The following is a 248,676-nucleotide window of genomic DNA, read 5'->3' on the forward strand; positions in this document are numbered from 1 at the left end:
AACTTGTCACTGATGACAAGTTTACGAAACGGGCCCCTGGTCATCAGAAATGGAGGAAGCCCCGCGAGACTTCAGATGCAATATATTCTTGCTGTTCATTAACATGAGTATGACATTAACCCCCCCCCCCCCCCGCACTGCAGGCGGTCAGCAATACACATAATAGGCTTGTTCCAGATTCCTATAGAAATACCCCCATTACGGAGGGAAATTGGTTTGGATTTTGACCCATTATCACGGGCTTTTGGAAGGGGATCCATCAAAAGTGCCCCCCCCCCCCATTTTAGGGTTTTGAAAGGGAGGCCAGCAGAACTGCCCCCCCCCCCCCCATCGCATACTTCTGGAAGGGAACTAACAAAATTACCCCTAAATGAAGGAAGAGTGCTGATGTGAAGAGTGTCAACAAGTTCAGCACCTGCATGGACAGGAATATTAGATTAGAGACATTCTCATTTTAAGCTGAATGTACAGGAGAAGATGAACTTCTTGCAGCACTTTTCCTCCACTCGAGGTCCAGGTTGGGATTTTTACAGATGGACATGTGTCAAAGATGTTGGAAAAGATTTGTAAACTACCCCTGATTAGAAATATTTCGATATATATATTACGATATCCAAAAACAAAGTAAAACAAAGGGATCCTAAATAAAAGGTGGATCCCATGTTTTATTAGGATTGCTTTGTTTTGGATATCTCAGCCATTTCAAAACCAATTTTCATCAAATAAACTTAGAATTCCTCTAAGAATTATATGTTCTCCATATTTCTTAAGAGGTTTCTCATTATCTCAAGAAAGTATCATTAAAAAAAATGGAAACGTACGTTAAAGCCCCACCTCAAATGAAAGTGTAACATCCTTTAAGTTTTAAAACCTTCACTTTTAAGTTAAAGAAATTTCAGAAATTCCCATATGGAAGAATGTGTATACTCTTGGAAGCCCTAATTTCAAGCTCTCTATTATAATCGTTCACCCTCATTTATGAAATATCAACCTCGGTGAGCCCTAAAACTCGTGCGTTGCGTGCGTTGGTTTTGACCGAAGTTCAACTCCTCTTCCTTCGCCCCTTTTCCCAGTCCTCTTCAGTCCCTTTCTGTTATTTCTTCTACGCTAATCTTTTCTTTTTCTCTGTTTTTCCACAAAAGAACTGCTCTGTGTTTGTTTGTGTGTGTGCTGATTTCTTTCATGTCTTTCTTTTGTTATGGCAATTTGCCTGGTTTTAAGGTCAACGGTTATTTATCATTGTTTAAGAGGAGACTGGAAATTACAAGATATACTTTTTAGCAGTTCCTGCATTTCAATTTTCCAATCAATGTTGTTATTGTATTTCAATTCATAATATTTTCCTTGATAACAATGCTGTATTGGTTTTTTGTGTTGGGAAATTGCAAAAGGATTGTGACATCTCGCGTTGCTTCGTATACTGTAGTGTGGTCACTTTGTGAAATGTCGCAGAGTACAATAATTGTTACATCGCTCTCTACTTCGTAATACGGTCGGTCACATTAAAGAGCTAATGAGTATAGGTCATAGAGCTGTATAATACAGCTCTTTGGTATAGGTACAGAAAAAAAAATCTTTGGTGATATACACGTAACAAAGCAATTGTGACATCACAAAGCAATTTTGACATCGCGCGCTGCTTCGTATGGTTACTGCAGGATCCCTTCACCACGATTTCACGCTTCATTTTGTCCCTTGCTTTGTTTTTATGTTTGATCCAAAATATAACGCAAATAATACTCTGCCTAATATATTCACTACGGAACTGCCCTCTATGAATAGTACTTTGGACTCACTTCTGCCCATAGTTTCAGCCAGAAACTCTATAGGCAAATTGGGGCAAATTTCTATTGAACTGTGAGCAAAAATAATACCACATCGCACTCACTGGCCCTGTGTTGTTGATGCGCGCATAAACGCATACCAAGATCGAACAACGGTTGCGCAGCGCAAATCCCAATAGCGCGCATCATATCATACCTTTCCGTTTTCAGTGTGGGCGATATGCACGTACTAACGTGCGTGCTGACTCTACCAAAGATGGCTCTGAGATGAACCTAGCAGCGCGAGTGCTGGAAGCCCGAGCGTATTGTCAAAGAGATGGACCCCGGGAGTGACGGGTACGCGGGCAAGTAAAACTTAGAGCTACGTTACCGGTATCTGGAATGGCCAAGTGATGAAAGTACGAAGACAATGCAGGCCTTTTATTATGATCTACACAGATGAAATGGCATCGACAGCGACCTTCCTTGTCATCTAATATCATAGGGTAAGAAAATTAGTAACCCCCTGTCAATGAAAAGGGTAGATCTGAGCAGGCTAGTTGTTTGGTTTTTTTTTCCCTCGCTCAACGTTAGAGAGAGCATCTAAATCAGTGACCCGTTGCATAAAAAGTTACCATAAAATTAACTTTTATGCAACAGGTCCCTGTAGATTCTACATTTACATAGAGTAAGATTCATATAGGCCATAGCAATATCGCGTTCTCATGCTATCACAAAAGTAAATACTTCGACCTCTAGAACTACTCAATTTTCACAATCCATTCTTATTTATCTTATTTTATATTTTCACAGGGTCTCGGGAGTTTGAGTGTATAGGATCAGTGCTGTTAGTAATAGCCACTATAGAAGATAGCAAGAACTTTGCAACATACCGTGTGTCCCCCCAAAAAGTGACAACGGGACCCTCCGCAATGATATCTTTAAAAATGGTGAATCAATCTAAATATAAATTCAGGACATGAAACTATAACTCATTGCTCACATCTTACAGAAAACCCCATTTGATTTGCTTCAGTGGTCAAAGAGAAATGAGGAGTTTTGTAGAGGATGTCAGAAATCTCTTCCCTCCAAGTTCTATTGCATTACAAGAGCATCGAAGTTCTAAACTTGGAAGAATCAGACTCATGACATGATATACAACAATCTACATTTCTCTGCGTGACCGCTTTACCAAATTGAATGGGGTTTTCTGCAAAATAGGGCTAAGATGTTATATTTCACGACTCTGAAGTAGCATATAGACAGTTTAAAGGACAAGTTCACCTTCATTAACATAAGGATTGAGAGAATGCAGCAATATTAGCAGAACACATCAGTGAAAGTTTGAGGAAAATTGGACAATCGATGCAAAAGTTATGAATTTTTAAAACTTTTGTGTTGGAACCGCTGGATGACATTACTAAGGCTCGTGATGTTATGAGTACAACAGTATAAAGAAAATGTAAAGAAAATTCAACATAATTTCACTTTTTTCCGCATAATGAAATAGCACTTGACTTGCCTCTTTCTAAAGGCAATGGGAATAATATTACCCATAATATATGTCAGTAACGAGTCAAGGGAATGTGTACTTTTTCAAAAGATGAAATTTTGTGAAATTCTCTTTATATTTTCCTTATATTGTACGCATGTGACATCATACACTGCAGTAGTCTTCTCATATCCATCTAGCGGTGACTGCACAAAAAACTTCAAAAATTCATAACTTTTGAACAGATTGTCCGATTTCCCTCAAACTTTCAATGATGTGTTCTACTAATATTGCTACATTCTCTCAATCCTTATGTTAATGAAGGTGAACTTGTCCTTTAATCATATTGGGTTTTATCAATGCGAAGATTTGATTGTATTTTTTTGGGGGAAATGCTGTATATACTCGGGTTCTAACTCCTAGATGTCTTTTTGAAGAGCAACATTTTACAACATGGGTTCAGATGGAATCTTCCAAACAGAGATTCGGGGTACCTCCAGTAGGCCCTACATCTAACTTCTTTGTAATCTTAATCTTAGTGGAAAGGGGAGGGGGTTAGAGCCTTCACTACTTCAGAAAACACCTGAAAAATAAAAGCAGCAATCCATAGATGCATCCCTTGATCTGTGTTGTTAATGTTATCCATTGTCAGGCAGAGAGACTATGTGTCGGTGTCAATCAAATACTCAGTAGTCAAAGACGTTCTATGTAGACCATAAAAATAAAGAACATCGTTGTAACAATAATGATAAGCTCGTTGTAAACTCGTCGTCATCGCCTAGTCCTAGACCCATCAACTTTCCACTGCTGAAATTATCACTATTAGACGAATCTGAGTCTCATTCCCGATGTATAAACTTCATAGACTTTGGTCTAGACTAGGATCTATAATCAGAGAAATATTAGATCTGCACTAAATTAAATTTATGAAAAACTGAACCGTGCTGAATTACTCTAGCAAGCAAGATGATTTCAACATTCGTAGGACTGGTGTTGAGTCATTATTTAAGTAGACGAAGTGATTCAGAGGTTCTTCGAGCAATGGATCAAAAAATATAACATTATGATGCCCTAGTCATGCTAGTAGAAAATTATAGAAGCTAGAACTACAGAAGTTGGAACTATGTCGACATGAATGTTTGATTTATCATTATTAAATTTGTTTGTTTGTTAATAAATTGTACTGTTTTATATAACTTTACTTCAAGAATTCGGAGAGGATTTTGGGCAGAATTATCTCAGGACGCACAGACACGGGCCAAGGAATCATTTCCGATTTTTTTTTTCAAGCAATGTCTATAATAAAGTTTGACAGCCTGTACTAAATATATCACAGAGGCCTATGAAATCTACTTTTACCACTAACTCACCTTCCAAAGAAGATCAGAGAGAATAATATTCTTTACGCACACATCTCAATTACATGACAAAAATGCTTGCAAGCTCCTACTGATAGATCATTATTGCTTGAATGAAAAATAAAAAAGGAGAAAAAATAAAAGTAAAAAGTTACCGCTTGCCAATATTGAAAATGATTCTCCACCAATCTGACATGGTAATAAAAAGTGATTACATTGGTAGAAATATGATTGTTGATAGTAGTTATTGTTATAATTATCACATTTATCATTACTTCATCATTACAATCGGCATTACTTACACCTCTATTATCATTATCCCGTTTATTTTATCATTGTCAAATCCTCATATGCTATGTCGTCGTAAAAGCAATCTCACCGTCCAACCTGAGATGGCTTGGTCCTTTTTCTTTCTTTTTTTCTATGCCTCTCACAATATTTCACTATTTGTACGTACTTATACTGGGACAGGCAAGCGCGAAGGCGATTAGGGAAGTCACCATGAAGTCCGCCAAAGATAGCAGAAAGAGCGTGTTTGCGGCTACGACCACGGACTCGAAGACGTCGTTCACGAGCACTGACAACTCGACCCAAACTGAGACTAAAGTCTCCAAGGTAAGACGGTGATCGGAAATGTAACACTATTGTTACTCAGTGTTCTTGGAGTTCTTTGGCAAGCTTCTTTACATTTCCACCATGTTGATCTATCATAGGCGACATGCAAGAAAAATAGGTTCAATTTTTCACCTTTACCAGTGTCACACTAGGAGCATGCACCTTTACGGGTGCAATTTTGCACCTTTGAGACCAGTGTCACAATGGGAGCACCTGTCTGGTCTGAATTATAAAGGTGCAAAGTTGCACCTATTTAAAGGTGCTCCCAGTGTGACCTTTGTACTGTGGTAGAGATGTAAATTGAACCTATTTTTCTTATAGGTGCAAAGTTGAATCTATTTTTCTTAGAGTGTGCATCGCAAGATTCACAGAAGCAAATGCCACGTCTTATATTATAGCCAATGTACGGGTACATACTCAAGTTTGAACAGCATCAGTGCTGTGCTGCTTTAATTTGTTTTTACTTTCTTTGAGCGTCCTTAACGTTCTATTCACCGTCAAAAAAAAAAATTGTGGCATTGTAAACATAATGTTGTTTACCCTAGCAAAATGATTCAGTCTTCTATTCAAGAATATAATAATCCTCGATTAATGTAAAAATTTGAGCGTATATTATACCTTGAAAATGTTGTATTTGTGACCATGCTCAGATCAGATCTCCTAGGTAGAGATGTATTTTATTAATGCTGAAAAGGCGACACGGGCCAAATCCAATCATGTCCACATTATATCCTGGCCCACCCACCTGACACCGCCTGAGCAAAATTACTCTCGGTAATAACCACAGAATATAAAATGGATATGAAGGATACTGCATGTTCTGTACATTATAGTGTCGAACTCGATTTGAGGCTCTGTTTCTCTCTTTCCCTCTGCCAATTATGAATGTTTTCCTTTACAGAGTAGATCAACTCATGTGAAAAACGAGTAGTTTTTTGACTATTAAGCATTCTAAATGAAAGTCACTTGTCAGTAAAAGTGAACCGGGGGGGGGGGGGGAGGGGGTCAGAGTCATGGAGGCCTACGTCTCGATCCGAAACCTACAGTACCACGACTGCTCGCGCGGTGACCAGATTGCCTTGTAAAACTACAGTGTAGGCCCTATACTAATTGTGCCTACGAGGTGGGACTCAAGATCTGTCTAAAGAAGAATAATGAACGTGAGAACTTAATAGATTCCTTTCCAATTTCATTGCTACACGGAAGCATAGATTGAAGTAATCATAATCATCGCTATATCATGCGATTTTACGTTCTCGGCAAAATTTGGTTGACTTTTGAGGATTTACGAAAGGATTATTACATGTATACTACACTGTATACAATAACATATCAATCTTCTTCTGTCGTATTATGCAGTACGACTTGGCAGGGGGGGGGGGGAATAGACTCATAGGATAATATCCAGCTGCGGCTTCAGTTCAGGATAGCATCACTTCGTTAGCAAGTTCTGCAAGCCCTCTTGGGAACTTCCAAAGGTGAATAACATTTCCATACACAATTTTGTTTTGGTTTTGTCAGAAGACCAAGATTATATAGAAAGAAGTAATACAGATAAACATATTTTTACTATATGCTTCTGACTCGGAACGGAAGCAGCGCTGCAAGCGTTACACGGAGTGTCAACTCCGAGTTTAAGTTATTGACGACGCCAAGTGGTGACAGTGGGGTATGCACAATGGAAATTAATGAGGCGCGCAAATCACAACAATGTCATCCGAGCAGAATACCGGCCGACAACTGCCAGACGGGTAGACGGCGGTGTGTTTCCATAGCAACATAGTTAATCGCACCTGCCAAAGGTGGAAATGCTGTCTACATTGGAATCATAATTCATTTCGACGTCAGCTCTCCATAATAAGATGCATTGCCGTCTTCAAGAATCACACCGAGTGTATGCCCGCATGTTAATCATCGATCTCCTGTAACTACCGCTGCTATCTATATTATACTGCGAATTGATGCTGTCGCAAGATGTTGCAGCATTCCAACGGCATTTTGTATCTTACAGTTTTACACTTCTCAGTCGATTAATCAAGAAGATGATTTGTTGATTTTAAAATCACACTCACACAAGCAGCTATAACTAACAAGGTCTATGCATGCAGATTGGTTTGTTTTTCTCTGAGTTGACTAGCGTCATCAATATCTGTCTGTCTCTCCCTCCCTCTCTCCCCCTCTTTTCATTCACTCACTCATTCATTCATTCATTCATTCATTCATTCATTCATTCATTCATTCAGTTCAGTTCATTCATTTTCATTTCACCACGGTACAAACTCCATCCAGAGCTGTCCTTCAGCATGCCCATGCACAGACCTATGAAAATGAACAAAAATACTATGATATGATTTTACTCTCTTTCTGATATTAATGATGTTATTATGCTGGGTCACCAAGCATGTATGGTCTGAGGTGTAAAGAATTCCGAAAGCAATGGACAGCTTTATCTTTAGTCTTTTCTCAAGCTGATCTTATTAATTTCAGTTACATCTCTCTCTGTGTGTGTTGCGTGTATCGTTGTGATTTATCTGTTGGAAGTTGTATCTCCTCATTTGGTGGGGGCACGTATGGCATAGTAATAAGACTCCTGCCTCCCAATCGGAAGACCCGAGTTCGAATCCAGTCCAGTGCTTACGTCCTTGGACAAGGTGTCTTTGCTCACCATGTACCTCTCGAGCCAGGTGTATAACTATTAAATGAGTACCTGGCAACGCTAGGGCAAGGACATCTGATAGGACACTGTCAGCACTGAAAAGGCTATACCTTCAAAGACCATTATTTCCACGATATCCATGCGATCTTTATGTGTTGTGGCGTAATACCTTCGTTGTTGTGTAAGAGGCTGAGGAACTAGCTCTGAATGGCATTCCATCATCTGAGAAATAGAACGCTCATTCTATCTGAATTTCTGATTTCTACACTTGCTATGAGTGCATACAGGTCAAGTAAGTGAACTCAAAGAACAGCATGAGTAAAATCTCTTCAGCTGCTTAGAAACACCGTCTGTAATTTCCTTGACCAAAAGCCGCCCCCAGCTTCTCCTCCGCCAACACAGTGATTTTGTATTATTGGGGATACAATAACTTATAGGGAAATAAAAATCATCATTAATGATGACCGTTGTATGATGACGTTGTATGAACGCTCGACGCAGTCATCTGATGTCTCCTATTACTGCCGATACTGAAAAGAAAAGAAAAAATAGACAGCGAACTCAAGAACAACAATAAGAAGCGCTATTCATGAGATTATGAGAGTAATCCCTTAATCCGAAAGAATGGGATTTCTGAAAGACACACAGCTTCAGTTCCCAGTACCTCTCTCCTCTTGCTCCCCGGCGCCCCAATCGTCCGGTAAAATAGACAAAAACAAATAATATACAGCTTATACACCCGTTATTTTCATCGTATAGCCCGCAACTTTTCCAGCTTGTTGTACAAGGAGTTTCATGGGTAAAATGATCAATATTATGGATTTATGCAAATGAAGGGCTTGTCGTCAATGGGCATTTCAGGCCCCGCTCATCGAACCGCGAGAGCTAAGACTGCACAAAGAGCCCGTGCAACTCTTGTTTCACGCTGCAGCCCCCGTTACCATTGTAAATAAAAACCACCGAGCGACCAAAGGCGACGCTAAAAAGGGAGTTCGAGAGGGCTCGCAATGTGAAGCGTGAGAGATCTTCAAATCCAGTAACAAGTTTTTGCAACGTTATCTCATCAGGCACTTCGAATTTCATTGGACTTCATTAAGAGATGGAAGCCTGGAATAGGAATTTTATATAGACTGGTGCGAGGGATATTGTATTGGAATACGCAATTAGATTGGATTCGAGTGGGTAAACATTTTACAAATCGGAAAAAATGTATCTCAGTCCCACGCCGTACACCCCGGAAGACGGCTCGACTCGCCGGGCCGGTGCCGGCGGCGGAGGAGGGCGATCGAGTAAGAGATCGAGCCGGCCGACGAGATCGAGAGCGAGCTACTCTGACGATGACAGTGATGATTCTGATTGTGATTCGCAGGGCTCGAAGACGTCGCTGACGGGGAAGCAGGACCCAGGCGTGGGCGTCAGGCTTGAAGATGAAATGAACAATGATCACCTTCAGAAACTACAGGAAATATTTGAGGTAAGGGGATACTTTAGCCATCCCAACTTATATCACACCTTGAATTAAAAATCGAATGATGCAAATGCTATATTTCTACTATGTAACAGTGCATGTGTTATTCTCGACCCTTTGGTGTCGCTACGTTTATTTATTTTTGCAGAATACTTAGAGTATATCAATAGAGTTCAATTTAGTTTTGTTAATATTTGTGAAAATACACAAGTTTCTCAAGTCAGTATAGGCCCTGCTAATATGCCGTGCATGCAGTCTAACAAAAATTTGATGATGAATCAGAATGTCATGTCATCTGAGACAAAATTATATGAAATTTTAAACCGAGCAAAAACGCTTATTCAAAAAAAAAAATTAACTACAAAACAGATGGTGAAATTGATATCGCTCCCTTTGGCTGATTGAAAGTTTCAAAGCTTTCGTCCGGTCCCCTCGCAACCTTTTTATTTTATTCTTAAAAAAAAAAAAAAAAAAAAAAAAAAAAAAAAAAAAAAAAAAAAAACAACAACAACAACAACAACAACAACACCAGACTGTTCGGCGTCAATGTCTAGTCCTATGGACTGGTAATGAAGATCACACACCTAAATTGTCGACGCATGCCCGAATACATAAACAACGCGTCTATAAGAATGAAATACTGTAATCACCTCATGGCTATCATGCAAGGCCATTCGACTTCTTGCTCCCCCCCCCCCCCTTTTTTTTTTCTCGAAGAACCAACAAGCCTGGGTCCGAGTAAAGAAAACGTGCATCAAACGTATTTCCTTAATTATGGTGGGGATTTCTTGTATAGAAATTGGCATTTAGAAATGGTTTCTGATTGCATCGTCTTTATGATAATGCATCGATGTGCCCGGCAGTGAGTACAGAGTAGTTTGTTTTTATAACAGCACTAGGCTTTCTTCCCATTAACCCTTCTGTCAGAATGGCGATGACTGATTGTGAAAATCGTCTCAAGTGAAGCGTGAAATTATTTCGTAAGAAAGCGTGTCACATTTCAAGCAAAATTTGAGGAAGGCATATGGTCGTAATGGTAAAGCATCAACTCTGTCATTTGCATCACAAAAATACTGTACTGTGCACACGAAATCGCCATAATATACACACATGAACAGACTGCTTGCCTTCCAGTTGTATTCTGCACCGTTAACTCTACAAGGACCTCTCAAAGAAGGTTTGAATTCTTCTTGTTGCCTGCTAAAAAAAAGAAGAAAAAGAATAAGTCTTGATTTAGCTGCTTAGCGAGGAACGACAGCACGTTTATCCTTTAAGCGCATTCTTCAGAGCATCTAATGTCATCTGAAGAAATCACCTTGGTATGAGGAGAAGACGCAGTCTTTTGTAACACGATGGGAGATTATTCGCTTATTCCTCAAACAAATCGTAAACACGGTGGAAAATGTCTGGATAAGTGGCGACGTAAGCCACACTTGAGTCCTCTAAGTCCGTAATAATAATTGCAAGGTTCCAGGTTTGCGTGAGTGTCCACGAAACGCCAGAATAAACCTGCAAAAAGCTCGCGGCCGGCTGCGGTAGAATTTGACAGCTTTGGGCTAAATTTACATACACAGCCTTGCTTTATTCTCTGATGCGAATCCCACACGTAAAAAGAAAAATCTGGTGTAGTGCCATGCACTAAAGTGTCGTAAAGCTATAAAATCAAATGTTAAATAGTAAATTTTATCATCTTTTGCAAAGAAAAATAGTCGTTCTGTATTTGACTCGCGGAGCGTTGATTGTTGTCGTAGTTATACTTTGAGAACGTGAGCATTATACGATGATCTAAAGGCATCATGGAGTTGCAGATGCACATAATCTAATCTGACAATATAGTTGTCGAAACTAAAATTGCTAAAGCTTGAACCATACAAGTCATGTTAGCTCCTTTTCGCTATCTCTCCCCCTCCCCCCGTCTGTCTGTCTGTCTGTCTGTCTGTCTCTCTATTTGTCATCTTCAGCATAGAAACTTGGTTAACAAGTTATGTGACGGAATATAACGTCACACGTGATCCCCCCCCCCCAAAAAAAAATAAATAAATAAATAAATAAAAAAATAAAAAATAAAAAATAAATAAATAAAAAAATAAGGGGGCCGATCCGAACTTTGCAATATCTTGATTAACAATGTGGTTAGAACCAAACGGTGAAATATGATATCTTTTCATAAGTGCAAAATCCGAACCCCTTCAAAAAAAAAAAAATGTATATCTGTTTGTAATCATTATTAGTATATTAATTATATTCACATTGTTGATTTACTTCATGCTCTGCAAAATTCCATTTCTTTTATTTCTGTTGTAAATTTTTTTCTTAACATGTGTCCTGAACGGTTGTCACAAGTGTCAAATAATTCGATCAAGTGTTTTTGGGGTAAAATCGAATGTTTGGGTTTTTCTCTCTCTCTCTCTCTCTCTCTCTCTCTCTCTCTGCTGTGAATACGCCTTTCACTAATCATGCTGCAAGCTATACGGTGTCATTACAATGCATATTGATCGGCAGCATAAAGACTACTAGAAACAAGCTATACTAAGGTAATGTATATTGTGCACTGGAGAACAGCTCTCACAAAGAATGTTGTTCATGACGAGTGATCCATTACTATTTTTCACGTTTGTCGTAATCGTATAGGAAGCGGATGAGGATGGCGGTGGAGGTCTGGATATCGATGAGTTCAGAGGAGCGATGCGGAAGATCATGGGCGAGGGCATGGTAAGAGTTCCAGACAGAATGATAAAAGGAGCTCCTGGCTTCTTTCAAAATCACGGTGACTTGATACAATATGCCTCGGCGTACGCAAAAGACTAATAACCAATCATCACGAGACGGAGTTGGCCGATTTTTAAAGGGATGGTATAGTCTTGGTTGAGATGGAGATTCAGGCTTTCACTTTTTGCAAGATAATTAGAAACCAGTTATATAAAATATTAAAGAGCATACAATTCTAATAGGAATTCAAAGTTTATTTGATGAAAATCGGTTTTGAAATGGCTGAGATATCCAAAACAAAGTAAAACAAAGTGCAAATAAAAGGTGGGCCCCATCTTTTATTAGGACCACTTTGTGTTTAGATATCTCAACCATTTCAAAACCAATTTTCATCAAATAAACTTTAAATTCCTTTTAGAATTGTATGCTCTTTAATATTTCATATCAGTGGATTACAATCATCTTGCAAAAAGTTAAACCTGAATCCCCATCTCAACCGGAACTATACCATCCCTTTAATGGATTCTGTATTTTTTTGGATATTTTCCAACTGAGGACATTGTCGTGAACTATCCACTTGACGTGTTCAGTCTTGGCATACGTCAATCCAGTTTTGATACACTACAGAAATCGCTCTCTCAAGCAATGTTCAGACAAGCTCCTTCATGGTTGAAAATTTTGGAAATTACATGCGTTCAACGTGAATATGTGATTAGTAATATGATTAGTCTGTCATTGTGGATATAAAACCGAATATATATGTATATGTATATATATATATATATATATATATATATAATTCGTTCAGTGGAGTATCAAAAGTAGAAAATACATTTAAGAGATCTCACTTGAGCTAAGGCTACACTGAAATGATAGATAAATGTAATGTACTATGTATAAATGCTGACATTCTGTTAACATTGATTTGATGAAGTCATAAATTATTTCCCCAAAGAAGTATTATTATGATGAAGACTTAGAAGAAGAAACAGATTAATGGGACAATACTTGAAATACTTCAGACTTGGTGTCTGGTTAAAATAAATTAGTTTTACTTAAGCCTTGAATGTTTCTCATGAGAGGACTTTCCCGCAAGAAATGAACTAAAAATTGCCTGTGAAGTACATTTTCCATCTCCACACCGGAAGCTTCAAAGATCATGATGTTCGAAAAACATGATATTGGTACGTTCCCTTACCTAAGATTGAATTCATACACTCCGATAGTACGAAAATGTTCTCCTTTCCCTCGAATGATTTCTGATGAGTATCATTTTTCACGTTGCATGCTCCGCTCTTGACACAGGATGAAGTAAGTAACTCGACTGTCAGAAACGAAAACCATTCGCACCTCGAGATATCCTATCCCTAACACTGATACACTCAGTCATATGTGCATGCGTATATTTAACTCGGTTGCACAATATATAGCTGTAGAAAGAAGGTGATTCACCGCTAACATGTAGAGTACTAGTATTCTTTTGCTCTTGGTATTCCCCCACCGTATATATATATATACCATGTCTATCATTCCCACTCTCACTCATCAGCCTTCCATCATAATAGTTATCATCATTCTCTATCAATGATATTAATGATGATGATGACAGTGATAATAATTATAATAGTAGTAGGAGTAGTAGTAGTAGTAATAATAATAATAATAATAATTGTTAGTATTATTATTTTTGTTATTATTGTCATTATTATCATTATTATTATTATTATTATTACTACTGCTACTGTTACTATTACCATTACTATTATTACTATTACTATCACTATTACTATTACTATTACTATTACTATACTAAAATGATGAGAACATCGTTATTATTATCATCGTCGTCATCATCACTTTCAGCGTATTTTTTTTTTTATAACATCATCCTCAGCAAAGCTTTGCAGTCTATAACAACAGTCTTTGCAACAACTGTGTACTAAATCGTGTCATTGCACCTGAATCTCTGTTTTTGTTGCTTTTCAACGCACCAAGCCTAATATCGATGATATATCGGTATAATATCTGTATAACAATTTGTCTTTGCCACATCACAAAATCATATCCTGGGAGTAAACCCCGCGATCTGATTGTTGGCAATGAAATTGTGATCAGAAATCATTATCAAAGCATGCAAAATGTTTAGTCTCTTCTCAACACATAAATAGATACACACGTAAGAGAAGTATAGATAACTTGTATGATGATAATCCTTTCTCATCACCGGTTTTGTATTTTTAAGAGATGATTATCATTCAATTTTCTGCATTTTTTTTCCTCGTGTATATCTTTGTGCGATCACCGATGTCACTCGCAGCACGTCAAGCTCGCAGTCCATCCAGAATTCGACAGAATATAACCCACACTGTTGCAACGTCAATACTGCACAGACGATCTTATCGTGCACGCTGAACCAAATTCAACAATTAAATCAATGATCGACTGCTTTGTAAAAACATTGCGTATATGTACATCCTATAAGAATTTTCGGAACATGGGTAGAGGATGCTGCGCTTCCTATCTGTTTGCATTGTCTTTATGTACGCCTGTCACGTACTTGAGATTTTTAGGAGTGCTTCTCTGGGAAAAACCCTTGCTCTAAACATTACTTACCAGAAGATTAATCTTTTTATTCGTAATAGAGGAACCCAGTATTTACACACTATTTAAGGGCATTCGACTCATTATTGGTCATGTATAAGTGCATGACATCTCTCATGTCATACACACGTTCTCGTGAGACAGTGTCCGAAATAACTGTACTGTTGTAGATTATACATTATCTTTTAACCTCTTTATGCACATTCACTTGTGACGTGTCATCAACCTTTTTTTTTTTAATGCATACTGTTCTAAATGTATAATGAAGCGCATTAATATTACCACTGAGCACACCTATAATTAATATTCTTCGTCTCACCATTTCAGTGTGCGATGCAAGTTTCCTATAGCTACCGAATAACAGCTGTTAGAGAAAGGTCCTTACTGTCATTTGCGTCTCATTCTACCGGTTTTTTTTTTTTATTATTTATTTATTAATCCCGTCCCCTCCTTAATCAACCCTATCTCTCGATTTGTGTTTTCTATCGTAATATTTATGTTCAGTCATTCAGAAACAAGATAAAAACTCATCAAAAAATAACAAAAAAAAATATTGGTAATTCATGGCTTCTGATAAACGATTTATCATGGCAGACAGGTTATACCGACCGTCGATGTTTCAAATATTTTGGTGCTCTTATTGATTTCTTCCTTTAATCTCGAATGAAGATAGGATCGTAAAACAAACAAGAAATCGATTTGCTATTCAGTCAGCGAACAACAAGGCCGAGCTTGTCTCAGCCTGGTCCGGACTACTACGGTAACCGTAAAATGTACTCACCGACAGAACAGCGAACAATAAAGCACCCTAACACAGTTTTCTCTAATTTCCTCCTGTTTTTAAATCACAATCAAATTCAGTTGATTGATGTTGTCCTTACCTGTAGCATTACTGAAGTTTAGAGTATAAATTGTGTATCTCAGCCTCTTCTTATTCTGTCATGGTTAGTACTACAATGATTGTGGAAGATTATTTCCTCTTTTTCTGTATGCTCTGCGTGGCATATACATGACTGGCAATTTTTCGTTACTTTTCATTCCCCTGCTACTACATTTTCGACAAGTGGAACACCCGATATTTCCCTCTGAGCAATTCATAAGTAATTCAAGATTTTATTGAAAACCTGAAACCTACTGATCATGATGATGAACGCAAGACGTTGCGTCAACGTTTTTTCTTCTCCGGATTCCCAAATTTCCGTTGGTCTCGATGAACCCATTCGTGATAATGTACAAAATGCTATGCTGTCTTCAAAATAAAGAAACAATAAAGTGAGAGGGAACGTTTAGCTAAGAAATGATTCTTACGAATGCAGATAATAACATGACAGTCAATGCTTGTTTCGTGATCGCAGGTTGACGACAAGGAGCTCGCCATCGTTTTCATGAAGGTTGACGCCAACTGCGATGGAACTGTGGACTGGGTAAGTTCGAACTTTGTCTTGCAGGCAGGCGCTGTCACTTTTCTATATAAACAACTGTATTACGCCAGTTTGTATAGGCGACACATGTACAGTGATTGACACCACGTTCCCCTACCCTCAATTACCCTGGCATAAAACTGACCCACCACACACACACACACGCACTTCAAAAATAACAACCACCACAACAACCAACAACAACATGAGGAGCTTATAAAATCCTACATTAGTGCATAACTGTGCATCACAGCACTTAAATGTAAGTGAGTACAGTTTCGGTATCACTAAAGCGTTATGTAATTTTTATAAACGCAATATCGACATTTCATGGGATCATAATCATGGAGTCATATTTTGCGATCTGCGCGATAAATATGACGTAAAAATAACACGGCAAAATTGTCTTTGTTTCTCCACAGGACGAGTATTTGTCTTACATGCTGCTGGAATACCAGGAACGCGATCACATGAGCAACCTTTTCAAGGACGTAAGTTAACCCTAAACAGTAATCTTGGTTTTTCATGCTTTTCAGCAGTTTTATATTATGTTTACTTTAAGATCAAACATTCCTGAGGATGCGCGTTGTATGAACGAAAGTATCATAAGGTTATCATACCTAGATGTGAAACTCCATTGTGTTATTCTGTCGTTTTATTACCTCTAAGAAGCGCCTGTATCATAAACTTTGCTTCAGCTGCCCGTCATGAGTGTCCTATGCAAAACTACAATGTCGTTTATGGCCGCCCAATAGATGGTTTGCATGGGACCGATGAATAAGAAATAAATCGGCATCCAACACGAGTATAGCGGATTATGATAAAGAGAGGAGAGGAGAAGAAGTCAATTCAGTGTGCTGGTTTCCATGGCTTGAAATAATATCCTGTGGCTCTGATCAATGCGTGCACTATCGTATATATTACTGCCGGTTATGTTTCTCGTTCAAGGTGCTTGAAAAGTTCTAACAGTTTTTGTATGACTTGGCTCTCAACTAGTTCAGTATTCGTGAAATTCTGTTCTGTGAGATTCTTTTCTTTTTTTTTCTTTTTTTCTTCTGGAATCGGATGAACCACCGGTATATAGCGCTTTTAATGCAATCAAACTGACATACTCTTGGACGGTATTTGGGGATTACTCTGAGGTATATATTGCCGCATGTTCTGTAACTGCAATGTGAAAATGGATTGTGGAGGTGGTAAACGGCTTCTGGGGCCCGTTGCATAAAAGTTACAATTATGTTAACTTTGCCATCCAAAGGTAACTACCATGGCAACAATGCTCAACAGCCAATCAAAATCAAGAATTCCATGGAAGTTACCATTGGATGGCAAAGTTATACCATAATAGTAACTTTTATGCAACGGGCCCCTGGCAACCTATGGTAAAAAGCTACGGGTATATTTAAACGATAAACGTGTGTGTCTATGCTTTCCCCTCTCATTTACAATGCGACCTGTAAACAGAGAGTAAGTATTCTTCAAAATAAAAATGCTAACCCGGCTTGTCGTGAAACCATCACTAACAAATCAATTTTACATTCTTTCTCATTTACCATCGCGTGAACCATATGATAGCCTACAGTATACGACGTTACGATTGTATAGTTTCAAATTGAGAGATTGTCCGAAACCCTGAAGAAAACGGGTGACACGTCGAAATTTGGTGCAGTTTTAACGATTAAATGTTGTTGGACGCTAATATTGCATTACAGTCCATTCTTTTCATCTTTTATACAAATATATATGCTATGTGTAAGTGTGTGTGTGTGTGTGTGTGTGTGTATACATACCTCAAACAATATTCTTTTGAAATTGTTCTAATGTGTTAAGTTTAAACGACCACACCTCAAGGGACTCAAATCAGCTATCAACTTGAAGGAGTTAGTACCTAAAATGACCGTGTTTTTTCAACTATACAGTAGAATGATAGATGAAAATGTTATTCCACTGACCATTAACCGCGGAGCCTCTTATAGAAAGGACTTTCCGAAGATTGTGTTTGTTTGTGTGTTTGATGGAGAGGGGATGCCCCTTGACACTACAGTTAGACAAACCACATCACCCCACCCCCATAATATAAAGAAGGTTCTGCGGTCTCTGCTTACAAAACTTTCTCAACTTCTTCATTGGTCATTTGAGTGATTATCTGACTTTGCAGTGTCTCAGTGTCACGTGTGAATAATGTTCAACTACTGTGCACTCTGCTAATTTTTCTTTATTTTTTATTCTTTTTACACTTATGATTATGTAAGCCGAAGTTTTGAGAATGCTTGGAATCAATATTGGGATTTTAGTATTTCAGTATAATGTCACTCGGGGCTCGAACGGTAAGTGCTTATTGTCGAAGCTCAACAGAACTTGAGACGAAATTCTCCAGCGTACTGGTGAAGAGCTAAAATCTATCATAAATGGTATGAGCTTTGAGATTTTGGACCAACCGGTGATAGGTCTTGCAGAATTGGTATGAACCGCTGCAGCCGCCCTATTTTAGATTCAGGGAGTCCATGATATACAATATTAGTAACTCATCACAGTAATCGAATTTGTAGGTGACACTTGCGTGAATGCTTCTTCAGCGCTGTTCTCATCTACCCATTTTGGGATTCGTCGGAGATTATAATCTCATATCATTGTCATGATAATAACAAAGTGCTGGGGACCGTTTCATGAAAGTTGTCAGCCTTGACAGGTTGTCAGTCTCTGACAATCACCATAGTAACAGTCAAGTGACCAGAGCTTCTTAGCCAATCAAATCTCCAGACTTTGCTGAAATTGTGAGAGACTCACAACTTGTCAGCGCTGACTAAATTGATGAAACACCCCCCCTGATTTACCTATCATATTATAAATTTGTGATGTCTGCATCCATATTCAAACTTCGTGTCACGATATAATCCTATACATCTGAAATTGGCCGAATGTTTAATGCCTAATTTAATTTCCAGTTTATACCACCATAAAAACGGAGATTACATGCTGTCTCATATAGGTGTGCCATGCATATCGTAAAATATTTCCATCTTGACATATTTGAATAATCATCGACATTTAATGAGATACAAAAAGTTATGGACGTATAGTGTAAGATGGGAGATAGCATTGACTTACCATTCTGAATTTGGATACGTGAATCAACCACACAACCGTAGTGTGCCTAGAAGTTTGGAGTTTAAACTGCTAATAACCTTTTGTCATAAACAAACGTATTCATTACTTGCTACCAAAGTCTGCCTGTAGCATCTTTCTGAACCTAATTTAAGTCTATCACTATTGTATGAGGCACTTGTATCACTTGGCTTTCCATAATGTGGTGTATTTGATATGTTTGTGCATTCATGGTTCTTTCCTCTTTTTTTTTTCAATACGCAGATTCCATTTCCAAAACCGTTGAGACAAATTCCAAGGTGAGTCAACTGCTACTGAGCCATGCAGTGATTAACACCGACACATTATCTTTTCCAAATGCTGTCTGCTGTATTTACCTGGGGTATAGGCCTAATTGCCCCCCCCCCCCCAGGGTTAAAGTAAAGATTAGGGTTTGAGTTAGGGTTAGAATTTTGGTTAGGGTCAGAATCAGATAGCGAGACATGCCAGAACTGTTGATCCAAGGTAGATATAAACACACACATAGTGATTATACATTGTGTCCTACATTATTTCTTGAAAGTTTGTGAACAGGCATTTTTTTTTCTTATACTTTCTTTTTCTTCTGCGTATGTGTGTGTGTGTGTGTATGTGTGTGTGTCAGAACCTCTTTGGTGTGTGTGTGTGTGTGTGTGTGTGTGCGCGCGCGCGTGATTTTCTTGTATCAAATTTATTCACACTGTTCTTTTCAATTTCAATTTCAATTTCAATTTATTTTCATATTTCTCGATGAAAAAATACATCAAATATAACAAAATTAAATGAAGTACATGATATCAAGCTGGAGACATACATTGCAAATATATAAAACATATAGTGGTCGATCTATGAGGTTTGGAATCTGTGAAAAAATGCTAAAGAAATATGAAGGAACCTACTTAAAAGCGAGCTTGTTGAGCGTAGGTCCCAATTAAAATCGAGTTAAAGATTAAGATGGGGAGCACGGGTACAACAATGACCGAAACATAGAGAAAAAAAAAGTACAATTATACAGTTATATAGCAAATTCTTCTCAAATGCAGATTTGGGGTCGGATAAGCCACATGCTGTAGGCGGATGAACCATTGTCGTTCTGGCAATAATAACAATATGACTCATGTATTTTTGTATTTGGGCATCCCAACACAGGTTACTCGTTATGTGTAACTTCTTGGGACACGCACTCCTTATCAGATCACTGTTGTTTCAAGCGATCATGCATCATATAAATCTACTGCCGTATTTTGATTAATCTGACTGGAATAAATGTATCTTGAATGGAAATGTTGTTACGGGAAGCTTATTGAAGATTAGCAGCCATGTCTAAATTGTCCTTGTAGATACCCATAGGAAACAAACAAAATAATGTATAGGACAAAGAATCTATGCAGTCACACATTTGCAGCTCACGTTGGAAGGGGTGAACGGGTATACAATAACTCACAACATGGCCACGTTTAATTTAACCCTGTGTTGGCACGGTTTAGTGACATTACCTACAACCAAGTGTGATTGGCTCCTCTATCGTGCTTTTCCTTTCCATACGTCATATTCTGTTCTAGCTATCTTGCGGCACTCCGATTCGTCTCTATGTACTCTTCCTTTGTACCTCGAATCAAGCATAGTTGGGGGATCGTGCTTTCTCATACATGGGCCCATAAGTTTGGAATACCCTTCCAAAATCTCTTTGATAACCGCCTTCTATTGATGCTTTTAAAAAGAACCTCAAGACCTACCTTTTCAATTTAAATTGACAACGTTTACTTGTATGCATGTATGTACGTATATTGTTTGTTTATTGTTCTTATATATTCTGTGATATCCATACGTACTTTGTTCTACAGCGCCATGAGTATCTTTGTAGGTAGAATGAGCGCTTTATAAGAGTCTCTATATTATTATTGTTGTTATTATTATTATTATTATTATTATTATTATTATTATTGTTATCATTGTTGTTGTTTTCTCTTCCCCCCCCCCCCCCCCCGACAATGCATAGTAACCATCGTGACATGCTCGCTAAAGTAGCCTTCTATCAGACGATCAATTTGCGTCACGGTAATATTGCGGACGAGGGTGAACACGGCGGCAGACATATCTCGGTCAGCAAAGAGGGCGTCATCAATTTTTGGAACATGGAGATGAACCTTATGAAGTCTGTTGTTGTGAGTTACTTGCCTTATCCTTTTCCGTTGGCGCCCCCCCCCCCCCACTTTTTTTTTCTTAAAATAAAAGAAAATGAGAAAAATGAAAGGGGGCGCGTGCGCCCCTTTCAATTTTCTATTGCAGCGGCACCAGAAAATTGCGCTGTAAGTTTTGTTGTTGTTGTTGTTTTTCTTTTTGCTTGTCAGCCGATGAAACCCGGAAGTGGAAAGCGAAAAGATAAAATGCACGGAAGTTTTTTTTTTCTTTTGTCAGCTAATAAGGTATTATTTTACATAGTTTTCTTCTTTTCTTTCAGATTATTCTTTTCCTTGTATCCATGGCAATATTGTCATTGTTAGTAGTAGCAGTATCATTATCATCACATTTTTTGTTGTCATTATCATTATCTCCTACTTGCCAACTGTCCCTATTTAACAGGGACATTCCCTACTTTGGGCAGTTGAAAGTGCTATTCAATGTTGTACTTTTTTTGGTCTAAAATCTGTATGTAGCAATGTATAGGAAATTAGAAAATGTCTCTATTTCTTTAAGATACTCCAAACTGTCCCTATTTTTTTCTGTTTTTGAGGTTGGTAAGTATCAGTATGTTTATGATTGTTGTCATCCCCCCCCCCCCCCCACCATTGAAATGTTTTTTTTTTTCCACCATCGTTTTCAGCTGGAGCAACCGCGAGAGAAGAGCAAACCGATGTGGCTGACAGACATGGTGTGTATGCCCAACGTCAACATGATTGCGATATCATCGACAGAAAGGGAAATAAGTGAGTATGGAGCCTCGAGGAGACCCAAGACATGATATATCCGTGTACCTTTGCTCATCGCTAAATGCAACTTAGTCTCTAACTGAAGAAATGCAAGGAACATTATATGTACACCCTCTCGTGTGTACACGCAGCAATAATGCTTTCACATTTAGAAATAGCTAGCTCAATAAATTCTATTAATAAATAAACGCGATAAATGACTAAGTCAGTCATGTCAGTAGTAGTTACATCGTGATTAACACAGACAGTAATTGGCATGGATTATAATAGTAAACACACAAAGACACACTTGAACACAATGACTCATAGACCATGCATATTCTTCGACATAGCACAAGAACACATCAACGGTCGCACACACACAGGGGCCTGAGGACACACACACACACTCACCACACACACACCAGTCTGGACACACACAACGAGGAAAGTAAACTGTAATAACTCCTTGGTAAATCTATCATCGTCCACCTGCAACACACTTAAAAGTCTATGCACACAAACAACACTCTTGGTTGCAACAAGGAAATGGTGTCACGAAATAAGATCACCCGCATCAACATCATACTAAATTCTAAAAAAAAAGACTTCGGCTTGCAAAAACAGATAAACACACAGGGAGATGTGAGTTTGTCATATGTTTTGGATAAGCTATCGTTTTAAGGCACTGGTGACGCGCGGGGTTAGTTTGACCCAATGGTCCACTCTCTAACCTCGCCTTCATTATACCGTTGACAACATGTCTGTCATGTCTGTATGCAATCTCAAAGGGTATGGCGATCGTGATCTTGAGCGGTAGATGAAGCGCCATCTACCTATATCTTTTTGCTGCAGAGGAAAAAAATCTGCCCGTCAGTAAACAAACACATAAGACAAACCATGACCTTATTCATTGTACAAAGTACCATCCCTGTGCCCCCTTATGTGGATCATAAATGAGGAAATGCGATTTATTATACGTAAAAAATGTTTGCATCTCACTCTTAAAGAAGAAATTTATAGGAAATAATATCATATAAATTGACTGTTTTCCATCATTTAATGTTATTTTGATTAATTTCTGACATAAATCATGCAATAAAGTTGTCTCTGCTTTGAATATAAGAATCTTTATTTTTACCAAATTTGAGCACTGGAAAAAGTTCGATGCGGCTACGAAAAGTGCCAAATCTGTGACGTCACCACGTGTGTATGCAACCCAGTGAGATTTACGTATCTATAGGCAAACTGTGCGCACTTTTCAGGAAATTGGTGTGTAATTTGTTGTCAATCTAGAATAAATCGTCCGCCAAAACTACATATTCACGTCGTGAAATTGTTTGTTTGTTTGTGTTCATTGGAATCATATTTTACACCCATAGATTTACGGAAAACGAAGTTTTAAAAGCACAAAACCTATCGTCAGCTCAAGATTCACGATTGCCGTGATCAGCTGTTCCTTCGTACAGCAACAATTTGCTGTTATTATTGACACAACAAATCGATCATTGTGGGGGAATTGCGTATAGCTGAGGTATACATACTCATGAAGGATGATAACTAAGTCAAGGGCTGTAATTGATTGGAAATCATTTTTACACCCATAAATTAACGGAAATACGACGTTTGAAAAGCACAAAACCTACCGTAATCAGCTCAAGATTCGCGATTGCCGTGATCAGGTGTACGCACAACAGTACCAGCAGAATCGGCAGTTAAGAGGTATTCCTTGATGCCGTGATTTCAGCTTGATTCTTCTTCGAAATGGCATGATGAAGGTTTGTTAGATAAATGTGACCTTCTTTTTCTCTTGTGTGTTGGTTTAAATTCTAATTTCTACCTCAACTTGCTAAAAAAAACACTCTAACAAAGTGGGAAACTGCAACATGCATTTCCGTGCTGAGCAGCAGTCACGATACACTGCAAGCATGCATCGCTGCTGCAGCGATCCCCATAGTATAACACGTAGGTTGCTTGTAAACAAGGGGGTCCTCGGCGCAGTTGACCAATCGTGAACACGTATTTCGATCACTTGTCTTGGTAAGCAACAAGGCTGTTTACGCGATGTTTCAGACGAATTTATGAATGAAAGTGAGTAGCATGACATCATGCCATGACCATACTTGGAATAAGCAGAGGTAGAGTTTTCTGTAAGTACCAAATGTGTCAGGGTTCAACGCAGAATATCTAAGACACGATCGCCAAAAGAACAGTCATTTTCGCCGTAAGCGAAGGCGATTTGGTCTTTAGACGTAAGATTTTGGCCAACATTTGAGATTGACATCCCACTTTTCTCTTCAAAATTCCACATTTTGTAGGTTGTATTTTGAAATGTTGTTGATATCAGTCAGAAACTAGAAAATTTCCCCTACAACGTGATACCAAAATGTCAATTTGGTCCCTGAGGTAGGTCATTTTTTGACCTTTTTCGGGCTGTAGCGCGAAATCACATTTGCCGAGAAGTTTCGGGTTTTGCCAGAGCGGGTCTCATATAGACGTACGGCAAATCAGCTCATACACATTAGGTGACGTCGCTCAAATCCGATGTTTCTTGTAGCGAACGGAGCTACGTGGTCATGGAAATTGGGTGTTTTTCAATCTCAAAAACAGTTTGGGGGTAAAGTTACATCGTCTAAAAGATATCCAGTTTTGTTAACTAGCTTCTTAGCTTTCCGTAGATATCAAACTTGTCATATTTCTAGATTCTCTATAAATTTCTGCTTTAACACACATTGGCTTCTGTTTGCTGAAAGTGTCGCGATGTAATGTATAGCGAAATGTGACGGAGAGGTCCCGTCTTATCGGTTGAAGCATCGTTACGTTAGTCATGAAAAGTTGGGTGTGTAGCATGGTAATATCATATGAGGGCACGTACTGCAAATATTCGCAGTTGACCAGCGGCTATCACATTCCCACTTGTCAAAAACATATCGTTCTCGAGTTTCGATGACGAAAACTGGGAGGATATTTTCGCATTTTGCCAAGAATAACATTGCATAATATGCTGACAGTTAAAGGTCCTGGTTAACTTTGGGAACACATTTGATGCATATTGTGTGGGTTTGTCGTATCACAAAACATCCTCCATATAAAATTTTTGCAATAAAGCCTAAAATATAAAGAGATTTCACTATTTTTCTCATTAAACCTTAACTGTAGACGGTTTAGTCTGGAAACATTTTTATTATAACTATTGTTCACATTTTGCATATCTAACAATACTGAACATTGATTAAACGGATTAAAATTTTTACAGTGGTTATTTCTATCCCAAACTCACATTTTGGAACTATTTTAAAGCACTAATGCTGGGTTTTTGTTTCATTTGCAAATGGTAAGTTATGCCTTTAAACATATACCGTCTCCAGTCGCTGACATGATGGGCAGCGTCTCGCATACACAGCTATATGTTACAGAATGCGTCAACAGAACTCGCAATGAACTCACTTTCTACATTCTCCTTACTGAACTGTCCCTTCCTTTGAAGTATAGAGTTTGGTTTCGTTTAAATGGACTGAGTGCACTGCCAGCTTCCCCAGCCAGGACAGAATGATGTCATGCACACACTTCACGTCGAGTAGAGTATGTAATGTGCACAGGGCTCTGGAAACAATTAACTGACAGTGAAATGATCGTGTTACAAATAGCGAGGTGATGAGAGAGAAACCGTATCAGAATTAAGCTACAGAGGGGATTTTTTTTTCCTTCGCGTGTATCATTGTTTTACCACTACAGATATTCTGATACTACTAAGTACAACGCACTTACGTTATAAATGAACACGGACATAACGAAACTTTCGATTGTTACAATAAAATGAAAATTCAAATCTCTTTTTTTTTTCGTCTTTGTATCTTTGTATGCTTTATTGTTTGGTTATTATAACAAAATTTCGATAAAACGAAAGAAAGCTGCCGGTCCCGAGGACTTTGTTATAACGGGAGTCGCCTGTAATAAAAGCCCCTCAGTTTTCATGATGTCCTTTTTTTTTCGTCATTGCAAAAGATATCATTGAGAGCAGCAAATATTGGCCCGATCAAGCCCAGCTGTCATAGGCCTGTTACATCTTCGATGTATCCTTAAGTATAATCTGCACTCCACCTGTTTATAACGTAGGGCCTATCCAAAATGTATACATCAGACTAGAATATTTGCTCTCAATCACAAAATTACAAGCTATTTTCAGCAGAAGCCTCCCCCCCCCCCCCCCATTTGCAGTGATATGGAGTCTGTGTATACTCTAAACAGATGACACGTACATTGTCATGTTATGCCAGTTTGTCTGAGGGAATATTACAGGCAAGGGACATGACTGCGTGAATCCCCATTGATTAATTTCATAAACAATTATATAATCATTTACAATCATTCATTGATATAGATACTGAGGAGCTGTTGAGGCCCAGTAGATATGACAACGTAGCCTGTGAGACAACGGAATGTCAATCTGTGGTCCCCTGGCAGCGGCTGTTGTGCTCCTGTTGGCTGGGCACTTTGATCCTAACTGCACGGTCCTTCGTTGGCCCTGTGGTTGCTACCTTAGCCGTCACGTAAAACAAACCATGATACCACACGTGTGATACCATTAAAACAAACAAACAAAGATATCTATATCCCATAAGATTACCAAATTCATACGAAAGCTATTCCGTATAGTAGGGACACGTTACCTTCTGGTTCTATACCACCACGCAGGCTGCCACCGCTCGTAAAAATCCATTATCATATGGAAGTCTCTGGGAAGGGAGACGTTGAACCCTGAGCTTCCACAAATTTTGAATCTATTCTGTTATCCGGTCTGATTATACTCCTTTCTGTGCAGGCTTCTTCGATGTGAATGCCAGTAAATGTGACAAATGCTTCCAAGTCGCGGGGCTGGAGCACTGCGCCCTTACAATGGATTATTGGTAAGTACGACATGAAACAAGAGTGGAGTGTCTTCCGCAATTACTGCGCATAATCGCATCCAATATGATCGGCGTCGAGTATGTTTCTGTTTCGATTGATACAAAAACAAAAAGAATGAGTAGGTTATCCTGCCATTCGCCATCATCAAGACTGATATGCTTTAACATATTATGCTAGGTTTTCGGTTCACCATGCAAACCTCTTCCTTCAAGAATCGTGTGATATGCTTTAGTTGGCTGACAAAGAACAATTAATGCAAGAACATAAAGAACAAATCAAGTCAAATTATTTACCACCTACGTACACTGCGGCGCACGTTCATTTCCTGTCACAGTTAATCTCTGATGTATCAAAATAAACTATCATTGTGGTATTAAAGCTAAACGTGTGACGGCGCAGAATGAGAGATGCTAACTTTCAAAAGTACGTCATCAGAAACTGAAATTATGTATCACGTGCATAGTGTTGTATTTCCATCATTGATCTGCATCCAGAGGGATTTTATGGTATAGCATAAACATGTATGTTGAAGCAACTCAGTATGCTTTTCATAGTGATCATCATTTCCATTAGTACTTCCGATATTTTCTCTCGACAGTGACTGACTATAAAAACGACATCAGATAAGTGTGGACAGTCATTATAGCCTTTCAGGTTGACTAAATTAGGTCTGTCCACGCACCATAGTAGTCTAGAGAGTATCAGCGACAACACTGTACAGTCTTTTCGTTTCTCGCCTGAAAGTTGTTGTTGTTGTTATTGATGATGATTCGTGTAGTGAAATAGTATTGTCATCTCTGTCTGTTGATCACATACGACCCATCAAACAGGTTCGACCACCGGAACATGAACCGGGCTGTTCTCGTGTTCGGCGACGCAGGGGGCGGGGTGTACTGTATCGTCTTCAGCGAGGCTCTGGGCTCGGCGCTCTTCGGCTCACAGAACGCCAAGTCTGTCGGGTCGCGAAGGGTTCCGTTCCAGGAACTGCTAAAGGGACTGGTCAAAGGGATCCAGGTCTTGAAATTTTCGGTAAGTGATGATTTGCAGACACATTCAACCCAGAGAGACAGAAAGGCATTTGGAGTAACTCAGTCATCCTAACGGTAGTACTGTTAGACAAAAGAAAGAGAAATAACACACACACACACACATACACACAAACACACACAGCTCCTGGTCTGTGAGGTAATAAAATTGTCTGAAATTTCGCGCATGATGAATTCATGCCCAATTCCGTGTGAAAACAGAAATCGGTACGCAACATGAAAATTTCCGTGCAAAACGCAATGTCCTACACTCCAGCGTTTGGCGGATTAACATAGGCAGCTACTTTTGTTATCTCTCTCTGTGATTTAGGGGCAACACGTATTATGATGTATTTAAATCTTAGTTCTTATTTTTGCTGGTCTATATACAAAATATGATTTTCTGGAGGAGGTTGGTTACAAAAGGTTCTAGTGTACCATCGATGAAACACATGAACGGATCACAGGAATGCACGCACCTGGCCGTCTGGTGGTCTGTACGATTATTCAGCCACAACGACGAATTCTTTCTATGGTAATAACTGTGATTTGTTGAAATCAGTACAGTGTGTGATAGGCATACACATCAGTGGAGATATGTATACACAAGTGCGTTAAAGGGATGATGTAGTATTGGTGGAGATAAGGAATGGGCTTTAAGCTTTTTGCGAGGTACCAAGAAACCCGTTATGAAATAGTACAGAGCATACCATTCTAAGAGGAATTCAAAGTTTATTTGATGAAAATTGGTTTAAAATGGCTTAGACATCCAAAAACAAAGTGAAACAAAGCGATCGTAATAAAAGGTGGGTCTAGATTGCTCTATTTTGGATATCTCGGCCATTTCAAAACGAATTTTCGTCAAATAAACGTTGAATTCCTTTTGAAATTACATCCTCTTTCACATTTCATAAGAGGTTTCTTATTATCTCAAATGAAGTTAGGTCTCAACCAAAATTATATAATTCCTGTAAGAATTTTTGTCCTGTTGTCCTCTCCTCTGACCATTAAGCCCCTTCACGAGGACTGGGTGAGGAAAGTAAAGTACTGCTGTAACCTGAACTCATTCGTGTCATGTGCCACAACAAACGATACGTCCATATTCATCGGCGATTTGGAGAGGAAGAAGTCGTAAGTACTTCCGGAATTGTCTGGATTAATGAATAAAAGAGAGCGTTAATAATGAGAGCCTGGTAGACTGGGAAGTTCGACATGTTCGAGTGCTTGGGCAAAGTATCATGATTCATAGCGAACGTATGGAACAAAGGTTGGAGATGTATGAGAGAGAATCATGCACAAAGATGATCTTTGATGAATTTTTTTTTTTAAATACACATTTGATATTCCTCAGTTCACATTTTGTCTTTTGATTTGCTTGTTTGTTTATTTGTTTACCTTCAAGATAAATTGTTGAAAGACAGACGTCGTTCCATATTAAATACTAGTAGTCTTAGTCTCGAAGATATAAAGATACATTTTCTATTTCCATGACTTTACTTACATGTTGTTATTGGCTTGTTTTCAACGTGTTTGTGATCTGCTTTTTCAACACTCGTCTGTGTATTTATTCCATAATTCCTAATTTTCAGGGGCTCGTTTTTCAAGATTCGCAAGGGGATCCTCTGCTTCGATTACGACAAAGACTCCAATGTAATCGGTAAGAATTCCTCTCTCCATCTATCTATCTACCATTATCTATCAATATCCCTACTTCTATATACCTTCCTCTTCAACTCCACACATACATCTTTATGTTTGGTTGTATATCTGGGTGTGAATTTATGCGTCAAGTTGTGCCAGAAACTGAAACAATTTTGCGGCTTAGTGGTCAGTGCCCTAATTTCACCATGTTGGCGGCGGTGTTTCACCATATTCACTCAGTTATCGATAGGAGTGGAAGTGTTGGAGTGATGAATATAGTGTGAAAATGAGTCATATTAATGGGGTTGTGATTATGTGTTTTCAGTGACCGGTGGGATGGACCGTTCAGTCAGGACCTGGAACCCGTATGTCACGACGAAGGCGACAGCAGTCATGAAAGGTCACACTTCGGCCGTGGTGCACGTCGTGGTCAACGCCCAACATGGTCAGATCATCAGCGTGGGCAAGGACAAGGTAAGACTAAAAGAGCAAACGGCAATGAAAGAAATTCCAGCACAGAAAATCGTAGAATGTAGTTCCACACTCTTGATTTAGAATCGCGTAGGTATATCGTTTATATATTTGTAAGGTCATAAGGAATGATTAAAGCGTAATTTTGGCTGTACTGCAAAGCATATCGCACTGTTCACTACCATGTGCTCCAGATCGAGTGTCTTGGGGTTTTAGTTAGATAAGTCTGGTTCAGAACTGGTTCCCTGACTATAACACATTTTCCATGTTGTTAATTTCCTTTTTATATTTTATAGGGAATCAAAGTGTGGGACATGCGTGACCAGACGTGTCTACAGAACATCAACCCGCGGAACATCACGATGGGCCAGCACGCCATCAGCACGATCTGCTTCCACGCTAAAACGGGATCCCTCATCCTTGGTACCAATCAGGTATGGGTCGACTTTTGGGATCTGGAAGAGACATAATTATTTTTGCTTTGACATGGCCGTAACAACGTCCTGCAGGAGGCATACTAGAGAGTTCCTAAGGGCGGACTCACACTGTGCGATCTTTACTGCGATACGTGGCGACGCGACAACGAGCGATATCGCGACCTGTTGCCCTCTGTCGCAGGTGCTGCGATGCATATCCTCACACTGTGCGATTTTTGGTGGTACGACATCGCAAAGTGTAAATCGCAGTAAAGATCGCACAGTGAGTCCGCCCTAAGAGCTTATATAAATCAGCCATGACACGGAAATTAGAGCAGTCGCTATTGCCATAGTACACCGAACAGATATGTTGCCGAAATGTTGATTCTGAGTACTAGTAATTTGTGCTCATCCAGTTTGCAAAATTTGCAGTTGCATGAAGAAATTAGGTCAGTTCATGAAGGAAGATACTGTCTGGACCCCCCGAAGGAACAGTGCCATCACAATAGCGATGCTGAGTAGGAAAATCCAAACAGATGGAACAATCTTGCTCGTACACCAGGGATGTATGATCTCTCTCCCTCTTCCCTGCTCTCACTGTTTGTCATTCATTTTCTTGCAGTCAGTTATTGCATTCTCTTTTATAAGAAAAGTGGAAGTCATGCATATCTTCCTTTATTCCTTCCTTCCTACATTCATTCATTCATTCAAGGAGTTATAGATAAACCAGGTTGTTACCATGTACTTGGCGTAATTATGTCTGTCGCCAGTCGGTCTGATGTTAACTATCTTCACTGCGTTGTCCATGACGTTGACAGATTGCCCTCCTGGAGCACAAGTGGGAAGTGGAGGGCGACGAGGATGAGATGACGTCACACAACAAGCCCATCACGCACTGCCTGTACAACAGCCTCTTCAGTCAGGTGGTCAGCAGCTGCCACGACTCCGTGGTCTGCGTCTGGGACCTCGCCTCGGGCACCAAGACGATCCAGTTCTCCAACGCGCACAAATACATGGAGAAAGGCGTGGAGAAGACGGCGGAAATCACGGCGATGACCTTCGACCCGTCGGGTCGTCGTCTGGTGACGGGCGGCAGGAACGGCACCGTCAAGATCTGGAACTTCAACAACGGCGCCTGTCTGAGAGAACTGGAGGTCTTCGACAATCTTGAAGTAAGCGGATTAGGGAGTATTTTAGGCTGCTTTCCGCCATCTCACTGAATTTGATGACGATAAATTCATCCCCGATTCAAGCTCCCTGAAAATCAGTAAAAATCAAAGTGGATATTACCAAGGAGGTACCAAGCACGCCTATACATAGTACCTCCTCGATAATCCTGCAATCATGCCTATATGGCGCGTGAAAGGAAACATTTTACCAGTATGGAAGACAAATCAGAACAAGAGAATGTAATGCAATATTTAAGAAATCAGATTTTGTGGGAACTCGGCAACTACAGGGCATGGTGATCAAAATGTGTTGCTTAGGTTACATATGGATTTTTACGACAATGTTACAAAAGACAGCATAGATTAAGGAAGACTTTGCATCTAAAATGGCTAGAAGGTAGAAAGTATGATCTAGAAGTTACCGGAAACAAAATTTGTGTCGAAGACAGCAGAGTTTTATCCTTCTCAACAACGTATACATTGCTGTTGTTCTCGTATTGTAACAAAGTGCCTTTATATTTTGCATACTTTTGCGTCTTCTCCAGGTCACAGGAATTGTATGTCCCAAACAGCGTATCGTCACCGCAGGCTGGAACAAACGCATTACCAGTTACATGTAAGTAAATTAGTGTCAGTCATGTTCACTGCTATATGCAAACCCTGTAGATAACAAGCTAAAATGAAAAAGTTCCTTTTATTTTGGAGTATGCGGTAACACACTAGTGTCGCTGGTGACGTGGGTACAAATGTATTGCTTTCACTGTTGTTATTGTTGTTTCTGTATCACTGACATTGGCATCATTATTGCCGCAAGTTGTTTGTCTCTATCATCATCATCATTATCATCACCCATACTCCTACGTCACTTCAGCTGATGATACTTCTGTATATTATTTTTAGCTGCCGTCATTGCAGATTTTTCATTGCAGATCATTGCAAAACGCTGTTTAAAAAATTTCCACCTGCCTGATTTCCTTATCATGCAGCGATTCGGATGACGATGAAGACACTCGCCAGTGGGCAGTCAAGCACAATGAGGACATCCTGAGCCTGGCGTGTTCCAACGCCAGCCGCTCCCTGGCCACCTCTTCCTATGATGGGGACATATGGGTGTGGTCACTGGAAACCGCACATCCCTTGTGCAAACTCAACGCCTTCGAGGGAGTCAAGCCCCAGACGGGCTCGCGGGTCCTCAGCGTATCGCGCGAGACAAGCTTTCACACGACCGCGGGAACGTCGAGGGCGAGCAGCGCCACGCGGGTCCCGAAGCCGACTGGCAGCAGAGAGGGACTGAACGATCTGGAGGGGCAAGCAGACGACGGCGGGAGCGCTGACGAGGAGCAACTGCAAGAGGACGTCGCCAAGATGACCGTCGCAGGGGACGACAAAGAGGCCAAGGAGAAGTACAAAACCGTGTTTCCCGTCATCAATCAGCCCCAGAGACGAACGAGTCTCGTGGACCAGAAACAGCCGTCGAATCCGAGATCGGAGTCGAGAACATTCTTCACGGAATCTTTCGGACCAAAATCAAAGGACAACCAGAGGAAAGGTGAAGACGGCGAAGAAAAGGCGAATGACAATCGTGACGATGGCACCGTCGACTCGGAACGAACGAAATCTTACTGTCTAGGCGCCAAGAATAAGGAGGAGTACACGAGGAAACATGAGGCATCGGTCGACAAGGTAACACACAAAAATAATGTCTGAACATAAAGTCATTTACTACATATACACTCGTACTAATGTAGGCTGCAATGAGTGACCTGCAAGTGCCGAGTATCGGTGTTTTCTTCATGATAGCGAGTGAAGCCGCAAGCAAAATGTTGCCTTAAACTTCAAAAGCATACCGGCATGCTTTTAAAAGGCTGTTTAAATGGATGTCGCTGTGATGGATATTAATTTTAGTGCGTCCTTCCACTTAAAAACGATTGATAGTATCCCAGTTTCTATACTACTGTTATGGTCTGTATACAATTCATCACACATTGGAGCTTTATCCTGACCCATGACTTATACACGTATACTGTAGATGAAGTTGAAGTCTAACCTCTGATATATTTCTTTAGTTGAGTTCAAGTTATGCAGATGTCGCAAAAATCAATATTGGTAAAAGCGTGGCGTTTACGTCATTAGCTTTGTCCAGTAAGAGCGACTACCTGCGTTTTGTCAGGTAGGAGTAATACTTTACACGAATTGCTGTTGGTAGCAATTGGACAAATATATCCAATCAGCGGTCAGCTTTTCAGCTGTTACTATAGTAACTAAAACTTTTTGTGACGTATGATTATTGTAACCTCTCGGAAATGGATGCTTTGGCCTACGACCTATTCATATCAGAAGTAGACAGATGGGGCAAACTGCAGTAAAATGGTATATTTTTCTTAGCACAGCGAACAGATATCAGTGATAAAATGATATAACATTTCGTGCGTTTGCCTCCTAAACAAGCTCCTGTTCTTACAAGCTCGAATGAACGACAAGGACACGGCAACCCTAATGGCAAGCGGGGCCGAGGGTTGGGTGCGAGCCTGGTCCATTCACCACAAGGGAGGCCTCCTCGGGCAGTTTAACGCTGCCCAGAAACCGGGCGAGTCGGTGTTGAGCATGGCGACAGATTCCCAGAACAACTTCCTCATCACGGCGGATACACTTGGCTACGTCAAGGTGGGTGTCTTGGTTAAACTGAATCTTCTCATGGATATGACATCGCAGTCACTCTTAGGGGCTCCGGTGTGAACGCAAGACTCGAGTGTTTATTCTTGTTTTGATCACTTGCAGGATCATTTTAGAAAAAAAAAAGTAAAAGAGTAAAGTCATCAACGACGGTTATGTCCATCATTGGATAACCCCGTCATCGCAATCTATACGATTACGCGTCAAATCCGTTGTTGTGCAGAGGTTAGCGGCTAGAAACCTTGCATTTCTTACCGAAATTTCAGCTTCGCGTAGTCAGAAAGGTTCGTTGATGGTATTAAGTTGAGTGTAACGTCTCTTTTCTGTTTCCTTGTTACAGAATACAATGAATCAGATACAAATTTGCCACGCGCAAATCTGCTTTAACCTCGGTGTTCAGATGTCTGCTCATTGGTTGTTCAGTATTTTTCTTCGTCTTTTGTTTCAAGTCAGCACACCTTCAATTCATTTTCAACTCAGAGTCTGCAATTCATAGCCATGGCAATGTCTGAAAACAACGCAGCATCTCTGGGTAAACTTCTAGTTTAATGTTGACAGAAAATTAAGCACCTATGTTCATATCTCGCGGTCGTTTTACGTAGGTGTGGGACATTGCCGAATACTGCGTGGGCAAACGGGAGATGGCCCGTCGGCAACGCGAGGACATTAACATCGACTACAAGGACCGAGAGCGCCAGTTCCCGTACCTCTCGGGCAACAGCAGCTTGAAGCGGCTGTCGCTGCGCATGGAGATGAAAGCCCGAGCGAACATGAAGCAGCCCCCTCCCCAGAGCAATCCCAGGGAGACGCTGATCTGGCCTCCTAAGCTCAATTCGTTCCGGGCCCACCTGAAGAGCATCACATTCATCGACTACGCCGAGGACAAGCAGCTGATTCTGACGGGCAGTACGGACTGCTCGGTCCGGCTGTGGACGCTCAGCGGCAGATACGTCGGTGAGTGTGTGGCAACCGACGCTCATGGTCTTAAATTGTTCTCGTATGTCACTCTCCTTATAAGTCTCTTGCCTTCTTCCTCTACCTCATGTTCTCTATAATCTCTTTTCATTATTTATTTTCTTGTCCTTTCCGTATTATTTTTCTAAATCCGCCAAATTCATTTTGACATTGATCATTGTCATTATCCTAATCATCAGCAGCATTAACACAAGCACCACATCATCATCACCAGCTTTTTGTCTAATTTCTTCGTTTGCCTTGCTGATTTTTGTTCCTTCTAAGTGATCAGATTTTATTGCTACTTTTATCATGTTGACTGATACAATCATCTTCATATCTTAGAAAGATTACTTATACTTACTTTGTATTTACATAACTTTGAAATTTGAAATTTGAACTGCTCATGTGCTCAGGATGATTTTGTTCTATCAAATTCGAATTGGAAGAGTGGTCAAGAAGAAACATGCGAGTCAGTGACCCGCTTGCACCTACGCATTCACTTGTCTACCTTTCTGCACTGACCACACATCACTTCATCTTGCCAGGTACGTTTGGTCAGAAGGGGGGCTGGACAAAACTGCCGGATGATATGGACCTGGCTAAAGCACCGAGGGCGATCCCGCGTGACGTCCAGAGGGTTGCATCGGCCATTACCCTCAAAGTCCTCAACGGAGGCACCATGCCGAGATGGAAGTAAGTTCGACCTTTGAGGTATTGGCATTAAATTTTCTACCCCTTCTTGTTCTATCACGATTTTTTTTTTTTTTTTTTGTAAATGACAATTTCGAGTCACATTTACATAGACGTCAACAATACATTGTATACTAATATATACAGTAATATAGTTGTACAAACACACGTGAGTGTGTTTGTTCAACAGTATGAATAGATAAATACGCTAGATAGATTCATTCATTCATTCATTCATTCATTGTACAATGTAGATGCTTCCCTTCTAATAGTCGATTTCTGAAATGTGTACATTAATTCAAAGTATGAAATCAAGGGTGAAATTTGTGAATCTATAGGGGGCGGGGGAGTAACTGAGTTCACTATGAAACCCGAGAACAACTATAATCGCTGATAATATTGAACATATTTATAAAGGTGATATCCTGTATTTCCCGTTTTCCTCAGATTTTTTTTTTTGCGAAATTCGTAATTTGAAAGAATGGACTATGAGATAGAAAGCGAAAAGAGCTTTTGGATTATAGGCGACCCTCTGATTTTTTTGTTCCTTTCTTCGATGCCTTTCTCCACAAAGGCTAGCTAAAACCATCATGATGGTGGTTGGCCGGAAGCAGATTCGCAATGACGAATTTGAAGAAGCAAACTCCAACAACGATGCGATCGACGACATCGAGCAGGCGGAGGAGAGACGGTCGGCATCGTGGGGCACGAGCTCGATTCTCGGCAAGTCGTACAAGCCCAAGACGAGGCACAAGATGCCTCCGCTCCTTCCAGAGATAAAGCACAACCATAGCCAGGTACGGAGTGCTGATCATTGCGTCCAAAGTGTAATGTGTATGGTTGTAGGAAATACTTGGAGAGTAACTATAGTAGGAACTTCTTTGGTAGAATGTCACAGTCATACTAACAACTGAAAATAAAATATCCACAACTGACTGATTATTGCTGAGCTGTTCCGGTAGGCACTTCATCAGATGTCTAAACGAGCAATGCGAGAAAAGTCCGTCTGAAAGGGACCAAAGTGAGTGATTCCATGTTCATAAACTCAACGACTTTTTATTCTCTTATCATTTTGATGCATATTCAGTATTGACAAGCGGAACATTTGTGCGTAGACTTTAAATTGTCCAGTTATGCGACTGGAGAGTGAAAATCTCTTCTATCTTGTAATGTCTCAAGATCGACAACTGCGTTGCAATAATTTTGTGCTCAAGCGTGATGTGACTGTAGTTCGTATGTTGAAAATATTTCGTCACAATTCGATACCACAAAAGGCGTGTGAACAACTCTTTCAATCCGAAAAGTTACATCACTTTTTTTTGTGTGTGTGTAACAAACATCTGCACACGCCACCGCAATCCTTGAAACTCGATATCTCAAATTCTACGTTCAAATTTCATCGCGCCGCAATTTGTACCAAGGCCTTCAATATGCAGGGCTGCCGTTGTGTGACAATGTACAACCAAAAATCTGATTTTAACAAAATAATTTGCTCCGTGTGCTCTCATCACAGGTCATGGTCTATTCGTCGCTACCTTTCACCGACCTCGCCCCAGTCAGGGAGACTACGGTGCCGACAACATTACAGGAGATTCAGCTTCGACACCAGGGCTCCGACGACGCGATGAACAACCAACTCGCCGGCGGACAGGCAGGGCAGCTAAAGCGAGGGGTGAAGAAGTCTCGACTGCAGGAGTTCATCCAGAAACAGCGCGCCGTTCGCATACTAACAAAGGGGCGCCACCCGAAACCAACACAACCGAAATAAAAACGTATCATTACAAAGGAAATATACAATGTACAAGAAAGATCCCGCTTAAAGAAGCAAAAAATTGTTGCAAGCTCCACTGGCAATCAGTTTCAGGAGTCGAGGCCTATTTCGTCAAGAAGATTGAATGCCAAAACGATGTAAGATGTACAAAGAGGCGGTAAAATTGTTTTACACAAAAACCGTTGCTGAAATTGACAGGCAGTGGGGAAAAATAACACGAAGCAGCTACCAGCATTTTTTAAACGTCGTGTCGACGTCCTTAGAGGATATGTCGGTCCTATAACTGACGTTCGATTTGCAAACACCTGCTAGTGGTTTGCTGTCGGTGTACAGTTGTGTATTCTAATGGGTCATTTGAAAGGACTTACTGAAGAAACTGTTATCGACTCTTGCACATATTGCTGCATACTTGTACATATGCGTAGAGACAATAAACAACCGTTCAAGTGCCAAATTTGCTAGAAAATAAGAAGAAAACACGACGATATGAATTCCAAAATCAGGAGTATGTCAGCATTGCCAGCAACAGTATGACGTGAGTTATGATCGTCATTTGGTCCAGACTTAACAAGTAATCTGTGCTCCCCATATGTATGATGTTTGGGATCCATTTGGCGACCCTAAAATATGAATCTAGCAGTGTACAAGATAGAGAAACAGGTACATCGTACATCACACTTTCAAATGGAATGTTCAGCCCCATCATCAAATCAAGACCTTAACATTTGTGATCTGATACAAAATCAAACGCACACATGCTTGTAAAGGTGTACATGGTTACGTATGATTTTCATGAACAATGATCCTTGTGAAGCATGGTAACCTGTTTATTCTTGTTGAGTTTGTGCATGATCACCATAAAGCCAGCAAAAAGAACAAGAAACTCCTCAAGTCTTCTTCCATTACTTTCATTTGCTCCAATTCAAATATGAATGTGTCATAAACAGATCACAAAAATGGCACACACTCGGATCACAAACACTTCACAAAAATGCCAAGTATATGGTGTGTAATTACGTACACTAAGTAAAGATATTTATTTTCAAAAATGAACATGTTGGTGTTCACATAAGAATGTAATAAATAAATGCTACAACAGACTTAATCATTTCAGTTTGCGTGTGTTGTTTTGCATTATACTTGTAGCTATGCACATTGTTCCATTTACTTACCCAGTGAAGTTGCAGACAACAACAAAGCATGAGTGGATGAACAATAAAGTGATTATACAGGAAATCATACACGGGGTAAAAGAGAAGTTACAGAGGGATGGACATATTTTGCAATCAGTGCTTTCTGGTTAGCTCTCCTAAAAAGCAACATATAATCTGCATGATAAGCCAATTCACAGTTATAATCTGAGCATGTGCGGAAAAAGGTCATTGCAGACGTTCTCTTCACTGGACTTGTAACTGAGATATCTAAAAAAATTGGAAAGTCTTCAGAAAGACTATGGTATAAATATCAATGTGTGAACCAGGTGCATATAGGTGAGTTAGAAATGCAGGTGAATATGTACTCCCTGTAACGAAATCAACAGAAGACATTCATGCAGCAATTGATTACCTCTTTCTTCTTGGTTGCTTTTAACTGCTCTTGTTAAAGATTATTCCATGTTTTGTACAATCTGTAGTTCCAGCGATCATGGCAGACTAGTGCAAACTGTGAACTGGCTTATTCATGGAGTAGACATACTTGTATATAAGGCACCCACTGGGTACGCACAACAGTGAGAATGTTAACACTTTTATTGAACTTTAAATGGCCCAGGAGCATGGCCATAGATTTCATCACATAATTTTCAAATGATGAGCTGCACATTTTCAAACCAAATCATTTCATTCTGCCCTGCTTGAATGTATGGGCATTTTACAAGTCTGTACATATAGTGTTCATGAAAGCTATAGTGGCCTACGGTTCTTTTCCTTCCATTGTAGTACATCCCTCCCCGATAAGACTAGCTGCACAGAGTACAGTTAAAGGTGCACTACAGTGGCTACACATAAAATGCAAGGGTACACTTTTTACCAAATGTTTTTTTTTTTTTTTTTCCATGCCATTCTAAGCCTGCACCTCTGAGTGCCACCCTTTCAATATCCAATATGGTTTGCATAAAGAGCTACTACCTTCACTGGAGTAGGATACACAGTGATATAATATGAACCAAGAGCAAAATGAATCCATAGGGGAGAACAGAGACAAAGAGTAATGGGTGTGGGAAGGAAGTGGATGAGACCAGAAACAGAAAGAGTAGCCCAAAGTTGCATTCGCTGTATGTAAGTTTTTAATGGGTCATAGGCAAGGAGTTATACACTACACAATTCTGCTCTGACCTAAGTGGCAATCTCTACGACCTTTTTCTCTTTTTTTTTTTTCTTTTTTTCCGGGGGGGGGGGGGGGGGGGGGGGGACCTGGTCAAAATTCATTAGCAATATGGGTCTATAGACTGTCGCAGAGGTCAAGTCTTCATGGAAATAGCAACTGCATCAACAAGAAGGAGACAAAAACATACCACAAAACACTACAGTACAATACAAGATTATAAATCTACTCATCTACTCATTGTAACGCTGGACAAATATACTGTTAAGACGGATATTAGATAAAAACATTCATGTACTGCACATGAGGATGTGCGCTTGATTTTCACTGTGCAGAGAAAATGCTTATTCTAGATCCACAACACACAAAAGAAATGTCACACAAATCATTAATAAACAAGAACCATCTCAAAACTTGAATGAGGATTATAATTCTGCTACAGTTGCAGATTTGTGTCAGGTAATATTGACAGGACTATCTACTCCCAAAAAAAGTTGTTATTCATAAAAGTGAAGCATGTCTCTGAAATAGTGCTTATTGTTGGGTCATCAAAAAAAAAAAAATGTTTCCGTCAGCATAATGCAAATCAACGAATTTGGCAAATCACTTCCTCATCATACAACTACAATGACTATTTTAAGAGTGCATCAAATCATCATATCAGATACCCAATTGACAAAAAATGATTACTCAATGTTTCTTTCTACCTGCTGAAGTTTGGCTAAAATTTCACTGAAATTTGCTCATATCTGCACTGACCCAAATCTCTTGCAATTTCTGCACCATTGGCATTCTCAATAATAGTACTATCTCCAGGGTGACTTACAGTAAGTCTTTCATATACACTACCAACACTACCTATGGGAAATGTGTGTTGTAGCAAAATCAGCCCATCCAATGGATTAAAACATGGCAAAGGGTGATAACATCAGTGATTTACAGGCAATGTGATGAAATGTGCATTGTTATTGTGTTTTCTTCATGTCAGCTAATTTTTCTACATACCAACATCACAGAAATGCTTCATGGCCCTCCTCAAGATACACTATTTATCTGAGAATATCTGTGCATACACTGTAAATATCCTCTGTGAAAAAGGAAGTTTATATTATAATTCAAGACACTCATTCCAATGAAAAGAGGCATTTCTTTTATCTTCATGTGCAAAAGAAAATAAAACACAGACAAACAAAGTAAGGGACAAGGATAGACACAACACCACAGGCACAGGAGCAGGCTAGATATTCTGAGGTACATTTCAGATGCCAGGGTAGATTGTCCACTGTCACAACCATTCGCACTAATGTTTGGTTACTCCAACCTACATGTATTCAGCACTATGCTGCAATGAGCTTTATACATGTACTTATGCTCAAACAATATCATTTCTAGGATGAGATTGAATCTTTCATCACAATATGACCTGGTTACAGAGTGATTATGTTGAAATACATGTAGTTCGTAGTTTTGCTTTCATGTGAATGCAGAACAAAGCGGTGTGCACATACGTGTGCACAGTACACAAGGCTTGTTTACATTCCATATACAGGTACTGTACATGTATACATTCTCCGATACTCGCTGACTGGCTGGCTGGCTACTAAGCTGCGTCCTCGATCCGGACCAGGCGCTATATTGGCTCAGAAACATTCTCAATTTCAGGGGGACGGGGAGGTATTCAACGTTGAACTTGCGCAGGTGCCAATTAGCACATAACACGCTCAAATCAGTTTCTCTACACTACATGTTCATCACACATGTCTGTCCACTGACAAGCCCTGGCGGCATCAAGTCTTGCAGGTGTGAGAGGCAAAATTCAAGCACAGTCCCATTTTGCACACAGCTTCTAATGACTGTCTCCTTTTGCCAGACAGATATTCTCTCTACACCAGCAATGACAATCCACTGCCCACATATATAGCAGTCCATCTCTGCACCCACTGCAACTGTTACACTGATGTCTGCTTATAGTTCTTTGTGTCTATGATCCTCTTTCCACACATTGCACATATTCCTGCAGCGGAGATAAAAGTCACATATTACGAGTTGTAGTCTTTACCTATCATGTGTCTTAATAGCAAGCTTCTTTATGGGACTAAAGTTAAGTTCATTATTCTAAGCTTATTAAATTCTAGTTACAAAAGCAAGAGTAGGATACATCAAAATTTGAATTTCAATGACATCAAAGAAAAACAGTGTGTAACGGAAGCACTGGAAATTATATATATATATACCTTGTATATACATGTATATATATATTTTTTAAAACTTTCTGATAGTGAGAGAACCGAAGTAAAATACTGAAACTTCCAAAAACTATACTTTTTAAAGGGGAAGGCTAGTACCTGATCAGTGGGAATCAGTGCGAATGCTGGGGGATGATTGTTCCAATCCTTGTGGGATTCATTTAAGAGTACATTATATATCTACTGTTGTGTGAAAATCATTTGCTTCAGAACGGTCTCATATTCAAGTAATGTGCAGATTAATGCCCCGTCACTGACCAGGGACGCTTACCTGGAAACATTAAACTGCACATTACTTGAATATGAGACCATTCTGAAGCAAATAGTTTTCACACAACAATAGATATGATAATGTACTCTTGAATGAATCCCATAAGGATTGGAACAATCATCTCCCAGCATTTCCACTGATTCCCACTGATCAGTTACTAGCCTTCCCCTTTAAAAGCAAATTACACAGATATGAATGAGATAGATATTCAGTGAGTTCTTCCAATTAGAAGAGTATCCTACATTAATGTTATCTTCAATATATGCAATTTTTGATATTTCTTATTTGTAACAGCCCTCTGGTGACAAGACCTTGTGTCTCAATTGGCATACAGTATATTTAAAAACCTCTTAACTCGGTTTTAAATATCACACATACTGATTTGAGTTTTTTAAAGGCACATACTTTGTAGACCCAGTGGTTTAGTCGAATGCCTACGCAAGCAGATGGTGCGTTTCCTACAGAGACCTACATGTATGCTATCGACTCCTCTTCAGCACGTAAGCTTTGACCCATTTCCATAAGTCCACAGAAGTCTGATCCACTGTAGTCAGTGGTCCAATCACAGTTCGGCTTCTTCTATATGTCATACTGAGAAGCACGCACCCTGGCATCACTACAGACTGTGTGATGCGCAGAAGACAACAAAGGCAACGTTACCTAGTATTGTAACACCTCCGCGCTTTACTCTTGATAACAGCTCAACTTCGGCAATCTTCGTATCAATGCCAAACGTGATTGGCACTATCATCCAAAAGCGCCCCCATAACTGCCAGGTCTATGCATCTTTAAACATTACAACCATTAATGTAATCCACAATAATGTTTCTACATAATTTGAAGTCAAGATTGATGTCACTTTGCCAAAAAGTATTTTTGCTCACCTAAAAATTTATGATATCTGAGATATGACTGTCATCCCAGGGATGACAAAATGTATCTTACACCCGATTTACAACTGTTGTCTCCCATCTGTGATACTGTATAAATATGCCATTATGTCAACCACACTTACCAACTTTGTAGGCACAGGCTTGGCAGTAGTGTGATCCAACTTGGTGCACTGACTGCTTGCAGATTCGACATTTCTTGAACTCCTTGGTGTACGGATTCATTCGAGCCTTCTTGGCAGTCAGGAGCTTGTTTTCACCAACTCTCCTTCCACCGCCCTCTACAATGCAAAGTACAAAATTAATTGTTACATTCTATACTCTTTTCTCCACTGGGATATACCCATTTTACATTGCATCAAATAAAGTGCTAAAATAGCATAACTTTCCTATCTCACTATTGACTGCAGGCATATCTATGGTTAACTCACTCCATTAGCCAAGAAACCTCATTCCAGCTACACATTTATTTATGATACAGGGCCGACGGAGCATTTTCAAAAGTGGGGGGCCCCACTTCCGGGTTTCATGAGCTAACAAGCAAAAAAAAAAAAAAAAAAAAGTCTTCAGTGCAACTTGTGGTGCCCCTTCTGAGTTTCTTTCAGCTGACAAGCAAAAAAAAAAAAGGTCTTCAGCTCATCTTTCTCCTTCCACTTCCAGGTTTCTTCACCTGACAAGCAAAAAAAAAAAATAAATAAATAAATGAATAAAGGGTCTTCAGCACAAAAACATAACCCTACTGCGCTCACACTTCAAGGTCTGTATCAATTTCTTTGTCGTGCCACTTACGCACTTCTGGGGTTAAAAAAAAAAAAAAAAGTGAGGGGGTGCCCAAAATGGTGACACCTTATGTATTCCTTTGTATGGTGCAAAAAAAGTAAATTTTTTTTTAATAATTTATAAATCTATTATAATATGTTCCCAAGTTGTCAATTTTGCACATTTCAGGTGACTCACAAAATGTACAGAAAAAAGAATAACATTGCAATATATACCATGCATATATATTATTAAAGGTTTTAGTTAAATGAATGCAAGATTTCATATCTCGTATGGTTGCATGGAATACATTCTTAATGATGACATGCTGATTAAATGAGTCCTCGGGTGATATCCAATGTCAATTTGAAATATACAAGAACACTCAATAACGAGACATGAAACTCGTCACTTTAAAGACGAGTTAGGTGATACGCTTTGGGTCATCAGATATCGGTCACCAGTGATTGACAACGAAACAATTAAATATAGCGACTTTAAGTTATATTTCTGCAATAATATTTTAGCAAAGTCGATTTTTTTGGACCTTCATTATTCAGATCATATTGTTAGTAACAATGCAAACCACATGGAAAGTCCTGTACGTGTGTCTGCGTGTGCAAGTAGGCCCAAGTAGATTAACAGGTTTTCTTAGTACAGTGTATCTCTACGATGACGAACAAATATAAACACGAACAAATTGAAACACGTCAATACAGTGTTCTAAAGATCGTCTTGACTTTAATAGTGGTCTTTTAAAAATATGAACTCTAGCCCTTATTTCCATAACCAAAACTGCTATATCGAATCTTGTCATTAATATGATCAGTTTGGAGAGCTCTTAAAGCTACAAGCCTGTAAAATTTTCCAGCAATTAAGCAATGAATCATCCAATCCAAAACAAAGGAAAATACAGCGAGTGCGTGTCTTTACAGAATGGGATTTATACCCGGACGAAATATGGTGCTATATTGTACTAGTAACTACTTGCTGACTTATTTTAAGGGCTCTGCTGGTTGAGTATCCATGTTTAGCTAAATGAATTGTAATTTGGCGATAAACAAAAATTCCCACGAGCAACAGAAACACTCTAACCTCCGATATAAAATAAGGGAAATTGCGTGTTTGTGTTCGTGGGGATGTGTATACTTGAGGAAATAGTGAAACAAATGACATAGGAGTGAAGCTGAACTGCCTAAGAAAAAAAGGAAAAATAAAGAAAGCCCTTGCAGCTACAAGCCTGTGAAATTTTCCGGCAGAAAAAGCAATGAAACGTCCAAAAACAAAACAGAGGCAAATAGAGAGAGTGTGTGTTTGTTTACATGACAATATGATTTGTACCTAGACGAAAGCGGCATTACCTCAACTAAAATAAAGAAAGAGACATAGCTTCTAACCACGTAACTAAATGGTAAGTCTTTTCGAACCAAGAGTGTGGAACGTAAGATGAATCATGACGATCACCCGTGACCGACACATCTTCAAAGGGAACAGTTAGAAGTGGAAGGAGTGTCAAGCATATTGTCTCAACAAAGCAATGAGACAATGACATTTAGGCATTCCATAATTTCGCTCTAAAATCAATGGTATTAATCATGTAGGCCTACCATTGCTTGCATAGTCCATAAACTTTGCTTTACAAACTTTCAGTGAAACGTGTCATAACATAACTATGTAACTCCATTAGCAGTGACTACTAGATAAACAAAGATATATCAAAATGAACGCTTAGCACATATAACTCAGGGGATTATAACCTGATACTCTGCTCTTCACTGCTCAGATGGCAACAACACTCATCACCTACGGCTGCGTATAGAGAAACAGCCATTACTTAAATAACAGTTTTGCCTTTTATTTGGCAGATCGACACACAACCCCTTTAAACACACTGTAATTGGCACGGAGGGACATGAAAGAACTCTTCATTAATACTAAACAGCATATGCATTCCACTCATGTGGCGCAAGATACCTCTAAAGCAACATAAAGCCTGTCTACAACTCCGTTATTGGGTCAAACAATACAGTACGAAATATCACAGAGATGAGCGAGACGGTATACACCTGGCTTAGAGTAAATCAATTCAGTTCTTTTTCCCACTCAAGTTGAAGTATTTATATAAATGCATAAATCCCCACCTTCAGTATAACAAAACAAACGTAGCGAAAAGGGAAGAGAAGACGAGAGCTGGCAAAAATATACTGCACAACTGCAATTTATAACCTTTTGTGTGACAAGTGAAGCAAAATGTATTAGATGTTATAGCAGTTGTTTTTTTAGCATAAACAGACAAATAGAGGACATGATACACATTCGTGAAGTCCTATTCTTTATACAGTCCCACATAATTCAGATGAAATTGTTTCTGTCATGCAACCAGGTGAACATTTCATGGGTGTGTCGGCGTGGGCAAGTAAGTCGATCAGACAGGATATGTAAATGAATATTTACCAATAGGTCTTTATACTGTTAAAAAACAGAAATCAAACATGGCGATAAGGTCTTTTAAGGGTCACCTTCACATTTACATGTGTATTTTCAAGTCGAAATTTCCAGTCGAAGCGCTTTGGTCTCCAACACAAAACAAAGGGATATTGTGTGTGTGTGTGCGTATAGGTGCGGTTACATGCGAACGTGATTTCTGCATAGGTGAAGGTGTAGTACTCCATTGAAGAAAAAAGTAAAAAAAAAAGTAAGTATTTTGTTTCGTGCTCTTGTGGGGTTCGAACCCGCAACCTCACGTCTCTGAAACGTCGCCTTTAACCACTCGGCCATACGTCTCGACGAGAAAACATGAGGAACGTAAAGTTATGTATGTCAAAGATGATTCAGTAATCGTCTGGTCGACATTCCATTCTCATTTTCAGTTTTAAACTGCAAAATTATCAACCTGATGAGATTTGCAAAAATAAAATGCGTGATTTCTGCAGCTTATTGTCTCAGCTACAACATACTATAGATTCAGAGGAAATAAAGCAAAATCAGCTGAGATAAAGGTGCTTAAACGTTGTCAAGGCAATGCATGGTTTAAAAAAAAATCACCTCCCATTGACATAACACGTAAACTTGTCCGATTTTGCGTCTTTACCTTTAATCGCAATTTGAAGTGTGATGGTAAGTCTTCTCGAACTAAGAGTGTGGAACGTAAGCTTCTACGTGAAAGATGAATCATGACGATCACCCGTGACCGACAAATCTTCAAAGGGATCAGCTATTAGAAGTGGAAGCCCTCGTGCCAAGCATATTGTCTCACCAATTCCAAAGCAGTGATACTCTTACATTTAGGTATAACATAATTTCCCTCTGAAATCAATGGTATTATTTATGTACAATTGCTTGCCTTGTCCATAAACTTTGCTTTACAAACTTTCAGTGAAACGTGTCATAACATAATTCTGTAACTCCATTAGCAGTGATTGACTACATAAATAAAGATATACGACATTGAACGCTTAGCGCGTATAACTAAGGGGGATTTTAGCCTGACGCTCTGTTCTTCACTGCTCAGATACCAACAACACTCACCACATACGGCTACGTATAGAGAAACAGCCATGGCGAAAATAGGGTTTTCCTTTTCTTTGGCAGATAGACGCACAACCCCTTTAAACACACTATAATTGACATGGAGGGACATGAAAAAGTTCATTACTACTACTGAGCAGTGATGCCTTGTACTCATGTGGCACAAGATACCTCTATAGCAACATAAAACCTGTCTACAATTCCGTTATTGGGTCAAACAATAACAACCTGGAATTTCAAAGAGATGAGCGAGACGCCGTTATACACCTGGCCTAGAGTTAATTCATTCAGTTGCCATTCCTGCTCCAGTTGAGTTATGTAAATTATTTTCCAACCTGTCTTGTGCAGTGTAACAGGAACAAACGTAGAGAAAAGGAAAGAGAAACGAAAGGTGGCAAGCGGGGCACTGTATACCAAGGGCAATTTACAACATTACGTATGATAAATAAAGCAAATACAACCTCCAGCCTCCGACAAAAAAAAAAAATGGAACTTGAGTGACTGTGTCTCGTGGGGTAGTTATATACTTGATAAGATAATACGATAAATGACATCGGAATAAAGCAGAACTGCCAAAAGAAAAACAAAGAAAGAGAGAGAGAAAAAATAATAGCGTCCTGCGGGTCTCGAACATCTCGTCCTAAGGTAGTGCATAATGACAATGCAGCGGGCTAAGCGACTATAAAGCCACACGGCTGTCCCGAAGATTGGATGTGAAATTCATAACTTAATATCATTTACAACATGAAAAAGTTCATTACTACTACTAAACAGTGATGCCTTCCACTCATGTGGCATAAGATACCTCTATAGAAACATAAAACCTGTCTACAATTCCGTAATTGGGTCAAACAATAACAACCTGGAATTTCAAAGATATGAGCGAGGCGCCATACACCTGGACTAGAATTAATCAATTCAGCTCCCATTCCTGCCAGTTATCTAAACGTACATGTTCCTACCTATCCTGTTACAATATAACAATAACCAATGAAGAGAAAAGGAAAGAGCAAACGAAAGGTGGCAAGCGGGACACTGTAACAAGGGGCAATTTACAACATTAAGTGTGACAAAATTAATGAAGCAAACCCAATCTCCAAACTCCAATACAAAACAATTAAGGGAAATAGAGCAGCCGTGTTCACGGCTTACGTATACTTGATAAAATAATACGATAAATGACATCGAGTAAAGCTGAACAGCCGAAAAAAAAAAAAGAAAAAAAGGGAAAAGTCCTGCGGGAGTCGAACTTCTCGCCTTCCCGTATGGCGTTATGAACACCCAGCGCGCTAAGCGATTACGCCAAATGGCTGTCCTGAAGATCGTTTGCGAAACTTAAATTTTTAATTATACAATCGTGACTGTTGACGGAGATGGCGCTATTCAACTTCCCACAAGTGGCCGCGTGGATTCGACCAATATACAGTTGCAAACAACGATCGCCAATCGTTCCGTACAGATTGCATTCTCATTTTCAGTTTTTAACTACAAAATTGTCGACCTCATGAGGAGATTTTAAAATATAAAATGCATGATGACTGCAGCTTATTGTCTGAGCTACAACATACATAAGTTTCAGAGGAAATGGAGCAAAATCAGCTGAGATAAAGGTGCTTAAACGTTGTCAAGTCAATGCATGGTCTAAAAAAAAATCACCTCCCATAGATAATACACGTAAATTTGTCCGATTTTGAGTCTTTACCTTTAATCACAATTTAAGGTATGATGATGTCATCAAATTTCAAAACCATGACATGGACTTGAAAGGCAAATGTTCAAAGTACAACATATCTGAATTTGGGATAATATTGAGCTTAAACAAGAGAGATACGAGCAAATGAATGTCAGAAACAGTACCTCAAAAAAATTAATTCCACTTTTTTGATTTCAGATGATGATATGATGACGTCATAATGTATTTCGGGAAATATTGATGCTTGAAATGTTATTTCCAATTCATATGCTTTTGTAATATGCAATAAAAACATAGGGTCACCCTGCGTTTTAAAGAGCTATGGCGAAATAAACAAAGACATGTTTTTCGCTATATTTCCACATAGACGCGCACACGAAATTTCAACTTTGACGCCAGCGCATTCCTTTGTTATAAGTCAAAATTGATCGGAAATCATTGGATATTGTTACTTAATGTATCAGGAATCCAAATCTGTCAAAACAATTGCATTTTCATGTTGCTTACGCGCACTGCGCGCGAAAATGCGCGGACGGACGCCTACGCGCGGAACGCTTAAAATTGTCTGAAACTTCGAGATTTCCCATTGGAAAGTTGTTTTGAGCCTTTTAAAAGTTTGATGCGCGCGTACGCGCGCGTAATGATGTCCTAGGTAATTAGCATTAACATGTAAGATAGAGCGTGACCTAAACTTAATGTCCACAGAAAATGATACAGAAATGACCTTTAGTTATGAAGTTATGATCGATCATGTAACATGGTCCGAAAATCACAAAATGGCGCCTAGATGACGTCATAGATATGTTACTGTCATGAAAACCTTATTGTGGCTAGATTTTGTCATGAGACATGTTCCCTGAAAATGTCATGTTATTCCGTAATGTCATTCTTGAGATATTGATGACACAAAATTGTCCAGAAAGAAAGAAGAATAAAAAGAAATAAAGAGAGATTTTGACAATCACAATAGGTGATACGCTGATAGCGTATCACCTAATTACATATTCCTTTTGGCTCAGTAATCTCCACTCTCAACTTTTTCTCATGAAATCCTTGCTCAATGTTTCAGAAGATTAAGTACCAGTACTTTCCACACAATATCAACTAGGCAAATCCTTGCCAATAGCTCATTCCAGCCAGCTATTACTATTAGTTGACCATCACAAACACACATGCAGGAATAAAGAGATGCCAAATGGATGAAGAATTCCACACCAAGGATTAATCAAGATTTTCAGGTGCAAGACATATGTCTCTATAAGTATTTTAGATGCAAACCTGTTGTATTTCTTGCGCCTCGTTTCCATGGGTCTGGTGTGATCACCTTCCCAAGCTTCTTCTCACCTGTATAACAAAAGCAACGAAAAAAACAAAACAAAAAAAAACATAGCAATGAAAGTACCCAAGCACCTTTGTTGATAATCGTGTACTTCGATATCATTATACCCCGGCCAAACAAAGTTTGAAGGGGGTATATAGGAATCAGCGGACGGTCGGGCGGTCGGGCGGTCGGTCCGTTGCAAATCTTGCGTCGCGAACTACTTCCTCAGTTTTCAACCGATTCCCATAAAACTTGGCACAGATGTGTGCCTTGGGTTGTAGATGTGCAAGACGTATTTTTTGACAGTACCCAAAAGTACGTTGCCATGGTAACGGCATATTATGGGCAAAAATGGGTACAAATCTTGCGTCGCAAACTCCTCCCACAGTTTTTGATCAATTTTTATGAAATTAGGTACAGATGTTCATCTGAATATGTTAATGTGCAAGACACATATTTCCGCAGTGGCAAAAAGTGCATTGCCATGGTAACGGCATGTTATTGGTAAAATATAGGGCAAAATGCTTCATGGCAAAACTGCTTCATCAGTGTTCTTCCAATTCTCATGGAATTCATATTGAATGTTTGTCTTAGGATATAGGTCAGCATGACACATTTCTTGACAGTGACAAAAAGTATGTTGCCATGGTAACAGCTCACATATTATGAGCTAAAATGATGGAAAATTTTGTGTTGCAAACTACTTCCTCAGTTTTTGCCCAATTTCCATAAAACTTGGTACAGATGTGTGCCTTTGGTTGTAGATGTGCAAGACGCATTTTTCGACAGTACCCGAAAGTACGTTGCCATGGTAATGGCATATTAATGGCAGAAGATGAAGGAAAGATCTTGCGGATTTAACTACTTCCTCAGTTTTTTGACCAAAGCTTATGAAATGTTGTTTTGACCAAAGCTTATGAAATGTTGTTTGGCGGGGGTATAACCAGTCGCTGTAGCGACATTTCTAGTTTGATTTGAATTGAATTGTTTTGTTCTAATGTGGCTGCTCAAGCAATGGCTGTTTGTATGCAAGAAATATATGTGACAAGCACCTTTACGTCGCCTCCAGAAGACTACACAATGGGGATGAAGTGTATTGCCAAGGGGTGCATCCAGTTGCAATCACTGCAGCCAGGGGACTTGCACAAGGGAAGTCATGACTGATTGTCGTCCATGGTTTCTTATCCACCAAGCAATCAAGTACAACAGCTCTACGAGTGTATACCTTGAGAAGCAGTCTCAACACCAAGTCTGCTCATATGTATTATAATGTTTGTACAATTGTAGAGTACACTGTACTGAGCAACAAAGTCAAATGTTGGAGCCAAAATAAACACTGGGTTTTGGTTCAGCTAAGATTTGGATATCTACCTTGAAATGACATCGCATTAAAGCATGTGGAGGGAAAAAAGGGGAAGGGAAAATATCTTGTCAGCATTGCTATTCTTATTCTAGTTTTTAAGTTCCTTCAAAATATTTGGAAAAATTAAAAAGAAAAATGATCAGCATACCAGTATCCATTGTGCCTGTTCATGTAAGAGGTCAAAGAAGTCCTTGGGTATATAGACCAGTTAATGTTTGAAAATTACATTCATACAAACATCAAATGTCCTCCACACCATTTTGCTCACGATAGCATTGTTTACTAGTATAAAGTAAAGGTGGAACACTGAACGCAACATCCTCAAACATGAATTTGACACTCTCTCAGATTAGTCTGAATTGTGGCTGATGAATGTTAACATCAAAAAGTGTGCTGTCCTTCAAATAACCAAGAAGAGGAAGCCTAGAATTCACACATACCATCTTGTTGGAAAATGCATACTTATGTACCAACAAGTCCATCATAAAGCTGTCACACCTTGAGTAAAAGTTAGAGAAAACTTAGAGAAAACTTAAAAATGGGAGTAAAAGTGAGATTTTCATATATGATCAGGCTCTTGTAAGACAACATACATGTATGAAATATGGAGCAGAAGCATGGAACCCCCACATGACTACCTGTGTTGAAGATCTTGAAAAGGTAAAAAAAAAAAAAAAAATGTTGCTCGCTTTGTCCATCAACTTGAAGACAGTTAGTACATCATAGTATCATATATCTAACTTATTCAAGGTTATTGCCAAACTGGGACCCTGGGAGGACCCACTGGCATTGCACAATCACTTTTTACTGTAGCCCGACCAGATGCCGTGCGAAGCACAGTGTCAGACGATCTCTGATACACCAATCTACTAATTTAAAGACCCTCGAGCACAGCCACACAACAACATAACTGTTGAAAATTTCTACCGGTACTTTCTTATCACAAATTTTACGAATCACTCACTTGAATTGAAATGCTTGGACTATGAGCATGGTACAATGTATATCAGTCCATAGTTAGCCCTCACGCAACATACACTGAGCAAAAAGTCCAATCTTAACCCGGAATGCTGGTCATCGTTGGACGATTCAAAATAAATCTTTCCCAGCTTTGAACAATGCAAATTGCGCTGCTCGAGTTTGTACGCCCGCACTGTTGACAGTGCCCCCTTTGCCCACCATTGTGCAGTGCAGCACCAATATTTCGAATCATTTCTGTGATTTCTATGATTTCTGCAGCGTATACAACTAAAAAAGGCTTCATTTTCGGTACATTGTGAAATCTGTATGTCAATATCCACAGCTAAAGACGGAAGCTAAATAGATGGAGTTTTCATCCTACATAGTCTGAGTAACAAATATGGTGTAGTAAATTCAGAAAAGTGTCGGCGCCCCAGAATTTAAAGACTGCGTGGCCTCCAGTAGGTATAGCCCTGTCGCAAAACTTGTCCGTGTGCAAAATAACTCAAAAAGTAGTGAACGGATTTGAATGAAACTTACAGGAAAGGTTGAGAATGACACAAGTAACAGATGATTAAATTTTGGTAGTGATCCGAGAATTTTTTCGGAACTTATGAAGGATTTTTGAGATTTTGGCAGGTAGGGTCAATGAACTTGGGAGTTCAAGCTGCGCATTTTTGAGGTTTTCATACATGCACTAAAGTGCATGCTCCACTTTCTGCTAGGGCGAGGCGCGCCACGTAGCTGAGGGTTTACGATGTAAAAAAAGGCTTCTATATTGGGAAATTGGGCGATTTTTCAGCATGTATACCTATGGGTGGAAATCACTGATCTCTATGGAAGAGCCCAAAGAGCTTTTCCCCGGTGGTGGAGAGGAGAAAAATCTCTTTGGGAAGAGCAAGATCATCGGTGGAAAGTAGCTGCTTGGCGGAGGTCTGCACTCTCAGAGTGCTTTTATAGTTTTTACTGTGATCTTATTTAGATTCTAGGGAATAACTTTCCTTGTCAAAATTGAATAGATACTTAGACTAAGAATAAAGATAGCAATTTTAGTCGCTGGACATACATTTTAACAAAATGGTGTACAAATCTATGTAATGTCTAATGTAATGAAGTTGTTAATGCTGTGCAAAATTGATGATAGTCATAGATTAGGGCTAGGAGTCGTACTGAAATAAATAATGCTTAATCATAGCATATCGCAAGAGAACTAGAAGTAAATTCATAGAACCTACTAGGCCCTACTACTACTAGAGTCTAGTCACTAAAATAGGGCTAGGCACTAGCTAGTATAGTAAGGGTACTAGGTCTCGCGCAGGGACCTAATGATCGCGCATAGCGTAACTGCGTATAGCAAGCGATATTACGCGTAGGACTAAGCGCAAAATTTGCCGATACGCCCATGGAATAAACATACCTGACAACCGCTAAACATGAGAAGGAAGCAGGTAAGAAATTTTGATTTCAAACAAATTTTTCACTAAATTTCCAATTTTTTGGAACAAACTTTTCACTAAATTTCCAATTTTTTACCTTATAATTTACCTACCTTAGCTTCAAATCTTTTTTTAAGGATGTTGTAGCCTAGACGTGTCGTCTCGCTTGTCTCGTTCGTATGATCGTAGCCGATAGAATTCGTAATTTGTTCGATCGATCGTTTATAATATTCTACGAAAGCCGAAGCACGTTACAGCCGCAGAGAGGGGCAGACAGTTTCACGCATGAAACTACATAGGGCAGCTGCGCGACCTTTACATACCCCGAGAAATTGAATGCATAAAAAAAAGTCTGACATACAAACGGCGACAGCGCACTAGATGTCTACTCCGTCATCGTATCATCAGGAGATTCTGGGAGGTGATTTTTCTGCATTTTCGTGATATTCATTGAGAAATTCAGGTACGATTATCATTATGGAATAACTTCTATTATAAAAGCATTTCAAATTTTCGTGCGCGATATCTAGACCCCTAAACCATACCTTAATCAGTAGTTTCTAGTGTAAGTTAAAGTTTAGTGAGTGCTACCAGTAGTTCAGTACCACAGCACAGGTCCAGCCTCCAGGAAAATAATCTATTTTCTCTGTCAGCTGATGATCATACGGCAATCATACATGGACTCGGAGGAGCAACAGGGATTACGTTTAAGACTCAACATAGATCTAAATTTAATTTAATAAGAAACGCCAAGATATCAAGTCGGTCGTTTTGCAACTATCGCTGCTGTAACGTTAGTGTTTGTGCTGTGACGTATGTGCAATAAACAACAGTCCCACGCCTAAAAAATTGCGTCTCTTCATCACATAATTGGACGGGAACCCTGGTGGGCCGGGGCCCTAGTGCTAGCTACTACAGACTATTGTTACAAAGATGACGTTGTTGTTACGAAAATAAGGACAAACAGAACTTACACTACAAACGTACTTACATTTTTCACAAACCATGATGAGAGATGGTGTCCAGTTTGAAGGGAAATTAACGCTCTAGGCCTACTACACGTACTACACCGTAGAAGAATGAGAAGTGATCAAAGAATACAGCTACACAACAGAAGGGCGGCCGGGCTGCGATTTTTTTTTCCGTAACCCTAACGCGTCGAAATTGCCAATTGTGTCACTTGAGCAAAGACTATCAGTGTACTTAGCTGGTTTTGTACGCATGCGCTTGGACTTCTTACTGTACTGCTGTACACGCACTGCTGTACAGTATGTACACATATACCAGTGGCATGGTCGTCTGCTAACACAGAATCAGATTCGAATGTGAAGGCACGCCCTTCAAAACGGGTTTGTGTGTAGGTGTGTGTGTATGTGTGTGTGCGTGTGTGTGTGTGTGTGTGTTTAAAAAAGAAGGTGATTCAGCAGCACAAGTTAGTGTGTGCGTAAGGCAGATATGGATCAGAAAGCGTTTTCTGAGATATTCATGCAGAACTCTGTGTCAAGTAATACGCTACGCATGGTACGATTTGTATATCCTAGGACCATATTATACTGTGTGTAAGAAAAATATGATTTAGAAGCACAAGAGATAAGAATTCAGCTGCTTATTTTTGTTCAAATTAATTTCATTGTAAACATAGGCCTGATATCGATGAAATTCTAATGAAGAATATCATTTTTTTTTTAAGTTTTTTTGGTGTATTATTCTGTTCGCACTGCAAGTATACACTCAACAGTAACACGTTCCCATTAATCGAAGTTCCAGAGGAAAATGAGAAGTGAGGACACAAGTCGTACATGGTAAATTGGAGCTTTATTCGAAGACGTTTCACATGAGCAAGCCATTTAGCAAGTATATAATTTTACAAAACTCAGCACTCGGTATATTGCGTACAACATAAGCAAGGAGGTGACTCACCTCCTCTCTCACCTCCCTGGTACACGGGAGGGTGCCTTTTTCAATCAAAGTTACAAATCACTGGTCACTTTCACTGACAGCGATCACTACAGTGTTCAGATTATTTATGGGCTGCCTTACGCGGCAGCCTCAAAAGTGGAGTGAGCGTCAGGTGGTGTCCGTTGACAAGCCACGAATGATTTTTTTTTTTTTTTGGGGGGGGGGGGTAGGATAATAGTGCTGCTTGATGTGTACATAGGCCGTGAGGTAAAAGAAATTTCATTTCAATTCAATTCAATTCAATTCGATTTTATTGTCCGTTTCTGGAATTTGTTTTGTTAGCATGCATACAAGTTACATCGATACATACAATATACAGAGCACATGCACGTTTAACATGGATACATAGACATGATAAACACACAAGAGATCTACAATTGTATGTCAATATCATTGTCAGAAATATATAACATTAAAGAAATATTAATCTGTATAAATTAACGTTGTGTTGGGTGTGGTGTGCATTAACATACACAAGTGTGTAAATATGTATCAGATTTATAATAACTACATAAAACTTTTAAACAATATAAATTAATACATCTTTACGTCTAAATAAGTGATTGGATATATAAAAATCTCGAAGGCTATTTACGTGCGTGTGTGTGCGTGTATAATATGTGTATACGTGTGTGAACGTACAAAAATGTAAGTCTATGATTTTTGACAAAACCGTATAAATTATGTACATCCATACGATTGTTCTTTTGTTTTTGTTTTACAACAGCTGAGATAGTGTATGATATAGTAATTTGCTAGTCAACTGTTAGGATGGCGTTAACAGCTGTCTGTGAAGTGTTAGTGTATAGGATCGCATTTGCATAACATAAAAAATCTACGGTTTAAAGATGTTAAAAGCAATGACAGTATTCAATGAAACATTGTGCCAACATCCATGTGACGTTTACATGAATGGTTAGTCCAGCGTGGCACGACATAACTACGTGCATGTATAAGGTTGAGCCAACATTGGTTCGAAACCAAGATGTTGACTCCACTATATAGGAATTAATCACCTAAACAGTGTTCAAAAATTCATTCTGCCCCCCTCCCCCGCAGAAAAGTGGTGTTTTGATGTGCTCGTCACTTAATTTATGAAGAGTATTTTGATAATTTTCTCTTTCGTAGGCATTTGTAAAGATATCATTGAGAAATTTATTTGAAATGTATTTTCCATGATGTTTTGATGAAGTAATAGAACTGATGTCACAGAGGTTATTTGTAAAATATTCGGAGTGATAACTAAAGAGGATGAATTTAAAATGGAATACAAACATGTATTTTAATAAAGGTCCTGTTTACCGTTGAGAACAGTGATTTAAAAAAAATGTTCAAGATATCACTTTTGATGCATGTGTAGGTCATTCCACATCCCACCATATAAAACATTTTCAATAAAGCATGAAATATAAGGAGATATCACTATTTTTCTCACTAAACCATAACTGTAGACGGTTTGATCTGGAAACATTTTTATTATAACTATTGTACACATTTTGTATATCTAAAAATACATAACATCGATGATAATGGTTAAAATATTTACATTGGTTGTTTCTATCCCTAACGCACATTTAAGAACTATTTTGAAGCACCAATGCTGGGTTTTTGTTTCATATGCAAAAGGTAAATGATGCCTTTACGTTAGAATATGAAATTTTGCATACATGTACTTTCTTTTCTATTCTCTTGTATAGGAAGTTGCTGGAAACGTCATAGATTGCCTGATTTTCTTGATCGATTATAATTTGTTGAAAATTAGAATGATACCTTTCTTAAGAAAGTTTTCCTCAATCTTTAACCAATACACTCTAAAAACACAAATGTTGAATTAGCATTTAAAAGGGCCGAGGAGTGACAACATTTTGAAAGTGTTGGTTTTCCTGCTAGATTCAACATATAAAATGCTATTTTAAAAGTTGGATGCAACACTTCAAAAAATGCTGTCACTCCTCGGTCCTTTTAAATGTTGATTCAACATTTGCGTTTTTAGAGTGTATTTTGTTATTTGCCAAGGGTTTTTTTTTATTTTTTTTTAAGAAGTTATCTTTAGTTTGGACTTCCCCTTACTTTAGGTTTCAAATACAGACCTGTAAATTCATCTATTTCAACGTTTGACGTTGTATCTCAGATCAGCAAAAGTTGTCGATTTCTACAGCCTGGATGCATTAGAAAATGCACAGAAATTGGTTAGGAAAAACATATTTATCACTAATACTAAAGTAATCATATGAACATCCCAGCTAGCAGACGGAGGTCAATAAGACGTCTCAATTTGGTCGCAACTACATGGTCAAAGTTGTCGCAAGTCTGAAAATGACCAGAAAATGACGTGATTTCAACGTCTCTTTGAAACGAATTTATCACGTCATGTTATGGACCTCCTGATGTGTTACGTCAGTTTTGCGACGTATTTATTACCTAATATTGCTGACATATTGATAACGTAAAATTTACGTCAATTTTGCGACGTAATTTTTACGTCATAAACACGTATTAATGACGCAATCTACGTTAGTTTGCATCGTATTCATAGCCTTATTTAAATGACGTCTTAATACCGTAATATATACTTTGTTTTACAACGCATTTATGACGTCATATGAGCGACGTATTAACGTGAAATTTTCTTCAGTTTTGCGACGTATTTATGACGTCATATTAGCGACGAACTAAAGACGTAAAATTCAAGTCAATTTTGTGACGTATTATTCACGTCGTATTTACGACGCATAAGTGAAGTAAAATTTACGTTGCTTTGCAATGCATTTATCACGTCATATTAATGACGTATTATAACGTGAAATTTAGACTACATTGTTTTGGGACGTATTTATGACGTTATATTAGCGACATGTGAACGTTATGTTCCCGTCAGTTTTGCGACGTCTTTGTGACGTCATATAATTAGGCCTGCGAATTATGGAGTTTTATGGTTATATCAGTTTTTTGCAACGTGTTTATCACGTCATATTAATGACGTATTATAACGTTAAATTTACGTTGTTTTGCGACGTTTTTATGGCGTTATATTAACGACATGTGAACGTTATGTTCACGTCAGTGTTGTCACGTCTTTATGACGTCATATAATTAGGCCTACGAATTATAGTTTTGTAGAGTTATATCAGCTTATTTTGCAACGTATTTATCACGTCATATCAATGACGTATTATGACGTTAAATTTACGTTGTTTTGCGACGTATTTATGACGTTATATTAGCGACATATTAACGTTATGTTTACGTAAGTTTTTCGACGTCTTTATAACGTCATATAATTAGGCCTACTAATTATAGAGTTTTATAGAGTTATATCAGTTTGCTTTGCGACATACTGTCGTCAGAATGACGACATTTTCACGTCATTACTGTCGTCGGAAACACGTCGAAACTGTCAACAATAAGACGAATTTTTGTTCAAATGGAAGATATAAAAATGACGTCATTATTTAGACTTCAGAAAGGCGCAATAATTGTCGTTTGTTTAACGTAAATAAGCAAAGAAAGCAGACATCATTTAGACGTCTTAAACTGACGCCAGAAAGTCGTATTTCTGCTCAATGGATGACGTCTAAAAGACGAAATATTTGTTACGTCTTTCTGACGTCTGGGTTATACAAAGACGTCATAAAGACGTGTAAATTACTAATTTAAAGACGAGACTGACGTCAAAAAATCTTTTAGACGAAAATAAACAAAGATACTGGACGTCATTTTAACGTTTCAAACTGACGTCAATATGTCGTATTTTTGCTCAAATGGAAGTTGTCCAAAAGACGTCATTGGTGGTCATATAACAGTCGTCTTATTGACGTGTAAATCACAGTTCTAAAGACAAGATGTACGTCAGAACGTCATGAGCACGTCGTTTACACGTCAATTCATGACTTTTTAACGTATATTGGAAAAGAAAACAAGGAATACATCTGAAAGACGCCTTTTCTTCAAGAACGAGGGAAATGGACGTGATTTTGACGTCAATTTGAAGTCGTGGCCAGTTGGTTTATCAGTATTTCAGTTTAAGATCTGATAAAGCGCTTGTGAGCACCTCAAGGTACAAATCATGATAAAAATCTAACCTACCCTACTCCTGCAAATGTCCTAAGCCTTATATCTACGTCTACCACCTATTCATATATAGTTGCTAGCATTGTTGTATCACGTTTAAGGGGAAAAATTTGTATTGCTTTATGACATGGTTGCTAAACTAGGTCACAGCAGGCTCAATCTTGAAATATATAAATATGTGTTCATAAAACACGCTGAAGTTTGAATAACAAACATCTTTTAACAATAGAGTGCACAATTTCTGACACTTTTATGATTATAACCAGAATGTTTACTTTTTCAGACGTGAACAACGACCAGCTGTGACCTCGCTTTCATTTTCTTTCAGAATAACTCTTGATTACGATTTTTACGTTAGCATACACGAAACTTTGCAAGTAACGATATACTGCACACCTACCACACCCACACAAACACATAAACACACAAACACACATTGCACGCACTCGCACATACACAAAAAGACACACATACAAAGTGCACGGAAGGTGCAGTCATTGCACTTTCAGGCGCCCGCCCTCGAGTTTTCGGTGCAAAGAAAACATACACACACACACACACACACACACACACACACACACATTGCAACATTGCTGATAGATTCCGTACTTTTGTCCTGGTTTGGTATGGAGCTATATACTGTAGGTGACCATAATATGATGGCTATCATCGTTTAAACGTATATCAGTTTCCTATAAATGCATATCATCAAAACGCGTAAGTAGATGCTTGATGTTCCAAAGATCTTGCAAAGATCTTAAATTTGCCTAATATCGGGTAGATTAATTTTCTTTTGGTTATCCTTCACCATTAGAATAAATGAAATTAATTTGTGCCAAATAACAACACATTATAAAACGATCGTTTCAAGTCGCTTCGACAAATGTGTATTACTCATAAACTCATGAACCCACCTGGGAATCTGATACACTTGTACCAGTTAATGCCAGGTGATTGTTTCTATAATAAATCGATCATGAAGTTTCATAAAAAGTTACGAGTATAACAAGAACTCGAGTTTTGGAGCGCGCTCGGTAACCAGCTAACACGTGTGAATGCGGCTAGTGTTCTTACACCGAACAAACAAACAAACAAATCAGTGTTTTAATATTCAATCATTAATTATCTTCATCATTTCATTGAATCGACTTACAATAATGGTGCTAGGCCATGTGGGCATTGAAGGGAAGGATCGAGTAGGATATATTGATAGTCGCAATGCTTATTTAGACCAGGGAGGTGAGACGTTTTGTCTCGCCTCCCTGTTTAGACTGATGATAATGATAAAGCTGAAAATATGCAAGAGATTTCGTGAAGCTGTTGATGGATTGGTGACATGAAAAAAAAAAAAAGTATTGATAGTGCAATATGGTGGAGGATAGATCGCTTGTGGTAATATGTATGCGATGGTAATACGAGTAGCAATCATGGTGATGATGATGATGATAAGATGATATCCAGTTGTGAAATGATAGTAATGATGTTTATGGTCGATCCCACAGAACTCTTTTCTGTGATCGATCCCTCAGTTTTATAATCTAATTGAAGCAATGATGGTAGTGATGATTGTTTGATATTAAAAGAAACCAAAACCCAAAAGAGCAATATGGATTGAGTGAACGCAGCAACATTAGTAAAAGTTTGAGGAAAATCCGACAATCGATGCAAAAATTATTCATTTTTCTAGTTTTGGTGTTGTAATCACTGGATAAGGAGACTACTAGAGTCCATGACGTCATGTGTGGACAACAATGTAAAGAAAACATGAAGAGAATTCCACAAAGAAATCATTTTCATGAAAATTACACATTCCATCAACTTAATTGATACTGACATAAGTTATGTTAAAGGCAGCAATCATTCCCCCTACTTTATGAAAGCCGTTTTTATAGTCAAATGTTCTTTCATTACGCAAGAAAGGTGAAAACATGTTTTATGATTTTCTTTATATTTTCTTCATGTTGTTGTCCACACATGATATCATGAACTCAAGTATCCCCTTATCCAGTTGTACCAACATCAAAACGTTAAAAATGCATAACTTTTGCATCCTTTACAATATTGTGCGATTTTCTTTTAACTGTCACTGATGTGTTTTACTAATGTTGCTGCTTTCACTCAGTCCACATTTCTCTTTGGGTTTGGGTTTCCTTCACTGATGGTCGTTTTGGTAGAGGTAACGAGGCACTTGATGAGGAGAACTATAGGGTTGGCAATGATAAAGTGAACATCCAAAAATATAGACCTATATATTTATATTGATAGATCAATTCAAAACGTACGTGATATTAGAATTTTAGATGAAAATGAGTTGCTGTTTGCTTTATAAATGCTGTTTCAAAATGCCTTTATAAAGCTGATTGAATTAATATATCAATATAGAGATTTTATCGATCGAAATCAATGATTACTCTCCCCCAGCTTCTCTTCCCTCCCCCATCTTCATCTTGGATGTTAGTGCATGAGAATTACTTGATCTATATACATGAACCTGAACTAAAAAGGAGCCTACTACGCCTTTCTGAATCATTTTTTTTTTAAAGCACAATCATCGTGAGGTTGGAGAAGTATAAACCCAAATTAACCAAGTATAGTGTATTCATGTTACCCAATTAGACATAATGCCCACTTCGAATCTGATTCTGCGTGGCTAATAAACATGATCAATGTTAACAATAGCAATTGCTGCAGTTGTACGCCTATATAGACCTATATAATACTTATATCATAATTCATTCCAAGCTTAGATTTCCAATTTACTTTTGCAAGATATTGATGAAAACTTCGAGTTTGCATCTTGTACTCCATGACTGAATTTCTCTTTTCTAATGTTTTCATCGAGACGCTCAGCGCTTAGAAACATTGTAATAAGCGCTTTATAAATGATATTTATTATTATCATTAACAACGTAAGTCTTGCGAGACAAAAGGAAAAGTGTCAGCAGACGGCGAACAAAACCACAGGAATACCAGTAGTGTAAGCAGACGGCAAAGTAGAACGCGATGCCGATGGCGAAGTGGAAACACGCACACACACACACACACACGAATCCGTTGTTATGACAGTTCACAAGGCGGCGTGCCATTCTCGCATTCTAATCTGATTCTGTGGTTAGCAGACGACCATGGTACTGTATACATCAAAGCAACACAAGTATCGCAACCAACTAGTACTCTGATAGTCTTTGCTCAAGTGCCACAATTGGCAATTTCGACGCGTTAGGGTTACGGAAAAAAAAATCGCGGCCGGGCTACGCCGTAACAGCATGCATGCAAGCGCAGTGAATCACCGCAAAGCCGTAAGCAGAGGGCGCTCGACTGATAATTACAGAGCGGGTTAGTGTGAAAAATCGACTGCTATGAGGGGCCCAAGGTGAATAGTTATGGTTTTCACATCACCGAGGGCCTACATAATTTTAACTGTGCCCCGAATATCAAGCTGTCATTATTTGTTTTATATACCGAAAATATAGATTCCGAAATATAGATACCGAAATTATAGATTCTAGTCTCTTTTACAGCACTCTTAATCAACGCTGATCGACAGCGCGGCGGTCGTATCATTGGTGCGTGAGTGATCTATGTGAAGGGCCTATGGGGTTGCGACTGTCTCCAAACCTATTTACCGAAAATGGGGCACAGCTATTTTCATGACTCCACTTTTAACCAATCAGATGAGAGGAATCTATAGATGAGGATCTGAAACCCACCTCAGGGTAAGTAACGATGCTTTACCCATCATGGTCGGCGGAACCGGGAGGGCCGGGGGCATTTTTTGTTTTGTTTTTGTTTTTTGGCCGTACAAAGGAATACAAAAGGTGTCACCAATTTTGAAGACTTTTTGTTTTTGTTTTTTGCTTGTCAGCTGAAGAAACCCGGAAGTGGCAGCGGAAGTTGCGCTGAAGGCCTTTATTTTTTCCTTGTTAGCTCATGAAACCCGGAAGTGCCCCCCTCCCCTCACTTTTGAAAACGTGGCGCCGGCGCGGCGGTGCTACCTTTACTCTTTAACAAGAAATGCAGACTCCCATGGACTACTAATCAGTATATTAGTTCAGTTGCGTTAACTGGCACCCTTTTTGCACTTCCCTAGATATTTGCCGTACTATTATCAGTGCTTTGTCTACACATATGGCACTCCCTGCAACTGCCTTGTCTTACCAGTCAAACCACCACTGACTCTTGAAGCTTCTTGAGTGTGAGCTTACTCAAGGGATAGTGTCAAGTTTTCAGTATCAATAGGCCTATATATCTACCCAACTGAAAGTAGACAAACAAAACATTCAATTTTCGGATTTGAACCTTCGGAATAACGAACATTCTTAATAACGAACATCAATCACTCGGTCATTCCAATTCATTAAATTCGAGTTAATTGTAATACCTAAGCATTTAATGGGTCTCTGTTCACTTAGAGGCAAATATATAGATATATATTATATCTATAAATATATAGAATTTGTTTTGGAAACGTTTGATGACGATCTATCGCACATTAATATAATCATGGAGAAACTTTGTGTCGGATAATTTTCTGATGGGAGTGACGGCATTAGTGTCATCCGCAAAAAGTATATTTTTTTTTCTAAATTCTGGATGAATTTATCACAGCATTGATATCACAATGAACAACAAGGGGCTCAAGATTGATCCCAGTACGAGGAACTGTGTCACTACAGGTATTCGTGGTAAGGCCTTGGATTGGTTCAGGAGCTACCTTACCAATTGCAAACAATACATTTAGTTATCAATATACAGTCAGAAGAACTATAGCAAACAATCTGTCAATAGGTGTTCCTCGCTGCAGCAGTTTACTGGGACCTCTTGTTAATAACGTAAAAAAAAAAAAATGATGTTAAAAAATTCTGATATGTTATCCAATGACTCAAACGTATTTCTTTTGCATTCAGATCTCCAGATTTTGGTGGATAAATTCTAAACTTGAAAACATTACTTTGTCTTTAAACTTTTTCAAACCAAGTGCAATGTTATTTAAAACTTTAAATAATCTCCCCAGTATTAGATGACATAGTTAGAGATACAGTTATACATCAATTAAGTCGTTAGGTTTGCTAATCGATCATAAACTTTGGTGGCAGCCATATATTGGTAGTGTTTGTCATACAATATCTCGTAACATTGGTGATATTAACAAAATCATATTTTATTTTCCCACTGTCTTACAGTATCATAGCTTGAGGAAACACTCATTCAACTTATTTTGATTCAACTTCAAGTTCATTCAACTTTTTTTTTAGATTATCACGTCTCCAGAAAAAAACAACAACAACCTTAATTCGTATAATTTGGAACATACCTTGCGTCCTTGGGATCTGAACACACTGATCTCTATATCCACTTGACAATTTAAGTACCATCTAAGCAATAATTCATTACCTCGCATTTTCACTAGCATGTTTGCGAGAAACCAGTCCTTCCATAAATATCTAACTTGTCACTCTAATGAAATCTGTTTGCCTTAACTAGGACTATGATGTACACACAATCTACATTACATTAGATGTTTTTATTAGACCCAAATTTTGGAATAGTCTCTGTATAGCTTAAAAGCTTCATCAATTTATCAATTTGAAGAAAGATTTTTTTTTTTTTTTTTTAGTTGGCGTTTTATGTATTAACATTATGAAATCGTAAGATTTTCTGGTTACTTTGTGTTTGCAAAATAACCGAAAATCAAACTTTATTTTCTTTTGAAAGCAAGCAAGTGCTCAGCGGCTTCGACCATCCCTTAATTCTTGTCTTGTTACATAATCCTCATATATACTTTTATCTTTACACCATGTAATTTGTTTTATCTCTTCCCCTCCCCCCCCCTCTCTCTCTCTCTCTCTCTCTCTCTATCCATCTCCCTTCCCTTCTCTACTGCATGACAATGTAAGGATTTGTTTATACTGGGTATTTGTTCATATGGCTATAAATTGTATATAGTTTCCATGTCATAGCTTGTTTCGTAATTCCGTTTTCTATGTATAATTGTATACATGATATAAATCATTACGATTAATGTCGTATTAGGTACGTGTGGGGGAAGCACTCTACAAACATTGGCGTTTAGCAGTCCTCCCCATCAGCATTTCTGTATTATATTTTGCAAACTTGTGAAGGGTATTGAGTGGAATATACCACATAATATATTCTTTCTTGGGTATCATGTGGTACTCCTTTAAGCCTTCTATAATACCCAACGTCCTATACCGCCTTAAAAGGGTCAAGGCAGGGTATAATGCTCCTGGATCGGTCAAGGGTGAAAGATACTTTTAAGTTTATACCCCCTAAAACAAAATAAAAACAAATGCAAAAACCTATTCGGGAACAATCTCTGGACGGAACCCTCCGAAAGTCGTGCATGGTTTTGTTGTGATTTTTCTCGTTGTCTTTATTATTATTATTTTTTTTTTTGACGAGAAAAGTAGGTGTGTGTTTGGGGGAAGTCCCCCTACCCCGGTTACATGGTCACTGCCAGAGATGCCCATTGTCACAAGTCCTCTGCCGGGCCTGGTGGAAAATAAAGCCTGTGTGTATGTGGTACTCAGGAAAACTGATACGATTTTATAACGCAACTTTATCAACCACGGTTTCCGTATTAAATTGGCATGCATCCGATTGCATCGTAGTCTAGGCTGGAATTAGTTGCCTTTTTATTTGCTTCATATTTTCAGAATTGCCTCTGAAGCAAATGTAACGATGGCCGTTTTATTCATAATACGCCATATTATCGTCTGTCATTAGATGAAAATTTTAATGTCATGAAATTGTTCTCGATGTACGTCATCAGCCTATTCAATAGTCAGGCTTATTATTTACCATCAATACAAGTGTTGACTTGTGCCATTATAGGCCCTATCATGGGAATATAGGCCCTACAGAATTTCTTATATCAGAGTTTTTAACTTTGGATTTAGGAGTCCCTCCTCTTCTTATCTTCCCCTTCTTCACATTTCCTCAAGTTCCCTTTCGACCACCTTACCCTCTTTCTCTCCTCTTCAGTCCTGCTCTTCATCCAACCAGGGCAAGGAGGTGTATAGTATACCTCCCTCATCCAACATTCCCCCTCCATTCGAAGTATGATCGGCCCTCGGATCCCTCCCTCACTCATATTATTCCCTCCTCCTCTCATCCTCCACTCTTCCACCCCTCAATCCAGCAGCCCTGCCCCTCTGAATCCTCCTTCACCACTCCCAGGGGTCAGCCAGGAATGTTTTTGTTGTTGTTGTTGTTGTTGTTTTTTGTGTTTTTTTTTTTTTTTTTTTTGTAGGATTATGGGGGAGGGGGCGTTGCAGGCTGGGAGAGGGGCAGCTCAAGGGTCACGAATGCCCTCTTCTTTGGGTTTTGTTTTGATTTTTGCCCCGGATATCTTTTTTTTTATTATTATGCAAGGCGAAAAGACGGGGTGCCCCCTCCCCCCCCCCCCCCCCCCCCCCCCCGTTCCGCTTCTTCCTCATGCAGACTCTTACACCTCTCTCTCCTTCCTCGGTCTCCTGTCCAGTCCGATCTCACTCCTCCTTACCCTCCTCCCTTTCCCCTTCCTCTTGTTCCCCCTCTTCCTCCTAATCCTCTTGGTCACCACCTTCTCTTCATCTGCCCCTCCCACCCCCACCCCCTCCGCAATGCATGGGCTCTGGGCTCTCTCGGTTTTCGGTGTTTAGTGCTGCGCTATTTATCAACAACAATCAGCCTCTCCTTCTAATGCCTCCGACACTCTATTGCAAAGGACGCAAATGTCAAGGACATCCTATTGTAGTTATTTGAAGTTGGTGATGGGGTTATAATTGTCCGCTCTCGACATTCCATGACAAATACGATTTACACACTTTTCTACTTCTCTATCAAGTAGCATACTGCTCATAGTCATACTCAGCGAGGCTGGTTACGGCTTTCAAGTCGGGAGACTCGCAGTCAATCCGACCTCACGTCCATTACATGTGTGTGTCCGATCTGCTGTGTGTGTGTGTTTGAGTGTGTGTCTCCAATGGCACACAGACCGGCTGATGATACTGTACACAGCATCATGCAATGCGCTGCATGTATGCATGCGCTAGCTGAGGAAGAGAATCGCATAGAAGACCAGTGGGGTGCTCTGCGATCACGAAAAATCTAACGCAACCCTGTGCAGTGCATGTGTGAACAAGCGCAGCAACGTTCGTTCATCAGCAATCTCATCTGCATGCTCCAGACAGCTACAGAGCTTAGCTAAGGTGCGTAGATACCAATTTCGTACACACCTAAAACCCAGTCTGGACCCAGTCTTAGTTCCTGGTCAGAGTTGGAATTGGCGACGACGACAAGTTTTCTCGGCTCAGCGAGTCTACTTCCTCACTTTTAAGTTGTTTCTCGCGTGAGTTCACGGTGAAGAAAGGCCAACCATGGCCTGCATTGATGGGGTTGCCACTCGCACCTCGTCGAGAACGGTGCACAACTTACCTGTAATGTTGACAAATCGACAGCACAGTGGTAACACACGACTCCCTCAGCTTCTCATGAGCAGACGAATCGACTCCGCAAGGAAGACACCGCTTTATCGGATGAACTTGCTGGGACACTATGGCTGTGTGAACGCCATAGAATTCAGCAACAAGGGTGGACAGTATCTGGCATCAGGTTAGGATTTTTCTTTATTTTTTATTTTTTGAGGTGGTCTACTCTGGACGTGGTTCTGTGTTGTTGTGCACATAAACAGGGTATGCATCATTAAGATTTACTTAGGGAAAATCACTGAAGCTCATTGGGAAAATACATTTGTGATTTGTGGAGTAGCCCGACCAGACTCTGTGCGAAGCACTCGTATCTTTTAAGACTAAAAATAAAGTCAAGACTTCAGCCAAGTGCCATTTCAGTGGCGGATCCAGAGGCAGAGGGGGCGCACCTGGCATGCACTCCCTCTTTATTATTTGTTAAAACAAAAGAAAAAGAAAAAAATGGGGGCACATGCGCCCCCAATCAAAATTTGTAAAGGCGCTTCCCCTTTACGGAATTCATGGATCCGCCCCTGGCCCTGCATTTTAAAAACTCGGTCATTTGTTTGGTCAATAAGTTTCTTCTAACAATTTTTTGTTCACTCATACTATAGGGCTATGACTATATGACTGAATTATGAGGATGATTTGTGCAATTTATTTCTAACTGTTAAAATGTCAGTGTAGTAAAATGGGCTCATTTGAGACCAATGCCTCATAAGAGAGTCATAATTGACTTCAGAGGCCTCGGCTATGTTGATGATACTTGCTGGCTTCATACACTGTAGTGTAGTAGTTAGAGGGGATATTTGTTGTTGTTGAGATGTACTCTGATAACACTTTTTTGTATACTGGATTTTTTTTTTTTTTTTTTTTACGGGGAGTGGAATGTATACCCATTTGCCAAAATATTTTTAGCTTGTTTGAAGAAAAAAATCCATCTGGTGTACACGCTTAATTCAAATTGTATTATTTCTTTTCTTTTATGTTCAACAACTCCCTGATGTGCTTCCTTAAGCAACGTTTACACTTTGGCGAGTTGGAGTCGCGAGTCGTGCGCGAGCTGTGCGAGCTCCAACTCGCGTTAACTCGCACAAACTCGCGCGAAATGTATTTTTTTTTCTGGAATTTGCATAAGTGATATAAGACTCAACGCCGAGTTCACTACGCTCGCTGTACGAGTGAACCGAGCTCGAAACGAGACATACCGAGCTTAGTATGAGTTGCAGTGACCTTTATACGACTTAAAGCGAGCTTTAAACGAGTTGTCAAGATTTTATTACGAGTAATAAGAGTTTTATACGATCGAGGGGCGGGAAATGCACATTTTTGGCGCTCAAAGATGGATGCGAGAAGCATTTTCGCTCTGCTTGAAGAAGAAGAGACCCTGATCTTCTCCACGATTGGTGCCACCCTGTTGTCAAGGAGGCGCCGCAGAAACAGAGATGCTCAAGAGAGGACCAAAATGCTTCAAAGGAGGTTTTGGACAAGACCCTGGTTGTTGAGGAGGCCAAAGTACGGACACTATGAGACGCTGATGGCGGAGTTAGCTGGTGAAGACCTTGACGGTCTTGCGGGGGGGGGGGGGGGGGGCATGACAAGGCGAAAGAAGACCTTCGTAGATCTCTGACCTCATCTGCTCGCTGGAGGAGCTACAACATAATGAGAGGATACCAGTCACTTCAATACTCATAAGGGTACATCGTTTATATTTCACCATGTTACACAAAACTAGTAAGTTATTGAGCAGTTAACCAGGAATTATACGGTATCACGAAATTATCTCGAGAGTACTGAAACGAAAACAAAAAATCACAGTTAACCAAAATGTTCTGCACACGTAATAAAACATATTTTGAGATCTTGAGATTAATGACAGTAATGTAACACTTTACTGTTCCTTTTCTTTAATACAGAACAATGTTCATTATCATAATGTTTAATCACCTATTAATGTATCCCAGAAAAACCCCAAGAACTGAATAATTTTAGTACTAATTTTGTGCGTTATCGTAATTGATGTTAGTGTGTTGGACAATGCCTGATCAAATTTTTTGTTCACTGCAACACTTAGTGTTCAAAGCTTGTTTTAATATCGAGTGTTAAAATGTACTTGCGAATCTTTATTCCTTAACTACTGCCATATTAATTCAAACATAATTATGTAGGTGAATATATACAAAACTACAATATCAGCGAAATTGAGAACAGTTTGAAATTCACATGTTAAAAGTAAGTAACTCCTTTATAACATTGAGATTAAATATTTCCAATTACTCGGATACAACTGGTTGACGAAAATGTAAATTTAAAGAAATGCCTGTCGTGAAAGCATGCATATAATTTTACTTTGACGGAGTTAACTCAAACAAATAAGGTTTCTGTGTGGTGAATCGCAATTTACGTGTTTAATCTCTTGTTTTGATGTTAGAGGTAATACATGTATTTGACATTATGTTCAGTTAAAAAAATGAGCTGCATGTCAAAGTGCTTTCAGAATAAATGTTTGGATGTAAAAGTTATATTAAACATAATTATGCTTCACAGTAAGCATTCTGTCCTTCCAGAGTGAAAACCTAAAACTTCACCTCATGGACAACTGTACTGGAATGATTATTCTAGCAGATGATAATTACAATTTTCATTAAAAAAATCTGGGCTGCATGTCCTTACATGTTTTTAGAATATATGTTGGGATGTAAAAGTTAACCTTTGAAAAAATTATGCTTCACAGGAATCATTTAGTGCCTCAAAAGGTGAAAACATAAAACTTCACCCCACTGTTCTGGAATTATTACTGTAGCAGATAATAATAAAAAAGATTATAAACATCTTGGTAGTGAATGTGTGTCGTTCGTTATTTTCATATTCTTGGTTGTTTTAATCAATCTGAACATAATTAGACAGGCCATGCAGCTCATTTTAAGAATATTTTTAAAAATCGACCAACCACAATGTTGCAGTGGCCTTAATGGATATACGTGTTGAGTATCCTTTTCAACGGTTTTATATCATGGCGTTATCATGATAAACACACGAACGGAGTTTTACCCTCTAACAGTATGGTGGATTAGTCATTTTTGTTATTCGTACATGTACTTGTATTAAAAAATAAATGTTCATAAAATACATGTATTATTCGATCCGTACTCTCTTTTCTTTACAACAATTCACCCCACATTCACCTTTTCCAGCAGTTCTCTGTCCTTGGCTTCTTCAGAGGCCACCTTGGGGGTTGTACACCTCCCTTTCATTTTGCCCTTGCCCTTGCCAACAATTGATAAGTTGGTGTAAGAGGAACCAGCTTCATGCTCTGCTGAGGGTCATCAGCTTCTTGGGTGGTCTGGTCATTCTCACTGCTGTCATCATGCCCATCAGTCTCAGTATCCTGGTCGGGGGAAGAGTATTTAATTCGTCTTCTCTTGGTTGGGATGCTACTTGTCCTTTAGAGGTCTGCAAAAAATAAGTAAATCACTCGATCAACATCTTTTACAACAAAGACACACGATGGCGATTTCTATATTTTGTTTAAATGTAGCTTATTACAGATCTTAATAAAATCAAATGCATATTTACCCTTCCCAATGTTCTCCCTTTCATCCTCACAATATGTCCCTCCAGGAATGTATTGAGAATCCACTGATCTCTCTCACTGTAAGGTGTGTCTCTGGTCCCCTTTCCAGACTTTGGGTTCGTCAGACGGCTGTACTGTGTCCTCACAGACTTGAGGAAATTGTTCAGCTGTTCAACTGAAAAAAGAAATCGAACACTGGGAATTTAGATCACATAAATTGATGGAAAGAAACAAATAACTTTATTAAATTCTTGTTTCTCATACAGTAAAGTGTAGTTAACGGGATAAACGAAATGTGGGGGTCAAAGTTTTCAGGACTAAATATTATGGATGTCATGTTGTCAGTTGTTTACAGGATTTTCGATAATTATGGCAATCATAATCATAGTAGTAATCATGGTAATGAATTCAACAAAATATATTTAGCGAAACTCCATTTTGCCACCAGAGCCCCCCCCCCCCCTAAATAATAGATATTAATATTCATCTTCACTTACCGGAGCACACCGGATCGTACTCTTCTCTTCGATTAGCGTTGTCTTCTTTGCAGTATCCTTATATGACTTTAGTCGCCTGTTATACAGACAATCGTGATCTCTGTACCACTCTGCTTATTCTACTTCTTGCTCTTCAGTGAATGTGTATGCAGTGAGGTGTTTTTCGTCTCTTCGGGGTGGACTTCTTGTTTGGGGTGGACTTCTTTGTTCTTTTTTTTTTTTTCGTCTTCCCTGGCGTGCCAGACGGAGAACCTTGCGAGTGGAGAAAAATGGGTTCATTTTCCTCCCCAACCAGTTCAACAGGCGAGGCCTGATGCTCAGTAGTTTGAGCTTGGACCTGGTCTAGTTTGGTGTCTTGTTCTTTTACCTGTCTCTGCTCGTCATTGATCTCCTCTTCCGTCTCCATTCTCTCTTCCTGCACTTCTTCTACTTCTACCCTTGTTTGGATGACATTATTCTTTCAGTGTTTAACTACCTGAATGGCCACAACTCTTGGATCTCTTGGGTCGGGGCATATTCCTCTCCTATTTTTTGCTAGTTGTAATGATACAGTGACAATGGCCGTTTTAAAAGTACGTGTACATGCGTGGGTCGATTAAAATGTGCTCTCATTTTAAAATATATATGGAAAAATATAGAATACTGGATATGCATTATTCAGTTGGCATGTCAATGTGCATTTGCAACGCAATCTGACTAAACTCATACGAAACTCGCTGTAATTCGGGGTGCTCGATCTGAACTCGCGCTAATCTCGCGGGGACCTCTCCTTCACTCGTAATACGATCGCAGTGCTCGTATCTCGCTCTAGTAAACTCGGAATGCACTCGCGTATACTCAAATATGGCGAGTTATTACGAGTTATTACGAGTTTATCTCGAGCTTCTTTCGAGTTATTGCGAGTACCGCGAGTATATAACGAGTCTAGCTGAGTTCAGCACGAGTTACAGCGAGTTAGCAAAAATTTTGAACATGTTCAAAAATTTTGGGACTGCTCACGACTTCAAGGAGAGTTGTCCCGAGCATGAACGAGCTCCGCCGAGCCATGCCGAGTTGTCGCGAGTTATCCCGAGTTACATGGTGAGCTTCACGCGAGTTATCGCGAGTGCCTCATTTTGGCAACTCGCCTTAACTCGCCAAAGCTCGCCATGTCAACTCGCCAAAGTGTAAACGCTGCTTTAAGTTGGTTGGAGAGGCCCAAGGGTCATAGTGATTTTGATTGCTTTTTTCCAACCCGGCTCCTTCGGGAAGCTCAACAGGGAAAGCCTGACACTTTGTTTTTATGTGTTTTGTTTGTTTATTCTGTTTCTCTGTTATCACTTGTATTGTTTTGCAAATGCCGAATAAATAATAATAATAATAATAATAGCAGGCCTATGCAGAATACACCGAGGACCATGAGGGGAGAAGAGTAATGTAAATAAAGATATCCTAAATCAAGATACTGACAACCAGGAAATTGTAAGATAATTATCACAGTGTTCAAGAAAGGCAAGAAAAGACTAGTGCACATTATAAATGTAAATCATCAACACTGGCATTATATTATGGAGGTGATAGTTCCAGCTAGTATCATAGTTTCACATGTTAAAAAGGATGAATTAATTCAGGGTGTGGCATTACATCTTTGACAGTTTTTGAATATGACATTTTAGCAAGTTAATCTTGACCCATTCCAGGCTACCACATCTAAAAAGTGTAAGCTTGACACCTCATTGATTGTATGTTTCTCAAGCTTTCAGACTAATCTCTGAAAATCTCATGTGTGAGAAAACAAAAGCGAAAGCAGTGCCTTAGACCCCGTTTACAGTGCGGGGCCGGGCTCGGCCGCGGCTCGGCCGCGGCCGAGTCCGGCCTCAATTGCGCGGCCGAGCCTCGCAATTTTGTCCGTTTACACTGCTGGGCTCGGCCGCGCTTTTGATTCAAACCTTTCAATATTTTTGTCGTAGTGGCGCTCTGCTTGTAAACAAACGCAATTTGGTATTCTCTGGTTTTCAGACCCTTTGCCAAATGAATTCCGTGGCGACGAAGTCGCCGTTCGGGCAAAGGCCTTTGCCGAAGGAAAAAAAAATCCTTTGCAGGACAAAACCACCTTAAACTATACTAGTTTTCGACGTTGAGGGGGTTAATATCCTGAATAGCGAAAGATACATGCAGAGGGTTTGGAAGTCAGACTAAAATTGGCCGCGCAATTGGCCGCGCATTTGGCCCAGTTTGCGTTTACACCAAGAAGAGGCAGGGCTCGGCCGCGGCTCGGCCGCGGCCGAGACCACCTCCAGAGTGAGGCCAAATGCGAGGCCAATTTTGGCCTCGCATTTGGCCTTTTGCGCGTTTACACTGAAGCGGGGCTGGGCTCGGCCGCGGCTCGGCCGCGGCCGAGCCTCGCACTGTAAACGGGGTCTTAGAAGTACCTCGTGTGATATACTTGTATACCTGTACACGTACACAGCCATGTACAAGATAACTTTATAATATTAGAATACCAACACTTGGACATTGGCATGCCTAACAGTTAACACCAGTAAAACTTTTGAAAACCCATGGACAAGTATGCTTTAGTTTCATTTTAATCCCTTTTAAGACATTAATAAAGGCATTTATAAATCTGTAAGTGCACGCTAATTCAAAATATCTATGTAATGGAAATGATATGATCAGACATGATGATGTAACATGGAGATGCTCCCTATGTACTATAGCATTGTTCCTTCTTCCCTCCCCACCTCCTCCCCCATCCCTATTGCTTTGCTCTGCTGCAATGTGCCACTTTCACTTCTTGTTCATTTTTAGTATCACTTATCAGTGCAATTGCTTTTTGACTTTGAGCTCCTACATTTTTATACAGGACTTCGAGAAAACAATGCCAGGTATAGAAGCCAGCTGGCAACATTATAGAAAGACATGCCGATGCAAAACACACTATTCCCACGCAGAACATGGTTACATGATGAAACTGGGACCAGTGTAAAATGACCTTCACTGGTTGGATGGGGATGGGGCGATGTTCTTTCATTTATACCATTATCTAATTGGCCTCTTTGAAAATATGAGAAACCTGCTATCTCCTCTTTTTTTTGGGGGGGGGGGGGGACAGAGAAGTTTACGATCAAGTTCTGTCGTAGAGAACCTGTGTGATCTTGCAGACACAACAAAACCTTTACCCCCTACTAGCAAAATGTGGGTGTTTACAAATTGCAATCAGCCATGGCGCTATCTTATGGGGATATAAAATGGTACAAATAAAATTCTGTTTGATTGCAGCACAACCCTATTTTCAGGTTATTATCAGATGCTTGTCCACAATAGCAATCTTGCCACTGACTTGAACAACCCTGTAAAATACATTGGATATTTGCTCCAAGAGGCTTGTACTAATATGACAAACCTTTACAAATTTATTTTGTACCAATTGAGAATTTCTTGCCCCTGCGTTCTCTGAATGTTCTAACCAAGTTTCGACATCAGTTGGACTCAAGAATTCATACTTTTTATCATCATTTGAAGTTTAGATGTGCATGTTAGGATCATGAAAGAGAATAGTTATCAAACATCATCACAGCTCTTCATATCTCAAGTAATATCAAATTTATTTGTTACGGAATTTCCTTATCCCAAGGTGGTGATGACAGACGTGTCCTGTTGTGGAATATCAACAAAGCATTGGACTCTCGCTATGAGCCCAACAGCATGAAGGGTGAACACCACTCCAACATCTTCTGCATGGCTTTTGACAATGAGAATGGGAAGATATTCTCTGGTGGCAATGATGATCAAGTGTTGGTCCATGATACAAGGCGGTAAGTGTACAATCTTTAGCGGTGACTGCAAGGATTTTGTTTGTTTGTTGTTGTGTTTTTCAGTTGACTTACTCTAAGTATAGGATTGATTGCATGAACACCTTATTTTCTACTCATCAGAACATCCTCTCTGTGGCTATTTTGCCTTTCTTTGGATATATTTATACGGCAGCATACATTCTGCTTTCATTTTTTTTTCTTGTATGATACACTGTATGAGGTACATGTACCTTGTTTTGCTGTTCCAAACACAAGTCACCTTGTAAATATTCAAACTACAAGAAGTACACAATGTAGGTATCATTCACCAATTTTCCCAGGGCATGAGTGAAAGACACCACTTTGCAGCATTCTCTGCAATTAAGATAAAGGGATCCTTAATATTGTGTGTCATGTCTCACACACAGAACCTTAGTGTAACTGTAAGTCCCACCTGCAGGAAAGGCTATTTTGCCTTTTACTTAATAAACAGAGGAAACAGCATAATAACACACAAAAATTGGCTGAGTGGTGTCTCTTGGCATTGAACCTTTGACCTTTTTATAATGGGAGACACAATACCAACCGAGCCAGCTAACCCTGTTTTTTTGTAAATGAGTATGATAATGTCATGGGGGATAGATTACTCTGTTACATGCCCTGACACATGTACATATCGTACACTTGTACTCTTGCCATGCTTCTTCAACGGCATTCATTTAATTCCTCAAAACTTGACCGAATAGTTACAGTAGTTAGCCAGCCCACTTGAGAATAGCAATGTGTCTCATTTCAACAGAAAGATCATGGTAACACAGTAGGGATTAAGGAGATTAGGTAATCTTTATTCATTTGCAGTTAGTTTCTACATGTAGATATCTGCGCCTTCCAGCGAAGAAAGCGCTCAGTCAGATGTCTTAGTCAGGTAATGAAATAGACAAAGGATTAATGGAAGTGTTCTTTTGTGGTTTGTTTTTGCAGGGGTGATGCCATAGATGTTTTCCTACATGAGGATGCTGTGTACGGGCTGGCTGTAGATCCACGGAATGATAACATCTATGCCAGTGCCTGTGCTGATGGGCGGATACAGCTGTGGGACATCCGTGCTCCAAGTCACCAAGGTGTGTTCAGGCAGCAGAGCCAGATTTTTTATTTGCCTTGCCAGCGTTCATCAGCTCACTGATGAAAAGATAAGATGTAGATTGGAATGTAAGATCCATATAGCTCACTGAATGGACTAGGTCTATAAAGATAGTGATGGCAAGGAAGGGTAATGTCACACTTTGGCCTCATATGCTAAAGGCAAAATATGATTCATGGATATTTTGATTAAATGCAGTTATTGTACTAGTATTACAAAGTAATTGTAACATTGGTGATTGTCGAAGTCATGATGCGGTCATCACACAATACCCCCCCCCCCCCAAAAAAAAAAAAAAAAATATGTCAACAAATAAGCAATGCTTGAAACATGTTTGTGTGTTTCAGGAACATCTGTTGGGAAATGGATTCCATTATTACAAGTGACATTGAGTCCATCATGTGGTTGAGTGACTTGACATGTTGTAGGAAGATGCCTTCCTGAGTCTGATGTGCAGAAAGGTCACAGCAGCGAACCAAATAAGGAGAAAGAATTTGACTTCCTTTTTGGGAAAAAGAGGAAAGACTTTTCGGTCTCCCAATCTTTTGTAGTCAGTGTACTTCTTAGAGAAACATCTTCTGACAGGAATTTAATGCCTGAAACATGTAAACGTGTGATTTCTAATGATGGATAGGGATTTACACCGTTACCTCGTAATCATGTATTTACCAGTCAACCACTGTTTCTTTGTGACAGAACCATTTGTCTTAGCCAACTATGTGACTGCATTTCATGCTGTGGTATACCACCCACAAGAGCCCAGGTTTCTAGCTACTGCAAATGCCAAAGAAGGAATTGCTCTCTGGGATGTGAGAGCTCCAAGAAGGTGAGTAAAACATTCAGTTTGTTATACATATGCCAATGTCATTTGTGTTTTGCTTAGTAGGATCATGGCGCTACGTAGCTCCATGATAGAATTCAATTTTAGATATATGCTCGATTAAAAAAGGGTTATAGAGGTGGGTTATGTGCATTATACCCATGCAATGTTTGTGTTTATTCCATGGGGAAATAATGAGTCATAACAAAGGAGATAAATACTGTAGGGCTATACACTTGATATGCTGAGGTGTTTTATTGTAGAACATATATTGCAATTTTACTTATGTTTATTAAAACAATTAAAAATTCATTGTTTTTCGTATAACATAAATGTGGTTGAAAGAAAAAAAAGATTGAAGTATCACTACTTTCACATTCAAGCGATAAACAGTTAAGAAAAGAAATACGGCTGTTGCTCTAGTATCAAGACTCTGGTGAGAGACGTTTGACCTTTTCTCCCTTTACTATCACCATGATGTATATGTATGTAGTCATCATCTTCCTTGTGTAACCAAATTTACTCAGCTGCTTGATGAAGTACGGAAGTGCCTACACCCAGATGAATGCCATGAGCGTGCGCTTTAATCAGCTGGGGACTCAGCTCCTTGCCCTCAGACGCCGACTGCCAGCCGTCCTGTACGACATCCACAGCCCTGTCCCTGCGGTGGAGTTCAACCACGAGGGTTACTACAACTCCTGCACAATGAAGAGCTGCTGCTTTGGTGGAGACAGAGATCAGGTAGTAACCTTTTACAAGTTCATGTCATTCTTTCATTCTCTTTTTTTTTCTTTCCTTTTCTTCTAAAGCATTTCATCTAAAGCATTTCATGGCTCTGTTGTTAGCGTTGAGAAATACCAGCAGCTATAGCAACAGCATAATAGCATTTTCAGTCATGATGTGATTGGATAACAATGAGTCCAGCACACAGTGGGGCCAATTATGATTATTATGTAGTATAATATGCTATTTATGGTGTGATATTAAATGGTCTTCATAAATACTGGTCTGTGATTTGTCTTAATGTAATCATGTGGCTAATGCAGCGAGGATCAAAATCATTACATTGCGAGCAGTGACATCGCACCATGTAATTGACAGGCTGCTGATGGGGCTAGAATGAAGTGATTGTATTTATGTAGACCATATAGTATCATAATATATTGCCCTGTCTGTTGTTGTAGTGTAACACTTGACAGTTCCTTGGGAGTTATATTTTCCCCTCAACACAATATTTTCCCACTGCTCTGCTACCTTTGGAAAAATATAATCTCTTTTTACTCTTCATCATTAAGACTTTCATAAGGTAGAATACAAAATGTATTGTTTATTTGAGCCGTTTGTCATTCATATACAATTAATTGTTTCAGTGGCAGGATCTTCAAAAGCATCTTTATTGCTTTATTTTATTTGCTGATTCTTGACCATGCAAAATATGCAAGTTCCTGTTTTTCTCTTATATTGGTAAAACTTTTTGATTGATTTGGATTTCTGAAGGTGTAATGAATTTAACCAGATCCATCTAATCTTTGTCCAATATATAAGATATGTTGTGAAATATCAAATGTGATGACAAGATGATAATTCTGCAGGAAAATATCTCTAGGACTTTATGGAATAAAGTCAGATGTCTTCTTTTGCTTTTTTTTCCTAGTATGTTTTGTCCGGCTCCGATGACTTCAACCTGTACATTTGGAGAGTTCCAGATCCAAGTGAAGAAAGTAAGTTCATAAGTTTCATGTGAATGCGAAGGTATCTTCCCAATTTTACCAATGCATTGAGCACTTTGGAGAAATTATTTTTGTTGTGTGAAAGTAATCATTTGTTGTATATGACTTTGATTTGCTTATTTGAATTGCTCAAGAAAGAAAAAAAAAATGTGATAGCACTATGATTCCAGGGTCTCATCCATGATTTTTCATCCATGAACAACTATTTTCAGAAAAGAATTCAGAGGTCATTGCAGTACTTTGCTCATTGCAATACTTTTCTGTGGTCATCAATGAGTATCAAAACTTTGTATTTCTCAACCATTAAAAAAGAAGTTTTCAACTTGAATCTGTATATTAGTACAACTCAAATGATACTATCAATATTATAGAATTTTATAGTGATATTTGATAATATGTCAAAAGAATATACGTACACATTTTTTATGTACACATGAGGCTTGAGTTGACACAGTAAGGAGACTAGTGAATGTAGATGAAGAGTATATGTCACAGAGATGTCATTGTTTATGTTATCTCCTTGCAGTCCAACATGTGAATGAGGCCCATATGGTTCTGAGAGGTCACAGGCAGATTGTCAACCAAGTCAGGTTCAGTCCAGGGACCTTCCTCATTGCATCCTCGGGTGTTGAGAAAGTCATCAAGGTATTGTTAGTTGTGGCTGTGGCTGTGATGATGTTAGTTAACACAGCCATAATGATAAGAACATTGGTGATGATCATTGTAATGATAATGATAAGAATAATCATATTTTTAATTATGAGAGTATGAAGCTGATACTGTTTCATTAGATGAATGCCATGTGACCATGTAAAAGAAAAAGAATATCTACACACTATTTATACTGAGTATTAGCTGCGGTATCTACTAGAGTTAGGTTGCATCACAAGGAACATTACAGGGCATTGCCATCCACATGTTATATTTTTGGGCTGTAACTCCATCTCAGAATGTCGAGTGGTGCAGTCCGGTGGTAGTATGATTTCGTAGGGAGGGTAAAAATTAATCTACAGTCATCTTCATGAGCATGAGAGTGGTTAATGGCTCAAGAAAATCAGAGATCAATGCACGTTTTGCAACAAATGTAATTTCCAACCAAAAAGTTTACCAATGGTATTAGGAATGTCCAGTGGTGACATAAATTGATGGACAGCACAGAAATAGATGACAGTTATTCACATACTGTATGTGATGATGGTAGAAAATCAAGTTCAAAGGTCACTCTACTTTGATCAAAAGTACAATTTTCTTCTCTGTACCTCCACCAAGTAGTGTACAGTAGTAATATTACTGGGCAAGTAGATTAGAAATGAATGATTGATTAGTTACATAAAATGACAAGGGGAAAGGATATACAAGGCCTGAACTAAAGGTCACTAAAATTAAGCTAAAATGCCTTTTCTGGCAATATATTCCATAAGGTCAATTCATGCAGAAAGGATTAGAGGTCACTTTCTGGTCAGTGGTCATGATCAGTGAACTTCATAAAATTGTAGATATGGGCCATGTTTTCATGACAGATATTGTGATTGCATGAGAAGTGGAGGCATCCGAGTCAAGTGTGCGGCTGTCAGATTACCCTCTATGAACGTTGCCATAAATAATGGGGATCGTAAGAACAATCGATATATCATGGGGTATCAAAGTTCACATAGCAACAAATTTACTATTGTAGAAATAGACACATATTAATTGTACTCTCCTCTCTGTCTCGCTTATTCACTGTAGTTGTGGAGTGCCATCAAGATGCCAGGGATGTCGGATGGAAATGAATCTCCAAGGAAGATGTACACTCGCCAGCAGTACTTTAACCTCATGATCAGCTCTGGTTCGGCTTTATCACATGACTACTCTGATAAATCGAAGGAAGAAGACCCAAGGATGCTAGCCTTCTTTGATTCCTTCATACAGAGGGAAGTCGATCACAGCTTTAGCAGTGATTCGTCCGATGATAGTGCTCTCAGCCCGGATAGCCTCTACCTGCATTTCGTGCGTGATCATAGTGACGCCAACAGCTCTGATGCAGATGGTCCAGTGATGCCATCCCTGCTACCCCCAGAACTGGGCATGGAGAGTGACAGTGACAGCGATCTCTTCCGCCAGGGGAGCTCACAAGGGGCAGTAAACAAAGCGATGCCAAAGAGCCAAGTGGAGGAGAGGCTGATGAGTGCTGGCAGTGATGCGACAGGATGCAGTGCAGGTGGAAAGAGTGTCAAAAAGAGTAAGGCCAGTGCCTCAGATGCTCAGGACAGGTGTAGCACAAGTCAAACTAGCCATGTTTCAGATGGCAGCAGCCGAAGAGAGAGGGGGAGAACGAGGAGCAGAAGTACTACAGACTCCTCCAGCAGTAGTGATGAGTCGGAGGACTTTCTGGTGATGAGGTATCGGAGTCGCTTGCTGCGGCGCATCATGCGGCAGAAGAGCAAGAAGGGCAAAGACCTGGGCGTGAGGGGAAAGTCTGCAGGCACTGTGCATTCGCAAGCAGAGAAGGACAGGTTGGCCAGCATACAGCAAAGGCTCGCATTCAGTCGTGTCATGAAAGAGCGCATCACTGAAGGGAGCGAGAGTGATTCAAGCCTTTCAGAAGACAATGAGCAATTCCTCGCTCTCGTTGGACAGCTGCGGCAGAGAACAGATTCAGCTCGGCAAAGGGCTGCTTCCTTGAGACGGCACAGAATTTTGGCATTGGAGGACGTCTCTAGCTCTTTTATTCCTCCTGTGTCGGGGCCATATTCTCCACCCTCTTCTAGGAGTACTCAAAGAGATTCCTCTACAAACTCTAGTACAGCGATGGGGAGACTAGCTTCTGTAGCTTCAAGTCACTCCTCACCATCAAACTCACCAAGACACGTGCAGAATGGGTTCCCTGAAATAACCGTTGACACGACAAATTCAGCTGTCCAAAACCGTACATCGGGTGCAGGGAGCCATGCGCAGAGAACTGCTGGCCAGGTGCAAACAGCTGGCACTAAAAGCAAATCTAAGAGCAAAATCAAGCACCCCGATCCCAAGGGACACCAAGGTTATCCCAGTACATCAAATGGAAGCAGAAGCCAGCCTGTGAGAATGTCTGCAGCCTGTTGCAGCACGGATAGCGGCAAAGGGAAGCATGATGCCGAGAGTACTGCGTCAAACAGTACCAAAGACGGGGCTGCAAGCAAAAATGGTTTCAAAAAGTTCAAAGTTAATAGTTCTGGCAAAAAGCGACATTATCGCAGCACGAACTGCTACTCGAGGCATAACGATAGTGACAGTGACTAAGAGGTGATGTGGAAGTGCTGAGCAATATAAAAACAGAAGTGCCATGTGTGAAAATCTTAAGAAGTATTGCCAAAGGCTTGTTGACGCTATATCGATATTCTGTGAGTCTCAACTTTTATGTGCATTTTCCTGGTTTCGCCAAGCCACCAATGCTTCCAACAATGTGAAAAATGCCTGACAGTATAAAGTATCAATTGAAGTGATGAGAAGCATTTACTTGTGTTCAATTTCAAAGCATTCAAGAATTCACCTTGTCCCCCGTGACTTTTCTAATCAAAGTGATTTTAAAAAAATACAAAGAGAAAAAAATGAGCAAAACTAAATCAAACATGAAGAACCATTTAAAAAATTTGATTTTTATTTATTAATATAATGCCATGTGAGATGATTTCCTTACATTCAAATAATGGTAACAACTTTTTTTTTCATTCCATTCAGCTTACCAACAAGAATAGATCCTGCTTCAATTAGCTAATGTTGAATAACAAACTTAACCAGAGAAGCAAACCTAACTTGCAATGACATTAAATTACAAGTAAGAAGCATTCAGTCATAGCCACTGGTGATCATGACTAACTTTCTAGGACATATTAACAAATCCAGGGATATGAGAGTTCAGAATCTAATCTGATTTCATTTTCCTTGACTCTGCCCAAAACCCACTTTTCAGACTTTTTGGTACCTCAAATGATTTGAAATGTTAACATTGTAATGCACTTCAGACTTTTTTTTTAAACTTCAGATTTTTTTTCCCCAAGTACTCTGGAATACACCCTTGCAAATTAGAAGGAGCAAAAATTCAGGACAAAAACTCTATAGCTCCGAGCAGATCCTGCATTCTTTGACAACCACAAATAATCTTTCTGTTATGTCCCAACACTTTGATAACTTGAAGCTTTCCATGTCAAACCATTAATTTCAGAATTTGGGAGTCTTTAACAGTTTACAACCAAGTTATGTTAGATGCGTTTACATTTTCCGTTGCATGGGATGTGAACCACACATTGTTAACACCGTATAAACTACAGCTAGTTAATGTCCAGTTTATAAAAGCTCTGTGATTTATCACCGCCATGTGTATATGCTTACGATATCCTGATGTAAGGAAAAATCTACTTTATGCAGTTGTATGTTTATATTTCAAGAGTATGGACCCTCTGTTTCAATCCACTCATCCACAGGTATGTGTGTATGTGTGGTAAAATGAGATTTGATAATGCACATGACATGTCTTTTTTCCAGTAGCTATTAGATTATAAGTAAACAATTATACCTGATTCTCTGATGAAAAAAAAAATGAATACATTTTTGCAATTGTAGACTGAGTAAACACAAATGTCACAGTTGTGTCAAAGCACTTTTTCACATACATTTGTGGGCAATGTGATTGCATGCATTTGACGCAGTTGTCACCTTACTTCGAAGCTATCCATGGTGTATTATGAATGTGCATCATTCATATGTCTACCTGAAGTTTTCTTTTTATTTCAAAGTTTGTGTACCTTGGTATTTGCATTTTGTAAATTGGTTTCTTTTATATGAATCTCATTTAAACTTGAATCAGTGGACAAATCAAAATCCGTTTTGATGTTGAACATGCCATAAACAACTCTGTAGAGGCAAAGCTGTTACAAACTTTGCGCAAGCTGCACTTCAAAATGTGGTGTCTCAGTGTGAAAGTGACATTTCTTCATTTCAGGAAAATGGAACACCTCCATAGTTAGTGTCAAGGTTTAACACTGACGCGGTGGCATCATGGCATGAAATCATTGAATACAATGTTTAATGGTGTCTCCAACCCTTCAAATTTGAACAGAGTCACAACTGGGTATGCACTACAAGTGACGGGCTTGGAGAGGGAAATTTCATACCTTGCATTGGAGCGGACACTAATTGTACATGTTCAACGCACAATTTTAAGTGAACGCTTGCTGTCAAATTGTTCGATGACAGTGCTTAAAATTGAGAGGGAAGGAGATTGTTACTTTGATATAGATATTTAGGGATAATTTTGATGTTTCTCAAAAAGTCATCCATCGTTAATTTCCCTTTTTCTGTGTGCATGATACTGTAAGTCAAATTCATGAAGGGTGCTGCAAAATCATGGAGTGGATGAACTTCAACATCAATCACCCTGCAGGGTAGATAATTGATAAGCTGTACTTCTGTAGGGATTGAGGAAGCTTTGGGGAATAGAGTACCGAAGTGATGATGCCACAGTCTTTGGTTTTATCTGAGTTGGAACCGGGTGTGCACTTTCACACTCGTTTGAGACTGGTTTAGAGTGTGCTGGTTGTCACCATAACTAGAAGCTTGTTTTTGTTGTTTTTTGTTGTTGAAGTTATGACATTTGAAATGGTATTGCGGTAATTGTTGTAGTTTGCTAACAGGACACCTTCGTGGGTTTCACCTGGACTGAATTTCTTTCCAAGTCCCTCACCCCTATGTCTTTTCTGTTGGTAGTTTACTTCCTCCTACCTAGGATTATAGGGGGCATTTCATGAAGCGTTTGGTCAGATATTTTTTTTTTTCTGGCAAACTGTTATATTCTACTGAAATCCTTGCATCTGATTGGCTGAGAGCAAATTTGTCTGACGAATTAGTCGGACAAAACGCTTCATGAAATGCTCTCAGGAATGGTTGGGATATGCACTTTTCACCGATTAAAGCAGTGACGGCCAATACCGATTCATACAAATCCTCTAACTTGAAACCAAATGTGTGGGTATAACATTATAATATGCACCTGTGTAGGACCACTAAACATCATCCACAGCAACAGTTGGGCAAGCACTATGACACCCAGAGACAAGACTGCAATTGAATGACAACTCTTAAAGGGGACCTTCTGGCAAAGGAAGACTTTTGTTTGTTTATTTTTCCTTTGAAAACATGGGCCAGTGAAATATCTATGGCATGCCTGTGATTTCTGTGAAGAGAAAACCAAGAAATATTTAATGATGCTTACTGAGTTTTTTGAGTACCATTGGATTAGCAATTCTGTGCACGACGTTTGTGTGTTTGTGCGTTTTAATCCACTGAGGACGAGCAGATTTTGCTATAATGTGTATTTCCGATAGACACCTTCTTGAGTATATTCGGGGAAAATTCAACAGAAATAAGGCATAATGAATGGCGTAGGGTTAGACAAAGTCCTTGCCTGGGTGGTACCCTTTAAGACTGCACAATCTACAGTTTATCAGGCATATTTTAGGAAGTAGCTGCTGAGGTCAGAAAAATATACCTCTCCATTATTGGCCTGATTTTGTCATAACTGAGACATTGATACCAGACACTGGTAGTGTTTAAACCAAGGTGTTACCCAAGTCTTTTGTTGATTAACTATGGCATAAGAATTACACTCATGTAAAAGACATATTGAATTGATTTTGTTGTACTTACATCTATCAGGTTACTCCTAAAGCAGTTTTTGATTTGCAGGTAGGCACTGTATTAAATCAATATCAAGATGATGTAATTGTTGTGTGGAGATACATGGCTTTCATAAAATACCACCATCCCTTGTGGTTTCACATTGTTGTTGGGTCCTTTTTTTTTTTCTTTTTTCTTTTGTTTTGTTGTTGTTGGGTTTTGTTTTGTTTTTGTTTTGTTTGTTTGTTTGTTTGTTTTTTTTTTTGGGGGGGGGCGGATGTTTGATTTTTCTATTTTGGTTGTTGTTTTTATGGGTGGGGTCTATTCATGTTCGTGGCTTTTGTAGATTCTGGAAAACTTCATCTTAATTCCACTGCCAATATACACTGAACTATGCCTTCTGCCTGTATTAACTATGCTACAATTGTGTATGTGTTATGTAAACATGCAGTTGAAAAGTAAAGGTATTTCTGAGCTTCAAACTGATTCCTTAACCTTTTTTTCATTATGTTCCCTCTCTTCTTTTTTTTTTCTTTTAGAAGTCCTTTTATTCATGTTTCAGTGAATTTACTGTTTTGTAATTGCTAATATCGACACACATTTACACTTTTGGCTTGTTTTTCATTTCACACAGTACAAACAGCAAGGATTATTTGTAAGGCATTGCGTTATCACAAGTTATTAGCCTTGTGATATTCAAACTGCAGAATATAATGGAAAAAAGGTAAAATGTTCTTCTAAGACACTGTTAAAAGTCATTTTTGTTGTGTTAAACGTCTGATTGGTACCATATACCTCAGCTGTGGAAGGGGGTCATATCGTAAGATTTGAATGATAACTATAATGTTACTGCAGTCATGGTCATTGTCTCCAAGTGCAAAAACTAAACCAGAAATTACCAGAAAAACAATAATAAAACAAAACTCCTAGCAGGGAAGCTGGTAAGCCCAAGAGTGTCTTCACAATAGCCATGCCAAAGGATCATGTCCCAGTTGCTGCAGCCTTGTTTTCTTTTGTTTGGTTACTCCCTGTCAACATACAGAGTATGCGCAAGCGGTGCCCGAGTATTCCTACTCCAAGCATGAAGGTTATAGTGTCACGAATCACACCAACTAATTATGTTGCTCAACCTGTTTTGAAGGATCATTGTGTACTATCTCTTCTTGTAAGATACTCTACATAGTATTTGGTACTGTAAGGGTCTAAATTTCATGAATGTACTTGCTCCCATAAGATGATTTTTTACATAAACATGTATTAGTATTTTAGTTTAAGGGCTGCCAGTGCATTTACTGCTTTGTGATGTATAAATGACTGCTTATAGCCTCGCACTGAAATAGACAGTAAATTTTGTCTCGCATGCAGTACGCCAAGCCACTAAGCTGCTCTCCCTCCCAAGTGTACGTTTGTGCTTCCAAGCCTGCATATCTCAGCATTTTTTTTTTCTTCAGTGTTATGCTAAAGCATGCATTGTTTTACTATCTTGCCATCATACACATACACACACACATACATGCACACACACTCGCACTCGTACCAATGCAGTTGCATTATATGGCACGTATGGACAATTTTTGAATGATGTCCGTAATGTACATTTATAAAAATCTGATACAATGTAGGCCTACTGCTGAATCCTGTCTGAAGCGGTGAAGTGATAATTGTGGAAATATTTGATGTATACACAGATCATCTTTTATTTTGTACCCAATAGTGTTTTAATGTTATGCATTCTAGCTTGGCCAATTCAGCATTATTTATATCCTCTGGTATTTTTGCATACTTTTCTTCTTGATTTCATGATGTACACATGTAGTAGTTTTTGATTTTAGACATGATTTGGCCTCAGGCAAGTAGTGATCAAATTAAAAATTTGCTCTAAAAGGGTAGCTTTGTATGTGAAAGAAATGAAAAAAAGTGTTAATTCTATTTTTTTTTTTTTAATGCTGTGAAGCACTTGCATAGAACATTGCATTATTGAAAAGTTGCAAGGTGTTGAGAAGACTTGTTAACCTTTATGAATTTAATTTTTTTCCTCTCTCTCCCTCGGTATGGACAACAAAAATATTTATTTGCTTATCTTACACATTTATTTTTAGAGTTGCTTATCAAAAATATGTTTGTTGAGGTTTAACTCACATGGCATTCCATACTTCAATTAAAGGAAGATATAACTATGGGTTCAGATGTTGGAGTCCCCCCATCCCCGCCCCATACTTTGGAGCGTGAGGGCCAAAGGCTGACAGGCTTCATCGCCAAGTTATGTCAGGCTACTTCCGAGTTGTTTGAATGGGTACTCCATGGGAAGCAGAAATTATTAATGTGATTTGACCTCCCAGTGTGCACCATGATCATGTAGGTGTGGGTTCTACAGTGTATTTTGGAGCCAGAAGTACTGTAATGCACCAATTTTACAAAGCAAAATGTTTTTACCACCACCAAGTGTTGGAAAGCTACGTGTACTGTTATTGGCACTGCTCCTCGGCTGTGTGAGGAGTATGTCGTACAGGTTTGCTATGTCGCACAGGTCTGCTCTGTTGCGTAGATATTTTCATTGTGTGAAATGAACTTTTCACTTTTTCTCACCATGATGCTCTTGTGCTTAGCAGAAATCATTGCCACCTTCTTAATCCAGCATCAATAAATCTGGGCTTCTGTATGTACTGTGACTTTTTTTGATAATGAGTTTGATTACTTGTACAAAATTGCCATGATGCCTTCAAGATAGTGTGTACACTGTGATTGTTGTTGCCATCTGTTGTGTGTGTGTGTGTGTGTGTGTGTGTGTGTGTAAAGCACACGAGGACACACATACAAACTTTACATTTAAACTGAGGACACACAGAGAACCGAGGACGTCCTCGGTGCGCAGACCGTTCCAAACGGTCTGCTTTTGCATGCTTTTGCATGTAGGAGTACATGTTTGGAGGTCCTCGATTGGCATTATTGTAATAAGTTTTCGGTTGGATGGTAGAGAGAAAGAGAAAAGAGCAAAATACAAAGAAAATAGAAAAAGAATGGAAGGAGAATAGAAGAGGATGAAAAAGGAGTGGAGGAGGATAAAGAAATAATGTGCAAACTGTGAAGACTTGACACTCATTTCCACTAGTGCTTGACTGATACGTTGAATGGAGTTAAATGCTTGTGTGAGTTATATTGATGGTATGATACAGTACAAAAGGTATCCAATTTATTGTATATAATTATACTTAGTGCCTGAATGTAATGTGGACAATGTTGACATTATTTTCATCGATGAGGAGGAATGTGAACAGGAAGATGGAAGAGGGTACAGCGTGGGGAAAGGGAAGAGGGAAAAGAGGCAGATCGGAAGGAACAGATGAAACAGACAAGATGGAGCTAGTGGGTGGAGTAGAATGAATTCTAGCTTGTGGTTACATTTTGTGTGAGTGATGAGCTGAATACGAGCTGTTTGAGATTGCTTTATATAAGTTATGTCTGTTGTTTGTTGCATATCGTTTGTCCCACTGTTCCTTTTGTTCCTTTCTTTCCTGTTCCTCATCTATAGTCTACCCATCATTCATTATTCCATCATCAATCGTTGGTCACTCATTGTTAACGTCCATATAGATTTCTTGAGTTTTTATCCTCTCCCCTTTTCTTATTCATCATTTTCTCCATGATAATAATCGAATGATAATAATAATAATAATAATAATAATAATAATAATAATAATAATAATATAATAATAACAATAGTAATGATAATAACTAGAATCATCACTGAAGGTGATTAATACCCCCGCCCCTAGTGTTGCTTTATAGTATGTTATGTCATGAGGGCAATGACGTTAATACCAAGTTTGTGCACTTGTCGAATTGGACACAGAATAATTTTAGTTTACTGTACAATTACAGAGTTGACACTGAGTATAGAACTTACAGCAAATGGAAACATGCTTTCCCCCAGCATCACTACACTTAAAGACCATCATACACACCAAATTTGACCTTCATAGCTTGAATGGTTTATTTTGATACAAAAATGAGTGGTTACCACGGCAACACATTTTCCTTAAACTAACACATTGGTGTCTTGCAAAACTACACTTCTAGATCATGATACATACTTTTGACTTTAATTGCTACATACAGACATTTGACTTTAATTGCTTGAATGATGGAAAAGTTATTCTATCTGCAAGGTTTTGGTAAAATTGTGGTTACCATGGCAACGGTTTGTGTGACAAATACAAAAATTATGTGTTACACATCTATACCTCAGGGCCATAATGCCTACCAAATTTGGTTTCAATTGCTTGAAAACTGTGGAAGAAGTTCACTCCACAGGATTTAAAAAAATGCGGTTACCATGGCAACGCATTGTCCGATACAAAAACAAAGGACATTTTGCAAAACTACACTTAAAGAGCATCATACACACCAAATTTCACCTTCATAGATTAAACGGTTCAATTTGATACAAAAATGAGTGGTTACCATGGCAACACATTTTTCTTCTATGAACACATTCTGGTGTCTTGCATAACTACACCTCCCGATCATCATACATACTAAATTTGACCTTAATTGCTTGAATGATGTGGAAGTTAATCAATCCACAAGGTTTTGGTAAAATAATGGTTACCATGGCAACACTTTGTCCGACAAACACAAAAATTATGTGTTCCACATCAATGCCTCAAGGCCATAATGCCTACCAAATTTGATTTCAATTGCTTCAAAACTGCGGAAGTTGTTCACTCCACAAGATTTCAAAGAAAACATGCGGTTACCATGGCAACGCTTTGTCAAAACAAACACAAAGAGTGTCTTGCATAACTACACCCTATAGATCATCATAGATACCAATTTTGAAATTGATTGCTCAAATACTATGGAAGTTATTCAATCCACAATGTTTTGGTAAAATTATGGTTACCATGGCAACGCATTGTCCGACAAACACAAAAAACATGTCTTGCACATCTATACCTCAATATCATCATTTACCCTAAGTTTCATTTAAATTGCTTCAAAACTGTAGGAGGAGTTCGCGACGCAAGATTTTGCAACAGACCGACCGACCGCCCGACCAACATCACGGTGATTCCTATATACCTCCTTCACACTACGTGTGGCGGGGATATAATAATAATGATAATAGTCCCATTCGGATCCAGAAGTTGAGCAACCAAGTTATGGCTTGATATTTTGTACAGTTCAGTTCCATCCGTGTTTAAATGCATGTAGAGAAATCAAACAAACAAACAGCATGGTAGATATAGTCAATATGAATATCATAGTTGATATATGTGTTATATAGTTATATGCACACTGAGATTTAAAAAAAGAAATAATGATAACGATTGCCGATTTGATAACAGCCTCGGGGTCTACACGACTAAAGAGGGGTCCAGTAAATGCAGTTCAACTATCATTTCATCGTTATTTTTAAAGCCTGCGTCTAAAACTCAGAAAAGTCTCAAGATGAGATTTTGGAGTTTGGACAAATTTTGAAACAGGTAGATAAGCTTTCAAATGCATATATCTAGTCAACAGTGGATTTGAGTAACCCCCAGATTTACCATGTGGGAAAACAATGAGAGAGGGGTGGGGGATGGGGAGGGAGGGAGAGGGAAAGAAGGAGGTAAAGGTAAAGTAAAAAAAAAAATAAAAAAAAATAATGATAAGGGTAGTGCTAGTGGTGAAGTCAAAGGCATACTTCCTCATTACCCCCTCCTCATGGAAAGAATTTTGGGGTGGAACCATCAAAAAGTTACTTAATTCCTTATGTTTTTAGTTCGTTTTTGTTTCCTATGAGAGCCAAAAGATTTGTTCAGTCCCCCCCCCCCCCCCATTACAGTTCCACAGCCCCTGGTTATACAACTATTTGAATTACTTTTCATCTATTAATCTATGTTTGTTTTTTTTTCATCAGATTTAAACAGCTGTGTACACTAATTCATAACAGAGCCTACATCAACAAAAATAAAATTGGACATTACGAGACATCATATTCCCTTTGTACAGGTGATTGAAATCAATAAGATGTAATCCGTGTATTTTTCTTAATCATAAGGATATATGGTTCGAGGGAAAAAGCATCATAGAATAGGCCTTCTAGTTGATTATGAAACCCTACAAAGATGAAAAATGGCTTATAGGAATAACTGTACCGGTGCACATAGAAAGAAAAATGACAGTTGCAAAAAAAAAAAAAAAAAAAAAAGACAGAAAAAAAAAAACCGACTAGATGTTATCGAGAGAATAGTTGTTGTTGTTGTTGTTGTTTTTTTTTTTTTCTTAAAGGAAGTCTACATCATACGATGAACCAAAACAACATAAGACAGTATTTTTTGGCAAAGAAAAAGGGTACGCTTGCTTTACATTTTCGAAAATGGAGACTGGATTTTTAACTTGCTTATGTAGTTGAACCAGGAGTCCCGGATGTGTCACATATTTTGTTGGTCCTTTTTTATTGTTTGTTTCTGTATCTTGATAGACTACGGACCTGATGAAGCAAAGGGTTACTTGTAAAAATATGTTCCTAGAAACCTCGTTATGACACTGTTTTACTCGATACAATGTATATTGTTTAGTAATTTATAATTGACATTATTGGTTTTTGTATGTTGGTTTATCTAATTTTTTTCTTTCCTTTATTTCTATTTGTATAATCATGTTTTTGATCTCTGTAATTTTGTTTGATGTTGTCTAATAAAAATTGAAAGATAAAAAAACAACAACATAAAACAAGACATCGCAAGAAAACACAAAGGCAAAACCATACATGTATACGAGAAACATCAGAGACAAAAGGAAAAGACAAATACCCCTGTTATGACCGACAATGTGGGGGGGGGGGGGGGGAAGACTGCACTTTAAAGGGACTGGTTACAGTACTGGTTGAGGTGGGGATTATATGTTTTGAACATTCCTAAGTTAGATAATGAGAAACCTCTTATGAAATATGAAAGAGCATGTAATTTTAAGAAGGATTCGACGTTTATTTGATGAAAATTGGTTTTCAAATGGCCGAGATATCAAAAAAAGTGATAATAATAAAAGGTTTACGGGCCTCGCCTTTTATTAGGATCTCTTTGTTTCACCTTGTTTTTGGATATCTTAGCCATTTCAAAACCAATTTTCATCAAATAAACTTTTGGTACCCCTTAGAATTGCATGCTCTTTGACATTTCATAGAGTAGTTTCTGAATTTCTCGCAAAACAAACGCTAAATCCTCACCTCGACCAGAACTGTACACACCCTTTAAGTTAAAATCAAAATGGTGAAGCCCATCGCATGTCGGGACTTCGTCCTGACTATGATAATGCAGTTGCTTTACTGGGCGAACTTCATAGTATCGAAGTGAAGATTAATTTATAAGTACATCAAAGTATTGAAGCTTACTTATGCTGGGTTTTGTTAATCAATTTATAGCATCAGTAGCATGAGCGCTCCTACATGTCATAACGCTGTGGGTATACATATTGCGTGTATTTGTACTACTATATATAACCATGGTTAATGTTCAATGTACTAGTAATTTAATAGTTGAACTATAGGGCTGCCAGTGATAGAAGGTCAAAAGAAATTGTGCCAGATTGTTTTCTTTTTCTTTCTTCTTCTTTTTACTTTTAACCAAGATATATCAAGGGGCCTACACGTAAGCGTTTAACGTTGTTTGTTTGTTTGTTTGTTTGTTTGTTTGTGTGTGTGTGTGTGTGTGTGTTTGGGGGAATCAATGCACAATAGCGCCCCCCCCCCCCTTCGTTGAGAAGAAGCCATACGAATTCTCCGAGGGTCACGGGTTTAACCATTTTTTTTTCCTTTTTAAATTTACGTATGTGAGTGTGTGTGTGTGTGGGGGGGGGGGGCGTGGTCCAGCCTGGCCTTCCCCTTCCACGGCTGATAATTATTGCTGTGTGTATACTGCAAGTGTAAATATCTTTTTGAGGGGCGGATGGGTGGCGATGTCAAATTTGACTCATATCATGGCGCAACGTTTTTGTGGACGTAACACTTATCTTACCCCTGAATGTTTCAAGTATGATTTTCTTACCTTTACAGCATCATGTTTTTCTCTTTTGTTTGTCTGTGAATTCATCCATTCGGTACTGAAAAATCGTTCGCAATATTGAAAATAGAATGTGATTTCTGAGCAAAATCATTATATAAAAATACAAAGTATCTGAGTTGCACGGATGACATGTGTTTTCTTGGTATCTCACAAAAAGTCAAAAGCCCAATTCTCATCTCCACCAATACTGTATCATCCGGTTTGAATTGAATTGGCCTCGGAGAATGTGGGGCCAAGAGTTGTGCGTTGTTTTGATAATTCACTTTTAGTTAACATGGTATACTAATAATCTTTCACTGGACTTTGACTGCACGTACACACTACTGAAACTAATCATTACAACTTCGAAGTTTGTAAGATCCGACGAATCACGAAAATGTGCTGTTGTTGACATAGAGATGGCGCTCTGGCGAAAAGCCTCTCGACCTCTGCTTGAAGAGTGTTCACGGAAGCCATGCACTGATAAATATCTCCGTGTAGAGATCTATGGAAGCCATGTGGAGCGACTCCGCCCACTTTTCGCCAGAAATTTGATACCTCCTTGTCTACTGCTACAGATACCGAGTCGGGACTGCGCGCACATGCGTGTATTGATATATTTCTGACCTAGGTGTCTTGTTGTCGCTTATGTTCCTCATGCAATATTGAAGGAGTGTGGCCAATAAAGTGACCGTAAGCCTATATTTTGTCTGATCATTTTCGGACCAACTTCATTCATTTCACCCCTCAAACTTAGCAAAGGAGATGGGTTCAACCAGTATATAGTCAGTCAGTTCAGACCCATGCACTACCGCATAAACTGAGGCAGAGCGTTGCGGTAGTCTCTACATTTCCCCCCATTTATAGTGTCGATGCGATCACTATCTTCATGTATTCAAAATGTTATACATGATGTAGATACTGTGTTCAATATATAAGCTCCGGTGAACAGCCGTGAGCATCGACGGTCTCCAAACCTCGCTCGAACACGGTGCTAGCTGGCTGACCAAGGTACTCTGTACTGCATTCCAGTCGGGTGTACTATGAAAGGTTCGGAATGCGAAGTCACTGCAGTTACACACTGGGCTTACGGGATTAAACGAGCTCGCCAAATAAGGCTCTTGAATTACATATTAACTGAGTACCGATAGGTTGGGAGAATATCATCTGCCGTCACTCGTAGCTGCACCCGTTAGCCGACGTGCGCTGAAAGGAGTACTAACGTTACAGTACGCACCCTTCTCGGGGCGGTTCTCCTATACAGCCGGTGACTGGCTGGCATAGTCGTCCGCTCCGCTGTAGGGTATGTCCAAGTGATTCTTATTTGCAAGAAAATTCTGCTCGAGTGCTGTATCAAGAACATAAAACATTGTTTAAGGTAAATAGTTTGATTGGATTGGATACTGTGGACTACTTTGTGGTATATGTTGCTAGAGAATTAGCCCACTCGGATTTACGAATAGTGGATTGAGGGATATTGTTACTGATTTTGTGGAAGTCTTGTGGAAGCAGCTCCGATGCCTTCTAGTTCACCTGCTGCCTGCATAGTGAATTATTCGATCATTTATTTCGATGTTCGTTTTGGTACATGGTACATTTATTTGATTGGATGATTTTTTTGTTTATTTCAAATCTGCATTACAAGAGCGAAGACAATACCAAGCCAAAGGAAAGACGAATTGAAATTTCACTTTCAATAAGTCTTTTTTTTTGTCACGATTTGGAAGATTGGTCTAAATTTATATACTTATCTCTCTAGACTTTTAACCTTTGATAAACCAACGTTGAATCCAATCTTTGTCTGTTTAGTATTTTTCTTTTTATTTTAGGTGTTTGAATTGTCAATTAAATTATAAAATTCATCTCTTTCAGGACGTTTCTAACCAGCGTAAATTCTCCGTACTTACTTCCGGGTCACATGGTACACTTGGCGGGGCCGGGTCGACTATCAACAGTGAGTGACCTTTTGCAACTAACTAAATCGAAAATCGGTGCGCGCCGCCGTTGTGGTCTTCGTAGAGGTAGCGACGATCACCGGTTTTTGTCCGAACGGTAGTTCTGTAGAGGATATTTCTTGCAACCACCGGCAAAATGGCGAGTTACGGACAGCCCAATGCTATTTTTATGGACGAAGATGAATACATGAAGCAGGAGGAAGAATGGGACCGTCAGGAAGTATTAGATCCCGCCTGGGAGAGGCAACAGAAAAAGGTAGGTGTTTCCAAATATAATTGCACACGAACGAATGTAGTGGCATAACTTACTCGGTAGGCCCTAAAACACGCGCATATTGCCATTGATTTGTAGGAGGGTCTAGCTGAATTGTAATTGTAATGTAGCCTACAGTAACACGTTTACTAGTATTAATAAACTTAGTTTTCATGCCTTTGATCTACGAGTCGTAAAAGTACGACTCTGAGAAAATGTATTGCATCAATGCGTTTTCACGAACTTTTTATATTCTATTCACGTGAAGCATGAAGTGCTGATATCCACCGATCAGCGATCAGATCAAGACAAGTGCTTTCTTTCCTTGCTACAACATACGCTCCACCCAGTTGCCCAGTGCAAGCGGTAATGAGTCGTGTTGCTGAACATGCCTAACGGATTAGAGTAGGTCTACTATAGTAGGTCTACTACTACCTGTGTACTTCGTACTTGGTCATGTTGGTACGGCATTCTGAAATGAGAGTAGATGTAGAAATCTAGACTCAATTTCTCCAGAGACCAGACTCTGCTTGATCAAGCTTCCACTTCCATGTCATAACTGTAGAAAGTCTAACGGCATTAGTCCGAATCTAATAGGCCCTACTAAAACAAGAGAGAAAAGAAAAAGAAGTTATAGGATACAAATGACATGACACGACTAACGTCAATTACCGTATGGTCGCCGCTTGTGTGTAATTCTTGTGCACGTCCGGGCTGGTGAACTAATATCGGCACTGAATTATAGTTCGCCGCCCCTAGCCGGCCACATATATTAGCGTGTGTGTTATACATACGCTTCAATGAAGGATGCATTGTCGGTCACCGCGTTTGAAAATCTCCCTTAATCTGCCACCTGAAATCCATTCTAAATCAAAAACATCCTCGCAATAAAAATGGTTTTATCACCTGTTAATATGGTAAAATATATTTTGATTAAAATTATTTGTGTTTTTACGGAGGAAAAAGGTGAATTACGAATGTATTTTGAGAGTGATGAAAATCCGTCGCCCAACCTGATCTCCGATCGCGGCGCGCGTTACATGCGATGTGAATGTCTGGCGACCTTACCGCAGTGGCGACCATACCGTAATTGACGTTAAGAAGTAAAAGAGAGTGTCTTGGAAGAAATGCAAAAGGGAAATTTTGAGTGAATGAAACAAAATAAATGCCAGGAACTTATTTAACATCAAATTGGCAAAGAATAAGATAGGCTGCCTACATATTACAGATTTGTCCGCTCTGGCACTGCGCCGAGGTTCGACCTCCCGTGCCAAGATTCGATCAAGCGCAGAAACACATGTCTCTATACATGTAGAATCTAGCAGGCAGGCAAAATTTTGGACTGTGTTGTGGTCAAATTATGGGCAGCTTGCATTCATGTTCTTTCTTCGAATCTTAAACTTACAACAGTGTGCAGTACATTGTATGAGTAAGCCTACAGCTTCATTTGTGTGTAGTTGTGTCCATAGAGTACTAGACGACCTAGCCCAGTTGGCTGGATGCGGCCACAAATAAGGGACTGCACGTTGTTATAGCCCAGCAGCGGCGGTTGATGCAGTACTGACAAGACAAGACAATGTACAGCGCACATGTGTGACTATTAAATCCTTGTCTTTGGTCGCTTGGCTTGAGCTGTTATTGTCGATCAGATTGCAGCACACACAGCTAGTGAGCTAAATGCAAATATGTGCATGTATATTCTCGAGAAGACAACCTAGCATTTGCTTTCAGTACATAGCACTCGCTTGTACTAAATAGTATACAGCACAGGCTAATGATATGCATGGTAGCGCTAGCCACAGCACGGGCAGGCGCTGCTGGCCGACTGTTGATATTGAAATGAACCGACAAACCAAAAGCTTTACCTTAGCTTACTCATTTGGAAACTTGAGAGAAAAATAAAAAAATCAAACAGACAGATGTTAGTCACAAGACTAGAAAAGCAAGGAGAAAAGACAGTATGATAAAGTGGAAACCATTTTAATAAAAATAAACTTGTCTACAATAGAAGAAATTTTAGGTTGTTTTCTTTGTAAGTGGTGGTGTGTGTTGTACATATATTGCTTATTCATGTGGCTGTTTCCAGCCAGTTGCATTCTGGCTATAGGCCTATATACAGTCAGGTGTGTGGCTGTCGACCATCACCGTCTGACCTCAAAATGACTTCAATTGATATTTTAAGTTTACAGAATTATATTCTCACATGCTTCATCTTCTCTACAGTATCATGATTATGCAACTCCAGCCATTAATAATTACTACAATTACCATTATTGTCCAGTGCATGCAGAAAAAAACAAATTTCCTACCAATTTAGGATTCCCTCGCTACACATGTGTACACCTGGCATATAGGCAAATGTTGTGCTGAAATTAGCTAGCGAAAGTGATGCGTTGTTAGGATATAGCTGGCTTCTGAGATTCTCCTGAAATGTGGGACAAATGCGGTTGATATTTCCACAGTGTTTGCTGTAGGTTCGTTTGTTGATTGTTGTTTTCTATTTTTCTCCCTCCCTTGTCGTTCCAACTGAGAAGGTGATAGAGAGAATAAAATTTGAGAGGAGCAGGTGGGTAGCAAATCAGTAATATGCTAATTCTGTCGGCATCTGGCAATATTTATGGCCAATAATTTCATTATTCATAGCAAAGTTTTTTGGCAGTGACATCATTGGGAAGCTGAAATATGTCAGAATGCATTTCTATAACCTATTGTGAGGTCGGAATACTTTAGTGTATGGCCCCCAAACCCCTGGATTGCCTTCTGCTCACATTGTTAGATTGGCCAGGATGCAGCTTAAATGAGGGAAAGGTTCAATTATGGTCTAGTACATATTCCTGACTGATCAACACAAACATGCACCATACCTCTAGAATCCCTAACAATGTTAGATGTAGGTCTTTGACCAGATGTACAGATTCTACAGAGCACAATGCACAATCTAGCGGGCCGTCCATTACCTGTGTGGGATTTCTATTCGCTTGTTTCAGTTTTTCAGAATTAAGCTATTTGTTTCTTTTACATATAGGTTACCTATAACAAACAATGACCAAAGAACAATAAGATCATCAAAGTTTGATATCTGAAAAATAAAGACATGCTGCAGGTATGTGCTGCAGTGTATACAAGCATGGATTTAGACAGTTTTATTTTATTTATGAATATGATTATTTTGTTTTTTTCATTATCTTGGGGCATATTAACCATTGCCTGTCAGTACCTCATAATCTGGTGTGGAATCTGTACAAAAGAGAAGGTTTACAGTATTTGCACGCTTTAATCAGGGTCGCTTTTAATACACAGACACACACAGACACACACAGACACACACACATGAAAAAAGCAAAACAAAACATTGGACTTAGTAGAAAGCTGTCACCCAAAATAAGTACCAGAACAATGATTCTGTTTATAGCTGAGTGGAAAGTAAATTTGCCCAGCAAGAAATGACCCTTTGTTTAAGGCACTGTCAGCAAGACAAGGAAGATGGGAGTGTCATCACCTTTTAATTATGATGAATCCCTCATTGTTGCCCAAGTGACTCACTGCCAACATTGATGACCAGTGGGAGTGTATATATGTGGGATACATTGTACACTATACCAGTGGCCATGAAAACCTGATCAGGGTATTGCGTAGGTCATGGAGGGACAATGAAAAGGCGTTGCCCTATTTTATTTATGTTATGCTTTACCTTTCACCATATTTTCCTGCTGTTTATGATATAAATGTCATAATACTTTCCAGTATTTAATGGTAGCCCTTCAAAGCAAGTCAGTGTTAAATTCATGTGGTGTGAAAATTCGTCTTGTACAAGTTGAAGATGGAGACATTTGGTAATGGCAGTAAATGTCATGGATTCTTGATCTATGACCCATTAAGGACTATCTTCAGGAAATATCTCCTAGTTTCCATCATACTTCTCTTGATTATCTTCCATTTATGCCAAACTATAGATGGTAATTAATATGATTAACTGTGGATTAGACATAAAGAGGTTTCTGGCTCATAATCAAAACGGAATCATGTAGCTAATATTTGTCACAGTGAAATTGATAGCTGTGGACATGAGACTGTAAGGGTGATTTATCTACCTAAGTCAACTACCAAGTGTCAAACTTTTCAAGAGCTGTCCCGACTACCCAGCAGTCCTGCATAGGGACAGACCTTGGACACGTTCCTCATCTTGACCGGCCGGCCACGGGGATACGTTCGCTTTCAGCTGCCTGGCGAAGTCATATCGCTGACAGGCAAATCACATTTCCATGATGGTGTGCAGCAGATGGGACCATGATCAGCAGAGAAATCAATCCCCTTGATGTGACAAAGGAAGAACCATCACAAAGGGCCCTCAGGCTTGGGGAATGCATTACAAATCACGCAAAGCAAATGAATGAATCACATATCCAGTGTTAGACAGGTAAGCTCGTTAGCCAGTAGGAGCTTGCTGCTGCTGTATTGGGGCTGCACCAAATATCACAATTGGATCATGATACTCCTCAAACTCATCCATCACCCCCTCCCCCTCCCAAAAAAAAAAAATAATAATAATAATAATAATAAAAAAATGAATAAATAAAAATAAAATAAAAAATCCATAATTTGCTTCAGGGTGTTCCTACATTTTGCTGGGTGGGACTGTGATGGGGTTGGTGCAGTCAGATGGGGTAAGCTCATTGTCTGGCTGTGGTGCATCTGGGCAAACAATATTACAAGCCTATTTGAGTCATGAAGTCATATTTCATGGAAGTCAAAATTTACATGAATCACAGTGGTATTTATTTTTTCCCGTTTTTTTGAGTGAATATAGAATATTCAGGGATGCCTAGATTATACGAACAGTTCAAATGAGTTTTAGATTCATATGTGATCACCCATTTCTATCCTCCCCCCCCCCATATATTTTGATACAGTCAGCAGTCCAAAAATATGGCAAGGAGTTGATTTATGGCAAATAAACTAATAACAAAGTGTATTATGATGGAAGATGTGAATCAAACAAATCTACTGTATGTTCAACCACATATGATGTGTCATCCTTTAGTATGCAATGATGGAGATGATATTTTGTACCAAGGAAAACACACAGTCTTCAACTTAAGTCAGTAATGTGTAGAGCTTGCCATTCTTATGATACTTAAAAATGGGGAGGAAGTTTGAATCAAAATGTCAACAATCACTAGAAATATTAGTTAAAAAGAAGACTTTTGTCGTTCAATCCTTCATACTGTCAGTATACGAGACTCGCTCTGCAGGCATGCAACATGCAAATGTAGGAGTTTCTGTACTTTGCTGGAATGGGGCCAATGTTGAATGTAATTCAGCCATCCGTTCTTCTTGTTTAGCTCTGTCTCATTAGCATGTTATGAGAGGGAAGTTGGGGAAGTTTAAGCTAACGAGCGGTAATGAGCCAGACGCTGATCCCCAGAGTCATTGAGTAATATCGAGGTCACGACCTCTGGTGGTGTCAAAGGAAGTAGAATGTCATGTGTGGCAGTGCATCCAGTGAAAATCAAACCTTCCTGTCTGGTTGATGAAAGTGAGCAAGAAAGGAACCAAAGAACATAGAAATAAAGTATTTATGGACATAAATACAACTATAATTGATGGCATAAGAAGGACCCCTCCCCCAATATTTAAGAAATTTTCAGTATAAAGGATACTGATGTCACATTATGTTTCAAGGAAAATGCTAAGGCATAATACATTTGGGCTTTTTTGTTTTGTTTTGTTTTGTTTTGTTTTTTTAAAGTAGAATATCTGGGGAATTGTCCAGTGCGTCACCTCACAGATCCTGTAGTGCTGCATCATATCATGTATGCAACAATTGATAGTGGTATGACTTGAGTAGATAACCGATAATCAGCATCAATTTTCTGGAATGAAGATAGCCTCCACACTTGGTCATTGACCTAAAATGGCATCTCTGGTCGTGCAGTGGGCAATGCCGGCATTCGTGGGGTCTTCTTTCTCAGACCTGCTGGTTCCCGAGTACGTTCCTTGGCGAGAGTCGGATGTTACCCCTGCAGGCAACCCGAGAGGGCTCCCGGAATGCTTCAGGGCTGTGTGTGGGTGAAAGGGGGGAGACTGGAGAGGAAGAGACGGGTGGGAGGAGGGATGACATTGGGGGGGGGGGGGGGATGAGGGAGTGGTCCGCCGCTGGTCCAGGTGGCTCTCGTTAAAGGGCGTGTGATCAAAATTGGTCGGGCACAGTTGGAGCCCTGTCGCATTAATACGTACATGTACATGGAGTTCGCTCTGGAATTCTCTTAGGAAAATTCCTGTGTTGAGACCTCATCACCCAGCAAACAAGTGATACATTGGGGCAAGATAAGAAGTGAATTACCAAAAAAAAAAATGAAAAAATTGCAACAACAAACAAACCCCCAACTAGATTTTTAATTGAATATTAAGTATGGTACATCTGGGCTCACAGTATTTGAATTCATAGTGTGCGGAGAGCTCATGGTAATATTACTTCTACAGCATTTTGAAATTAAGAGCACCCTTGATAAAGCTATTCTAGACTCTAGGAAATGAAATTGGAGAAGTAATTCCTAATCAGGGATTTCTGAGTGTAGTAGTTACATGCATTTTTAGCTGTCCCTTTGAAATTAGCTTATATCTTATGGAATTCAGTACTTTAGGGTCATCAGCTCTACCGCATACAACCAAAGATACAGCAACTTTAAGTTGGGTAGTGGCTCGGTGTGACTGATGACTATAACCACAAAACACATTTGCAAGCATTCATACTTTGCCTTGTAATTGAATTTCATGGTGGGAATGCATTTTCTGTGATAGAATTTCCATTTTGAGTGATGTTCTTACTGTAAGTGAGCTAGAGCCATGTTCTTGTAGGACACTATATGAAGAGTTGGCATGGCTTATGAAGTGAAGTTGGATAACTTGTGTAGAAGCCTGCACCTGCAGTGGCATGCAATGTTGCCATGGCAACTTTTGTTTGTCCAACCCTGACCGCACTCCTGTAAAGATTGTAGTACGAGTCCATGGGTAACCATATTGTCAATTGAGCTCCTTCTTGTTGAGGGCGGTATAAGGATTCAGCTGAGCCGACTTGATTGACACACACACACACACACACAAATAAGAATAATTGGCTTAAAAATCAGATGTCTAGTGTGAGTCATTTATTATGTTAACACGTTGAGGACTGTTTGATTTTGCTACAACACACATTTCCCATAGACAACAGCCCGAGTATACTCGGGACTCATCCTCAACGGGTTAATGTGGATTTAATAATGCTGTGTTAGTAGTGAAGTGACTCTTGACTTTTAGAAGTCTTTCAAACTTTCATGGTACACAAGGTACTTGTAAGTTGTTGAACACATTATGCTTGAGGAATTGCATTTCAGGAGCGCTGGAGCAATAGCATGATGCAGCTGCTCCTTAACTCATTTTACAAATGTAATTTCTGATGCATGATATATCATATTGACCCATCATGGTGAGCAATGAAACTTTCATTGCTGGTGCGTCAATTGACAAAAACAGGTTTGCATTCTCGACTGACACATTAAAAGATTTTAGTACATTGCATACTTACAATCAGGAGACTTTGCTTACCCTGCATGTGTAAAGATGTGTCATGTATAGTCTTCGTTTGATTGGCTTCCTTCTTGAGTTTCGGCCATGGACCCACTCACCGCTTTGATTTTGGTGGTTAATCTCTGAATAGGGAACATTATTACCATCAAGCAGCTCTTTGTGAGCTTTGCTGTAGCCCTGCCAAGCCAAGGGCTAACGCATTGTACGGTGGATCTTAATCAATGAATTCCAGGCCAGCCCCAGCCCCCCCCCCCCCCCCCCCACCACCACCACATGAATCACCAGTGAATGTAAGGAGTCGACGCTGGCTGTGAACGAAATTGAGTTAGTATTTCCCACATACAATCACAGAGTCATGTTTAATCTCACCAAGAGATGAAAGTCAAAACAATCTTTTGATAATTGACAACCATTCTAACGGCCCCATTCTAATGGCCCCTTTACTTCTCTAGTGACATCTTGATGTCAGTGTGACGTCCTCATTTAAACTTTGTGAACACGCAAACACAAAAAAAAAATGTCACAATCAATAGCATTCCTTTCAGCAGATGAGATCTGTAGGGTCCCACGATTCATGCACTTCACCATAGAGGCTACAAAGGTACCGGATACTTCAAATTTAGTTTTTATTGGCTTGTATTTCCCTTGTAATGCCTTTCGTGATGTCATTTGATAGATTTTATGATCATCTTTATTACCTGCCATTTCTAATTGCAACATGAAAAGGAAAGTGATCAGAATCATTTCAAAGTGGGCCATTCTCTGGAGGCTGGCTTGAGTCATCAGGGAAAATCAGCACAAATTTGCTTCAAGGAAAAAGAAACAACAACATACAAATGAGCTAAATATGGTTACATAATTTTAAGGAGATGAGGTAAATGAATGAAATATTGAATGTTTGACTCACAATGTAGGTTGCAGTTATAGATTAAGAAGAAATTTATTTATTAGTATTTTCATAGAGAGAGAGAGCAAGTATTGTAAGCTGCAACAATTCCATGAAAGTTGAGTGAGATGGCCAAATGTAGAAATACAATTGTAAAAATGAACTTTTACTTCCATTTCGTTCAAAAAGAAGCTGGCGTTAAATAAAAAGTGTGGATTTTTTTTTTGCTTGTCGTTATTGCACTCGTGCTGACTGTGCTGTCATACTATTCAATTTGTGATTTTTTTTTTTTCTCAGCTGGCTCAAAGGTATGGGCACATAATGTAGTTACGCTGTAAGTGTTCCTTATAAAGATGTGCCCTTGTCAATGCAGAAAGTCTTCCATTTACAACACAGCACCTTGTGATGAATGTAAAATTTCCTGTAAAGAGCATGTCGCAAGAAGGATATAGCTTATTTGGTATCAGTTTGTCAAATATTAAATGCAGGTAGCTAGTTTGTCCATGAAATCGTTCAGTATCCTCAGGGAACCATCCTCGTCTGTCTGTCCGTCTCGAAGCCTGTGGTTGAGTTTGTAAATGATATGTACATTGTACGTGTGTATGTACATTGTAAGTCACACCATTATGTGTGCAGATTTCAGCGTCCCGAATAAGCTGAAACTTGTCCTGCTGTCTTGAGGTCGTTTGTTTCAAAGATTGGATAATTGATACGTACCCGCATCAGTGGGGTGTACCAGGCTGATACCAGTACACGTTTGATGTGACAGTTTAGTGACCAGGAAGTGAGTTCATTGATCTTGCTGTTTTTCATCAGTTGGGATAGGCGGTTATTACATGCGGAATTGTTTAATGGAAGGTGTTTTGCTTTCCATTGCATTGTGTAGTATGAATTTGAAAGAGTATGAGCTCTACAAATTTCACATTGTACATCACTTGCTTTGTTTCTCAATATCCAGCTACACACACACCAGGGAATAATTTTCATGGTATCGCATTGCAATTCACTATGCATTTTTATACTACTGCTACACAAACTAACTTTTGTGTAGCAGTTTTCTTCCACAGAAGTGTACAGAATACCATTTAAAATATCATTCATCAGCTGAAATTGCTAATCAAATTGGAGTTGGAAAATTATTCCCTGCACACACACACGTACAGTACAGTACAGCACAGTAAATGTCCATTGTTGATTTTTGAGACATTGCAAATATGCTTCTTTGTCAAAATAAAAGACATGAAAATAACCCAAAGTGCAAAATACTGAAGCTTTTCTAGCAGGGGGTCGACAGCTCTGTGTCAACATAAATCCAGCATGTAGCATACAATTTACAACAATCTCTCTTTTTTTTTTTGTGGGGGGGGGGGTGTTTTTGTTGTTGTTTGTTTGTTTGTTTGTTTTATGCCATGCGTCCTGGCACTGAACTGGTAATTCTTTTTTGCACTGAATTCTGTATTTTTTTCTGTGTCTGGAATTTGTTTACCCGTAAATATTGTTGCTCAGACAAGTCTTGGATTCGGCAGTCACTCCCCCCATCCCCCTCCCCTTCCCCAAAGGAAATGAACTCACAATCTGGATACTTTAGTAGACGTGTCTCTATGCCTGTAGTTATCCTACAGAACAAAGAGCTGTCCCTATTTGGCTTTTGTACTAGTGGGCCAGACTCTGTGCAGTATTATGCCAACAACAAACAGTCCTTAATACCTCACACATTGAGAGCAGTATAAAGTCTGATACCAGACAGTCATTTGGAAACTGCTTTTTCACTCATGCAATGAAGCCCGTGGCCCGCTGTAGATTTTGGAAGTTTGCAGGTTGTCGCCATTGAATGGCTGTTGAGTAAAAACAACATTATCGAGATCGTCAAACAGGGGCAGAGTTGTCAACAAATCCCTGGCTAGCCTCAGAACAAGCCATTGTTAATCCATCCCGTGCCTTTAAGCGTCCTAGCTATTGTTGTCTTCGCCCCATTGTTTACCCAGGGTGGAATGAAAGGAATGTTACACCGAAGAAAGAGAAGAATAACTAAAGGTGAATTGTCCCCTGGTATGTTGGGGATGGCCATGCTTGGATGAACTGGCGCGGAGCTTGGGGGATTCAGTTTAGCGTGGAGAGAGAGAATAGAAAGACACACCTACCTGGCCAATTTGGCAGATATTTCTCGAACCCTTCTTGTGTATGGGGTCCTGGGTGAATAGGAGGTGCTCACTGAGAAAGAATGTGAAATAGATGTGCCCATAATACTCAGGCACCTGGTGTGACTGATGAATGCGATTTTTATAGGACATTTTTTGTTGCCAAAAACCAATTCATTGGGAGAAGGCCCAAATCTTGAGTGTGGCAGGTTCGTTTGTTGGGTACAGTTTTATACAGATATGTCGTATGATTCTGTCATTGGTTATGTTGCTCTCTAGGGCTACTTTCAGACACACTGAAATATCATACATCCATAAATCGTTCGGATATCAGACATTTTGATATGAGAGCATTCAGACAACATCCTGATATATGTTAGTCGTATGGCAGCGTCAGACCTCACGCACTGTCATGTTTCATGGGAAGTGTACTGATCATGTACAAGTTTCTCCTTTGTTTATGTTTGCAATGCATTTGAGAACTGTCACACTACAATGACGTGTAAGTTCAGCAATTATCAATCCACAAAGAGTTTCAGACCTGTGAATGAACCACAGAAACGTGGTTCATGCTAATCAAGTTATATTTGTAAATGTAACGGCATACCAGCAATTAGTTTTCTCCCAAGCACATCTCTTCATAGCGCATGGCTAGTCACTGTCAAGAGGTCTTTATCTACTGATCACTGCTAAATTTGTGGTACATCTTAATGAAGGTGCATTTCAGTGTCCGAATGACTTGAACTTATTAGCCTGATCAAGAGTGCAGTTCAGAGTCTCGATTACAAACGAGATATTTTTCTAGTCTGAAACCGTTCTTTGAGAGCTGTGCCATTCTGTAAAACAGGACACGAGTCAGCACCGTTTCCTTCCACATGTGATTCCCATTGTCACGGCAAAGTGGATAGGGAGCGAGAAACACCCAGCTTACTTTCTCTCTTCTTCAGAGAGTCTGGCCTTTTTTTAGGGCGAGATGGGAAGTGCAACGAGAGGTGCATTAGTCGTGTCGTTGCGTTCTAGGTTGCTAGATTATGATCAGAGGGATGAAATGTCTCTCAGTTGTAGGTGACACAAGCCAACAGAGCCATTTTTTTCTCAGGTGTAGTATTGAAATAGGAGCTAGGTTGGAAATCTAGAGTAAAGTCTCTGTGACTGAGCTGTCATTTGTATGCGTCCTGGGCATTGGCAAAATCAGTCAAAAGCCTTTCACGTCTTGTGGTCTCAGTTTGTTCAGCTGTTGTCTCTTGCAAAACTGCATGGTAGACGATGATGTGTGGAGGAGATAAAATATGCATTGTGCTCATTAGGATCACTCTGTTACAATGATCAACTGTACCCGTACCTACACATCATATTGTAGAGGGCATAGCAGACCAACTCATCGACTGTGTTGTGTGTGTTCCTGATCTGAAAATTTATTTTAAACCACACATTTCAGCTCAGACATTGCTTAATGCATGATACTGGGTGACCAGGGCCCTGTTTTATGAAGAGTTAAAATTGATTATATAGTTGATTTCAACTGTAAGTCTATGGCAGCCTGTGTGGTAAGGAAATTTAAAATCGATTTTATCTTTTGATAAAACGGGGCCCAGGTGGATAAATATAGTCATATTTGCTTAAGTATGGGTGAATAGCCCAGATGCAGATACAAATATTTGTTAGTGATCAAAAGAAGCATTTAAGTTTGGTAGGCAAATGCTTGGATATGATTGGTTGATATGAAGTCAGGTTTGATTAGAGCATTTGATTGCAAACATGATTTGGAGCGTAACTCGTTTTTAATGCCTTGCAGCGTAGGTTGAAGTACTGCTGACTTCTCAACTCCTATTATATTAGCTGATGGAATTTCACATTGTTGGTAGAGTATAGAGCACTTCGGGGTACAGTATGTAATCTTTATTGCCATTTCATAAACACTTTTTATCAAACCGTCGGGATGCCTGCTGCTGAGTAGTATACGTGTCGGGCTGCTGTCTTAAGAGAAACTGTGTTGACACCCGCGATAAAAGACGAGCAATCAGAGTGGTGCGATGCGGACGAGGCTCCAAGCCCCTCCTTGGCGCTTGTATTTGCTTTCGGGATGGACAGAATTCTTGTGCTGGGTTATAAAGGTTATTTGAAGTGACATCTCTGGTATTTGAATGGAACCTTGTGTTCTCGTCACTGGCCCCCATTGAAGAGACGCAGTGAAGGAGAGAGAGACACATTGATATGTGCGTCTGTGCTTTGATTACTCATATACCCGGCTGTTCTCAGTGTCTTGTGATATGTGCAATGTTCTCTGCACTACCACATGCTGAGATCAAGCCATGGACAGGGATGACTGTCTGGTCTTAACATGAGATGTAGTTGGATATCCAGGCTAAAGTATTAATTGCATCCCCAAATAAGCCCTTCATGCCGGATCATAAGTGGAACAGCAGTGCTGTTTCTCGATGTAGACACTATTGCCGTTTCTTGTTTTAGGTGCTGTCATACGTGGAATTCGTTGAAAAACAATAGATCACAGCGTGCTGCCCTTGTTTATTTTTAAATCAGACATCAAATTGAACAGAACATTGTTGCTGGTAACAACCAGCTTTGGAAAAAAATAATAAATAGCAATGTCTACCTGATACTTCAGCCTGTATCATATATCATCCATCAACACGGATTTCAGAGTTGCATGTATAAATGAATAGAGAGGCTTGTCAAACTGCAATGTAGTTTTTAATAGAGTGGATCAATTCTATACCCCCTCCCACTCTTTACACACTGTATACCTGGATATGTACCCTTTGGTAACATTTATGGCATGGAAGGGGGAGGACCCTGGTTTAATCAATGATAGTGCATTGATATTTGGATCAATGCCTGAGCTAAGCTCACTTAAGCAGTAATGAAGCAGTTCCATAGTCCAAGGAATGAATAGGATGGCATTGGATCTGGGTGACTTTGCAAAGAGGGCAGTTGTACTACCTATGCATACTGCTCTGTTTGACTAAAACGTGTTTGATTAGCGTTATCATGGGCATTAATCTTTGGTCTACTTTGTTTACCCTGAAATATTTGGATCTCGTCAGGTTGTGGGCATTGCGTTCAGATTGCAAATATGCACCAGTTAGTGTTGTCATTCCAGTGATGCTCCCGTGAATAAAGGTTGTACCCGTGGAGGGACAAAGTGTTCGCTTGTAGGGGATCAGATAGATAGATATGTAGAACAACATAGATAGCTCAGTTGGTTTACCTTGCAGCCCAAATGTGGAAACAAAAATACCTTGAATTTGACTTGCCTGTAGTATACACTGTAGTTGAGTGCACAGTTGCAAATCAGAGGGAATTGTGTTTGTAAATAATAGTAGTAGTTTTTTTATGTTTTACTGATAAGATAGTGAGATCTCAAAACAGTACTAGTTAATATATATACACGCTGCTATTCCTCTTTCGCCAACCCCCTTTCCCGGTCCTGCAATCCGTGAGAATCCATGAGACTACCAGTTGTAATATTTTTCTAAATGCTACCCATGTGTTGTTTCTTCACATAAACAAAAACTGACCTACATTTCAAATTTCCATACTCAGAGAGAGACACATTTTGCAAATGCTGATGAAAATACACCCTGTTTTGAGTCCTCCCCAGTCTGTGATAGACTTGTTTGTCTCAAAGTAGTTGTGACTTGAGAAAAATTGATGATATATTTGAATTTAAACGTAAATTACATTTGTAATGAGTAAAGCATTTGCCCTACCTTGTGTCTTAATAATTTTTTCTCTCTCTCTCTGATATTTTTAACACAATAATTAATCTCTTGCAAAGTAGACAACTCACGTCACATGTTTGTGTATAAACTTTATGATGTCATCACTATTTCCAGACACTACCTTTTGCAGGGAGATTTTGGGATGTGTATGCACAGTGAATTGCACCGTGTGGTTCAAACACCCATGTCTCATCACTCTGTCATGCCAAATATACTGAACTAAATGGAGGGGGGGGGGGGCAGTTATTTTGAACACGAGCTGTACTAGTCCGAAGAGAATTGGTAAGGTGTTTAATCTCACCACAAAATGCACCTCATTTGGAGGCAGGGCAATATTATTTGTTTTGGTGGGGATTTAGCAGGCTCATGATTTTTTTTTTTTTTTTTTTTATATACAAAATATGAAAGAGGTATCCATTCTCTCATGCATTTGCTATAATTTTTCTGTTTGTATCTTTTACATATGTCTTTATGCTGACAAATTATTTTACATAGTAATGACACCTGTAAAGTGGCTTCTACGTGTAGGTGAAGGATGTGAAGCAGTGGCTAATCTAGAGCTGTGTGGTCTCAATGTGTGGACACCAAGGTACAGCACGGTACAATGCGGTTCTATTCCAAGGGAGGGAGTGCCACACACTGCACAACTGTCATTCCTAATTGTGTTGAGGAATGGCACTCCGTGGTGCAAAACGTATCTTGCATGTACGATCTCAGTGCAGCTACGTTGTCACACTTCTCTCACAGAGCTGGGCTTTCAGCAGACAGAACTGAATGGTGTAGTTTGTGAGTGAGAAGGGCATTCATCCGCAGGAACAAGTGAGCTGGGAGAAAAGAATAGAAAAAAAATCAAGCATTCTTCAGTAAAGCGATATCCTTGGATTTTTCCAAACAACAGCAAGAAAGCTCTCTTTACATAATCACGTCCTGCATGATACTCCTTGGTATGCATTGTACACGGGTTGTGCTGAGCCGTAATGTCATTAAGTACATTCATGGTGCGAGTCCACTCATTGGTCATTTGAATTGGTTGCTGGTGCTATTTTACTCCCCTCTTTTCCCTCTCTTTCATGTCGCCCGTTTCACTCTTCTCCCTGCTCGGTGATAGACGCGCTCATTCCCATTAAGATGCAGCACAAGTACTGTACATACAGCATGTTGGATTAACATGATTATTACCTGTAGTGATTGCTGCAACTCTCCCTCCCCCCCCCCCCTCTCTCTCTCCCCTCTCAACCTTCTTAAAACTGTCTAAATCATTAATGCAAGCTTGCTTCAAAGTGATAGTCTCTATCTTCATAAAATGATTTGATGTGTGCCATTACTTGATTGAGGTTGCCAAGAGTTGTCAAAACTCATTGAGAAAGGGCGAGAGAGAGTGAGACAGAGGGAGAGAAAAGGAGCGTTGGGGCGAGAGAAGTAATGATATTTTTTCGGAGTTTTCTTCGGTGAAAGCGGTTCCTGTGCAGGAAGTGAAAGGTTTCCTCTGTCATGTGTGCTCTCTCCCCGCCGCAACTTGACAATGTCTGGGGTGAGTCACCCGATTATGTCATCGGGTGATTGCATTGATCATGGGCCAATTTGCCCCACCCCACCTCGCCCCGTCCTGAACACGGGATGGGGGGAAAGGCCCCAGGTGAACTGTAGACCGGAGACGTGCACATGGTGGCACTTCAGACTGTTGCACTTCAGACTTCAGAGTGTCAACTTGCATGGTAGTTGTTGGTTCCGGGTCAGAACAGAAGTTGTATGTGATAAGTTTGTGAGAAGAGTGACTCTATCGCGCAGCATACATACAGATGTTTTTAAAACGAGATAAAGAAGATAAAGTCAGTGATATAACTATTCATTCAAAGTTCATATGTATGACATGATCAAGAGTAGGCCTACTTTGTCACAATATTCTATAATTTGGCAGATTTAAATCTGAGTGTAGTATCGCCAGGTGGCGATTATCCAAACCAGCATATTTAGAAGATCATAGATGCAGGCCTATAATGAGCAAAATATGTGGGTGCTAGCATAGTGATCTCCCCCCCCCCCCCAAGCCATTGTGGAATAGTCCAAAAGTTGCTTATCTGTATTATACATTTCATACAGTTTCAAGGTTTATCTTAAAGGCATAATTTACCATTTGCAGATAAAACAAAATCCCAGCATTAGTGCTTTAAAATAGTTCTAAAAAGTGAGTTAGGGATAGAAACAAATACTGTAAAAATTTGAATCCGTATAATCGATGTTAAGTATTGTTAAATACACAAAATATGAACAATAGTTACAATAAGAATGCTTCCAGACTAAACTGTCTACAGTTATGGTTTATTCAGAAAAAATGCTGATATCTCCTTATATTTCAGGCTTTATTGTGAAAATTTTATATGGTAGGATATTTTGTGATACAACAAACCTACACATATGCATCAAATGTGATATCTTGAACATTTTTGAAATCACTGCTCCCAGTGGTAAACTGGACCTTTAAGGGGGATGATTTTTGTACAATGGCCACTGCAACGGGTATGAGGCATATACCACGTAGTCGTATTGGTTGATGGGATATTTAACAAAAGTTATTCTCAGATATGTGACTCACTGAATGGATATCATCCATGCACTGAGTGAGAGTGCTATAAACAGCTTTATAACTCTCACCACTGTAACAGGAAAAGAAACTTATTAATTTTGTTCTGACATGGGTGTAAAACACACACACACTTGCGAAACAGGAAAAAAAAAAAAAAACAACCTAAAGCTTGAGGTGCTGATGTAGAGGACCACATAAGTACCATTCAGGTATACACTGTAGGAGATGGCAGCACGGCAATTACTGTCCACACGATCAGAACCGCCCAGGGCGGCAAGCCAGCAAGAGGACCAAGAGAGTGACTGTCTGGCCTGAGACAGGCCCAGTGGGGGATGGCAGAAACCACAACTAAACCACCTCTTGCTTTGGTTGCCAAGGCTCCCACCATCTATGCGGTTGGATGATACATCTCTAGACATAATCCTCCCATTGCACCTCAAGGAGCACAGAATTCAGCATTCTGCAAGCTGACAGGATCGACCTGCTCTTCGTACACTGTAAACAGAAATGCCCCAGTGTCACACAGTCACTGCAACATGTTCTCAAAATCATGAGAAGGCAGAAGCTTGTCCTGGATGTGGGCAATGATCTGAATCAGTTTGTTTATAAGAGTTCGATGAGGCATCATTTGTTTAATTTTAGAAAACAAATTTCATGAATTATTTCCTGCCATGCTTAGTTTCACGCAGGCAGACTCTAATGCTTTTTGAATTCATCAGAATGTCTGATGGAGCAACCATCTGCCCTTAAAGGCATGCCCCACCCTCTACCTTGGGTAAGTGAAGTTGAAGGAATGATGAAGCGTTAAGACGATGAGGATGCGTGAATGATGTTGTAGACAAGGAGACATAGAGAGGTGTTCTTCCATCACAAAATGCTTCTTGGCCACAGAGCTGACACACCGCACTGCACGCCGACTTAAACAAATTGTACAAAGAATCAAAAAGCACTGTAGGCTATGTCTCTCTTCTGCTCTTGCAAGGCTCCAATGTGTTTTATCAGTGTGGTCAATCCAATTAAGCAAATGTACAGACCTCAATGTGATGCAAGTAGACTTTAGTATTAATGTGGGGAAAGTCTCAATGCTGCCAACAGCCTCAAATTATGTTCCCTTGAGTAATTGAAAAGACGACAAAAGTAATGATAATCAGATGAGAGTAGTTTGCCCGCAGGAAAATATGAAAAGGTTCTAGTGTGTGCTTTGGAATACACAACTTGCATCTGAAAAATGCTTCAGATGATTTTAAATGTCTGGTAAATTTCAAAATCTTCCAATAAGCCATTCAAAAATATTTGTTTGATAAAAAGGAAGATCTGAGGCTCCATAACATATCAGATTGCCCGAGTCTACAGCCTGCTGTGTAGTATATTTTCTCTAATGGGGTAATCAGACTTTCTGTTTTCCCAAGAATTTGCCTGTCTTGCAGAGTCTGAAATGATGCAGTGACTCATGCCAAGTTTCCATTAGAATGCATATATGCGAGCGGTATTTGTGTGGCTCCTACCTTTTGGACGCATGCAGAGTTCAGTTCCTGTGAAAAGTAAACCAAGCAGAAATATTGCCTAGTTTCACATCACTTCTGGGGGGAGGGGGGGGGGGGGGGGGGGGAGGAGGGAGTAGCAGCATGTAGAGACAGTGGCAACAATATATCTATTTCATATGGACTTGATGGAACTGTGAGTTTGCTATGTACAACATTGTTGTAGTGTAAATGCTACAGAGGAATGCTTGAAGTAATAGTCTTGTATTACTCATGCTATTTGATGCGCATTCTCTGTGATATCAATTTATGATGAAAATAATCAGTAGCATTACTTAAGGAATTTTATCTCTAGATATCATATCTGATTTAGGAAAGGGGTAGGCCCTAAAGAAAACTACTATTTGAACATTCTTGGCTTTCAAAATATGTGTGTGGAATTCACAACTCAATATGGGTTCATTAGTTGAGTTGAAAAATGAAGGAATTTACTGGTATGTTTGTGATGGTGGCACAAATCAAATTCCTACGTTGTGCGTAACATCATAACAAAAGACCCATCCTTCTCTCGTATAGTAATTGTTTCCTCTAGAGCAAGAAAAATTCTGCTGTTTCTCTGCCACATCACAATGGGACATGGGATATTGTGTAATATGAGCAGGATGTGGTTTCTGTGTTCTACCCAACCTTTTGAACAAAATGCCAAAGACACAAAACAAGTTTTCACCCTTCCCTTTTGCTGGCAGGAATTGATGCTGTGGATGACACATGTATCTGTTGGTTTACATGGATCATAAAAGCTGAGTAGGAAGAACACCCCTCCCTACCAGCCCACATCATGCAGTGACCAAATTCTATTGTGTTTGAGCAAGAATAAGTGTGTTTACATGCAAATGAGATGCATGCAAATGAGAATTGGTCACCACAACTTTCAATGCCTTATATGGAAATGTTTTCTCACACTGTGTGTGTGTGTGTGTGTTGTGGTTTCAAAAGACAAACAGCACTCAGGGATATTAACCACTGGACCAGCTATTATGTGGGGATTCCAATGTCACAATGAAATTTTCTGTTATTTGAAACTTGTCACAAAATCCCTTTCCATTTTATCCCAGTAACAACAATTTCCCTCTTTTATCAGTGTTATCATATACAATGTATAATGTAAAATACATTTCTCATCACATTGGTAATGAGTGTAATGGCAGAACTAGCAGAGGTAATATGTCTGCATACAATGTATTTTTTACATTCAGTGTATTATGTTATATCAATGAATAGGGCTTATATAGATTCACAATAAAGGGGATCATCAAAGACACTTCAGTCTCATTTCTTTAAAAAAAATTTCATACACTGCATTTGTTTTCGATGCCACCAACTATAGTAGGACAAGGGGAGTCTGAGTTTACCTGATAGCTAATGGCTTCTGTTGCAAATACAGTATCTTTTTTCCCCCCTCCCCATGCCAGGCTTGGCAGAGTGAGGTTAATCAGAGCTAATCCATTTGATTTAATCCCATTACCATACCCCCCCCCCCCCCCCTCCAGGCTTGAAATCCCTGAGTGCCTGGAATGTTAGGGAGTCTCCTTTAATGTAGTATTACTATAGAGTAATTCGTTTTCTCATTCACTGCATTCTGGGGTTCCTCTGCTATTTTTATGTACCCCATACAAGTGGCTTGTGTATTTAAAGAACTCCACATAGTGGTGGTAAAGTGGAGTGGTGACTCGAGCCCGCTGGTTGCCAAAAGTGACAACCTATTCAGCTGTCGCTGGTAGATCGCCATGGGTCCCCTTAGTTGCAGCCACATTGCAGAGTCTTATTTTGTCCACTTCATCTCTGAGATATCTCTGCAACCTTACAGAGAGACTCATGGTGACCTACTGGGGATGATGTGGAGACGATGCTGAAACATCTCTGCAACTGAGACGATGTTGCAGAGAAGTCCCTGCGACTTCCAGGTGAATAACTTGTCAGTTTGGAGGTGTCTCGGACGTCGTCCTGGAGATGCCTTCTTGATGAGAGGGCAAGCCTTTTTTTTTTTTTTTTTTTGTATTTTGAGTCACAGGTTTGGTCTGCAAACTACGGTCTGGTTTTACCATCACAGACTTGATGGCTTGATCCAGAAAAAAGAAGTTCAAAGTTGTGTTCTAGGTATTTTTGTGCATTGTTGCATTGTGCAGAGTTAACACCTTGACACCTACTTAAAATGATGGGTAAAGCCAGCATTCATTTTGTTGTCGCTAGTTTTTATAACCCGGGCAAAAAAAAAAAATGGCCCCAGTCATTTTGGTCGTTGCTCCCGGGTCCAGGAAGTATGCATGATGATTGAATATACACCCAGTTTATAGCTGGTCCATTTGTTCTGATCAACCACCAGGTTTTTGGATGTCTTTTATTGGGTATGAATGTATCCTTCATAAAAGCCTTGCAGGGTAATACCCGTGGTTGGCCTGAGGTTTGTGTTTTAAGTATGAACAGCCTAGCAGCAACAAACACATCCAAATGACATTCCACATGTAGGTATTGCAGAAAGCAGGAATATTGCACATGATCAATTGCTCATCACAATGTAAGTAGATGTACATGTGTATGCTTGTATACATTATTATTATTATTATTATTATGAAACTGACTTTACAAGAACTGAGCAGATGTCATGGCGTGTTTACGCATTGCCAGCCAGGCTTTTATGACCTTTCAATGTGAATTTTCCATAAAGAGGTGCATGCAAAGGTAGATTGAGGCTGATTGTGTAAGCCCTATCTCTTGAGGACCAGTTTGTTCAATATGAGCACTGAATTTCTACTCTTCTTATTATTTCTATTCTGACCTTGATTGAACTCTTGGAGATGTTTTTTGTCAAAGATGTTATTCTTTCATGCTGAAATCAAGTGATTTTTGTCGAGACGCCCCTCCTTTGTGATTTATATTCTTATTGCTTATAAAGGCTGCTCTGCCAAATACTTCAGTTTGATATTTGTTTGATCAGTGGAATGATGCTTCCCTTTTAACGTACCTTGTGCATAATTTGTACATGTATGTACATAATTTGTATGTACACCTGTGTTCTAGAACAGAGGAACAGGCAAACAGCATGACAGTACTGTTGATTTGGGGTCAGAGGTCATTTGCGGAAGTAAAGTATAGATCTATGCTTTGTCAACTCTGTCTGCCAGTCATTTCTTGTGTGTAAAGAGGAATTGTTCAGCCTAGATATGGTGAGGCAGTAGGAAATACCTTAAGCCGCTGTGAGGGTTCATCCAAATTATCTTTGTTCAAGTTTTTTTTTTTTTTTTTTTTTAAAGACTTTGTCATCTTGTGAAACATTTGGGAATATGAAATGCTAATTCAAATTTCACACCTTACCTATGATATCCAATTATTATCGTAAGGTTTCATGATACGTACTCTACATATTCAAATTTTGATTCAATAAAGCTGTGTAATAGTGTGCAGCAGCTGCTTGAAAAGGGTGCAGTTATATCACACATGCATGAATCTTCAAGCCATACATAAGTAAGTATTAGTTCTCTGCTATTGTGATGATCAGTTTAGAGTTTCAGGGCTTTGAAGAGGAAATTAGAAGGCCTCATAATGGTTGTTGGATTTAAAGAAAAAATAGTTGACCATGAGAGTACCATGTGACAATACTTGGAGTGATTGTCATGCTATGATAATGATAAGTTGAGATGATTAGAAGGTCTCAAGTGTACATTGTATGCTTACCCTTAAATTTGATGTGCGATGGACAAGATCGCATTGATAACAAGCATGGGACCACTTTAGTTTTAATGATACGCTCACTTCTGGTTTTGCTTACAAGCACTCAGTCACATACTGTACATCTGTATATATTATGATGCATTGTAAACTTGGAGGTTTAGATGATATCATTTGAAATAGGGAGGGTGTGAATCATTCCGTTCATTGCTGTCACGACGTCGCTATATAATTTGAATATATGGAATCATGGTTGTTATTTATAATGCTCCAAAATATTGACTGAGTGGGCATGGGTTGACAGAGTTCATTTAATTTCATGCATAACTTGAGCCATCTTAGAATTCAAGGGTTGGCTTAGAGCTCTACAGTCAAATTAATCATTGTATGATTTATTTCTGTTTAAGGGAGTGGTAAAGGTACAATATAAAGAGAAAGAATTTCATGTTGCCCTTAGTTACTATCCAGTTGTAATTCTTGTAAGTTGTATCATTGGGCCACTCACACTAAAAAAGGCTGAAGCGTAACAATAAAATGTTGCAACTTTTTAGTGACAGTTTCTTGGCAGCTGTGCCAAATGCAATGTAAGACATTGCCAGGAAACCCCAGAGTGCACATTTTCTAACTTTGAGTCAAAGTTTGCTTTATTAGGTGCATTCACGTTGGAATTACTATGGTATCAAATACCACAGTAATTTGTTCCCACCTTTATCATTGGCAAAACACCACAGAAATGAGTACTGTGGTAATTCACCGATATAGTTCTCATTCAAAAAATACCCTGTTATTTCTGGCCCAAATGTACGCCTCTCGGAGGTATAAAGCATCGCACATAGACATATCACTATTTAAATGCCACAATGAAATTAAGAACCCTGTTTCAATGTTCTCTAGAGATTGAAGTTCAAATTCTGTTTGATCCATCTTGCATTTGTGTGGCAAAATGCTTGTGATTTTGCATTGCAGTGTGAGTTGACAGCTCAGACATTGTCATTGTCACTATATTCCAAATAGGCCTTACGATAACATGTCATTATTTGCAACTTCAGTGACTCATTCTCTTCTCTCAAAATCTTGCGCAATGCCTGACTGAGTGCTTTTAGAAGTCAAGTGATGGCTTCATATAGGAATTTCACATCTGCACTCGATTTAGAGCCTGCTACTCTTTTCAGTAGTCACCTGATTTCACTGTTTGCTGATGTCCTTCATTGATAAAGTCTCATGTTGTCTTTAGTCGCAGGGGCATTGCCACCAGTGTTTTAAAATGAATTTGGTCACATGTGGCTGTTTGCTAAAATTGTTTGTGATTGTGCATTCAAAAATGCTTTGGGAAACCATAGATACCTGTGGAAAATAAAGCTTTTGTAAGTTCTAGCCATATAATGTGCACATCATTGGTTTTCATTGCCAAATAAGGGTATACAGGATTTTTTTTTTAAATTATTATTATTATAATCATCATCATTGTTATTATTATGGGGGGGGGGGAGGGTTAGCTCTACCATTTGACAGTGGTGCACTACTTTGTGGCAAGACAGCTCATAGTGAATGTATTTGGTCTTCATACAACATGTACACTGTACATTACTGTACTATAGAAGTTAAGCTCACATGAAATCTTTTGGCATACCTGATGATCCCTTACAAACATGTACGTTAAATGTTGTTAAATGTTGCCGTAAGATATCAGGAGTTTATTTTGTAAGGAGGAATTTGTCAAGATGTTTGGCTGTCCTGTAAACTTTTTGGCCAGAGAGTCAGTCTTTCGGGTAAAGGTGTGTACATTTTTTATTTATTTATTTTTTTTTTGGGGGGGGGGGGGATGTAGATAACATAATAACTGGTCTGTTATTGTGTATGTTATGCTGCATTCTCATTATGACATTTGGTCAAGCAGTGTTTCTTGGCCCCAGTCCAATCAAAAACGTGTTTGCCTTATAATACCTGTAGACATGCAGTGCTGTCGTGGTCTGTGGCTCTTGTATGTGACATTTCGATGAATCATTAAATTTGATCTCCAGTTGGCTGGCAAGTTTGTTTGCTCAAAGATATTGGATACAATCTCTCCATAACTGTTGCTTGGTCTTGAGTTTTGCTTATCATCATTTCATTGCTCTCTTACACCTGGAGACATTAAGACAGAGAAACAAGGCCAATTGGAGTTCAAATTTCCACCAGCACATTTTCATTGACGCTCTAAGCAACGTTTATTTTGTTTTTATTTACTTCATTTGCTCTTGGCGCGAGGGCATGTCTGTAGAGAAACAACACTTTTGCAAGGGCTCTTGTCAGTCGGGTTCGCTGTGCAATGGAGCATTTTGACAAAGATGCCTGTGCTTTGGGAAGAAATGAACCGATGTAAATGTGGCTGGAATGTTTGCCATTAACCTACATTTCCTCAACAGCGGAGAATCCCCCTCCCCCCCCCCCCCCCAAATGACCTCACGGTTGCTGCTTTCTTTTCTTGCTGCTTTCTTTTCGGGGGTCCAAGTTAATGCATGTGTCGACAATGTTTGACAGTGTGCAGTTGAGCAGTGGAGCAGTGTGAACAAGGCTTGAGTATTCTTGCCAGGCATGCGTGAAGCTATGTAATTCCATCAGTCAAGGGAGCTTGCCTTTAAAGGCACTTTGGCAGGTTTTGCTTACCACAGATGGTGATAAAATTAGATTAGATGAATATCAAATTCAAATTCATAATCCCGGCTTTCAAATCTAATCAACAGTTCTTAGGAGCTTGTCATATCATTTGATGTGTGATTCTGAAAGTTGTTGTTCTTTTTTCTTTTTGATTCAAAATCAAACAGTTGTAAACCCAGCAATTGCATTAATTCAGAATATGAGAGTGTGTCTTCTTGAGCCACTCTGTAAATGTATAATTGCAATCGGCATTTAATGTTCATTAAATTTTGAAAATGCCTTTGCAATGATTTTGACAAATGGAGAGTTTGGAAAACCACCCATTTGTTTGTTTTCCTCCCCAATTGCAGTCATGGTTTTGAAGACAAAATTAAAAAGCAAAAAAATAAATTAATTAATAAACAAACAAAAAAATGGCCAGCCGAGGATCATTCTTTTTCCAATTAAATGACAAAACAAATTAGAAAAGATACTGTTAGAGGGATTGTTCTCTTTTTCTTCATCTTGTACAGGTTTAAATAAGACACATGGTAATCTGACCAGAAGTATGTCTTTGACAGATTGCACTTCCTATAGATGAACTGTTCTTTGGAACAATGTTTCTTCATTTTCAGTGTGATGTGACCAGACTATACAGCAACCATCCATTTAGTGTTCTAATAATAGTTATTGAGAAAATGAAAGCATCATCAAGTTCTGTTGAGATAGAATTCTTTTGATGCCAAGATTTAGATAACTTAATTGCTAAAGTGGTACTTGTTAATGATAAAAAAAAAAAAGTTATTATGCCTATCCCCAAGTGCCCACATTTATGTTATTCCCTTTTGATAGTAGATATGGCCTTCTGCCAGTAACTACATCAAAGCTCAAATTGAGCTTTGATTTGGAATATGGATGTTAGTATGATCAAACCATTCAAAGCAACATTGCCAGTTCCGAACAAAATGACTTGTACCCCCAAAAGTAATAACAGGGCTTTAACAGCTTTGAGTGTAGGAGGTGATCTTGGTTTTCACCCCCAAGAGTTTGTAGTGGGGGAAGGGGGGGGGGGGGGGGGAGAGACATACACAGAATGAGCAGAAAAGCAAAAAAGTGACAAACAAAACAAAAACTTTATTGTTTTGGTCTCCCTCCAAGTGCAGGAAAACCAGCCAGACATTCTGCTGGGCTGTTCCCTGATGTTGCGACCTTTCATTTCCCCACCATGCTCTTCCCGTTCCTGTAAAATTGCGGACATACGTATAATGCGGCAGCAGCTTATGGTACACATTTTTTTTTTCTTTTTTTTTCTTTTTTTTTTGATGCCAAGCACAAAATACAGTCCTTGGTGGTTTGCCAGGTTTCTTGTATTACCTGTCTTTACTGATCAATTTCTGTTGCAGCTACAAAGATCATGATAATAATATGGAGCTAATATTGTTTGGATAGGTTTGAAATCTTGATAACCTGATTGCACATTTTTTTAAATGATCAAGTTCCATCTGTTCATTTAGGGATGTCAAAACTTTGGTGTAGATCTGCAAGTGCTTAAAGGGTTAAGTGAGAAAAAAAAATCATCTATTTTAGTTAATAAAGAAAGGTACATACTGAGTTGATTTCAGTGATGTTTCTTTATGTGATATACAATGTAGAGAGTACATGTAAGAAATAGAAAGATTTACAGTCTTTTATGGTCAAGTTTCAAACCAGTGTGTAGCTTTAATATGGAAGTATAGTTTCACTTTACTTTCATTGTCAGGTTTTATTGAACCGATTACACCACCCTTACTACATAGTACATTGTACTGTACTTGTATCGAAACTGTTGTATTACTGTATAACAGTTTGCGAACTTTACAAATGTACATTGTCAATGAAGGCACACAATAGACCTTGTTTCTTTGCTTGGTAGACTATTAATGTTCATAGTCTCATCTTGATATGATGTAGTGGCTCATGAGAAGCTTTAACTATTGAATTCTTTGTATTGCATATAAACTGTAAAAACTGAAAGGACTGCAACGCTATTTAATTTCTGTGACAATGTGTGGACAAGGCTGTGCTGGTGCCCCACACGAGCTGTAATTTGACTAGATACATCATTATACAGTACTATTATTATGTCAAACGTGGAACACCATCTCTATAACTCTAAACTACCGCAGTTTTTATAGATTTTCTGAGAATTGTTATGTGATGGCAAAAGAAATATGAAGTTAAAAGCTTTGAAAATTTAAATGCATTTCTATAAGTGGAGTGACAATGTTTAGTGATACAATTGTGTAAGAAGGGGAAATTGCTGCATTATACAGCCTGTACGCTCTGCCTGTGCCTGCTGCACAGTATAAACTCTGCATTACCAGAAGTGCGTACTTAGTGAATATTGAAAGTGTGACCCAGTTGACCTAGAGGGGTGTCACATGTGGATGCGTAAGATCACCGCATTCATTTGCCGCATTCATTTGCGCAGAGCATATTTCCAGTGTATGGTCTCAACTGCTTGTGATGAAATGTTTACATTTACGTGCGATAGGAAGAATTCCATCCTGCCAAAAAGAAATGATTGCATTCAACAAATATGAAGTGTATGAAGGGGGCAAAGGGCATTTCAGTTTACCTCCTCCTTCAGTTCAATGCACACTTTCAGAAGGTTCTTTGTTGGAGAATAATAACATGCCATGTTTTAGCGTAGAGATGTATTAGGGATACATAGTTGCACTGTTCCAGTGGGAAGATGTAAATAGGAGATATATAGGCCTATGTATGCTTGATATCTTTTCAAGTCCTACAGACATTTTGTATTTTGTACAAGAAGCATTAGTACTCTTGTAAGGCTATGAGAGTGTGGCTATGCTTTAGGAAGAGACGCTTTTTGGGTTCTAGATTACAGGTGACCTTGTCGTCCCTGTTGATTTGTGGCAATGAGCACTAAAATCTTGCCGAGATCTTGTCACTGGTAAATATCCTACTACTGACTCTCTATGGTGATTGCTGTTAGGCAATAATATCTTCAACTTATCCAACTTGGCTGGTTCAACTTGACCTACCGGTATGTGTAAAACAAGACAGCAATAAGCAGTCCCTTTAAGCTGGAAAGAAAAAAAAAGATGAACAAAGATGAGGGGAAGTTCGTAGACCTTTACCACGTCATAATGTCATTTCTGGACAGAAGCAAAGGCGGCAGGAAATCCCTTGAGAATGAAAGGAGGGAAAAAAAAAAGAAAAAGAAGGGAGGCATTGAGTTGCTTTTGTGCATGTATGGATGGAACATGGATCATCTTCTTTAAAACTGTGGTTTGTTTTCTTTGTGCATTAAAGCTCTATTCACAACAAAACTGCATTGTGGCAGTGAGATGAAGTCACCTGCTGTGGGGGCAGGATGTAAATAGGGGTCAACTGTATTAGAGATAAGCCAATGTTTCCTGCTTCTCAAAAAAGAGGAAAGAGGATTTAATCTTGTATGTAGGTGTAGGTGTGTAGGATAGGACTACCAAGTGTTCCGGCCATAAAAATTTGGAGTCAGTAGCAGAAACTACAAATATGTTTCATTTTGACAGCAAAATGAGAGTGAAAGAATTTCAAGACAATGGCAAAAATCTGAATTAGAACCAATCAATCACGGCCATCAATGTGTTGTTGAATCAACATGCACAAAATCTTGTGACCACTTTCGGCCACTTTAGGTCACTTTTACTAGTCGTCAGATGGTGCGTTCTTTCTTCTTTCTTGCGAACACGCACTAATGACCCAAACTTCTCGATTCAAAGATCGAGAAGTTTGGTTGCCAGTGTTAACGCACGACAAAAAATTGTGAAGACTTAGCGATCTTATACTTTGCAATCTTTTGCCAGTTTGGCCACGCCTTTGGAAATGGTCAGTGCTGTCGAGTGTCACGTGACCATGATGTTGCATGGGAAAATCTGTTCTAGTGCCACTCCCAGGAGTTTAATCTGAACTTCTTTTAGGACGTAATCTCAAGTTTTTGTAAACAGGTACATTGTACCAATGTCCTGTAATATCCCGTCTGATTGTAGTACCTGGGAATGTTGTACAATGTCTGCAGAAAAGTACCCCCCCCCCAAAAAAAAAAAAAAAAAAGTTTCTATGGGGACTGTTGCAGCATGAAAGTTCAGTTCTGCACCAAAGTTAGAGGTTGATGTTATAAATAGACTGTAGATTTATGTAGCTATTAAAGTTAACAATGGTGTGGAAGTAAACTTCGGATGTAATGAATATGGGGAGTTTTTATTGTACTTCCTGTGCCAAGGTGCCTCTTCCTTGGGGAATGTGCTCACCTTGTAGAAACCACATACAATGTATGTAAAGAGCTGTTAAATAAAATACATGTATATATTTGTAGATTTCTGTTTTGTTAGCACTGGCAAAGCTGGTATTTGCCCTTGACCAAAATGTTTGGCAAATGCTTCATGCGTAACTTGTAATGTTTTTGCTCCACATGAAACTGAGCACTGTAAGATGATTTGAGGATGTATACTTGTCGTAAATTCCAAGAAATAAAATTAGGGAAAAAAAGCTCAGACTGGTAAAAAAAAAAAAAAAAAATTAGTCACATGGAAAATGAAGAAAAATTATTGATTTATGTGTGGTTTTTTTCTAGCACTAGTAAATGGATGACTTATTACTTTGTGTAAATAGCAAAGCATATCATTATTTTATTTCATTTTTGGCAAGTCTGGAATGTCAAGGCCACACACCTTAGGACAGGACTTCAAATAGGCCTAAAGTGTGGGAACTTTTTGAGAAGTATGGAAAACCGAACCTGAGTGAGGGCTTTTTATTGTTTGTTTTGATTTTTGTGGTACCTTTTCCATGAAAGGTACATTGTACAACCCATTTGTGTGAGGTTAGGGGAAAAAAAGGCAAAACCTGCGGCAGGGCTTATTTTATTAGTTTTGATGTGTGGAATGCCTTTTATTTGAAACATGTATACTTGCATTTATAAGATAGATAACAATTTAAAATCATGATTTGAAAGTGTACTTTCTTGTGATGGCATAACCTTCCAAATGGTAAATTTGGCTATTTTTTCTTTGTTTACATTTATTATAAGTTGGATATTTGACATGTGAAATATTAAGCATTTGGAAGAACATGTGGGTAGGGTGAAAGTGGTACTTTATATGCAGTTTGTTTTGTTTATTTATATTTCCTTTGTTTCTTTAACACACACTCAACAAGCAATCACATATCATGCAAGGAATTTAGATTAGTACAGTTGGTAAAACAAGAGCTCTTCAAAGATTTAAGTTATAAGAAGAAAACATCGTGAAAGCATGTTGTTTGATATACATACAAATTTGGAAGAGTGTGAGTTAGATAGTGCCTTCATGTAATAGTGTAATCTCATCTTCCCACAACCATATTCCTTAAATATGATTTTTCACGTGGCATCATATTTAAAATGGTTTCCCTCAATCTCTGGTTTATTCATCTCTCATTCTGTCCAGCAATCTGCATAACATGGCATGCTGAGGAGATTGCAATAGTTCCAGCCTTCTCTTGCTGTTTGCAATATCTTTCTCAAACTTTGCTGTGTCATCTAATAGAGAATCTCCCTATCATGTCTCTTTTATCTTTTCTCCACCCTGCCCCACCCTGCCCCACCCTGCCCCGCCCTGCCCCTTTCCTCCCTCATTTCGCAACCCCCAGACATTCACAGCATGGTGCAACTCCCACCTGCGAAAGGCCAACACCCAGATCGAAGAAATCGACGAGGACCTCTGCAATGGCCTGAAGCTGATGACCCTGCTTGAGGTGATTTCAAACGAAAGACTGCCCCAACCTGAGCGTGGCAAGATGCGCTTCCACATGATTGCCAACGTCAACAAGAGTCTGGATTTCATAGCTTCCAAGGGGGTGCAGCTGGTGTCAATTGGTGCTGAAGGTAATCCCCACAAGGTCCCCATCTTCCTTGGCACACACAAATCCTGTCTAGACAAGGAAAGATATTAAACTTGTGGTCTTCTGAAATGGCCTGAATGATATTTCATCTATAATTATATTGGTATTATTTTTCTTTTGTGAAATCCTTGTCAAAAAGACAAAGTTCAAAGAGCTACATTGTGACTACAAAACTGGAAATATGTGCCCTTGCTGTGGTTTAGTGTGTCAGTACAAGTAGGTAGTAATCTTCTCCCATTGCAATGAATGTGGGCATAGGATATAGTCCCCTTGAATGAAGAATAAGCTCCTTATATGTCTCATAGATGATATTAAAGGACAAGTTCACCTTCAGTAACATAAGGATTGAGAGAATGTAGCAATATTAGTAGAACACATCATTGCAAGTTTTGAGGAAAATCGGACAATCCATTCAAAAGTTATGAATTTTTGAAGTTTTTGTGCAGTCACCGCTGGATGAGAAGACTACTGCAGTGTATGATGTCACATGCGTACAACAATATAAGGAAAATATAAAGAGAATTTCACAAAATTTCATCTTTTGAAAAAAGTACACATTCCCTTGACTCGTTACTGACATATGTTATGGGTAATATTATTCCCATTGTCTTTAGAAACTGGCAAGTCAAGTGCTCTTTTATTATGCGAAAAAAAAAGTGAAAATATGTTGAATTTTCTTTACATTTTCTTTATACTGTTGTACTCATATGACATCCGAGCCTTAGTAGCCTCCTCATCCAGCAGTTCCAACACAAAAGTTTTAAAAATTCGTAACTTTTGCATCGATTGTCCAATTTTCCTCAAACTTTCACTGATGTGTTATACTAATATTGCTGCATATTCTTGATCCTTATGTTAATGAAGGTGAACTTGTCCTTTAAATTGGTGGAATTGCAATAATAAAATTGATTACACACTTTCAGGTCCCATAACCTATCAGGTATACATATTCTGTACACCTATGACCTCTGAAACACTCCCGTGTGGAGTGGAAAGGCCTACGTGTATACTAGAGAGTCATTCTAATCCAATTCATTTCAAAACCTGGTCAATTCACATCCACAAAATATTAGCCCATTGAGGATGGGCTGATTTTGCTACAAACACGCGTTTCCCATCTAGACACCTGCCCGAGTATACTAGGGACTCATCCATAACGGGCTAAAAAGAGTACAAACATATGGTCCCGAATTCACGAAGGTGGTACAAATGAAACCATGGTCTAAACCAAGGACAAAAACCATGGAGCGCCAAGTGTCACACGGAATATTTCGTTACGAAATTTGTCATTTCGTCGACAAAATGACTGTTTCGTTAACGAAATTATCATTTCGTGGACGAAATGTTCATTTACATGTAGTTACAAAATGTTGTCATTTCTTTACAAAATAATCATTTCATCGACGAAATTACTGATTTCATGACGAAATATCCCATGCGACACTTGGCATTCCATGGTTTTTGTCCATGGTTTAAACCATGGTTTTTGTCCATGGTTTAAACCATGGTTTCATTTGTACCACCTTCGTGAATTTGGGCCTAACACCCCTTTCATAAACTCATCCTCCTATTATCCGCATAAGAATAATGCGGACAATTCAATAAAAAATGCGTTCACAAACTCTGAAAATAATCCGCATTATTTTTACGAGCGCCCGTCCTGAAAAAGGCGGATAATCGTCATGGTGACTGCACACGTCCCTCCTGCGGGAAAGACAGGTGACGTTTGACCGCACCCCGGCAATTATCCGCATTATTTGGGTTTGCGTTCATAAACTCAAAATCTGGTCCCGACGCTGCTATTATGCGGATAATAGAAGGGTCGAAATAATGCGCATTATTCTATCCCCGCTCCGATTTTACGACCAAATGTTGCGGATATTATCCGCATTATTGAGTTTATGAAAGGGGTATTAGTGTGCATATCCAAAACAAGGTGTGCAATATGAGTACAGCACAAAGGTCACAGTCCAAAGAGCAAAGTGAGTATGATACTATTCATCAGGGGACATGGATTTTTGACGACCACAAGTAAATTAGTAAACGATACATTTGATGTAGTCCCCACTGATAAAGTGAGATATTGACACACTTATCAGCATATAGCATTCCTATGCAGTTTCTACACAGGATATGCAACAAATAAACTGGGGAAAATGTTACCCAGCAGATGGATAACACCACTCTGCATGAATACCCAATGGCTGACAAAATTATTTTTTTTTTTATCAAATATTCCTGTTTTTATTGGAATTTTAAAAGACTTATGGAAATAATCACTAATGACATGGTCTCATTAATTAAAGTGCCCCCCTTCCCATTTATAGTGCATTGTCTTCCAGAATTCATGATCTCACTTGTAATACAACTTGTAATTTTTTTAAATTTTTTTATGTATGTGTGTGTGCATGTGTGTTTATCTTTCTGTTTTCCAAATCCAGAAATCGTGGATAGGAACATGAAAATGATCCTTGGTATGATCTGGACCATCATCCTGCGATTCGCCATCCAGGACATCACAATAGAAGGTGGGAGATAGCCTTGCCCCTTGCCCTATACCTGACCATGCCCTGAAGTCACGTCCCTCTTTTTCCTTTTTTTTTTAAGGCTTAGAACTTAGAAGTGCATTGCCGCATCACATTTTAGTTGCCTTCGATGAATAGTAGAGAATTCAAACAGACAAGTTGGCTGTGTTTCGTTCAAGAATGTCATAAATCGAGAAAATTATGGAACTCTTCATACCCTTGATCACATGAAACAAGAACATGGCGTCGGTTGAGAATGAGAAGGGTGTTAAGTTGTCTCAAACTCTATGGGTTTAGTGACAACTTAACGCCCTTCTCATTCTCACCCAACGATTGGTCATCACCACCCTTGCAAATTCTTGGAGGTGATGGTGTCATAAAAACTCTTTCATGGTTTGCACCCAAAAATATCTTTGAAAAATCACGTTTTCCGTTTATACTTAAGCAATTTCAGCCGATATTGTTGTGCTGATCGCGTGTGGAACCTGAAAATCCTTTGGCTATCTTATCATATGTTTGATTGTGCTGACCTTTCTGCCATTTTGTTTGCGTTTCCTTCAATTTGACTCTGAAGTTCACTAAAGTCAACTCGAATAGATAGTGGCATTGCACTTTTGAGCTCTACAATGTGATATTTCAATGGGGTGGAATGGGTTCGCTATGCACTGTGAGATCCAGCGACATACTTTCAAGCAAAATTTATGTCATATTGCTCGAGGTGATTTGACAGTATATTCCCCATAACTCAATTTGTGAAAAACAGTCAACCTCGAGGATCGAAATCAAGACTTATTGCTAAATATGCATTGTAAATATCAGGAAAGAATTGTTCATCATCTAAGTTGAATGAATTACAAAATTGCTGCATTGTCAAACTTCTTATGAGCAGGAAGACTTGAAGGATTCAAGTAGAGTCAGATTTTCAACAAGGCATAAATACCAAGTGAATAAGATGCAGAAATTTTTATAATGAAACAGATCAAGGAAGAAAAAAAAATGAAGGTAAAGAGGGAGATAACCAAAGTACAAGTGGTTCAGGTCAGTTACTCTGTGACTACTTCTTTCACTGTCTCAATAGATGCTGAAAAATATAATGAAACAGTGTCCAGGGTGTTGCAGTTATGAGTGATGCTCTCTAATAATAGTGTACTTATATGCAGAAGAATGAAAACATGTCAGTTTGCTGCTAAGGAATTTTCTTATCAGATCTAGGTAGGATGAACTTGCATTTTCCCATGGATATGGCTGTAAAAGGGTTTAATGAAATATTCTTTATTAAAGTATCTTAATTTGATTTAATGATTCAATCATTTGCTGTATTTCTGTATGGTTTTAAGGATGGTGAGGAAACAGACATTTTTTATTTATTTATTTATTTTTTTTTTGGATAAGATGGCTGCAAAGATGTCTCCTGCTTTTTCTTTCTCTCTGTAGAGGACCAGATGAATTCTATCATGAATTCTTTCCTCCACCTCCCCCTGACATACCTGTTACTGTTTAATGATTAATCCTTTCTTCCTTCTTCTTTTTTTTTTTTTTATGAGGGAATTTCCTTAATCAGTAAAAGTGAAGGAAATTTATTTTGTCTATATAGAAGCAGATATTTTACTGGAATGTACTGCCTGCCTGAATGAAAAGATATCAAAATGTGCACTTTTTGCCTAATATTGTACCAAGCTGAAAAGTGCTGACAGGTGGTACTTGCTGACATTTCTGCATTATGAAAATACAAAGTAGGAATACAAAAGGTTAGACATCCTCAGCTGCATGTACCATTTCAGGCCTTGAGGAAAATGATGTAAAGAAAAATGAAGTGACTTTATACCAGAAAACCCAAATTGTGGAAGTATTTACTTTGTAAACCATTTTACTGTGCTCAGAGGGAGAGAGAAAAAACGAGAATGAAGTACGTGGAAAAAGCAAAAACTTGTTCACATCCAACCAATCACCACATCAGTCTAGCATCCTGTTGGGCTGATTTTGTGGAAGAAGAAACGAGACCACTGACCGATGACGGAGGCATTAACATCGCCCCTCTGTCCAGTAGTGATGATTGCCCACCTGTCGGTCAGAGCTGAAGAACGAGTTGGGACGAGTGGTAAAACCGTTCTCTCTCTTTGATTTCCAAGTAAACCCAGTCAACCGGACTGGAACTAAGTTTTCCAACTTATTGACTGCCTGGATGATACAAAGCTGCAGCTATATGTATTCAGAAATAGACTTCCCTGTGACAAAAATTAGTAGTCGCAGCAGCTACAGTGGACTCCCATTATAACAAAGTCCTTGGGACCAGCAGTTTTCTTTCGTTATATTGAAATTTCGTTATTACCGAACAAATAAATAATTTAAAAAAAACGTACAGCGGATAATGCTGCGGCCTGAATTTTCAATTCGTTGTAACCAGAATTTTGTTATAACCTTGCTCGTTATAACGGGTGTGCACTGTACGACTACTATTATCATTTGGCTGTTGATGCTGTAGCTACACTCACTGAATGTTGCAATCATCCAGTTAAAAAAAAAAACACTTCATGAAACATGCCCCATTTCTTGGGCTCAATTCCTAAAAATGTGTGGTCGGTCTGGAATGTGAATCGCTTTTGTTTTTACTTTGTTTTTGGCATGTGATGCGATTTGATTACATCACTTTTTGCAGAGAAGATTCCAGTGCCACCTGTCAGCATAGAGAGAGGTTCCACTCTGCCTGTTCGCAATGATTTGATATCTCATGATGCAACCATAAGAGTTCACGTATGATTTTGTGTTTCACCTGGCACAGTTCTTTTATGCTTACACGCCTCAAAGGCTTTCGTATGTTCACCTTGACTTTTCTGTGCTCTCCATCAAGGCATGCTTCTGCGATTGGCCGAAAAGCTTTTTCTCTTTGCTAAAACTATTGTGTTGTTTTGAAGTATAGATGAATGCATTTCACACTGTTCAGTTCCTTTTTGTCTGGAGTACCTGTTTATCTGGCATGTTTTTACTTTTTATTTTTCATGGCTAATTGGATATGATTTTTGTTTATTCTATTAATAAGCTTTTGGTGCATGTTTTCAATTTTCTTTCAAGAAAAAAAACAACAAACATCTGCAACCTAAGCAGTCAAATTGGCATTTCATATCCTGTATTCCCATTGTGCATCACTATTAAGTTGTTATATTTTCCCATCCACTTTCATTTTTGAGAGATTGTCTGTTTTATCTCACTGTGATACAAGATGTGGTGTCTCCCACTTCTTAAGTGGTCAAAGTTATGGTATTGTGGAAGGAAATTTGACTCATGTAATTGAGCATTGATGGTTACATGGATATAATCTGGCCACCCCCCCCCCCCCCCCCGAGACTTGTTTCACAAACATGTACATGGAACTATGATGCCCCCACAAAGTCACCTTAAATAGGCCATGATTTTTACCTTTTTTTTCTCCATCTTGGATTTCAAATTGGGCCGTTCAAGTTAAGATGCAAAAGGTTTCAGCGTAATTGATTTTAAGGCTGATGACTAAAACAGTACTGATTCGATTATGAATCAGTGATGATTCAAGCTATGCCAGTGTGGTAAACAAACTTAGTAAGGGCATGGGACAATCCTGATTTAGACTAAATTCTGTAATGTCACTAATAACACACAGATCAATTTTAGGGGTATTCTGTTTTTGTTTTTTTTTTCTTCTTCTTTTCCACCCAAGCTTGTAGGAAGTCTACTTAATATGTGTGTGCCTGCTTGGTGTCATTCACATGGATTCTGAATGCATCTTCCATTTATTCAGTTTTTGGCTGTCTAGTACTGAAGCACTATGTGTAGGGAATGCCACAAATCGGTTTTAATGCAGTACACACTTCATGTATCTAGTTTTCATATTACTCAGTTGATTGTGATTGGTCCAAACAGCATGGAATGCGAGAAGTCATCCTATAAAACAAACAAACAAAGCAACAGCAGAAACTAAACTAACCTCATGGACTGGACTAGATTTTTGGCTTGGTAGTGCTGAATTGACGTGCACTAACACCTTGACCACTAGACTGGGCTAGTCTGGTCTGGTCTGGTCTTGTCACAGTGGCGCCGATGGTCAGCCAGGCTGCCCACTAGCCCCTTTTTCTATGCACAACCCGTGTCCACTCTTTGTGGCCACATCTAGATCACTCTGCCAAGGACGGCCTTTTGCTGTGGTGCCAGCGCAAGACAGCTCCCTACAGAAACGTCCACATCGCAAACTTCCACAATAGGTAAAGGACTAAAGCGTAGACAGTAGTGGTGTGCGTACCAGGTGAAACCGTTGCTGTGAAATCATGGGTCAAGCAAGTAGAGACCCCATTTTTTTCATTTTTTTTTTCTTCAGATGACGTTGAAGTGTAGGGAGTGTGTGTTGGAAGACAATCTCATCTGGTCCTTAGTCTTAGCTCGCTTGTTTCTTGTGTGCTCATTTTCTTGTTCTCGTTTACCACATTATCTTTTTTTTCTTTCGGCACACTTCTGTCTGTGCGTCATTCATCTGTTTTGCACCCATCATTCTCTCATCAATCCTTCCTTAGTCTTTGCAGCCATTTCCACTTGTCAAAGATCTCTTTACGCATATACGACTCCACTTGCATGTAGGCATGTCGTTAGTGTAGTGCTGTACTAACGCATGGCATGGCTCGTCTTTTGTTTTGTCAACCATTCCCTGTAGATAACAGTGCAAAAAGCGGCCTGCTGCTTTGGTGCCAGCGAAAGACAGAACCGTACAAGAATGTCCACATAGAGGACTTTAGCAGAAGGTAATGCAGAACATCCTCCACAAACCTTATAGCTTGTGAGGAAAAACAGAAACAAGACTTTAAAAAAAAACAACAACAAACAAACAAATGAAACAAATATGTTTCCTCTTGCTGAATGAATGCTAAGGCCTGAAATGGTTCTGGACATACCCTGTGAAATAAGGCATGCTACAAGCTAAATCAGCTTGTGGCCAGTTGGTAAAAGCAAGCACTGCAAACACATCCCAGGCATAAAGACCCTCCATCTTCTATGGAAGTGGCTTCAGCACCCAAGCACTAGTGCACAGGTAAGCTCTCAAGTCGACAGAAAGGAGAATGGAAGGTGTTTTTTTCTTCCTTCCCATCCCCCCCCCCCCAATTTTCCCCTTTCTTCGTGGTCCCCACACCCCAGTGGAGGGATACCCTGTGTTATGGAGCATGCAGCCTTTTTTTTTTTTCCTGCCTGTGCATGTATCTGCCCCTCCACGTTGGATTTTTCAAGTTTGTGTTGTTTCTCGTACAGAGTTTACCGCAAAAGATGGTTTGTTGCTATGGTGCCAGCGTAAGACCAGCCCTTACAAGAACGTCAACATCAGGGATTTTCACATGAGGTGACTGAAATGAGCAAAATTAAACAAAGAAGAAAAAAAAGAAAATCAAAAAATTTATGAAATTCTCAGAAATTGCTTCTATTTTTTTTTTTCGTTTATTTGGTTCTTCTTCTTTTTTTGTTTGCCCAATCTTCTCCCTCAAATATTGTATCAAGAAGAACTGTACATCATATTCAGTTGCAATACTATTTTCTGTTGTAATAGACAATCTGTGCATGGTACTGTTTAAATCAGGACTATTCAAATATTTGCATAATAGTTTGAAACACAGTTTATTGATCTGTATTTATTTTCCCCATCTGTAGCCATTTATATCTCATGCAGTATATAATTGCAAATGCATTATTAGTCAAAACTAACCTCTCAATACGGTGCCGACTGAGTTTTAGTTTATCATATGAAGTAATTTGGTCTATGGATAGTGTTTGCTTAAGGACACTTACAATATATTGTGTGTCATATTCAAGGGGAGTAAACACCACAAGGGCAGTGGATTAGGCAATAGATTTATTCAGCGAAGTTGAAGGGAGATTTAATATATTAATCAGTGCAGTTTACATGCTACGATTTTCCCGTCATTTCCATGTGGACTCCTAGACGAGATTTTGCCTGCAACCAGGTAAACAGTCATGCCCCGTTTCTCAAACTCTTGGGGGACATTTTTCTGACAGGAATTCATCTATATGAACGTGAAAGCAGTGACCTAATCTAGATTTACTATAGGAATTATTGTTGGGCCTTCACTCAACTAACACCGTTTCATCTGTTAGAAAACATAGTTTGGTATCCATACAAAACAAGCACCATGAAAAAGATAGACAAAGGTGCAGAGATCATCGTTTTTAGCATGTTGATTCCTCACTCTTATGTAGTTCGATGGAAGGTCACTTCTTGCCCGAGTGGTTTGGCCTTTAGACAATGTGCTTTTTGTTTTTGATGTCTTTTTTAAAAAAATGTGTTTTATTGGAATAAAAAACAAATCAATACATACATGAACATGTAGATAAGAACAATCATCGGGAAAAAGAGAGATATAAAAAAAGAAAAAAAAAAAGGAAAAAAGAGGCAGCACTACCCATGTAATAGCAAATAGTTCTAGAAGTGCTTTAAAAGCAGTCACTTTGTCTCATACAAGGTATTATCTATGTATAACAAATATGATACGATATATATTCTTAAAGAAAATTGGAAGTTGATAACACAAAAATAACATAGATTATAAATTTGTGTTACGTACAATTGATAAGAGGAAATAATTATAAAATGCCAAGAGAACCGTTAATCAACGCCCACAGGAGGGCACGGGACTGATTTCTATGCATTTTATCACAGAACTGAACAATTATATTCAAGACATAATTAATTCTAATACATTTGGATATAACTGAAAAAAACAAAACAAAACATATCACTTGAAAGGAATCTCGGCCCATACACCCCCACGCGTGGTGTCCCTTGGTACATCAATTCAAACAAATTACAAATTGAACAGCGTAACGATTATCATGTTTTTGATGTCTGTAAAAATCTATCTATGATCATAGGCAATGACTAGAATAAGAATTGCACAGTTGGTTTTCAAGAAATAACTCATTGAAACATGGAGTTTATATGTGATACAGTGTAGCATTATTTCCCATTTAGAGTGTGCTTTAGGCTGTCATCTGGTAACCGAGATCTGTGATAACATTGTTCATGTTTTTGAGGTTGCCACTTTGTATGTCATTTAGGGAAGTGAATGTCCTTTTGGTGTACTGTTCCTGTATGTTTTCACACCAATTCAACTGTCCAGTAATGACAGTACTAGTATGATACTAACCCAGAATGGCACATTATTCAATGTTTGTTTAATTTTTGAGGAAATGCACCATTTTCAATTATACTCTTTTTACACTCACATGGCATGCCCATTTATGTGCTCCAAAGTGTTTTGAAATATGAGAAAAAAAAGTCATGCATATTTATCAGTGTTGTGCATGTTTTTTTCATAGCCCATATGATAATCCTTAAAAAAAAAAAGACATGCACATTTGTATGCAAGTTACAGTGTATTAAAACTGGAGGCATGCATTTGTCAATAGTTTGCAGAATGTAAGAGCTTGTAAGAAATGATTAACAGATAACTGCCAATGTGAAACTCTAGAGGTTTATCCAAAACAACAGGGTACAAAAGCTCATAGAAGTAGAATTGTTTTGAGCACTACTGAAGCTTGAATCCATGAAGACCCTTAAGTCAATAAAGTCAAGTGATGACAGTTCTTGTAATGTTATCCTTTTATCATTGACTATTATAATTTCTCCCCTGTTTTAAAAAAGTAGTTTATACATAGGCTGTGATAATGCCAATGTATTGATGGCATGGACAGCTATCTGAACTCCAAGCTCTTGATTCTCCTTTGTGAAACCTTTACCAGTGGGATGGACTGAAAATGACCAGGGGGAAGTGGGCCTTTGAGGTTTAATGAGTCACAGTGACCCCAGAAATAGGCCAAGCCTGTCCACCACTGGTCAGTGACGATTATGACCTCATTTTGACCCGCTGTCTAAAAGTGATCAATTCCTGATGCGCCATGGTTGGCATGCATTTAATGGAAGGGGGCGCAATTGCAGCAAGGGGAAAGGGATGGTAGAATATCATGGTAGAATATCATGGTAGGATAGAGATAAACTTTGATGTTATCGAATCTGTACTGTGCATTTTTTGGCCTTTTAGATATTCCATGTAACCTCCAAAGATGAGAAAGAATAAGAAAAAGAAATGTGCTTGCCATTAACGTGTATGTAATGTCACAATCATATACATTTAGTAGAGGAATGTAGAAGGCATGTATCATCATATCAAAACTTAAATTGTGTGAGTGCCCTGGTCTTTGAAGCTGTGTGTTTGTTGGTCTTCCTATGTTGTCTCTTCGGAGGGGTGGGGGTCATCTTGACACCTGAACAGGCAAGATTTAAAGTTTAAATGCCAGTCATATCAGCCTGAAAAAAATCTTGAAGAGTGCTTTGAGCAGTGACATTGGCCACAAATGCTGAGACAACTTGATGTGGCTGTTCAAAAACCACAATTACGTGCCGAAGAGACTGGAAAACATACACAAGCGGCATTCTGTGGTCATTTAGGCTGTTTATTGCCATGAATACAAAGTGATTATTATGGCAGTGCGGAAGAAACGATGGCTTTTTGACAAGGACTCAATGACATGGGGAGGGAAGGGGGATATAATGGTACTTGCTCATATCAAGGGGTGATGGTGCATTTTGGCCCTTTGTGTTTGTTTAATTGGCAATTAAAAGTGGCCTTTAATTGAGGAAGTTAGGCGAGCAATTTAAAATGGCCCCGTGTCTTTGTGAGTGGTGTGTGTGTGTGTGTGTGTGTGTGTGTGTGTGTGTGTGTGTGGGTGTGTTTATGTGTGAGCAAGGGAAGAAGATGTGTGGATCTTGCTTGCAGTGTCTTACTGTACAGGGGTTTGATTCATGAATACCCATGGTACACTTGTAGATCCTTTTTAGTGGGAGGGGTATGTTGTACATTGTATTTGTGACAGACATATTGCCTATCATTGCTTTACGATGACATGTATGTTGCATATTTTATATGATGTGGTCATTTGTGAGTGCAATATCAATGATCCACTTTTACAAATCTGTTGGTAAAGTCAAAGCATTGCTAAAAAAAAGGAGCTGAGTTTAGAGTCCCATGATGAAATGGAAGTAGAAATTCCCACAAAATGTATTAGTATTGGCAGTTATCATGAATTCTGTGACATGTATTATACATGTACATGATTGTGTACTGTAAAAGTGGATATTTTCGTGCTCAGCCGGTAGAGAAGAGTTTCGTGTGTTTTTAATTCCGCGGAATCAAGACATCAACTACTGGAACATATAAAGATGGCAAGCAAAAATATTCACATGCTTTTATTTTTGCACCAGTTTCTGGTTGCGCGAAATGCACGAAAATGTCCACTTCTACTGTATTTCCCTTTATAAAGCAATGTTAATGCAGGGAGGTGGCCACCTCCCTGGTTTACCTAAAAGTAATAGATTTGTGAATACTATTGGTCAGTATTGCCTACCATATATCCAGGCCATGGGATTGGATTCAACATTAAAGCGTGACAATGGAGTTTAATTCATGACATGTTTTGTAAGTGTTCAATTGAATATTGGTTATTCCATAGCTCAGGCATTGAATGAAATGTGAGTCGAATATTGTAAGTAATTTTCCTGCATGTGTTTCTTTCATGATTCAGTTTCGAATATTTTGAATAGGGATTAGAGAATCATAGGTACATGTACATCTGTGCTGTAATGTCTAGAAAATCTAGTAATGCCGTTTTGTTTAGATTGTCGACCCACTGTGGAAAGATTATGATGTTATTAGGTGAGGTTATTGTTCACAGGATCTTCATGGTTTCAATGTTATTGTATGTTTGGGATCTCCGTGGTTTCATTGTTATCGTATGTCTGGAGAGGCTGACGTGCAATTTCTTCCTCTCTGTAATAATCTTTTATTGTTCTTTTCTCTCCTATGTTCGTGAAATTTCCTTCCTCGTCATCAACTGCGGTGTCCTTCCTCTTTTCTTGCTTTCTCACTGTCCTGATCATTTTTTTTTTTTCTTGTCTTCTGCTTCCCTTTTTGCCCTCACTGAATAATCTTCCCCGATTTCAAATATCCCCCCCCCCACCCTCCGCTTCTTGAAATGACACACATTGACTCTTGCCTATGCCAACGACTTCTGCTTCTTTGTGTATCGTAACATCTTGGAATATCTGTTTTGTCTTTGCGCACACATACACACACTTTCATATTCACCAAAAATCAAAACAAAACATAACAAAACAAAACTTTTAAAACAAACAAACAAACAATGTACATTTGTCCAACATGCTCTAAAACTTATTTTGTCAAAATCAATATGCCACTGCCGTCTCCATCATTGCCATCCCAACTTCCACCACTTCCCCCCCCCCCCCCTTACCATTACAACTTCCGGTCTCCTTACCCCCTATTGTTAACCCCATCTGCCACTGGTGCCTATATCTGCATATGCCCATTGATGCCCTGTTACAGCTGGAAGGATGGTCTAGGATTCTGTGCCCTCATCCACAGACATCGCCCTGATCTGCTGGACTACAGCAAACTAAGGAAGGTATGTAGGATATCCGTCCCTCATCGGGCGCAAAACGGCTCGCTGGTCTTAACACCGCACAACCTGTCATCACTAATTCCTCCTGGGTGCCTCTTGCTCTCTCATTCTCTGCCCTAGCCACTCTTCTGGCCTCTGTGGGTTACATTATTTACGTACCGATTTTTGCCTTTTCTTTTCGCTGGTACATTGCTGGATGCGACAATCATGGAAACATGGTTGCAATGGGGCGGCATGCATCCATTCTCGATCTCCGTATTTAGGGATTTGGGTTTCCTCAAAACGCACAAGTAAATTTTCCGTAAAACAAGATATAGAAAACAGTTGTGATTCGACTATATTACCTTTGGTGATGTGCATCACAAAATTAAAAAAGAAAAAAGAAAAATGGAAAGCTTCGAAGTAAAATTTTCAGTTTCTTCAACTGGCAAACTGGAGATAAATTTTACTTGTGACAAGCTGGCTGAAACTCAGTGGAAGGCCAATATTGTTACTACCTACCATATTAGACTTTTCAAGTCAGTGACCTAGTGGCTGCAATTTTGTGGCTTTATGGGTTGTTCAGACTTTTCCTCTTCTCCTAAACCTCCTCTTGGGTGTGTTCACACTAGTGTCTTCTCCATCACAATCTGCAAAGATGGATTTTCTGCAATTCAGAAGTGGTCATCATTGGTTTGACCGGAATCTGTCTAGTAATCTTGCTGAGAATATTTTTCTAACACCTGCTTTCATCACGTTGGAGAAATATTTTCAGCAGCTACTGAAGGATCTGGCTGAGCATGGTGACATTTTGGTTTTGCAGCTGTTCCATTATTTGGTTATAATCACTCTTAACAAGTTTTACAAATATGAGTTCACATAGTAATGTAGCTTACTAGTGTATCTGGCCATCTTTTATCCATTTTACCTCACTTTAACCATCTACAAATAATTTATTGTCATTCTTTTACTCTCTTTAAAATGAACTTAGCTAATCATCAAAGTTTGGTCTTTAAGTAATTATCATACAAACACTTCAGCATTTCCCTGTGTTTTCTTTAATATGGAGTTAAGGTTTGAACTAATATAGATCTTCATTGCATACAACTTTTTTTTTCTTTTTTTTGTCATCATCTCCATCCATATATTTCTTTCCTAACGGTTTCCTGGGTTCTCTGGAATGATAAAAACTTTTGGTTAATACCTCGGTTTCTACCTCAAAAACATTTCATCTGCTATAACCCACCCTGTCCTGTGTTATTTATCATCTCATTTTATTGGTCTAAATTACTAGCCCTCTAATTTGTATACATCAGTATTTTACTGAGTGTAAAATTCTTCAAAGATATGAAATATTGTGATTTTATGTAGATATTTTGGCTAGTGCGGCCAATGTTATGATTATTTTCAAATCTTCCCAGTAAATACTGTCAGTAGACTGTCAGTTATCTTAAGCATCTTTACTATGATATTGCAGATGCATAAATTGCTCATTGACATATTTGCCATAGCAATAAACATAATGTAGTCCAAGTTAGAAATATTGACATTGCAATGTTTGGAACACAGATAGTGAAAGGCATGGGGCACAGAAATTTTTATTTGCATGGTTTCATCCATTGCATGTGAGCACACATCACAATTTTGCGGTGCTGTGCATGATTCGTGTGGTTCTCCTCAGCATCTTGTACCTTGTGCTCATTGAATGTGCCCATGGCATACAACCATCATCAGTTAGGAGGAGATTTCCCACTGTTTGTTTGAGGAGGTTTGAGGGAAAGAGGAGAAGAGGGACATAGCGTAGCCCCCCCTCAGGAGTTTGGTGTGACAGGATGTACGGTGCCCGGTTCTACCGCGTAGCATGGCATGATGGGGCATGGAAATCTTGCATTCGGTTCTTTAGGGTGCACGGTCCCTCCCCCCATTCCCGGAGAACTTTGTGTCGTGCATCTGCAGCATGTGAAGGAGAAGTCTGCACCTTCTAGCTAGATGCTACCACTATGCATCACACATGCCTGATGGGGCAAGAAGGACTCCCCTCTCCCCCCCCCCCCCCCCAAGAAAAAAAGGAAAGGAAAAAGAAAAATCATATTCTGAAATGAAATTTCCTTTCTTCGTTGAAACATTGAAAAAGAAATTATGGAAATACAATGATCACTTTGACGCCTTGTAAGCAGCTCCTGCTGCTGTAAGTGCTTACTTTTTGATCATGTAAGACACTCGACCTTGTTGCTATTTCAACTAGTTATAACAAATTTGGACATGAGTGAGTACAGTGCAGTGCTATACAGTGATGTTTTAAAAGGGCAACTGGCCATACATCTCACTTGCCCCATATTTTTGGAGTTGCCCCCAGAAAACAGGCATGTGTGTATATATATCTTTGTGTAGCACACATGATTGATTCAGCTGAGAATGATGACTGCCGGTGAATGAATGCAATGCATGGTGTGCATGTGTTTGGTGTGTGTGTGTGTGTGTGTGTGTACACTGGCATAAAGATTTGTGAGATAAAATGCCTTGAAACCATTTGTAGCTTATAGTTATTGGTTGTATTAGGGACTGGGCAGAATGCTGGAGACAAAGTTTTTCTCCAAAATGATTTCAAAATGAAATATGAATGCAGATTCATGTTTTATTTTGGAAAATTATGGTTTTTTGTTGTTGTTGTTGTTTTTTTTTTTTTTTTTTGGGGGGGGGGGGACAGGATGGTTGGGGTTGGAATGGTGGGTAACTTTCTTTTCAACTTGACAATCCCCCCCCCCCCCCCACTCTTGATGGAACATCTCAGTAGCATTTGATTTTGAAATGCCTTTGAAGAACCATTGCATCTGCTATGAATGATTTATGGCCAACTTTTGCCAGTTTGTGTCAAGGCAAACTGGGGGGGGGGGGTTGACAGGAGGCCTCCACTAATCAAGTCTTCAAGTGATATTCCTTTATATCGCCCCCTCAAGACAATCTTCCTCCCTCAATCACTGTGCTAGACAATCAAAGAGGTCTCTATCTAGATTGTCCCTCTTCCCCTGTCATTGTCCAATGCCTTGTCTATATCAGGCTCCAAGGCTTATCCAAACCCCCACACCCCCAATCCTTACCCCCCACCCCACCACTTTACCCCAGTCACCATGCCTCAAAGGAATGCGAGGAATTCCCCCTGCCCCGTGTCTTTTTGAGTCGGGCCGAACGGCAGGCGATACGGGCCACCCTATGTTGATTCTGCCTACCCCTAGGCCTGCCGTCTCATGGCACCCTTTCTATCCCATTCCTGTGTGTGTATGTGTGCACGTGCATGTATGAAAAGTGTATTTGCCTATACTGTTATGGCAGTATATGTTGTATGTGTGTGTGTGTGTGTGTGTGTGTGTGTGTGTGTGTGGGCATGCATTTGAGATCATACCGATATGGATGAACTATATTTACGCTAGGACAGATATTAAAGGCACATGACGTCTAAGCCTTGTGCATGTGCCCTGTGACCAAGCGAAATGCAATATAAGTTGCAACGGTAAAAATTCCTGAAATTTCATTGTACTTCTTTCTCCCAAGGGCCAGAGTGTCCAGCAAATGAAAACCCTGGCTTGAGCTTATCAGTCGAGCAGAATATTAGCCACAACTCTCACACACTACTGTTGATCTACATTACGTCAATTGAATTTACCAAATTCTGTATATGACTACACTAGCTTCCTTTTAATCTGCATTTGACAACACAATACTTGTGAAGAGCAAAATATTTCTATGGAATGTTTTTGGAGATATGATAAAAGGTGATTTTTATTCTTTTTTTTTTTATTGTTGAAAGTGACAAAAATGACTGGCAGCAGTTCATTGCACTCGTATGTGAAGAGAAGTATGAGCGGAAAGTCAAATTGTCCTATTTTAGGTGTATCTCAGGCAGCATGGGACAAACAGTTGTGCAAATGCTATTTAGCTCATCGACAAGTCAGAATCCAGTATTAGAGGTGCTAGCCCAGATGTGTTAAATATGGTCATGTTCCTGAGAGGAAAATGTCTTGACAGATTAGAGTGATGGCTCGTGTGTCAAATAAGCTATTGGGCTGTGCCTTACCATCATCTGGTGTAATATGGATTTCTGCAGTCCTTCATGGACATGTATGATTCATACTTCAATCATTAAGAAGAAATGAAAGGAGAGTGAACTGATTGATACTCTCACTTTTCAAATATTAGTTATATTCCAGTTCTACTATGATCAAATGCCATTTTGTATATTTGGCATTTTGGAAACTTGGGATTGCTATGAAATAAGAAAGACATGCTTTTTGTTCTCTCTGCACAAACTATTAGTATCATTATTTTCACATGAAATTTCAAAATGAAATTGCCATTTCATTCACAGAATCCTGCAGAATGAAGCAGAAAAGAAAAGTAATTAAAGGGACTGTATCGTGAGGATTGGCAATTTGAATGAATTCAGAAATCCCAGTAATGGTTCAGAAAAATGCACACAAAACAGGTGCTTTAAAGCAGAGAAGACCATCAAGCTGTTGCAGACTTCTTTCGGCCAACCTCCTTATCTTCACATACGATTCATACAGTAATGTGCTTCTGTACACATATTTGCTGTTGGGCAGTTCCATTTAGCAAGCCTGTGTCTGTGCTAGTTCTGAATTTCGAATGTACCACGGTGGGCAGCAAACGAAGATTGATTCAGTTGAAGAGCCATGATATCTACCGATCGATATCCTCCTTAACTGATACCATGTCCATGTTAAAATGTATACGATGTGAATCGTGAGAGGTGGAACCTTAAGTAGGAGAGCAGTTGGCTGCTGTCTCGTTTCCAGGAAAAACCAGGACAGCCTGGAATCAACCTCATAGGAATATGAGCGATGCTGGGGCGTGGTGGCGTATGGGGTTTTTTATGGGGAGGGGGATGATTGGGGAAGGAGAGATGAAGAAAACTGAAGAGATGAAGGATGCAATAATGACATAGATGTAGACAGAACAGAGACACAAAGATGCACTTTCTTAGCCTCATATAAAATAAAGCCGGAATTCCAAGAGGCAATTTGCCCGATTTTCTTCATAGAAACCAATCACTAAATGTGATTTGTTCATACACCAAATATGTAAGCATCAAAACAACCAAGTTTTACACGTATATTTAAGAAAAAAAGAATAAAATAGCACCACATCCCCCATCCTATTTGAAAACATAGGGGATATGAGAGATTAATTTCATTCATAATCTGTTCTGATACCATGTTTATTGAAGTACTTTGTAGAGCTAAGCTTTTGATGTGGATTTATTATTTATTTATTTTTTTTTTTGGGGGGGGGGGGGGCTTTAGTTTGTTTTGTAAAACACTCCTCATTGACAACACAGTGTATGTGAAGGAGAGGATATTACATCACTAATGTCCTTGATGTCATTGATGAAATGTCATGAAAGGCCAAACTTCTAGGCTGGGTCAACCACCGTAATCGTCTGCGCTTAAAGTTCAGTTTAGAGATGGGCCGGATGATGATGGTAGTGATAGATGGAGCGCATCATCACGTGCGGTGGTATCGTTGGTGTTAATCTCCCATCTCGGCTGGGCTTAGATCCTGCCCCACCAGTGTCGTGTGTCATCCCATCCGAGGGGTTAATGGGAAGGCAGTGTTGGCTGGGATGACGTGCTGTAATGTCACAGCCAAATTCGAGCAAAACGGTAATGGGGAAGAAGGGGGGGCGACAATTGTGGAAAGAGCGTCATCTTAGAGGTACCAGTTTTTGATTTAAGAGATGTTGGGATTATGGCTGGGATACCAACGCATTTCCTTCTTCCGTGGTGTAGACTGGATACCAGTGAACTTTTGTGTGTCTATTGAGGGTTACAAGTAATAGTGGATTACTGATATGTAGCCATTTATTTGCGGCAAGAACCCGCGTCAACTATTGACATTCGTTCGTACCTTTATGAGATGGAGACGTAAAAATGACTTTTATGAAAGTGTAAGTCTTGTCTGATGAACTTAAAGACCGAGGCACTAGCTCTCCCCACATCCCACAATCCCACTGCCATATTTAGACGTGGAGACCAAAAGCGATGCTTGATAATCTTCAGGCCATCATTCATCAAACCAAACGTGACACATAGAAGTAGAGAAAAGTGGATCACGAGTTTGTCCTGACTATAAACTGCACACCTTCCTCATTCTTCTGAGATAACACCGAGATAAAAATTCATATCTTCCCATGCATCCAAGATCCCCATCTGCCATATAGAGAGAACTGAAATATCACTCTTGGAAGTGTTTTTCCTTTCCAGTTTGTGGACATACATTTGAGCAGAGTTTCCCACTACAAAGTTCAGTTGAGAAAGAGAATTGAGAGGTGAAAAAAAATGATGATCACTGGGGGGGGGGGGGTTGAGGAGAGAGAGGGACTGCTACATTTTTAGTTTAGAGACAAGTAGAGCATTAAGGATGGGGGATACCGCGGTCCATGCCGCTTCCAAGCCGTCTGCTAGTGCGTAGGTGAGAGCTCCAGGGATGAGGTTATGGCTGAAGTTACCATACCGGACATTCTTCTGGCTTGCCCCAGACACAGGAATCCTCTCTCTCTCTCCTCTCTCTCTCTCTCTCTCTCTGCCATTCAACAGCAAGGTCTGTGCTATGGGTTGGGGTAGAGCTATGAGGAGGGATCCAGCGAGACCCTGCTGAAACACAGCCCGGGGGCAACTGTGAATCAGTCGGCTCTCTGTGCAATGGGCGTGTGAAAAATCAATCCAAATGAAACACAAACGAGACCTTGCCCCAGCCCTAATGACATTTTAAACTCGGAGAAGCAGGATTTGATTGCCACATCTTTAGTTGATATATTCTATAATTTTTTTTTTTTAAAGATATATTTTAATTTGATTGGTTGAAAGGGTAGCTCAGGTGCAGTGAATCTTTGTAAAGTGGGACTAGAAAAAAAGAAGACATCAAATAAAGACCTAATCATAAAGTGGGAAATAATTACTTTATGTAATTGACATTTCCCGGTATAACACCCAAATGTGGTAGCTCAATTGACCTTAAGCCCTGGCTAACACAAGGGTATCTAGAGATAGTATCATAAGGGCAGACATTAGCAGTGAACATCGAGGAAGAAAGGAGGAAAAGAAAGGGGGATGACAAGTGATGGTTTAACACTTCAAACTAGTCCTCTGTATTCAGAATTTTTTTTCCCTTCTTTTTTTAGTTGGGGAGACTAAAAGTATCTAGTAGGCAAGTCTGTATTAAAGGAATATGACAAATTTTAAAGATGGCACTATAGACTGACCATGACAACGTCCTAACATGGCAATGAAGGGAAACTGTGATCTGAAACTTTGATTGCCCATTTCTGTTGTCACTCTTGCAGAATTAATCATTTTGGAGTGTGAAAAAAAAACCCAAAAAACCCACAAATCATTATGTATGTAGTGGGGAATTTGTGTGGAGGAGTGGTATATCTGTGTATGTGCATGTCTGTCCGCATGTGTTCATGCGAGTCTGTCTCAATGTCTGAATCTTTCATGTGTGGATGCATGTGAGTGCATTTGTTGAGAGCAATGTTGTGCAGTAAACTGTGCAGGTTGCCTTCTCCTTCATGCGCATGCTTAATCGTCCATTTTCGCGTGGACGGTGGTGGAGGGCATCTCTTGCATGATACGCGCCATCTCTCTGCTGTGGCGTTTCACATTGGGCCTATGTTGCCCCCCCCCCCCCAAAAAAAAAAAAAAAAAAAAAAGAGAAAAAAAAAAGAGAAGTGTCCCCAAGAACTTTACAAGGTGTTTCACATGCCTCCCCCTTGCCTCCCCTTCACCTACCCCTCTCCTCTACCAATGCCTTGCCCCAACCCCCTTCTTCACAGGATGACCCCTACCACAATCTGGAACTGGCCTTCTCCGTTGCTGAGAAGCACCTGGATATCCCACGAATGTTGGACCCAGAGGGTGAGTAACTTGTCCTATGTGGAAAGAAAATTACTTATTGTATGATATAAATTTTCTTGTTTTATTTTTATTATTGTCATTATTATCATTATTATTTAATATTATTATTATCATTATTATTGTTATTATTATTAGTAGTAGTAGTGGCAGTAGTAGTAGAAGTAGTAATAATATACATTTCTTGTTATTGGTACGTACTATCATTACTGTTGTCAATATCCTTATTGTATGGGGAAAAGGGGGAACAATTTTGTGAAATAATATCCCATACATGGTGATTTATTTTACAAGCATGCTAAGCAAAATTAAAATCTTCATAAATCAGATACTCCTGGATTAGTTACAATAATTGTGAGCACTCGTGTGACTTCAGATGTGCCATGACCTCTGTTGAAAATATTAGGAAATTCCTTACTTCTTCATGTCTCGTATTTGGGCATTGTCACAATTGTTTTTCGCATTCTTGCTAACAATGTGGTGGCTGAAGAATGTTCCTGATTCTCAATCAATCTTTATCTCTAGAATGTAGGATGCAGTTGAGCAAGGAATCCTTGTGCACAGTAGATTGGTTATATTCTAGGCATTATTATTCTTCTTTTTTTTTTTTCCTAGCCACTTTTTAATTCTTAAATGGCCTCTGGGCATGTGATGATTTTAAAAGCCTGGTCATGCCAACATATCAAAGGACTTCACTCCTACAGGAGAGTATTCTCATGGAAGTTGAATTAAAATTAATGCTTCCTCCTCTTGAATGTGGCATTAAAAAAGAAATCAAACAACAACAACAACAACCAAATTTCCACCTAAAAAGCAGATGGGAGGAGGGTTGAAAGAAGTGTGTAATACCTAAACACTGCCTTTTCAAGCAGAGGACATCTTTAATTGTCTCCATTTGATTTCTTGGCCACTGTAAGAGGAAGAGCATGTTTAATCATCTTGAGAGTATTTATTATTTATTTCCTTCCCTCTTTTTTATATATATATATATATATATATTTTTTTTTTTTTTGATGGCATTAAGCCATCTTTTACGTTTGGAGTCACTGCTGTATGTGGGTTGAATCCAATTATTCCTTGAAGCGTGCATGTAATTCAATTCCAAGCGGAACACATGTACTGAGGTAATATCATTACACATGTTCCACCAAATTCAATTTTGATATTGACCCCTAATGCCATTACAATCTTCCAGCGATGCTGATCTGCTCCTTCCGATTGGGGAACGTATCCCTTTGGCCATATAGGATAGGATGTATGGTGTGACGTGAAATTGTTTAGCTGTATAGATTGCCTGGTGGTGTGTGATTACTTTAAACATTTAAAATGTTCCTCTTTATGAAAGATAGATGTGTGGTCCAATATTGATATGGATGTTAAAGACCCCGTAAACATTGGAAATCAACCCATCTGTCAAAAAGACAACTCCTTTTCCATAAAAAAAGCAGATAAGATACATTAAGTATCACACAGTTTCACCTTACCATAGATGACAAGAAATGTGACAAATCTCACTGACTAGCTATCAAAATAAAAAATTGTAGATACAGACCCCACAAAACCCATATCTGTCTGAGTACTGTGTAGCTTGCAAATTACACTCTGGGACACAGTAATATTTTGTAGTTTTTGGTACTTGTGCAATACCGTCTTAAAACCCAAAGTTTACTTCGGCTTGTAACTTCTCACTTTCTTACTCACACAGAATTCATTACCATAGGGAATGCGTCAGAATGCCAAATGCAACCTGAAACGATAGTCTGCTATAAGTACAAGTTTGTACGTTATTTCTTTGATAATGTGAGGTATGAATGCATAATACACCTTGCTTGGTTTCTTCTGTGAATTCAAGACAGAAAGTGTGTGTTTGTGTACATGTGTGTGAACACGCAATGACCCTTTCAAATGTGGTTAATGCCAGTATTTTTGGATATCTTTTGCTTTCGTACAGACTTGATCAACACTGCAAGGCCTGATGACAAGTCCATCATGACCTACGTGTCTGCCTACTACCATGCCTTCTCTGGAGCTCAGAAGGTGAGAGTGGCAAACGAGTGGAAGGGAAACTTGATTGAATTGGTTGTTTGTTTGTGGGGGGGGGGTTTGGGGATTGAGAGCGGAGATTTGTACTCTTCAGTGATTCAGGAAATCATCAACTGATAATGAGAGAACTGAAAGATTAGGCTTGCCACTTGAGAAAAAAGATGAAAGAATTACTGGCTATTAAAAACGTGTAGAACTTTCTGTAATGATAAAGGTAATAAGATATTTGAGAAAGAAATTCTCAGTAATGAAACCAAGTTAGAACTGAATATTTGATCTTGTTGAAAGGGGTGCTGTATATGGTCAGTGCACAGGCTTTAAATAAGAAAGAAAAAGATGGTATGATAAAATCCAGCATGATGCATTTAGTGAAAGAGAAAACTGTTGGAGAAGAAATTATCCAACTTTTCAAGAGTTTGATTCTTCCATCGATCAACACATTAGCTATGTTCTTTGGATTTGCAACCTTTTTTTCTTTTCGTTTCTTTTTTTGCAAACTATGGAAGCGGCTGCTTTTAATGCTAGTGCATTGTTATCTGCACATTGTATCAATTTGTGAAAGTGATTAAAGAAAGAAGCAACTTGATGGAACAGCTGCTAAAATGGTTCCCGCTCAGTCCAAGCAATCGCCATGTGAAATTTTAATGAAGTCAAGTCCACGGATGATCTCACGCCCGTGAGGGTGTGAACCGTGTGAAAAGTGAAATGAATTCTGCGTTGGTCCATCAAGTTTTGACGCTCTGTCTGTCCCCGAGGCAGCTGGGTCCAGAGATGCAGTGAGTGGTTTTCCTTATGAGAGCTACCAAAAAAGCTTGCCATCTTCCAGCAATGCTGCGAGAAACTTGACCTGCAGTGCCATTTTCATTCTCAGAGAAGCTGCAGGAAAGACGGTGTATTTTGTGTGCTGGTCTGAATGGGATGGGATGTATCATTGGAAATATCTATCATCTGTGGTGTTGAAAAAAAAAAAATACAAAAACCTCCAAACAAAATCAGAATACAGTAAAGTGATGTGTGGATCTCTACAGGACTTCGGAAGGTTTGAAGGTTTGTTGAGTCAGTAAAGATTGCCTTGTCATAGAAAGTGGAGTAGTAGACATTGCGCAGATATGCAAAATGTTCTTCTGTTGAACATTCTATCGATTTGTTTTGTGGAATTCATTTTTGGATACGCCATTTCAATATTCACTTTTATCTTCAGTGTTCATGTCTATGGGAATCTGTACATAAGAGCTAAATCTGCAGCCGTAGTGTTCTCACAAGCATATAGATTTTTTTCCCCTTCACAAAACTGGAAAGGGGGATGAAATATTATTACAGTATTCTGGTTCTTATCAACTGAAGTAAAATCCTTGAAAAAAAAAATAAGTACAAGAACCCTAAACTACATGGTGTTTTTACCATAAGTGTAATTGAAAAAAGTACTCTTGTTATAAGGCATTGAGTCAAACTGAACAGTGAAGGGAGGAAAGTTGTGATGATGGCGATTACCTTCACTCCGAAGAGTTTGTTTGGACTGAGGATCTAACATCAACCTTTTTTTTTTTTTTTTTTTTTTTTTTTCCTTTTGCAGGCAGAGAACGCAGCCGGTCGTATCAGCAAGGTTCTGGCAATCAACCAAGGGAATGAACGTCTTATGGACGAGTATGAGAAGCTAGCCAGTGATGTAAGTGTGGAAACCCGTTTGCTCTTATATCCTTCATATTTTTTTTCTCTCTCTTTTTAGCTCACCTGAGCCAAATTGTACATTTTCATCTTCTTCCCGAAAACCTCATGATGGATTTTCGTCAAACTTGGCAGGTAGCATCCCTAGGGTATTAGGATCTCAATTTATCAAAATGGGCACCATGCCCCACCCAGAGGGCCCCAGGGGGTCCCAATCCCCCCAAATTAAGGAATCTTAAAAAATTTGGGCCCTTATTGTACATTTTCATCTTCTACTTGAGAATGCCTGGTCAAATTTTGGTAGAGCTGTGAATAATTTAGATTAGTGACTGCGTGAAAGGTGAACTCGCAATACTCAGGTGAGCACTAGACCCCCGGGTCTCTTGTTTTTTTTATGTCATATTTTCCTTCTTGTTCAGACATTGTTGTGTTCTTCATGCTGAATTATTCATGAGACTGCGCATGTCAAACAGTCTAAAGAGTATAGAGGATGACCTCAGTAGATGGTGATTATTAGATAGCAATCATTTCATTTTTTTTTTTGATAATTCAGATTCCTTAGCATATAATACATGCTAGTAAGCATAATTGTGTTTGTAATATTTATTCTAATTTATTGTTATTTTTATTTATTCATTTATTTTGTTTTATTTATTATTATTATTTTTTTTTTTTACAGAGAGTTTTTCTCTAATATTGATACTGCATTCTTTAGCAGCAAATTGGCCTCCTAAGCTGTGCCCCTCATTGTACAAGCGATCTCTGTCCTTGCTTTCACAATATTTATCAGTGTTTGCAAATTGTGTTAAGAGGATAATTCCATTTAGGGGATTGGAAGATTAAGCTTTTCATCTGTTTTGATACATACAACAGGGTGGAAAGTTCTGTCAATCTTACGTTTTGTGAATACCGGCAAGTGCGCATATGCTAGAACTTGTTCACTCGACACCAAGACACTTCTGCACACAGAGGCAATATGCGGTGATCGTAAAGCGGGGTTTTCAAGACGACCGTGTAATTGAGTGTTCAAGAGATTAACATGCTGAATCCTTGTGACTGGCCGTGCAAGTAGTGAATTCTCTGCCCTAACAAGGAGTCTATTACTAGGTGACAAAAAAAAAAAAGGAAAAGAAAAAAAAAATAGCAAAGACAAGTAGTGTGAAAGAAAAGCATATACCGATCATTCAGTTGTTACCATGAACTTCCTTTAAACAATGAGACAATTTTGAAGGCTATGTCATGTTAATTATTGTCCCCTTTGTGTTCTCTTTCTTTCAACATCAAATCCTGTTCCTTGACAGCTGCTTGACTGGATTGAGAGGAAAAAGCCGTGGCTGGAAGACAGGACGCTGAAGGAAAACACTCTCCCAGAAATGCAGGTGAGAAAAGAGTCCACCGGTACATCTCAGGCAGCCATGCTAGCTTGATCTGTAGAGGTGGTCCAGTCAGGACTGCATATGGGAGAGATACGTTCTCTCTCATCCTGAACCTATGAATCTGATCTGTCTAGCAACATTATCATACATGTAACCATTTGCTAGAAACAGGGTTCCCACAGTCATGGAAAATCCTGGAAAATCCTGGAAAAATTTGTGGTCATGGAAAGTCATGGAAAAGTCAGGGAATTTGGAAAATTTGTGAAAAGTCATGGAAAAGTCATGGAATTGCATTTACCTCTTGGCTATGGCAGCTTTCCAGTTTGTCGTGTCTCGCAACTCTAATACTCTGTGATCATACTCTGCTATTATAATTGGTGTTTATGATTTCCATTTTTCCCAGTTTTGTGACATCCCAAATTCTACGTAACTCCCGGCACATAATACTAATGATAATAGATGTACATGTCATGAGTAAGATAGTGGGTGGAACGGATGGCTGTGAGGGGAGGTGGAGGCCATCATAACGTGCCTGATTTTGGAAACCGTGCCAGAAAGGAAGTCATGGAAAGCAGCAATTTAGTCATGGAAAAGTCATGGAATTGTGTTTTCAAATTTCTGTGGGAACCCTGAGAAAGAAGGCAGACCTATGTTTGATAACTAAAGCAGCAACAACATCAAAAACAGAATCAAAAGCACAAATAGAAAAGGAAATAGAGGCAGAATTGAAGAGCAACATGAAAAACAAACAAACAAAAAACTCATCATATTTATGGCAGGGGAGGATAGTATACAAATATACCAGGCCTGAGAGGCTCTGGTTGAAACTATGCGCATGAGGTGACTTCAGTAGCACTATTTTCTGAGGGGCGCAGCCCCGAAGAAAATAGTGCTACTGAAGTCACCGAAGGCACATAGTTTCAACCGGTGCCTCGAAAAATTGGCCTGGTATATTTGTTTTATATCCCTCCCAATGAATTTAAGAGTATTCGACTGCTGGTATTCTGTAATTTACCTCTTTTTTAAGGGCATCTTGCTTTACTTTTCAAGAAGATTGACTAGTAATTCACGCTCGGGAAAGCAGCTCAGCAGGAGGGCAGCGCGTACGCGTACTATGAAGAGACAACTGCGCGCTCAGCCGCTGAAGTGTACTCGGTGCATTGCTGTACAACGTACCAGTACTGGTAAACATGCGCAAACTGCAAACTCACTACGCGCTTCATACATGCAATACGCCTATCCGATCTGTCAACAAGCTAGTACGTTCGGTTGCCAGTGCGGTGATGTGCGTGCTCGAGTTGATCAACGATGTGACTGTGAGCTGCAGTTGATTGTGTTTTCTGTCGTCTTTCTACCTAGCTGTCATGTTTGTACATGAATATGGACTATCATTTCCTGTTAAAATGCAAGTATACATTGTAAATTTGGGTAGCATTCAGTAACAGCGTATAAGGTTAGATTAGGCACTGGAAAAATTCTAGCAATTAAAGCATCGAGTGCCACTGTAAATTCGTGTGATTCGTACGGTGTTCTAACGTAAACAGTGAACAAGTTTATCTAACTTACTCGCTAGCCTAGACACTCTAAAAAATAATTATTAGGAATGAGATTACGGGAAATAGGGCTTAGGCCTACTGTTAGACAGGTAGAACTAACGTATAGGCTTAACTAGCGCTAACGTTAGAGCAGGCCTACTATCTACTGCAGTTTCGTTTGTCAACATCTTTTGGGTGGATCGCTCGAGTTAAATAGTGAACTGCGAGACCAACTTTCAAACGGCGAAGCATGAACTCCCCAAAGGCCTACCGTACGTCGAAGAACCCTAGCTTGCTTATTGTTGTCTAAAAATAGATCTACGATATCGCCTAACGTAGAATGAGGGCTTTATAAGAGTCTGAGTCTCTCCAACGTAACCCGTGTCGCATTGAGTGTATGCGTGCCTTGTGGTTCTCGAGAAGTGCAGTGATCTAAGGCGCCGCGATACCCATTCATTTGTACATGAAATCTCTCGCGAAGCGAAGGTGCTGCGATACCCATTCATTTACAAGTGAAATATTTCGCGTCGCGACGCGAAGCAAAAAAGGCGCGAAAATCACCAGCGTGGTATAGTTTTTACCATTTCCCTAGGGAGTATAGTCTTTTTCGCGCACTTGTATGGTAGAATTATGTTTTGTTGTTTACAGTGCTCTCGACCAATCAGAGGACGAGATGCATTTTGTGAGGGATATAATAATTTTTATGCCCCATTGTAATCCATCTTGTAAGTGAAATATACTCCAAACTGATTTCCAGTGATGACATCCCATTCTTTCTGCAACAAGCAAGGTTATGACAGTTAATTTTTTTTCTTGATTGATCACATGTAATCTTTTTTAATTTCATGATTGCGTCTGTTTTATCACATTGATATATGCAGCCACAAATTTGATATGGTCAGAGTGTCATAGATGCTGATACATTTTTTTTTTCCTCTGGATATTTATGGCTGTTCAGAGGAACTGTGTATTTTTTTTTTCCTATTGTGTGTTTTATGCTTAGAATTGTTGCACTGAACAAAAGTCTGCTGAAATTTCAGAACAAATGTGCATTTTAAAGGGATCGTACAGTTCTAGTTGAGACCTAATTTCAGGTTTCTAACATTTTTTGTTGAGATCATGAGAAACTTCTTATGAAATATGGAAGGGCATGTAATTCTATGAGGAATTCAACGTTTATTTGATGAAAATTGGTTTTGAAATGGCTGAGATATCCAAAAAAGAGCGATTCTAATAAAGTGTGGGACCCACACTTTATTACGATCGCTTTGTTTTACTTTGTTTTTGGATGTTTCAGACATTCCAAACCCGATTTTCATCAAATAAACTTTGAATTCCTCTTAAAATGGTATGCTCTGTACTATATCATAAGTGTCTTCTTGGTATCTCGCAAAAAAATTAGAGCCCAATTCTCATCTCCACCAATACTGTACTATCCCTTTAATGATGTCCCAATGATTTAGAATTGAATGGAAATGAATCCCCACTTTTTGAACCACTTTCCCTTTCCCATCTCTTTTGTTAGGTTCTGAAGAAAGTAGATGTTCACTTATCTGTTTCGTTCCTTTCAATTTCTCCCAAATGCTGTGATATGATTGGTTTTGGAATTATATTATGACACACTAGTGTGAAATCGTCACTCTGTGCCATAAAGTGGTAACTCAAGTAAGTTGACACAGTAAGAATATTTTTTGCCACTTTGTGATGTATGATATCAACTTCTATGTTCTGTCCCCCCCCCCTTGTGAAATATCCCATTCGTTTTAGTGAAGTGGTTTTGCTGTCAATGTGACACCATGTGTAGTAGATATGTATGTGTTTTGAAAAAATGCAGTATGGAAACTAAAGAATATAATTAAAGAAAGATCACTTACCCTTAGTATAATCTGAATGATAGAAACATTGACATAGTGTATTCTCTATGGACAATATATTTGTATATCACTGATTTTGATAGTGATTCAGAAAATTTGCAACTTGTACATTCTGGAAGTGTAGACAAAATTGGTTTCGTGTGTTGTGGATCGGCAGAAAGCTCTACTTTTTTGGTGTGTATTAACCATGTTAACTTGTGGTGTCTTGAACCATCATCAGTGTATCAGAATAATTCTACATTTAGTATGGAAGTGTATGCTGGAGATGATGCCATTCTAGGCAGTTCGTACCATTGGGATGTTAAGATGACAAAGTGTGTACACTTAATTTTTCTGACAGTTCCCATTGTACCCTGGTTGTTAGTGCATAGCGTGAGTGTCAGTAAGTGGTATCCACAGACTTGTGTACTAATTCCTGTATCTGTTGTGGACCGTAAAACCTCAAAATCTTTTACAACTGTTTTCAGCTGCACATCTTCTAGGAAGAAGATGAACAACAACAAAAAACTCTGTTATGTGTATATCTATGCAGGAAAAACTAGACGATTTCCGCATGTACCGGTCCAAGGAAAAGCCGCCCAAGGCAGAGGATAAGGCCCGTCTGGAGACAAACTTCAACACACTTCAAACCAAACTGCAGCTCAGCAACCGACCTCCGTACATGCCCAGCAGTGGCAAGCTTGTCTCGGTAAGCTACTCTAGGGAGATATTAAGAGTAGAAAAGAAAATCAGCTAAAAACAAAACAAATGCAAGATGAAATGTCTGTAAGTATCTTGTGTAATAGTTGGAGATGCAAGGCAAGAAATAGCTTTGGATGACACAGGAGTTTAATAGAGACTTTTTAAGTGTGTGCATGCTTTCTTGTGAGTGAATGGAAATAAGCTAGAAATGAACAGTGTAATTTTCTGAATTCTGTTTCAGATAATTTTTTTTTTTTTTTTGCATTGATTACGTATACCATAGTTACCAGATGGCTTCAGTCATTCAGCCAGGAGCAATTTTTCATTGCTATGATTAGCATAGAGGTAGTTTTTGTTGATTTCTTCATGAAATGATTTAGCAGAAGAGACTCCAAACAATGATACCAACCATTCAGAAACAATACACACACACAAAAAAAAAAAAAAATAAAGAAATGAAAGAGCTGTTTAACAGTTGATTTGGTGCCGTGGAATAAAGCTGTATATGCTTCTTGGATGTTTGCACTTTCTGCTTCTAATGTAAAAAAAAAAAAAAAGCAGCAACATCAGAAGAAATTAAAACATGTTCTCTCTTTCATGTGGTGTTTCCATGACGACGACAGGATATCAACAAAGCATGGAAGGGTCTGGAGCATTCAGAGAAAGGTTTTGAAGATTGGTTACTGGCCGGTATGAGGAGGTAAGTGGGCTGTAGTCCTCAGACAGCGAAGGGGTTGGCCTTAATCATTGACTCAGTTATCCTGACGGTGTCACTTGAATGCTTCATGTCTTAGCTGTGTCTTCATCTCATTGGGCAGGTCTCTTTTATTTGTTGCACCAAATGTGAAATGAATGTTCCTCCAAGCGGCCAATAACATCTTAATCTTATTTATTTGTTTAATTGTATACTTCTGTTGGAGTTTTTTTTTTTCTCTCAAAAGATCTTGAACTACTATATATATATGTACCTATTGTTAATAATACATTTTCATTTTCAATTTTCAATAAAAAAAAAAAAAATATATATATATATGTATATATATGTTTTTTTTTTTTTTGCATAAGACTATTAAATCATGGCCCAGTACTGGTCAAGCTTTGACATGTCTATGTAATCTTTTATTGTTACGGGTGTACTTGAGAAATTAAATGTGCAGTCGCCAACACTTCATCAAGACTTTCTTGTTTGATGAATTTTGCTCTGGCGGCCAGAAATGGTGTGGACTGATATCAGCAACGATGCAGTAGCAAGAATTTAGCCTCAAACACTACAACCACTGTTGGCCCTCTGTCGATACAGGACCAGAAGCAGTCATTGATCGCATCTATTTGGTGCTTAAAGGCATTATCTGCCATTTGCACATGAAACAAAAACCCAGCTATAGTGCTTTAACTCTCGCCAAACTCTGCAACATTCTCTTTTTTTTTCTGACAGATTGGAGAGGTTGGACCACCTTGCCAAGAAGTTCAAGCACAAGTGTGAAATCCACGAGGCCTGGGCTACTGGCAAGGAGGAGATCCTCCAGGACAATAACTTCAAGGGAATGCGACTGAATGACCTCAGGGTGAGTGGACGTGCCTTTTGCCCCCTCACTTTGGGTTTGGCACACATGATCTCGTCTATGACAGGAAGGATTGAATGATGAAATGCAACCTTCTTATTGGCTGGTTGGTTTATTTGTTTGTTTGTTTGTTTGTTTGTTTGTTTGTTTGTTTTTTGCTGTTGAGATGCCTCATTTGAATTATCACAAACAAATATGCCATGCACTATTATCAAAGAGCCTCTAGTTGAAGAGACAGGAGAAGCGCTATTTTCTTAAAGGCGCAGATTGCTATGTTTAGTCACATGACACCATGTAGGCCAGTGAGTGTACAGGATTTCATTAAAAAGGATATAGTGATTGATATTAATTGTGAACACTGTATTCACTTGCAACTTTTTTCCAAAAGTTAATTTTTTTTCCAGAGAAAGGAAATATAGAGGCTAAATTGAGATGTAACACATGCCAAAACTAGAGGAGCACTCTGAGAGCGCAAACCTCTGCCAAGCTGCTATTTTCACTGATGATCTTGTTCTTCTGTAGAGATCAGTGATTTCTACCCATACGTATGCATGCTGAAAATCGCTCAATTTCTCAATATAGAAACCTTTTGTTACGTCATCAATGCCAGCTGCACTGCGCGCCTCGCCCTGGACCAGAAACTAGCATGCACTCTAGTACTCGTATGAAAACCTCGAAAATACGCAGCTTGAACTCCCAAGTTCATTGACCCTACCTGCCAAAATATCTAAAATCCTTCATTGAATCCATGAAAATTCTAGGATCACTACCAGAATTAAATCATCTGGTACTTGTGTCATTCTCAATGTTTCCTGCAAGTTTCATCCAAATCCGTTCACAACTTTTGAAGTTATTTTGCACCCAGACAAACAAACAAACCAACCAACGGTAATGGAAACATAACCTCCTCCCGTGGTGGAGGTAACAAGCCTCACAACTCCTCCAATTTGCCTTGTCAACCCTTCAACTATCAACACTCCACTACATTGTCTTTGTGACTGTTTTAGTGATTATATTTTCTTTTGTGCAATCAAAATGTATGAACTTGTGCTGATGTGTCCTTTGATGTGTTAAGGAGATATATAAATAGATATGGGAAGACATGGAGGATCTGGTGCAATATCTTGTCCAACAATACAGAGGAACTTTGTGTATGCAGTCGACAATGGACTACCGAGAGCAAAGATTTTACATGGCCGAGCAGAACTATGCTTGCTTTCATTAAACTGTATCTGAGTGTAGATGAATGAGTCAAGCCAGCAGAAAACGTGACTCCAGAATGAAAATCAGAATGGGCGATCCAATCTGAGTCATCATGTCTTAGTGAGGGTGTGTGTGTGTGTGTGTGTGTGTTTGTGGCTCCCTCGTGTGCCAGGCTAATGAAATTTTGTCTGCACACTCCTTCCCAACAGGCCATGCTGAGGAAGCACACAGCCTTTGAGAGTGACTTAGCAGCTCACCAGGACCGCGTCGAGCAGATTGCAGCCATCGCTCAGGAAATGAAGTGAGTTTGGAGGGGAAAGCATTTCTATCCTGAAATGTCACTTGTGTGTGAGAATGAAAAATATGAGCGATTTCGTTTTTGGTTAAATGTGGTTTGTCTTTTTACAATGTCTTGTTTTGTTTTTGTGAATGTGGATTTTGTAGCACTGAACTAAATTCGAATAAAGAATTAAAAAGAGAGAGAGAAAAAAAATATATTAAATGTGCTTGGCTTGTCTCTTCTTCTGCCACAGTGATCTTGAGTACCACGACATAGAACCAATCAACCAGCGATGTCAGATAATCTGTGAACAATGGGACAGGTTGGGCTCGCTCACCATGAAACGGAGAGAGGCCCTGGATGTGAGTATACAGAGTTGCCTGTAAGGGGGGAGAATTGGTAGGGGATAAAAATGCCTGGCAGGGGGTAAAAATGCCTGACCTGGGTTTTTGAGGTCTATCACACTCTATCACACTGATGTCAAGAAAAATATGGAGTGTTGCAGTTTTCATGCCATGATTGAGTGCTTTCCTAACTGTGCATTGAATGTGTTGATGCGTTGAAACTTGCTGTTTGTACGGGTGCATATACTTTTGCATGTCATGCAAATCAACATTACAGAATGTACAAACCATCACTGATTTAATGTCAAGATGTTGTGGTTGCCTATCGAAAGATTAAACTGCAAGCTATGCACCCGTACAAAGCAGGTTAAAGCTTTCCACAGAATCATTTGCGACAAAAAAGCTAGTCCCGCGCAGTGAGTAGGCCCTATCACTTTGTGACATGGCTTGGTATGTACAGCGTTGTATCCAGTTTCAAAGCATCTGAATGTGCACCTACCATTGTTCACTGTGCAACAGTCTTTTATGAATCCTGCCCAAGCCCTGTTCCAAATTGCCTCCTACTTGCTCACATGCAGTAATGACTATTACCCGGATCTCTTTAACTCAAAACGCACTTAGAGTCTCCAAATAATCGGGACAGATAGATACATTTGATCTGCGATCAGATGAAATTGTGCTGCCAAGAGAAAGACTGCCCTCATGAACAAGTGATCAATGCTCTCTCTCTTTCTGTCTGCCTCGCCTGCATTCAAACTTTCCGCAGACCATCGTCAAGATCCTGGAGGTGATTGATGGCATGCACATGGAGTTTGCCCAGAGGGGGGCGCCCTTCAACAATTGGATGGACGGCGCCAGGGAGGACCTGATGGACATGTTCATCGTGCACACAGTGGAAGAAATCAGGGTGAGTTCCTCTGGGGTGTGGACGGGTGGGGGAGGACGCTGATGTGGAGGGGGAGGGGGAGGAGTTGATGGGACTGCTCTGTGAAAAATGAGCTGAAGGCTATTTCCATTTCAGCTGTAATTACAATTGGATTACTGGATTATGAGATCTGCCTGAGATTAACACACACACACACATTAGCATTATGTCAAACATTAAATAAAATTAGAATTGTCTACAGAGCAATACTCTCTTTTGTTATGTTGTGTGTGCCAACTTTGCTAATTTGCTCAAAACTTTGTTACAAAGTAGTCCGTTAGTTTCTTCTCTTCCTTTTTTTTTTTTTTTTTTGTTTCATTTGAAAGATGTACAATTTCTGATGCTCTTTTTCCAAAAATGTCAGGTTTGGCGTGTGGGAGAAGAAGAAGGTTCATACTGTTGTGAGACTCTTGAGTTGTCAAGTTTTCAAAAAAGAAGGGACATCGTGTCATTTTATTTTGTGCTGTGGTACAATTTTCAATATTTTTCCTTCCTGGATCTTGTGGAAAAGCATATCTGAATTCCTTCATTTGGTGTCGTGCATCTCCTGCTGTGTACATACTGAGAGTTCAGCTGATTAGCTCTGAAAATTGACTGCTGATCAGTTCCAATATATTTGGGCATTTCCAATGATGGGGCACGAGGGTACATCAGAGGCCTAATTTGAAACGATTATTGTGATTTGTTTCTTTATTTTTAAAAGATGACACTTGAGAAAGGGTGTTCAATGATCCATAGATTTTTTTGAGACATTGTTCATAGTATAGGCCATCTTTGAACAGCAGGTTGTATTCCACTTTGACCTGCTGAAGACTAGGACCCCAGGATACTCGGGCAGGTGTTTGTGGAAAAAATGAGTTATATCCTCAGCAACTTGAATAAATAGAGATATTTGTGCAAGTTATTGAGCACAAGGTATGTGTTTGTGTCTGGCAACATGAGAAATGAAGGAAAGAACAGAAGAAGCCGAGAACCAGATGATAATCCACTCCCTGCATCGTTTGTCATCCACAGGACCTTTTGGATGCCCACGAAGCCTTCAAGCAGACCCTGCCTCAGGCAGAGAAAGAGCTTAATGACATCAAGCAGCTCGCCACAGAGATCATGAAGGCCGTCCGAACGCATGACCTGCCTGACGCTCTGGAGAACCCATACACCACTCTTACAGTACAGGTATGACATAACATTGATTGCTCAGTGCTTGTTAACCCTAACTAGGCCAGGTGGTGGGGCCTTCAGAGCCCCTCTCAACATTCCTCACAATGTGTCGCCATCGCAAAAAAAAAAAAAGCTATCGCCATGATGTTTCATGACTTTTTTCTTTCCAGCCTCCCATATCTTTTGACACCAAATATGCGATGCCCATTCACGCGGTTTCAAAGTTATGCATTAATCTATACATGCATGTCAGACCAAAAATTGCTTAAAAATGTGAAATCTTGTTCAATTTCAATGCAAACTGCACTTAAGTCAAATTTATTAAAAGCATGATTATTTGGGTTTTTTTTTTTATTAAAATCAATCGATAACATATTTTCATGTTCGGAATAGTTCCACAGACAAATTTCATTGAAGAAAAACAATGTAAAACAAAAAGTCAAACAAACAAAGAAATATATGAGAAATTCTAAAAACAATAAAATATGAAAAAAAAAATTGTGCAAATATTCTGCATCAGGATCAAGATTTTGACAATCCCATTGTAATGAGAATTGTTCTTTTCTTTGTGATGTTTGGGGGCTAGGGGAAAAATCACTTGTAGCATTGTAAGCCCTGTTTATCCATATGTGTAATCTGCATAATTTAGAACAATTTGTAGGAGTGAGAATTTGTATTTAGACAGTGCACAGTGCACCAGAAAACTGTTGGGAGATTGTTCGGTACAAGACTGGCAGTCATTCTGTGTGTTGCTGCCAATCAAAACTAAAAATGTCCAGAGGTAGAAGGACCATTATGAGTAGTTTGTACAACAAGCGTTTATATCTAAAGTAAGGACAAAATCTCTTCCACCCTTTCATCAAACATTTCTTTATACTTTTCAAAAAATTTATCATTTCTGTCATTGTTGGACTAACTTTGCTGCAGGAAATCGGTGAGAAGTGGGACGATCTTTGTCGGCTGGTTCCCGAGCGAGATCAGGCGCTGACCAGCGAGGCCACAAAGCAACAGTGTATCCTTGTCTGAACTATGTCGTGTTTTTAAAGGAATGCATCAGTTTGAAGTCAATTTATGTGGAGTATTTGTGCTTTCATTTTATTAGAATATATTTTATTAGATTATTGCCTTGCATAGGTGTGTATTGTGCTACATTTAATGATGCCACCTTAGATCAGGAAAAGTTGCACAAGTCCTCTGTGAGACAGCGTAGGGTGCGTTCAAGCGCTCTCCTAAAGCAAAACGAACCATACCCGCGCCAGAGGAGCGCTCAAATGCTCTTATAAAGTGTACTGTATCAGACCAAACCGAGCCAAAAGTGCACCACTTCCTGATGTGCTCCAAAAGGGTACCAAAAACATGCCAGAAGTTGGCATGTGAAGAATGCATGTCACATGCACATACATCATAGTGCAAAGAGCTCATTCTCTTTGTTCGGGACATCTGTAAGTAGTTTCAGCATGCCAGGTGAATGTCCCTTTTGCTGCAAAATGTGTGACCCCCCTCTAAAATAACTCATGACCTACACTTTCTCCACAGAGAGCTCAAATGCTCCACCTCTGGCACAGTACGGTTTGGTACACTTTGTTCGGTTCACTTTGCTTATTAAATAATTCAAGGGCCAGTGTGCTTAGGGTAAAGGTACGTGAAAGCATGATGCTATTGGGCATCAGAGACCAACCTTTGGGCTATGAACAAGTAGAAATGACAATTGATCTAAGAGCTAATTCATTATCTTCTGTAGATATTAGCAAGGAGGTTCAAGAGAATGGAGTCACAACTGTCGTATTTCCTTTGAAGCCATGTTCGATGCCTTTGACCTTTGTTTAACCCTAAAAGGGCGGGGGGGCAGAATCTTTCCCCCCTCGACGTTTCACGGTATAATTCTGTGACGCGAGAAGGCCTCGTCGCGAGGCTTCTTGACTTTCTTTGTTCAAGTCTCGCGCAACTTTTGAGACCAAATTTGCAACGTCCGCACATACTTTTGCGAAGCCACGCCCATTTTTGTAACGAAATGTCGCCCCAAAACGGGCACAATTTTGTGATTTTGTGTACATTTCCTATGGAAAACAGTGCTCTGTCATGTAAGTCATAAAAACCTGATTATTTTTACAATCACTTTCATTGATTAATTTTATTCTAATTATGGTAGAAAAGTGGTCAGTGACTATTTCCAATAAAAAAACAAAGAAAAACAAAAGTTGAAAAACAAAGAAATACATAAGAAATTCTGAAAACAATAAAATACATAAGAATTGAAATGGCTTTTGGAAGTTTTTGTGATGTACATTCGTTGAATATGCTAAAACAGATTTACAGATTAAAAATTAGACTATTAATGCTTTTAATTAGGCTAAAATATGATCTTCAGCTTAATTTGCATAGTTAATTAAAATCCGCCTCCCCTTGGTCTTAGCATAGCCAAAAAAGCCCGGCCCTCTTAGGGTTAATGTGCTTTATCATTACGTGAGATTTCGTTTCATTTAATAGATTAAGAGGCAAAAGATTAAAAAAAATTGGAGGATATTCAAGTTGTTTTGAACTGGAAGGGTGTACACTTTATACAGTACTACATGTAGGTCAGTTGTGTTTGCAAGCTTCATTGAAAGTCATAATGCATAGAAATTCAGTCTGCATAGCAAATGTTCAACCTGTTGGAGATCGTACAGAGTGGCTGAAACTAAATAAAGTACTGGTATCTGAGATCTGCAGAACGTTTAATTCAGCATCCATCTAATGCTGATTCACTGTGCAAATGAGGCATGACCTCAGCCAAACAGGTGAGATACACTAAATCGATAGTATCCGGGGTCTGCTGTAGGCGGTAGTAGCAAGACGGCAAGCATTCATTTGCACTCCCCACCGCTGGCACACCTTTTGTAGATACAATCTCCTACACTACTTTACCAGCCGCACACAACTCCTTGACTCTCTCTCCCCCGACCAGCGCACGAGCGCCTCCGCGTGCTCTTCGCCAACAAGGCCAACCAGGTGGCGCCCTGGATCGAGAAGCAGATGAAGTCCACCATGGACATTGCCATCGGCGTCAACGTGATCCTGGAGACACAGCTGGCCACCCTCAAGGACTACGAAGTCTCCGTGCTGCAGTACAAGGGTAACATGGATGAGCTGGAGAGCATCAACAAGTCTGTGCAGGAGGCCATGATCTTTGAGAACCCCCACACACGTTACACCATGGAGGTGGGTCTCCCTTACCTTTCCATCATCGTCATCGTCAGTCTTCTTCTTTGTCAAAAACATTAACGAGCCTTTGACATGTTCTGAGGTGTACAAATGAGGTGGATGGAAGTGTTCGTGACAATGAACCAGTGTAAGATTGTGTAAGCTTTATCACATTCAATCCCATCACCCCACCCCTTTGGAAAAAAAAAAACCCCAAAACAAAAACTAAAACAAACAAAGTAAAGCAAGCATACAAAACGTTGAGGATCAAAGGCAACAAGGGCAGTATTTTGTGTCATGCATACATGCACGAGTAGCATGATGTGATAAACAGTAAATGCTCTGCGAGAGCTGAGGCGTTGACGTGGCGATGTGATTTACTCGCACTGACCTCTTGCTTCCTTCCTCTCCAGACGATCCGCGTGGGCTGGGAGCAGCTGCTAACCGCCATCCGCAGGTACATCAACGAGATCGAGAACAACATCCTGACCCGCGACTCCATGGGGATCACGGAGGAGCAGCTAAAGGAGTTCAGGGCATCTTTCAACCATTTCGACAAGGTAAAAGAGTTACATCAGTCCCTGTTCACAGACCTGCCCAGTCTCTCTCTTTTTCTGTAAAGCTTCCTGAAACCAAATGTAAAAATCCAGCTCAAAACCCACAGAAAGTCGCAGATTAGGGTTGCGTGTAGTGGACCAAATATGTCATTTGGGTTGACTTACTCAAATTTCTAAAGTTCGTCTCACACAGGAGGGTAATCTTTATCTCTACGTACCCGTACTGTCAAAATCTTAATTGAGATATTAGCAGTGTTTCTGGACCATGTTTTTTCAGACAGGCACTGCTTTCACCATGAAATACAACATTCATTGATGCTTCTGCACAGCACGTCTGAGTGACCCTCATATTCAAATCCTTTTTTTTTTTCTCCCTTTTCTGTGAAATTGTGCCTTTCTCTTTCTTATTTCAATCACTTTTTGAATGGGTTGGAATGGTCCAAGTTGGATAAGTAACATATCATTTTAAACTCTGTAGAAAAATGGAAATTTATCTTTGGCCTACTTTTTGTGGGTTTTGAGCTGGGTGGTCACAAATGAAATACTATTGTTCATATTCTATCTCCCTAATTTGAAAATTATTGGTGCCTTTTAAGGTACATGTAGCATATGAGCATCTCTTTCATAGTGCTTTGGAACCTCCTTGATTTTAAGAAATGTTTGTAGCCCTGATTTCATTGGCATTATTGATGGTATCTGGCAAAAACAAGCACATGAACTTCCAAGGTATAGGGGAGAAAACCATAGCAAATATACTGTATGTTCCTCCCCCCCCCCCCCCAAAAAAAAAAAAAAAAAATACAATGGTACCCTCTGCAATGATAACTTTAAAAATGGTGAATCAATCCAAATACAATTTCAAGGTATGAAACTATAACTCCTTGCCCACATCTTACAGAAAACCCCATTTGATTTGCTTCAGAGGTCTAAGAGAAACAAGGAATTTTGTAGAGCATGTTAGGAATCTCTTCCCTCCAAGTTCTGTCTATTGTGTTCACACATTATGCAGTTCCTAGAGCATCCAAGCGCTAAATTTTGAAGAATCAGACCCATGACATGCTGTACAACAATCCACATTTCTCTGTGACGACTTAACCAAATTGAATGGGGTTTTCTGCAAAATAGAGCTAAGATATTATATTTTAAGACCCTGAAGTATCATTTAGACGGTTTAATCACATTGAGTGTTATCAAATTATGCCTTTAACTACGAGTGGTTGTGAGGGATAATTGTTTCAGGAAAATAGAAACACTCCTACCCCCTCCCCTGCAAGAACTTGCCTAGAACTTGCCTATTTCTCTAGGTCAATCGTCGTACATATGTGGCGAATAAAAATTAAAAAATTTTACTGGCTAGAGCAAAGTCCTCTTTGCCACAGCAATTCTCCCAGAGTGCATGGTTTGTGTCATCATTGAGGCAAACTTAACCATCCCCTCTGCTTCCATTCCCCAGAACCACACCCAGCGCCTGGAGCCCAAGGAGTTCCGCTCCTGCCTGGTGTCCCTGGGCTACGACCTGCGGGAGACTGCACAGGGCGACGCCGAGTTCCAGCGCATCATGGCCATCGTGGATCCCAACAACATGGGCCAGGTCTCCTTCCAGGCGTACCTGGACTTCATGACCAGGGAGCTGAGCGACGCCGACACCGTTGAGCAGGTGGTCGACTCCTTCAAGGTCCTGGCCAACAACAAGGTGTGGATACTTTCTAAATCTCTTTCCTCTTTGCACCGCCCAAGGGCCCAAGCTTGACACCTAAAGGGACTTTACTCTCCATCTTCGGTTAATTTTTTGAGAACAAGTTTGAAAGTGGGACTTCTCAAAACTTTGTCACACTATGTAATAGATTTCTAACCCACCCCACTTCTAGCTGGAAGGATAAGATGGGATTTAATATGATTTTTTTTTTTTTTTTTTAAATGCTTTAGCCATTTTAGTTTGAATACATAACAAATTGCAGTGTGTACCATTCGCACAACTTTGTCAGCTTACTTAAGATTTCCAACTCGGCTCACTTTAGCTGGAAGGCTAAAATGGTAAGATTAAGATAAGCAACAGCAAAAAAAAAGAATGCACATCATTTACAAACAGCATGAATTGATCTGCTGTCGTGTCTCAAACTTCTCAAAATTTCACCCGTGCAGTTACCAATCTACACAAAGCTAGGCGTAGTTTCACGTGAAGGGAGAAACTTCCTTAACCCTAAAAAGACTGGGGGGGGGGCCTAAAAGGCCCCCCCCTCGACATTTCGCGCGATTACTCTGCAACACGCAATGCTCTCGCCGCGATGCTCTATGACTTTTTTCTTTCGAGTTTCCCGCACATTTTGACACCAAATTTGTGACGCCCGGGGGTACGGTTCTGAAGTTACATAACTTTTTGTACATGCACGTGAGGCCGAAAATGGCTCAAAAATGTGATTTTGTGTACAAAGTCAATGCAAATTGAGTTCTTTCACATGGTTCATATAAATATGCTTATTTTTACTCTCAATGGCTAAAATTAATTTGTTTTAGGAGTATTATGCTTCAAATAGTGTCTGCCACAAATTCTGTTAAAAAAAACAACAAAAACAAAAGGTCGAAAAAACAAAGAAATACATAAGAAATTCATAAAACAATAAAATAGATAAGAAATTAATTTTGATACCGAATTTTTTTTCAAGTACATTTGCTAAGAATGCCACAAAGAATAATTAGACCAAAAATGAGCACTTTTGGAGCATTATTTACTGATTTAGATCAAAGAGTCTGATTTCTCGCATAAATTAGCATAATTAAATCAAAATAAAATAAAAGAAGACTATTTTGTAAAATCTAAATATACGATCTTGTAGATTACATTGCACACTACCATTGTGCAAATTTCCGCGGCGATCGCGCGATCCACGGCCGAGATCTTAAGGGGGGGCCCTTTAGGCCCCCCCCCAGTCTTTCGAGCTACCAAAATAGCCCAGTCTTTTTAGGGTTAACCCTAAAAAGACTGGGGGGGGGGGGGCCTAAAAGGCCCCCCCTCAACATTTCGCGCGATTACTCAGCAACACGCAATGCTCTCGCCGCGATGCTCTATGACTTTTTTCTTTTGAGTTTCCCGCACATTTTGACACCAAATTTGTGACGCCCGGGGGTACGGTTCTGAAGTTACATAACTTTTTGTACATGCACTTGAGACCGAAAATGGCTCAAAAATGTGATTTTGTGTACAAAGTCAATACAAATTGAGTTTTATCACATGATTCATATAAATATGCTTATTTTTACTCTCAATGGCTAAAATCAATTTGTTTTAGTACTATTATGCTTCAAAAAGGGTCTGCCACAAATTTTGCTGAAAAAAAAACAAAAACAAAATGTCGTAAAAACAGAGAAATACATAAGAAATTCATAAAACAATAAAATAAATAAGAAATTAATTTTGATACCAAATTTTTTTTCAAGTGCATTTGCTAAGAATGCCACAAAGAATATCTAGACCAAAAATGAACACTTTTAGAGCTTTATTTACTAATTTAGATCAAAAAGTCTGATTTCTTGCATAAATTAGCATAATTAATCAAAATAAAATAAAAGAAGACTATTTTGGAAAATTTAAATATACGATCTTGTAGATTACATCGCACACTACCATTGTGCAAATTTCCGCGGTGATCGCGCGATCCACGGCCGAGATCTTAAGGGGGGGCCCTTTTGGCCCCCCCCCCCCCCCCCCCCAGTCTTTCGAGCTACCAAAATAGCCCAGTCTTTTTAGGGTTAAGTGCACGTAGGAAGTTTTGTGGGAAGTTTTGCTGGTAACGTCTTGAGAAGTTTGTGGTCACACTGCCCTAACTATACAAAGCAAATACTGGGTATAGTTTCATGTACTGTGACTGCACCTGCTTTCTCATTTACATCCCTTTTTATGCCTCCGCCACGAAGTGGTGCCGGAGGCATTATGTTTTCGGGTTGTCTGTCTGTCCGTCCGTCCGTCCGTCCGTCCTTCCGTCCGTCCGTAATGAATTTTGTGGACAAGGTAACTATCGAAACCTGTTGAGGTATCCTAATGAAACTTGGCATGTATGTGTATTAGGGGGTGAAGTTGTGCCTATCAACTTTGGGGTGCACATGCTCAAGGTCAAAGGTCAAAAGGTCAAGGTCAAATACATAAAATTTCACTATTTCCACCATATCTATTGAATGCCTGAAGATATTTTCTTGAAACTTAGTGTATACATGTATTACCCAATTAAGATTCTCTGGTGAAAGTTTGGGTCATGAGGTCAAAGGTCAAAAGGTCAGGGTCAAATACATAAAATTTCACCATTTCCACCATATCTATTGAATGCCTAAAGAGATATGAAGTGATTATCCAGAGAATGTAGGGTTCATGGGGTCAAAGGTCAGGGGTCAAAGGTCAAGTGCAAGACTTCAAAATTTTTACTATTACCCTCATATTTATGCAATGCCAGCAGGGTTATTTTTTTTACACTTGGTGTTTGCGTGTGTAACCTAATAGAAATTCTCTGGAAAGTTTTTTTTTCTTCTTTTTTTTGCCTCAAAGGTCAAAAGGTCAAAGATCAAGTGAAAGTGCTGAACTAACTTTTTCCTCCATATCTCAGAAGTGGCTCAAGTTATCTTGAAACTTAGTACATATTATGCATGTTCTACCTGAAAGAAATTATCTTATGAATTTTAGGGTCAAGGGCCAGATGAAAATGGTAACAATTTACTATTCAATTCAGAAATTGCACCTTTTCTCCACACCTGTACCTTGAAATTTACTCAATGCCTAAATGTATGAATGGGTCAAAGTCAAGTTAAAGTCCTTAAATCCCTAGATACATGCTCTCCTGTTCATCCAATTAAACATAGGTCAAGGAAGGTGAACATTCAACACATTTGTGACAAACTTGTCATTTCAATATTTTGCCAATTTTGTGAAAATGTAATCACACATTGTCCACATGTACTATCTAGAACTATTGGGAATATCATGCATTATGGCGGAGGCATACCAGTCGCCAAAGCGACATTTCTAGTTCTTACAAATATTGCATCAGTTTGGTTTGATGTTTTTGTTGAAATTATGTTTGGTTCAAAAGTTTGGTAACCTCTTGTCTCTCTGTACAGCCTTACATACTGGCAGAAGAACTCCGCCGCGAGCTTCCCCCCGAGCAGGCCGAGTACTGCATCGCCCGCATGGCGCCCTACAAGGGTCCCAACGCCGAGCCAGGAGCCCTCGACTACTTGTCCTTCTCCTCAGCTCTCTATGGACAGAGCGAGCTCTGAGAACCGGCCTGGCATCTCTCTATCTCTTACACTGTTCAGTAGTGAGGAATTGACAAAACAAAAGAAACAAAGAAGCAGAGAGCTCCAACTAACCGGGAGAGGGTATTTTATAGAGGCGAAGACGAAAATCAATCCTTTTTTTTTGTTTTTTTGGTTCGATTTTTTTTTTTTTTTTTCAATCATGAATTTTTTAAGCCACACCAAAAACAATAAAAAAAAAAATAGTAAAACTGTAAAAAACTCATCATGGAATATTTGATGTGACTGGAAACGTTTGTGAAGATGCAATAATCAAATAGGCAGTGTATTTTTCTTTTTTTTTGTAATTGTAAAGGTCACATGACTATTCTATGCTAATTTGTGTCTTGTCAGATTACAGCAATTGATTAAGTTCTTTCTTTTCATCCCCTTTCCTCCTTTCGTGTATAAATCCTCCGTCAGTTTCTCTACACATACCCCGTATGCACAGGCTGGCTGGAGCCACTGAGCCTGTGAATATCGGTGTCATTGATTACATTAGAAAGGCATTATTTCCTTTTACTGATTCTTTCTTTTCCTTGTGGATTGTTTTTGCTGTGTATTTCTTGGAGCTTCTGGGGATCTATTCGCTCTCCAGGCTTTCAAAGGAAGTTACGCTTTGCTTGACCGTCAAAAAAAAAAATCAAAATTGCAAATGAGATTGAAAGGAAAAACTAGCATGTGTGGTGGTCTTTGCAAAGTAAAAGGTTGTTTCAAGAGTCTAAATAGCGTATAGGTCTGGCTGTTGTTTTTATTTTTTCTTTCATTTAGATAGAAATTATACATCATAGATAAGCAACCATTGTTGCTATGTACTGTCAATAAGTGTAAATACCTTCAAGACATATGTTCATTATTTTCCCTGGCTGTTTTGCAACTTCTACACAGCATTGCCCTAGTGGTTGGTATATCATATAGGAGAACAACAAGTATTGTTGATATTGTTTTAAAGATGGTCTTAGATGGAAATTTGAAGTTGTCCCTGTGGGAACCCTGTAAATGAACTGTTCTTCTTTTTTTTTTCTGTTGAAATTACATTCAGATGATTGAATGGATCGCAGGTTTTGGCAGCCCATGTACGATGGTAGCTAAGGTAATTTGCACATCAATGATATGTCAACCAAAACATGCCAAATTGTGCCTTGTTCGTGATCGATGAAATCAGGCACAGTGATAGCTCGCTGAAGGGGCACCAATTTGTGGCCAAAGTTATTTACAATACAAAACTCGAGAGACATGCTTTGATAAAGATATGTTGTGACAAGGATGAAAGCACTATGTCTTATCGCTTAGGAGCTGCTATAACAGTTAGGAAAATCTTGATTTTGAATGTTCTTGGCAAGTGATAGGCAGTTAGATATGCCTAAAACCTGTCTTGGTTATTCTTTATATTTTTTCTCCAAACCAAATACGAGCATGGCTGTTGCACACTGTCCGCTTCTTGTGAAAATTTTGAGTGATGTGGCGTTGGATAGAAAGTTGTGTGATTTTTTTTTTTTTTTTTTTTTTTTTTTGTGCTCGATATACAGATCCTCATTTCAAGGGGTCACTCCTTTGGCAGACGGTTGCTAAGGATTTGTTTTGAACTGACTCTGACTGTGCCATGGGTCTATGTGGTGATGGTAGATTAGGAATCATCAGTCTTCACAAGATCGTGGTGACTCTAGGCGCCGTCAGTATTTTCGTAATTAACCCGAGAACGTTGCGGATACATGCTCTGATTGGAAGCTTCTGACGTAAATGGAGACTTGTTTCGAACATATTTTTGTATATTTTCAAGATATTTTCTATAGTTTGCAATATTGTGATGGGATTACCCAATTCACTGTAATTGCATAGTTTTTGGAGAGGAAAAGGAATAAAATAAAATTGAACTAATGAAATTGCAAATTTTCAGAGGAGCCCAGAGTGGGGCTCTCCCATCCCTCTGAACCATTTAATGGGTTTGGATAACTAGGGAATACTTTAATATTGTGAGTTCTTTTGATTCATTGTGGATTACCTGTGTTGTCATGAATTTGTCATGTTTGCATATTTTATTTTTGTGATTCCTGTAAAGTTTGGGTTTTTTTTTTGTAGGTATGGTGTTGAAAATCACAAATGTTTTACAAAGACCTTTAATTGTATAGTTGATTTGTTTCGTATACAAAGACAGATGAATAATGTGTATGGATATGGTATGCTTCCAGGTAGTCATAACTGATTTTTTTTTTTTTTTTTTAATGTAGCTTGTGTGATAGAATTTGATTACTTTCTTGCTTTCTCTAGTAGCATATTTATATGTGATGGTCTGAGTATATTGGAATGTACCGCATTCTTCTGTGTAAAGTCCTAGTTCAAACTTGTCCTCTCATATGTGCTGAAAAATAATCCAACATGCCATTGTGCGAGGAGTGACACTTGGAATTTGTGAATGGTTTGTCATGTATCGAAGCGTGATAATTTAGGATTGCTGTTCGATGCAGGTTGCAGATGGAAGTTCAGAACCATCCAGATGTTGTTTCAGAGTGTCGGAGGTGGTATTCTCTTCCTGTCTGATGAGGAGAATGGATCAGCCCAATTTGGTCACAATCCTGCGGCTTTTATAGAGGAAACCCCTCCCTCTTCCGGGAATCGGGGCGAGATGCAGAAACTCTCTGCTGTGGATGGTGGAAAAGTTGGATGCATTTGCCACCGTCACATAATAGGGGATAGTTCATGACAACTAATGAATGGTGATCACTGAAGCTGGAATGTGATTTTTTTTTTCTCTCTTTCTCTTTTTAATCAGTCACTTTCTTCAGCATGTCAACAGTGCTTATCTAGAGGGCATTTAGCACACTTGTAGTACGTATGAAAGTACGGATAATATTCACTTCAGTCTTGAGAGGACAGAGGGTAGGAAAGGGGGAATGAATGTAATCTGGATAGTTCTAGTCGGATAGAACATTACACCGCTGTCGTAGATTTGTAAATGGGGAACATTGTAAATGCCCCCTTCTGTTTGTATAGCATGTGATTTCAACCGTAACGGTTAATCCCAAATTGCATGCAATCCTTCTCTGTGTCGCACTAAGATTCACATTTGTTTACCTAACATGTAAGACTCTATTTTGTCCAGACGTAGTCATATAGCTAGATGATTTTATTCACATGTGTACATACTGGAGCCACCAAACCGATATAATTCTCACGCGAGGCATTTCCTGGTGGGATTTTTGGAGGAACTGATTTTTTTTTTCTTCAGTTTGGCTCTCTGCAGTTGCACTACTTTGTTCACCATCAAGTACTTTTCTTCAAAAGGTGGTGGTGGTAATTAAAGCAGATACATTATGTTATGGCAAAGCAGAAACATGTAATGTTTATATATCGTTTTCATTTATCTTTTCGTGTTGTGTGGAACTGTCGGAGGGAAAGGTGCTGGCTTTCAATAAAGTATTGGAACACCCAAAGACTGGTAGTTAATTTGTCGAGAATTGTAACTCCAAATTTTTGTAAATTTCACGACTCCATTGCCTTGAAATCATGCAGTGTCGGAGATTTCATGTGTATGTCACAGTTTCGGATGATAAGATTAACAATTGTCTGAAAAACATGCTTGGTGTCTTGAGTCTGTGTTAATTTTTGTACTGTAAATTGTTTTACTTTGTTCAAATTGGCCTCATTAACTGATCATCACCGTGTGTTTTTTTTTCCGTAATGTATGGAGGCTTTATTTGTCATTGGGTTGTCATTTAGTATCCCTCCAGCCTTTACTTCTTTTTTTTTTCCCTCCATGGAACATAACTACCTTTAAAAAAAGAAGAAAGTTAAAAAAAAAAACGCTTCAAAAAGAATGATATATAGATACTCACAGATAACTCTGCTGCAAAGCTTTATTACAAAGTGCTATATGGGACTTCATCTAGATACGGCTCCCGTTGAGAAGAGCAGTTGTCTGTTTGAGGCGTTTTGCGGAACTCCGCACTGAGAAGAACAGTGTAATGACGCAGCAACTTGCAGATTGATGCTACTTTAAAATCGTTCGAGCCCGGCCTATGCAATTCGGGAACAAATAAAGATCTGGTCCCCCTCACACGAAATGACTGCTTGTTTATCGTATTCTGTGGGGACAGTAGCTTGTAATGGCGGTGTTGACCAATGTTGCAAGTGGTGGTGATGGATGTTCTGATGATGCTGTGTTGTCACATTTAGATGATATGATTCTATTACGAGTTGGTGTTAGTTGTGGCAGGAGAAGCAGTGACAGTGCAAGATAAAATGAGTGAAAAGTCTGATTGCAAAACGACTTAACTCCATTCTTGTCAATTTGTGAAATTTGCAATTAGACCTGCTAACAAACCCAGAAGATGATTCAAGAAAATATTTGATATTTTTATTTATAACTTCAAGAATATTTCTTGTTATGCAACAAGTGATGTATCACTGGAAAAGTTTATTTTGTTCTATCTGATGATGGACTTGCATTACAGTGTTTGAAAGTGGTGCTTAATCTGTTATGCGATCAAACTCTCCAAGTGATGGTGATGTTTGTGGTAATGTTGGTCTTGCTATATTGTGGTTGATTGTATGCTGGAAACTCAGTATAATGAGATTCTTTGGACCAAAACAATTTGTTCTTTACATCAGATATTTTGTTATAAATCAGTAGTGAAAAAAAAAAAAAAAACAATACAAAACAAAAGAAACAGATTCATTGGGACCGGAAAGAATAGTTTGTTGTATAAGGTATTTTGTTATATCAGATCTTATATCGAGTTTCCACTGTAGTAATTATGGTAGTTGTAGTGATAGTACCAACTGCGGGGTGCCGACTGCTGCGTGGTTTAACATCTCTTCCAGAAAGAAGGTCCCCATAGTTTTCAAGGCATGGATTTCATTTTCCACAAGCTCTTAGGGATCATTTTACTAAAGCTGAGAGCTTTACCAGCATTACATGACATGGAAAGAGGCCAGATAGTACACAGCATCATGTGCAGGTGATGGAATGGTTCAGTAATATGCAATGTATATACATTTTTCCCCCATATCCAATACAGAATAGTCACAAAGATAACTTTATACAATCAGCAGAACAGTGTGTAGGCTGTACCATTAACATAATTGTGTATCTTCATCTACATCTGTCCAACTATATGTATTTGTGTGTGTGTATATACAATGTATATATATATATATATATATATATATATATATATATATATATACACTTGTATATACATACTGTATGTATATATTGTGTATGTGCATGTGTAGAAATGAAAACATACCTACATAATGAATACACAGAGGGAGAGACAGAGATAAGCTATATTGTCTGTGTTGGCATTGTGTAGCCTGGTTGATAGTTGGGTCTTTGCTTTAGGGTATATTATTGGAAACAGATGATTTTGTCTAACAATAGTACCTGAAATTACCCTCTGTCAAAAACAGAGTATGATATTACAATTTGTCTCTAGAATGAATATAAATAGATAGTCAATCGAGCCAACATGTGAACACGTTTGTTTAGAAAATGCTTTTCTTTATTTCTCAAATGTTCAATTCCATATTTATTTGCTGTCATCAAGGAAAACAAGCTGAATACTAGTCTATCAAAAATAATATATTTTTGTTTATGATACAGAAGGATCAAATCTTACAAAGTACTCTACGATTTGCATTTATCATGATTTGAGTTCCAAAGCGATTGCATTGACGGAACGAGAAAAAACAAACAAACAAACACGCAATAACATTAGTCACAAGATGAGACTTCTAAATAACCAAACACGTCAGCACTTTCCAAATGCGTCCACACTGAACATCAGAAATCGAATTGCACTCCACGAACAAATACAAAAAGCGCATATTTTGGTCCCTCGATTGTCAATGTGTGCGTGTCTAAAAGTGGAGAGTACATAATATCATCGACGAGTGCATGACTGGCGTGTAGATTTTGTTTACCGTTTTGGGGATTCAGAACAGTTGTTGACACCTGTTCGTCATTTCCTAGAAATAGCACTCTGTTGACGTCATTTCATAAGCGCCACGTCGTTGTAATCCCACCACTCACTATTATTATTCTCTTGCGCGCTCGAGGTTACGCTCCGATGCAAAATGCTATTTTAAACTGTCATCAAAATAATCATTCGGTGTTCATAAATGTCTCTCCGCGCGGAGTATCACCAACATCTACTGATTTAGATTATTGATGCTAACGGTGCAAATCCGGCTGTCAATGTTGTGCGCTTTTGAATGAGGTTGACAATTCTTTTAGATGTGCTAACATAGCTTCTCGTGAGGTAAGCATCAAACAGACGACACCAATGCCTAGTCACTCACTCTCTCATAGACAAACAGACAAATAAACAGACACAGACACGGATACAACACACGCACACACACACACACACACGTCCCGAAAACGCCGATGTTTTGTGTTTCTGTTTTGTTTTGCTTTTTATCTGTTCACCTTTTTTTTGGGGGGGGGGGGGAGGTGGTGAGTACGTTTTGCTCTGCAGCATTTGTGGCTATATAAGGGTGGCTAGTAGGATATATTATATCGTACTTCAAGCAAAGGTGTGTGCAATAAATGAGTCGTAAGACAACCGCAAGTGCGTTGAACTCACTCGACAATGAGAAGGTTGGTATTACAATAGAGCAAACACTCGATTTGTGCATTTCACCTATGATCCGCGAAAAATATTCCAAGATTATGGACCAGTCAGCACCGCAATGCAAATACGATGTACACTGTTTTAAATTGTTTCCCACGTGAACATAATTCAATATGTTCGGATGGTTATGTATATATATAATATATATAGTATATATATATATATACTTTATATATTTAAAAAAATATATATATATATTTAATTTATATATTGAAATATATATATATATATATATATATATATATATATATATACATATATGTGCGTGTGTGTGTGTGTTTGTTTGTGTTTGTACAATGTGTGTACAGTATGTGAATCTGACATTACTTGTTCTGTTAATTTATATTTGTGAGACTTATAATCAAAAGAAAAAAAAAACTCGTCCTCCCCCGTCCCTCCTTTTTTTTTCTTTTTAGGTGGATTGATTGAAAGCTTATTCTCCTCCAATAAGTTAAACTTCACGCACCAATCAGCTCATAACACATCTATGTTTGAGGAGTTAGTGTGCCAAGGGAAGTACAATGTACTGCTAGGTCCAGAGTAGGTACTGTCGTCTACATTTAGATATGGCATAGGCTCACAAGCACCCCCGTTTGGCTGTATTTAAGTGCAAAAAGATACTGCTTAGACAGTGCCTGTGATAGATAATAATATCTGGCGATCTTCATGGCAAAGACACATCATAATGCTTCCACAAACATGTGTGGCGTCGCATCGTGGCTCCATCTCACGTTCTCATGAGGAAGCACGAAGGTAGTGGGTCCTGGGTCGGGGAGTCCCGCCTTCGTGTCGGAAAGATCCATCTCTTTACCCTGGAACACAAGGCTCAGTCCTGTACACTGTCCAACGTTCAAAGCCAGGACGCACTCGCTGTCTACGGTAACGTGTTGCAGCTGTGAGCAACCAAACAGGTTTAGATACCGCAGTAACGAGGCCTGCTCTGGAATAGATACGGTCTTGATAGTTCGGCACTTCTCTAGGCTCAGGTGCGCAATATTGGGACACGCGTTCAACATGGATTTGAGCGTGTAGTCTCCAATCATGCAGCGATATAGGATGAGGATGGATATTTTGGGCGCGGAGTACACCATCGTTGCTATGGCACAGTCGAAGAGCCGAACCCTGCCGATGAACCGTGCAGCCTGAATCACGCATGAGCGCAAATACACACGCTCGTCGCTGCACATGTTGAATTCCAACTCGTCCAGACTCTCACACTGCACCAACAAGTTCTGGAGGACCGGACATCCAGTCAAGCAGAGGTACTTCAGGTGGTCCGCAGCAACGATCAGTTGTCTCAGAGACATCAGTTCCATCTCGTCCTCCGTGTGGAGGCACTGTAGCGTAGGGCAGCGGATCGTGAGGACATGGCTACTGAAGCCGTGCATAAGGCACACCATCCTAAGGTTCGGGCACGACGTAGAGTCTATGGTCATCTCAGTGACGGCTACGTTGCCGACGAGGAGTGTAGCGATGGTCGAGTTTTCCGCCAGAAGGTTGTACAAACTCCGAGAGTCCAGGACATCGCAGTTGCGGAGTTGGAGGGTAGCTAGGCGGTTACTCTGGACGTTGATTGTCCGCAAGACACCTCCTCCGTCAACCTGAAAACACACAGCACAAATTAGATAATTGCTTTTGATTCATGATGACGTAGGCCTATACTTTCATCTTGAGATACATCTACGTACAATGATTAATGTTAGTCCCCCATAAAAGTATTTCTGACAAGAGTTATGGTGGAATACATCTGTGACCTCAAATACTTTGACAGTGCGTTTTTATCTACAGCTGATAGCTTGTGATTTAATCTATTCTCCCGGCACGTTGATCGACACTCTTCTGCTCATATGAAATGGATGGAAACTGACGATTGAGTAAGAAGGCAATTTAATGGTACACTGTAGTAGCACAGAAAGTGGCTCGGAATTATACCCTACGGTTTAGGCCTACATGAAATTGCCGCTGAAGTGCGACATATAGATTTTATCTAATGTTATTATACTGACATTGGTGTAATGTCCTGCAATCTCACTGAAAAGAGTTATAAAATCCTAAACATTAACAATCACGTGTTCGGACTTTCTAGCCAGGATTGTGGTTATCTTTTTGGAGGCAGCTCGGTAAGAGATTGAGCAAGTATATTTTTCTATTCCCTGTCACCCACAGCCTGTGGCCTAATTTCTCATCTCGTAAATCACCGAGGTTTGAGCATGCCTAATATTCAGAATTATATACCTGTTAAAGCATTTGTTTACCGATTATCAGTTACCCTTATCTAAATCTAAACAACCGTTCGAGTTCGGCGTGTGCTGCGGCATATACGGGGGTGTGATAAGATCCGCTTCTGGCGCCGTACAATGAGGATATCTACTGTGCACTTCAAATTGAAAAATGAGTCATCTGTACAAATATCACCAGTGCGCGCTCGACAGTGAGAAACGGATTCTGACACGCCACATATATTAGGCATCCCGAAATAGCGAATCATTTTAAAGACTGCCGTTGTTTATGCAGAGGGTGAAAAAAAAAAACAGGCATAAACAGCAATTTGTGCCCCATAGCTGTGGAATGGTATAGGCCTACCTCAAGGACACGCAGCTTCGCGGCGAACACTTCCAGGTGCTCGTTCGATTCCAGACCGTCGTCAAGATGGAGCATGCGCAGTGCCGGAGCCGTGATGCTGACGAACAAAGCTGACCACAGGTTGAAGAAGGCTATCTTCTGCAAGGAAGTCGAATGAATGCGCACACCATGCAGCCTCTGCAGAGAGAATGTGCAATAACATATCAGTATAGAATATAATTATTATGATACTAGTAGCTCTAAAAACAAGCAAACAGCCACTGAACAAGAGGAAGTATTACCCATTGTCATTCTTTCAAACCAAAAGGGAAAAAAAGATAAACTTTTCCATGCTCTTTATGCTTCGCTCGCCTGTGTTCCTTATGTTTGCCTTAGAGGGGTGAAAAGGGTGCACCTGCGCTGAAAGTTAAAAAAAAACAACTTACATTTAAAACTATAATACCCGGTACTATAATTTTGAAATCACATTCTGGCAAATCAGCATAACGTTCAGCCAACAATAATGGCATAGAAGCAGGAGACAAATTAATTTCAAGAAGGGTTTTCGCTATTATGTAGCTATGTAGTGTGTGAACTCAGCACATGGTGTTCTTCTATCAAATTCTATAGCCCTTAAACACGTGTGGCGTGAAAAGTTAGATAACATTATTTGATTTTTCAGTTCATGAGCACTCATTATCAGAGGATTGTACACAATACAATGCCATGAAACAACGATAACAATAGCAACTGCAGATAAGTCGTCTTCCTGGGACTATAGGACCTGGTCATGGCAAGCAGCAAACACGTGCAGATTTGAAGAGCATGGTTCTCTATGACATACTGGTAATTAATGCTCTGACTCGCAACAAAAGATTTTGCATGGTTAGATATACTTTATAGGGATTATATTCCACAAAATCTGATGGTCTATATTATGATATTCCGTAAAATTAATTATTGCCATTACCATCGACAGAATCTTCAGATACTTATGACAATAAGAATAACAACGATGCTATGCACTTATAATCATAATAACATTGATATCAATACTACATGGCAATCGTATTAAGACTTATGTCTCTTCGATGTGAACACTGTACAGTCCGACCTCTCCTATCCGGACATGTCGGGACCGGCGCTCATCCGGATAAGGGATTTGGCAGGATATGGGAGACTCAATGTTTAATACACGCAGCTGTCTACCCAATGGTAGCTACATGTACATGTATCAATATCGCGTGAACGTGTCACGTCCTCGTAAGCTGGTCTGCGTTCAGAATAATTCCCTGACAATTTGCTCAAGGAACGACTGCCTCTACCGTGCCCTGATTTCATGAAAAGTTTTCTGTCCATATTCCTGCGGTGATCATTCTGGGAGCAGTGGACGGTCTGAATGCATGTTATTTAGATGTTAATCAGATGTGAATGTCTATAATTAGTATGTAAATTATGTTCGCAATATTATGTAATTTATGTGGGTTTGTGTAGGAATTTTGTTTGAATTTGAAATCCCTCTTTTCCCGTAATTATTAAATTGAAGAAAAAAATAATATCAAGCCGAGATCGCATCCGGATAATAGAGATATCCTGATAAGGGAGGCCGGATAGGAGAAGTTGGACTGTACTCCTATGGAACAGGGAGAGACTGGTTTATGTTTACACAATGGTCAAGAGGAACATAATATTGTGTAACACAACTTGTCCATAAATCTGCCCACCGAACAGCAATCAAACCTGCTGAGACCTCTCGTTTAGGACTCTAAGTTCCTGATGTACCCATTTTTTTTTGAAAATCACAATACCCCCACTATAAAAACAAAATGGAAATAAAATTCTTGTCAACCGATTGAAAATGATGGATTAATTTAGGCAAAGTATAGGTCCATGGTGTACTACATGGGGAGACTGCACTCTCCTCTCTGTGCAGACCAAACATCAACCTAATAAGCATGTCGACTTTGCGTCAGCACGGAGTGTTTGCATCGAGATATACATCTACTCGATCGCCTTCGAAATAATTTCACCGGGTTTTTTGCACAAGAACTGGGTAAACAAGAACGGATGTGGATCAAACATTTGCCTGTTTGTGTTTTATTTCATAACAGGTATAAGGACGAATGGCAGAAAAATAAAAAGAGGAGGAGGAGGAGGAGGAAGAAGAGAAGGAGGGAGGGGGTGCTGGGGGAAGAGTCGAGTGCAATCGCAATCGATGATTGCGTGCAACAGACGGCCTTGCGGTCATTACGCTGTTGAGTCATTCAACAGTTATGGAGATTACGATTGACAAATGGGTATAACGATTTTTTTTTTTTTTTTGTGGGGGGGGGTGGTGATTCTACAAAGTAGGTTGAAATAATGACAGGTTTGAATATCATTATAATACAGGGAGAACGCTGGCATGAACATAAATTGAAAGCCATGTAGAGTTGTACGACTGTACGCATTACTGTATGCACAGCTCATTAACCTTTTGCTATTCATGCATGTGGCTCGCGCTTTTTTGTACTGTATTAATTTCTTAATGCTTACGTGTAGTTTTTGTTTTGTCTTCTGTCATGCAACCATCTAGAATATCAACCCCTCCTTTCATGTTCTTTGGTATGTTTTTTTTTTTTAGATCAATTTCTTTAATATTCCAGCACATGATAGTGACATATACCAATAAATGATGACATAATCATCTTTTTTTGTATGTAGCAGTAGTAAGTGAAAAGGAATATATATATATATATATATATATATATATGCATTCGGAAAGCATTACTGAATCATTTGTTCTCAAACTTCCCAAACTTCCCAAATGAAAAGCAATGGAGTTTTGTCCGAAACTCCTGACGGTTTATCAGTTTACAGGTGCATGGTGACTGCGGTGTAGTGTAAATCGTTAAATGGATAATCAATATCAGCAGAAGAAAAAAAACCAAACTTGCACGTGTTGAATATCTCTCGTTTTATTATAATACTTGGATTGTAACTACTAGACAGCAGTTTATCATCCCATCAGAATGCAAACTAATGATATCATAATGATGATGGAAGTCTGAAGTGATTATTAAAACCAACATTTAGAAACAGTCTCTATGATATTAATTGCGTGGAAATCAAACCATTTCAGTGGTTATAATGAAGGGTGTTGTGTGCATGTGTGAACTGTATGCCGAGTTCTGTATTCATGTTTAGTATAACGTTTCCTTTTCAATCCCTGTCAGTCCCACCCCCATGCACCCATGCACCTCTCCCGATCCGCCTACATTTCGCGCGTGATCGCTGCCCGCAATTATCTCCATAATTCGGACGCGAAATGGGGTTAAACACCCCTCTGGAAACCTTAAAATGTCTCATTCCGCAGGACTGAGCACACAATGCGCTCAGAGGTAGGTTGCTGAGGCGACAATGTCAGGAGACCGTTTCCGAGCCCCGTCCAGCACCGGCGGGTGAATTGGATGCTGTCTTTCAGATTCATCCCTGCGAGGCAGACACTGGACTATATACATAATATAATATAATTTCCCCCTTTTTTTGTCATGACGAGAAAGCGAATATGTCCGTCATCACTTATGGAGAAATGCAGAAGCATTTCAAGATGAGTAAAACGAGCCTAACGAAGAGGAGGAATGAAAGGTGGAGGAGAATGGAGATAGCGAAGAAAGACGATTGGAGAATGACGCAGGAAAGGAGAAAGAAGAGAAAAGATGACAAGGTGCAGGAGAAGAGGAAAAGAGAAGGAAATAAGATGGAGGAGAAGGAGAAAATTAGAAGTGAAAGGAGGCGGGGAGAATTAGAATACTAGTAGTCGTTAAAGGGTTAGATTTTACACTGAAATATCAGTGTTGAATAGGTTTGGTTCCAAAAAATCTAAAAATATCGTTTCGGGTTAGTTTATAGGCTATGTCTCCCAGTTCAGGAGAACTTTGATCCAGATGTTCTTATAAAGGATGGCTAATGTAAATTTCGTAGAAGTACGTCTGCGCCATTTACTGATCGTCCTGCAGAGCACTTCAGAATAAATTCATTACTTGTAGTCTATAAGGACATTTAAACGAATGTGAAGAAATCGGCCGTAAAACTACAATCATTGTTGTATTCGTGCCAAACCATCTCGGGAAAAAAAAGAACCGATGAGTAAGGTGTTCGTTTTCATGTGACGATAAATGCTAAATGCTTGCGTACAGACTTCAAATATCAACTTCCTTGAACTTGAAAACTTTTCCACATCTACGTTAGATGGTAATATCGCAGCCTTCAGCTCCTCAGCTGTTGATTACGCCACGGTTACGTTATGAACATAGTCCGCAGCTTGTTTCCACGTGAGAGGCAGTTATACTTCGATGAAGAATTCTGATGCATTACTGTTTGTCTGTGTGTGTGTGTGTATGTATATATATATATATATATATATATATATATATATATATTATATATATTATATATATTATATATATACACATATGTGTGTGTGCATATGTATGTGTGTATGCATTGCATGTAAATGTGTGTAGTGTGTGTATGCCTGTATGTATGCTGAAGAATTCTGCTGCATTTGTCTGTGTGTGTATACGTGCGTGTGTACTTGATTATGTGTGTGTATGCGTGTATGTATGTATCTGTGCTTTAGAGGAACTTGAGTGTAGAGAAATAATGAGTTGTTGTTTTTAGCATGACAACCTCTTGGAATGATTTCAAGTATTGAAGTTTGACAGTAAATCGTCATCATTACCACAGGAACCACTTTGGTTATGATTGCATCTACACAAAAGTAAGAACAACAATAAGGAGGAAATGATATTACTGGCTAAAAACTGACGGAAAATTACATCTTCTTTCGGTGAATAAACAATCTCGTCTCCTCGTGGCGGCCACATTAATATCAAAACACCGGATTCGATTTGCCTGTTTATGTCTGAAGGCGCCAAAAAGGAAATAGTCTATAAGTTCATACACTCTGTAGCATCTGACAGCTGTATTGTACCTAGTCTACATTGACCAATAGTCATAAGAATGTTGTTTTCAGTTTGGTGACACAGTGAATATGCTTTTACCAATTTGGAATATGTCTATATTGGCTGAAAGATGTAGGTACTAATTTCGATGTATATTCTGCATCGGAATTGTATGACGTGGGAAATTCGTCAAGTCAAAATACGATTACTAGTACGCGCCTAGTACTTGAAGACTACGCCAATCACCAAGAATAGTCCATGATGGAAAATTCACGAAAATAGCAAGTTGGAAATACGTGGGCGCACGCCGGTTTTACGTCAATGGAGGGAAAAAGGCACACTCCGGCATAAACTGACATTCAACCTGACAATTCCACGTGATAGTCTACCGCACGACTAAAATTGGGCAGACAGCTGTTACAGTTTAAGGCCAATGTGAGCAGATAAGATACCATCAGTACAGGTTGCTCCCCAAGGATGGATAACAGCTTTCAAATGACTTAATTCGACTGCTTCCACAATCTTCACGATTTAACGAACCTCGCTTGACAGGCAATCCATTTTCAACTTAAGAACCAATTTGACGATGCACTTCAATGCAATCAAATTTCGATAGACATTTTTTTTTTCATGCTCTCTAAAATTAGGTCAAACCCTGTGATGACCTTGTCTGCGTTCTATATACTTTGCATCGTATGAATTTGATTTGTCACTTTGCAGGGTCGATGAATCATTTTAAATGAGCAAGCAGACACCTTCATTTTGAATATATTGAAATATTGAATGTTTCGTTGATTTCGATCTTGTAGATAGTATAGTCTTAAATTCAATCTGAACACGAACACAATTCATTTAAAGGTGTTATGTTATTCCCACATAACGAAATAGGGAGTATTAATAATAAGCAGAAATAGCTTAAATTTTTAGGCTGCTAGATGTAGTCTTTACCTCTGAGCAGTTAATTGCACTTTCATGTGGAGGGAAGAGAAGGGGTTTGACGCTCAGCCTTACCTCACAATTCGAAACGACGAGTTTCTTGAGTCTGGGTAGAGCATTCACCACAGCCCAGAGTTCGTCCATCTCCAGGGCTAGGAAACTGAGGCTGAGTGATGTTATGGCTTCAGTCCTAGCTCCTTCCTCGAGATGGCGCGTCAATTGGTTACCCCTCAGCATGGCCTGCTCACTGCGGATATCGCTGATGGGTAGTCCGGCATTGATCTTCAACTTACACCGCGATAGGTTCGGTAGGGCCTCGAGGAACACTTCGATGCCCTTGTATGTGATCAGCCAGCAGGCGTTGAGGGTTACATCGCGGAGCGCGGGAAAGTTGCAGGCGGCAGCTATGAGGTCCTCGTCGCAGAGTTCAAAGGCTCCGTTGATCTGAAGTTCCTCGAGGCGGGTCAGGGGAGCAAACGTGTCGACCACGCCCCGGTTCCATATGATTGGTAGTCTGAGCACCGTCAAGGAGACGAGATTCGGTATAAGGAGGAAGACTGATTCGTAGACACGCGTGCCCGGCATCCAAGTCAGTTTCTGCACGTGTATGCCGTACACAGTGAAGATGGTGCACAGAGTTGCGTAATGTCTGGGGCCATAGTCATCCGGCTGGATGTCGAGTTCCCTCCAAAGGGCTGACGTTTCCTGGAGAACCTTGCGCCATTTCCGGCAGACCCCTGCATACATGGGCAGTCCGTCATTGATTGGGTGCAGGAAGCCAAAGATGCGGGCCACAAGCTCCTCTGGAAGACGATGAAAGTGACATCCTGCCTGTTCGACAGTGGGTACCTCGTAGTCAGAGAAACTAGATGACTCCGTACGAGTCCGCTGTCGCACCATGGCGGTTTTGACAGCTGTCAACGTTACGTCCATACTCGCTGGGCCGCGTCGTCTCCAGAAAAAATGTCTCAACGCTTTTATCTGTGCGGTGGTATCATATCAGCGGGCAGTGCGATAAGTGTACGGAATATGTGAACCCTGCGGCTAGGAAGCGACAAGTTTGTAGCTAGCATTCCTGCACGGGGAATATCGATGATATTCATCTAACGTCCACAGCGGCTGTATGAAGGCATATCCCTCAACATTTTGATGTCATATCCCCGTGTGAGTCCGGCATCACAACGATGAATCGGATAGGCTACAGATGTGCGCGCTCAGATTCTTCTCGACTGTCTAAAGTAGGTCGGAGCGTGAAGTGAGTAGGAAGGCTGAAAGACAGACGAGCAGTCTTGTCGTGCATACTAATGCTTCCCTACATGGGCAAACCGACACATATACACGAGAGCACAGACTTGAGGCACTAAACAGAGAGGGAGAAAAGGGGTACAGATCCTACACGAAGAACAGGGAAAAGATAATGTATTCGAGAGGGAGAGAGAAGCAGACAGCAAAAGAGAGAAGTAAACTTTGTCCCCATGACAACCGGAGAATGACGTCAAGCGCAGACGACCATATGTCGAGCATCTCACGACTCTTATGAATGAGCTGGCTCTGGACACGTTGGTCGCATGGTACTTTGAACTCTGCCCAACATAGATTCCGCAGTGAAATCCACACGTCCCGCCACTTAGCATCGATCGATGGAGCAGCCATATATTAATGATTAATGGCGTTGCTCGCCGATGATTATGTTGGAATTTAGCCGAAAGTGGTGGAATCCGTTTTGCTTTGTTTAGGAGACGTCATAATTTTGTCAAAACTAGATGACTTCAGAATTTAGATCTTCGTTATAAGCTGGAAGCTAGTGTTGAATGTACTTCTTCGATTTTTTTATTATCTATTTTTTCCACATTTTTTCTTTGTCTTCATAGATTTATACATGTAATGTAAGACTATATTTATCATTATGATCTGTATAATTATGAATGATTATCTCAGGGTTTAGGATGAGTATAGGGAGGGCATAAAAGTGAATAAAACTCCTTTTTTTATCTCTCACTCAGTAGTCTGTCTGTATGTCCGTTAGTGTATCTCTATTCATTCAGGATTGAACACACTGTATGTACATGCTTGTATATATATATATATATATATATATATATATACATATACTTATTTATTTCTTCATTTATCTATTCACTCATTCATGCATTCATTTATAGAGAAAGAGAGAGAGAGAAAGTAGGGAGAGAGGTAGAGATAGGCGCGATTGTAGATATAAAGGTATACTTTGTATGCATGTGCACTTTTTTTTTCATGGCAAAGCTAGTCGTTCTCATATCTATACAAAGTAACTTCCCCTAATCAAAATGGCGTATCTTTTTGAAGAAAATGAAATTGAGCAATGCACGCACGACTCAACAAATCATTAGAAAGAAGTGTTCCCATACACACTACTTGTGTTATAATTAACAGTACAGTTTAAAATTCTTTGATTCATCTGAAGTGTGCTTACTCAACCACAACACAACGACTACCTTTCATGTTCACATAGCATGTGCTGATACAATGTGGTAACAATATCTGGTGTCAGTTCTTTAAAAAAAAAATGACAGGATTTTGCAGTTTTAGGAGGTTTGAACATAGCCATTCCCCCCCCCCCCCAAAAAAAAAAAAAAAATGAGTTCCCCCAACCGCTGAAAAAAAAAGTGTCATAATAGGTTTGAGGGGGCTGAACGATGGATGATAAAACAGCAGCATTTAAACATATACGCCAGAAGCAGACATTGTTAAATCTTGTTTCACAAATCCCTAATTTAAATGACTCTCGTGACTTTTGAAAATTGACAATTTTTTGTCTTTAATGTGTGCTTACTCATGCATGACTCATCAGATCACTCTCATTTTTTTTTCACAAAGAAGCTAGTCAAGAAGTGCAAGAACACCCCTGCCAATAAATGTTCTCCTCAAAACCTTTCCGTTTAAAAAGTAGTGACATTTTGATTAGGTGCAGTTACTTTTTTTAGTTTGAACAATGACGATGCGTAGTTTGTGTCGTTGGCAAGGGCACGAGTGCAATGGATCAAAAATTATGAGAAAACACGCGGATTCCTATATTACTGCATTGTCAAAAAGTCCGTCTAGGGGCCCATTTCATAAAAGATGTTAGGATGGCAACTCTTGCTGGAATGGCAACTTTCAAATGCAGCAACCAATCAGGAAGCTGGATTCTTGTCATTACCATGACAATTGCCATTTCAGCAAGAGTTTCTATCATAACAATTTTTTATGAAACTAGAATGGGGACCATGCAGATATTGCCCTGTAGGACAACGACCTCCTACATATCACAAAACACCTTGTTCATGTTCTTGTTCTTCTTTTTTTTTACGACCACAAGCCATGTTAGGCATGGGGTGAAATGCGAAAAGCCGTGTCGTTCAACGGGAGACATGCTCTCTGTCGCTCTCCCTTTCTATTCGTCTCCGTCTCCGTCTCCCTTTCTTTTTCTCCCCTTTAGTCTGTCTCTCCCCGTCTTCATAACCTACCCCTCTTTCCCTGTCTCTCTCTATCCGTCTCTTCCCCTCTTGGAATCACATCCCCTCCCCCACACACAGCACCCATGACGCACACTCACACACACACACACGCACACACACACACACACACACGTGCATGAACACATGAAAACACTTAACTAGCATACGAAAGTAGTTCGAGCACAGCATCAAGAAGTGGTTTCAGTATTAAACCATGACAAATGTGTTGTGCCTCCATCTAACACACCTAAAAGGTCCTTTATACTCCACCTCAAAGCTTACTTCCATTGATGTGAACATAGGAGCTGAGAAACTTTGCTGCAAGTTCGTGTGTGTGTGTGTGTGTGTGTGTGTGTGTGTGTGTGTGTGTGTGTGTGTGTATGTGTGTGTGTGTTTGTGCACGCGTATGTGTTTGGGGGAATGGGGCGCTCGTGTTGTGTTGGTTGGGTCAAAGATCAAAAGTCAATGCTCCCTTCTACCCCGGCTCCACCAACACCCCATTGAAAGAATCGCTGGCGGAACCCTCGACATTCATGACTTCTCTTGTGCTTTTTAGTTTTCTATCTTTCCAGTTTTGTTGTTTTTGTTCTTTTTTTTTTGGGGGGGGGAGGGGTTGCTAAAAGTGTGCTTGTGATTTTGAAGGAGGCCTCCCCACCCCAGGCCCACCCCTCCCCCATAAGTCTTCACCACATGAGGCCACAGCAGGACTTATCTGATCAACAAATTAATTTTGTCATAAAGTCTTAATCGTTTAATGTTTTCATTATTACTGCATCCCGAAATTGCGTCATCCCTAGAGAAAACAATTCTCACCTTCCATGACATCGTTAACAATCCTTATATAGTAAGTTAAAAATTTGCTTTGCAACGTCATACAGTATTAATATCACGTTGACTGTATTATAAACAATAGCGGAAAACTAAAAAAAAAAAAATGGCAGATAGGCCTCAGGAAATAAGACCTTTGAGCCGTCAGTTAAAATTAGCACTGTGATTGCTGTGAAGTTTGAAACGTTCCGGAATTGAGTCTATTTTATGAAAAGGTTTGGAATGGTATTGTATGAAACCTGGTTATCGTAAGGTGCTGTCACTGATGGATAGTGAACTCTATTCTAGCTGAGTTTAGTGTCAAAAACTCCACTAATGGTGAGGTAGCTGTTGTTCTTGTTGTTGTTATTCTTGTTGTTGTTTTGTTGTTGTTGTTGTGGTGGTGGTGGTGATGTTTAGCATTTAGGGGTGGAGCTTAGTGATATAGGATATAGTATAGCAAAATTAAAACTCGGTGATAAATGAAACTAGAAATATGAACAATATTCTTTAATTTGAGAAGAAAGGACCTATTTACGTCAATGAAAGTAAACAAAAGCTTGGATTTCAGGGGACTTTTCATTGGCATCTTGAATAAGAATACTGAACATTGCTGAATACAACATTATTCCTTTACATGCTAATCAGGTAATACACGTGACCCGTCAACGCTGGATAAAAGAGCTATACTGTTGTGTTTCCGAAGAATATCGGGGAAACTAGTAACATATTTTGTTATACTGATAAAAGAATAAGATATTGAGCTTGAATTTGACCAAGAAAACTCGGTTGAAAACAATAGTCATTTCATGAGCAAATGAAATTTCGAACGCCTGTAAAAAAGTAAAAGATGGAGCAATACTACCCTTAACATAGGAATGATATCGATGTAATTTATGCTGAACTGAATAAGATCGTTCACGTCTGTTCATAAAGCAGTGTTGTTTTGATGATATGTATTTAAATTTTTTTATCATCTTGTCGTAAATTTCTTCCACATACTGTTGTTGCTACTAGAAGATGCAATAATTAGTTGGAAAAGTGCTTCTCACTTTATTCTTATAAAGAAATGCTGCATTTGTATAATGACGACGTGATGATGGGCAAGTGATTTCAAAGCTTCGTCTTCTGTGCATACCGAATATTTATTCAAACAATAAAGAATATGCATATTATAACTCTCAAGGATCTCAGCATGCTTGAAGATAACGATTGGACATGAAATGATCAGATAAAGAGCTGAGCTTATTCTAATGTTTGCTATATAGTCAAACAATACTGTGATATTTAGATATCGTTAATGGCAAAGCTATAATAATTATCTTATGCGTATGTACTGAAATTATTTCTAGATACTTTGATTTCACATGCAGTGTGTATAATTGTATATGATTATACACACTGCATGTTATACACACTGCATGTGAAATTAAAGTATCTAGATAATAAAATAAAATAAATAAATACAAATAAAATAATTTCAGTACATACATAAGATAATTATTATACACTTCATTCGTGTTCAACATATATGGAATAATCAGCCAACACAAACACATACCCTTCATCTATAAATATGAATTTCTCTACAGTCAAACCTGTCTACAACGACTTCTCAAAGGAAACACGAGATCTACTATGTTCGTTATAAACAGGTGGTCGTTGTGAACAGGTTCGATGGGATGGTCCATTGTAATGATATTTTCAGGTTCCCATTATGATGGTCACAATCACGCATTATACGGTGATGTTCACTGGCGTCGGTGGGAATTTTTCTAAACTGCATGCACTCAACCATTTGTGTTTTTCTATTTTAAGTAGCAACCATAAATGAACATTTTGTGGCTTGTTAGAAGGGCGTCTTTTTTTTATTAGTACATTGTAGTTTTTTTTTTTCTTTTTCTCTTTTCTTTTGGTGGAGGAGGGGACTGGTGTTGGTGATTATACTTTGTGCAAGTTGCAACAACTGCGCGGTTATGTCAACAACTCACGGACATTAGCGGGTTTATTTATTCATTCAATTCTTTCATTCATTTTTATTTGTTTGTTTGTGTATTTGTTTTTGCCGATACACGTTAATTCTTGCAATTGTTGTATTGTACTTTTGAAATGAGTCGCAACATATATCTCCCATGGACTGGTATGCCATCAGTGACGCGACGAAGATACTGTAGCATTGGACTATTCAAGCCACTGTGGATTTCTTTTTTGTTTTTGTGTTGGACGCTACCATATTAATATTGTCTGCTGCCGTTGTTGACTGCATATGCATACGTGCTGCATGCACGTATTGTGCCACGCTGACTGACCAGGTACGTACGTAGGCAGAGACATACATCAACTGATCAAGAGATACAAACCAAATTACTTTGACAAAACAGCTGATTGGGATAACAACTGGATATTGGCTGTTGCCGATATGCTTAGTTCTTTTCGACCAGTTTTACTTGCATCAGGATGTCATTTTACAGTCGCCATTCGGCATCTGTGTGGGGTTAGACGTCAACTGTATTTTCAGGAAGGCGACTCTGCGTCAACATCGAAAACGTTCAGCGAGGATGAGGTGGGAGCATTCGCCGAGATCTCCGGGGACACAAACCCACTGCACATCGATGCACAGTACGCAGCCGCAACGCGCTATGGTCAACGCGTTGTCCATGGCGTTCTTTTAACGGGGTAAACGCAACTTTTTCTGCACTCTGATGACTTAAGATCAGTTATACGTTGACATTAATTGTTGTAGATGAAGAGCAATCATAATATTGTCCGCCAGTCAATACAGAGTGTACGTTGCCCTGTTTTCATGCACTGATGGGTGTAACGTTAGAGCCCTCTAGCTAATGATAATGTCTTCAGGCAACATGATCAGCAGTGGGTGGGACTGAAATCACTTCGTCGACACGCATCAGGGGCCAGGGGTCTATGGATGTCTGTGCATTCTGTGCACTAGCTGATCATCTCTCGTGGTCATCCAATCGCCTACCTGCCAATACTTTTGACCTTGTCATGATATTCCTAGAAGATTTTTTCATGCTTCTTCATGAAAATAAGTCATAGCAGAAATAGATACAGACAGATTGGATTATCTGGTGGTAGATTGCAGATAAACATTGTCAACGTCAATGTCATCTACGGACTATAGATCTACAAGCTTGTAGGTTCTTACAAAGATTTATATTTTGCACGGCTGCAAAAACTGTAATGAATGGGCAAATGTGACCTGTTAAGAGTAAAAAGTGAAGTACCTGGGCTGATTGATTCACTTAACACACCATTACCAGGGGTGGAACCAGGAATTCCGTAAAGGGGAGGCGCGCATGCCCCGCCCCCCCCCATTTTTTCTTTTTATTTCTCATGTTTTAACAAGAAATAAAGAGGGGGCACATGCCCAGTGCCCCCCCCCCCCCGATCCGCCACTGATGACTATGTTGGCTGCAATGATTGTTCATTGCACGAACTGTAATAATTGCTTTAAAATGTTTTACCCAATATTCTTTTTCATGGTGTTCGCTTGCATTATTCCAGTAATCAAGAAGAAATTATAATTTCATTGATCCATCTGCATGACATTTCAGAAGATAAAATGAATTTTCCATTGTAGTTTAAACTCCAGAATTTCATTACACTCCTAAGTGTAACGTAAGGTGAAATGTCAGTAGGTGTCGGATGGTTGGTTCTGTATGAACTGAAAAATCAAATTTGTCTCCTCTACTTGTGAGTTCTTCCCACTTTCTTGCAAGTCAGATCATTAGCTATTGCTCTCCAAACATGATGCAATGGATTTTGTGTAGAGTAATCATCCCTGTTTGTGACAGGGTGCTTATTTGTAGCAGGGGCCATTTCATGCATAGATCAAAAGGCCCAGTCAGGTGCGAGAGTACCCTCGCTTCCCATAACATTTGTGAGTAACATCTGCTTTTGTTTTTTAGTGGGACTAAGCACATTGATACTCTAGATGTTTTTCCAATGAATGAAACTGCCCCTGCTGCAAATAGGCACCCTGTTGCAAACAGGGAAAAATCACTTGAGATACCTTTCAAATACACATTTTCTCTCCCATGTAGATATTAAAAATATACACTGTCTGTGTGCAAACTTGTCCCATACACACATATTTTTGTTCATTGAATGTTACATGCTCGCATTTGGCAGTGACCTTCAGATCATGAAGTCACTAAGTAGTGCATTCTTATGCACCATGGCATTGTACATTTGCTTAGCCACAGACAGAATTTCAGATTTCTTGATAAAAGCACTAAGATCAATTAATTTTACACTACAGTGCTTCCAGAATAAGATTCTGTTGATTTAAATCTGATTTCATATTTTTTTTTTTCTCTTTTAAGTCTGTACACATTTTGCTATTTTCATGTATCAAAATCACCCTAAAAATGTTGTTTTCTGATTTTTTCAAAAAACCTCATATCATCCCTGTAATAACACTGCCATGGCCCTCGTCCAGTATTTTTATTTATCTGCAGTTCACCATGACCATAGCGCTTTGTTAAGTGATAAACCAAACATGAGATAGTTATACCTGTACTGCTAATTTACTAAAGACTCCTCTCATTTCTTGCCATGTTTTTATTTTTATTTGTTTGCCATGACAGCTCCTCTGAGAGTTCAATTTTGTCCTTCAGTTCACTTGTGCACACTATATATCACTATATTTAACACTAGGTTAGCATCCTCGGTGCTTGGGACAAAACTTCCAGGACATGGAACCATTGTTATGTCATTATCCTGTGAATTTCCAAAGCCAGGTGAGAAATTGAAATAATATAGTGGAGAAACTTTTACTTAAAAAAAGAAAGAAACATGTAAACAAAGGTTTGAAAATGCTTTAACTGCAGGAATCACAGGGAACTGTTTGTGTGATACATGTTTTTTATTCATTTCACCTTGCCTACAGAATTTTGAGCTTTAAAAGATTGTATTATATCTAGATCTGCATATCATCTGACAATTAACATGTAGATTCATCTGTAACATGAACAGTACATTCACAATAATTGATTATTTTTGGTTTTAGCAAGTATATACTTATTCCTTAATCTTTACTGTAAAACTGATATTGTTAACACTTGTTTGGCTGTATGAATAAGAGCTATGAATGATTGGAGAGTGTGCATGTACTTTCCATGCACTAAAAAGTGGTGTGTGTAAATGCATTGTATTTTAAGAACACTTAAAAACATATAACTCACAATGATATTTTATTATTATTATTATCATTATTATTATTATTATTATTATTATTATTATTATTATTATTATTATTATTATTATTATTATTATTATTATTATTATTATCATTATTATTATTATTATTATTATTATTATTATTACAGTCAACCTTGCTTAAGTCGACCTTGCATGAGTTTAACAATCTCCTAAGTTGAAGGTCTTTTCAAGCCCTCTTCTCTTTATATTCTATTGATTTTGACCCCTCATAAGTCGAATTTTCTTCTTCTTCTTCTTCTTCTTCTTCTTCTTCTTCTTCTTATTATTATTATTATTATTATTATTATTATTATTATTATTATCATTGTTATTATTCATGTGATTTCTTTGCCATTCTCTAAAGAAATATGATAGTTTTGGAAATGCACTAGATTATTCAATGTCAGTGAAACACTTCAAAATTTCATTGCACCTTCAGCCTTCATTGGAGAAGAAATCACAGCAGAAGCGACAGTCACTGAAATCAAAAGTCTTTTAGTGAATTGCGCCATCACTTGTCGGGTGCCAGAAAGGGATGAGGTAATGTACTCGACTAGGTGCTGTCATAATGTCTCGAATTTGGATCTAAAATTGTTGCCATGGCAACTCAATAATCTAACAGTAAGTAGTGACTGAGTAATATTCTGAACAAATATGCAAAGGTGTACAGCATATTTAATAGAAACTGCCTTGCTGCTATTCTTGTCACTGCAATGTGTACAGTAATCTGGGATTTGTTGCAAAATACTATAATCGAAATAGCTAACGTAATGAAAAGCAGTGGCTAGTTGCCAATCACAACAACACACACACAACCAAATGAGTTTAGTTCTTGTAAATGTTCTTGTGTTATTATGTATTTATCGTTTGTTCTATTCACGTCTATTCTACCTGCAAGTGAAAGAGACAGAAAAGGGGAAATTAATTTGCAACCACACGTACCGGGTACGTGTTATTGGTAAATTAATGGTCGCATGGTAGAGATCACATTGTTTCCTTATGTTATATGCGCTGTCATATTGCTTTGTGACAATATCACCTAGTCTTCCAATTTGAAATGAGAAAGTCTTATGTGACCATGAACGTTAAAGGCATAATTTACCATTTGCAGACGAAACAAAAACCCAGCATTAGTGCTTTAAAAGACATGTAGTTCTAAAATGTGAGTTAGGGAAAGAAACGACCACTGTAAAAATTTGAATCCATATTATCGATGTTAAGTATTGTTAAATACACAAAATGTGAAGAATAGATTTAATAAAAGTGTTTCCAGACTAAACCATCTACAGTTATGGTTTATTAAGAAAAATACTGATATCTCCCTATATTTTAGGCTTTATTGCAAAAAAATTATGTGGTAAAATGTTTTGTGATACAACAGACCTACACATATGCATTAAATGTGATATCTTGGAAAAAAAAATTAAATCACTGCTCCCAAAGGTAAACTGGACCTTTAAGAGGGGTTTCCCCTGTCTAATCTAAACATCTCTTCCTTCAAATTGCAGATCGTCATGAAAGGAACTGCTAGTGTGCTCGCTCCAAAGTCTGCACTTAGAAGGAAAGGGACTAGTGAAGATGGAACGTGAGATGAGATACTGCCTGCATAGACATCATTCATATGAAATTTGTCACAAAATTTTTAGGCCAAAAATATAGCAATATCGATCATGACATTGAGATGAGCCTATTTTGTGTCGATCTTTTTGGCAGTAGGGAAGGTGGATTTTTTTCAAAGATTTCTTGAATTTGGTTCACTATTTCTCTTGCACCTTTGCTGAAATAAGATGCTCAGTATTAAAGCTCTGATTACTGGAAATGCCTATTTACTATACGCAAGTATTTGATATGATCTGAATAATTGCAGGTCCGTCATTTAAAAAAGTTATAAAAAAAAAACCAAAAAACAAAAACAAATAAAACTACAGAGAACTTCTTTTCTCCAAAAGCTGTACATACTAGCGATGCCAGTACAATTTCCACATTCTTTACATGTATTGTTGTTGTTGTTGTTGTTATTGTTGTTGTTGTTTCAATTTAACAATGGACTTGGGTTACAGTAATCGTATAATCAAAACTGTATGACTTAAATTTCAAACAAGATAGTCATTGCACCACAATTCGCTATGATCAGTGAAGGAGGTGACACTTTTTTTGTTGAATTACAAATTGTAGCCTGCACCGGTACAGGCGTATTACATTATTTTTTACTTGTTTATGAGAGTCAAAAGCGTAGTTCCTACGATAAAGAGTATTAGATGTGCGTTTTGATGGTCAATGACTCAATGGTGACTGAAGACACGAATCAATAATGCAATATCTCACAACCGAAATGCTGTGGGCCTATGTTGATATGATCTTTACACTGTATGTAAAAGTTTATCACCTAAATACATTGTATATTATGAATTCACGAAACATCGTGTATATGTCTTTTAGTGATTATATAATCAGTTTTGTCTATAAGTAGTCATGCATTAAAATGTTTAATATGAAGCATCCGTGCATGATTCGCGCAAATCCATAATATTCTTTTTCACCAGCAATGCGTTGTTGTAGTCTGAAACATGACATCGCGCAAAAACAAAAATAGGCTACTTCTTTTACTCGGCGTCCAGCAACACAGACATTCGGAAATGAAAAGGTACTTTTTGAAAAATAGAAGTGAGGGATTGTTTCAAACTCGAGAAAAATCGCGAAATATGGGTAGTGCGGCTTCTTGGTGTAAGCCCCAATTCCCTCAAATGTGCTTACTGTGCATATCTTGCTGCAACACATCTGCTGCACGTACGTCGCACTGCTTAGATTAGTTGTAAGTACGCTAGCAGACTTTCCTTCCAACCGCCCGTTATGGGGGGGGGGGGGGCAAAATCGTATAACCCATCCCCATCCGTATAGGGAGTATCTTTTAAGAATCTTGAACAATCATCATAATAAAATGATGTGTATGGTGGGGAGGCCGGGTTGTTATGTCGGCAAATGCCGGGAACAACTCTCGATGTAATGGATGCATAAAAATGGGATATGTCAGTAAAGCGATCCACCGGACGTGTTGAATACACAACCAAAACAAAGATATACATAAAAGAAACTGCCGAAAAAAAAAAGCAAAAAAAAAAAAAAAAATGATAACACACATCAGACCCCACAACTATTTAGAATTTGGATGAAAGAATCTGAATTTTATCATTCCCGGCTCTTGTTTCAATACGAGTTCCCTATTTTCTTGGTAATTTTACGACACTCTCCTATGGGAAGTGCTCTTTCATTCTTGCCTTTGACTCATATTATTCCTATTTTTTTTTTCTCCATTTGAAAAGGTTGGAAAGTTTGAAACACGCATAGTACGTAACAAATTCGTCCGACAGTGTTGTCCCAGACGCCAATGGCTACAGAGCGTCAATTTCTTTTCTGTGTAGCGCCATCAGCGGCGTTTCACAATATGATACGAGAGGAATACTAGTATACAGAAAGATTGTCAATTTGTGGCGCCTTTTCTGCTACACCAGTTCCGCTCCTCCAGTTCCAACGCCTTTTCCGATCCATTCCCAAACCATGTACTGACACGTTACATTGGTCCGAGCTCAAGTTCACTGATTCGTTTGACATTAGTCTCCACTTCCAGACCCTATGATGTTTCATAGTCACTCCCAGGCATTTATGTCATTACACATATAGGCCTTATATACACACACTTTTTTCAAAGGTGTATGAATTGATTTCAATCATCTATTCCAAATAAAGGAAAATACATGAAATGTTTTCTTACAGAAGTGAATGAACAAAGAAGAATAAAAGTGAAAGTGTATTTTGCAAACATAATCCATGGTACATGTATTGCTAAATACATAACCCATTACACACAATACAGAATAAATCATAATAAACTGTGTCTTGGAAAAAAAAACACACACACATACACGCACACACGTGAACAAGTAATTCTAAAGACAGCGCTAACATAGCGTAACACTAAAAACAAGCGACGACTCATATTGAAACGCTTTGATTAATGCGCTAATATGCGACGCTGATCATTCATAAGAACCTGCAAATTCAATTTCACTTTTATGTACAATGTATCGTTCTGATTTGCTGATTTATGCAGCACTAATTGTTCATGCCCATGTTGGCGAAATCTGCAAAGTATTTGCTTCAAATTTCTCAAGTACTTCTTAGTCTTCACAGATTGCTGAAATGCTTCCTAGTATACCAGTGTATACGAAACAACTCTATGTGGAAATGAATACAAAATAAATATGTAGTAGGGCCTTTGTATATACAAGTAAAACGTTCTGCCATCATCTCTACCGTTCGTTCTTTCATCACCTCAACCGTCATAATAGCATTTCGAGTAGGACGTCAGCTGCTGATTTCACTGATTATATCGCAATATCAACATGGCAAGTGAAAATGGCTGTATTATTCATTAGGGATGAACCTTGCAAGCAATGACCTTTTTCCTCTTCGAGCAGTGGTGGCGATGAAAATGCTTTTTTTCCCCTGTTCGGCGGTCGTGACGTAGATTAAACGTCACAATTACGATGGTCACGGCGAGCTGCGGTCGTTCATGTAGTGTATCGTCGAGCGAGCGAGCACATTTTCAGTTATTGCGTTGGTGCTATAGTGCGAATAATACAATGGGGAAATAAGACGCATTTAGACGTCATTTATCGCTACCACGTGCGTCCTTGCTTTTCTTTTTGACGTCGGTTCCTCGCGATGAAAATAGTCGCAGCTTTATTAGCTGACCAAGCATCTAAACAAGTCAGAAATAGACAAGGTAAAGCTACCAATATCAAAGAAATTGCTGCGGGCAACAGGCGTGAAATTCAATACCTGTGTTGCACTGAGATTACAAGCCAAGCGTCAGAAAGTATTGCGTTTTTTAGCTCACAAGATGACTTTGACTAAATGATCATTATTTTCAGGATGAGCGACATACTTTTCGACTCGTGGCTTACGAGTATCTTGGTTATCCAGTGCTTCGCGTATGAGATTTTTTTTTCCACGGGTGTCGACCGACTGGCAATCAGGCTTGCCCAATTTGTTTATTTTATGCGTACATATGTTTCTTTTAAGATTATTCGTTAATATTCAATTTAGTATCATCACGTTAATTAGAAATTCGTTCATTCGACCATTCTGTATTGCCCACATCGTGTGTGTTTGTTTGTGTGTGTGTGTGTGTGTGTACATTACAGACATTTAAAAACCATCGACACAACATGAACAGTTTTTATGTTTGAAAGAGTACAATATTGTGTAAAGACCTACTACAGGCGAAATACTACATTAAATCATTCTCACGCGTGAGAAGAATGTCGAAAAAGACTGCAGATTGAAAGTATTGAAGAGAACAAATGACTAAAAAAAAATCAAGTAGAAAAAAAAAAACAGATCAGCAAATCAGAAAATTATTACTATAATGGCCAAAGGAAATTGAACTGGAATCAGTATTTGATGGCATGAAATATACCAAGCAGTGGGTGACTTTACAGTACTTAGTCGTACTGTGTGTGTATGTTGCGGTTGTTTTGTTAATCGTGAATGTTATGTGAGTTTTGTATATATCCTCATATTAAAAAGAATTGTTCTAGGAACATCAAGTGTTTTCTACTCTTTTTTTTTTTGATTCAGTTTTTCTTTTTGCTTTTTGTTTAATCAACATCACATTCTGCCATGACGCGATCGACCAAAGGAGGAAGGTCGCTAAATTTGCAAACATAATATCTTGACTTCCGCGATATCATTTAGATCCCTCACGCGTTCCGTTTTATAGAAATACTCACTGTGCATAAACCTGTAAACATGCTTTATCAATGATGGCTCTCATTATGCTTATGAACACAGTCTTCCTCTTAAGATGAAATGGTGGCACACTGTACTTTATAAATTTTCACAGCGCCTGAAAATCTTACTGTTGTCTTAGTGTCCTCTGCGAAAAGGGAGTACAGTTTTTAGTTTATTTTAGCTTAGTTTATTTGCAACAAGTATGAAAATATACAGAACATAGATAATAGAACAAGAAGGTACATAATGGAATACAAATACACGAACTTCATAAAATAATAATACATCATACAATTAGAAATAATGTGACTATATGAACATAATATCATAACTGGTGGGGAAACAGCAAGAAAGAAAGAAAAACCTTGTGCATAGTTTTGGTTGATTGGGTATTCAGGTTTTAACTTTTTGTGAGATAATTAGAAAGTACTTATTATAAGAGCATACAATTCTGCGAGGAATTAAAAGTTTATTTGATGAAAATCGGTTTTGAAATGGCTGAAATATTCAAAAACAAAGTAAAACAAAGAGATGCTAATAAAAGATGGGACCCACCTTTTATTAGGACCACTTTGTTTTGTTTAATTTTTGAGGGTATGCATTTTATAGCAAATGGGTCAGCAAACTACTCATCACTCTCTTTACAACTTTTACATGCATATCCGGCACTGGAAATTACAGACTATATCAGATTTCTTTGTCAGTAAAGTCAGTGTTGAAATAAGCAGTGCGTTAGTTTACTTAAACGTATTGCATGACATTTTCTCCAAAATCTTGATCAAATTTTGAATTCAAATCATAATCATTATCAACAAAGTATTTATTCTTATTGTCACATTTTTTTTTCTTATCAAATAATTTCTGACCATTCTTCAATACACCATTGCATTTTATTGTGTTATCGTCTTTACCCATTACTTTATTAAAGGTCCTGTTTACCTTTGGGAACAGTGATTAAAAAAATGTTCAAGATATCACATTTGATGCATAAGTGTAGGTCTACCATATAAATTTTTCCCAATAAAGCCTAGAATATAAGGAGATATCAGTATTTTTCTCATTAAACCGTAACTGTAGACGGTTTAGTCTGGAAACATTTTTATTGCAGTGTTCACATTTTGTGTATTTAACAATATTTAACATCGATAATACGGATTCAAATTTTTGCAATCATGTCAGTTAAAAACGTCACAGCAAACGTGCGTCAGGAAATTCGGAATGTTTTGAATATGAAAACATAATTGACGTTGAAATTCAAACAAGAGTTAAGCAAGATTTTTGCACAAATCCAAAATTTCATATTTTTCACCAAAGATCTTTAATTCCTTTGAGCATAGTTTGATTTATTTGCTTTATCCGGATAACGCGATGGTTCTTTATATAATCAGCAATAACCTTTATTTGTTTTTGAATGCTAAGTGGTAGGATTCATCGTTGAAAAACGTTCCATCGTTTCCGTACAGTGTGACAATCGCAAGGACCTCGTTATAACATGGTTTCACGGTAACAGAGTTTAGTGATTCTAAGAGGATTATGCTGAAGGGGATATCTAAGTCTGCCGAAAGAATTGATACTCAAACACTTTTACGGTGTTCGCGAAATCATAATGACCATCGATCATAATGGCATATATATGCACAAAAAAAAAAAAAAAAAAAAATCGGTAGAATGTGTCTGTGAGGCAGACAAACTAGTCCACATATATAGTTGGCTTGCATGATATTAATCATATTATCTCTTCAATCCTTTATAACAAAGGCTGTTCATTAAAAAAAAAAACAGCATGTTTATCTGACATCTACCCAACATAACCAAACTTAAAGGTTGCAAGTGGATTCCAAGTACTGTAATTTTGATTTGAAATAAGTATATTCAAATGGATCGAATAGCGTGTTGCTATTGGTCCTCAGAGGTATTGTCAATAAATACGCTATGAAACCAGCCTATTGCTCCCAGTCATTTTGGTCAGTCCCATCTGTTCAAATTTAAAAAGCTTATGGAAGAGATTCTTAACGGCCACAAAAACGACAATTACGGCCACAAAAAAAAAACAGCAACAATAACAACAAAATTCAATCAACATCTGTTGTGTTCACCGAAAAGAAAGAGTATAACTTGATGTTTACAAGTGGCCGCAGTAAACAGCTGCAAAAAAACAAAACAAAACAAAACAAAACAAAACAAAACGTAAACACGTCACTTGCATTAATATCATGAAATGAACCGAGCGCTTCTATCATTCTGAGCCAACCCACGGAACGGGCTAACAATGACTAATGGATCACATGCGCTTCATGAACAAAATGACCGCTGCCTGATCACGCATCTTCCAACACCATACGTCAGCAGCGGAAGAAGAAGAAAACCTCAAACAACCAAAATTAAATACAAAACAAAACAAAACAAAACAACTATGGATACATAAAATAAAAAAAGACAGTTTCCACTTTTTGGTTTGTGGGTAATGGAGGATCGAGGAGTCTGCTACATATACATCGCTATTTTTTTTAATGAAATTTTAGCGATCACGGATGCGTTCTTCCTTTTTTAAGTTCACTCAAGATCTTTGGTAATAGTCTAAACATTCTGATGATTGCTAATGCCACTTTCCCCTCCCCCAGAGTCTGATGATATTGAAGCTGAGCATAGATTCGTTTACTTAAGTTATTTGAGGAGAATGTTTTTACATGTTTTCATGTGTTTAAAGTTTCTAATATTGTGCTCAACAATTCAAAATTCAGTCAAATGCAGAAGTCATGGAAGAATATGTCCTCAGCGAATTGGAATGGGTGTATGATAATTTGTGCGGTGCAGGGATTCTGCTTGTTTGGTTCTATCGACAAGAAGTACGCCCGCAGTGCTTGACTACAACTTCAAGGAGCGTTACGATGAACTCCTATACTCTTTGAACCATGTTCATTAAATTGCAATGAATAAAATGTAAAGTTATGTTACCGAAGTCTACATAACTCAAAGGTTCGCGATTATACAGCGAATATATAGGGCTATCCTAAATTTGAGTTGACTTTGGCATCAGCTGGAGTGAAATAAGTAAGGTAGAGAACGATGAAAGTTTCGTTTTGATTTGAATGTAAGATGATAAAATGATATGGAATTTCACAGTTTCACACATTTTCACGAAATGTGAACACGTAAAATGAAAAGTAGATGCAGTGGTGATTTCATGGCTCATAGATCACACATATTTATTGATTCTCTTTAAAGAGATCAAAGAGAAATACAACTACAGTGCATCCACCGCCTCAAATGACATTATTTGCAGTGGACTTGGAACGTTGGCTTTTATAAGGGATTGCCGCTGATTACTTGCATTATGTGGTTGCGACAAATATGAATGTTTTGCAAAAATATGCACAATTTTCGAGGAAATATCTTATGTGTTATGTGTCCGATTTGATGGAATTTATTCTGTTTGTTTGAAAGGTGGGACTTTTATTCGTACATCAACAGAAAGCTTGACCATGCATGGAGTTGAACTTCACTTTCATGATGTCAAGAATGATTGATTGAGGTTCCTTGTTGTTTTTCTTCTACTCTCAGTTAACATTGGTTAACAATTTTCTGAAAATAACTCGCTATATATAACCGTATGAGATAAGAATAGCAACGAATAAGAGTACTCCGTTTATAGTCTGTGACCGCTCTAAACAGTGAAATATTATCCCCGGGAAACAAAAATCAATGTGACATGCATGGCCGTCATAAATGTCATTCCTTTAACAATTCATGTCTGGTGAAGCTCATCAAGCGTCAAAAAGTTAATCTGTGCGTACTTGTCTTTAAAAAGAAAAAAAAAAAGAAAATGAAAAAAAATGGAAGCCCATTTGGAACTCGGCTTTTTCTCCAACCTGTATTCTGTCAATAATAATTTATATGTCTTCTTTTTGTTTTGTCTGTCTATTATTATTATTCCTTTTTTTTTGTTCTCCTTACAATAAGAGTAAGAATTTCATCCGGAGTGGAAGGAGGGGAGAGTGAAATAGGTGATCCATGCATATTTCAGGTTTGTGTCCACAACCAGGTATATTTGCCATATCCGCTTTATAGAAGCAGACCCGTCTATTTCGTCAGGTCAAATCTACGTATCTGAAGCTTTAAGTACGTATTAGATATAGTGTAGTAAAAACAAACAAACTAAAAGCAAGAGAAAAGAAAAAGAAATCCACAGCAATAAACTCGAGCCACAAAGTACATTACCAGGTTATCTTGTGCCATATTATTATATGATTTTGATTGATGCTCTCTAATCATCCGTACCCACCCCCCCCCCCTTTTCCAGGAAGATACGAAACAGACAACAAAAATAATAACCGCCGTATCAACATTTTTATTGTTTTATTTTTGTCTCGCCCACCGGAGGTGAAGGCGAGACTAAGGGATCCAAATGTCGTCCGTCCGTCGTCCGTCCGTCGTCCGTCCGTCGTCCGTCCGTCGTCCGTCACAAATGTTAAAGTTTACCTGCAAGACTCTCTTATGATGCATAACTTGGCAACTGTTACAGCAATGGCAGCCAAACTTGAATGATAGAAGCACTAGGGGTATCTTCATGTTATAGTGTTGTCGGAGGTCATGTGATGATGTCAAAGGTCATTTGAGGTCATATATTAAAGATTATGTGCAAGACTCTCTTTTCTATGTTAAAATTTACCTGCAAGACTCTCTTTTGACAAATAACTTCCTTTAAGTTGCTTGGATTACAACCTAACTTGGGTCATAGATGCACTGGGGGTACCTTCATGTTATGGTGCCGTTGGAGGTCACAGGATAAGGTCAAAGGTCATTTGAGGTCATACGTTAAAGTTTACTTGCAAGACTCTTATCACACGTAACTCGACACATGTTGCTACAATGGCAATCAAACTTGGGTGATGAATGCACTGGGGTTACCTTTATGTTATGGTGCCGTAAGAGGTCAAATGATAAGGTCAAAGGTCATTTGAGGTCATACGTTAAAGTTTACTTGCAAGACTCTCTTATCACACGTAACTCAGCACATGTTGCTACAATGGCAGTCAAACTTGGGTGATGGTAGATGTCTCTTAGGAAGTTGAAGGTAACCACAAGGTCAAAGGTCACAGACGGGTCAACGAACTTTTAGGGCCCAATGTTAAGTTTTTAGGATGCATTTCGTTTATCGCTCATAACTTTTGATCCCTTTGTCCGTTTGTGACCAAACTTGGATGGAAGATGTCCCTTGGGGAGGTAAAGGTCTTCACAAGGTCAAAGGTCAAAGACAGGGGTCAACAAACTTTTAGGGCCCAATGTTATGTTTTTAGGGCGCGTTTTGATTGTGGCTCATAACTTTTGATCCCTATGTCCGTTTGTGACCAAACTTGGATGGTAGATGTCCCTTGGGGAGTTAAAGGTCATCACAAGGTCAAAGGTCACAGAAAGGGGTCAACAAATTTTTAGGGCCCAATGTTATGTTTTTATGGCACGTTTCGATTATGGCTTATTACTTTTGATCCCTTTGTCCGTTTGTGACCAAACTTGGATGGTAAATGTCCCTTGGGGTGTTGAAGGTCACCACAAGGTCAAAGGTCATAAGCAGGTCAATTAACTTCTGGGAGTTATAAAAAATATTAATTCCTTGTACGCGAATGGGCGAGACACAATTTGGCACTTGCCTTGTTTTTTTTTTTCACCAAGCGTAATCAAACTGTCTTGATTACTTCAAAAGGCCATTATTATCATTATCAAAGTTAATTAGATCGATACATTGATGGGCTCGTTTATTCAATTTTGTCCAGTAGTGAATACTTTGTGCTTGTAAATTGATTTTTTTTTCAGCACTATATACGCTCTTTTCTCACACTTTGAAACGTCTATTTGTTTAACGCATATTAATTATCATTTAGGATTGTAGTATGCAAGTATATCAACACTTAAAACTTTGTAAGATTAAGACAAAATTATACACCTAAAAATCTGTCGAAACTTCGGATCCAGTCTGCATGTTATAGTTTATGATCATTTTGCTTTCGCAAGGCTCCGCTATTGCAGTCTTCCCTTTTGTCAGGAACAACTTTGTATACCAAGGTATGTAAAGAATAATAACAATAGATTATTCAGTCAGATAAATCTGTACTTTTTTTTTTCTTCAAAAAACGAAGAATAATCAGAATAGAATTACATTTTATTTCTTTTAACTAAGTTTCTATTTATTTGCCGAAATTTAGTTGAGTAATCTCATATCGCAGCCCCTAATGAGTATATTCTGTCTATTCTTATGCTTCCGCCACGCCGCCGCCGGAGGCATTATGTTTTCGGGTTGTCCGTCCGTCCTTCCGTTCGTACTCAATTTTGTGGACAGCGTAAATAAAAAACCGTTTGAGGTATCTTAGGCCCGAATTCACGAAGGTGGTACAAATGAAACCATGGTTTAAACCATGGACAAAAAACATGGAGCGCCAAGTGTCGCATGGAATATTTCGTTACGAAATTGGTCATTTTGTCGACAAAATGACCGTTTCGTTAACAAACTTATCATTTCGTGGACGAACTGTTCATTTAGTTATAAAATGTTGTCATTTCGTTACAAAATAATCATTTCATCGATGAAATGACTGATTTCGTAACGAAATATTCCATGCGACACTTGGCGCTCCATGGTTTTTGTCCATGGTTTAAACCATGGTTTCATTTGTACCACCTTCGTGAATTCGGGCCTTAATGAAACTTGTCATGTATACGTAAGAGTGGACGAAGTTGTGCCTATCAACTTTTGAATGCACATGCTCAAGGTCAAAGGTCAAGGTCAAGTGCTCAAAATATTTGCCTTTTCCAATTTCAAAGGGGTCCACAACTACACAATTCATGCTAAAAGTGAAGAGAAACGGCAATCGACCTTCACAAAGCTTCACTTTTTTCTTTTTCTTTTTCTCGATGTGCCTTTAAGCTTGGTTAGACTTCAGACATCCTCGCATTTATTCATCGAGTGGCACAGTTTCCTTTAAAATTCCTCGTCAAAGTTAAAGGAACTATATTATTATGAAAATGTATGTTGACGTGTATATTGATTCATAGTACCCTGATCATCACTTAAGTGGGTATTATAACGCTAACTTGTCTGTTCTAATTCAATGCAACACAAAAAGGAGTATAATGCTCACGCACGCCGTTTATATGAGTTGGATGTAGGAGTACAGTCTTTGGATGATCGTGTGTAATCTACACAGCTGCCAAGTGCTGCGGGCATAGTTATTGGTTTAGTTCATCATTCTGACTGGTCATGTTACAATAAGTGTGGTTAAAAGTCAATATGTAAATACATGTCATGGCTACCCCACTGTGAGTCCCATCATGAAAATGATTTTCAGCCTCAAAAGTGTAAAACAGGTTCTGGAACTAAATCTTCATCTACAAATGATAATCATGCAGCTACACAAAGATTTAAGTTGATTTTGTCATGTCAGCGAGTTATCCATTTTTGTTGTCCCCGTCGAACGAGTTCGAGCAGGGGACTATGAAACGGGCTCCGTACGTGTGTGTGTCCGTGTGTCCGTGTGTGTGTCCGTGTGTGCGTCCGTGTGTGCGTCCGTGTGTGATCAAAATGTTCAATTTGCCACTTCTCTGTCATTTATGAGCCAATTTTGATTCTGTTTGCTTTATATGATAGCACTACATGGGAGCTTTGAAACTTATACACAGAATTTCAGTTGTGACCTTTGACCTTGACCTTTGACCTATATTGTACATTTTGCTATAAAATGCTACTCCGCTATTTCTAACCCGATTTCGATTCCGTTTGCTTTATGTCATGGCACTAGGTGAGGGCTTCAAAACTTCTACACAGAATTTTGACCTTTGACTTCTTTGACCTTTGACCTTGATTTTTGACCTGTATTGTACATTTTGCTACAAAATGCTACTCCTTCGCCATTTCTAACCCGATTTCGATTCCGTTTGCTTTATGTGATGGCACTAGGTGAGGGCTTCAAAACTTCTACACAGAATTTTGACCTTTGACTTCTTTGACCTTTGACCTTGATTTTTGACCTATATTGTACATTGGCTACAAAATGCTACTCCTTCGCCATTTCTAACCCGATTTCGATTCCGTTTGCTTTATGTGATGGCACTAGGTGAGGGCTTCAAAACTTCTACACAGAATTTTGACCTTTGACTTCTTTGACCTTTGACCTTGATTTTTGACCTATATTGTACATTTTGCTACAAAATGCTACTTCCGGCGGGGACATATATTACGCACCGCGTAATTTCTACTTCTCCTTGTTGTAAATTAAAGGATCTACATAAATACAGAAATTGCAATTATGCATGTTAACTTGTGTTGATTCATGACATTACATTTTTTTTCATAGCATTTTTCTACTTTTTTTTATTCAGATTAATTGCACCTTCCCCCTGAAGACTGGAGGAGCATAACTTGCATGTTTCCATCACTGTCATGCTATTATGATTAACAAAAGACATTGCAGGGAAACATGTAGTTAGTTTAGGGGAAGGGTGCATTCTATAATGTGTTCTGTTAATCATGTTAGCACTTCAGCAATAATTCACAGGCAAAATCTTGGTTTGGAAGAGTTTTTTTGTGGGCGTATCCAAGTAATCAGAAGAAAATAGAACAAAAATTATTAAAACTATATGGCACATAAATTATATTCAGATCTTCATTTGGCCACGTAAGTGATGTTTAGGGTATCGTGAATCAACAGAAATTAATATGCATTTGAATTTCATAGTTTCTCTAATTTACAACCGGAAAACCAGGTGACATTGTAAAATCAACATTGTTTGTTATGTGGTTACATGATTATCAGTGTAGATGGATATTTCAAGAGCCTGTTCTACACTTTTGAGGCTAAAAAACTATGATTTCTTCTTTTTTTTCACGATGGGACTCACAGTGGGGGTAGCCATCACATGTAATTACATATTGACTTTTAACCAAACTTATTGTAACATGACCAGTTAGAATGATGAACTATACCATGACTATGCCCGCAGCACTTGGCAGCTGTGTAGATTACACACGATCATCCGAAAACTGCACTCCTACATCCAGCTCATATACACGGCGTGCGTAAGCCAAATACTCCTTTTTGTGCTGCATTGAATTAGAACAGACAAGTTAGCATTATAATACCCAAAGGAATTGTGACCGATATAGACGAGAGGTTCTCATGAAAGGAAACAATTTGAACATGGTTTTAAAGCAAATACACGTCTTTTGTGCGCCATCTCGTGTTTCCACATGACTCTGCAGGTCACCGTTTGTGACTAAGAACCGTGAATAATTTCCATTCAAGTCTATTCGCGCTGGGGAGTGCGCTTAGTAACGGGAAGGGCCTCCGGGCACCGTTTTTCCCGTGGCCTGACGTGCGTTCTTGGCGGCAGTGATTAATAATATGGATGCATTTATAGCAAAGTCTTTTGTGTGATTTGCTTATTATTCAGACCCAGCTGCTAATAATAGGAGTAGCGTAGGTGAGCGCAGAGTGGTGGGAGAGAGGGAGAGAGAGAGAGGGAGACACACACGCACCTCCTCTAACACACACACACAGAAAGAGAGAAAGAGAGAAAGAAAAGTCACGGCTGCGTAGTGAGTACGGCATGTTGCACATTTCAATCGACATTTGACGCTAGTCTGGAATCGCGGGCATGTAGGGATGCAGACGACACATGACTAAGTAGATTCGCATTTCATCCGCGACAAAGGATTGCGTGAATTATGCTTGTCCTCTCACTCACTGACAACACGCATTCATTTTGAGCGACTTTGATGCATTCGATCTGCCTGATTATGTGTGAAGGTGACAGATCCTCCCATAAATCGATTGTTTAATCTTGTTGGCTATGTTATCGCCTGAAATTACCTTACATGGTGGTGTCATTCATTGACATCGTGGTGGAGACAAAAACAACTGTTGTCATTCGAGTAATCGGTTAGCACTTCCACCACATCTCGTCGCCTGGATACCCTGTGGAGATCGATTAGATAGCGGCACCCACCTGAGGAGCGAATGGTTGATGGTCAATGAACTGCTCTCCCCGGAACTTCCCGATGACTGGAGATAAGAACGCGCTTGCTAATGAGCTGCCATTTGTGGCGGTAAGTGTGCTTTAATGCTCCATAAACCCGAAACCCCCTGGCGCGCTCATGTAAGTCCATGATATCATTGAGCAAGGTAATTTACGACGCTCCGAATACTGCACGCGCATTTCCTCTGCTCATGGCAATGTTATCCCTTTGACGCTGATCCCAAGTGTCGATACAAGTATTATAATCCTTTTGACACTGATCCTATGAAGTGTCGATACAAGAGTATTATAAGTTTAATCCTTTTGATACTGATCCTCAGTAGACTAGTAGTATTGTAGGATGAAATATGCATAAGAGGATATCGACTTGCAATATACAGGGCTCCCTGGTGCGTCTGTATTTGTTTGCACACCTGCACCTTGTTGGGGTTTTCTCTTTTTCATTTACATTTTACATGATATTCTTTGATTTTAATGATGCACGTAGACAATACACAAGATTCACAGTGTCTTGAGTACAAACTACGATACTGCGCCAATTGCCAATTACTAAAGTCACGTAAATATTTAAATTAGCTATCATTATATAATAGTTCTTAATAATAATCTCAACGTTTTTCCATGTGCCTCTTGGTCAAACCTACACAATGTAAAGATAAAGACACATTCATCTCCCCCCTTTCGATGTTCGGTGTGGGCAGGATTGTTGACAGTTGTCTTGTGATTTATCAATGCTATAATAAATTATGTTTGTGAACTGCGTGCAGTTTTTGTTTTTGTTTTTGTTTTTGTTTTTTTTAAGGATGACTTATGATAACATATCACTACATAGCAAAACGTGATGTTTAGGAATAAAGCAAATGCCAGGCCGAAATTTATTATTGATTTTATACAAGAGCTCTACATCTGCCAAACATAAATACACTTTTAAATAGAACTAAACGTACGGTTTCCAGTGATAATAGACTTGTGGATCGAAATTTGTTCAATACACGGTATAAAGTGAAACAAGATGTCGATGGACAGCTTTTATGAATGCTTTTCAATCTTATGCATACCTCTGTAACCAACATGACCAGGCTTTCTGACAGAGGTGTCATTTCTGCATGTCCAACATAACACAAAATCATAATTGTGTAAAAATTAACTGCACTATAAAACACTTTATTTATAGAAATTGATGACATAATTCTTAATGCCATGTTAATCTATTGTTCGTGTCACAGTACTATGGATCTAAGAGAGAACAGTCATGTATAGGATTTTTAAAGCAGCTCACTATAATCATGCTTCAGTGAATTTCTCTACGGGCGCATACACAATGACTCATTGCGTGAGCTTCCTACTATAAATTCTAAATGAGTGTTGATTGATGTATAATTTATGTTATGCCTGTTCCCTATTGCTGTGCGATTACCTCCGCTGGTGCTATAACAAGTGTACTCAATACTTAGTACATTCATGATTTGGCTTTCGTGTGTCTGACCAAGTGGCAACTGTGATCGCAGGCAAGACTCGTTCAGCTGCCTGCAAACCCAGACAACAAGCGGATACAAGAGATTGAAATGAAAGAGAAATAACTGATGATTGTAGGCATAAGGACACAACATATTTATGTACTTGAATGAAAATTGATGTGGAAGAGAGAAGTTAGAGTTCAATACACTTGTATAATGATTATCGTGCCTTCCCCCCGCCATTTCCATAACGCTGAACATCTAAACAACAACTACCCGTGGCCAGTTCAGCCTAGTTTTAACGCAACAATTCGTAATGTATTCAAAGCCGCTGCATATTTGCCATTACAACCCCAAAGCTTGCACGACTTAGCAACAAGTAATATAAGATGTATGGATCATACATTCCAGTGTATTTAAACGAGAAAGCTCCCCTTTGCATGTGAGGTTTATAACAGGTAAGGAAATCTTCTGGCGAGGTTGTATATGATTAAATGTGCATACACGTGAACAAGAGGTCGTGCATGCATAGGACCTACTGCTCCTCCTTCCTTTCACTGTCCGTAATCCTGAATCTTCTTAACAGAGAACAGCATGGAAGGAGACAGGGCAGTACGAGCGACAGAGCTTTCATAATGATACAAGGGATTTTCAAATCAAATATGGGTGACCCAAAGTCACTCAAAAGTACCACCCTGCATGGTCTGAAATAACGAAGGGCAGGTTTCCTATAGCGAAACACACAACACTGTCAGGGGTGCATCAAAATGATATTGGAAATTCATTTCCCATCTCCAATCGCACTGGATATTGCCAGAAAAGTATAGACCCGCTACCATATTTCAAATTGTATGCAGTAAAGAAGCTTTCACGACAAAAGTTGTGCCTTATACAACCAGGAAGCCTACACATGGTTTACCCGACATAGCAACAACGGGTGCATGCAAACTACACTCGAAGTATCGAGATGCAATGAATATCTCCCATACGGATGGAGGGAATAGCTCGTTACCAGGTCTTCAAAGGAAGAAAAACTAAAGCTCATATACAAATAGACTGACTAGATTCTATACTCATCGCTGAAGCAGATCTCCAACTCGTAGCAGATCTCCAACTCGTTTTTGTTTTTTTTACTATAATGTACTAAATTACTAGATTCTATACTCATCGCTGAAGCAGATCTCCAACTCGTTTTTTTTTTTTTTTTTACTATAATGTATAATTACTATGTGGTCCTCCTCAATTGTTTTATATTCTTTTCGATACATAATGTTCTGTTTACCTTATTCTCTGTTGTCAAAAGAAGTGTAACTTATATGTTTTGTCGAAAAATGAAATAAACTTTGAATTGAATTGCATAGGAAAACAAAACATTAAACAACAGCAGAAGCGGAGACGTCTATACACCGTGATGGCAAGAAGCTGTAATTTCCTTTCTACCATTATAGAAATTATCCAAGGCATGAACAACTTTCCAATATGAATTACAGTTCAGACATCTCTGCTGGTTGCTGACGCAGATATTGTGAAGGAACGTTTTCATGGTATCAAATTGGTGTTTATGATAGTATTTTATACGCGGGTGTTGAGAGTGGGAACGTTCTCGACAAATTGAATGCTTACATCTTACCTCTTAGTCACCTAATAGACCGTTCCTGTAAAATTTAATATTAAATTTCATTGATGTTTCATTAATTTTCCCACAGCCTATAGTGACGAAACTTTTAATTCACCTGCTCCCTCTTAAAGGACAAGTTCACCTTCATTAACATAAGGATTGAGAGAATGCAGCAATATTAGTAGAACACATCAGTGAAAGTTTGAGGAAAATTGGACAATCGATGCAAAAGTTATGAATTTTTAAAATTTTTGTGTTGGAACTGCTGGATGAGGAGACTACTAAGGCTCGTGATGTCATATGAGTACAACAGTATACAATATAAAGAAAATGTAAAGAAAATTCAACATATTTTCACTTTTTCCGCATAATAAGAGAGCACTTGACTTGTCTCTTTCTAATGGCAATGGGAATAATATTACCCACAACATATGTCAGTAACGAGTCAAGGGAATGTGTACTTCTTTCAAAACATGAAATTTTGTGAAATTCTCTTTATATTTTCCTTATATTGTTGTACGCATGTGACATCATACACTGCAGTAGTCTTCTCATCCAGCGGTGACTGCACAAAAACTTCAAAAATTCATAACTTTTGAACGGATTGTCTGATTTTCCTCAAACTTTCGATGATGTGTTCTACTAATATTGCTACATTCTCTCAATCCTTATGTAAATGAAGGTGAACTTGTCCTTTAAGTTCCATAGGCAGGAATTCACTTAGTTGTTGCTAGGTAAGGCAAGTCTCCGGCAAGCTTTGTGGTTGTTAAGGGCAACTTTTGTGAACAAAGCATGCATAAAATCTGAATACATTTCACAGCACTGGCCTGTATAAAATTATGCTCAAAATGATGTCCCACCTGTGCATATTCGGAACGCATGAACACACATGACAAAAGATCATCACGGTGTAAATTGCTGATTAAAATTCTAACAAAAAAAAAAAAAAGAATCGAGAAATAGTTGGACTAACCACGGCCACCTGTTCATATTATCCGAAGACCACCTGTTATCAAGTATTTTCATTAAATACACCATGTTCATGGCGCAGGTGTGCGCGCATAAGTATGCGTGCAGTACGGCTGTCTTCGTAGTTGTTGTTTTCATTGACATTGTCCTTGACGCGCGGGAATCGTAATTCACAACAAACCAAAGGCAAGCAGAATGATGATGCTGCGTGTCATTGTCATAGTAACACAATTATGGCAGTCAGTGTTTGTGTGTTTTTAGAACATGCAATAATGATCATGGATATATAATTAGTGATAAGTCTAATGTCATTTCATTGGAATTACAAGCGCAAAACACGTTTTTGAAGTTTTGATGCAACTTTTTCCTCATATTTACGGATTGATTTGTAGTTACGATTTTTGTTTTGTTTCTTGTTTTTTTCATTTTTGGAAAGGCACTTTGCTATGATGATGAACTGCGAATTATGTATGATTTCTTGCAAACATTTGAAAACGAAAGTGCGGGCTCCCTCTGTTTTCCAGATAATCAAGAATCTATGTCTCCTATGCATGCAGGCTTATCCTGTTTTTTTTTTTTTTTTTTTCAGACTGGAAAACTTTTTTTCCATGAAATTAATCGTATTCAGTACACTTTTAAGATAAGACTTCAGAAATTATTGTAAATAAGACAGGGGTCATGGACAAAAAAAAAGTATTATAGGAGTATATGAGTCTTCAGTATACTTATATGCTTCTTTACTTCTTTACTTGTATGCTTACAATATACATCCATAATATAGAATCGAAAGCACACACACACACACACACACGCGCGCGCGCGCACTCACACATTCAACACACATACACACACAACTGATTCATACTCAATATGTATCTTCCCGTAGGAAAAAAAAAGTGAACCTCAAGTTACCATGACAAATTTCCATCAAGTAATTCCGGTATTGGTCGTTCAATCATGTTTCTTTGTCATTCTTGCGTGAACATGGCTGGAAGGGGGAAATCGCTAGGGCAGTGTACATTCAACATCTGTCGCTCCCAGAGCGCTTGGCTGCGTCTAGTTCAATAGTCGTGGTACTGGTTATTCGACGGGGTGTGCGCTCCGAACAATGGTCACGTGGTTCATTAGGAAGACGGGGGTGTAGCATAGTAGTATTGCGATGAAGGGGTGGGGATGGATTTTGTCTGGGGTAAATTGAATAGCTGATAAACGGGAGGAAGACATTACAGAGAAAGCGGCAGAGGCACACACACAAACATACAAACATATGAATACACACATATACACATATTCAGGCACACATAAACAAACGCAGCCAAAACGAAACCAAACAAAACGAAGCGTGAACTTTAACGAACTGTTAACTGTTTACCGTAAAAACCGATCCCACGAGATTTCTAATGAGCAAAGAATGAAATATTATGAAAGCTCGGCGATCCGATGTTACAGAATGATATGATAGGGGATGTAGTGTCTGAGAATGAGTCATTATTATCATGGGGCTACGACCATGTCCACTGGTGTACTTTACCCTCACTGTCGGAGGAAAGTGTCAACCAACACATCAAAAAGGGCAATCATCACGACTCTTTCTGTTGTTGTCATCACTTTACTAGTTGCGAGATGGTCATGTCATCAGTCATATTACTCTAGAACGTCATACGCCCAGGCAAAGATATGGAGTTTGATAGGAGTGCGGGGGGGGGGGGGGTAGATTACTCCAGAGTGGTAAACAGATGTAGGGGGTTTAAAAAAGAGTGGAGGGGAGGGGAAGTGGAGGAAAGGGGAGGATGCGTTGAAGAAAACCAAACGTTCATCGCATGTTTGAGCAGAATTATTACAAAGCAAGCTGCCAACCCAGCCCGCTAGTGGTAGATGGTGCTCATGGCTCTAGCAGCTATCAGTCGAGGAGCGCCTGGTATATGGATTGGTCATGATGATTGCGTTATTAAGAAAATCACTCGTCCGTGCCCGCGAGTGCCTTCTACATCAGGAGCCATCGCACGCCGCGACACAGTGCGGACTGTGTGCCACCACCAAAAATGCGGCTCGGAGCGACATCGTGTTTCGCCCATCATCAGTCAGCCAGAAGAGTTTCTTCCTCCAACACTGATTACTTTATTGTGGATTTTGTGTCAAACAATGATACTGGCAACTACCAACCCTTTTCTGAAATTGTTTTTATTACAACATTCATTCAATTATCTCTTCATCATAATGATACTTAACATCCCTCCAACCCACCCACCCCACATTTTTTGTTTGTTTTGAGGGATTGATTGTATACCTTTTCCCAAACGCATATAGAAGACTTGGAGTCAATGAAGCTGTTATTGAAGAAAGACAAATACTCAGTTATATACTATATATATATATATATATATATATATATATACATAGTTATGCATTTATCTTCAGAATAAAAACAATAGAATAAAATGTGTGACCTGCTGAGTTGCACGAGGAGTAACGATTTTTTTTTTTTATGAAAATAATTTAAAGAATGAATTTGGCAGATATATAGATGGACCTTTATACAGTTCTCCAAGTTATTGCATGATTTTTTTTTCCCGAAAATTTAAGACAAAATATCCCGAGAAAATGTTAATATACAATTTTAAAAAGTGTATGTCTCCTTGGAGATGTCAACATTGATGTAAAGAAATATATTGATTTGTTTTCACAAGTCCGGTAAGTGTTACTAATTCAACTCATCAAAATGTTAGTAATAGCAGTACATCTCTTACTATACAATTATACTTATTCCATGTATTGATTAACCACACAGAATAACAAGACCATTTTCATCATTTAGTAACAATATATTCATTAACACTTGATACAGATGATTATAGTGGTATTTGTATTATTGTGATGTATCCGATCATTTGCCAGTGTTTCTTTGATTTTCGCAATTATTTCAACCGTTCAAAGTACCGATTATACCAATTCAACATAGTAACGTATGGTACAGAAAGTGTTGAAAATTTAACAGCCTTAAATGACGATTTAGTGAATGAATGCAGTGGTTGAGTGTTTATGAAGACAAAGATTTTAACAGAGAATAGGAAATGTTTAAAACTAAAGTAATGTTACGATGAGAATATAATTATCTTTGGTTATAACTAAGACGTGTAAAAACATTCTATTCAGTATAAGACCCGTAATAAGTTACATATATGTAGCAAAAAATAAAAGCTGCTGAAAACTGGTTATCCAATAGTGGCAATAAAGTTAGTGGAGTCAAAGATATATAAATCATGTGTGTGTAAACTAAATGCGATGAATTAAAAATGGTGTATACAAAATCAAAATAAATTTACCAAATAATTCGTAAATGGGAGACAATCTACTATGCAAAAGAACCACAAAGATCAAAGGGTGATATGAATGGAGCATTGAAAGTACTAAGGAAAACAATAAATGAAGTAAAATCACCAAATGAAATTGGTCATTTGAATAAAAAAATAAAGAATTAAAAATCCCTCTGATATGAAAATGCATCTAACTTTTTTTCCCTCTCCATCGCACCTGATTTAGCTTCCAAGATACGTTGTGATAGTCTTCATTTTTCTAAATTTTTGTAACGTCCAATAACTATAACTATTTCAAATGACAAGTCCACCTTCATAGACATTTGGATTGAGTGAATGTGGCAATATTATTAGAATACATCAGTGAGAGTTTGAGGAAAATCGGACAATCCGTTCAAAGGTTATGGATTTTTTGGAGTTTCTGCGCAGTCACTGCTGAATGAGAAGACTACTGCAGCTTAGTGATGTCACATGTTTAGAACGACATATAAAGAAAAGTCAACATATTTTCACTTTTCTCACATAATAAAAGAACACATAAAAGAAGACTTGCCTCTTTTAGAAGGCAGGCGGAATAATATTACCCTTGACATACATCATTGCCAAATCGAGGGAATGTGCACTTTTTCTTTCAAAAAGTGAAATTTTGTGAAATTCTCTTTATATTTTCCTTATATTGTTCTACGCATGTGACATCATACACTGTATAGTAGTCTTCTCATCCAGCAGTGACCTCGCAGAAACTTCAAAAATTCATAACTTTTGAACGGATTGTTCAATTTTCCCCAAACTTTCACTGATGTGTTCTACTAAAATTGTTGGATTCACTCAATCCACATGAATATGAAGGTGGACTTGTCCTTTGATGCCATGATACAAAGTTATATTATAAATATCGTTAAATCATTTTAGCCTAAGACTTCAACTGGATATGATGGATTTAGTATGAAGTTACAAAAAAAAAGAAGACCCAAATGGTTTATTCAATTGCGTCTCCTTTAGAATGTGATTGATCTGTCTTTATTGTACGGAATATGCCCAAACGTTTTAAGATTGCAAAGTGATACAAAAAAAAAAAAAAAAAATGAAACTCGAGAAACAGGTCATCGCCATATTATCTCATTATTAATCTCTATTGCAACTTTGAAAAGATTGTATTACAGAAGATGAATGTATTTTTTGGCAGTTTATAACGCTCTTCATCCTAACCAGTGTGGCTTTAAACAAATTTTTATCTGATTTCCAATGCTATAGATAAAGGTACAAAATAACTCCCACAAAATGAACTAGTTTAACATATTTATGGAATCAGATAAGGACTTTGATATAATAATGATCATAAAACTCTCTTTTACCAATGAGATGTATACCATATTATACATATGGTATACTAGCCCCAGTTTATTTTGGGCTACTAAGACACTAAGCATACAAGGTTCACGAGACCGACACATTAAGTTCCGTATTGACTCGTAGGCTGTTTTACCTTGTGTCAAACTCATAGGTCTTATTTGTCTATTGTCAAACTCATGGGCTGTATACTGGTATATGACTCGTTGACCTTCGAACTCGTGGGTGTCGGTCTCGTGGGATGATCCAACAACCTTTATGGTGATTTTCCGTTAGTACCCCCTACTCTGGAACAACCTCCCTATTCATATTCAGTCCTCTATCTCCATTGACATTTTCAAAAAGAAACTCAAAACCAATTTATTTTAAGAGCAGAACTGATGATTTTGAAATTGTGGAATATTTGTACTCGAAGTTATACGTTTGTTGTCTTTTCTTAATTGTTAAGCATTTTCGTCTTAAGCGCTATATAGATTTTCCATATCATTATCATTACTACGTGAAATATTCATTGGGGGCCCCAACGCTCAGTATACCTGGTCCCTGACTGCCTTAATACTTATGAATAATAAACTCCTCGAAGTTATACGTTTGTTGTCTTTTCTTAATTGTTAAGCATTTTCGTCTTAAGCGCTATATAGATTTTCCATATCATTATCATTACTACGTGAAATATTCATTGGGGGCCCCCAGCGCTCAGTACCTGGTCCCCGACTGCCTTAATACTTATGAATAATAAACTCATCGTCAGTTCTTAATTCTATTATGTTTGCGGATGACACTACTAGTTTTGCTTCTCATAACAACCATCATTACCTTATTCAGATATAAGCTTCAAAATAAAGTTGTGGTTTAAATGCAACAAATCATTTCTGAATATTGGTAAAACAATCTTCATGCATGTTTAAACTACACATTCCAACGTTAATCCACAAATTCATTGTGAAAATTATAAAAATTGATGGTTTATTGCTAGACAAATAGGAACATAGTAGTCTTTTAGAACCATTTAAGCAGGAATCATCGTTTATTTTCTGAATATTCAAAAATTAGCCAAACTAATAGAAGCATTGTATAGACTTAAACATGAGTTGTCCTAAAATCCCTTAGTGCTTTATATCACTACATTACTACATTACTTATTACTACACTTCATCACTATATTATACCCTTCATGTAATTGTAATCTCACATTGCAAAATATTGTGGTATATTCAAATCGAATAATATTTTCATTTACAAAAGAAGGCTGAAAGGGGATGACTAGTAACTGATCCATGATCAATGCCCCGTCATTGTACAGGCATGCTAACCTGGAAACATTAAACTACACATTACTTGAATATGAGACCACTCTGAAGCAAATAATTTTCACACAACAATAGATATATAATGTGCTCTTAAATGAATCCCACAAGGATTGGAACAATCATCCCCCAGCATTCCCACTGATTCCCACTGATCAGTTACTAGCCATCCCCTTGAAAGAATTTGTTTAAAATTACTTCATTATAACACATACTCATCCTTTATTTCACCAATTAAAAATTTCTTAGAATAGACAATATCGATATCAATGTTTATAAACAGTAATATTTATGATTAAATACATGAAAAACTTGCTACCTCAAGCTTTCAAGAATTTATTTAACATATATGATATAATATTTATTCATATCCAACACAATTATTATCCGCAATAACATTCATTTAACATACATATTAAGACACTATGGAATGCTCTCCATAATCATCAAAGAAAATGGGATAATTTTTTAATGAATAATCAAACCCATAATGAATAATCAAACCTATAATTGAAATATAGTGGTGACAACTACAACAGATACTTGTAGTTATATCAACTCATGATCATTTTAAGCGTAACCAGTGTATTATTAATCACTTCCTTTTTAAGTAAAAGCAAACCAGGCCACTCATGAATTCTCCCTCCCACCCCCGGCACTTGCACCTTTTTCTTTACCCTTTAGTGTGTAAAACCTACATAACAGCTTTTAGTTGTTTTGTCACGATGAAATTGCTGTCATTTCATTAAACATCATAATGTATGTTTGTTGTGACGGCCCCTGGAACGTGGCACATGTCATAAAATGCAGTAATCTGCACTTTGTATCTAAATGATTTATTGAATTTGTTTGAAAAACATGATTTTTCATAGAACATTGAATTTATCGAATTATCTGTATTATTGCTGTATTTTTCGGTTGTATTGAACTATCAAAAAACAAGTTGAAGAAATAAATTGAAATTGAAATTGACCAAAAAAGAGAGATAAGATCATTTTCTGTATCTATAAAGACGCTTGAAAAATGCTTGGCAGTCACGAATGATGATGCGCTATCGGCTTTCCAAAAGTTTGATATTGGAGGCATCATCCCTTTACATCATTTGTTAATTTAATTATCTTTGTGATATTCGTTTTTTAATTCTTCAATCTTTTTCATTTCTTCAGTTTAATCCGACCAGCTTCTGTACTGGCAGCTCTCTGTCAGTACTCTTTTTACAATGTATTTTGCCTCATAATATAATGGGTATTTGTAAAAATAGGCGACATGGCGTTTGTCTCAACATGCTTTATTGTAAATTGGCAAACGAACCATCTCCTTTATTCTCTTTTCTCTGTTCTCATAAACATGAATAAGCGAGTGTACGAAATCATCCTCTTACCCTATAAGTATAATATGCCTATATAATGTTTGATGCTTCGTTATTGTCGTCACCGTTCTTTTCATCGTTTGTTATGATTAATTATTATCACTATTATCGCCATTATCATCACTATCATTAGGATCAGTATAGTAGTATTATGTTTGCGATGATGATCTTCATCATCTTCGTTTATGCATTTTCGGACCTATGCATCTGCAAACCGTCAACGGCTGCCGATCGCAATGATAGGGCATTTACTATGCACATCGGATGAGTAAAGTAAAGTCGTCTGTATGTGATTCAAATGGGTGGTATTAATGGACAACCAAGTAAATCGCGCGGCGATTACGGAAAGTGACAGCCCCTACTATGGCGTTGGCCTTGTGGGGATATCGTCTGATCTCCTTCGAATTTCTGGTTATGATGTACAAGGAGGAATCCGCGTCCATTGATCTCGAGGTCGACTGCACAGATTCCGCACTGAAGACGACCATGACAGTGATGGTCACTGTCGATCAGCCGGTTTTATCGAAGCTGGAAAGAAAATTCATACTGCACGAAGACAAAGTTGTATAGATAGAACGTGATACCCATGTTCTTATGCCCTTCACATCTTAATTTTCCCTGGTGAGAAATGAATAGATTGTGTTCATGAAGCATGTTGAATATACGTATCGAGTGTGCGTTTGCTGTGTACATTATGACTCTTTGTTTGTGTGTTCATGCAACTCGTCCACTACCTGCAACCGTAAACAGTAAAACCAAGCTAACTGCAATATTGTTAGCTGGAATTAAAAAAAAAAAAACCAAACAAACAAACAAACAAACTAAGAAATGCGATATTTCTTTAAATAAAACGAGAGTTAGATATTCAACTATATGTAGAACCTCCTGTCTGAACTAAAATGTTAAAAAAAAAAACTCACAAGTCGCCGCAGTAGGTACTTTTTCTATTACCAAGAAGTATGTTACTACAGTGTTTTTAAGTATTTTCTTCATTGAGATCCCCTGCATGTTTGATTACATCTAAATTTTCAACCTACCTGAGTGAACGATTTTCTTAAAACTGGTGTCTAATGATGTACTCTTGAATTGTTTATAGGTTACTTTTTGTTTCGTTTTGTTTTGTTTTCATATGGTTTGATTGAATAAAAAATCCAAAGAATACATGCACAACATTCGAGTTAAATCAATAATAAAGACCCCTACTGTGAACTATGATTAAGGATTTCTTGAACAAATTGATGACTTTTCTGAATGCATGCTATACTCTCCTGGCTCTTATCAATATTTGCTGATCTGTAAAATTGCTGCGTCGGTTTCATTCTTATACCATAGTCATAAAGGTAACAATAACCGTGTTCGGTAACCCAAGATAGGGATTTTCCCTCCTTTGGTTCCAATAATGTTCTCAGTATCATGAACTATGGTGTGTGTGTGTGTGTGTGTGTGTGTGTGTGTGTGTGTGTGCGTGTGTGTGTGAGTGTGCATGTGTGTTGGGGGAGGGAAGGGTTTGTGCGTAATTTCCTTTTAAACAACTCTTGAACATTACAGGTTCGGGGTTTTTTTTCTAGCACGATCGAATCCTATCATGGAGACAATTAAAAAAAAATGGCATGAGAGTTGATTGATTGGAAGAAATGAATAAAGAGCAGAAAGCACTTGTGCAAAGTTGTCATATTGTAGCGAAAACGCGATCATGTCATGATGGTAATCAAACTGTTCAGCTGGGGTACCAAACATCAGTGTCTGCACTGCGATTCTATTCATCTCAGAAATATATTATTCCATCAATCGTTTTTGTTTGCATTAGAGCCACTGCCTCTAATGCGACTTCTATAACCCACAATATCGGAACATGTTTGATATTCAAGGCATTTGGAAAACTGATGCTCAACTTATGCACACACACTAATACACACACAATCACGCATACACACACAAAGACACAATCAGACACACCATCTTGTAAACACGCACACAGCCGCGCACACACGCGAATTCGTACTTGCAATTTACTGACAGAGCGCATGTACTCGTTAGGAGTGTTTTAACGATGGTTAGCGTCTGGGAAAGCCGAATGTAGGATGGACCACTCCAAGGACGCGCTCATTAGTCAACGAAGGCTCGCCTATTAGTCACGGGGTCTGTAATTGCTACATCCCAGGTACGACGGCTCGAGGTAATTAGAAGTGAGAACAATGGGGATGGCGCGACTGAAGCATCCCAAAGACACGCTAAAATGGAATCCGATGTTACGTAGTCACATGAAATGTGTTGCCATGGCTACGTGTAGGCGTTGTTCGCCGGCTCATGACAGTAATTATCCTGGCATTAGTTACCAATCCGTGAGTTTAAGGTCGTATCCATTTTGCCCCAGTCGAGCTGCAAACTGGGCTGTCACACATAACAATGTGGCCTAGGCCTAGGCGAGTATCAGAACTGTGAATCGGTGTTCGGCAAGAGAAAATATTGCTGTCCAAACACTCCTTGTCCGTTCATGTTTCCTCTAATACCAATATTCCTCTTTACTGGTGAAATATTCCATTTATTTTCCATTTCCATGTTCTATTAACCACTACTCATCACCATGAGTCAGCTTGGCTGTATTGCCTGCGAGACATATTTGGACTGCATCTTCTTGATCCACTAAATGACCATTGGAGCAATTAATGATTTTCAGTCGAAGAGGCACCCATTCTGATCCGCTGTTTCAAACACTGAGAAACTGTACGTTTGTTGTTGTTTTACAAATATAAGAATATATCACCCTCCTTGGCAGAATATTGTCAGGTAATAGACCATGTTAGTACACCACGAGAGGCAAAGATTATGGTTAGTTATACCTCCCAAAGTGCAAAACAACACACAAGGTCAGTTTTCAGTATCTTTCATAGGAGTGACACTTTGGAATCGTATCCCAAAAGATCTAACGGTAGAAACGTCAGGCTGTGCGGTCAGAAAGGGGTTACTCACTCCACTCATTAAAATACCCTCGATTTAGATATGTGATTTGTTTGATAGCTGAACTGGAAATAGTATAGATATCTAAAGTCATATGATGAATTTGTATGAAATATAAAGAAAGAAAAACATTAAGGCTTATACACTTTGGTTTTATATTTCTGTAAAAAAAAAAAGAAGATTTAAATCTACTCTTTTTTTTTTTTTTCGTCTGTATATACATTCTGGCTATGTATTATCCAGTCCAAAGAACATACTGAAGTATTATCATTTTTGTCTAAATCTTGCCAAGGACAGAATGAAGGAACTACATTCGACTGTGTACTTGTACTTTCTTGTACATTCTGATGCCTTTTAAAGGGGTCCTGAAATCCAAATGCCTGTTGATTTGTGTTGATTTATAATATCCTCAACATCACTTTTGCGGTGAAACGAATATATAGAAACATTCCATATATTTTTAACGATTTTTTCTTTATTGTTCTTCAGATTACCTGGGAACGCCCACAAAAAAATCCTTCCAAACCAGTATTCCTCAGATGACCTCATCTGTCAATCATTGCTAAAGAACTGAAATGTTTAATAAAAGACACTGGAATGCACCTTCCCCTCGACTCAGCATAATCTGAGGAATGTTGGTTTGGAAGGATTTTTTTGTGGGCGTTCCCAAGTTATCTGAAGAAAAATAGAAGAAAAAAATCGTTAAAAATATATGGAATGTTTCTAGATATTCGTTTCACCGCAAAAGTGATGTTGAGGGTATCATAAATCAACACATATCAACAGGCATTTGGATTTCAGGGCCCCTTTAACGACAATATAATATTTACCTTTTCTTTTGAAAATACATTGACTATATCAATCAGTGTTAATATCATTCTTATACAGAAATGTTGCATTGTTTCTTGTATTCTTTTCTACGTTATATCATTATATTCGCATGAATATTGTGTTCCCATTTCTTTTTTGTTATTGTCATTATCTTTGATATTGTAAATTTTGCAGACTATAATTTGTTCTTAGTTTTTGGTATAAACTCAAACATCCACACCCTTCACGCACTCGGGTACAGTATCGGAGGCATGTATTCTAATAATGGGCAATCCAATGAAGATCGTGGGGCCTTTGTTTGTTTGTTTCGATTTATTTCATTGTGTTTTTACTCTTTATTTGAGTGAGTAGAACATAGATGTTTTGTGTAAATACTGAGCATATCCGATGATATGAACCTCAGGGAAACTTCTAAACATCTTTTGCTTATCTTTTTGATAAGTGTACACAAAACATTGGTATCTCACGGAGCCCCATACGTCCTGAACTTCCCGACGCTTTTTTCTTCAGTCAACAATGCGCATCTGCTTATGAAAAAAAAAAAACCCAACAAAATCCCAGTGCTCTCTCGATCGCCAGTTTTAGACCTGCTTTTAGGAGAACGCGTCCAGCATTTTTGAGTTCCATTTGTAATGAACTGCATATATATACATAAACTGCGAGTGCGTGAGTCGAAAGTGAAATTCAGTAGTCATGAAGCCGTTGCCATACAGGAACCACGTAGAACTGTCTTTAATATTCTTATGTACCGCATGTTTTTTTTTATTTGTTTGTTTTTTAGGTTTTTTTTTTTTTAGACACTATGGCCCGAATTCACGAAGGTGGTACAAATGAAACCATGGTTTAAACCATGGACAAAAACCATGGAGCGCCAAGTTTCGCACGGAATATTTCGTTACGAAATTGGTCATTTCGTCGACAAAATGACCGTTTCGTTAACGAAATTATCATTTAGTTACAAAATGCTGTCATTTCGTTACAAAATGTTCATTTAGTTACAAAATGTTGTCATTTCGTTACAAAATAATCATTTCATCGACGAAATGACTGATTTCGTAACGAAATATTCCATGCGACACTTGGCGCTCCATGGTTTTTGTCCATGGTTTAAACCATGGTTTTATATTTTGTACCACCTTCGTGAATTCGGGCCAAAATATCTATCGTTATGAGACTTAAGTATGATTGATAACGGAGTCAACATTGTGAAAGCTTCAGTTTGTTGTCTATCTGTCCTTTTTGCAGTACCTGGATCAATGCATTGGATTATAGCAGTGAATTGGCATGCAAATTGACGTTGTGAATGAACATATGATTTTCTTCGTTATCGGATGAATTCTTTGTATACGAAATATGATTCCATGTTACTGAAACAGACCAAAAATATGCAGGAGACTAGCACTAGCAAGGTTTGATAAGGATTGTGGCTTCGATCCAAATGAAACGTATACCAGAAACATCATAGGTTAAAGCACACACGGACACACGCAAACACACACACGCACACACACGAAAAACCAAACAAACAACAGGAGTAAAAAGAAAATGTGCATATCTTACGATAGTCTGTAGGCGTATTCTGTAGGAGTATCTTTGGGCATATGTGTGCGTGGGTTTGTTTGTTTGTGTATGTGTGTGTGTTTGCGTCTGTGTGTGTCTACGTGAGTGTAAGTGATTGTCACGTCGATTTTGAACAATAACCCACGTTGTGTATCGGGAGAGGATTTCATTATGTAATGCACTTACATGATTATCACTAATTTTACGTACCAAAAATTTCAATATAACCATTGTTGCAATGCTTCAGTGAGCAGCGAGTTCAACACAGAACGACGCAAGTTTGGCGCCATGCATGGCGTGTATGGCGCCACTGCGCCCGAAGTGAAGCAGTTCGCAGATGATTCCGTAACCTGATCACGAAGGAGGCTCCGCGAACGAAACTCGCACCATTCCCTTGATTGGTGGAAACCCGCGAGAAAACGCGTGGACGGTGACAACCATAGTGATTAGCATGATAGCGTGGGATTGCGATGCTCTCTGAATACATAAGGAGGTGGTGATTGCTTTTTAACGCAGGATTCTGGTGTTCTTTTTATATACGTCTTTATACAGCACCTCCTTCCCACACACCCAAGATTTACTGTTTGAAAAGCAGAAAAGCGAAATATCAATCAAGACCACTTTTGGGTGTTACGGTTAAATCTGTCAAGGGCATATTCGACAGACCACATGTTGTTGTGGCTTGTTAACGGAAAAAATAACAAACATTACTTACAAGGTTTAAATTCTGACCTTTAACACGTTTTGTGATTATGAAGGATTAGTTCATCATTTCTCAGTTCTGTCGTGTATAACTTCAGTGCAGATATGGTATAGTATAGGTTCCGAAGTTGAAATATCATTATAGGGTGTTTTTATGAGAAAAGATCACATAAATTATTAACGGCACATATTTATTGATTGTTTAACTCTTATTTGATGCTATCTAGGTTCGAAATATTCATCATGAATGCGTGATGAATACACAAATGCATCCTCCACAATTTCACATCAACACGTAATCGGGTAGGATATCGCATCTTATTTAAAACATTAGGCAACTATAGTCGTAATCACTTGGGGGGAAATGACTGTGTGCTCATTATAACTGCCATTACTACAGAGTGAATAGATGAGGGAAGAAACTTACCAACAAAATTGGTAAATTGATATGCGTTACACATTACTTTTAAGTGGTAAATATAATTCAAAATATCGTGATAGACTTTGTCAGGACGCGAGGGCATTCTATCTCTGCTGAAGAAATGTACTTTATTATTCCCAGCTAAAACAATAATGCATCCAAATTTGAACATTAGGGGTGAGGTGGCGTTCAGTGAAACGGAAATCAGTAGGGTTTTTATCTCGCCTGCGTAGTGGAAGCGAGACATAGACATCACTTTTCCGTCGTCGTTGGCGGCGGCGTCGTCGTCGTCGACGTCGTCAACGATCTAGTGCACTCTCAATAACTTTCCGCAGCTTTGAGCTATGACAAGAAAACTCTCACCACAGGTACATAACCTTAGAATTCCTATGTGGGTCAAGCCCGGCGAGTTCAAAGGTCAAATCGTCGATGAACTCTACCTGATAAGCAGTGCGTGTACACATAGTATTGTGGTGTACTCTCAATAACGTTCCACGCCACATGTATATTACCTAAAGATTATTCTTCTTTTCTTTTCCTTTCTTCAAAAGAAGGTTGCCAGCCAGACTGCACTGAATGAAATGCATATCTTTGTTAAATCTGTTTAATGTCGACGTCTTTAAAACACTATTATTTTTGCCCTCTATAAAATGTTCTCCTTTTCATTTCAACTCTTGTCAGTACAAACAATGTATACAAATCACGATTAAAACATGGGTTAACAGTGCTTTTTTATCTGTAATACTCTCCTCAATGCCTTCCTATTCGGGTTTTTTTTTTTCCAACTATGGTTATAGATGTCTTATAATCAATCGATATGATTTATCAGCATTCATCCATGCGTTCATTAGCCCATCAGTTTTGTTGATATTTTGTCACGAAAGACAAGGCTTGCATTTAGGAGTAAACATAGGCTCTTGGAACAGTAATGACACTGTTAAATATAGATTGCCGTGTAGGGCTGAGCTCTTGAATACTAATAATGTATGCAGATGGACGTGTATGCAAGTTATATACTCGTGCTTCAATCCTCATAGCTATAGCACACACTATTTACATTGATTTAGACTCTGTCAGTACACAAAATATGTAATGACATTTGACTGGGTCTTTATATCTCTCACTGGCGGTTTTCCAGACTGTCTACGGTAGCGTTTAAACAGCCCCTTTCAAGTTTGTTAAGTCGGAGATCTATAGTATCCCCCATGCAGTGTAAGAAGAAACGATGTGATCCACCGGTGATGCATATTATTATACAGCATGTCGGTGCATTATCATTTTGAAATTTGTCTGTGTGTACGAGATAGGGAGATGGGTGGCCAGCGTGTGTCTGTGCGTGTGCCTGTGTATTTGTCAATATTCCAATATTACTTGTGGGGTGTTCTTTTTTTTATCTTTCTCTCTCGTTCTCTCTCTTTCCCTCTCTCTGTCTTCGAAAGCCGAGTCAAACACGGAATTGTGACACACTCTTTTTTATGTCAGTACTCCCGGAGGACGAGTTGTAGAGTTGAAATCCTCGATATTAATTTCCGGTGACTGGGCTTGATGAGTGTTCACTGGTCGAGGGAGAAAGAGAAAGACTTGGCTGGGTGCTTGCATTCCCTGCCAGAGCGAGCCCGCGAGTATACGAACGCTAATGGACAGGGGTTGTGATTGTACGTATGTATTGCTTAAAGGGAGGATGTAAATTACGCTCTGGTTTCGTCTTCTCTTCCCTCTCTCATACTATCCTCTCCCTCTTTCACTCCACCAGCTCCCCCCCCCCCTCCCCATCTCTCTCCTCTCTCTCAACTCTACTTTAATTTTCCATGAGCGTTTTTAAAGGCTTTTTTTTTGTGTGTACCTAAATGGTCTTTGGATATAACAACTCTTCTCTTGATTTATATTGACTTATATAATGGGATGTTTCTACTTAATTCTACCAGCGATCCTGTCGACATCATTCATATTCTTTTTTCTATACCTCACAAATCGATCCGTAACTTTCTCTCTCTCTCTCTCTCTCTCTCTCTCTTTCTTTTAACATATTGCGAGCCAGTATCTTGATATCTTACTGAAATGTGCACATTATATAAAGTGCAGCAAACGATATTTCTGTGGTTTGATACTGTATTTTTTCATTACAATTTTTACTACTCCTTGCCGGTGTTTCATAATATGGTAGAGCCCTATATTATGTTGTTCATTATGTTGTATATACGTGCATATTATATTTTGTAGACATATCATAATATGTATATATATATATATATATATATATATATATATATATATATATTATATATTTATTTATTTATTATAAAGATTTCATGTATATTTTATATGAATACATACATGGATAGATTTGATATGCATACATTAATTTATATATATGAAAATTATCTATATAAAATCATGTTTATATTGTTGTGTGTTTCAGGTGCAGAAATATCAAATTGCTGAATGTAATTATAACTAATACTTGAATCGGTAATACTCGAGAGGAATACGGTTCCTCTTTTTCTCTCAGACTGGCATATTTTGGTAATTTCTTTCTCATTTTTTGCAATTATGCGCATTTCACCCGATTTGTCTCATACATTCTATCAACACTTAATCTTCCGAGGTTATATACATATAATCTGAATACCCATTCATGTGAATTCTCCCTTTTTAAGCTCACCTGAGCCAAAGGCTCGGGTGAGATCTTGCGACCATTCATTGGCTGGCGTCCGTTTTGCGTTGCTTGTCGTCCGTCAACTTTTACATTTTCAGATGCTTTTTGAAAACGCGTGGTCAGATTTTCATCAAGCCCCTGAGATTAATTTAAGGAATCTTTACAAATCTCTTTCTGTAAAACCAGAAATGGTAAGCTAAGTTGGTGCCATGAGTAAGTAGATTGGTGGCGGTTGTTTCAAGTTTGCTCATGGTAGATCTGCAGGATGAGACCTGTTTGGGGGGGGGGGGGCAAATCGGGACCCAATCTTCTCCTCGCCTACTTCTTGCAAACACGTCAAATTTGTCATCAAACTTGGCAGGCATTATTGCTTAGGTAATGGATGCATCACATGCCCCCACCAGAGCCCTCAAATCAGAAAATCTTGGAAAAATAATCTTCCATAAAGCCAGAAATTCTAAAGTACATAGTCAGTGGTCGTACTCTCAAGTTTGTTTGTGGAAGACCCATGGATAGCCCCATTGCATGGGGCCGGGCCAGGGACAGTTTTCACATTTTGATCTTTTTGAGAAAGCGTGGTCAAATATTTTGCAACGCTGACAGTAATTATTGTCAGTTTGAAAGAATATACAGATGGACACCATGCACCCCCCCCCGGCCCTCAAGGTCCTGGCCCCCTAGTTTGCTATGCTCTTAATGCCCCAGTCACATATAAACACGGATGCTCAAGGATTTACACGGTGATCCGGGGAGATCCGGGGACGTCCGGGGAGATCCGAGATTTTGGTATGAATGTACACACGGTATCAACACGGCAGCTACACGGATAAGGCCGGAAGAGCGCGGCGTCTACACGGACAAACACGGCATCTACACGGATCAACACGGCAGCTACACGGCAGTCACACGAACCACCCCGGATTGCTCTGCCAACACGGCAATCCCCGGATGACGCCGGATGTTTTTGACCTCCAAAAGTTGCCATGTTGGCCTCCCGGCGTCAACACGGATCTCTCCCCGGATCAGATCCGGGGTGGTCCGGGGTGATCCGGGATGTCTATGTGACCGGGGCATCAGGTAATAGTCCACAAGAATGCATGAAAACTGAACTTGCGATACTTGGGTGAGCACTATAGACCCCTGTGTCTCTTGTTTTCTATCTGCCCAGATGCAAGATTGCTAACAACCAATGTATAGAATATGGAATAACTTCATAAACGAGATCACATTCATGTGACCAAGACAATTTTCCTTTCATAATCATGCGCTTGCAGACTGCTCTGATCTTAGGTAATTGGAATGCTATTAAATGCTATACAGAAGATTCCTGAGAAACAAAATTAATGTTCATGACGTGCCACTTTGTACACATCAACACTATTCCTTTGCTCTTGATTATCTACCTTCAGGTTAATACTTCTTTCATAAACACAGTTATGCGGATAATGTCCGCATTATTGATTGGTCGTAAAAGCGGCGCGGGACCAGAGTAATCCGCTGCACAATATCCGCATTGCGATCAGACTTGGAGTTTGTGAACGCCATTCCAAAAAGCGGATTATTTCCAAGGTACGGACAGAAGGTCATCCTCACCTTATACGCACAGCATTACCTCTTTGGAGAGGAGTAGTTACTACGATGATTATCCGCTTTTGCTGGCTTTTTTTTTTTTCGTTTGATAGAAAAAAAAAATATGGATAACTTTTAGAGTTTGTGAAACAATCTTTGTAGAATTGTCCACAATAATCTTTTGCGGATAATTGGGAGATTCTTTGTCTAAACGAAAAGCTGTATCGCGACATAATTGTTGTTGTTTTCGTTCCCTCCTTGTTATAAAAAAACAACCTGTAAAATTGTGGCAACACAGCACTTAACTCGTTTGGGGTGAACGAAATCCATACCAGAGTTCATACCTTGGTCACTACAGCTAAGAATAGGCTGCTTTGCATTGATGGAAATGCAAAAGGGTTCCATGTATAGGCCATCGTGGGTGAAGGCGATCTGGGAATACATGCACAATAATGCTGCTGTCGTGAGGTATCCTCGTACTGAATTTGAATTCTGTCAGCAGAGTTTGTACAACCATTACCTTTGGCAATTTGTCAGAGAGATACAAGACACGCGGACTGCGATAACGTACACAAAGTTGATTAAGTTAATAGAAATCATGTCTTTGTGCTGTTGTAGTTTAAGGAGACCTCCGGATGATTTTCAGATTTTTACATTCTTTTTGACCAACTATAAATTAGTTATACTGAGGACAGAGCTTCAGAATTTTTAATAATTGGGATGAAGAATAAGAATATTTTTAAAATTTAGAACAAATTGCAATGAACAAGGATGATGACATGGCAGAGTCACCATAAGAATGTATGAGTTGGGGCTCAAGGCAGCAGAACAAAAGAAGAAGGCATGCATAGATTATACACAGGTGAACTCGCAAGCAAGCGGTATTGCAATGGAATTACGCTGCTACATTTCTGAAATAATATGTGAACCTCCTATGTCATCATCCTTTTTCAGTGTAATTTGTTTAAGGTTTTTCAAAGTATTGTTTCTCTGCTCAAGAACCACAATAAATTCCACACATCTATACATGGAGTTGTCGATTTATGTACTACATGATGTGAAATTATGAAAATCGTCTGGAATGTCCCTTTAAGAGGTATACCACTGCACCAGACAAGGATATCGATTAAATCTTACTCTTGAAAGTTCTTCTCATGACCTGTTTTTAATCGTGAAGGCGTCGTTGAGAGGATTCATTACATTCAGCTCGAGTTTATCATCACAGATATGTACGTATTATGTAAGTAGGAATCAATTTGTGTGCAAATATGTCTTTTATTTTTAGTATCTTGTTGTTGTGTAATACACAGAGAGCGTTGTAAGTTGCCGTATGTCATATTGTATCGAACTCAGTAATTAGTCATATAATCTAGATTCGGTTCTACGTTCTATAGTTGTAGGTCTTTGTTTTGGAGAATGTATGTGGACCAAGATGTTGTAGATGGATGATCATCTTCTCCTTCACAATTCCCTTTCTCTTTGCTACAATAAAAAAAAAGAAGAGAAGGAGAGAGAGAGAAAGAAAGAAAGAAAGAAAGAAAGAAAGAAAGAAAGAAAGAAAGAAAGAGAGGCCTATACACAAGTCACACATTTGCACATTAATATGCAAGGCACGTTTTCGGTGATCGATGAAGTAATTCTTTAACCCTTCATTCTTCCAGCCCTCACTTCATTACTGTCTCCTTTCCATTTTTTTTTAACTCCACTTTGGGGAGGTAGTCACGAATGCAATTACCCTGATATTTTTCAGTAGGGAACGTAGACCATTAAATACTGCATTCTCTAATCTGTAAGATGAAGTCAGCTTGAGACAGTGCTAGTAATTCAAGCGAGTAAATGTGTCTGTCGCATCGATGAAATCTAAGATGGGGTGCTTGTGCAGAACTTGATTATTCCTGTTGCCATAACTGGAGGAGGGTTCTCGACTGGGGGTTCCCGCAACGTCTTACCGTCGTAGCAGAAAGTATCTTAAATTATCTCACTTCTTTCATTAACGTTAGTAAAAAAAAAAAAAATAAAAAAAAAATAAAAAAAAAATTGAGAAAGGCATAAAATTGAAAACTTTGGCAGTTTTTTCAAGGAAATTGTGATGTCAATCACACTAAGATATGCGATGAGCAGACGAGTCTGGCGACAGTGGTCTCACAGGTCTTCAAGTAGTTTGTTTGTGAAAATAAAATCATTTGCTTGTGAATAAATTAACTGCTATATAATTTGTTTCACCTCTATAAAAAGATCAACACAACAAAATCATTGCAAAGGCATATTCAGTGAAGACCTGCACGCACGTGTGTGAGAGAGTTGTGCGATGATTATGTTATTACACCAACTGATTTGCATATTTTCCTGTGGCTAATGTCACTGTTTGGAAGAAAAGTTAAAGTTCTGAATACCATGAAAGTTCTTGTTCATTGTTCGAGTTGACGCGTTAAAGTAAACGTGCACATGGAGTGAATTTTCAATCAGACCAATATCACTGGCCTTGTCATGCAGATGATTTTTTGTTTAAAGCTTCAAAGGAAACCGTCTTCCTCGGTGAGAAAGAAAGCACAAAGCAGGAAGTAGCAGAAAGAGATCACAGTTACAGTTTTTGTGAAATCTGGCCGCTTTCCAAGAAACAAGCACAGTTTAATGAAAAATACTTGATCAAACAGTTCGTTGATAGAATGGATGTACAACTTCGTTTTGGTTTGATTTGCTTTGATTTTATTTCTGTATTGAACGTAGCCAAGCCAGCAACAATTCAATACAAGGTATTTAAATATATAAATAGATACAAAGCAATAGAAATTGTAAATTCCTGAACACTGTCTCTGATAACTTACATAACATAAAATATAACGACATTGCACACTAAAATTATACGTAAGCAGGTGACAAAATACAGGAGATCGTCATTTAAAGCGCAGCGTGACTTTGAGTTACAGTGCCATATACTGTTACGTATACATTTACACGACTGCATCTTAACCGACATGCCTACAGTTGGGAGAGGGATAAATCGTGAGACGATGGTATCTTGTTTACGTGTGTCTGCAAATAAGACTTTAGACGTATGAATTAGATGAGGTCGCCGTATTATTGACTTTACGTGGAAGAGAATGTGCATAATGGTGTAAGTGTGACAGTGTAAGATAATGTCAATTCTGATTATGCAGGGTGTAGTGTAAAACAATGTATCGTTAATTGCAGAAAATCTGTATCTGCTGAAGTCTGAATTGTGTGTGATTGCAGAAATTTTGCATTTCGACATTAGCCATAACATTCGCGAAATTATTCTCAAAAAGGATAGGATAAAGTTTTTGTATTAAGCAACGTAGCTAGTTTCGTCAAAGCGGCTTTAAAAATTGAAGAGACTAGGCTTCTTTTCACGTTTTCCGGAGGTGTTTGCGTCCTTCTTCACTTTTCTTTTTATGACAGTAAGTCAATGCTCTCCTACATGTTATTTTTGTAACTTCATCAGTACCGTAAACATTTCTTTTATTCGCAAAATGACAAAATATTTCAGTCCATGCAAAATGTGGGTGAAAATCGGGTAATGTGAACTATTTGCAAGCAAAAGGTTGTTCTATAAACGCTCCCTCGTGACGTTGACTACAACCCACGCGTAAGGGCGTCTGCTTGACTTTTGAAATGTGTGTCTAAATAAATCTTTTTTGAAAACTATTTTCTATTAACAATGATATTCCTGTGGGGAAAGTGACATGTTTTGGGGTGATGATTTTTTGGTCACGTGTGTCTGCAGGTAGGCTTTATAGGGTGTATATTATTGATAAGGTCGCCATATCATTTGCTTTGTACGGGGGAGAATGCGTGTGCAAATGTGTCAGTGTAAGGCAGTGTGGATACTGAGTGTGCATGTTTTTGGTATGACACTTTAGTAAGCTGTTTTGTCTTGCCCGCGTAGCGGAAGCGAGACAATATGCGTCATTTTTCCGTCGGCGTTGTCGTCGTCGGCTGCGGCGTCGTGAACAATTTGATGTACTCTCTCTAACTTTCCACAGCTTATGCTATAACCACCACACTCCCGCCACAGCTATATACATAACCTAAAGTTCAAGTTCGAATATTGCTGAAGTCTGACAAGGTTAAAGGTCAAATGTCAATGAATTTGCTCTGATAAGCATTGTTTACAGTACAAGCCAGTAGAGAGACACGATGCATAAGCTTTACGAGACAATTCTTTATGGGATTCATCAATTGTGTTCAAACAAAAAAATGAACTTGCGTTGACTACAGATGACCAGGATGATCCGTAAATTTACATTTTGTAAAGCATCCATTTCGTTATTTTGTATTGAATGTATTACCAATCTCTTTCTTATGATTATACCGCCATTGCCAAATACCACTTTTGCTGTCAGGTGGATGTGCTGGCAAGCAGCGTTTATAATGATTACATGAATATTCATTACATCACAAATGCTTATCCCAGCGAAATTAAAAACCAACATGCCTGTTGGTACGAAAGACCTTTTTTTTTCTGCTAATGCGCAAGGTGGAACTCCGAATTGGCCTATTGTGGTGTACTCTCAAAAAACTTTCCGCAGATTGGAGCTATGACTACCAAAACTCACATCACAGGTACATGACCTCGAAAAGCCGGTCACGTTCGAATATGGGTATAGTCCGACAAGGCCAAAGGCCAAATGGTCAATGAACTTCACTGGATAAACACTATACACTTAATATTGTGGTGTACTCTCAATAACTTTCCACTTTCCAATCAAAATCGAATATTGGTGAATTCTTACAAGGTCAAGGGTCAAAAAGTCAACGAAATTTACTTGATAAGCACTGTACTCATAGTATAGTCGTGTACTCTCAATGACCTTCCACAGCTTTGAGCTATGACTACCAAATTCACACCACATGTAGGCATACATCACCTTAAGACAGTGGCGGATCCATGGAGGAGCACACCGGGCGCCCCCCCCCCCCTTTATTTTTTGTTAAAGCAAAAGAAGTAAAAAGAAATGGGGAGGGGTGCGTGCGCCCCCCCCCCCCTTCAATTTTGTACTGGCGCCCTCTCTTTACGGAATTCCTGGATCTGCCCCTGTAAAGATGCCGGTCAAGTTCAAATATTGGTGAATTTTGATAAGGTCAAAGGTCAAAATGTCAATGATCTTTCCCTGATAACAGCCATAAATATAGTGTGTGCTCTCAATAACTTTCCACACACGCAGCTTTGAGTTATGACCACCAAACTCACGCCACAAGTACATCACCTAATGATGCCGGTCAAGTTAGAATATTGGTAAATTCCGACAAGGTCAAATGTCCAAAGTCAATGAACTTTCACTGAAAATACTATGATTATAAATTGCGATACGCAGGCGACACATCACTGGCGTTTGCCGTATAATCATGTTGTACTACGTTGACCATGCAGTCAATGAACTTTCACTGAAAATACTATGATTATAAATGCGATACGCAGGCGACACATCACTGGCGTTTGCCGTATAATCATGTTGTACTACGTTGACCATGCATCCTCATTGCATGTATTACCGAGAGAGCAGGATCTCGTAAAATAAGGTCTTCATGTTGCAATTTTGTTCCCTATTGAAGACTTTATCATATCTCTTTTGAGAATGTTTTTGCGACTTTTAGTGCTGATGTTGACATGCAGATTTTTTGCAATCAAACACATTTCCTTTGGCCAAAATATCATAACACATGTCAGTTGTATATAATAATAGCAATCACGCATTTGTAGCAATCGATTGATCGTTGCTAGCATACTGCAACACAACAGGACATTGATGCGGATTGTGTAGAAGTTTTACTATTTGATTTCATGTTAAGGGGAAAAAGAAGATATTAATGAAGATCGGCGGTAGACAGGTCCAATGGAAACTCGTGAGGCAATGACAACATCACTTCAGAAATTTGCATATCAATGTGATTGTTTTGAACATCAATGTTTCATGATAACGTTTCAAAATATTTTTCTTATCTTTTTTAATTCAGAGTGTTTCATATTACATGTACTCTATTAAGTAAAGCACACGTGATATAGTGGAGTTACATTGTGAGGAAATCACATATGTCATGTTTTTACCCTACATAGTACATCGGTATATTTACGTCATCGCTTGTATTGATAATCTATAAGTGTCTCTTTCATTAGATTTTCTCTGTCAGCCTGATGTAAATATTTTTTGTTCCTTCATGAATTGCATGGCAGTTTTTAGAACCAATGTAAATGGTTTCGTCAAAGCCGCCTTAAAAACTGTAGACAGTATTTTTATTTTTTGTTTGGGGGGGGGGGGGGGTGGGGGGTACAGGTTTTCCGGAGGTGTTTGCTTTCTGCTTCTTCACTTTTCCTCTTATGACAATAAGTCAATGCTCTGTTGCGCATTATTTTTGCAAATACATCTGTACCATAAACATTTCCTTTTATTCGCAAACATGACAAAATGTCTAAATTCATGCAGAGTATGGTTTAAAAATGGTAATATGTATTACTCGCAAGCAAAAGGTCGTTCTACAAATGCTCCCTTGTGACGTTGTATAAAAGATGACCCATCGGCCTGTAAATGCGTCTGATTGACGTGTGAAGTGTATGTGTGTGTGTGTGTGTGTGTGTGTGTGTGTGTGTGTGTTTTAACTTTAAAACATTTAAACATACATCGATGCTTTAGGACAGCTTAGGGAAATCTGTTTATTTCGGTCATTTGGATGATCACGCCGGAGACCATTTTAGCAAACAAACACAAAAAAATTTCATTTCCACGTCCGGCACGCTGGGGGAAAGAAATGAGATGATACATAATTATGAAATCCATTCAGACAACGATCTATTTCGACTTAGCCCGCATCATGATTATTATCATCGAGAATTGTTTCAAAACCCACGAATATAACAAATCAAATGAGTCTGCACCTGTATGTCATCGGTCACTTTATGATCATTATTTGATTGAATAAAAACTCAACAAATGATGATGATAATTTCGACTCTATACATCTCCACTTCCACGAAGATTGAATTTGAAAATATTGCTTTCAGAGTTTGTAAAGATAAGTAGGTTGGCCCATTTCAGATCCGCTCGACTGATACTCAAGTCTCATGATTAATCTACACGAAATGTATACTGATTTAATATTTTCTCTGCATCTTTTATGAGTACAGACTTTTCCATCCTCATTTTTCAAGATCGGAAAAGCTTCATTTACAATATTTTTCATATATGTAAAATGTCTTGTGTCGTCTTGTTGCGTCTCATTGCCTTTTCACTTTGTACGTTTCTGTTCTCTCTCCAGACGAATGTAAAGTGATTATGATAAGTCACACGGTCTGCCAGACAGGGTACGTGCACGTTGACACATCCTACAGCGATGACCGTTGCCGTTCCCGTCGAGCGTTATTCTCCGTTTCCATGGAAACACGCATCCCATCACCCCTGCTCCGAGCATCAACCTTACTGCTGTTACCATGACAAATCCTCCGCAGCATCTGACGGTATCTCCGTATCTCATGACGTTTCAACCAGCAATCAACATTACAATGGATTCACGACGAACGCTTCAAGCTTAGGTAAAGATAAAAAGAAACAAAGAAATAGAAAACAGAGAAGACAGTCTTTTACAATAAAATTACCTTTTCTACTGTGAAGCGTCCACGGTCTACAATAAAATTCATGCCTCGGTATAATCAGGTTTATAACGGACTTTGTCACTGTCATACATATAGGTGTCAATTCTGCCTGGTATATCGTTATGTCTTAGCATTCTGAGCGAGTGCACTTACGCCAGTGCGTGGGCGTTTGGGCATGTGCTGCGAAGTGTATTTCTTCTCTGCTAATTATGTAGTCATGTTTTGTAACACGCTGTGTTCGATAAAAGAAGAAGAAAGAATTGATGCGTTGTTATGAAGTTTCGTTTAATGTCTGATTTGATCCCAGTGTATCAAACTAAATGACTCCCCTGTATCGACCTATCCCGAAATTTGATAGACCCAGAGTCTAATCACATCATAAACTCATCCCGACATCGTTTGTGAATAATCCATCTGTTCAATTTGGGATAACTGGTTAGTGGCGGTGCAAGGGCGTGACGCATTTACACTTGGTAAGCTGACGATAGCTTACAATATGTTTTTGGAGATACATTGTGATGCAGTATTCCTTTATGAAGATGTTTCATTCCCTGCGATAGGGGAATTGAGGTTCGCATTTCACTTCAAACTTATGCTTAAAATCTGTCTCTCGTCCTTACTGTGAGAGAGGCATGTCTTAAAGGGATCGTATGGTTTTGGTTGAGACTTAACTTCAGGGTTTTTTTTAATCATTTTTTGGTGAGATAGTGAGAAACGTCTCATGAAGTATGAAAGAGCATGTAATTCCATGAGGATTTCAACGTTTATTTGATAAAAAATAATTTTGAAATGGCTGAGATATCCAAAAGAGAGTGATCCTAATAAAGTGTGGGACCCACATTTTATTACGATAGCTTTGTTTTACTTTGTTTTTGGATGTTTCAGCTTTTCCAAACTCGATTTTCATCAAATAAACTTTGAATTCCTCTTAAAATGGTATCCTCTGTAATATTTCATTAGTGTTTTCTTGGTATCTCGCAAAAAAGTTAAAACCCAATTTTCATCTCCACCAATACTGTACCATCCCTTTAACCCCTTCTGTGTCAGGGTCTTTGGACAGTATGTGCAACGCTATGAGATTTTCTGTGATCATTAGCACTCTAAGCACACAAAGAGTTTAATTGATATTTCCCTGCCGTGAGAAACCTGCTTTGAAATGATAAGCAGACAAAAAGCAGATAGCTTGCGACTTTCTCGATGGCGGTCTCCTGCTTTCAGTTATCTCTCTCATTTACCGAAAAATATATACTATATGATAATATACTTCCTATCTTATTTACATTTTTTACATGTTTATATTATGATGCTTTTGCCCACGTTTTTCTACTCTTGTAATACTTTTGTTGAAAATTTTGGATCATTGCATATGTCACCGTTTGTATTTAAGGAATTTTAGTTTGAATTTGTATTTGCTTGAATGCAGAAATAAATCAAACCAAACCCCCCCCCCAAACCAATCTGAGAGCCATTGCAGTAACTCATCCATGAGATGATTTCCCTTGAAATATCAAAAAAAAAAAAAAATGTATTGTCGGTTTTGACCGTTTGGCTTTGATGTAAATGATCCTTTCTTGTATCCACTTTCAAAACGAACGAATACTATAATATTATTTCTCCCTTATGAAGTTTGCTTGAGGGTATTGAGTTCATGAGTATTGCAGGAGCATTCATGTATATATATATATATATATATATATATCTTTGAGGAAATGTAGGAGCTTTTGATCTTTCGCGTATAGACATGACGAAAATTACGCAAGCTACGTCACAGACACGTGATCAAGACAACTCGTTATAGGTGGCCACGTGACGGAGGCCATTACGAGAAGGGCTGTGCCGACAGTGAAATGCTCATAACTTTCGTATTATCTGTTCGATTTCCCTAAAATATCCCACGACCTTTCACAGTGCTTTCATAGCTTTCATGGATCATCTATTCTCCATGGAGTACATGTTTTCTGTAAATTTCCTTCAGGACGGAATGCGTATTGATTTTGCAGAGAGTTATGAAACCTTCGTCAGTGCGTTCAGCTCCTGAAATCAACTGCAACGAATTAAGCATCTAAAGATGTTCATATTCGATGACTCTGAATATGATGTTTTTGCGTGTTGTTTTTTACCACGTGAGTCGACGATATTAGAAAAGAATAACTGTTTTGCTCGGGATCACAGCGAAGCCTTTCCATGATAAAAAGAAGGGGCTACAAAATGGTAGGCACATGGGACCTCCTGCACCATACATCAGGAAAGCATGTACTATACAAGTCAGGTCTACTATCCGTGTGAAGTTCATCTATCGCAGAATTCTATATTACCATTATGGAGTATGTCTGCTTGTTAATTCGTCTTGCAGAATTCCATCCTCTAGTGTCTACGAAAGGGGGATAGACTATGTTAGTATCGACGATGTTGACATGCATGGTGGGAAAAGAATTGATAATACAAAAATAAAAACAGGTGTCACTCTAGTCGTTTCTTTATGAGTGTCATTTCAGTAATTTATTGATGTTTGCAAAAGTGTCACTGTAATCTTTAATGCAGCATACTGCTGCGTTCGAAGTTATTTCGTCACTGTTAATCTAACTTCCCGTGTTTTGTGATTTTAATGTTAGCTTTAAAAATAAGAGAGTGTGAATGAGGAGAGGAAATAGGCACAATCATACAACTGGATACATTTTTCTACAACCAAAAGCTATCGTATGATAACTAGGATTCATTTGATACGAAATAACCCGAAGTATTTACAAGTTATGAATGTTTTCACCTATATAGGTAGTCAGGAATGACACTGCCGATTAAATGCATGCAACTAGAAAAAAAAACCGCAGACCTGATGACGTACTTGCCAGTGGCGAGTCACATCGAAGGTCAAGCTTGACTATATGAATTGTTTATTTGGATCACACATTCACAGTATGTTCAATTTCTTTTAATCTTCCAGACGCATACACAGCAGACGACGTTGGTTGTGCAATCACACAGCGCAATGCTGCGCCACGAGTGAAGCGAGAGGACGCTACTTCTTTTCGACATTGGACCATGGGAGGACGAAGTGGTGTCGACGAAGAGGTCGCCGACGAGGAAAGACACGACCGCGAAGATGAACATGCATCCGTCTGTAGCATCGGTTCCAAAAAGAGGAAACTCTCTGACATGCTCGACGATGGCTGTAGTGATTGTGCCTATAGAGTTCGGGGTGACATGACGATGAATCCCGAACCGTTGCATATTAATCCGACCGAAGTGGTGGTCAGGTGCTGCACCGAGTGCGGTCCCACGCAGGGATGCTGCAACTGCGATCCAGACGATTTCTTTCCAGACGTGAGCAGTGAGATAGAACTGCCAATGTGCTACGACGGCGAAGAGTCCAAACAGAGGACCATATCCTGCGTGGATTCGTCGTCGACTGATATAATGGACAATGTCATACCGGACATCCTGCCATCGTGCAGGACTACGGATATACTTGGGAATCCAGACAGTGATACTTGTCTGGAGGGTATGATTGCCTACGATAGAAAACGTGTCCTTGACATCTCGCTCCACAAGATGCGCTGCATTGACGATCCCGAGGTGTCCCTCCGGAGGTCGGTCCTAATCGCCAACATGGTGACGAAACTCCGCAGCGAGATTCGGCAAGAGGATTACTGTCGGACGGTACTGCCAAAGAAACGCCGCAGCTTCCGGAGAACTTGGCACAGAAGCCCGGAAGGGCTGCCCGAATCGCTGTGTTTCTACCAAGGCCATCAACCGCGACGGCGATTGGCCGACGATCTTATGTGGGACGTGTATCCGACCAATGACATGATCCCTTACAGTGGCGGGAAGCACGTGGAGCAAACCCAGACGGACGATCACTACCATGAACAATCTCAGGATAACACTCAAGAGGAAGAAAAGAATTCTCTTCTTGGGGATATCGATAGTATTTTTCAAAGTCTTATGGCATGTGTTGGCGGGCCTTAACGAACATTATTTTCTCTCTTTCATTATGTTATGTTACATTGTGCAACACAGTTGGTCAAATTACTGCCGGAATTATTGCCACATTCTATTTAAATTCATATGCAGTTTCATGATAATCTTCAGACCAACATGATGACCTGACAACAGAGTCGAAGAAGTACTTTTTGGTTTGCGAATGGTGACGATACAATTGCCCACACCAGCTGATGATAAACATTTCTCATTTCTTCTGTCCAATACTGTTAAATACAAATGCCAATCCTCTAGTCAGAGGATGAAAATCTACCTAGGACGAGACCGTCAAATATTGTTTGTTGTGTATAATTATGTTATATTTTGACATTTTTGTGTTGTTGAAACACCAGCTTTGACCAGTGGATCATTACACTCATTAACTATAAGCCAGTACTCCTTTTCCGTCTTGCTACTGCAATTTCTCTTTTTGAAGACATTGTCGATTTCATGTGAGACATTTTGATAAGGGCCGTAACCATAATCTGTCTGGATACATCAAGGCAGTATAAATCACCATCAATACCTCATCATGCTTATGGGCTTATGATGTTTTAATATACACCTTCGCATTCATGATGGCTGATGGAAAGATTTTATGATAAGGGCAATGTCGATCAAAGAGCAGAACAATACAGAGGATGCTTAATGTTCTTGAAAACGTATACAGAATCCCACCCGCTTTATCATTTCACAGTCGCTGAAGGCCAGCTAAATGTCACTCGTGATAGTTTAGTCTTAAGTTGTATTGTCTGCGGGACAGCCATGAGTCATTGTGTTCTGTCTGATTGACTAGCTCTCTCACCTACGCACGCAAGCACTCTACGCTCGAAAGATTGCACGATCCAACACATTTATATCATAATATGTATTAATGTATTTCTCGCGCCATAACGCTCAATCTCGACTCTGAATGATGAAACATTAAACTGGAAACATGGAGGTGGGGACAGAGAACCACATTCCTGGCGGAAAACTTCAGATCACCAAGCATCCTATCCGACTGATTTTCATCTACAAATAAAAGCTATGTCATGCTTTGAAGTATAGAGAAGTTGTCAGAGAATTTGCCGACGCGCGGGATTTCTCTTTTTTTTTTATGTTCCATGCTTGATTGCTCCTAACCCTGATATTCTGGCCCGATGTGTAAACAGTGGCTGCAATAACCATTGCAAATTGAAAAAGGATTAGTGTGACTTCGTTAAATAGTTTTTTTTTCTGACTGCCTGACTGACTGACTCTCTCTCTCTCTCTCTCTCTGTCTCTCTCTCTCTCTCTCTCTTTCCCTCTCTTTAGTGTACTTTCTATTCTTTATGTTTTCAAAATTAAAGGGATGGTATAGTTTTAGTTGAGATGGGGGTTCAGCTTTTAATTTTTTGCAAGATAATCAGAAATCGTTTACATGCAATATAATGGAGCATACAATCTAAGAGCAATTACTTTACTTGATGAAAATTGGTTTTTAAATGGCTGAGATATCTAAAGACAAAGGGGTCCTAATAAAAAATGGGTCGCACTATTTATTAGGACCACTTTGTTTTGCTTTGTTTTTGGATATCTCAGCCATTTTATAACCAGTTTTCATCAAGTAAAGTTTAAATTGCTCTGAGAATCGTATGCTGTTTAATATTGCGTATAAGTCGTTGCTAATTATCTCACAAAAATGTAAAACCTGAATCCCCATCTCAGCCAAAGCTATGCTATCCTTTCAACTTGCTTACAATGCAAAACACACTAGCAGTATATACAGCACGCACGTATACGTACCAACGCGCGCACACCCCCTCTCCCCTTTCTCTCCATCTCTCCCCC

General features: G+C 38.9%; 7 protein-coding genes across 11 annotated transcripts; 5 read left to right on the plus strand and 2 right to left on the minus strand.

Annotated features, from left to right (window-relative positions):
• Positions 1-2,045: 2,045 nt before the first annotated feature.
• Positions 2,046-38,936, plus strand: LOC140234976 (WD repeat-containing protein on Y chromosome-like). Of its 2 annotated transcripts, XM_072315022.1 has the most exons (23): positions 2,046-2,269; positions 5,085-5,228; positions 9,254-9,358; positions 11,984-12,064; positions 16,018-16,086; positions 16,506-16,574; positions 19,453-19,487; positions 21,206-21,371; positions 22,031-22,133; positions 26,938-27,022; positions 27,854-28,052; positions 29,061-29,179; positions 29,638-29,705; positions 30,015-30,163; positions 30,457-30,594; positions 31,395-31,748; positions 32,291-32,361; positions 32,732-33,428; positions 34,194-34,409; positions 35,021-35,372; positions 35,921-36,068; positions 36,640-36,862; positions 37,579-38,936. In XM_072315022.1, exons 2-23 carry the CDS (start codon positions 5,115-5,117, stop codon positions 37,831-37,833), a joined length of 3,816 nt encoding a protein of 1,271 aa, XP_072171123.1. In that variant the 5' UTR covers positions 2,046-2,269; positions 5,085-5,114; the 3' UTR covers positions 37,834-38,936. The 2 variants fall into 2 exon arrangements, with proteins under 2 accessions (XP_072171123.1, XP_072171117.1); XM_072315016.1 differs by lacking the exons at positions 2,046-2,269; positions 5,085-5,228 and having other exon boundaries at positions 9,092-9,358.
• Positions 38,937-41,672: 2,736 nt separating this feature from the next.
• Positions 41,673-55,702, minus strand: LOC140228491 (cysteine-rich PDZ-binding protein-like). The gene is made up of 4 exons (XM_072308722.1): positions 55,617-55,702; positions 50,824-50,889; positions 43,691-43,846; positions 41,673-42,172 (listed from the first exon to the last, which is right to left on the minus strand). The coding sequence occupies exons 1-4, from the start codon at positions 55,630-55,632 to the stop codon at positions 42,108-42,110; spliced, it is 303 nt and encodes a 100-aa protein (XP_072164823.1). The 5' UTR covers positions 55,633-55,702; the 3' UTR covers positions 41,673-42,107.
• Positions 55,703-68,928: 13,226 nt separating this feature from the next.
• On the plus strand, positions 68,929-84,150 carry LOC140228499 (DDB1- and CUL4-associated factor 5-like). The gene is made up of 8 exons (XM_072308734.1): positions 68,929-69,271; positions 76,814-76,994; positions 77,955-78,094; positions 78,811-78,940; positions 79,462-79,675; positions 80,589-80,655; positions 81,191-81,309; positions 82,393-84,150. Exons 1-8 carry the CDS (start codon positions 69,037-69,039, stop codon positions 83,923-83,925), a joined length of 2,619 nt encoding a protein of 872 aa, XP_072164835.1. The 5' UTR covers positions 68,929-69,036; the 3' UTR covers positions 83,926-84,150.
• A 13,161-nt stretch (positions 84,151-97,311) lies between these two features.
• On the plus strand, positions 97,312-176,850 carry LOC140234992 (alpha-actinin, sarcomeric-like). Of its 3 annotated transcripts, none has more exons than XM_072315038.1 (21): positions 97,312-97,532; positions 127,943-128,177; positions 130,636-130,722; positions 135,392-135,479; positions 141,144-141,222; positions 149,048-149,129; positions 151,078-151,163; positions 152,743-152,835; positions 154,136-154,213; positions 158,152-158,307; positions 158,924-159,000; positions 159,736-159,865; positions 161,275-161,366; positions 161,599-161,707; positions 162,456-162,596; positions 163,629-163,787; positions 164,700-164,784; positions 166,717-166,970; positions 167,366-167,512; positions 168,963-169,202; positions 172,613-176,850. In XM_072315038.1, the coding sequence occupies exons 1-21, from the start codon at positions 97,413-97,415 to the stop codon at positions 172,769-172,771; spliced, it is 2,697 nt and encodes an 898-aa protein (XP_072171139.1). In that variant the 5' UTR covers positions 97,312-97,412; the 3' UTR covers positions 172,772-176,850. The 3 variants fall into 3 exon arrangements, with proteins under 3 accessions (XP_072171139.1, XP_072171132.1, XP_072171146.1); XM_072315031.1 differs by lacking the exon at positions 135,392-135,479 and adding an exon at positions 135,982-136,069; XM_072315045.1 differs by lacking the exons at positions 97,312-97,532; positions 127,943-128,177; positions 130,636-130,722; positions 135,392-135,479 and adding an exon at positions 134,887-134,948.
• Positions 176,851-180,107: 3,257 nt separating this feature from the next.
• Positions 180,108-188,804, minus strand: LOC140228510 (uncharacterized). The gene is made up of 3 exons (XM_072308745.1): positions 187,947-188,804; positions 182,011-182,187; positions 180,108-181,028 (listed from the first exon to the last, which is right to left on the minus strand). Exons 1-3 carry the CDS (start codon positions 188,802-188,804, stop codon positions 180,108-180,110), a joined length of 1,956 nt encoding a protein of 651 aa, XP_072164846.1.
• A 5,662-nt stretch (positions 188,805-194,466) lies between these two features.
• Positions 194,467-199,798, plus strand: LOC140228519 ((R)-specific enoyl-CoA hydratase-like). The gene is made up of 4 exons (XM_072308756.1): positions 194,467-194,833; positions 196,838-196,920; positions 197,820-197,920; positions 198,889-199,798. Exons 1-4 carry the CDS (start codon positions 194,577-194,579, stop codon positions 198,967-198,969), a joined length of 522 nt encoding a protein of 173 aa, XP_072164857.1. The 5' UTR covers positions 194,467-194,576; the 3' UTR covers positions 198,970-199,798.
• A 12,989-nt stretch (positions 199,799-212,787) lies between these two features.
• LOC140228530 (uncharacterized) lies at positions 212,788-248,038 on the plus strand. Of its 2 annotated transcripts, XM_072308765.1 has the most exons (3): positions 212,788-213,269; positions 242,553-242,826; positions 245,828-248,038. In XM_072308765.1, the coding sequence occupies exons 2-3, from the start codon at positions 242,628-242,630 to the stop codon at positions 246,850-246,852; spliced, it is 1,224 nt and encodes a 407-aa protein (XP_072164866.1). In that variant the 5' UTR covers positions 212,788-213,269; positions 242,553-242,627; the 3' UTR covers positions 246,853-248,038. The 2 variants fall into 2 exon arrangements, with proteins under 2 accessions (XP_072164866.1, XP_072164873.1); XM_072308772.1 differs by lacking the exon at positions 242,553-242,826.
• The last annotated feature ends 638 nt before the right edge of the window (positions 248,039-248,676 follow it).

The sequence above is a fragment of the Diadema setosum genome, chromosome 1, assembly GCF_964275005.1.
Source record: "Diadema setosum chromosome 1, eeDiaSeto1, whole genome shotgun sequence".
NCBI lineage: Eukaryota > Metazoa > Echinodermata > Echinoidea > Diadematoida > Diadematidae > Diadema > Diadema setosum.

Coding starts and splice junctions, on each gene's coding strand:
- LOC140234992 (XM_072315038.1), top strand. CDS start 97,413: ATGGCGAGTTACGGACAGCCCAATGCTATTTTTATGGACGAAGATGAA. Junction 97,533..127,942: donor GGGAGAGGCAACAGAAAAAG/GTAGGTGTTTCC, acceptor CGCAACCCCCAG/ACATTCACAGCATGGTGCAA. Junction 169,203..172,612: donor AGGTCCTGGCCAACAACAAG/GTGTGGATACTT, acceptor CTCTCTGTACAG/CCTTACATACTGGCAGAAGA.
- LOC140228491 (XM_072308722.1), bottom strand. Junction 43,847..50,823: donor AGGCGCAAGAAATACAACAG/GTTTGCATCTAA, acceptor TTTGCATTGTAG/AGGGCGGTGGAAGGAGAGTT. Junction 42,173..43,690: donor AGCCTGTGCCTACAAAGTTG/GTAAGTGTGGTT, acceptor TCTCCGCTGCAG/GAATATGTGCAATGTGTGGA.
- LOC140228499 (XM_072308734.1), top strand. CDS start 69,037: ATGGCCTGCATTGATGGGGTTGCCACTCGCACCTCGTCGAGAACGGTG. Junction 76,995..77,954: donor TTGGTCCATGATACAAGGCG/GTAAGTGTACAA, acceptor TTGTTTTTGCAG/GGGTGATGCCATAGATGTTT. Junction 79,676..80,588: donor TTGGTGGAGACAGAGATCAG/GTAGTAACCTTT, acceptor TTTTTTTCCTAG/TATGTTTTGTCCGGCTCCGA.
- LOC140228510 (XM_072308745.1), bottom strand. CDS start 188,804: ATGGACGTAACGTTGACAGCTGTCAAAACCGCCATGGTGCGACAGCGG. Junction 182,188..187,946: donor TCGTCGTTTCGAATTGTGAG/GTAAGGCTGAGC, acceptor TTCTCTCTGCAG/AGGCTGCATGGTGTGCGCAT. Junction 181,029..182,010: donor CGAAGCTGCGTGTCCTTGAG/GTAGGCCTATAC, acceptor GTGTGTTTTCAG/GTTGACGGAGGAGGTGTCTT.
- LOC140234976 (XM_072315016.1), top strand. CDS start 9,092: ATGTATCTCAGTCCCACGCCGTACACCCCGGAAGACGGCTCGACTCGC. Junction 31,749..32,290: donor AGGTCTTCGACAATCTTGAA/GTAAGCGGATTA, acceptor CGTCTTCTCCAG/GTCACAGGAATTGTATGTCC. Junction 34,410..35,020: donor ATACACTTGGCTACGTCAAG/GTGGGTGTCTTG, acceptor CGTTTTACGTAG/GTGTGGGACATTGCCGAATA.
- LOC140228530 (XM_072308765.1), top strand. CDS start 242,628: ATGACCGTTGCCGTTCCCGTCGAGCGTTATTCTCCGTTTCCATGGAAA. Junction 242,827..245,827: donor GACGAACGCTTCAAGCTTAG/GTAAAGATAAAA, acceptor TTAATCTTCCAG/ACGCATACACAGCAGACGAC.
- LOC140228519 (XM_072308756.1), top strand. CDS start 194,577: ATGCTTAGTTCTTTTCGACCAGTTTTACTTGCATCAGGATGTCATTTT. Junction 194,834..196,837: donor CATGGCGTTCTTTTAACGGG/GTAAACGCAACT, acceptor ATTTAACACTAG/GTTAGCATCCTCGGTGCTTG. Junction 196,921..197,819: donor CTGTGAATTTCCAAAGCCAG/GTGAGAAATTGA, acceptor TTGCACCTTCAG/CCTTCATTGGAGAAGAAATC.